This window comes from Canis lupus, chromosome 8, assembly GCF_011100685.1.
Source record: "Canis lupus familiaris isolate Mischka breed German Shepherd chromosome 8, alternate assembly UU_Cfam_GSD_1.0, whole genome shotgun sequence".
Classification (NCBI taxonomy): domain Eukaryota; kingdom Metazoa; phylum Chordata; class Mammalia; order Carnivora; family Canidae; genus Canis; species Canis lupus.
In genome coordinates, this window is record NC_049229.1 from 62,371,988 (window position 1) to 62,629,473 (window position 257,486).

The 257,486-nt window shown below is 51.2% G+C and overlaps 2 protein-coding genes across 15 annotated transcripts; both read right to left on the reverse strand.

Annotated features, from left to right (window-relative positions):
• Window positions 1-49,644: 49,644 nt before the first annotated feature.
• Window positions 49,645-78,111, reverse strand: GPR68 (G protein-coupled receptor 68). 9 transcript variants are annotated; one of them, XM_038545564.1, is made up of 3 exons: window positions 69,080-69,322; window positions 66,352-66,412; window positions 49,645-52,953 (listed from the first exon to the last, which is right to left on the reverse strand). In XM_038545564.1, exon 3 carries the CDS (start codon window positions 52,822-52,824, stop codon window positions 51,742-51,744), a length of 1,083 nt encoding a protein of 360 aa, XP_038401492.1. In that variant the 5' UTR covers window positions 52,825-52,953; window positions 66,352-66,412; window positions 69,080-69,322; the 3' UTR covers window positions 49,645-51,741. The 9 variants fall into 9 exon arrangements, with proteins under 9 accessions (XP_038401492.1, XP_038401493.1, XP_038401495.1 ...); XM_038545565.1 differs by lacking the exon at window positions 69,080-69,322 and adding an exon at window positions 67,449-67,571; XM_038545567.1 differs by lacking the exons at window positions 66,352-66,412; window positions 69,080-69,322 and adding an exon at window positions 78,053-78,111.
• A 4,993-nt stretch (window positions 78,112-83,104) lies between these two features.
• Window positions 83,105-204,753, reverse strand: CCDC88C (coiled-coil domain containing 88C). Of its 6 annotated transcripts, none has more exons than XM_038545570.1 (30): window positions 204,577-204,753; window positions 203,755-203,855; window positions 197,126-197,234; window positions 153,130-153,199; window positions 140,391-140,449; window positions 139,543-139,626; window positions 136,972-137,112; window positions 136,410-136,594; window positions 135,726-135,807; window positions 135,225-135,383; window positions 130,813-130,959; window positions 130,008-130,152; window positions 126,441-126,625; window positions 122,670-122,807; window positions 120,629-121,699; window positions 118,056-118,183; window positions 116,862-117,000; window positions 115,884-116,075; window positions 114,340-114,501; window positions 112,943-113,220; window positions 109,869-110,012; window positions 107,451-107,637; window positions 105,458-105,603; window positions 103,054-103,143; window positions 101,312-101,547; window positions 96,566-96,754; window positions 93,250-93,315; window positions 90,473-90,541; window positions 88,470-88,759; window positions 83,105-85,336 (listed from the first exon to the last, which is right to left on the reverse strand). In XM_038545570.1, exons 1-30 carry the CDS (start codon window positions 204,634-204,636, stop codon window positions 84,350-84,352), a joined length of 6,039 nt encoding a protein of 2,012 aa, XP_038401498.1. In that variant the 5' UTR covers window positions 204,637-204,753; the 3' UTR covers window positions 83,105-84,349. The 6 variants fall into 6 exon arrangements, with proteins under 6 accessions (XP_038401498.1, XP_038401499.1, XP_038401497.1 ...); XM_038545571.1 differs by having other exon boundaries at window positions 101,318-101,547; window positions 116,859-117,000; XM_038545569.1 differs by having other exon boundaries at window positions 116,859-117,000.
• Between the last annotated feature and the right edge of the window lie 52,733 nt (window positions 204,754-257,486).

Here is a 257,486-nt window from a genome sequence, read left to right on the forward strand (position 1 = left end):
CAGTGGTGGGAGTGCATGGAGCCCCCAGCACCCCTGCCCAGACCTGAAATGGGCTTGTGGGTCATGCCATCGGTTGGGCTGTGCAGGGGAAGGGTAGCTGGACATGAAAGTCACGATTTGCTTTATCCCGAGGCCTCACCTGTGGAACCACATGATAGCATTTTTACGGTTAACATCGTATGCTTAACCTCTATCTGGATTCATGTGTCCCATTTTGTGGCTACGGGAATCTGCTCCCGCAGGGCCTCGCGGCATCTCTGTAATAAATAAGCAGACACATGTGCCCCGGTTCTACAGCCCGAGCAAACTACACAATGGAAGGGCTTGCCTTGTTTGCCTGCAGCAACGTCAGACCTTGGAGTTTTGCCACCAGGTTGGATTGCTTTATTTAGCGAAGTAACTAAAAAGCAGATTGACTTTGAAGACGGAGGCTCTCAACCATTCTAGAACTCTCGAAGAATGGACATTCACAGCCACGTTTGGCAGAAGGAATTTTTTCTCTAAATTTCCACAGAGCTGTAAACTTAATGTTTGGCCCTGGGAAGCCAAACCTTTCCTCTTCCAAGATAAGCTCCTTTTCATGGAGCAGCAACAGGAAACCCTGAGTTAGGGCATACTTGATATTCAAGACACACACCGATGCTGGTGTCGCTTTTCACAGCAACGATTTAAAACTAAACATTGGATGTGAATGCATGTTAACAATCACGGTTTCTTTTGTTTAATTTAAATTTTGTGTTGTGGTACAAGAGACATAACATTTTACTGTTTTAACCAGCTTTTGGTGTACAGTTCAGTGGCGTTGAACACGTCTGTGTTGGTGTACAACTGTCACCACCCTCCATCTCCAGAGCTTTTCAACATCCCAAACTTACGATCTGTTCCTGCTACACACATGGCGCCCCTCCAAGAGCTGTTTGAGGTACAGCTTATAAGTGGAACCATACAGTATTTGGTCCCTGTGATAGGCTTATTTTACTTATCATAATGCCTTTTTCCCTTTAAGATGATTAATTGATTGATTGATTTGGGAGAGAAAGAGAGAGAGCATAAACGGGAGGGGAGAGGTAAGGAGAGAGGAGGGAGAGGGAGAGAGAATCCCAATAGATCCTGCACTGAGCATGGAGCCTGATGTAGGGCTGGCTCCCACACCCCCCGAGAACACGACCTGAGCTGAAACCAAGTTGGATGCTCCGTCGACTATGCCACCCAGGTGTCCCACTTATCATAATGTCTTTAAGCTTCCTCCATGTCACGGCATCTGTTAGAATTTCCTTCCTTTTGAAGGCTAAATAATATTCCATTGTGTGTATATGCCGCATTTGGTTTATTTACAAGTTAATTTTTCTACATTTGTTCCTTATCGGTTTAAAATTTTGAAACGATCCCGAAGTAACAGAAAAATTGCAAGGGTGGCACCAAAGGAAAAAAAAAATCCTCTTTTCCTTGGACTCTTTGGGAATAAATTATCCTGATATCCCATCATCTTCCAATATGTTCCTGTGTTTTTCCTACACTCAAAGTCACTTCCCCTGCCTCACCACAACACAACCGTCAAAACCGGGAAGCAGGTTTTGCCGATTATTGCAGTAGTGTCTTTTATCACAAAAAGATCCAGTTCAGAATCACTCTTGGATTTAGGTATGTCTGTTTAGTCTCCCTTCAGTCTGGGAGGACAGCTCCTCTGTCTCTCCTTGACTTTCATAACCTTGACACTTTTAAAGATCAGACCTTGTACAATGTCCCTCGGTTAAGGTCTAACATTTCCTCCTGATTGGGTTCAAGTCATGCATTATGGCAGGAATATCATAGTAGTGACACTGCATTCTTCTCCTTGCACCCACCCCCAGGGTCCTCCATTCTGATTTCTTCCTCTACTTTGATCACGTCATTAAGGAGGCATCTACTACATGTCTTCACTATAAAACTAGTCTTTTCCTCTTTGTAATGGACAGCTATTTTATGGGGAGTTACTTTGCAACTGTGTAAATATCCCTCATCAACATTAATTACTTTTTATCTCCACGTGAACTTATGGGTTCCCATATAAGTTAGTGGGTTATATCCATTTCCATCGTTATTTAATTTAAAGCTCACATTGTCCCCAGTTTGACCACTGAGAGCTCTTTGATTCTGTGTTCTTCTTCCCATATGGCCCCCTCATTCTCTGAGCCACGCCCTCACTTTCCAACACAACAAGATGTTCTAGGCTCACCTTCTGATTTCCTGGCCCCAGTTGTGGAATCAACCATTTTTTCCAAGGAGTCTTGACTCATTTTAATGGAAGATGGTATTTAGAATCCAAGGTTTGGGCACCAGACGTGCACGTTCCTGTTGGAATGTTGCTGGTCCCAAGCAGAGCTCAGGAATATATGCTTCCCTGCATGTGCATGTGCACGCACGTGCACACGTGCACACACATACATGGATACATGCACACGTGGCACATGCCTGGCTGGCATTCTCCATCTTATGAAGCATCCCTCCTTGCCCTGGTCAGGCGGTGACACCATAACCCCGGCCACCCTCCCTGAGGGTGTCCTCCTCCTCACTTGAGCTCTGATCCCTTGCTTTGGGCCACCATGGCCCCTGCCCTCCATCCCCCAACATAGACTCCTAGCTCACTCAGCTCTACCTACTGACATTAGGACTGAATTGTTTAGGAAGGGGAAGTAAAAGGGACCACCATTTGGTTGAAAATACTTGTTTTGTTAACAATCTTTTGCTTGTTGGGAGCCCTCATATCTGACTTATTAGATAAACAATACTAACCATGACTGCCAGCGTTTCCCCTAATCTTTTGCCTCTGTTATTGTAATAAAAAAAACTTTATGAAATATTTATTCAGTTAGGATGGCTTCTCCCTTGTGGCAACATCTATTTTGCAAATGTGCAGTTGTATTTAGGCTGTCACCAGCCACTCTCTTGGCAAATGTTGAGCAACTCCCACCACAAAAATTAATGAGTGAAGACGAGGTCTGTACACCTACTTATTCTGTTCTTCCATTATCAAGTTGTAGGACTGCGAGCGAGTGATCCAGGGGACATCTACAGAAACCAGAAATAGAGTTTTATTGTGAATTTGCCTATGCTTGCGAATAATTGAGATCTTCCTGGCTGGACTGTGAACATCAAGGGAATGGACTGGGTCTCCTCCTATTTTTGTGTACCCTTCAAGGTCAGGTGCTAAGCACAATCCTGCCGTGGCATGGGGCCCCCCCGTGCTTGTTAACCCACAGAACCATGATGACTTGGCCATAAGGGCTGCCTGTTGGGTTTTATTCTCCTTGACCTCCACGACCACAAATGCTTCCTTGCAGTATTTGCTTCCCTTGGCTTCTGAGCCACATGGTTGCTCTCCTACCTCCCTGGCTCTCATTGCAGTCAGCGTTGTGCATGTCGTTCGCTCTGCCTACCTCCTCCAACAGTACACGTGTACTGGGCCTTGTCCACGTGTCAGGCACTGTTGTAGGTACTAGATGTGCAAGAAGGAGTAAAGCAGGTCCGAAGTCCTTCCCAAGCAGAACTGAAGGGACACAGAAAGCCTTCCCCCTTGTGTGTGTGTGTGTGTGTGTGTGTGTGTGTGTGTGTGTGTGTGTGTGAGCTCAGATCCCTGTTTCGGAGGAGCAAGCAGTGCCAGTGCCCAGAAGGCCTGTTGAGTACTGGCAGGTCCAAATCGGGCAAAGGAGTGGTTAAAACATCGTCTCTCTTTCAGGTTTCTTGTCTGGGAGGGAGACTTCCCTGAGGGACCCTCACCTGGCCTCCCCTGTCTTCTGCCCGCCTTCTACTTACCTGCCCTGCAGTCCAGTACCCCACCTGCAGCCAGAACCTTCTTCATGTGAGGAGAGTCTTACAGGTCACTCCAGGGTGGACCACTCTCTCTGCTTGCTCTTGGATGGCCCAGCAGCTGGCTTCTCCAGGTCTGGCTCCCCCACCCCCACCCCTTATTCCAGCAGCTTCCCTTCCTGTGCCTCCCTGCGGCTGCTCAGCCATCCCCAGGCCCGGAGCGCACGGCCCCGCCGGCCCGGCCCCTACTCCCCGCGGCCAGGAGCGCTCAGCACACGGTGCTGGTGTCCAAGCTGCTGCAGACGGGGCCCCCCCGCAGGGATGCTCCGTTGGGGCCCGGGGGGTAGGGGTAGGCACCTGTGCGCATGGCCCGGCTGCCTTGCAGGTGCAGAATGGCCAGCAGGCACCGTTTCCGGGGTGCTGACCGCGCCAGGCCAGGAATTGTCCTGAAGTTGTCCCGGGTGTTAGCTCACCCCAGGCTCCCCGCAACGCAGGGAGGTGCGTATTGTTACCACAGCCCGTCTCTGGATGAGAAAGCAGCCGCCTGGGACGCCAGGGAGCCTCTGTTCATCATAGAGGCAGGTTAAGGACCCGGGCAGCCTGGCCCGGGCTCTGCACTGCAATGCCCGTTGAATGACAGGTGGAGGATGGTCTGCGTCTGGACGCCAGGCACCCCAGGCACCCAGGAAGCCACCCTGTTGCTATCCCCACGGTGTCCACACTCGTAGGCCTGCCGGACTTTTAAATGGGGCTGCGTCCTGCTTCAGTCACCTCGGTGTGCTAGCCTACCCCGGACAGCAGGGGCTAAGTAAATATTTCCCAAATGGAGGGAAAACTTGTGAAAGAAGTATAAGGAATGACTTTTTATTTATTATTATTATTTATTTTTTAGAGGGAGATAAGGGGTGGGGGAGAGGGACAGAAGGACAGGGAGAAGGAGAGAGAGGATCGTCGGCAGGCTTCAGGTCTGGCACGGAGTCTGATGCGGGGCTTGATCTCCTGACCCTGAGACTGTGACCTGAGATGACATCAAGAGTCAGACACTTGAGCACCTGGGTGGCTCCGTTGGTTCAGCGTCTGCCTTCGGCTCCAGTCATGATCTCGGGGTCCTGAGATCGAGCCCAGTGCGGGGCTCCCTGCTCAGACGGGAGTCTGCTCCTCCTCCTATCCTTCCCCTTGCTTGTGCTCTCTCTGTCTTCTCTTTCTCTTTCTCAAATAAATAAATTAAAAATAATCTTTGGGGATCCCTGGGTGACTCAGTGGTTCAGTGCCTGCCTTTGGCCCAGGATGCGATCCTGGAGTCCCGGGATCAAGTCCCATGTCGGGGTCCTGGCATGGAGCCTGCTTCTCCCTCCTCCTGTGTCTCTGCCTCTCTCTCTCTCTCTCTCTCTCTCTCTCTATGTCTATCATAACTAACTAAATAAATAAATCTTTAAAAAATATTTAAAAATATAAATAATCTTTTTTAAAAAAGGAGTCAGGGGATCCCTGGGTGGCACAGCAGTTTAGCACCTGCCTTTGGCCCAGGGCGTGATCCTGGAGACCCGGGATCGAATCCCACATCGGGCTCCCGGTGCATGGAGCCTGCTTCTCCCTCTGCCTATGTCTCTGCCTCTCTCTCTCTCTCAATCTCTCTCTCTCTGTGTGACTATCATAAATAAATAAAAATTTAAAAAAATAAAAAATAAAAAAAGGAGTCAGATGCTTAACCTTCTGAGCCACCCAAGCACCCGAGGAATGACTTATTGTATCATAATGTTTTATTTCTTTTAAAAAAGGACCTGATCCTGGGGTTCCTGGGCAGCACAGTTGGTAGAGTGTGCAACCCCGGGTCTCAAGGTTGTGAGTTCAAGCCCCACACAGGGTGTAGAGATTACTTAAAAAGGATCGGATTCTAACTTCCTTCTATACGTTTAAATTAAATGCTACTTCTACATCACATAATACTGGGCGCCTGGGTGGCTCAGTTAGCAGTTAAGCATCAGCTTTCAGCTCAGGTCATGACCCCAGGGTCCTGGAATCGAGTCCTGCTTGGGGCTCCCTGCTCGGCAAGGAGTCTGCTCCTCCCTCTCCCTCTGCCTGCCCTTCCCCCTACTTGTGCTCTTTTTCTGTCAAATAAATAAATAAATAACATCTTTTAAAAATAAATAAATAAATGATGGATTAATTATGTGATACATGTTGTCCCACTCGGAGGTGAAGAAAGGATAAATGAACAAGGGGTAGTAGAATGGGAGGTGGGCGGGGGGTTGGGGTGACTGGGTGATGGGCACTGAGGGGGGCACTTGACGGGATGAGCACTGGGTGATAGGCTATATGTTGCCAAATTGAACTCCAATAAAAAAGTAAAATAAATAAATAAAATAAAATAAAAAATAAAGGAAAGGATAAACAGCAGAAACTCCCTCTTCCACCAGGGCCCCCCATGGTATAACCCCAGAGGGCGCCATTCACATGAAATACATGCTGCTGCTCAGGGCCCCGTCCACCTAATTTCTCTCTCTACAGACACAACCGATACCATGCTCTTCTCCAACCTTCCAGAGACTGTCTGCACACATTTGCATGGATCATGGGTGTGTTATTCAACATAGACTATCTTTACCTTGCATCGTTCGTTTTACTCATTTTCCATTGCTCATTTTAGGTCTTTGGGAGATTATCTAATATGACGTGTGTAGAGTAGCCTCATTCTTTTTAATAATTATGCAGTCTTTAGTTGTATGGTGTGGAGGTACCATAGTTTAGCGACTCTCCCATTTAACCAGTCCTCCTCGTATGTAATCAACCTCTATTAGGTTGTTTCTAAATGGTTTCTATTACAAATGGTGCCATGTGTGCTCCCATGATTCCGCCCCACTGTTTGAGAACATCTGGAGCTTTGCCTTCCTAGAACTGGATTACTTGGGTAAGGCTGAGAAATTACTTTCTAATGGTGGAATTTCAGTCATCTGTGACAGGCATAGCTGAGCTATTTTGACACTGAGCTTTGGGGTGTGTCAGATGCTTCTAAAGAGTTGATGGTCTGTCTATGGGCCCCTCTCTGGTAGATTCGAGGCTAGCAATGATATTTGTGGGCTTTGAGTTTGTTACTCTCTAAATTGAAAAGAGAATTCACAGTGGAAAGGTAGCTTCTTATAGGGCAACCAGTGCTCATTGATTAGATCCCTTACTTAGGGTAAGACCTCACTGGACATTGAGGCTCTTGGCCACTCACAGCCACTCAATGTTGAATTCACTGGAGGCCCTGGTGGAAAGCTTGAGAAACTTCAGTTTGTTTGGTCTACGTGTTTTGAACCCATGCTCTAGCATTGGGTTCAGTCTCCACAGAAACATATGGACTCAAGAGACTCTGGCTCTGGAATCACCTTGTGGGGAAAAGGGGAAGGTCCCCTACTCTTCCTACTGAGGATATGATTCCCTGTTTTATTTTAAGATTTATTATTTATATTTTAGAGAGAGGGAGCCTGAGCAGGGTGCACAGAGGGAGAGGGAGAGGCAGAGAGAATCTGAAGCAGACTCTGCACTGAGCCTGGGGCTGATGTGAGGCTCAATCTCACGACCTGAGCCAAAATCAAGAGTTGGATGTTTAACTGACTACACCTCCCAGGTGCCCGAAGATGTGATTCCTATTAATACCAGAGGATGGAGGGATGGAGGGATGGATGGAGGGAGGGATGGAAGGATGGAGGGATGGAGGAATGGAGGGAGGGTCTGAGGGACAGAGGGATGAATGAACAGAGGGATGGATGGATGGAGGGATAGATGGATGGAGGATGGATGGATGGAGGGATGGATGGATGGAGGGAGGGATGGTGGGAGGGATGAATACACAGATACATAGACATAGAGAGGTATATATCAGTCAAACAAGCATAAACTTAGACCTTGTTTGGGGGGTTGTGCTCTACCACTTACGAGGTATGGAATTTTAGGGAGTTTCTTGGATCTCCCCAAGACCCATTCCCTGCCCCTAATGGGGTTAACAATGTCTTCTTTTGGAGCAGTGGTGAGGAACCAATGATTGTAAACCAATGAGGGTAAAGGGTCTGGTGCAGTGCCCGGCACATAGTGGGTTCTCATATATGGTAACTGCTATTGGGTATGATGTGACTGGGCATTCTCTGGTTGGTGTATTGAGGGCACATCTGTGGCAATGAGCCAATGGGAATGTACTTCATGTTTGACTCCTGCTTTGAGGGGATGACTCTGTGAGGTAAGGGTTCTCAGCCTTCTTTCCCTCCCGACATGCACAGTGGGTGATATTCACATGCCGGGCACACTCCCAGTGTACATTTCACAGGGCAGGATTTCAAGCCACACTCATCTATCTCCAGGCCAGAAAAACAACATTGTTACAGGAATGACCCTAGGTCCCCTTGAATTTATATTTTTTAAAAAATAAATAAATAATAAAAGAAAGGAATAGCAATCACTCTCTGATTTTGGTGTTTTGGCTACAATTTATTTGCAAAACAGCACCCGACTTCCACCTGCTGCCTTATAGAGTAATAGTAATGAGGGGCAAGGGCTACCAGGTACCCTTTGGGGGGTAGGTTTGGGGTAAAATCCATTCCCTCCTACAAATAGGAAGTGAAGGCCATTATCAGAGGGGTCTGGCCACCATCCCTGCATATTCTGGAATGCTTCCCTCTTGGACCTTTGCTGAGGGCCTGGCTTGAGGCATTAGGCCTTCTGCTGGGACCTTGGGGGAGCCACCAATCACCACTTCAGCTGGTGCCTCAGATGCTTGGCCCAGAGTTCAGGCCCACCGGGTCCGGGAGGGCCCTCTCAGTCCAGCAGGAAAGCTCAGGCTTGACCTGCCAAAGCAGCTGCTTTAATACTCAGTATCTTCAATCGGGGGATGGATTCCAGCCTCACCTGACCCTCCCAGCACACAACCACCTCAACCCTGTGGGACCAACTGTCCTCTCTTCTGTGTCCCCGAAGCACTTTCTTCTGTAGCTATCAAAGCACTCACAGTTGGTTTAAAATGCATCTCTGCCCCATCCAGGGGAGTATTTCTTCTGTTTGGTATGTGAGAGTTTTCGTACAAGCTCAAATCCTTCATCAAAATGACTCTGGGGTTTGCATGGTTTTCTATCTATGAAGCTGGAGTTGAAGACATACATTGGTGGTTTGGAATTTCCTGGGGTTCTTCTCCAGATAGCAAGGGTTGTGGGAAATCCTGCTTATCCAGAACCTCTGCTGTGGACACTGCCTTTGAATCCTGCTTTCATCCCTTTCGCAGTCAGCTAGTCATTCGACAAACACTGACCTCCCACTTTTGTGCCAGACATTGCGTTAGGCATCTGGTATTACTGAGATGAAGAAGACGTGGGCTGTGCCTTGGAGGCCAACACAGTTTGACTGTCTAGCCCTAGATTCCTTTTGTAGTTGGAGTATAGGTGGCATCCAGCGTTATATTCATTTCAGGTGTACAAATACCGATCTGACAATTCTATAGGTTCTTTTATCCCCCCCATTTCTTCATCTTCCGAGCCCTAGGTTCTGCTGACACATCGAGACCTCTTTCCAGAGCATGTTAACCTTCCAGATGAAGCTGCCAGCTATTTTACCAGCAGAAATGGGCTTATTTGGAAATAGCAGGGAATTGCAATTCAAGATAAGCAAGTTGTGGCAAAACCACAGACAAGTCCAGAGGCAGGTCCAAGGAACCAAGGAGAGATAAGAGCTCCCCTCCAGAAGGAAGGTGGGGACACTGGGAGGGCTGTTACAGAAACCAGAAAGTCCTTTGGGGTAAACCGGGAGTTAGAAGGACAGTGGCTCTTCATTGGCAGAGCCGTGACTGTCATTGACTGGGCTGTCTTGGGAGAGGACGAAACCTTCCTTCCTCCTGCAGGGGCAGCGAAATAGCTACAGGAGTGTGGCACTTGCAGGGTGTGGGGCTCCTATTGAGTCCGCCCAGCGGTGGGGTATGAGAGCTCCTCCTGCTGGTCTCCCGACTCCATTTTAAACTACTCCATTTAAACTATACACTGAAAAAAACTCAAGGTTTCCTTTTATTTAATTTCCACGAGACATCAACAAACAGGATTCCTTTCTGAGTGTAATTTCCCGGACGCCACCTCTGTATTTAAAAATCTACGTCATTTGCGAATACCTTCTCCCATTCTGTAGGTTGTCTTTTAGTTTTGTTGACTGTATCCTTTGCTGTGCAAAAGCTTCTTATCTTGATGAAGTCCCAATAGTTCATTTTTGCTTTTGTTTCTCTTGCCTTCATGGATGATCTTGCAAGAAGTTACTGTGGCCAAGTTCAAAAAGGGTGTCGCCTGGGTTCTCCTCTAGGATTTTGATGGAATCTTGTCTCACATTTAGATCTTTCATCCATTTTAAGTTTATCTTTGTGTCTGGTGTAAGAGAAGGGTCTAGTTTCATTCTTCTGCATGTGGATGTCCGATTTTCCCAGCACCATTTATTGAAGAGACTGTCCTTTTTCCAGTGGATAGTCTTTCCTGCTTTGTCGAATATTAGTTGACCATAGAGTTGAGGGTCCACTTCTGGATTCTCTATTCTGTTCCATTGATCTATGTGCCTGTTTTTGTGCCAGGACCACACTGTCTTGATGACCACAGCTTTGTAGTACAACCTGAAATCCGACAACCTACAGAATGGGAGAAGGTATTTGCAAATGACATATCAGATAAAGGACTAGTATCAAGATCTATAAAGAACTTATTAAACTCAACAGCAAAGCAACAAACAATCCAATCATGAAATGGGCAAAAGACATGAACAGAAATCTCACAGAGGAAGACATAGACATGGCCAACACGCACATGAGAAAATGCTCTGCATCACTTGCCATCAGGGAAATACAAATCAAAACCACAATGAGATACCACCTCACACCAGTGAGAATGGGGAAAATTAACAAGGCAGGAGACCACAAATGTTGGAGAGGATGCAGGGAAAGGGGAACCCTCCTGCACTGTTGGTGGGAATGTGAACTGATGCAGCCACTCTGGAAAACTGTGTGGAGGTTCCTCAAAGAGTTAAAAATAGACCTGGGGATCCCTGGGTGGCGCAGCGGTTTGGCGCCTGCCTTTGGCCCAGGGCGCGATCCTGGAGACCCGGGATCGAATCCCACGTCGGGCTCCCGGTGCATGGAGCCTGCTTCTCCCTCTGTCTGTGTCTCTGCGCCTCTCTCTCTCTCTGTGACTATCATAAATAAATAAAAATTTTAAAAAAATAATAAAAATAAAAAAAAAATAAAATAAAAATAGACCTGCCCTACGACCCAGCTATTGCACTGTTGGGGATTTACCCCAAAGATTCAGATGCAATGAAACACCGGGACACCTGCACCCCAATGTTTATAGCAGCAATGTCCACCATAGCCAAACTGTGGAAGGACCCTCGGTGTCCATTGAAAGATGAGTGGATAAAGAAGATGTGGTCTAGGTATACAATGGAAGATTACTCAGCAATATTACTCAGCAAGAAACAACAAATACCCACCATTTGCTTTGACGTGGATGGAACTGGAGGGTATTATGCTGAGTGAAATAAGTCAATCAGAGAAGGACAAACATTATATGGTCTCATTCATTTGGGGAATATAAAAAATAGTGAAAGGGAATAAAGGGGAAAGGAGAGAAAAATGAGAGAAAATATCAGTGAGGGAGACAGAACATGAGAGACTCCTAACTCTGGGAAACGAACAAGGTTCTCGAGAACCGTCGAGAGCCCCCAAGGATGTGATAGGTTTTTCCTCTGGGGGAAAAGTGTCCCCAGATGGAAGGGGAGGAGGGTGGGGGGTGGGGGTGACTGAGTGATGGGCACTGAGGGGGGCACTTGATGGGATGAGCACTGGATGTTATGCTATATGTTGGCAAATTGAACTCCAATAAAAAGAAAACCATAAACAAAATAAAAATAAATAAAAATAAAAATCTACAGCATTTTTTCTTTTTTTTTTTTCCAGCATTTTTTTCATTTGCCGAAAATCTCTGTAAGGTGGTGTATTTGGAGTGGCAGCAGGTGGTGGTGGAGGTGATGGTGGTGGGATATAAAGAGGAAAACGTAAAATCCTGTTCCTTCTGGGCACTAAGTCTAAATAAAGACTTTGTCTTTATTAAAAGACTAAGTCTAAATAAAGAAGTCACACGTAGACAGAAAATCTGGCCTATTCCATTTGTGACGGCATGTGGCCTGCCATCATTGTTCATGGCCAGCCCAAGTCCTGTGCTCTGTGGTAAGCACTGGGATAGGCCCGAGACGAGGCCCTGATCTCCAGGTACTTGGGATCTCCCTGGGAAAGAGAGAGGAGAGTTCAGAGCTAATTAACATCAGGCCCAAGTCAGGGGCTCAGAGAACATTCTGGGGGCAAGGAGGCCCAGCCCCAGCTGGTGTGAGCCTACTGGCTGCTTCATGGAGGCAGAAGATCCCAGAAGTTCTGAGAAATGGAAGGTCTTCAGGAGGGAGGGAGGGAGGACATGCCAGGCCAGGGGAAGGGCATGAGCAAAGTTCTTGACGTGTTAGGAATTTCTCATGAGAAACTGAGTCATGAGGGGCGCCTGGGTGGCTCAGTCCGTTGAGCATCCAGCTCAAGTCATAATCTCAGGGTCATGGGATCGAGCCCTGCGTTGACGCCATGCTTGGTGGTGAGTCCGCTTGAGATTCTCTCTCCCTCTGTCCCCCCCACCCCAAAATGAATTAAAAAAATATTTAAAGAGGAAGAAAGAAAGAAACTGAGACACAAAGGGAGAGGGAATGTGGTGTGGGGGCCAGAATGTGCTCCAAACAATGCCCCCTGGGGGCAGGACCGGGAAGGGCAGGAGGGGAGGAGGTAGGCACCTGGAGCTGAATCTGCCGCCTTTCGGGGAAGCCAGCTTCTCATCTGGTTCCCCTTCTTTCCTTCACCCTGGCCCATTGCAAGATGGCATGATGGCCTTCACATTCCACCTGCAGTCCTGCCTCCCCGTTGCCATGAGGACCTTGATTCTACACACAAAACCAAACATCAGAAATGTGTCCAACATGGCTGGGGTAAGTGGGGCCAAGATGTTTTTTAAAATTAAAAAAAAAAAAGTCCTTGGACATACCAGCTGTGTGGGGCCTGGGAACCCCTGGGATTTCTAGCTTCTGCTTGGGAAGCAAGAAGTAAGAGCGGGATGATTTTACTTCTGGTGACTACCTCATTTCCCGGGAGGAGGTCTGGCACTTGGGCCAGACTCAGGTGTGCAAACCCCATCAGACGGCTCCGGCACCCCCAGTTCCACGTGGTCACCGCAGCCCCACGGCGAGAACCGCCGAGAGCCCCCAAAGGATGTGATAGGTTTTTCCTCTGGGGGAAAAGTGTCCCCAGATGACATTGCATTTGAATCTGGCTTTGATTCAGACCAGGTCCCCCCGGGTGCACCATCGCCTTGGTCTCTTCCCACGACGACACGAGACACTCAAGGCTCTGAAAGGTCCTGTGAGGAGAAAACAGCCAGCAAAGTTGTCCCTGACCCGAGGCCCAGCATGATTTCACGACCAGAGAGACTGTTCTGGTAACTGGAACGGCCAAAGAGAAAGCCGGTAGCGGTTCAGAGAGCTGAGCGGGACAGCTTTCATCGTTGATCGGCACGTGTGACTCTGGTGCCGTTCCTGGGCCATCGGGATCGTCTACTGTCGCAGAACAAAGCAGCCCCAGGCTCAGCAGCGTAAACCTTATTGTGCCATGAGGCTGGGCCTCGCGGGTGCTTCTTCTGCTTCGGGGGTGTCGTGTCTGCTGGGGCTGCAGCGTCGCGGGGGTCCTTCCTCGCCTGCGTGGCGCGGCCGGGCTGCACCAGCTTCCCTGTCGCCAGGGGCCTCTCCGGCTCTGGTGGCCGGAAGCCTTCACCCGCTCGGGACTCCAGGAGGTCAGGATGAGCCCGAAGGTGCGAGCACGTGTCGAACACCTGCCGGCGTCCTGCGGGCACAGCGACACGTGGGGCCAAAGAGGAGTCGATGGGGAGCGGCCACGCGGGGCTGGGAACGCGCGTGGGGGGGACCCACCGGGGTGAGAGGCCGGCACCCCTCTGTCCCCGCAGCGCCCCGCAAACACCGGCTGAACCCCACTGCTCGCTGGAACTTGGTGTCGCTGGGAGAGCATTGCCCGGGGAGCCAGGGGTCCCCTCTCGGCTCCTTACAGGCCAGAGCCCCCGGTGAGCGGGGTGACTCCCTCGGCTCCTGTGAACTGGACAAAACAGGAGCCATCGGGGGGAGTGACGGCCCACCCGAGTTAGCCGCCGTCGTGGAATGTTCCACGGGGAAAGAAGCTCATTCTGCAGAGTGGCGGGAACACCCCAGTTTGGGACTATGTCTTCCAGGGCTTTGCATCAGATCAGGAACATTAAAGGGGCTTTTCTCCCCTCTCTCGGCATGAAGTCAAACAAGCAAACAAAATAAATAAATAAGTAAGTAAGTAAATAAATAAATAAATAAATAAATAAATAAATAAATAAGGAAAATGTTTCCGTGAGGTAAAAGGACTCAGGAGACTCACTTCATTTCTCTTCACAAAGAAAAAGCCTCCGTGACCTTAGCTGGAGCCGGAGAGGAATCTCCTCTCTGCACCCCCTCGCACACGCACCACCCCGTCCCAAAGCCACCTGCCGCAGAGGCCTCCCTGGGCGTGCTGCTCCTAATGGGGACAGCTCGGGGACTCTCCACCATCACAGTGGAGATGAACAAAACCAAAACACAGCGCCCTCTGAAGTACATTTAATTAAAAAAGAAACAAAGATGGTTTGTGCACATACCTCTCTGATTTGTGGTATTAAAAAATCCAATTTGCTCTCACAACAGGCTTTGGAGGAAAGAAAGGGGTGGCTAAGGAAAGCCAGGCGTCTGGGCCCCTGAATTCCCTTCCCCCTCCGTCCACATTATTTTGGGACACACGCTGGGCTTGCTCAAGACGTGCAGTCAGCCTGCTTGGGCTGTCCGGGACTGGCGGGTCCTCCAGTCTGTCCTCACTTTGGAAGTCTGTGACCTTGGCAGAGACACCGGGGTTTGGATGTCACGAGTCCCAGGCCGTGAGCTCAGAAGTGGGTCCTAGAATGTTCCCCGCAGGTGGTCGCTCTATTTATATCCTACCATCCCCGAGGAGGAAGGTGCCAGAGGGGGTGGAGGACCCACGCCAGGGAGGCCTGGTGCCCGCAGCCCCACAGTGACCCAAGAGGGACTCAGGGGTGCCCCCATCAGAAACTGAAATCCTGGCTGTGCCACACACCAGCTGTGCGAAGTCACTTCGTCCCTTTGAGCCTTGCTCGCCTCGTATAAAATACAACTGATTGACATCTACAGAGTACTCAGCGCGGACAGCCTGGCATGTAGCAAGCCCTCGAAATATTAGCGGACAGTGTCATCGTAGGAAAGGTACGTCCACATGTCGATACAGCAAATCGAGCATCTGGGAGAATTGTCACCAGGGCTATTTCTCCAAAACGGCATAATTACGTTTCTCTTTGGGAATGTCTTTTTAAAGCAAATAATCCTTTTAAAAAATGATGTTTCTTGTTTGTGTTTTTCCTCTGGTTACAGAATGATACCTATTTATTACATGAATTTTAGAGTGTTGAGAAAAACCCAAAAGAGAACATAAAAAACAACAACAACAAAACAGTCTTGTCACCAGGGATAACCATGATTCATATTTAGATGTATTTCCTCCTAGTTCTTTCTCTCACCAATTTTACAAAAAGGAGACCATGCCAAACACAGTGTTCTGTTACCTGGTGGTGTTCCTTTAACTGTATGTTAAAAACATCTTCCAACATCATTAGCTATTCCTTCCGTACCAAAATTTTAATTATCTATGCAGGATTCCACTGGATGAAGGTAACTCCAATCCCTAAGTCTGGTTTGCCTGTGTGTTTGGTGATTGACACATGGGGAGACACTTGGGGGTTCTCTTTGAGGTGGGTGTCATCACCACCGTCGCATCCAAGGGAGCACTAAGGCTGAGGGCCACACTGCTGGTCGGGGCAGGATCGGGATTCAAGCACAGGTTGGTTTACCTCTAAAGCCCAAGGGCGTCACCAAGAACCTCTCGCGCTGGCTGCAGAAGTACAGTCACGTCATGGCCCAGGCCAGGGACCTGTCTGCACAGCTTGCAGAAGAAAATAAAAACACTGGTATTAGCAACACCCACAGACAGCCACCACTGACACCACGCCTGTGTCCTCCCGGACTCACATCCCATAAAGGGCCCTACAGATGCTGCTCCTGCGGTAGCTCCCCAGTGAGCCCACCTTTCTCCCAGCTCAGCTCATGCCTTCTCTGCCTCTCCTCACCCACAGACTGACTGTTCCTAATGCCTCAGTGTCTCTCCATGGCTGCCCCTTAGCCTGGTACCAAGATCTGTATGGGGCACCCAGTGGCTCAGCGGTTGAGCATCTGCCTTTGGCTCAGGGCGTGACCCCGGGGTCCTGGGATGGAGTCTCGCATCGGGCTCCCTGCAAGGAGCCTGCTTCTCCCCCTGCCTATGTCTCTGCCTCTCTCTGTGTCTCTCATGAATAAATAAAGTCTTTAAAAAAAAAAATCTCAGGGTCGTGAGATCAAGCCCTGGGCAGGGAAGGGCCTTGTTCCAAAGGTTGGCTCGAACGGATTTCCAGTGTATTAACTTGGTCAGAGCCTGAGTGAGCAGCTCCAAGCATGGCAGCCGTCTAGGTAGTTCTCAGAGGGCCTCATGAAGGCTCAGGTTTGGGTCTTGGCTGAGAGTCAGGGCTCAGTGTGCCTGAATTGCTCAGTTTGTGACAAGTAGCTCAGATGGACCTGTGTTCTGTGACGACGCAGTCAGCACCAGCCGCCTTCCTCATAGAAAGGTGACCTCAGGACCACCCAAGGCAAAGTTGAACTGTCTTCTCGTGAATGGGTTGGGCCCAACACATCCATCTCTGCTGTCCTCCGAGCCTTCAGATGCCGGCCCAGGGGTAGGGATGCTGTTGGTGGTCAAGCGATAGAGGTTAGGTCTGTGCTCGGTGACCCAGCCTGTATCACAATGAACGCTAGCTCACAAATGCTGGCTTGCTTAGCCATCGGCACTGGGCGTTGGGCTAAGCATGTCCCACGGCCCAACTGGCAACCATGCCAGGTGTTCGAGATGCTGTGTTCTGAAGCTGTGCGACTCAGAATGGACTAGAAGTTAGAGGGTGTCCTGGGTTGTTCAGGTCTCGATTCCTTTTCTCCAGTACCATTGACAGCAAGCCCATGACTAAGAGTTTCTCTGGGAGAAAGAGACATAAACCACTCGACGTGTTCAACTTGGATGGGACCTACCAGGGCAAGACCCAAAGGAATTCATTTTCCTTTTCCATTTGCAGGATGGTTGGGAATCAAAGATCTTTCCAAACCTGACTAGGGGGATCCTGTGGTGTGTCAGCCAGGGGATGTCCCAGGGTTCTGGCGTTCTCTGATGACCAGTCTCGAGGCCGTCAGCAGCTGCAGTACATCCGGGCTTCCAGAGGGCTTCCAGGGGGGCTGTTCCATCCTGAGACCCAGGATGGGAACGGGTGGATTTCTCATTCTTGGAAGCATAGGCTTTCAGTGCAGTGACTTAGCAAACAGAGTCCCAACAAGCACAGAACATGCAGAGCCCATGGGGCTTCCTTCTCTTCTGCCCAGGGCTGGGCCTCCCCAGCAGCTTATATGTTTTGATTAAATATATTTCCATCTGCAGAAGGCTCCCAGTCCATCCTACCAGAAAGACAGATATTTAACGTGACTCTCTGAGACATTTTGAAGGCTGGTGGGACTTTGAAAACAGGAGCGAAGGCAAATGACACAACTAAACACCCCATGTGACGTCGTATTTGCAAGGTGCAGGTCCCCTGCTCCTCACAGCTCTGTCCCCGGAGGCCGGTTACCTGCAGCCAGCTGCAGTCAAGAAGCCGATGACCGTCCCCTGAGGTCTGCTGTGGCCTCACGCAACGTCATACGCCTGTGTCATTGCCCTCTCCTCCTCTCATCACGTGGGCATGTTACTGTCTCCCATGGTCACAAGAAGAAGGGTGAGGACAGGACAGTAAGATCGTTATTAGAAAGGGAGACCCCAGTCACAACGCTTTCATTCTAGTATATTGTTCTAATCGTTCTGTTTTTTAATTAGTTATTGCCATGAATCTCTTACTGTGCCTAATTTAGAAATTAAACTTTATCATAGGAAAAAAAAAACTATATCGTAGGGAGGTACAGATAGGAGAAAACCTCATCTATAGAGGGTTTGGGGCTAGACGTGGTTTCACGTCCACCAGGGGTCTTGGAATGTATCTTGGCTAAAGCAATACTGTCTATTTTTTTCAAAGACGTGGGGTGATATTACAATGGAGAGACACACGAGGGTGCCCTAACTCACTCACAGTGAGGCAGGGGTGTGTTAGGAACATTTAGAAGCATATTATCTGTTGTGTACTCTATTACTTTATGCCTTGATTTTAATTGAGCATTAAGGGAATGCAGTATTTTAATTATAACTCTGCCAATATCTTTGTCTAGAGGCCCATTGCCATTTTTGTCGCCTTTCAAGGAAAGCAGGATTACATTTTTCTCTCTTTCAGATGGAGTTGATGTAGTGTATTCTTGGTTACCAAAATACTCACAGTCTGGGGACTTTGACATGGTTAAATATTCGTGGTGTGTAAAAAAAAAAAAAGCTTGATACATAACTGTACGATCTCAATTACATTAAAATGTTTATTTGTATTAGATACACACATGGGACCTAGAAGTCAAACTGTAAACTGCTTGTGATTATGGATGACTTTGTTCTTTGCTTCTTGTGTTTTTCAGTTTCCTTTTAGGCACATGTTAACTTTTAAAAAATAAATTAAAAAGAAAAAAACAAAAGAAAAGAAGAAAAGAAAAGAAACAAAAGAAAGAAGAAAGGAAGAAAGAAGAAAGAAAGGAAGAAAGGAAGAAGAAAAAGAAAGAAGAGAGAAAGAAAGAAAGAAAAAAAAAGAAAAAAAATAAAGAGAATAAGAAGAAAGAAGAAAGCCTCCCTCCTCCCTCCTCCCTCCCTCCCCTCCCTCCCTCCCTCCCTCCCTCCGACTCCCTCCCTCACCGCCAAGCATACCCTACCATCCCTAAAGAAAGAAAGAAAAAGAAAGAAAGAAAGAAAGGAAGGAAGGAAGAAAGAAAGATCCTAAGAATAACTATTGCAGCCTGTTTGGTAGACACCAGAAAATTCTAGCCAGGCCAGCCACCCTTGAGCTACAAATCATAGAATTGAGTATTGCTTCAGTTTTTTTTTTTTTTTTTTAAAGCACTCGTATACGTTTAGCTATCAGAATGGCCTCGTGATAGAGGAAGATTATTTCTAATATAGCAGTGAGGCATAAATGCCAAGGTCCATGGAATTCTATTCATTTGTTTCTTTGACATTAAATGTATTGGGCACCTACTACATGCCAGGCACGGACCCAGACCTTGGGAATAAAACGCTGCATGAGACCAGGTGCTGTTCTCAGAAGTTTGTGGTCATTCCTGAATGTGTATGTGCTCCTATGTGTTCACACACCCACACACGTGTGGTACATGTTGTCCAGCACGGTGGCATCCCCGTCCTGCCGCCAACTGCGGGGGGGGGAGGTGCTGCCGAAGAGGGCCCACTGCCTTGGGCAGCCCAGCAAACTCGAGCCCATTAGCTCTGGCTCAAAAAGCCCACCTGATTATAAATGAGGCCAAATGACATCATTGTTCAGGGACGACCTTGAATATTTTTAATTTTATAAAAATCACACTCAGGCGTCTGGGTGGCTGTCACTGGGGTGTCATCCAACTCTTGATTTCAGCTCAGGCCGTGATCTCAGGGTCCTGAGGTCGTGCCCCACATCTGGGCTCTGCGCACAGCAGGGAGTCTGCTTCTCTCTCTCCCTCTCCCTCTGCCCTTCCCCAAGCTAGCACTCTCTCTCTCTTTTTTCTCTCTCTCATTCTCTCTCTCTAAAAATAAATAAATCTTTTTTAAAAATCATGCTCAGACTTCAATAATTAAACTTCTGTTAGTGTTAGATTAGCTGCCACGCACCTCACAGCTGATGGAGCAGAGCCCTGGGTCACGCTCTGAGCTGACTGTCCTGGTGTGCTCCTGACATGAGAGGGCCCGGTCTTAGGTCGTGTCCAAAACACAGAAAAATCATGATTGCATTCATCGAAATCCTTAGTTCTTGCCTCTCTAAAAATTAAGTGGGAATGCTTTGTGCAATTACCAGTGCTAATTTTTTTTTAAGTGCATGTAGAGCTCATCAATTCCCACGAACTGGTCGTTCGATTTTGAATACTTTTTGGGGTTTTTAATTTATTTACCACCCCCCCCCCCACACACACACTAATTTCAACACTGAACATAAGAGAGGGTTTGGAAGGTAAGCTTATTAACTAGGCACATTGCCATCACCACTAAATCGGGACTGGAAAGGTAAGAAAAAAAAAAAAGGAGTGTGGTTGTTCCCCGAGGTTGGGTGTAGAATAGATTCTTGTGTGTGTGTGTGTTGGGCAGCAGAGGTGGGTGCAGGGTCTGGCCCCCACTCCCTTGAGGATGCTGCTGGGGCAGAGCCCTGCAAGTGACGGCCTCACAAGGGCTTACAACCAACACATATATTGCATATTGCATCTCAGAGAAAGGACAGTCCTTCTGTGGCTTGCGACCAGATCTAGACATGGGATCCATGAGGGTCTTTTGGTTCCAGTGAGGAGGAGGTCAGCTGCAAGCTAGTTGAGGGGCTCTTCTCTTTGCCCTGCACCGTCGTTGAGGAGCAGCATGTCTAATCCCACGCTGACGTGCACAGAAATTCAATCCATTTACTGGCAAAGGCTCCCAAAAGAGTGAAGGTGCAGCCTTCCCTGGGGCTCTCCACCTCTGTTTCTCCTCAGCAGAACAGGAGAAATAAGCACTAGACCTCCCTCTCGGGGCTGTGGTCGGTAATAAGAATAACAGCTATCATCCACTGAGTTTTACCCTGGGCCAGACATGTGCTAAAAGCTTTGGCACATTTCCTCTTATTAAATCCTTCCACTGACCCTACGAGGCAGCTATTATAACTTCCTTTAACATATGAGGAGACTGAGGCATGTAGGGTTAAGAAACTTGCCCAAGTCCACATAACCTAGCATGTGATCCGGGCAGATGTTGACTCCAAGGCCCACGATCAATAAAGGGTTGGATAAATCAGCATCTGAGTTTAAACGGTAGATCACAGTCCCGTCGGGCCAGTTAAAACAGCTCCTGCCTCCCCTGGCTCACACCTTCTCACAAGCCATGAGTCTTGATCTCGGTGGGGTTTTTTTTGTACTTTGAAGGAGGCATATGTGGTCTCGCTGCTGGCCCATCTGTCCCATGTTTGCCAAGCAGATCTCTCAATAGATGGTGGTGGGGTCCCCGTGGAAGACAGCGGGGTGAGGTCAGCCTGGAGAGGTCGCACCTCGTGGTCAGAGGCCCAAGACCCAGACAGAGCAGATTACAGTGACAGTGGTACAGAGAACAGCACTTGGGCAGAGCTACCGAGCCATCAAGCTGGGTCCCATTTTGGGCTGACTAATCCTTCGGCCAAGAATCTAACAGTACAGAACAACCTTAAAAATGAGCTCTCCTATGGGCTTGGGATCAAAGTTCTTCAGTAGCAAAACTACCTTCAAAACTATAAGGCGTTGCTTTTTCACGTTTTTGTCTGTCAGGTTGCTCATTCGTTTGTTCCTTCTGCAGAGAGTATGGTTTATTTGGCATAGAAACCCACAGTGGTTCTGGGACCCATGCCTACGCACCTATGCACCTTTTAGGACACATGCATGTGTAGAGATGAAAGCTCCTGGCTCTATACACAGAGGGCCTCTTCCATAGTTGATCTCCTGGGTGGATATTTTTTTTAAATTTCTGCGATATTGTCTCCCCCACGAACATTCTAACCCAGGCTGACAGCTCTTCTATTCAGCACAAGGGTCACAAGGGAAGATGATAGATTAATTCCGGCAATTGCCCAAATTAAAAAAAAAAAAAAGTGGCAAGTAAATTTACTGCAGACCCAGTGCATCCTAGCTTCATGAGAATGACCTGGGAGGGCATCCACAAAACCCCCCTAGGGTGCCTGTGCAAACTGTGTCTAGGTTTGAAGAGTGAGGCGTGGGGAAAGGTGGATTTATGACTGTCCGGGCAAGTCAATCCTGTCTATTAAGGAGTATCTTAATGGCATCTTTAATCCTCAAGAACAACAGACGTTTCGATGCTTACTATATTAGGTAAGCAGATATAAGATTAATGCCAGTAAAAAAAAAAAAAAAAAAAAAGATTAATGCCAGTAAATGAGCATCACTCCATGCGCATAGTAATAGAGCCACTCAGTCATTTTTGAGAGGGTGCTGGCTTGCCTTTGAGGTGCCTGGGGAATACGAGGAACACAAAGTTTATTTATAGTGACATCGTTGCTCTCATAATAAAATCATCACAAATGACGAGATCATCGTCTGCTCTGAATTCGACAAAGTTCTCTCTCCTCTCCTCTCTCTTTGGATGTTTATCACATCCTGTGAAATAGGTTACATTCCAGTCGTTTTTCTTGAAAAAATATTCTTCTTCTCTCCCCAACTGCCAACAACAATTCATGTCCGCTGTAGAAACATTAGAAAATATATGAATGTAAAGAGGCAGTGAAAACGACCAGAAGCCCATCACAGTGAACCATTATTGACAAACAGTTGGATATTTGCCCTTAAAACTCTTTTTCTTCAGTCTTAAACCTGTAAGACTGAAAAAATAATTTATATATTCTTTATATATATATATATATATATCTTCCTTTTTAATATATTGTGAACATCCTTTCATATCATTAATCTTCTACAGCATTCTTTTTAATCCTTGCATAGAATTCCATTCTACAAATGTCGCACTATTTTTATTAACACCCATTATTTGACACCATAAACAAGGCTTCGATGAACACCTTCTTACCACGTGGGAGTACGTCCCCACCATCCCTTTATTGGGGTAAAGCTCCTAGACGTGATTAGCTCATGCGGTAGAACATACAAATCTGAGGACAAATCCCCCTCCAGACAAATGTCCCAGTTTCCACTCCCACTGCAGGCACATGGAGGGCCCCTTCCTGCAGCCTTCCCCCCTCCACCTGGACGCCCCCATGCTCCACGCAGGTAAACTGAGGTCCAGAGCAATCAAGGGATGAGGCCAAGGTCACACAGCTACTTTGGGCTTTACCATAAGTGTCCAGATTCTAAGTCTGGAACCGTCCACCCATGACAGGAACCCCAACCCTGTCCCTTCACAGTGTCCCCAAGTACCTCAGGGACAAGCCGACGTCCTCTGGCCACATTCCTCGGCCTCCCTGTCATTTCGACCACGGCTGGGGGGAAGTTCCCAGTCACAGCCTGCCTTCACGGGGCACAGACATGCTCAGAGGTGACCTGGGTATGGACAGGGGCACGATGACATGTGACGGGCCCTGGGAAGCTGTGCTGCCCGGCTGGCACCAGATGGGCAGCTACTGGGCCTGTCTCCCCCGTCCCCTGGGCTTCACCTGGCCCGGCCTCCGGGGTTCCCACAGGACAGCTGTCCCCCTGTCCCTCCACCGGAGGCCGCTCTTGTACTTACAGATGCCCTCCACCGCAGCGGGTGCATAAGTGCCCGGTCCCCCTGTCCTCTGGCCGGAGGAGGGACCCGTTTCCTAGAGGGTCTCGGGCAAGACCAAGCTCCAGTTGCTTTGCGGTTGATTTGCTCACTCACGCATTCATTCTTCAGCGGCCTTTCTCCCTTTTTTCACACTTCCTCCACCTTCTGACTTCGTGTTCCTTGGCTCACTTCCCATGGAAACACCGGCCCCCAAGTCCTTGTCCCGGGGCCTTCTTCTGGGGAATCCCCCACCAGGGCAGTCCCACTGCCTCCCCTACATGGACATCCCTGTGTTAGTCCGCTGGCTCGCTACAACCCAGTAACCCCAGGGTGCTCTCCGAGAATACCATGCGAGTGCGGGCCTCTCGCACAACTGTCCAGGACGGGCCTTCCCCACGGAGTGCTGGGCTTCAGCAGGAAGGGGACCTGCTCCACCCAGAAGCCCTGCCGTGACACCCTGTGACCCCCAGGAGGTGACCCCCCGGACACCAAGGAAGGGAGGTGTGCAGCAGGTGCAGAGGGGGGGCAGAGGGGGCACGCAGGACCCCGCTCTCCCTTGGCCAGCTCTCCCCGTGTGGCAGAGACAACCTGGGCCCGTTCCGGGGAACGAACCGCAGTCTCTGCCTCGTCCCTTGGTCCCACTTCAGAAACAAAAGTAAATTAAAAACCAAACTGCTGTTTACATAAGCTTCTACTTAAAACACACGCTATTCTGCGACTTTTCAAGAAAAATAATGGGGCGCCTGGATGGCCCAGTCGGTTCAGCCTCCGACTATTGGTTTCAGCTCAGGTTGTGATCTCAGAGTCATGAGATCGAGCCCCGTGTTGGGCTCCCTGCTTAGTGCAGAGTCTGCTTCTCTCTCTCTCTCTCTCCCTCCTCTCCCTCTGCCCCTCCCCTTGCTCACTCTCTTTCTCTAAGAGAAAATGAATAATCTTCAAATCATTTGAGGCCACCGGCAAATCAGACACCTGGTCTGCAGAGACAAGCTGCTGAGAGCCGCCCTGTCACTGTCCCATGCCTGCTCAGTGCTGGTCACCACCAGCTTGGCATCCCCATGCATGCAGCCACGAGCCCCCCGAAGAGATGGACAGCCCCCCAGGAGCCATGGCTCTGGCTGCCTTCCTGCAGGCCTCGGAGAAGGAGGTCTCCATGATTGTCAACCTGAGAGCCCTGAGTTTGTTTGAGAAGCTTGTCAAGGTGAGGCATGAGATGAGGATGGGCCGTCTCCCCAAAAGAGCAGAGAGTGGGGGATCCAGCGAGTGGGGAACTCCCGAAGCACCCGGCGCAGGGCTTCTCCTGCCTGTCCGGAACCTCTCTGGCATGAGCAGCATTATCCCCGTTTTATGGCTGAAGAGCTGAGTCTCTGCCAGGGCCAGGTGATTTCCCCGGGGGGGACGGGGAGCTCAGGTTTGAACCTGGGTCCTCCAGGCTCCAGAGCCCAGGGTCCTCCTGTGCACCCGCTCCCCTCCACGTGTGGCCTGCAGAGGACTCGGCAACCCAGGCCAGTTCTGGACGTCCCAGGTTGGAGGTGTGGTAGTCAGGAACGGAGACCGCAGTGTCCCCCTCCCCCTCCCCCCTGCCCCCCTTCCTGCACCCCGGGTCACATGGGCAGGAATGACCTACACTGCACAGGTCCCTGGAGCACACAGGGGGTGCGAGGGCCACGATGCCGCTGTCTGTTCACCAGAGTCAGTCCGGGGTCCACTGGGAGCCTCCGCTCGTCACCTCTCCTCCTTTCTGCAACTGTTGCTCAGGCATCAGCTGGGCGCTGGTGCTCTAACCTGCCCCCTGCTGCCGCTCTCTATGTCCTTGAAAATACATTCTTTAGAGACATATTTTTCCCTTTTAGCCCCGAAACAGGTTTGAACCCCCTATAAGGCATGCTCTGTAGCACCGTGACACTGTAAGGTCCCAGAAGGCTGTGTCTGAACAAACAGGCCGTTTCACACGGCACATGTGTACGGGGCACCTACCGTGTGCCAGGCACTGTCGGGGGCTGTGGCGATCCGCCGATGGATAAGACTGCCCGTCACACGGGCCCGAGCAGAGCCGTGAGGTGGAGCAGGGACCCTGGCAGGCTTGCGGAGAAGAGAACCCAGAAGGGAGCACAGAGAGGTCACAGAGGCCAGCCTGGAAGGGTCTCAAGGGACACGTGAGCAGCTGGGCTTTTGTTCCTGGGGTGGGGAGCCCTAGGAGGTCACTGAGCAGAGGAGGGCCACGTTCTAACTTCAGTTTTTAAGGTTCACCCAGGAACTGTAGGGACAAGGGTGGAAACTGGCCGGGTCACTGCAAGCAGGGTACAGAGTGGCCTGGTACCCCTGTGGCCCCCAGAGTTTTCAGCCACAGCTGGAGTAGAAGTTCTGGTTCACACTGACTGACGGAGCCCCATCACCAGCCAGTGTCTTTGGGGTTTCTTCAAAGCTCTGCAAAACCACTCAGCCCAAAGTAAGGGGGAGAATGCCTCTGGGAGCCCCTCGACCAGGGGGGCACTGCCCTGCTGCCTCTTGTCCTTTGAGACAGTTGCCCTGGGCCCCCGCTGCCCAGAGTGGTGACCTTGAAAGTGCCCAAAGCCTCCTCGTGGTTTTTCCTCACTTTGCACTCCTCCCACCTGCCCCTTGGGCCCATCTCCCAAGTACACCGCCTGATGCCCGAGTCTGGGTGTCAGACTCTGGCCTCGGGGGTCCCCATATAGATGAATGGTACAGGTGGAGGCTTCGAGGCGGAGACAGGTCTGTCTATAGTTTGACGGTAGAGTCATGGGTCCGGGTGGACTGGAGGCAGGTGTGCGACCGGAGGTGAGGACGGCCCGGCCCGCAGTTGGGCAGGTGGCTGAGGGCGCAGCTGCCAGGGACCACTCGGGGAGATGCTGCGGGGAGCACTGTGGTGCCGTGGCCGCCAGTAAGGCAGCTCCCCAGGGTGTAATATGGAAAATCCACGTGCCTCGGCAACCTCACTTTTGGGTGTCTGCCCCCCAGAGGAATGGAAAGCAGGGGTCACAAAGGAGCTGGTCACAAAGGAGCAGATGCTGTAGGACCCCACTTACACAAGGGACCTAGAGCGACTAATATCATAGGGATGGAGAGAAGGAGGGCGGTTGCTGGGGGTCCTGGGCGGCTGGGGAGCTCGTGTTTGACGGGGACAGCAATTCAGTTCAGGAAGACGAGAAAGTTCTGGACATGGTCCCACAGCAAGGCTAGACCCTGTACACTTAGAAGGCCAAGAAAGTAAAATGTGCATTATGTGTTTTACCACGATTATAATTTTTTTAAAGATTTTATTTATTTATTCATGAGAGACACAGAGAGGCAGAGACACAGGCAGAGGGAGAAGTAGGCTCCTCACAGGGAGCCGGACAGGGGACTCGATCCCGGCTCCCCAAGGTCACACTCTGGGCCAAAGGTGGCACTAAACCCCTAGCCACCCGAGCTGCCCTCACGGTTATAATTTTTTAACAAGATTTTATTTATGTATTGGTGAGAGAGAGAGAACGAGCAAGAGGAGCGGCAGGGGGAGACGGGGAGGCAGACTGAGCAGGGAGCCCGATGCAGGCCTGACCCCAGGACCCTGAGACCGTGACCTAAGCCGAAGGCAGACGCTTCACCAACAGAGCTCCCCAGGAGCCCCTACAATTGTAATTTTTTTTTAAGATTTTATTTATTTATTTATTCATGAGAGACACACAGAGAGAGAGAGAGGCAGAGACACAGGCAGAGGGAGAAGCAGGCTCCATGCAGGGAGCCCGATGCGGGACTTGATCCCAGGACTCCAGGATCACGCTGTGGGCCGAAGGCAGGTGCTTAACTGCTGAGCCACCCAGGTGCCCCTACAATTGTAATTTTTGAAGATTTTTACAAAGGCGCGGGTCCGAGTCTCAGAGTGAGGCATCTACCAGCCACCCAAGTGCAGACGTCAATAGACGGATGTGCACGTCCCGCTCAGGGGGGCCGTCTGGGCTGCAGGGGGGCGCGGAGAGCGGCTGGCATCCTGACGGCCTGTGGAGTCCAGGCACAGGCTGAGATCACCCAGGGGACAAGAGGCGGGAAAGGCCCCAGGCTGGCACCCAGGGGCGGGGGCGGAGGGGGCGAGCCAGCCAGGGAGGCCGAAAAGGAGCCGCTCAGAGGACGATGGCCAAGTCGTCATCGAGGAGGAGGGACAGGCCCCGTGCCAGCCGGGGCCAACAGGCCGGCAGTGTCTGGGGTGTTTTTAGCCGCGCCCCCGCTCGCCTGCCGGCCGGCCCAAGGGCTCCCACTGCACCCCCATGCCCCCCACTGGGGCTCACCCGGCGCCCGCCTCACCAGGTGGCATCTGCTCTGTTGGGTTTTGCAGAACTTCTGTTCCCTGTGGACAAAGAACGTGAAAGAGATTTGGCCTTTTAATGAAAATTATTTCAGTTCCTTTTATAACCAAAGGCTGCACAGGTTTAAAGAAGGAAGAGGGGATCCCTGGGTGGCGCAGCGGTTTGGCGCCTGCCTTTGGCCCAGGGCGCGATCCTGGAGACCCGGGATCGAATCCCACATCGGGCTCCCGGTGCATGGAGCCTGCTTCTCCCTCTGCCTGTGTCTCTGCGTCTCCCTCTCTCTGTGTGACTATCATAAATTAAAAAAAAAAAATTAAAAAAAAAAAAAAAGAAGAAGGAAGAGCCTTAGTCACTTCTCCCCCATAGTCTCAGGCGTTAATGGACCAACTGCAGAAAGTGGTTGTAGCTCGGGGGCGGGGGCGGGCTCTCACCTCGCCCTGAGGGTCCTTAGCTGTGCCTCTTTCTCTCCGTGTGCCCCTGGGGGGGCGTGTTATGCTCCCATCCTGTCTGGCACCCCGGGGGCCCCTCTTAGGAGAATCCTCTACCCTCCAGCCAATGCCAAGGAAGCAAGAAAGCACCAGCCTTAACTGAGCACCTAGTACTTGCCCGGTCCCCGGCTCTGCTCAGCCCGTATCTCATCATTGCATCCACAGTAACCCTGGGACCAGGGTGGGGTTGGGGGGAGGTGAGCCCCACCTTGCAGAAGAGCACAGCTGAGGGAGTTTGGGCGGGCTTGTCCAAGGTCCACACAGCTGAGAATGTTGCTTCCCACCCAGGGTTGTTTGGCTGCACTCAGTCCGCTCGCAGGGTCACCTCTTCACATCATAGAAGGGGTCTGGGTCTTCCAGCTTCTTGGGACCACTCCACCTCCACTCCCACCCCCCGTCCCCCCTTGTCCCGTGGAAAATGTGCTCGGTGAGTATCCCTTGATGGACGGCCTGTCCTCTACCTGTCTTTCTCCCCTAGACATGGGGTGGGACTGGACAGGGAGGTTGGAAGGAGCCACCTTGGGGGCCCCTTAGGGTGTCTGACAATGACTCCGGCTACTGTACCCCCTGGGGGTTTGAGGGTAGCCCCCAAAGGGCTTGAGGCAACCATACGGTGAAGATGTGGGGAGAAGCAGGCATCATGAAACCACATTTATAGGACAAGCGGGTGGTTCTCACATAGACGGGGGGCTGACTGGGGCTGGGTTCACGTGAGGGGTGTGAGGGGCTGATGATGGACGTGCGACACCCCCTCTGGTCCACAGAGAGGCCTGGGGGGTCCTGCAGACCAGTGAGGCCATAGGTCCTGGGCTTGCCCTGTGGCCGGCCCTGTCAGCCACCGCAGGCTCTGCGTGGAGACCTCACAAGCATTCTACCCCCAAGTGCTACAAGGTGGATCCGTTCATGGACACCAAGTCACTTTTATTTTACTGGGGGATTTGTGAGCTTCCCACGCAGTCTACACTAACATGTACTATCATTGTCGTTGGAAAAGGTGCTATTTTTGAGAGTCCTGTCACTTTGGCCACCCCTCCAATACCGATTGCTGACTCAAAGTCCAGACTCTGGGGCCTCTCCACTGTTGTTTCTGGGACCTCCCTGAAGGTACGCGGGGCGGGGAGAGCAGATGAGAACTTGGGGTGGAAACTGGGGTCGTGGCACTGACCTCCATCCTTGGCTTTACCCAACACCCCTGGGCCTCAGTCTTCTTCTGTAAAGTGGGGTTAATGATGGTTCTTATCACATAGAATTGTTGTGACAATGAAGTGAGAGCATGCATGTCCCGTGCTCAGCGGAGGGCCAGCTCCCCATCACCCTGGGTGCCACATGTCCCCCACACTCGTGATGGCAATCACCCAGAAGAGGCCTCTTTTCACGGGGTGTCATGGGCATGTACAAGCAGCATATCTGCTAGCCCCCCGATAGCGGTGACACTGACCCAGCTCCACCGCCACTCAGGGTCACCCACTATGCCAACTGCAGGGTGTACTCAGGACGGAGAGTAACCCAGTGTTCTGGCGTCAAGGGCTCGGCTTTCCCTGCCAAGTGTATTCTACGGGCAGGCGCTCCCCAGGAATGACCGTGATACTTTGCACAGAAGCTTTTGAAAAGCCAACATGAATTTCCAAAATGATGTGTCTAACCCTTTGCCTTCATTTTCAAGGTGCTCTGAAGACCCAGATCCCCGTATTGACCTTCCAAGGTGGGAGTCGTTCCGGCATTCCTCTGCAAAGATGGGGACCCCAAGCCCCCCAGTTGTGTGCATCCCATCCCAGCCTACCTGGGGAAGCATAGGGTACTGTTAACTTAGACGGCTCCAGAGACAGCAGAGCCGTGAGCCCAGGGGTCCTGATGGGCCGGGCCGCCGGGGTTCAAGTTGCACTGGGCACTTGGCAGAGGCTCTCCAGGCCTGGCACACCCAAGAGATGACAAGCCTTCCCGATAGATGGAGAAGATGGGAAAATCATAAAACCCCAAAACCAGCAGTTTCTCAAACTGGGTCAGGACCCTGAGAGAGCGGTGTGTCCTTTCAGCGGGAACAACCAGCCCATTTGCAAGGGAAGAGAGACAAACGCCGCGTCATACAGCCTCTGTCGTAATGGTGAGCACTCTCTCGGGAAACTTGTGCAAGGGTGTGTATTTTTTCACTGTGTGTTGTGATCAGATATTTTGAAAAATACGTCTTTATGGTATGTAGGGATGTACTGCAGGTCGTATCATTTTTAATACAGTGTTTTCAAACCGGTTTGACAACGTAATACCTTTTGCGTTGGAAACCAATATGTGTGCACACACAAGCACATGCACACACAACCAAAACAGAAGATGTAAAAAACAATATTCACTCTGGCTATGTGCAATATATTCTGACATTTTCCATTCCAGTCCGTTGTATTCTAATTCTAGAGTGTTCTATTTTACTTTTCTGGAGATGCCAACCTGGCCTAGTAAATTTATTTCACAACCCACTAATGAGTGTCCAGTTAGAACTTAAAAACACTGCTTTAAGAGGTTTGGAGGACATAGCTGTGCTGCAGCTCACAGCAGAATTTGATGAGCATAATGAGGACCTGAGTCACCAAGAAAAGTTCAATTGTGGATCCCATATGCTATTTAAAGCTGCAAAAACATGTGCGGTTCATATTAGAGATGTTTATAGTCTCCAAATGGTTGACATATAAACAAAGCCCTGGATCTTCAGGGAGAAGCTAGAAAGTACTCTTGGGTGGGAGCCCCAGTGCCAGTTAACGCAGGTGCTGCTCTGTTCTCAGAGTGGAGGGAGGTGGGGCAGATCTGATCGTGGGGAGAGAGGCTCATGCTGTCTTTGGAGATGATGCATTAACTCTTCCCAGGGAGCAGGCTTCCCAGGAGTCAATTACTTCCCACTGTAACTAAATGGAGCCTGCTGGCCTAAAAAAAAAAAAATCAATCCACCTTTATGAGGCATATAACTGAATTCTCCTGGGGGAAAGGTCCAGAGGTGATATTGTCCCTGAAGAACAGAGAACATATTGATCTCAATTGGAGGTCTTGTTCTAAACAGACTTTTCATCACCACTGATGTCGATCCAGGGGAGATTCAGGGTCAAGTCTCCTTCCTCCTGTTGACTCTGCTTCTTAGTGGTGGCCTTTTTCTGCCCTGGGCATGTAGCCTCAGGATTACATCCCAAAACCTACTCAGTGGCCTGATTCCAAGCATATATGAGGCCACCACATTCTGTGCAACCAGGGGGCAAAGCTAAGCATTCAGAGTTTAGATTTTTTTAAGACTTTTTTATTGTAGTAAAATATGCATAACATCAATTTTATCATTTCAGCCATTTTAAGTGTGCAGTTTGGTGGCATTAAGGCATTGCATTAATTAATTGCATGGTTGTGCAACCATCCCCACCATCCATCTCCAGAACTTTTTCATCTTCCCAAGTGGAAATTCTGTACCCATTAAACACTGACTCCCATTCCCCCTGACCTCAACCCCTGACACTCACCATTCTACTTCCTGTCCCTATGAACTGACTGCTCTAATACCTCATGTAAGTGAAATCATAGAGTATTTGTCCTACTGTGACTGGCTTATTTCAGTTAGCAAATTATCCTCAGGATCCACCCATATTGTGGCATATGTCGGCATTTCCGTCCTTTTTTAGGCTGAATAATATTCCCTTGTATGTGCATACCACATTTGGCCTCTTTGTTCACTGTCAGTGGACGCCAGGTTGCTTTTACCATTTGCCTATTGTGAATAATGCTGCTATGAACAAGAGTGTACCAGTGTCTCTTTGAGACCTTGCTTTTGATTGTTTTGGGTGCATAGTTAGAGGTGGACTGCTGGATCAGGTGATAATTCTATTTCACATTTTTTGAGGAGCCTCCACACAGTTTTCCACAGCAAAGATTTTAAGGAATTCCATCATGGGGCATCTGGGTGGCTCAGTCAGTGAAGCCTCTGACTCTTGATTTTGGCTCAGGTCATGATCTCAGGGTCGTAAGATTGAGCCCTATTTTGGGCTCCGAGCTCAAGTATCCATGCTCAAGATTCTCTCTCTCCTCTCCCTCTGTCCCTTCTCCACCCCTCCTCTAAAATAAATACATCTTAAAAAAAAATAAGGAACTCCATTTTGGGGGGATTTAGAAGATAAGAAACTGCAATTTTCACTTTTTAAAATTGGATTATCAAGACAATATTCCTCCTAATAATGATAGCAGCCACAAATACTACCACTTACCAAGCACTGGGTAGGTACAAGGTTTCTCTACAAAGCACCTCTTGTGAATTTTCTCCACTATATTATTAAACCCTCTTTAAAACCCTGTAAAGTAGTTAATGCAGGTATCATGTCCAAAGATGAGGTGCAGGGAGGTTCAACACTGTATGAGACAGGTCCTATTGTAGCAAATGGCAGTCCGAGAGGTTAAGCACTTGGCTAAGGCCAGGAGTGTGAGGGTCTGGACTCAAGCCTACACCATTTGATTCCTGATTCTGCAAGCTTACTGCCACCAGTCTATGCCTCTTATCTAATCTCTCTCTTGCATTAGTTTCCTTTGTCTTCCAACTCTTTCTAAGTCTGTTTGTGCACATAAATGGAACAAGATCCTGGAAGAAGCCATCAGTGTACCAATAGCAACCACCGAGTAGACCTCTGGGTGCTGGCACCCACTGGCTAGTGGAGATCGGGGCCAGGATGCCGGCCGCATCCAGCATGTGACCCTAACCATCAGCCTTCCTAATCTCACAACTTCTGACTAATGAACTGCTAAAGATTCTGATGATACTTTTATTTTTATTTTCTTGAAAGGTTTTATTTATTTATTTTAGAGAGAGAGAGCACGAGGTGGGGGAGGGCAAAGGGAGAGGAAGAAAGAATCTCAAGCAGACTCTGTGCTGAGTGTGGTACCAGACATGGGGCTTGGATCTCATGACCCTGAGATCAGACCTGAGCTGAAATCAAGAGTTGGATGCTCAACCAAGCCACCCGGACACCCTAAGATTCTGATGGTATTTTTAAAAAGGATATGATAGACCAACCCCCAGCATAGGTCCTTGTCACTTATTCATAAATTCTGTAAGAACGAAGGGATCAAATACAGAATACAAGGATCTTCACACAAACACACGACTGACCCAACAAGGCAGCCGTCCTCTTCATGAGTCCCCTATGCCCTTGCTTTCTGGCAGATTCGACCATCTGGTGGCAATAGACCGCTCAGGAAGGGCTGCCGATGGCAATTACTACAACACCAGGAAAACGAACATCAAACGCTTGGTTGACCCCATTGATGACCTTTTCCTTGCAACACAGAAAATTCCTGGAATCTCGTCAACTGGTAAGCAGGGAGCTGAGAATTCAATAAGAATGTGTCAACACTAACTGCCTTTTTATTGATAGGGGGATGTATGACAAGAAGGAGTTATATGGGGACCACGGTTTCTACTCCAGAGATGTTTGTTTATTACGGCCGGTATAGACGATAAAGACACCGTCACGTAGAAATCTGACATTCCCACAAGCAAGGAAGGGAAATGACACGTAATAGAGTGTATTGTACTCGTCCAGCTCTAAACTATTAAAACTAAGAATAAGAGTGATAATAAAATTGGGGCATGGTATATTCTTTTGGCCGTACAGGACGAATGTACCGTGTCTACTGTGTTTCATCTTATGAGCGCATTAATTTTTAAGTATGACTTAAATACATGATTAGTGCAATATTTTGATTGTTGGGAACGTAATAATGTGACCATTTGCGTTTGTACAGAACTTCATTGTTTTCAAAGAGGTTTCACATCCATATATTGTTGAAGCCTCTTTACAGCCCTGGCAAGTAGAGAAGCAGATAGTGTCCAAAAATGAGGCCCAGGGAAGCTCCTTGAGGTCGCCTAGCCCATTAGTGTGGCTGGTCTAGAATTAGGAAGTCCGGACTCCCGGAACCCCTTCCGACATGCTTTTCGTGGAGTCATGTTGCCTTAATGAATTTCTAAAAGGCTTAAAGCAGCTCCCAGAACAGTGTTGCTCCCCTGAGGGTAGGCAAAGTCCTAGGTAATGAAGGCAAGTTTCTTGTTCTGTGTTTAATTGTTCTCTTCATTCAAACACTTCAGAGTGTTTCCCAGACTCATTAGTCACCTTTGGCTTTTGAGGCTTTGATGAGACAATAAAAGTCTTCCTGGCTGAGTAGAAAGTTTCTACAAAGTGCCTGGTCTTTCCCAGAAGAGGCCTTGGGTGTGGTACCCACAGCACACTTGGCTCCTACTTCCTGTCTCTGTGGGCTGGGCAGGCTGGGGACCTGGGGGCTGGAGGGAGGAATGGCCCTGGTGCAGGAGGAAGGGGTCTCCAAGCCCAAAGGGGCAGTCACGATTCAAAGGAGCTGCTCTCCTCCTGCTGAAGGTCCTCCTCATCTTTGCTGGTCCCCCTAAGGCTGCTCCCAAGAGCCTAAAGGAGTGGGTGGAGCTGGCTGTTTATGCCTTCAAACTGCCCTTTTGGTGGACCCCTAGAGACTTCTGGTACCCTCAGGCTGTGGTTCCCCACACCCACTGCCCAGCAGGGCCACCCCTGGTCTTTTCTCTCCTCTGCTCCATCCACACCCCATGCCTCGGTTTCCACAGGCAGCTGCCTTGTGGACACAGCACTGGCCTTCCACTCGGCACCCAGGGGCCCTCCCCTCTCGGAAGCCCCAGGAGTGCCACCAGGTGAGGACGACAAGGCCACAGGCAGGACTGAGGAGCAAACAAGACGAAATTCAGACAATTCGAAAGAGCGGAGACAGAGGTAGACAAGCAGCAGCTCTAGGCTTGTGGTCATTTCCCTCCATTCAGTCGGCTACTGTGGGCCTAGAAAATTATTCTGAGAGACATGCTCAGGATGGGGACCTGAGGTCCCTTGGCCGGTCAAACAGTCGGATTCTTTTGGCCACAGGCAGGTGTCCAGTGCTCGAGGTGGAGTAGCTCCAGCCCCCTCCCCACCCACAGCCACCTCGTGATGAATGCTGGCCTCATCGGGTGGGCTCCCTCCACACGTTCCAGGCCTTCGTAGAGACAGACACAGAAATAGCCGTGCAACCGTGCAGCAGGCTCGCCAGGCCTGGCCCTCAGGCCTTGAGGCACTCGGACCAGTACCTTGGTGAGTGGTTATCCTGGGGCAGCTGCCACGGTCCTGGAGGCAGGTTCAGGTGACATCTGACCTACAGACTCTTCCAGAAATACCTGGACACAGGACCAACAGCTGTTCTCTAGCACCACCTCAGACAGCAGCAGGCTGCAGGCTGGCTTAGATTTTTGTCACCTTGTTCCTGTGGACAAAAAAGTAAATTACAGAGTTGAGCTTAATGATCCGTACCAGTTCCCCGTCACACAGAAGAGGGTTCAGGGTCTTGCAGCCCTGGTCTGAGCAGGAGCCACTCAAGAGTTAAGACCACCACCCCACATCTCCCACAGGGATGGTCACAGCAGGATAGGGGGTGCTCCATCTGTGACTAGAGAGTGTGACTCAGTTGGGGACATGGCCCCACACTGCTGAGTTCCAAACTAAATTCTCTCGACGATCTGAAGGAGATGTACATCTCCTGGTTGTCTGAAAATGTAGCCAGAGTCAACCCTTTCCCCTCCCCGAGGCAACAAATTCCATGTTGAGGGGCTGCCCTGCCCCACAACCACTCCCATATTGGTCAGTCCTCAACACTGCCTGACGTGGTTCCGCTTCCCTTCAGGGGTCAGTGACGGGCAACGAGCTCAGGATGGGCAAAGTCAAGGGGGCTGTGAAGAGACACATATGAAATGGAGATGTGATCACTTGCGACGTGGAGGCCAACTTTGCAGTCATCACCAGGTCCATCGGGCCTGGCTACCCAGGAGGAGGGCCCTGGAGGCCTGGAATCCATCCAGCCGGAGTCTCCTCTCCTCTGGGAGTGGGGGCTCCAGGGCACAAGAGCAAGAGGGGGACCTGGTTCTCAGCCTTTGGCCTCTCACTCAGTCATCCAACAAACATTGACTGTGTGCCAGGCATTGTTCTAGAATCCTGGTGTTAACATGGCAAGGGTCCTGCTCCACAAGGCTCTTGCGGGTTGTGGACAGACAAGGAGCTCTAAGAAAGAAGTACCCAGCTCATGCTAAATAGTGCTGAGAGCTATGGGTAGATGAGAGACAGGGAGAAGCAGGCCATTTTAGATTATGGTCAGGGAAGGCCTCTCTGAGGAGGGGTCATCCATGCTTTCCTCGGTTCCTCCCGCATGGTGGAAAGGAAGAGAACAATCTGGTAGATGTTTGGAGGAAGCAAAGACTTCCCACCTCTCCTCAAATTTACCTCTGCCCCAGGCTGCCCTCTCTCACCCCTCCCTAATAGGACTGATCTTTCTGTATCCGGGTCCTTCTAGGCCTTACCTCTCCTCCCTTGACAGCACCACAAGTTTCAGTACTTTTGACAAATATTTAAAAAAGGCTTTCCCATTTCATCCTCAAAACGGAGCCTGGAGCTAAGCAGAAATCCCTGAGGGAATGAGTGTCAAAGTAGGAAAACCTGCAACTGATGAATTGAGTTCAAAACTCCAGGTGGTCCAGGTCACAGGGGGTTGCCACATGTTTGTGACCTTTATCCCCCATGAGTTCTATCCAGTCCACATCATGGACATCAGAGAAAAATCCCCTTGTGATTTAGGGGGTAGAGGGAAGAAACCATTTGAAAATACATCAGAACACTCTGTTCTTTTTATTTATGTATTCATGAGACACACAGAAGCAGAGACACAGGCAGAGGGAGAAGCAGGCTCCCCACGGGGAACCCGATGGTGGGACTCGATCCCAGGACCCCGGGATCATGCCCTGAGCTGAAGGCAGATGCTCAACCACTGAGCCACCCAGGCGTCCCCAGAACACTTCACTCTTGACAAGACCCTGCCCTCAAGAGAAACCATTTTACCAGAGCCAAGCCTGCTGGGATTTTATCAGAGCCTAACCTGCCTGGGGGAAGGGAAATATCCAAACATATCCAAACATGGCAAACATGCCATGAACAGATGATAATATAAGAAGAGAAATGGAAATTCTAAGAAAAAAAGAAATGCCAGAAATCACCAGAAACAAAGAAACAGAAACATAGAATTCCTTTGACCGGTAGCCTGGACGCAGCTGAGAAAATCACCTCTGACCTTGCAGAGGGGATAATAGGATCATCTAAAACTAAAAAGCTAAGAGACAAAGACTGGATGAAACAGAATAGAATATCCAAGAATTGTGGAACAATTGCTAACATACATGTAGTGGGAATAACAGCAGGAGAAGAAAGGAAGAGAAGCAATATTTAAAGCAATAATGACTGAGGTTTTCCCCCCAGATCAATGTCAGACACCAGACCATAGATCCAGGAAGCTCAGAGAACACCCAGCCAGATAAATGAGTAGCTAAAGTAGGAATTACACCCAACTTCTCCTCAGAAACCACACAAGCAAGAAGAGTGGCATGACGTATATGAAGTGTTGACAGAAAAAACCCACCAACCTAGAATTCTGTGCCCTGTGAGATTATCCTTCAAAAGTGAAAGAGAAACAAAGAACTTCTCAGACAGACAGAAACGGAGGGTAATTTGTTGCTAGGAGACCCGCCTTGCAAGAAATGTTGAAAGAAATTCTTCAGGGAGAAGGAAAATTGCATAGGTCGGAAACTCAGATCTATACCAAGAACAGAGAATAAGTAAATGAAGGTAAAATAACTTTTGTTTTTCTTATTCTGAATTGATCTAACAGATAACATTTTGTTCTGAATAATAATAGCAACGACACATTGAGTCATGTTCATAAAAGAGGTGGTTCTTTAAAGATTTTATTTATTCATGAGAGACACAGAAAGAGAGAGCAGAGACACAGGTAGAGGGAAAAGCAGGCTCCCTGTGGGGAGCCCGATGTGGGACTTGATCCCAGGACCCCTGGGTCATGCCCGGAGCTGAAGGCAGATGCTCAATCACTGAGCCACCCAGGTGCCCCAAAAGAAGGTATTATTGATATGCTAAGAAAGAAGAGAAAATACAATCATATAAAGTGCTCAGTGAAAACCACAACAGGCAGAAAAAGAGTGGAAGACAAAAACAGAAAAAAAAAAAAAAACTCCATCAACAAACAGAAAATAGTAACAAATGTGGCAGATATTGATCCACCATAATTGATCACTTAAATGTCAATGGCCTAAATACTCCAACTAAAAGGCAGAGGTTGTCAGGGTGGATCAGAAAACAAGATCCAGCTATAGTTGTCTGTAAGAAAACCACGTTAAAAATAAATATAGATTAAAAGTGAATGGATGGAGAAAAAATATACCAGGCTAACAAGAACCTGAAAGAGAGCATCAGCAGCTATACTAATCTCAGAGCAGATTCTAGAGCAAGGAAAGTTTCCAGGGTCAAAGTTCCATAATGTAAAGGGGTCAAGTCTCCAAGAAGATGGAACAATTCTTTTTGTGTTTGTTTTTGAAGACACACAATTCTTTATTTTTTTTTAAGTTTTATTATTTAAGTAATCTCTACACCCAATGTGGTGCTTGAATTCACAACCCCAAGGTCAAGAGTCTCATTGCTTTTCTGACTGGGCCAGTCAGGCACCCCAAAGACATATCAATTTTGTTAAAAGATTTTATTTGTTCATTTATTTTTGAGAGAGGGAGTGTATGAGTGAGTGTGAGCAAGGGGAGGGAGGGGAAATCCCAAGCAGACTCTGCACCCAGCACGAAGCTCAATCCTGTGACGCTGGGACCACCACCCAAGTGGAAACCAAGAATTGGATATCCAACCAACTGGGGAGCCACCCAGGAGCCCCAAGATGTAAAATTCTTAATGTGTGGGTGCTCCTAAAACAGAGTGTCAAATATGTGAGACAAATAGAACTACAAGGAGAAATGGATGGATCCACTCTCATATCCATGGAGACTTTAATCACCATCTGTCAGACAGGGACAGATCCAGCAGGCAGAAAAATAGTAAGGGCTCAGGTCATGATCTCAGGGTGGTGAGATCGAGCCCCATGTCGGGCTCCTTGCTGGGCTCCCTCTCCCTCTCCCTCTATCCCTCCCCCTTGACCTCCCCACCCCCAGCCTGCATGGTCCTCATGTCCCACGTTTTGATATGTGCCTGTACTTGTGTGCCACACGCCTTTGTACACACAGCATGTTGGGATTTTTTTCTACCTGAAGTGCCCCACTCTCTACCTTTTCTCTGCCTAAATCCTGCAAGGCCATATTAAATGACCCCTTTTCTGTGAATTTTTCCCAAGCCAGGCCTCTCCTGAGTGCTCCCATCATCCTGTGAGCACCTCACTCTCTCCCCTGGTTGGGGGCTCTTTATTTTTTTTTTCTTTTCTTTTCTTCTCTCTTTTTTTTTTTTTTTTTTTTTGGCTCTGACACCTACAGTCCACCAGGTCCTTAATCAGTCCTCCTTCAGCCGAATGGAGCACTTGGGCAGGTTTCAGAGAAGAGCCAGTGACGTGGTGCCCAGCCTGGGGAATAGGCCCATTGGGGCTAGCTGACAGAGAAGGCAGGAGGCCAGAGGCTGGCTTGGGGGCGCCCTCCACGCAGAGGCGATGCCACACAGCCAGTGAGCCCCTCGGAGGACCAGCTCCCAGGCAGCATGAGGGACCCAGGTCAGCCACGTGGGAGGGCCAGGCCTTAAGGTCAGAAGTCCTGAAACAGCTCCCCAGGGTTAGAGCCAATCTCCCTGATGGTGGGTCACTAACAGGACGTAACCCAGCCCGTGTGGAGCAGGGGTTCTCAAACCTTAACTTGAATCAGCATCACCCGGAGGCTTATGAACCCTCAATGTGGCCCCTGCCTTCCCCGCCGAGTTCCCCGCCGAGTTTCTGATGAGTCTGCGCTGGAGCCCATCAATCTGTTTTTCTCACCAATTCCCAGGGGCCGCTGGTGCCACTGAGTGTGGGGCCCTTCTTGGAGACGAGTCCTGCTGCTTAGAGGCAGGGTGACGGACCCCATCACCTCTCCACTTCTATGATAGAATCTTTTTTTGTTGTAGGTGTTTCTAACTGGGGAGGCTATGCCTTGGCCTGTGCACGCTGTACATCCTAAACTCCTGTGAGGTCCACAGACCTTACCTAGCAAAGGCAGTTGGGTCCAGGAGCGCCTGGGGATGGGGACTGGGATCAGGCCCTTCTGTCGTTGCTGAGGTAACATACCCAGCAGGCCACGCCCACGGGAGGAAGGTTCAAGGCTAGGGGCGCAGGCCCAGCATCACTGCTGCCCTTCCGCAGCCTCACCCTAGGGGAGCCTCACCCTAGGGGAGCTCACCAGAAGATGTTGGCCCTTTGGTGTGTGGATTATTTTAGGCTGATTATTTTTTTAAAAAATCAAATAAACAAAAAACAGAAGGACTCCATGACTCTGCCATTCCCTTGGCCGCACCCACTGACGCAGGTTCCAGGCTCAAACCCTCTCTCCAGCCCTGGCTCCTCCCAGAGCCTAGAGCACCTTCTGGGGGAATTTCCCAGAGTCATTTGGATCCATTTGGATCGTGAGAAATTGGCATCAAAAGCCCTGACTTTATGTCTAAACCCCAGGCCCCAAATGACTTCCCCTGTGAGCTGCAGCTTTACCTGAGCTTCCCCTTCACCTGAGAGCAGGCAGGAGGTGACAGGGCTGCAAAGTCTGAGAAGAAACAGTGGAGGGAGCTGGGGTGTGTTGGCTGGAGCCCAGAAGAGTAGCCCCACTCCAGGCCTCACACCTGAAGGGGGGGAGGGAAGAGGGACCACTGCCCTAGGCCACCTGACAGACCAAAGCTGCCTGAGGGGCAGGGGTCACAAGAGCAGACTGAGGTTCAGTGAAAAGAAGAGTTTGCCTTCTTCAAGGAGGAGGAGGAGGAGGATGTGGGCCCAGTCAGGCCCGGGGAGGGGTTCCCGTGCTGAGTCAGCCTGGGCCCCCCCACCCCTCAGCCACTCCTAACCAGTCCAAAAAATCAGCTTTCCTGCAACCTATGGCCTCACTTTCACAGTCTGGTCCCCCAAAGGTCTTGATTACTACTTGCAACACCAGGAACCAGGTCTTCCGTGTCTGCTTTTCCAACAACCAGCAGAGGGAAACACAGCGCTTGGTAAATTCTCGTGGAATGAATGAATAAGCGAACAAATGCATACATGAGTGGGTGGCTGGACGCAGGGCAGCAGTTTCCCAACTTCAAAGGCATGTGAATCACCTCTGGGGCATCTTAAATCACAGAGCACAAAGCCCACCCAGGAGTCCTGACTCAGTAGGCTGGAGGTGAGCTGGACAAGAGCATCCCCGACGTGTTCTGGGTGACCACATTCTGAGACCCTGCATTAGAGGCTTGGTCTGGGGAGAAGGGAATGCAATCTAAGGGCGGGAAGGTTCCTGAGCACTGAGCCTGGACACAGCAGCTCAGATGGGCCGAGTGGTTGGGATGAATCCCCAGGCAGCCAGTCGCTGAGGCCCAGAGCCCATCCAGAGCCCTGTCTCTCCCTCGGCTTCTCTGTCTCTTTCTCCCTCCTGAAACCATGTTTCTCTCCAACACCTCTCTGGATTGATGTTATAGCCACTTTACAGATGAGGGAGCTGGGATTCCAGCAGGTGGTGGGGGCAGGGATGGTTTGCCCAACACACCCAGACCAGGGGGGCACTGGGACCTCTGACTCCATTCTCTGGGCTCTTTCCATGGCTCAGAGGTTTCCTGGTCCCTGGTGAATGCTAGAGTGCCACAGGGGAGTGGGGGGGACTAGAGCGGCTCAAGTGACATTTTCAGAGGAAATGGTCTGCCCCCGTGGGGCCCAGAGGGCCTTCTGTGCTTTCTTTGCATTTCCTGGATCTGAATTGGAAACATTCACTCAGGGGGCTGCCTCACACATGATTCCTGATTCACGGACACAAAGGAATGAACCCGCCCAAACAAATGCACACAACCCAAGCGCTTACCCGCCAGGGATGGAAAATTCTCCTTTCAGGTTTCTACACAGTCCATCATAAATACATTAATAATGCATCACCCTTGTGAGGAAAAGAGAAGGGAACATTTTCAAAGCAAAAGTGTGTTGAGCCCCTGAGCCCCTCCTCTGGGCCAAGCTAGGTTTGCTGTGGGAGACGATGGGGGATCAGATCCAGGCCCTGGGTGGGGAGCTCAGGATCCACTGGGGTTGGGGCAGGACACAGGAAAGGATGGAAGTGTGCAGAGCAAGCTGCTGTAGGGACAGCGAACAGGCATTTAGCTCACCTCAAGGAAGGCTGCCTGGAGGAGGTGACTCTAAGCTGGGTCCTGGAGGGCAAGTAGGATGTAAGTAACCAGGTAACAAAGGGTGGGAAGGATCTTCCAGGCAGCAAGACTCACATAAGCAAAGGTGCAGGCATATGAAGCCATGCAGCATGCAGGAGGAAGAACTGCAATCGTCGTACTAGAATTCCACACGTCACTCACTGGGCATCCCTGAGCCCCGGAGCAATTCTGGGCAGAGTTGTGGCCTGGGCAGCCAGTGCGCCCTGATTGCTGAAGGGGTGAGGGATGTCCCTCATCTCTGCTCTGTAAGTTGCTTACAAGCAGGGCCTCCCATGTTGAGGGACAATTCTTAGGCATCTGATCTGATCATGACTGTGGAAGGTGTGGGTACCATGCTGAGGAGCCCGGGGAGGTGGCCACCAACATCTAGGGCACACTCTGCCCACTGTGGCTCTTTGCTGTGCCCAGGATGTTTGTCTGAGGGCAGAGCAAATGGCTGGAGAGCATTCCCCAGACTTTGTCAGGGGCTAAGAGCTGATTGATGACACTTTACAGGAGGGACTAAGGGATGGATGGATGGATGGATGGATGGATGGATGGATGGATGTATAGGTGGATGCATGGATGGATGGGTGGATGGATGGGTGGGTGGATGGATAGATGGATGGGTGGAGGGATGGGTGGATGGATGGATGGATGGATATGTGGATGGATAATGCAGAGAGACAGGAACATGGCTTTATCCTGGGTTCCCATTCTCTTCTAGCACTTCCATTCCACTCCACTTTCTTTCCTAGCCTTTTAAAATTGAGCTACATAGAATAAAGAGGTGCATACACCGTACGTGGACAATAGATGAGTTTTTACATATGTGCACATCCATGCAGCTACTGCCAAGATCATGCTGCAGTTCTAACTTCCGAGAAGGCCTCGTTCTCCAGTCCCACTTTGAAGAGCACCAGCACCTGCCCGTGATTATCAGCCTGCCATGCTCCCGCGTCAACCACGGAGACCACCCACACACTCAGCCTCTAAGCCCAGAAGTCATCCGGGGCCTCTGTCCCTACTCACAACACACTGGACCCCAAGCCCTGGCCGCTCTGTCTCACTTCAGGCCTCTGTCCCTCCTCTCATGTCACACTGTCTCAGCCTGGGCTGGTGTCACAGCCTCCAGGTCCATTCTCTCCCTCTGCCGCCACCTCCACTAGCTGGGGTCTCCTTGAAGACCATGTGGTCATTCCGTGACTCCTAGAAATTTGCAGGTGGGCACCATTGGCCAGATTGCTCCCTGGGGCTCTTCGTAGAGGCTGAGTGCCAGCTCCCTGGGGCTCTTCCTACACTGCTGACTGGTCACTTGCAGCCTGACACCCCCAAGGCCCTCCCCAGGACCCCGAAGGATGGGAATGGTGCCAGCAGGCAGTGTGCTGGGAGGAAATGCTCCCGCACTAACTCCCGGGTCCCAGAAACATTCCCCTATAAAGGGAGGATATGACCCAAGAGAGGAAGAAATGGAAAATAAAACCCAGACAAAGGGCAGGAAATGGCATTGTGGGCAGGTGAGCAAAGAGATGCCAGGAAATGCCCTAGGGTGGCCCTCGAACCATGGCCCCCAGGGCATTATGGAAATGCAGGCTCTCGGGCCAGCTGGGGGTAGACAGTTCCCATGTGACCTTTGCCAGTACTTTCTGTGCTGTTCAGACAAGTTTTCAGCGAGTGCTCCTCACCGCCCCTGGCTTGGGGCTCATTCCTGCTCTTTTGTCACCTGTAGTCCTAGCTGCTCCTCCTCCGGAAAGTCTTACTTGAGCCATTCTGATAAACGAGGTTGGAGCCCCTGCTCTACACTGTGATCCCCACGGACTGTGTCTGCCTCATCAGCCACCTAGACTGTGACCACCACCCCCCCCCCGGGGCAGGGACTGCGTCACATTCCCACCGCATCCCTGGTTCGGGGCCTGGCACACAGCAGGTGCTCAAGAAAACTTTGATGGGCAATGGAATGAATGAGCAAGGACCCGGGGAGGAAGGCGAGAGCCCTTCTCAGACCCGTCCTAACCTTCCTGTTGTAGAGTCCTTCGTCTCGGCACCGTCCCCCTCCTCTGCTGGTGGAGGAGGAGGGAGAGGATGCGCTTCACCTTGGCCCCTTGGACTCCATCCCCTCTCCTCGTGTCTTCACCTAAGACCCACCTTCCTCAGGGGGACCAGAACTTTTCAGCCAGAGAGACATGCATGGTGGATGAGTGGACAAGTGGTTCTTTGGGACCTTTCAGTGGGAGAGAGGAGGAGAATCAAATCACTTAAAAAAAACATAATAATAATAATCAGCAAGTATGTCAAAGGAAACAAGCTTTGGGCTAAAGGCCAGGGGAGGGCACCCAGCCCTGCTAGTAACAACTCACCTCATTTCATGAGCACCTGCTGTGTGCCAAGGACCGCACTGGGTGCTTTCCTTGCATTCTCTCATGTAATCCTTACAACAAGCCGCTCAGGGGGCATTATTACTATTATTATCATGGACATCCCCATTATACAGATGAGGATGCTGAGGCGTGAAGAGGCTGCCAGGAAAGACCCAAGTCAGATCTGTGTGATCCCAAACCCAGCCTCCTGGGCCCCGGGTCGGGCTGCATCTTCCCCCTGGCTCTGCTCCCTACAGATGCTCCCGTGTCCACACCGGGCGATGTCGAGAGGACGGCTGCAGCAGGCGTGTGGACAGGCCCATGGAGGCTGGGGGCTCAGGGGAGTGGGAGCCCTTCTGGCAGTCAGGCCACTGGCACATGATGGGAGCTGAGCAGGGACCAGGGTGCAGGGAGTAGCTCACGCTGGACCCACAGAAGTGAATCTTCAGTGTTTTTAACAAACGCTAAATGTGGTTTTCTAAGAACCATATGTAGTTACAGGAGGGTGACTCACAAAAGAAGCACCCCAAACTGTTCCAAGTTGCTGCTTCTGAGCAGTGGGTTTGGGGCAGACGAGGCCCGACGTGATGCAGGACTTTTGTGATGAGTCTCTCAGGGGCATTCGCATGGCTAAAGCAAAATTTTATTTTGCTCTAAAAAGAGAGAGAGAGAGATTGCGCCCAAACATGCCTCCCGCGCTCATAATCGTGTGTCTGTCTCTCTTTTTCCTCCCCCTCCACTACTTCTGACTCTGTCCTCAACTTTTTTCCAGGAAGAAAAAATGCTGGGCATCCTGGTGTACCACAGAGTTTGGAGCGGGGTCCCCAGCAACGTGGGCATGGAGGTGGACAGGCTGCCCTTCCACACCACCCACGCCCAGGTCATCCAGAGGCTGGTGGATGTCACCCAGTGCGTGTGACTGTGCACACAGTGGCCATGCCTGGACCCCGGGGCGGGGAGTTCCCTGAGGACCCCCCGGTTTTCCCCCACGGCCTTGTGAAGAAGCACTGGCTCTGGGTGAGCCACGGCCGGGCCCCCGCAAGGCCCCTTCCTGGGACAGGTTAGTGCAGCTGATATGGACCAAGGTGAACATTTCTTTGGGGTTTCTGGTTTTTTCTTTTCTTTCCTAAGTTCCAAGAGGCCTTGATCTCCACCCTCCTCACCCTGGCGCCTTCAGGGCGCCCACATGGTTCTGCTCCGAGGGTTCTCTGACCAACCATTTGTGGGCACACCCGCAAAAAATATTGCTGGCCAGACAGACACAAGAGTAGGCATGACCAGGGCCGAGAATAATCCCCCAGGCTAATTAAGAAATGATAGAACGTTCAAATATGTAGTGTACATTTACAAAGCTCAGGACTTGACCACCACCATCAAAATATTTATACCTCTGAAATGCTCTTTTTCAAACAATGTTTTGTTTACTTGGGCCTTCAAACCTTACATTTATCACCATCACCTCCTGTCTGCCGCTCACCTCTGGTCACCCCCGTGGGTCCAGACACCCCTCCACCACAGAGCCAGACCCTACTCCTTGCTTCCTCCCCATGTGCTCAGACCCAGCCTGGAGCCGGCGGTTCTGGCCTCCCTGCCTAGGAGGGCAGCCAGGCTCCTGGAGCTGGGGGGTGGGTCGGGACCCTGTAGGGGCTCAGGTGGCTCCCAGGATCCTCTGGGACAGCTGTAGTCAGCTCACCCTTATCTCCTTTACCATCTTCCGCTGCACATTTCCCAAAAAATTAACAGCAGAGTCACTGACCACATCCCATTACACTCCCATGCTGCACCAGGACAGTGTCTTGTGCTAGTTCCCTGCTGAGTGATGGCTGACTCATCCAGATGGGGTAGTCCAGCTTCCCAGCTACAGCCCCAGACGCTTATTAGGCCTGCTTCATTTTATTTCCTCAAACACGTCTACTCCAGGGGCACCCCGGTGGCTCAGTCAGTAAAGTGTCTGCCTTCAGCTCAGGTCATGATCCGGGGTCCTGGAATCAAGTCCCACATGGGGCTCCCTGCTCAGCGAGGGTCCCGCTTCTCCCTCTCCCTCTGCTGCTCCCCCTGCTTGTGCTCTCTTGCTGTCTCTCGAATCAATAAATAAAATCTTAAAAAAACAAAAACAAAAACAAACATGTCTACTTCAGTTCTTGAAGGGGAATTAGTTGTAAAGCACGGAACACATGCTACTTTAAGTTGCCTACTCCACTGCAGAAGTTAAAGTTAAGTATCAGTAAGCAATCTGGGATTAATTTCCAGTGCTCCCTACACAGGGGCACAGCCTAGCCCCTGGCCGGAAATAGCTGGGGTGGGGACTGTCCAGACTTTCTCTTGTCATTCGGGCGAGGAGCCCCCACCTACAGGTCTGTGCTTCAGCTGGCGTGGGCTCAGGGCTGACATGCTCATGGCAAGATAAGCTCCCAGTCCGTCCATCTGCAACTTCTCACAGCTCCCCGAGCCCCTCCCGGCTCTCAGCTTCACGGGCCAGTCATCCTCCAAGGATATATTCGTCCCTGATTGGCGACTGCAGAGCTCCATGGAACGGGGGCCCTCTGAGAACGTCCCTGGCATTTCTGAAGTCTCCATGGCTAGGAGAGAGAAAACCTCACCTTGGTAAAGCTGCCATCACACTTCTGATTCATATTTTGGGGAAAGACGCTAATGGGCCTTTGGTTTTGCAATAGTAATAACAGAGCTCCGCTCTGGCCTGGAGCAGTTGAAGGCATGACTGTGTCATAGGTTATCTGCACTGTGGCTAGGAGGTTATGGGGAGATGATGAAGTTGTTTGGGAAAGAGCCTGAGACCCGGGGGGAGCCCAGAGAAGGCTGAGAATGAGGGTCCTAGCTCTGGAGTGAGGCATCTACACCCCCTGGCCCTGCAGGGAGGAAGGGGCAAGGATGCAAGAAAGCCAAGAGTAGACTCCTTAGCAGGGTCCAGCCCAGGGACCACTGGAGCGCTGGGTTCCACAATCTAGTTTTCATGTGTTTCTGTTCCACAGGATGATTCCGGGTGAAGCCTTTAGTAAAGTTCTGCTCACATTCGTCCCAGTCTCGGCAGTGTTTTGAATGAAGAGCCTGTGTCGTCTGGGGTGGCATGGACAGCAGGGATAGCAGCCACTTCCAGAGTTGGCCGTAAATGCCCCAAGAGATTTTCTTTGTGCCGCTTCCCCTACCTGTGTGGATGGAAGGAGAAGACCTCAAGATGCTGGAATCTCTTGATGGAATGATCCTAAATCACTGCCATTACTTGGATGAAGACTTGGCAGAATGAGCAGCCTCTCATTGGACTTTGCATGAACAGGAGACAAATTGTTCTTGTTCGAAGGCACTGTGATCTGAGGGGGGTATATTCATGACTACGGTATAATGCGGCGTTGTCTAATACAAGCTTGGAAGGGTTAATACTGAGAAGGAGTCTAAGAAAACCGTCTTTAGATGCCAGTACCTGAAGGACCATGTGCCCCAGAGACACAGTTCATGTCCTCTAAAGGCCGGTGGGGAAACTGGTTCTGCTTTGTAGTTAGGAGTTAGGATTTTCTCCCCGATCCTGGAATGACTTCTCTTGGGTAGGAGCAAACTGGTGTCATTGGTGGTATTTGTTTGGAAACTGGATCATCATTTGGGGGTGGGGGTGGGGATATACCTGGGATAAGTTAGCGGAGAGAAAATTGGATCTCATGACCTCTATGGTACACTCCAGCACTGATGTCTAATGTCTGATCTAGCAGTGTCCTGAGAATTGTTGAGTTAAAGCTGATGGAATTGAAATCCTACCATTTCTCCAGGTTATTAGGTACCATTGTGACCTCGGGGTGGGTGCCAGCCAACGCTGTTGTCTTGCTAGGTGAATTCCAGGAATGGAGGTGGCAGGGATCACCAGCTTCAAGAAGTAGGTTTTTCAGAAAAGCACTGAACCAAGTGGACTACCTTCTGGCTCGCTTGGTCATATCAGTCAGAGGAAAGCAGCAGATGGGGATGTATTCTGTGCTGAAAATTTCTCCCACTCTTGTCTGGCCAACCCACAGACCAGTGTATATAAACAGGAAGATGAGCCCTCCTCTTGCTAAGCAACACTGGTGAATAAGAAAGGAATCTAATGACTCTGTCACCTTCCTTCCAAACCAGATGGGCCGTTTCGTCCATCCATTCTCTCGGGGGAGAAAGGAGGCTTAATCCCCAGTGATGTCCTCATTTAGTCTGTTTGGAAGAAGGATCAATTCTTGCAGAATACTTCAGGACTCCGGAATCTGACCCAGGGAAGGATTAAGTAACCCAAACCAAATTTACGTTTTAACATGATGCAGTTGATCTTGAGCAATAAACATGTAGCCTGTCCCTGTCAAGAAGATGCTAAAACCTAAAAGGGCTGGTCAACGAATGTGACTCTCCCCAGACAAAGCCCAAGCAGAGAGGACAGCCCCAAGAGATGACTCCAACACGTCTTTCTAGTTTGGCAATCTTCCCTAACGAGGAGGGTGGAGGGTCTGATCAAGCCTTTTCTCATCATGTGGAACAGGGACCTGGGAGGAGATAGGGCTCAGAGGGTGTGATAGTCTCCTGATCACAGGGCTGGGCTCTGTCCTCAAAAGGAAGGGGGCTGAATTAAGTCCCAGAGTGGATCTGCAACAATGTGCTAAAGAGCTAAAGATACTTGATTGAGTCTCAAGAGGAGGGAGAGAAAACCCAACTTCACTGGAGGGCTTCATTCTTTTTGGTTACTGCTGGGTAACCAAGGCCAAATACCCTAATTTCTCTGTTTGAGTTTTCCCTAAGAAAGCCAATCCCTGGAACTTCCTGACTCTGTTGGGTATTTCACAGAGCCCTCTAGATCCCCCTGGTGTTGAAAGACCCCCCTTCCCCATAAGGACTGCAGCACACTCCAGCTGTGGCTGGTTACTTTACTTTATTTGCAGACTCAAGTTTGCTACATAAATCCATTGCACAGTCCAACACACACATACTTGGCATAAAAGAGAGGACAATACAAAAATACAACTCTTGATAGGAAAAGAAACCACCCTCAGCTCATCCCAGTCCATCCCAATGGGGACACCCACGTTTAAGGTCAAAATAGGGGGAAATTTGGGATGAGGAGGCATGGAGGCCTCAACCAGTACCATTGCCCCACTCGGATTCTGAGCTGGGGCTGGGTAGACTTTCCTTGGCAGTGTGGCCATTTCGGCCACCTTCAGATCCGGTCACTTCCTTCTCCAGGAAGGGGAAGAGAAGCTCCTCGGGTTATGGTTGGCTCTCCATAAGGAGCTAGAGTAGGGCTACCCACTCAAAGCCAAAGCCGCTTCCCTGGGCACATCCAGCCTCTCGGTACTTCTCATTGGAGGGTAAGAGACTCTGGATAACTCTACCTTTTAGAGAAGGATGGGGGTAGAGGGGAAGAGAGATTCAAGAAGATGTTCCCCTTGGCCTTCCTTTCAGGAGATTCCAGAAATGTTCTGTGGACACCAGCTGGTATCTCCTGATCCCTGGCCCCTCCCAAGGCTCGAGTCCACCTAGCCCCTTGGGCATGGGTGGCTTGAATCCCAGAACTCGGAGGGAAGTCAGAGCTGGCCCCAGCCCGCCCACCAGGAAATCTGAAGGGCTAGCACTTTCCACAAAGGTGGACAGATCCTTGGAGCAACAGGAAGTTCTTCTGGTTGTTGGTATGTTCACCAGGGTGGAGGCTCAACGCCGTCAGGCACAAAGTTGTGGGAGAGATGAGCCCGCGCTGAGCCTTCCAGGACAGAACAAAAGATGGCAGTCAGTCCCCTGGGCTACAGGTGGCCCCACGGGCCCACTCTCACTCTCCAGGTGGTGAGGAGGGCCCCTGGCAGAGGGGCAGCGCTGGAGGACCAAGGAGGGAGGGCAAGCCCAGAGCCACCTCCTCTCCTTGTCCCAGGGGCTATTAAACCACTGGGGAGCTTAACCCCAGGCCTCTGAGCTGAGAGATGCTGGAGAACGTGTCTCTGTTCTGTTTTGCTGTATGTGAGAACACGGAGAGAATGCCACGCGCCCCTCTGAACCGGCTCGACACTCCACAGGGTGTGTGGCAGGGGACAGAGGCAGGAACTAGGAGGGGGGGGGCAATGCTGCCAGCAGGCACATAACCCTCGCCTCAGTGTCATGGCACACAGCTGTCACGGAGACCCTGGCATTTTAACCATGAACACACTCACGTGCACACACGCATGTGCACACACACAGCGGCTTCCGTGTCCAGTGCTTCTGGGCAGATGGAAACGGAAAACTCATTAGACTGTGTGTTGGGAACTCCGTGAGACACGCTGGCTTTAGGCCTCTACCCTGAGCTTTCAGTACTGGCTGTTTAAAAGGCCCACAGGCATGGCCCCAGGGCGCCCCGGGATCTGTCTTCCATTAGTTCCCGGGCCTGGGGGATCCGCTCAACTCTCTCCTGGAGCTGGGCACGTCCTCTCCCGTCACTCCCTGCACTGTCCCCCCCACGCAGTGCCAGGGCCCGAACGCCTCCCCACCTCCCTTCCCATGCCACCCCCGCCTGGTCAGCTTTCCGCAGAGGACTGGGGCCCACATGTTAACGACCGTACAGCCACATGTGTCACGTCCTCGGGAAGCTCCAGGGCGTCTGCACAGGCGTCATCCGTGACGATGGCACTGGCAGGTCCCGGCAGGTGCGCACCCGGGTACCCGCTCCCATCTCCCGGTCCCCACCCTTCACGTCCTCACTCTGCACACGCACCCCTTCCCCAGCTTCTCCTGGAGAACCTCCCGGAGGTGACAGTTCACTGTCTTCCCCTCCCCAGAGGCCCAGCAACACCCGGGAGCCCACGGGGCCCACCCCGCGCCCCCGGGCTCAGCAAGCCGCAGCAGGCTCCCTGGGACCAGAGGGGTCTCGCCGCGGCCCAGGCCCACCATCCCCCGCAGCGGAAAGAGGCTCTGGCTCCCGGCCGAGCGGCGCGGGTGGTGCCAGCACGGGCCCCACGGGGCCCCCGACGGTGGGCCACCCCCCGGCTAGGCCAAGCCGCCCACGGGGGACCCCCCGACTCCGGGCGAGTTCGGGGTCTGGAAGGTCGAGTGGAGCCTGGCCAGCAGCTCGGGCTCATCGCTCTTCCCGGAGGCGTCGGGGGCGCCCAGCGGGTAGGCCTCCCCGGCCCGGCCGGGCCCGGCGCAGCTGAGGAAGGCCAGGCAGGCCCCGCGGAGGCGGCCCAGGTCCCGGTGCGTGGACTCGCTGACGAAGCAGTAGAGCACGGGGTCGGCCACGCAGTTGAAGCTGGTGAGAAGCAGGGAGAAGTGGTAGGCGTTGAAGACGGCCCTGGCGAACTGGCAGCTGGCCTCCCAGAGGCTGCGCACGAGCAGCAGCGCGTGGTAGGGCAGGAAGCAGGCCAGGAAGATGACCACGGTGCTGAGCACCAGCCGCTGGATCTGGTCCTTGCGGCTCTTCTGGGTGCCGTGGCTGCGGCGCACGGCGCGCAGGATGCCGCGGTAGGCGGCCAGCAGCAGGCCCAGCGGGAACAGGAAGCCCACCAGGAAGCGGTAGTAGTTGATGCCGCGCTGCCAGGGCTCCAGCGGGTAGTGCTCGAAGCAGACGCGGTGCCGGTCCTCGTCCTCCACCACCTCCTTGTGCATCAGGAAGTACACGCTGGTCAGCAGCTCCTTGGCCCAGATGAGCGCGCTCACGCCCGCGGCCGCCTTGAGGGTGCGGAACTGGTGGAAGCGGAACGGGTGCGCCACGGCCAGGTAGCGGTCGATGGAGATGCAGCAGAGGAAGCCCACGCTGATGTAGATGTTCTCGTAGAGGAGGATGCCGCACACCTGGCAGGACAGGTCCCCGTGCGACCAGTGGTCGTGCTGCAGCACGTACTGCAGCCAGAAGGGGAGCGAGCAGATGTAGAAGAGGTCGGCCAGCGTCAGGTTGCACAGGTACACGCCCAGCTCGTTCCGGGCCTTGATCTGCAGGTAGCCGAAGTAGAGCGACAGGCAGTTGGCCGGGAAGCCCACCACCAGCACCGCCACGTAGACCACCGGGGCCAGCGTCTGGTGGATGGTGTGGTCGATGGTGCACAGGGAGTTGTTCTCGGCGGTGGAGTTCCCCATCTTCGGGCCTCGGGGGCCTCCCCGCTCAGGGGCTCAGGGACCGGCCCGGGGCTCGACTGCCATCGTGTTCAGAGGCTGCGGCTGGAGCTGGGCAAAGGCTGGGCCTCCTCGGCGGTGGGTGACCAGCCCCTGAAAGGTAAAGGCAGGGGAGGCTCAGGATACGTAAGGGCAGCTACCATTATGTAGCACCTGCTGTGGGTCAGGTGCTGTTCTCAGGGTCTCCCTTAATTGAGAAGATGGACCAACGCCAACCCAGCTAGACTGTCCGGTTCACGGTCTTGGTCACACACTAAGACACTCAACCATGGTTTTTGCCTCCCTAACCCTCTTCCCCAGCTCCCCATCCCTTATTCATTTCCCCCGGTCTCTCAGGGCAGCGAGCAAGGCTGGGAGCTCTTGGGAGCACAGACTCCTCCCGGGCCCCCTCTCTCCACGCGACGCTCCAGGTAAGATCAATCTCAAGCCACACACACAGTGAGGGCCCCAGCCACTCTCCCTGCCACCACACTAGGCATCATTCACATTTTTCCTACTTGCTCCCAGGAACACTGAGGCCACAGTCCCTTCTGGGGGCCTTTCCAGACAGCCCCAAAGAGGCCCAACCTTGCCTTGTCCTGTGGTGCTCTGGCAAGACACAAAGACCGTGCTTCCCATGGGGCATTGCCTCGATTCTGGGGCGCTCCTCAGGAGGTGCCGCTTCACAACCTGTCCGTCGAATTGAGGACCCAAGGCGAGGTCCTCAGACACGAGCACCCGGCCGGGGTGAGCCCTGTCCAGGCTGTGCACATGGTTCCCCCTCTCTGAGTGCCACATCCTCGTCTGTGATGTGGGCGTGGAAACACCTGCCCTTGGGTCAGTGTCAGGGCCCCATAAAAGGATGGATGCCAAAGTCACAGCATTGTCTTGCTAGAGGCAAAGAGGCAGGGGAAGAGACGGTGGTCTTACACTCGTGAGAAGTTCACGTTGTCAAGAATTTAACAAAGAGAAGGCGCCTGCTATGTATACAGGTACGTCTGAACAAGACAAAATAAAGATTTCTGTTGTAAGTCCTCATTAGAAATTAGTCTATCAAAATGAAAGCCCTAAGCTACTTTTTTTTAAAGAGTTTTATTTATTTATGAGAGCGAGCGGGAGAGACAGAGAGAGAGAGAGAGTGCATGAGCAGGGGCAAGGGCAGAGCGAGAAGCAGACTCCCTGCTGAGCAGGGAGCCTGACTCGGGGCTTGACTCCAGGACCCCGGGATCACGACCTTAGCTCAAGGCAGCCGCCTAACCGCCTGAGCCACCCAGGCACCCCCTAAGCTACTCTATTGATTGAACCTTCTGGCTCCACTGAAAAATCTCACTGCATCTAAATCAGGACTTTTCAATTTTTCTATTTAAGAATCATCCTCCCAGCGGGCCTCATTAAACACTTTGCTCCCCCTGACCGCCTCCTTTCCATGAAATTTTAATGCCCTAGACACACGACACACCTGTTTACGTGCTGTGGCCCTTTGAAGGGTGACACATCATTGTAATAGCTAAGATTCTCCTCACCCCACCCACGAACCAACGTCACCCCCCTGCCTTCAGAATGTACAGTCTCCACGGTCGCAAATTCTGAATTCCAAGAGGCCGAGGCCACATGTGCCTCCAACAGTGCCTGGCTCTTCACGGGCACCCTCAAACACTTCTGGAATGAATGAGTGATTGCCACTTCCCCATTTGACAGGTGAGGAAACCAAGGTTGCCCAGAGCCAGACTGAGGGAGGAAGCATATGCATTAGAAATCAGGCCCGGGGCTCCCGGGTGGCTCAGCAGTTGAGCGTTTGCCTCTGGCTCAGGGAGTGATCCTGGGGTCCTGGGATCGAGTCCCACATCGGGTTCCCCACAAGAAGCCTGCTTCTCCCTCTGCCTGTGTCTCTGCCTCTTTCTCTGTGTGTCTCATGAATAAATAAAATCTTTAAGAGAAAAAAATAAAGAAACCAGGTTTCCTTGCTCCAGGTCCAATCTCCCCCTGCCCCTGCCAGCCAGTCCCCCCACCTGAGACTCACTCCCAACCTCTCAGCCTCAAGAAGTAGAGGCCTCCCAGTGGGGCTCAGCTCTCCTCCTCCCCAGGACACAGCCTGGGGTCTCAGTGATGGTGGTGGGGGGAGTGCTTCTTCTTGTTCTTAATTGTGGTTAAATCTATATAACAAAAAAAAAATCTATATAACATAAAATTCACCACATTAATCATTTTTAGGTGCCCAGGTCAGCGATGCAAAGGACCTTCAGACTTGTGCAACGAGCACCACTAGCAGCCTCCAGGACACTCCCTTCTTCCCAAACTGAAACTCCGTCCCATTTAAACACTAAGTCCCCATCCTCCTCTGCTCCCCAGTTCCTGGCACCCACCTCTCAACTCTCCATTTCTGGGAATCTGACTATTCTAGGGACCTTGTATAAGGGAAACAGTTCCAGGCTCGTCTTTTTGTGACAGGCTTATTCCACTTAGCGAAGAAATGTCCTCGAGATTCATTCATGTTGCAACATATCACAGAAGTTCCTTCCTTTCTAAGACTCAATAAGATTCTATTGCAAGTATTTACCATATTTTGTTTTTCCATTCATTAGTCGATGGACACTCGAGTTGTTTCTACCCTACTTATTGACTATTGTGAATAATGCTGCTATGGACATGGAAGGTTGGTATCTATTTGCGTCCCTGCTTTCAGTTCTTTTGGGTAGATACCCAGAAGTGGAATAACTGGATCATATGGTAGTTCTATTTTTAATTTTTTGAGGAACTGCTATTCTGTTTTCCACAGCAGCTGCACCATTTTACATTCCCATCAACAGCGCACAAGGGCATTTTCTTGTTTTTTGGTTTTTTGCTTTTTGGGTTTGCTTATATGTTTTCATGGTGAGAGGAAGGGGAAAGGGGTGGCTGAGCCCCACAACCCCAAAACTCTGCAAGCAGCCCAGCGCATCAAACTTCGGCTGCACTCACCTTCCACTCACCACCCCTCCTATCCCTGCATCCCAAGCCCAACCCTGTGGGGCCAAACGGCTGGCTGGCTTCCATACGAGGAAGTAGAAGCCCACACAGGTCCCCGACAGTCCCCAGGAGCACCTGCCCAGGACAGCGCCTGTCTCTGCATTTATTTCAGGTGCTCTGCAGTCCAGATAAAGTCCACCCGCAAGATGATAAGATTCAGGGGATCGATCCCTGGGTGGCTCAGCGGTTTAGTGCCTGACTTCCGCCCAAGGTGTGATCCTGGAGACCTGGGATCGAGTCCCACATCGGGCTCCCTGCATGGAGCCTGCTTCTCCCTCTGCCTGTGTCTCTGCCTCTGTGTGTGTGTGTGTGTGTGTGTGTCTCATGAATAAATAAATAAAATCTTAAAAAAAGAAGAAGATAAGATCATTCATCAGCACAGACCCCCAGGTGCCAACAAAACAGGGCGAAGGGAGCCATAGCGGAAAAAAAAAAAACAGGTGCTCTCAGGTCTTAGGAATTCACTGAAAGTCACCAGGCTGAAGCCTATTGTTTACTAGCGGTGAGTGTACGTGGGGGGGGTGGGTGTTGCACCGTGGAACGTGGGGGTTGGGTGCCAGGGCAACAGCTTGTCCCTCTTTCCTAGGCCAGCAATAATCAAATTTGGGCAACCAAAGTCAAAAATAGTCAAGCCTGCAGGGCCAAGAAGAAACATTTACTATGTTTAGATTAAAGCACCTCCTACGTTTGCTTGTAGCAAGAAAAGAGGATTTGGGTGTTCCACAGCAGTGGTTTTCGAACTTGGGTGCTTCTGAGTCACCTGGAAGATTTGTTTAAAACAGATTATTGAGCCTCACCTTTAGAGTTTCCAAGTCAGTGGGTCTGGGGTGGGGCTGGGGAGTTTGCCTCACGCTCCTAGTGGTGTCGGGGCAGCTGGCCCACGGAGCCTGCGATTTGGCTCCTGGTAAGGGGCAGGGTAAGTGTCCAGATAACATGCATTCCCAAGCTGGGGAGCAGAGGTGCCTGAGAGGGAAACTGAAAACCTAGCAGAACCTTGTGGGCAGAGCCAGGATACAGACCATGGAAGGTCAGTAACCTGCTTCAGTCTCTCGAGAAATAGTGACCAGAACTGTCAGGGTACTTATGCCTCATATTTGCCAAATCTTTTATGGTTTACAGAGCATTTCATGTCTGCCCTCCCCTGTCTTCCCAACAGCCCTGTTCTTTCCCCCATTTTAGGGATGAGGAAACCAAGGCCCAGAGAGATGGGGTGGCTTGCCCAAGAGTCCAGTTTCTCTGTTTCTCCCACCCTCAGGTAGCCTCCAATCTCATAGAACAGGAGCTATCACCTGAGACAGGGTACGGTGGTGCCGTGAGCATCCCTCACACTCACATTTAATGTTGGCTTGTACTTTTCACTCCACGCACATCCTCTGTGGGACAGCATGCCCCTGTGGTTTCAACCCCATCTGTACTCTGATGACTCCCAGCAGGTGGATAGTGGACATAACTAGCATCCTGCTGCCTCACTGGACCTGCTCAGTGAGCCCCGCCCCCATCTCTACCTGCCCACAGGTATGGCTTTTTTGAATGGCTTTTGGCTTCTTTCCTCATCTTCATCCAAAGCATCTAATTAATTACTCAGTTCTAGCATTCTCAATTCCTAAATTTTTCCCCAACAGTCTCTTCCTCTTCTGTTCCCTCACCAATGCTCTAGATTGGCTTGGTCAGGAATTCATCCTCAGAATCAGTACAATGGCCTCCTATGGAACTTTCTGGCTCCCTCTTACTGCCCTTTAAGCCATCCTCTAAAATGCAAATCTAATGTAATCATTCCTACTTCAAATCCTTCAAAGGCTCTCCAACCTTCCATCCACCCATCCATGCATCCACCCAACCATCCATCCATCCATCCATCCATCCATCCATCCATCCACCCATTTATTCATTCACTTATCCATTCACACAACAGATACTTATTGAGTATCTGTTGCATGGAAGCCATTGCGCTAGACAGTCACTTAGTGTAACTCAAGTTGCTTTTCCTCTCCTGGGACAGTGGTGAAGACAGGTGAAACCAGCTCCCGAGGAGAGCATGGGATTTTAAGGGAGTTCATAGGAGGTACCCTGACCCAGCCAGAAAAGCCTTCCTGAGCAGCCAGTTAGGCTAAGACAGAAGAAGGGGGAAGGGCTGCTCAAGCAGAGGGGGGTTTTTGTCTGTGGAAACAATGTGTGCAACAGGCTGAATGTGAGAGAGGTAATTGGCACTTTTGGAGAACCGAGAGTAGCTTGGCATGACAGGGTCTAGGTAGAGTAGCTTGGCATGACAGGGTCTAGGTAGAGTAGCTTGGCATGACAGGGTCTAGGTAGGAGGAAGCAGGGCCAGAGAAGAGACAAGAACCTGGAGAAACTGACTACTATTTAGAAGGGAGGTAGGGTCGGGGAGCCCAGTCAGGGACAAATCTGAGATGTTCCTCAGCACTTGATCCTGAGGTCTCAAAAATTATTTATAGGTGGATGGAGAGGTGGAGAGGTAGGCAGGTGGGTGGGTAGGCAGACGGAGGGGCAGGTGGATGAGGGGGTAGATGGATAGATGAGTGAGTGAATGGACAGACAGATGGATGAATGGGTGAGTAGCTAGATGGGTGGCTTTGAGGTTGGGTGCTGGGACAGCAGGCATATCATTAATAGAAAAGTAAGAAAGAAGATTCATTGTGGCCTCCCCTCCAGCAGCCTGGCACCTGCTCTGGCCTCCGGAGCTGGTCAGAGACTCCAGCTTGATCACCCAGGTCTTTTTTTTTTTTTTTTTTAAGATTTTATTTATTCATTCATGAGAGACACAGAGAGAGAGAGAGAGGCAGAGGGAGAAGCAGGCTCCATGTGGGACTCGATCCTGGGTCTCCAGGATCATACCCTGGGCCAAAGGCAGACGCTAAACCGCTGAGCCACCCAGGGATCCCCAGATCACCCAGGTCTTATCATCACAGTCAGCCTCCCCTTCTACTGCTTCCCAAGGTACCCCCGGGTGGAAACTACGCCTTGCCAGGGGTGTCCTTTCTCAACCTGGTCCCCATAGGAAACCTGCTCCTCATAAATCAGGGGACACAGTGGGTGCAGAAGTGATATGTAAATGGAAAAACCCAGACAGAATGGCAGAGCCAAGCCACATCAGCAGAGAGCCTTCCGCTGGCCGGAGGCACTTGTGTGCACACGTTCTTTCCACACCACTCTCACCGGGGCTCATTTTACAGACAAAGAAACTGAGGCTCAGACAGGTGAACTGACCTGCATAGGACTCGAGTCATGATGGAGCAGGCCAGGTTTTGAACTCAGATGGGCCCAGGCTCTCTTCCGCGTCACACTCTCGTTCCGTCTGTCACGATTACCACTGAGCGCGAGTGTCACCGTCCACCTTGGGGCTTCTCCGAGCCCCAGTCCTCAGATGCCCCACGAACGCCCCGGGCTGAGGCCTGCGCTGGCCCCTCCGCCAGCAGAACCCCGTGTGCACCTGGTCCTGCAGATGCCCAAGCAGTGGGGGTCGGGGCAGAGAACCGACACAAGGGCCCCCGCATCCCCCCACCACCCCGAGCCTCATCATCAGGCTGAGAAGCCAGAGGCTGTATATGCAAGACAGCCCAACACCTGAAAGTGAATCTGGATACAGACGCGCCTCAGCACCATCTCCTGGGACTCTAACCACCAGGAGAGATCAGTCCCGGAAGGAAGGAAGCGCCCCCTGGACACCAGGCCAGTGTCGTGCGTTCCTGCCAGAGGGCGGAGGCGCCTGCCGCTGGCACTGAGCGGCCGTGTAGACGGTGATCTCATCCCCGCGTCTGTTCCGAGGGCCGCTCGCACGCACTTACCCACGAGCCCGGGTTTCCTGCAGGCCCAGCTTCCCTGCCCCTCGGCGCCCTTCCCGACGCACGTGGTCAGAGCCTCACACTTACCTCCCTCTGGGACAGCCCTCCTTCCCCCACCTTGCTCCCAAATAAATATCCTCCCTCCAGCAACAATGGCAGGGAGACAGTGTCACCTTTACAACCCTCGTAACTGCCTCCAAGGTGGGTGGCCCCGAAGCCAGTGGGGCTGGCACTGCCGTTCCTTGCGCAGAACCCGGTGGCTCAGGTTCCCACAGTAAGCTGGGTGGATCCAAATCCCGAACCTGGCACCACAGCACGAGTTGGTTCCCTTTTCAGCTCTTGTGACCACAAGCCACCATCAGAACCCACCTGACGTTGTAACCGAGCACGCACAGGCAGGGTGCACACGCAAGCACGCGGCCGGAGCAGCCGGAGAAACCAACTTCCCCGGAGCAGTACTCACCCTGCTACTTGCCGGGCACCCGGATCATCACTATTAGGTTTTCTAAAACGCGGATCGTTAGCTACTAAATGGGTTTGTCGACCCATTCATGAGTCATGCGCCTCCGTCTGAACACAGCTGGCACGATGCCCCGCCTGCTTAGCCTGCAGACCCCGGGAGGGCGGCCGGGAGGAGCAGGCAGGGAGCCTGCAGCCCAGCGGACCTGGGGCTTCTCTGTCCACCCGGCTCTGCCCTCAAACCTCCAACAGCCGGGCTCCCCGCAGCCGCTCCGGGAGGCCTGGGGGAGGAGACTGGACCCACCTTGCGGGGACTGGCGGACGCCCTGCAGCCGGCCTGGGCTTCCCCTCGGAGATTTTCCATAGACCACACCTCCCAGCCCGGGCTTAGAAAACCCCAGCTGGAGGCTGCCCGTTGGAGCCGAGGGAGAATCATGTGAACTCCGATCCGTATCAGGCTGGGCGGTTGCCGAGGAACACTCCCCAGCCAGGGATGGGAGCGGGGGAGTGCTCCCTCCACGTATCCTCCTCCCACGGGGGGCAGGGCGACCCCTCGCCGGATGGGGAAGCCTGAGTCAGAGGCAGGAGGCCCGGGGAGTGGGGGGGGATGCTGGAGGAGCCCACCCACCAGACCACCTTGAACACCCACAGGACACCAGCAGAGGGGCTGCGGGATGTTGAACCCCTGCCCCTGGGGTCCCTGCTTGAGCCGTTCAGGCAGCTGGAATCTACTGTGGACACTGGCAGCAACGCCGGGCCACGGGCAAGGGCAGGGGAAGATGATTTACACTCCCGTCCCCAGACTGGTTCCGCCGCGGAGAACCAACATGTGGGTCAGTGGGTCACACCTCACCTAAGAAAATACCTGGGAAGCTTACACAAACGAATCCCGCTGCCCCGGCCCTACCTCACAGGAATTAAATCACACTTTCTGGAGGCCAGGTGCGAGCACCAATGTTTTTAAAAGGTCTCGGGACAACTCCAGCGGGCAGCCAGGTGGAGGAGCACTCGATGTGGTGGGAAGGCAAGCTGGATCCTGTTCTGCAGGCCAGCAGAGCCAGGGCCCCAGAGGAAGGTTCTGGGCTAGGAATCAGGCAAGCGTCAGTGTTTGGAAGCAGCGTGGCCCAGAGCAGGGAGCCAGCAGGGCTCAGGCCTCGTGGGGTCCTCCATCTCTCAGGACCACATATAGAACTTTCTCAGTGCAGCTGAATTGAAAGGACCCTGGAGGTTACCCAGCTCAGCCCCCTCGTTTTACGAGCGGGGAAAGTCAGACACACACACAGACACACGAGGGGGCAAAGGCCCTAGGCCGGGGCCTTAAGCTAAAGGATAGAGCTGCCGTTCTCGAAACGTGCTGCTGACTTCCGGCACTGGGCTAGGTTGGTAGAGCTTCCTCCCTTGGACATCATCTTCTCGGAAGCTGCTCAGGGGAGGACTGCCGGAGCCAGAGAGCAAACATCCGCCAGTCATGGGGGTCCCCAAGCAAGTGCAGGTGCTCGCCCCAATGGGTGATCTGTGGGACTCACCCTCTCCGGAGGGTGGATCACTCTAGTCTTTCGGGGCGACTATATCGGTAGGGGTCTCAGGAAAAAAAATCCCCTTCTGTGGGGCCTGGGCCCTCCAAGCAAATGCTTCTATGTCAGCTGCTACAAGGCTGCACCTCATGATGGCGTGCTAGTGCGTGTGTAGACGCACATGCTCCCCAGCCGTGGAAGGTGGCTGGCATTCCCTCCTGTCGCAGGAAGGAACGGGTGGGTGACGAGTTCCCGGTCAACTTACTAGTGAGTGTCTGGCGACTGGCGGATGCCTCTAGCTGTCTCGATGGGGTGGTCCAGCCTAACAGGGCACACAGGCACAGACTGGCCACACCCGCAGGAACCACTGACCACACTGCACACCCTCCACCCCCCAGGACCCCTGCCCCAGGAGCTGCTCCCCTCTGCAAGCCATATGGACTGCATCTCACCTGGAGTGGGGAGCCTTCCTCTCTGCAGGGCCGGAGAGCCCCTCTTCCTCCCTGGAGGAGTTTGCGACTGCAGGTGGAGGGCTGGTGCTTACTCTAGATCAACTCAAATCAGCTGAGCCCACATCCTCTAAGACACCCACTCAGTAAGAGAAAAAAGGAGCCCATGCTGTGCTCTACTTTGGTGCCAAAATTTTCTCTTTAACCTAAAACAAGAAAGAAGGACTAGGAACTGTAATGACACCATGCATGGAGCAGCGGCCTGAGGGGTCCTCGGGATCCCATGACTTCGACTCCCCCAAACCTCACGAAATAGACCTACAACTAAGTACAAAGTAATGAGTTTGTAATAAAAACATGGCCTCAAGAGAGGCCTCTCCACCCCCCGTCCCCGTTCACACTTCCTGTTCTCAAGCCCAGAGTGGCAGTATCTTGTAGCAGCCACTGAGCAGAGCAGGGAATTAAGTGAAAGGCAAGGTTGCCTGAGCTCTGGGGGCACGGTGACCTCACAGGGGCTGCCAGAGTCCACCTTGGTGGCCCCTTCCGTCCGGAAAAGACATAGGGCCAAAGCGGTGCCAGGCCTGCCACCTGTCCCTCTCTCAGCCCTCCAAAACAACAGCCAGGAAGCACTGTGGGGCCCCTAGTAGAATGGAAACCTCCAGAACGTCAGTCTGAGCCCTGGGGATCCCTGTCTGCCCCCAGCATAGACCTCTACTCCGAGGACCTTGGCTCTGAAGGGCTGGTGGACTTTTCTGAGCCACAGGACCATAGGCCACAAGGCTCTTGGGCACCCACTTGCTCCTACAAGTCCAGGCAACCTGAAAATCAGATGGAGGACTGTGGAGTCCACCCTGGGCTGGTGGCCCCATGCAAGACCTCCAGTACATGGCAGCAAACCCAAGGGCACGGGATGAAGGATAAGAGCACAGGCTCTGGGCCAGACTGCACAGGTCCAATGGCACTGTCTGGCTATGGCTACGTGACCTTGAGAGATGGCACAGCTGCTGACCAATGGCCTTCTATGAGAACCAAAGGAGATGAGGTCCCACAAGTGTCCAGCACCTAGTAGGTTCTTGGCATTAGTCAGGATACAGTGATTTACCCTAGAAAGAGTAAAGGGAGGGCAGGCCCTGGTGAGGTGTTTACTATGGTACGCTACCTTGTTCCCATGGCTACTCTACCAGTTTGGGGCTAGTTGGGGTAAAGACCTCGGAGGCTGCCCAAGGGCTCTAACAAGTACAAGAAGTATCTTATCATGAGCCATCTTTGACGGCAGGGACCTTCCTGACTTGTGTCTTGAAGGCCAGCCTTGGCCTTCCCCAGGCCTTCTTCGTTGGCATAGGCTTACGTCAGAGGAGCCCATGCAAGGTGCCATGTTGCTGCAGGTTCAAAGATGGCCACGTGTGAAGTCAAGGCGGCTTCAAGGACCAAGAAAAGAACCAGCAGAGAACCTCCCAGAGCGCCTGGCACCACAGCCCTGGTGGAGTCAGGGAAGAGGTGGGAACCACTTAGGATCAAGGAATGTAGTCATTGCCATTTGGGGAGCATGAGCTTAGCACTGGTATGAGCACCTTTCAGATGTTTCCTGTTTTAACTTTTGCACCCACCGTGTGAGGCACGGTTATGCCCGTCTTCTAGGTATAGGGAAATGGAGACTCAAGAGTGCTAGGAACCTGCCCGGGGTCCCCTCACTGGGAAAGAGCAGAGCTGTTTGACTCCAAAGACTCTCGACCATGGTATGAGTTTCGTGTTGCTGCTGGAGCAAGTTGCCACCAACCTAGTGTTGTAAGGACAACACAGATTTCTTGTCTTGTAGTCTAGTGGTCAGAAGTCTGACATTGGTGTCCCTGGGCTCAAATCAAAGTGTTGGCAGGTCTGCGTTCCTTCTGGAAGTTCTAGGGGAAAATCCGTTTCCTTCTTTTCTCCAGCTTCTAGAGGCTTCCAACATTCCTTGGCTTTCAGCCCCTTTCAACTCCCAAGACAGCAGTGATGGGTTGAGTCCCTGTCACGCTGTGACTCTGGCCTCTGCTTCCAGCCTCACATCTCCTCTGACTCTGATCCTGCTGCCCAACTCCACCACTTCTAAAGACCTCTGTGATCGTACCGGGTCCACCCAGATAACCCAGGACAGTCTCCTTATTTAAAGGTCAGCTGATTGGCAAGCTTGATTCTATCTGCTACTTAATTTCCCTTTGCCACATAAGGTGACATATTCACAGGCTCCGGGGAATATGACGTAGATGTCATTGGGGAGCATTACTCTGCCGACCATGCTGCCATGTGGCACTTATTAAAAACCCTATAGAGCAACCGCTTCCCAAATGTTGGTGTGAATTTCCCAGGAATCTTGTTTACGTGCAGATTGTGGCTCAGTAGGTCTGGGTGAGGCCTGAGCTTCTGCACTTCTAACAGGCCCCCAGGCCCCTGAGCCAGGCCTGTCTCTGTCTCTCCTGTAGGCCCATGTGCCCAGTACCTTGCTCCCTGAGGGTCTGGCATTAATAAGTGCTTGATAACTGGAAGTGGGGGCAGCTGGAGTGAGGGGCTGCGGGGTGGAGGAGGTAAGGAAGGAAGCAAATACCTGGGCATGGTCTCCCACCCCCACCCTGAATCCAGGACAAGGACTAACAGGAAGCAAGAAGGGAGTGCCATGGAACCAAAGCCATGTGGCCCAGTCAGTAGAGCCACCTGTGAGGGGTGGTGAGTTTTGACAGAGCTTGTGGGCAGGGGTGGGCTTGGAGCTGGGCCCCGAGAGGGGAGGACAGGCAGGATGGGCAGCAGGTGGTGGAAGTGGGAAGAAGGAGAGAAGGCCCCAGCGGCCCTTGCTCTGAGGCCCAACATGGCCCACCCATTTGCTTGCCTCTTCTCCTTAATCTTTGAGGCCAAATTCCCCCTCCGTTCAGTGCTGCCCGCAAGTCTCCCAGATGAGCTTCAGGAAACCTGCATCCAGGCCCTGCCCTGGATTTGCTGAATCAGAGTCACTCAGGGATGAGGTCCAAGAGCCTGCACTTTGAGCGACTCCTTTGGGTTTTTCTGACCCACACCAAAGTCAAAGAACCACAGCCCAAATGCCACCTCCACCACCTATCCCTCCCTGGGTTCTTTTTGTCCTTCCTTGGCCAACTTGAGACTCTGAAAGATGAGGTCTGGGCGTTTCACCGCCGTGACTGCCAGGGAGCTGGGGCCAGGGCTCCTCCTACAGACACAGGTGCCCAGTGAGCTCCAAACAATAAGCAGGTGTGGACAAGAGGAGGCGGGGGGGCTTCCATACTTTGAGTTACCACTATGTGTGAGGCGCTGTGCCTCCCAGAGCCTTGATGTTGCCTCACAGCAACCCTCAAAGGTAAATATTATTATCCTGGCTTCACCACCAAAGAGACCAAGGGTCACAGGGCTGGCTCGTGGCAGCACTGCTATTCAAGTCAAGTCTAAATTAAGTATATTTTCATAATTACCAATCCAATGCATGGGAATCTGTATGATTATCTGATCGTGTCCATCCCCCCTTCTAGACAGTAAGCCCCATGAGGAAGGAGGAGCTCAGTCTGTTTTCAGGGAGGATGTGGTATGGACCAAAATAAATGCACAACAAAAATGTGTTGAATGTTCGATTGAATAAATGAACCTAAAATCCATTCCTTTTCAGTAGCCCAGTGTGGCTGAAAGTGAAGTCAGGAGCTAATAGACTGGGGCAGACAGTCAGGCTCTGGGATAAGGCAACAGGAAGAGGGTTGGTTTTAACTCTGAGAATGTGGGTGGGTGACCATGTACGAAAACACAGTACAGTGGAAACCTACGGCTGAAGAGAGAGACTTTGGTCTCTCTGAGAAGGTCTCCACTGTCTGGGACAGCCTTCCTGCTGGAGCCAAAGCATAAACTACAGACCTGAAGGTTGCCATAGTGACTCGCCGGGGCCTGCAGCCCTCTCTGGCCTCCTGCCTCCCCACCCACGGTACTCCAACCCATCAGCTAATAACCTAATAATGTAGGAACAACAGTCACTCCAAACACCCAGGCAGCAGCAACCCTCTTGAAAAACAGATTTCTCTAGAGAACTGAGAGCTGCATAGATGCTCGTTACACTCAGCCTGGGCCACCTGCTAAATCTACTTCTCTGAATCCAAATTACCCTCCTCCTGGCTTCTCCCTCCTGTTTTAAAGACAAGAGGTTGGCAGAACTGGTGATCGAAACCTCAGAGGTTCCGGGGAAACAGACACTAGAGAAGCCACAATACAGCAAGCCTGCCCTGTCAGCCTGGAATCAGGCCCAGGGAAGGGGATACTCACCAAAACAGGCTCTGTGATAAGGCCCAAGTGAGGGATATGTCCGGATCTCTGCTGGTCTTCTCTGCAAAGTTAAATTAATTTGTCACTGCGTCACCGAGAAAAAAAAAAAAGGCAAAAGCACAAGGGAAGGCTTTCAAGTTGTGGTAGAGTCAAGATAGTTGGAAATTATTTGATAGTTTTCTCATTAAAAGAAGGGGCCCAAGTCCCCTCCTCCTGAACCATGGTGGCCTCTGTTATTACTTTATCAATAGAATAAAGTGGAAGCCACATTATGCCAGTTTCTGAGTCCAAGTCTGAAGAGACTGGAAGCTCCCACTTCCCATCACTGGGGAGAGTTGCTCTTGAAACCTGGGTGCCATGCTGTGAGGAGGCCCAAGCAGCCTCATGGAGTGGCCCCATTGAGAGGAACAAAGAACCTGGCCAACAGTTGCAGCTGATGGCTAGGATCCGGGGACTTGTCACATGAGTGTGGGATCTGGGAAGAAGATCCTCTTGCCCTAGCTGGGCCCTACTGGCAGGTGGTGCAAAGGGCAGAGACATGCCGTCCCCACCAAACCCTGCCCAGATCGCACATTCCTGAGCAAAATAGATGAGTGCTGTTTTTTTTAAGTAACTGTCTTCAAAGTGGTTGGTTAAACAGCAGTAGATAACTGGAATGCAAGTATTCTTTTGCTTCAAAATCAGGAAAGGGCTTATCACGTGCTGGATTCATTCATACTGTTATTTTAATTTCTGTAACAACTTCGCGAGATGGGTATAAATAATTTGCATTTTTTTCCATGAGCTACTAAGGCTCAGAGAGGAAAGGTGGCTTGTTTGAGACGAGTCAGCTAGGAGGGATAAAATGTGTTTTCTGCTGATTGCTATTGGACAAGTCTTCTCTCCCTACAGTGTGCACTGTACCCCAAATGGGTACGACACAAGGGTAACAACGATATTTACAGCTTATAGCTAACGTTTAGGGGGAACCGCAAGGCTCTCAAGGCAAGATCTTCACTTGCATGATCTCACAAGCCTAGGAAGCAAGCTCCAGTATCATGCCCATTTCACAGAAAGTGACACCGAGGCTCAAAAAACAGAGTAACTGATTTGCTTACAGTGATAGGTGTAATAAGAGAAAAGGCTGAGCCTTTCCTGGACCGCCCTCATCTGGCTCTGGAATGGCTCTCAGCGGCAGAGGCCCGGGTCTACTGCGCCCACACTGCTCCAGCGTGGCATCCTGCTAAGCACAAGAAGCTCACCTGTGTGCAAGGCGGGGTGGGGGTGGGGGCAAAACCAATCACAGCATCTCAGATTCGGACCATTGTCGCATCTCCTTTGTCCTCACACCGCTTCAGGTGGTGGCCGCAGCCAGTAGGTATTTCTGCACAGAGCCCTGGCCACAGGAAGCGACCTGCCTGCCCTGGGTCACACAGTCTCTGGTTCCGAGTCAGGGCTCCGTCCTCTAGCCCTCCTCCTAAACCCCAACCTCCTCCCTGTGCCATTTGGCCGCCGCATCGCTGTTCCCCAGCTCCTTCCCCCCATCCATCGCCGGCGGCCCTGCAGCGTCCCGACACCTGCCCTTCACGGAAGGCACGCGGCGCGGCTCTGGGAAAGGCAGGCCTGGCCACGCGAGTCTCTGGGCCACCTGTGCTGGCCCAGCTCCGGGAAACGAGGTGTTAGCTTCTGTGCGAGTGCGTGCACGCGCGTGTGTGCTGGTGTGTAATTACCGGGTGGCCACGGAGGCAGCGACCGCGGGCAGACACACGCTAGCCCGGAGGGGCCGGGCCCGCGGGCGCTCGGCACAGACAGCGGGCGGGCCTGGCCGCAGCCCCTAGGCCCCGCGTCCGCTGGGCGCCCCCACCCCGCGCTCGCCGGGCCCGACCCCGCGCCCGCACCAGCCCCGCCCCGCGGTCCCTCCCGCACTAGCCCCGTCCCTACCCCGCCCCCGCGTTGGCCCCGCCCCCACCCCACGCGGTCCCCGCACTAGCCCCGCCCCCGCGTTAGCCCCGCCCTCCTCCCCGCCCCGCGGTCCCTCCCGCGCTGGCCCCGCCCCCACGGTCCCTCCCGCGCTAGCCCCGCTCCTACCCGCCCCCGCGGTGGCCCCGCCCCACCCACTTGGTCCCCCTCACTAGCCCCGCCCGCCCCCTCATTAGCCCCCCCTCCTCCCGGCCCACGCGGTCCCCTCCCGCACCGGCCCCGCCCCCACGGTCCCTCCCGCGCTAGCCCCGCCCCCGCGTTAGCCCCGCCCCCGCGTTAGCCCCGCCCTCCTCCCCGCCCCGCGGACCCTCCCGCGCTGGCCCCGCCCCCCGTGTTAGCCCCGCCCTCGTCACCGCCCCCACGGTCCCTCCCGCGCTGGCCCCGCCCCCGCGTTAGCCCCGCCCCTCCTCCCCGCCCCGCGGTCCCTCCCGCGCCGGCCCCGCCCCCACGGTCCCTCCCGCGCTAGCCCCGCCCCCGCGTTAGCCCCGCCCCCGTCACCGCCCCCGCGGTCCCTCCCGCATTGGCCCCGCCTCCCCCCCCACCCCCGCGGTCCCCCCGCCCCCTCCCCGCCCCCGCGGTCCCCTCCCACCTTAGCCCCGCCCCGCGCACCTACACCTGGTTGGACCCACGGCCCGCGGCGCCGCCAGGAAGGCGCAGAAGTGGCCGCCGGTGCCGAGGCCCCAGGCCGCCGTCCGCCGGCGGAGCCCTGTGCGCTGGGGACCCCCACGGCCGTGGGGACAGGAAGAAGCCCGGCTGGGGGGGCACGTACCTGCGCGGTGGAGGGCCGGCAGCCGGTCGCAGTCACCCCACGCTTGGCCCGCGCCCCCGCCTGGGGCCGGCGCGCAGCAGGCAGGGTGGGCGCTGCGTCCTCCGGTTGCTGGCAGGGGCGGGGCGGGAGCGCCGGCGGGGCCGTTTCCTCCTCCTTGTGCCGCGATTTCCCCCATCTCCCCCACCCCCGGCCGGCACACCCAGCCCTGCCAGTCCCTGCCCTGCCCTGCCCTTCACTGACCGCAAGCCACAGGCCAGGCGCCTGCCAGGAAGAACCGCAGTCGCTCAGACCTGCCCCAGAGGCACAGCACCCCCACCCCCACCCCCACCCCCACCCCACCCCACCCCCGCCGCCACCGCGTCCCCAGCACAAGCTCCGGAGCCGCCACGTGTGGGCTCAGACTGGCCTCGGCCGCAAGAGGACGAGGGTCCCCCTCAGCCACACCCCTGGGTAGGCTGACAGGAGAGTCGGCGGAGCACCTGTCTCTGCTCCTCACCACAACCTGGGCGCCCGCGCATCTGCGGCTCGGGTGGACGCCCTGGGGGCTGCTGCCCTGGGCCTCCCTCCTCCCTGACCTCCACCTCCCCTGACCTCCGCTCCCGCCGCCCAGGAGTCTGCATTTAGGCTCCTGCGCCCAGGCTCCCTGCCCCGGTGCCTCCCAGCCTGGGTGCCCCGGGTCCCGGGTGGTGCGCACAACAGCAGGACGTCCTGCCCGGTTTGCTGAGAATTCAGGGAGGCCTGATGGCCCTCTGCGTGCCCTGCACCCCACACGCCCAGAGCAGTGACAGTAGCCAGGCTTGCCACTTGAGCACTTACTGTGTGCCAGGCACTGTGTGAAGCACTTAGTGGCACAAGGCTCATTTGATCCTCACCAATGGGTTGGGTACGTGCCGCCCATGGGGGGATGAGGCACAGAGAGACCAAGGAACAAGCCCAAGGTCACACAGGTGATAGGTGGAGGCACAGAGACTCAAACCCAGGCAGGGGAGCCCAGAGCCAGCATCCGCCCCAGGCTACCCTTAGCTGCTCCTTGTGTGCTCTGCTCTTCCGCAGCTGCCTACCTGAATTCTAGCCCCCCCCCTGCCCCCATTCAAAAGCACTCCTGTCCCTGTCCCCTGCACTCCAGCCCCAGTCTTTAGAGCCTGCTCACGCTTTCTTGGCTCCCCCCAGTCTGTACCCTGCCAGCTAGGCCCCTTCCCAGCATCTCTGCACTGTGCACTGGGGTCACTGGCACACAGCATCCCTCTGCGGGACACTCAGTCCTGGCCCAGCGCCTAGTTCGGGGGAGGGGGGGAGGAGCACCCAGCTCCTGCTTGTGCAATGAGTGTCTGGGGAGGGTTGCTGCGGGCATGTGCAGAATCTTGTGCCATGGTCACCAAGACCACTGGGCCCAGGTTAGGATGGAGGGCAGCCAGAGAGCGGGCAGCGGAGGCAGAGAGAAATGGACGTCTCACCTTCTCCTAAGCCCTCTGGGTGACTCCAGGTCACCCATGTTGTGACTCAGCCCCTCAGTGAGTCTCTGGAGGGACATGGACAGTGGGCAAGATGCCCTGGCTGGGGAGGCCGGGGAGGCGGGGGAGCAAGCACCTCCCTGCCAGCTCTTCTCAGAGGCTGCATCAGCCCCTTGCGAGGGTCCTCATTTTGAAACCCCCCCTTCTTGCAAAATCTTCACAGATGGGAGTTTTCTGGATTGACTATTCATGCCATAAAAACGCACATCTGCTTCTTAAAGATCGCTACCCTGAGACTAGTTGTTAAGAGTTTGCCTTCAAAGGCCAGGGTGCCTAGTTTGAGTCCCAGCTCTGCTACCTGCAGCAGGGAGGGTGATCTTGGGTAAGTCCCTCCACCCCTCTGTACCGAGTTCTTCATGTGCGAAATGGGGGCACGGCTTCAAAAGGTGGTTGATTTCATGACTAAATCATGCAAAGCCTTCAGCTTGACACCTAGCAGGTGTTAGGGTTCAAGGGAGGCTCGCTGTTACTGTCCCCTCTACAGACCCTCTTTATGAGTCTCTTACCGTGTCCCTAGCGCTTATGCCCGGTGTCTCTCTGAATTCGAACAAGGCGTTTTATCCTTTCCACTTTACAGATCAGGAAACTGAGGTTCGGCGTATTACCCGAGGCCACTCAATCCTGAGTGTCTGAACCAGGACCTGAATAGACTCCTAACTGAAGCTGCTTCTGACAACAATGATCCTCCTAGCTCCCCAGGAGAGAGGTGGGGTGTTGTAAAGCCTATCACCAATTGCCAAATCCAGGACCCCAGCTCCCGAGGGTACATACAGCGTATGCCGTTTAGACAGTTTATTACAAAGTGAATCCTGTCTGGGCTGCCGTGATGCACGATTCTTGGGGGGGGGGGGGGGCATACACACCGTAACTTATCAGATGGCGGCCCCCTCTCCCTGCCTTTTCTTAGCATGCGGGCTCCTTGCAGACCTCCAAACACAGATCCTTTTACAAGTGTCAATACTCTCCAATTAACATGAGCTCCGTTTGGATTCAGGCTCCACTTTTTAGAGATGAGAACAGCATGGCACCTCCCACTTGTTACTTAAAGATCCCAACTTGGCCTGTAGAATATAGGGTCGGCATCTCTGGCCGTGCTCCCCTCAAAAACATGCTCAAGGGCAGCCCGGGTGGCTCAGCGGTTTAGCACCACCTTCAGCCCAGGGCGTGATCCTAGAGACCCGGGATGGAGTCCCACGTCGGGCTCTCTGCATGGAGCCTGCTTCTCCCTCTGCCTGTGTCTCTGCCTCTCTCTCTCTCTCTCTCTCTCTGTGTGTGTGTGTCTGTCATGAATAAATAAATAAAATCTTAAAAAAAAGATGCTCGATTTAGAGAAGCAAAGAGAGGCATCGCATTGCCTACAATGTCACCTTTGGGCTAGACTTTGCTGTGTCTCTTGGTGTTACCCCATCGAGTCCTCGGCAGGGGCGGCAGGGTTCGTTCTTTTGTAAATAAAAGCGGGCATTGGCCTTGCAAACAACAAACAGCTCACTAAGTTAAAATGAAGCATGTATTGTTTTCCAGAACGTTCCTGGTCCTAGGGAATGGCAAATTATGGCCCATGCTCATGAAATGCTGATTTGAGACATGGCACTAATAACCGGCTTTCTTGCCCATAGCAATCATCTCCCACAACGGGCTGGACTCCAGAGATGCGGGCAGAATGTCTCCATACCTGGCCCAGGTGACGTTTACGTCCACTGCTGCTTTTCTAGTCTCTCATGGGTTTTTGGTCTCAGCATCTGGATTCCCCTGTGTCTGGTTAGGGAAGCACCTGCAGGTGCTCAGAAATGGCAAAAGGATGAATGAAAGAGGTGATCGCACCCGGGCCGGAAGTGTGCTGAGGACTTGTTTTTATTTTATTTTATTTATTTATTCATGAGAGACAGAGAGAGAGAGAGAGGCAGAAACACAGGCAGAGGGAGAAGCAGGCTCTGTGCAGGGAGCCTGACATGGGACTCGATCCCGGGTCTCCAGGATCACATCCTGGGCTGAAGGTGGCGTCAAACCACAAAGCCACCCGGGCTGCCCCAGCTGAGGACTTTTTATCCATCCATCCCGATCCACCCTCCACCTGCCTCCATCCTGCTGCTTGGGTGGGATCCCCGCCTCCCTCGCCCCCAGGCTGGGCCAGTGGGAAGCACCCACTGAGGTAAGAGGAGGGCAAGAGAGGGGAGGGGAAGGGGTATTTATCCCCTGCCAGAGTCCCGTCAGGTTGGCTGCCTCCCATTAGCTCCTGCGGGAGTCCTGCCCTGCCCTTCGCTCTCCTTCCTCCCGCGTGGGCAGTGCGGCTGCCCTGAGACCCCGTCCTGCACCGGTTCCCTGAACCCTGCCCACCCCTCTGCAAAGCGTCCCTGTGTTCCCTGGGCTCGGCCACCGGGCTGGGCCTCTGCTTCCCGCCAGACCCTGACCGACCCCAGTGGGCGACCGGGGGCATCTCCACTGCACATGCTAAGGGAAGACTATGCACATGGTTTAGAATGTGCACAGACGATTGACTTTAAGAAATGACTGTTTTCCCAGTTTGTTCTAATTAGCACAGCTGGCCAGCCTCAGAGGAACTCTGCCTGGATCCCCTGAATAACAAGGTCCCTGCTTCTCACTCTGCTCTGGCGCCAGCCCCTCGTGGCCCCTGCTCAGTCCCTCTGCCTCTTGCAGATTTTCCTCGGTCCCGAGCTTCCTGTCACGGTGAGCCTCCTGGTTGCTCATTTTGGAGCATACGTCTCTCCTTTTGAGAAGCGCTTGCCACTGTGGAGTCAAGCGCCTCCCTGGACAGTTTCAAGCAGCAAGAAGTTGGTTGTTCTGAGAATTATCATTTCCTGGCATCAGCTACACTCTAGCAGGCTTGGGCCTGAACTGATTAATCAGACTGACCTGAGTAACACAGGGTTGTTTCCTCTCCCACTCATACCTCGGCTCTCAGACAGAGTGTGACTAATGTGGCCACCTGAAGGCAGGAAACTCTGAGACTGGTGGGGAGGGACCACAAGCCCAGATGAAGTGTGAGCACACACATCTGGCGAGCCGGGGAAACCCTGTTGTGTGCCTGGCCAGACCGCAGACTTCTGGAGCACCCCTTCAGGCTGAGCTTGCTCAGGCTCAGGCAGTCGGGAGTTGGGGGGAACATCTGAACGTCTGGGTTCAAATCCCAAACCCATAGCTTTCTGGTTGGGAGAGCTCCGGCAAAGTTTTGCAGTCTCCCTGTGCCTGTTTTTCCTCATTTAAAAATGAGGGTACTAGTGAAGGTCTGTGTAAGAATGAAATATAAAAGTGCTCTCAAGAAACCAGAGGCCCAACCTAGCAGGTACAAAGAGAGCAGACTCTGCTGGGAAGGTACAAAAGGGGCTTGGCCGACCAAAATAGGGTGGGCCAGGCTGGGGCCGGCCTCTGCTTTGGGCCTCCTGCTTATGGATTGAATCTTGGCTGGGCCTTGGAACGTGACTTCTCGACTTGGCCTCTCCCAGGCTCTGTATCCTGGCAGGTAGACTGGAGGTGAGAGTGGTGTCAGGCCGTGTGGCCCCAAGGTTAGGAGGATGCACACGGTGGAGCCAGATTGCCCAGTGCAAATCTCAGCTCTGCTATTCTGCCGAACTATTTCATCTGTCAGTGTCTCACCTGCGCGGTGAGGCTGGTGACAGTGGCTCCCACCTACCTCAGAGTGGTGTGGAAGGTGCTCAGCACAGTGCCTGGCCCACAGTGAGTGTTCAGTAAATCTCAGTGGCCATTAATACACCTCCAGCCACAACACGCTCTGACCACCAGGACGGAACAACGGCAGCCAGAACGATGCCCATGTCCCAATCCCTGGGACCTGTGACTATGTTGCCTTTCATGGCAAAAGGGACTTGGCAGGGGCATCTGGTGGTTCAGTCCATTGAGCCTCTGGCTCTTGGTTTGGGCTCAGGTCATGGTCTCATGGGTCATGAGATCAAATCGTGTGTCTGGCTTTGCACTCAGCTTAAGGGGGGGTGGTCTGCTTGCGAGTCTCTCCCTCTGCCCCTCCCCATACTCTCAGCAGAGTATGCTTGCTCTCTCTCTCTCTCAAATAAATCAATCTTTAAAAAAATAAAAGAAAAAAGGAATGGGCCACCGGTATGGCTCTGTGGATTGGACTCCGGGTTTCGGCTCAGGTTGTGGTCTCGGGGTCCTGGGATTGAGCCCCTCGTCTGGCTCACTTCTCAGGGGGAGCCTGCTTATCCCACCCCCTGCTCTCTTTCTCTCTCTCAAATGAATAAATGGATCTTTAAAGAAAAACAACTACCAACAACAGGGATGATTCATTTAAGGATCTTGAGATGGGGAGAGAGTTCTGGATATTCCATGGGGGAAAAGACACAACCAGCAACAGTCGGCTTTGAAGATGGGAGCCAGCCACCAACCAGGAAAGGCAGCAGCCCCTAGACGCACAGAGGAAGTGAGGTGGGGTCTCCCCTGAGGCCTCCAAAGAAGCTCCACTGTGGCCGCGGCCCGAGGCCCATCCTGACCTCCAAAACCGTAAGACTAAGTTGCATTGTTCTAAGCCCCTAAGCTCATAATTGGTGCAGCGGCACCGGGGCCTCACACAGCCGCCCAGCCCCCAGCCCACACCCCACACCTGCACCCTGGAAGGAGGGCCACGCCCATCAGTCCACAGGAGCTATTAAGCATCCATGGAGTCACCATACTGCTTGGGGTGGTGACCACATAGGACCATGGCACGGACCGTCCCGGGGGCACGGGGAGCACCAGGGATTGACTATCCCAGAGCAGGAGAGCTCGGCCTGGGCTCAGTGGGTTGAAAAACTCCTCCTGGAAAAGCCAGACCCTCGAGCAGGACCGGTGGAAGGTGTAGGGTTTGCGCAGATAGGAGGAGGAGGAAGGAAAGGCATCGCCGGAGGGGGCCCAGCAGGATCAATGTCAAGGAGGTCACCCCGTTATTCACATATCTGTTCAACACTGGGGCTCCAGGCCCCGTGGCCAGGGGTGGACACCTGGATAGAGAAGTGAGTGCCCCAGACCTGGTAGCGCTTCTTAGGAACTTATGGTTGGGATGGAAGCCAATACCCATGAGGTAAAGCACGACAACCCTTAGAGCAGAAGTACAGCTGGCTGAGGAGGCACATGGTGGGGGGCTTCCTAGAGGAAGTGGCCCTTCAGGGGCTGATAAGCAGAAGGCTTGTTCTGTATCACTTAGGCTCTGTATTCAGTAGGTGCTCGCTGGCAGGAGTGCAGCCATGTATTTCTTGTTTCCCATCCAACTCTCTCTTAACCTGTTTTACTGCACTGAGGAGAAAGTCTTAGCTGGGGGTTAGTGTGTCTCTACTTCCTAATTCTCGCTAATCTCCCTAAACTAGGGAGCTGCCTCAGGTGTGCCCTGCAGGCGACAGGTGCTTATGACCTGAGTTGAAAACCAACACTGCTTGGTTTTTCTTGATTTTATTTAACTGCCTTCAGTGGCAGAGGGTGCTAATGTGCCAGCTCGGCGAGTGGGACACAATTTCCTTTTAAAAATAAGTGTAGTTAAGTGTAACAGAACCATGAGTGGGTCGGGGGCTGGGAGGTGGGGGGCTCTCCTTCCTGCCCTGGAGCTGAGCACTGGGGTCCAGCTGAAGACAAACACGGCCACACTGAGTGCCCCCCTCCGCCCCCCGTGACTTCCACATCCTCATCTGCACCCAGACACGCATCTGCAAACCCGGGTGGGCGAGCCCTGGGAGGCTGAGACTCCCCAAGAGCGTTCTCGGGGCGGGGGGGGGGGGGGTGGGGGGTCGGGGGTGCTACAGAGACAGCGCCCAGGGGTCCATCTGCATGGGCAGGAGCATGTCGCACCCCCCCCCCACTCCCTGGCCTCTCAGGTGGGAAGGACAGAAGCCTGGAGAGGGGCAGAGACCACCAGGCAGAGGGAGCGGCCCGCACAGCCTCCACCTGTGCTGCGGGCCTGAGAGGGCGGGGTGGGGTGGGGGCCATGCGGGGCAGGAGGCTCCCTGGGGGCTGTCGGGGGGTGGGGGCCAGGGGGGAGCTGGGCTCCCAGGGGGCTGTCAGGGGCAGGAGCCAAGGGAGCAGTGGGGGGAGCCGTTGTGAAGCCACGGTGCCCATGTCGGGGTCTGGACAGCAGGGACACCCCAGGGCACCCTGCGCATTGCGCCCCCGAGGGGCCACCCAGGTGCCATCAGGGCCAGAGAGGAGAGATGACAGCAGTGAGAGGACACGACTGGGGGAGGCTGCACCATGGGGCATGGATGGTGGCCTCTCCCTGCTGCCCCCACGTAGTGGACGGGGAGGGGGCCCTGGTCCCCATCCCCTCTTCAGAATAGAAGTTCTCTTTGCCCTCAGGTAGGAGCCCCAGGGGTCACTCTGGGGTATCAGGGCTTGTACCCAAGGGACCAAAAATTTGATGGACTCTGCCCGGGAGCTGTGGGGCAGTCCAGGGGGAGATCTGACCATAGTGGTCCCAAGACATTAAGTTTCAAGTTTCTGTTCCCTGACTAGAGGTTCCCCAATAATCCAAAGTAAAAATAGTCAAGAGAAACGTTATGTATGTAATAAAATGGAACTTGGATGGCTGAGTTTTTGAAAGTGACCTAGGAGGGAAAGCCATGAGCATACCCTGATAAGAGCCATGAGTGGAGGAGGATGGGTGGGGAGGGCCACCCTGCAGGAGCCGAGCTGCCAGAGAACCTGATCAAGAGGAGGCAGTCAGGGCAGCCTTCCTGGAAGAGGTGACTTCTAAACTGAAACCTGCAGGGAACCGAGGAGGCCTGGGGATCCTCCGGGGGACTGGTGTATGTGGCGCTGTGGATACAGACCGGGTCCTGCGCGTCCATGGTGGAGGCTGAAGAATTTCCCGGCAGTGCCGGGACATGTTGCTGGGGGGGGGGGGGGCGCCCCCTGGATTCTGATGATTTAGGGCAGAAGGAGAAGCAGCTACTCCTGCTGGGGTGTGATGCAAGAGCGGGGCCAGCGCCCCCATGTGGGGCTCCAGCCCGGAGGGGCCGCGCGCTGAGTGGTAGGGATGGGGGGGCGGAGCCGGGGGCGCCCCCCCCCCCCCCAGGAAGGTCTCCAGCCCGGACCTGGTCCTTGGACTCCGGTCCCCAGGGCTCTTCTCCGGGCCTCAGCGGCGGTGCCGCAGGGTCGGGCACGTCCCCGGGGACCTGGATGCTGTAGGATCTCGGCGATCGCGGCCACCGCGGGGCCCCGGGCGGGGCAGCCCCCTGGCCTGCTGCGCCCCTCAACGGCACCCTGGTGCCCCACGCTCCGGGGGGGTCCCTGGGGCCCCGGGCACCATCCCTGTGACCGCGGAACGACAGGGACCTACTTGCCCGCGCTTCTCCGCCTGCGCTCCCCCGAGGCCTTAATCCCGGACTGGATTTTGAATTTTCCGCCGCAGGAGAGGTCGGGGGGCCGGCCCGGCTGAAGGTCAGGGGTCCCCTGGGCCGCCCGCCGCCGTGTCCCCGCCCGCAAGGCCCCGCTGCCCCCGCGCACTCACCTCTCCCGGGCCGGGGCGCAGGAGGCCGGGCGGCGGCCGAGCCGAGCGGGAGCGCGGGGGCGGCGGCGGGGGCGAGCCGGAGGCCGGGATCCCGGGGGTGGGAACCGCGCAGGGGCGGGACCCGGAGCGCAGGGGTGAGGGGCGGGGGGCGTGGCGCGGGCCCTGCGCACCTGCTCCAGCTGGGCGTCTGGGAGGGGGTAGGGGTGGAGGGTGGAGGGTGGAGGGGGTGATGGTGGGGGCTCCAGGGGCGCGGGGAGGGGCGGCTTCCAGAAGCTGTGCCCCAGAGCCATTGTGCTCCTGGGGGGAGCACCGCGCGGCCCAGAGGTTCCTCTCTGCCCTTGGTTGGGGGTCCCCTGGGAGAGGGGATTGGGTGGGGGGCAGGTGGCTGGCGTTTTGCGTCTGCCCGGGCCCTGTGACCTCCCCCCTAAACTTCACCTCAGGAGGCTGGGCCAAAAAGCCAGAGCTTGGAAAGGGGAGGGCGGCTCTGAGTCCCGTCACATCCCCCGGCCCCCCACCTGCCTGACCTCCTGTTGCTCAGCGCCCCACCTTCCAGGGGCGGAGGTGATGGGCTGTCCTGGCCACTCTTGCCCTCTGCCTCCTGCAGTGGCACGAGGAGGGATGGGCGGGCGGAGAGCGGGCCCCGGGGGCAGTTTCCAGCCTCCTCCCTCACCTAGGAGCACAGTCACAGGCACCCACACTGGGGCAGGTGATCAGCGCTTCCCAGGTTCCCCCTCCTCCTTTGGTCACTTCTCAGTTGTTCTGTCTCTGCTTTGTAAACCCATCCCTGAAACGGGGTGCTTCCGGGGCTGCGCAGGGATGTGGCAAGCCAGGCGTTCTGCAGTCATCATTAAAACCTGACTTACGGGGGATCCCTGGGTGGCACAGCGGTTTAGCGCCTGCCTTTGGCCCAGGGCGCGATCCTGGAGACCTGGGATCGAGTCCCACGTCGGGCTCCCGGTGCATGGAGCCTGCTTCTCTCTCTGCCTGTGTCTCTGCCTCTCTCTCTCTCTCTCTCTCTCTCTCTCTCTCTCTGTGTGACTATCATAAATAAATAAAAATTTAAAAAAAAACCTGACTTATGGGGGGATCCCTGGGTGGCTCAGCGGTTTAGCGCCTGCCTTTGGCCCAGGGCACTATCCTGGAGTCCGGGGATCGAGTCCTACGTCGGGCTCCCAGCATGGAGCCTGCTTCTCCCTCTGCCTGCGTCTCTGCCTCTCTATCATGAATAAATAAATAAATAAATAAATAAATAAATCCTAAAAAAAAAGCCTGACTTATGTAAACCTGTGACTGATTACTGGACATTAAAAGCAAAGGCAATCAATACATAAAACTTGCCACTTCTTAATTATTTCACTGTTTCCTGTACCCTTGAGGCTATTTACACCCACTCTATGGGGTGTGTGTGTGTGTGTGCATGTGACAGGTGCTACTGCACATCCCTTCCTACCTCCCTGCTTCCTGACACCGTCGGCAGCTTGGAATCCACCTGGCAAGAGCATTTACGCCACAGAAATTGGCAAACATCATCAATCAAGGCTTGGTGTATGTTTTCTTTTTTTAAGATTTTATTTCTTTATGTGAGAGACGGAGAGAGACCACACAGCAGGCAGAGGGAGAAGCAGGCTCCCCGCTGAGCAGGGAGCCTGACCCCAGGATCATGACCTGAGCCGAAGGCAGGCTCTTAGCTGATGAGCCACCTGGGCGCCTCTGCTGTGTTTTCTTCAGTGTCTTGTATCTGGACATAAGAAAAGACGGAGAAAGCATTAAGAGTGGATTAAGGGATCCCTGGGTGGCTCGGCGTTTTGGCACCCGCCTTTGGCCCAGGGCACGATCCTGGAGTCCCGGGATCGAGTCCTGCGTCGGGCTCCCGGCATGGAGCCTGCTTCTCCCTCTGCCTGCGTCTCTGCCTCTCTCTCTCTCTCTCTCTCTCTCTCTATCATGAATAAATAAATAAATCTTTTTTTTAAAAAAAGAGTATGGATTAAACTTAAACGTGTGCATTGCGCGCGTATTATGGCAGGTGTGAGGGTCTTTAGCGGTCACGACATGTGTGGCTGGAACTGAGGAAGTTTGCTCGTCCTGCCTTCAGAACTACGTGACCCAGCAGTCACCCAGTCATGCACAAAGGAGTGACGTTGTGACATGCATCTTTAGCCTGTCTCACTTTCATCTTACGGGTTAACGTAAATGGAGATATGAACCAGCATTCCCGCCGGAGCCACACTCACCCACGGCTTGCAAGCATATGTGGGCTATCAGTACGCAAGTTTGGCAAAAATCACCGAGAGCTTTCTAAGAGAAGCAATTGGCTGTATGGATTTTGCAGCAAAACGTATTACATATTTTATTATTTGTAAATTTTGTTACATATCTTGTATCAGCCAAATTTTTCATTTTTTAAAAAAAGTATTTTATTTATTCATGAGAGACACAGAGTGAGAGAGGCAGAGACACGGGCAGGGGGAAAAGCAGGCTCCATGCAGGGAGCCCGATGTGGGACTCGATCCTGGGGCCCCAGGATCACACCCTGGGCTGAAGGCAGCGCTAAACCTCTGAGCCACCAGGGCTGCCCACCAAACTTTTCATATATGTATACGTGTGTGTGTGTGTGTGTGTGTGTGTCTATATATACATGCGTGCTCTCCCCTTCTCCAGTTGACGGATAAACATTTGGCTGGATATTTAACCCTGGCTGGATGCTTCACAGGATTTGTCCTATGCTTTCTCATTTTCCCACTTCAGTGCTCTACCCGGGGTGAGCCCCTCTTGACCCAGAGATGATCCCAGGTCTCTTTCCAGGCCAGGCAGACCTCACCCCTGAGCTACGGGCGAGAATACCAGCTATCGGTTGCTTCCTCCCAGACACCAGGTCACGCATCTCCCAGGCCAGTGCAGAGCAGGCCTGGAGCTCAGGAGGGGCATGATCTGGGATGCCCTGCTCAGCAGCAGGACCCTGTGGTACTGCCCAGGGGGGGACCAGAGCCTGGGGTTGGCAGTGAATGTCAGTGAGGTGTCCAAACTGGAACCAGCTGGCGAAGTCATGGATAAGATACAGGAAAGCAACATCGAATATTGTCTAGATATAAGGGGACAGGTAGGACAAGATGGGGGATACAGAGAGGCTTTGGTGGAGGGAGGATGGTGAGTGTTCAGAGTTGGAGGTGTTATTGGGACATCCAAGCTGGAAACACAGGTCAGCTCTGGAGGTTCCAAGGAGAGTCTGGGGCTGGAGATTTCTGGAGCCTTCTGGGAACAGATTGTAATTAAAATCGTGGATGTGGAGGATGTGTATGAGCTTGTCCAGGGTGAGAGGAGGGAGTGATCAGAGGGCTGGGTGCACCTCAAAGTGAGCCATGTAGAGAGGACAGAGTGCAAAAGGATGGGTGCCGTGAGTGTGGAGGTAGGCAGATGGGGGAATGGTTCAAAGTGAAAGGTCATCCGGGGTGAATGCCCGGAGAGGTGCCATGAAGGTGACGTTGTCTGAGGCAGGCAGCCAATTTGGCAAGCTGTGGCCAACCCCAGGGCCAGGTGTGTGTGAGACCTGGGATGAGAACAGCTGGCTGAGAATGGCTGACTAGGATAATGGGCGGCATGTGTGTGTGTGTGTGTGTGTGTGTATGCGCGCATGTGCACGCACGTAAATTCCAGACACATTCTCAGTCCAGGATGTGACTTATAATGTGTAGGGTGCAGGGAGAGGAAGAGCCAAGCCTGCATCACAGGCTTCCGGTTTTTGTGATTGTAGGACTGCTTATGGTTGGATGAGCTAGGGGAGCTAGAGGGGTGGGGGTGGGGATGGGGGAGGGTGGCCAGGCAGAGGAGTTGAGGCCTACAGGCCCAGGCGGGGGCATCAGGCAGCAAGTGCAACCTCAGGCCTCAACCTTGGGAGTGGTCAGTACTCAGCTAACCCTAGGGGGTGCAGGGAAGGGGAAGCCTCTAGGACCTAGCACCTCAGCTTTCTTTACACTCAAGTAATTAATATAGTGTATTAATTTCAGAGGTGATTCAGTGATTCAGAGGTGATTCAGTGATTCATCGGTTGTATAGAACACCCAGTGCTCATCCCATCATGTGCCCTGCTTCATGCCCATCCCCCCACTCTCCTCCACCCCCCCCTCCCCTCCAGTGACCCTCAGTGTTTCCTAGAGTTAGGAGTCTCATGGTTTGTCTCCCCCTTTGATCCATCTTGCTTTATTTTCCCCTCCCTTATTTTCTTAAATTCCACCTGAGTGAAATCATGTCTTTCTCTTATTTCACTTAGCATCACACCTAGTTCTATCCATGTTGTTGCAAATGGTAAGATTTCATTTTTTTGATGACTGAATCGTAATCCACACCTTAGCTTTCAATGAGTCTACAGAAAGCCTGAAGAGCTGGCAAGTGTGAGCTGCAGAGATGTTCCAGAGGGCAGAGAATCCTAGACAAAGTTCAAGGTGTAACTGGGCAGGTGTCAAATCCTGCCAAGGCCGCACAGGAGGAAGGCACGAGGTGGCCACTGCTCAGTTTGGCCCAGGTGTTGTGGGTGGTTTCTCCCCCTGAGCGGTCATGTGCCACAGACCGCAGAGCTTTGGAAAGGGCCAGTGAAGGGCCAGGAGTGGGGCTCTTACAGGTTGGTGAGGGAGGAAGGAGACACTGAGGGAGCAAGTAGAAAAAAAACCACTTGAAGGAAAATCTTGTCCCGTGTGGGTATGTACAGCCGGCCTCCCTCCGTCTGACTCAAGCCTCTGAGCTGAGGTCTTAAAGATCTAAATTCCAGATTTGGCCCTTCCTAGCTGAGCAGCCTTGGGAAAACCCAGAGGACTGGCGGGAGCTGAGATTCCGTCATGAGATGAATCCCACATCAAAATGGGACCCAACTCTTACTAATCGAAAATAAACGCAAGTCTGGGAAAAAGCTGTTGTCTGGTAAGCACAGAAACCTTGCTTTGTCTCCTCTGACCTGGTAGCAAAGGGCGCTGTGGCTTTCGATGGCCGGGAGGGCGCCTGGAGAGCCCCCGACAGCCAGTCCAATGCCGCCAGCACCGGCCAGTGAGAAAAACCAGGACTCGATTCTATGCCTTTTCATTTTATTACAATCCTGTCCTTGTGTTCCAGAGTGAATGGCTATTAATACACAACCCAAAGCACACCTACCACCGATCTTGTTAATAGTCCCATTTCTTTCTCAGTATATGAAACCAAAAGAAAAAATAATCTTAAAAAAAAATCACCAGGTTTAGTACATCCCAGAAAGAGCACCTTTACTAAACAGAAAGACAAAACGTGTCAGGAACCCAACCAAATACACAAAGCAGCAGGTGAGATTCCTGATCGAAAAGACTCCCAATGGAACATAAATAGATTCCCCCTCGACGTACACGTATTTCACAGGAGCGTGTACATATATATGTAATATATTAAAAGAAATTTGGTTTCTACCACAAGAAGTTATTCAGAAATAATAAATCAACATCTGAGATCAGGGAAGGTGCACATTACGAACCAGGCGTGCACCCCCTCCTGCACACCTCCCCTCTGTACACTATGTACACTTGCTGGGAGAGGGCTGGGGCAGGCGCCTCTCTCTGCCCCGGCCCCTAGACCCAGCACATCCAGTGTTTGTAGAAAAGTGTGCCAGGGAGGGCAGGTGTCTATGTGGCCAAAGACCGAGGCCACCGGCCACCTGCCTGGAAGGCGTCCTTGGCCTTGGGGTGAAAGGGAATTGCTTGGGACCCCAGGAACGGCGTGGCAACGCTCCTGGTTTTCAGCAGCAACCCTAATTCTGGGTCGACCTGAGGTCCTTGAGCTATTTGTAGTTTGGCCAGTCTGGACTTCTCTTAGGATCAAATGGCTTTTAGGAAAAGGGTATGGAGTTTCCAGAGCCACTAGGGCTTGGCTATGTGAATGTGTGTTTGCACAAAAGCATGCGCGCACACATGCACGTGCGTGCTTTAAGAGAGGTTGACAAGTTGCAAATGAGTGTTCTACAGGGACGTGCTCAATAGTGTCTACTTTGTAGTCGGTTTGGTCACTGTGTTCTGAGTGTCCCGAAGCTGAAGTGGATTGTTCAAAAGATAGCAGTTGCTGGAGGCTACAGATAGAGCACGCGCGCACACACCCGGGGGCGACATCCTCTTAGGGCTTGGCACAGTGTTTCCATCAACAAAACGAGCAGGAGAGGGGCCCAGGAGCCCGTCCTCATCCTCAAACCCTTTCCCGACACCACAGGCAGACAGAAGAAAAGGCCATCGTCATTGCAAGGTGAGTCAGTAGTTTTAAGGTTCGGGCGCCACGGGCCCAGACGAGTCACACGAGTCACACGCAGCCGTACTCGTACCACACCGTCTGCTGGTCCCCTCCAGGCTCGGGGGACGCCGGCGTGCTCTTCAGGCTGCTCCCGCGACTCGAGTCCTCCGGGGCCCGGCCGGCGCGGGGAGCAGGGTCAGGAGACCTCCCCGGGCTCTTCGCGGGGAGCCCCGCGCCGTGGCCTTGCCTTGGGGCCCCGTCCCCCTCTGAGAGGCCGAGCACGCCCCGGACCGCGGTGATGGCGGCCACCTCCGCCGGGTTGGGGGGCGTCGGGGGTTTGGTCCTGGCGGCCGGGGCCGCGGCACCACTGCCACAGGAACTGCCCCCCACGGCGGCGATGGCCGGGGCCGTGGCGGACGGCGGCAGCGGGGCCAGCCTCTCCTCCTTCGGGGGAGCCAGGGAGAAGCGCCTCACGTCCGGGGCCCGGCTGCGGGGGGCCGAGCCCTGACCGGGGCTTCCGGTCTTTCCCACAAGTGGGGTCCGCTCCCGGGCCAGGCAGTGGGAGCTGGGGGCGGTGGGGCCTTGCAGGGCGTGGCTGCCGGGTTCTCTGCCCCCTGAGGGGTCGGGACTCCCCGGCTTCTGAGGGGCCTCCTGTTTGCAAGCCTCTGGCCCGCTGGCCCGGAGAAGGTCGGCGGAGGCCAGGCTGAAGGCCCGGCTCAGGGACCGGCTGGCGGGCGTGTGGGACGGCGGGGGCACGGTGGCCTGCCGGGGTCGGCCCAGGGACAGGCTCTGGGGGGGCTGGGCCTGTCTCGGGGGGACACCGGGCAGGACCTCGGCCTCGGCAGGTCTGAAGTTTGGCTTCACATACTGCCCGGGCTTCAGCAGCTTCCCCTCGGAGGTGCTGCTGGCCATCTTGACGGTAGGGCTCACAAAGCTGGTGGGCATCTTGGCCCCTTCTTTCCTGGCAGGGGGTCCTGGCTGGCCTCCAATGGCCGGGAGGTCGCTGGCCTTTCGGAAGTAGTCACTTAGCAGGTCATCCCGGCAACTGGGAGTGTCCTACAGGGAAGGGAGAAGGGGCGAGAGGTGGTGTGAGAGCCAGGCGGTGCTGGGGCAGCCTGCACCCCCCTGGACGGCCGCTGGGCTGTGCAGCTGGCCGAACTGCGGTTTCCTGCTCCTGCTTGGCCTCGTCCATGTATAATGCTACCCCACCATGCACCCCTGGTCAGGTATGTGGGTCACCGGTGGGGGACCCCAGGTGCCATGTGGCAGCCGCCTAACTCTGCAGACCTGGATACAGCAGACAGGGAGAGGACGTCCCTCAGAGCTCCCCCAGTCTATGGAGAGGTCGGGGCGGAAGGCCTGCCTCCCCGGCCCCCATCTGTTCTCACCCTCTCACCTGGCAGGGCGGGAGGAGGAAGCTACTGGTGGCACCAGACCTTCTCCCCCCAGTCAGCCCAGTGCACTCGTGCACACTCAAGGCTCTGTCCAGGCCACAGGGGAGGGGGAACAACAGAAGCTGGCCCAGAGAAGGTCGGTGGAGGCCAGGCTGAAGGCCCGGCTCAGGGACCGGCTGGCGGGCATGTGGGACTGCGGGGGCACAGTGGCCTGCCAGGGCCCTCACTGCCACTTGGACCATTCTCTGTCTGCGAGAGGCAGGCGGGGTGGGGGTGGGGGTCAGGGAGTGAGGTCCACAAAGGCCGACTCCCGAGGTGGGAAGTGGAGGGCAGAGGGGAGGAAAGAAGTGCATGGGACAGTCCAGCTGCCAGGCTGCTCCCCTCAAGTCACCACCCTGCTGGGCTTCCCCTGACCAGTGAGGCTGAGTCCTCCATCACCACCCTGCAGGCAAACAGCTGCCGAGGCCAAGGCAGGGGACGCCGCTTGGTCACCTTGGCCTCTGTCAGGACCTCAGCCTGGAGGAGCCAAGTGGTGGTTCCTCCTTAGGCTCATGGATGCTGCAAAACCAGGAAGGGAAATATGTTCCCATGGCAGGTGATGTGACCTGTCGTGGGGGCAGCAGAGCTCAGAAACCACCTGCACCTGCCCACAACTCCTGGTCCACGGAAGCATCTGGATGTTCAACCTGACAGAGACACAGTCTGCCATTTTAGGCTATTTGAAGCCACAGATTCCGGTTGAGGGAGCAGCGAGGCTGTGGTCATCAACACGGACAGCTTCCTGCATGCCAGGCACTGCATAACCACCAAAAAGCTAACACCTCCCTTAGTTTTCAAAGCAGGCCTCGCGAGGTTGAGGTTGGCCTAGAACAACCTTTAACAGGTAAGGAAGCTGAAGCCTCGGGGCTTCCACAGCTCACCCACGGCTGTCTGACTGGAGCTGCGGCCTGCACCACCCAGCTCCCTGATGGACATTCTTAATTCTTTGATATGCAGCCCCATGTGGCCACCCAGCAAGCCCATCCTGAGACACCCTGTTCCCTCAGGGAGTGCAGGCACAGGTGGGGCATGCTGTACCTTCCCTGGGGCTGCTCAGGGGAGGGGTCAGGTGCCTGGGGATGGCAGGCTGAGAGGTGCAGGTGGTGCTCCAGGGCCACACACACATCAGCTCCTAGCATGAACAGCCATAGATCCTTCTGGGCTTGTTTAGGCTGAGAAGGGATGGTTGCTGATATGGGGCATAAGTAAGGAAGGGTGACTACCAGGGACATGTCTGAGCTGAGCAGGGTCCCCTGAGAGCTGCAAAGGGAAAGGAAACTCACTGTGACAGGTACACAGAAAAGGGTCAAGAAGGAAAGCCTTCCGATCTCAGGTTTCCCTGCTTTCTGGGCCATCCTCATTTTTTCCACCACATCAGGGCTACCTGTGGGATGCCTAGACGCACGCCAACAGCCAGAGCATCATCTGGAAACCCTGTATGGATGCAGGCCCTCAGGGAGCCCCCCCCCATCATACCCAGCAAGTGCCACCGGCTAAGCCTGCGTGCAAATCACTGAGTGGCAAACCTCCCGAGAGCAGCAGGGCTTCTGCTGGGTTTCTCCAACTCCTGGTGCATAGAGTAAGTGCTTGCCAGACAGGAACAGAATGGGGGGGGGGGGGCGAGCAGGGACCATGTTCTTCAATTTCCTTTCAGGGCCGACCATAAGACTCAGCACTAGCAAGTATGTGGCAAAAATTTGCCAGTTAAGTGGTTTGCTTTGCTTTTGGAGAGCTGACCCTGTGCATGCTGCAGAGCACAGAGTAGGTGCTCAGTAAATACCCACCGAGCAAGACTGTGGGTTCCACCCTGGCCTACTACAGAGGAGCTAAAGAAAGTTCCACTGTTTATTTAAGCGGAATACCATGGAGGCATGGGAAGCATTAAAAATCCTTGAAAGATCTCCATTGCGAGATAGCCCAGTTATCTGTCCGGCCGCCCAACTGCTCACAAGACTGAAGCCAGGTGGAGTGTGTAAAAGATACACACAGCTCAGGAAGAGCTGCCCTGAGCCCTGGGAGGGGTTAGAGGAGGAAATCTGAATGTCCGTGACATCTGGGCTGCAGCTGCAGAGCACAGATCAGCCAACCATAGCTGGGGCTCAGTCTCGGGTTGCCATATCCTCTGTATGGCCTAGGAACTCAGAAAAGTCTTTACATTTTTAAATAGCTGGAATTTTTTTTTTTAAAGAGCATTACGGGCCACACGAAAATTATATAAAATTCACAGGTCAACGTCCGTTAGCGAAGTTTTGTCAGCACGCAGCCATGCCCGTTCATTGCCAGGTGGGCTCAGGCTGTTCTTCCTGAAACGGCAGCGCTGAGCAGCTGTAGGAGAACATGGGGCCCGGAAGCCCTAAAACATACTGCCCCTTTACAGAGTTTGCCGAGCCTGCAGGTGAAGGCTCAGGGTAAGCAGTACTCAGGGCTCCACCCCAAGGGCCACCGTGAGACCCTGATGCTGCCAAGTGGGATGCCGGCTGGACCTTGAGAAGCTCCCCAGGGTGGCCACACACCATCCCCCACTCCATGCTGGCGGCAACCTCCTACCTGCTCACCTCACAGACGGCGCCCACTGGCCCTGGGGTCGGGGGCTGGCTGCCAGCAGGCTAGTGGGGATCCTCCCCTACCCCCAGGCCAGGCCACTGCTGCCCCGTCCCTTTCTGTGACTTTGCTGCCAGGGTCTCTGCCCCCAGCCCCAAAGCGGGGAGGCGGCGGGGGAAGAGAGGGATGCTGTGTCCGAGCTCTGGGCCACTCACAGGGGTCGGGGAGCTCCGGTTGCTCTCCTCCAGGAACTCTTCCAGGGTGACCATCTCACTGCTCGGGGAGGCGGAGCAGTGCCGGGCCCCCGCGTGAAGCTGGGCTGTGCCTCTCTTCTGGACACTGTCCTGGGGGAGAGGCCCGTTCCGGGGTGGAGGGTACTCGTGGCGGCCGGGGGCACTGCGCCCCTGGGTGCTGGCATCCCGTGGCAGAGTGGCCGTGTCCCTGCTGGGGATCAGGTCTTCGCTGCTGAAGCTCTCGGACCTGCCGTGGAGCTGGTCGGAGGAACCTGGGGGGCACAGGGGTGGGGGTGGGGGAGAAACAGAGGAGCACACCTGAGTCTCCCTCCTCGGCTCATCTGCCTCCAGGGGGCTCTGTGCTCCTTGGGTTCAGCAAGAAGAGAGAGAACCCTGCCCGAGAACCTGGTGGGGATTCTGGTGTGAAGAACACTTTGGAAAGGGGCGCTCAGGGGGTCTAGTCAGTTAGGCACCTGACTCTTGATCTTGGGCTCAGCTCAGGTCTTGATCTCAGGGCCATGAGGTCAAGCTCTGCACTGGGCTCCACATTGAGTGTGGAGCCTACTTTAAAAAGCACTTTTTTGGGGGAGAGCTTTAGGATTTCAGTTTTGCAAGCATACATGCTTTCGTTCATTCGTTTATTTTTATTTAAATTCAATGAGCATATCGTATATTTCTAGTTTCAGGGGTACAGCCTAGTGATGCATCGGCTGCACACAACACCCAGGGCTCATCCCATCACGTGCCATCCTTCATGCCTGTCACCCAGTGACCCCATCCCCCACCTCCCCCACCTCCCAGCGACCCTCAGCTTGTTTCCTAGAGTTAAGAGTCTCTCATGGTTTGTTTCCCTCTAGTTTCATCTGTTTTATTTTTTTCCCTCCCTGCCTCTCTGCTCCTCTGTTTTGTTTCTTAAAGTCCACAAGAGAAATCATATGGTATTTGTCTTTCTCTTACTTTGCGGGCATAATACCCTCTAGTTCCATCCACATGGTTGCAAATAGCAAGACTGCATTTTTTGAAAGCTAAGTAATATTCCACTGTATATATAGACCACGTCCTTACTCCATCATCTGTCGATGGACATCTGGGCTTCTTCCATATTTTTGACTATTGTGGACATTGCTACTTAAACATTGGGGTATAGGTGCCCCTTTGGGTCACTACATCAGTATCTTTGGGGTAAATACCCAGTAGTGCAATTGCTGGGTCACAGGGTAGCTCTATTTTTAACTTTTCAAGGACGCTCCACACTGTTTTCCAGAGTGGCTGCACCACTTTGCATTCCCACCAGCAGTGTAAGAGGCTTCCTTCCCCACTCCATCCCTTTCTCAGTCTGGCATTTAAAAACAGAACAACTTCAGAAAGAAGTGTAAGCTTCTGGTGAAATTTAAATTGTTATCTAATATTAATTGCTATAAGGCCCTGCACACATGAGGTATCATCTATTCATTTATTAAAGATTTACTAAAAAAAAAAAAAGATTTACTCAGCGCCTGTTACATGCTAGGGTTCTTCTAGGGGCTGGTCATGTGCATGTTAGCAGAAAAAAAAATCTGCGAAGTTTCTAGTCTTGGGACCACATATACATTCTTTTCAAATGCACAGAAATGTCTGCTAAGACAGAAGACACTATGCGCTATTAAAATATGGTCAAAACATGTAAAAGAATCAAAGTTATCTGACGGTGCTCTCTGACCAACATGGATGGAACTATGGTTACTACTCCCACTCTGAAGATCAAGTAGCTCAGATCTGGAGCAAGGGTGCCATGCCTAGAGGCCCTGGCTGGGCTCTGGGGGTAAAGGGATTCACTCAATCGCCTGGGTCTGCACCTGATACTGCATGATGCAGGCTGGAACTGCAAATGCGTGATGCGGTGGTGGAGCCCGTGACGATTACCGCTTTAACCACAAAAGTGACATGAGCCTAGAACCAAAGACCCTACTACAACAACAACTGCACGGAGGCCAAGGCTGACCCACCTTTGAGGTTAAGAGGTGAGCTGTCGCTGGACGCGTTCCGACTGGTCTCCAAGCTGTCTGGCCGGGACACTGAAAGGAAGCGACACTCAGCCTCAACGGCCAGGGGGTGGAGGGAGGGGGAATGCCTCGGACCACACCATCTGAGAAAAGCTGCGTAACAAAGCTGCTCTGTGCCAACAATGTTAAGGCAAATGTCCTCAGAAAGGATGGATTTCGGGGTTCTCCTTGTTCTCCCATCAGGAGCTCAAGCTCTGTCAACTTGAGTGCGAGGCACAGCATCCAGTAGGCGACTCTATTGTTTTTACTGGGTCCAGGGCTAGGACTTAGAAGAAGCCTCACACTGAACCCTAGTACAGTAAGCAGACCAAAACCAAGGACGGCTCAAAGTAAGCCAACTGAGGCTGAGGTGGGAATGTCCATTCCTATTACTGCACAGAGCTTTCTAGAACACATGCAACCTGGTGAGGGTGGGAGCCAGGAAACAGCCATATTTACATGTGTATGTGTGCACGAGGGGGAGTGTGCCTGCACACTTCAGTGATGCACAGGCACGAGAGCTGGGACCCTCAGAGGAGACGGAGGGCTCGCTCTTCCCGGTCGCTCGTGGTCTGCCAGCCCCTTGCATCACCTGTCTCAAACCTACATCCACCCCCAAGCGAAAAATTGGCCAGTATAGTGACAAAGGCTGGAGAAACCAGCCCTGCCTGAGTCTGCGTGGGGCAGCTCTCAGGTTTTAGGGGGAACCCGGCTGCAGGAGGGGTGCTCCACCCCTTGCAGGCTGCCCCTTCAAGTCTGCAGGCTTGCTTCTCCTGGTCCACTCTCCCAGGAGCCCTGCCAGCCTGCTGCTCCGCACCAGCATCTGTCCTGCTGGACCATGAACCCCTGGGGGACGGGAACTGCATTTCTGTTATCCTTGCATCCCTCTCAGCCTGCAGCTGGTGTTGAGGGGAACCGTGTGGGGAACTGGAGATGTGCTAGGAGGTGCGCTGCTTACCCTCCCCCGGGGAGAGTTTTCTTCTGATTGGGTCTAGAGGGCGCCTGGTTCCCAAGTGCTGGTGTGCTCCGCAAATAGCAGGCATCTGGAAAACTCTTAATAGCAAAAGGGGTTTGGGGAGGAGCCAAATAAACACTTGGTGTTTGAGAAAAGTGTAAAAGAAGAGTCAGTCCTCTCTTTGAGAAGGGAAAAAATGACATAAAGAACGCACATCTCCCTTTAAAAAGGAATTAAGTTTCATTAAAAGAAAACTAACACAAATCAGTAAGACCTAAAATGCTTTTTTAAAATAATTTTGAGAGAGAGAGAGAGAGAGAGAGAGAGAGAGAGAGAGAGAGAGGAGAACACGAGCCAGGGGCAGAGGGAAAGGGAGAAGCAGACTCCCCAATGATCAGGGAGCTCAATGTGGGGCTCCATCCCAGGACCCCGAGGTCATGACCTGAACTGAAGGAGGACGCTCCACCGACCGAGCCACCCAGGGGTCCCCACCCCTCAATGCACTTTTGTTTATTTAGCTACTGCTTTTCCTTCTTTTTCCTGATAAGAGAAGCTCAAGGAGGGCACCTGGGATCCAGCCCCGTGCTGGGCTCCCTGCTCTGTGAGGAGAGCCCGCTTCTCCCTCCGCCTCTTGCTCCCCCGTGCTTATGCTCTTTTGCTTTCTCTGTCCAATAAATAAATAAAATCTTAAAAAAAAATCTCAAGGAATCAGAGTACTTAGGAAGAAAACCCCTCAGTGGTGAGCTGCTGGAGCGTCGCTCTGGCTCTCAAGGCGCCTTCACAAAGCATGGCAGCCAGCACCTTGGTGTGTTAACCCTCCACTCCCTGTGCACACACAAGGGCCCTGTGCATTAAACTCTTCTGTATTTTCTCAGAAGCGGCATGCCGGTTTCTGCATCACAAGATGCTTAAAACAACGACTAGGGTAGGGCGGGCACCTGGGAGGCTCAGCTGGTTAAACATCCGACTCTTGATTTCAGCTCAAGTCGTGATCTCAGGGCCATGAATTCAAGCCCTGAGTTGGGCTCTGTGCTCCGTAGGGAGCATGCTTGGGATTCTCTCCTGTCCCCTCTGCCCCTCCACCCCCACCACTTGTACTCTCACTAAAAGAAATCTTAAAAAAAAAAAAAAAAAAAAAGACAGTGACTAGGGTAGGAGATAATGCTGGCACCTATGTTTCTCGTTGATTAGAAGTAAACAGAGCTCACTGTGAACTTTCTGAGTTTTAAGAATTATTTCCCCCCCTTTTAGGATTTTTGATTTTCAAAAATTATAAAAATCCAAAGCAGCTTTTAATGTTTGGGAAGGCTGGTGTAATGCAGTTTTCTTTCTGCAGAAACTCACGATATATCTAAGTCAGAGGACCAACTGCTTCTAAGCATTTCTAAGACCACATACAATTCTGAACAACTCTGGACCACCAAAATTCACGTAAGAACCGTGAGACACCTCCCCACACTCACTGCTCCCCGTGTGGGTCACCAGAATGTCCTGACAAACCTGAGGGGCACTTAAAAGCAGGGGAAGCTGTCGCCAATAGAAGTGGAACACTTCAGAGGTGGTGACTTCCCCGTCAGTGGAGGTATGCAAGCAGAAGTCACATGCCCAGGCCCCAGGGGAAGGCAGAAGGGAGCCTGGAGGGACTGTGGGCCCTCCCTCCCCACTCCAACACAACCACCACACTTTTGCCTGTTTCATATGTTGGACTTCCATACAGGACTGAGATCAGAAGAAAAGTCCTGTTGATGAAAACCAGGCACAAGGGCATTGAAGCCTGAGCACTCACCGTACTGCCTGTGGTTGAACTCAAACTCCAGGGATGGGTCACAGAGGCTGTCATCTGAATTATAGCCTATGGAGGAAGGAAGGTCACTGGTTATTTTTATTTTCTTTTTTAAAGATTTTATTTAAAAAAAAATAAAGATTTTATTTATTTATTCATGAGGGACACACACAGAGAGAGGCAGAGACATAGGCAGAGGGAGAAGCAGGCTCCCTGTCGGAAGCTTGATGTGGGACTCGATCCCAGGACCCTGGGATCATGCCCTGAGCCGCAGGCAGACGCTCTACCGCAGAGCCCCTCGGGTGCCCCTAGGTCACTGGTAATTAAGACGGGGCGCCTAGAACACTGTAACCAACTACAGACTCTTATGTAGGAAAAGCGTATGTTTATTTGTCCTCTGACATGGCAATCCTACTAGCAATCAACTCCAGGGATGCAGTGGCCGAAAAAGTCACCATGTGGCCATTTTCATTACCATGCAGCCATAAACGTAAAAAGACTGAGAAAAGTCTCCACGAGGCACAGCTAGGTGGGGAAAAAAACAAGGTGTGTATATTTTGTTTATTTACTTATGTTTTTGGTTTAAGGAGGCTCCATGGCTGGGGTGGAGCCCGATGTGGGGCTTGAACTCACGACCCTGAGGATCAAGACCTGAGCTAAGATCAAGAGATGAAATGCATAACCAGCTGAGCCACCGAGGCACCCCTATTTTGCTTATTTTTGCAGGAAGAAACAATGGGAGCAGAAGCAAGGAACGAAGAATAAAGGTCATGTACAGGGTGGTTTTGGAATGGTTTTGGAAGGGATCCAGGGAAAGATATCTACACCACATGGAGTACATACACATTTTCACCACAATTCCGATTTTTGAAATCTGTTTTGCATGTTAAAAAACATGGGGGTGGGATGCCTGGGTGGCTCAGCAGTTGAGTGTCTGCCTTCAGCCCAGGGCATGATCCTGGAGACCCAGGATCGAGTCCCGCATCATGTTCCCTACATGGAGCCTGCTTCTCCCTCTGCCTGTGTCCCTGCCCCTCTCTCTCTCTCTCTCTCTGTATCTCTCATAAATAAATAAAATCTTAAAAAAAAAAAAAACACGGGGGTGATTTAAGAAGAAAAAGGTCTGAAAACGGAAACAAACCCTACTGTGTTCAACTGTCACCAGGATCGCACAGAGAGACACATTTATCTGCAGTGAATTTTGAATGTAAACCTGTCAGAGTGTCCTTAGTGAAATGTAATCTAAGGACTGAAAGAGCCGCAAAGAGAACATTGCTTGCTGAACTTACCGTTACTGGCAGCTCGGGCACACCTGCGTTTTAAACCCTGATGCACAGTTTCAAGAAAAAAATGTTTCGGGAGACAAGAGTTCCGTGTAAGGAAAGGACACCCAAAGAGGACATCGAAGAAGAAAAAAACATTTCTGTAACATTAAATCTGAATTGGAACTATTGACACAAACCAGGGACACAGAGGTGTCCTTATCTTCCTTTACTGGAAGGGTCTAAATGCAATGGCGACTCTGAGGGCCCAGATCTCATTTATTAAATTCAGCTCTAAAAGGAACTAGATTTGGGGCGCCTGGGTGGCTCAGTTGGTTACGCATCTGCCTTAAGCTCAGGTCGTGGTCCCGGGGTCCCACGTTGGGCTCCCTGCTCAGTGGAGACGGCGTCTCCCTCTCCCTCTCTCTGCTGTTCCCTCTGCTTGTGTGTTACCCATTAAATAAGTAAAATCTTAAAAAAAAACAAAACAAAACAAAAAAAAAGCATGTAAAATAAAAGGAACTAGATTTGCTTAAAGAAATGGCTGATTCTAAGGGGGTTTCCTTCTGCTTGAAGCTGGCTATGTGCCCCCCGAAGCTGAGAACAGGCTGGCAGGGAATCGCATGGCCGGGGGCTCCTGTGGTGACTGACCTTCCCGGGGGCTCCGCAGGTATAGGAACAGCCATGGTGTTCCTGGGCTTGGGCTCTGGTTTAGGGATAGGGTCTCGGCTGACACGGACCGTGGGTCTGTCTGAAGGATGGGACCCGGAGCCATGCAGTCCGCTGCAAGTCCAAGGGGAGGTGGAGGCTTCTGTGCCCGCAGCCCGGGAGGTGGGATGGGAAGGGGGACTGCCGACAATGGGGGCCCAGGGTGTGCCTGTCCCGGCCAGCACGTGGCACCCCCCCTCCCCCACTGCCCACCCCCCCAGCTGACCTCTAGCAGCAAGTGACTGCCGCTTACCAGGGCCTGGCCAGACATGGAGAAGCACCGCCAGGCAGCCCTGTGCTCATCACCCCACTTGTCCCCAGGGGTCACACGGCTAACCCAGTGTACTTCAGGGCAGGGCCCAGTACCCTCCGCCCTACACAGCCAGGTTCCAGGAGTCAAGTGGCTGGTGGCATGATGAAAACCATCACCCCTCCTGGTTCTCTCCAATTCCCAACACCCCCAAGGCCCCACTTCCCACACAGTTGCTTCAGATATTTTCATGTTTCTAAATTATTATTATTCGGATATTTTCATGTTCTTAAGTTATTAACAGAACATCTTAATTTTTTAGCATTAAGCCTCATCTTCCCTTCTGTCTGTGTATTTTAGACACCTAAGTGCCTTTCTCTCAACCGTTCTCTTCTACGGCACCCTGGTCTTGCCTCACGGGGACGACCTCCTCACGGCTCCTGGGCTCCATCAACCACAGGCACAGAAAGTTCCCACCCCTGCGGAGCGCCCATCGACTCTGCGGCCCCACGCTGGGTTGGGTCCTTGCTGTTACAGGCTCCCCTCGGGGGTCCAGGGATCCCTGAACATCCCCCGGCTTCACTTGACAGGATCCACCTGAGCCATTCGGAGGGGAATTTCCTAGGCTTTCATACAGCTTGAAGGATGTTGAAATCTCCCATCTAACAGTGTGAGCACCCATGGCCACTGGCACCCTGGGAGGTGTTCGGTTTGTAAACCTTCCTCGAATCACTTGTTCTCAGCTACCCAGAGCCCTGCCTCCCACTCCATGGGGCAGCCCTCAGTTCCAACACTGTCACGCTTCCTCCCTAGAGAAAACGCCTCCACACTCCTGCTTCTAGTCCAGACTGCGGCTCACCTCCCTTCCGGAGCTACTTAGCGCCAGCAGCTCCTGAGTAGGGTGGTGAGGGCTGCCGGGCATTGGGCCTCCAGAGGGGGCAGCTGTCTGCCCTGCATCACCCAGCTGACAGGCAGGGGCTATGCCCACATGATGACAAAGCTAGTCTGCCTACAGCCTAAGTGCTCTGTGAGCCTGGGGTCTTCCCAGGCAGGACGCTGGGTGTGTAGCCCTCTAATTCCGCAGGCACCCACAACTCACCTTTGGTGCGGCCTGGGTGCCGGGAGAGGGGGGTGGAGCTGGAAGGGGTCGTAGTGATGGCTGAGGTCGAACAGGTCCGGGAGCTCAGCTCCAAGGGCCAGGGCTTCATGGCTGGGTCAGCGGAGGCATCCGTGCGGTCAAGGCTGCCTCTGTGCGGGGACCCTTGCTTTGGTTTTAGGTCCCCAGGACCTGGGGCAGAGAAGGACATTGAGAAATGGGGCTGGGCTACTGCACCGAAGCCTTGAAGCAAGGGCACTGGGGTGCAGGGACTGGAGGCATGGAAGCTGGGACGCTGTTTCAACAGGAGGGCCCTGGCTGCAGGCCAGTGAGCGAGGCCTCAAGAGGCCAGGTCAGAGGGCGAGCCCCAAAAGCCTCGGAAAAGATCAAGAGCTCCAGAGGACAAACCCACGGTTGCCAGGAGGCCAACGCACGAGCTTGGGGCACGCCTGTGGTGTAAGAGTGCCGAATGTAACTCAGATGCCCAATTTTAGAAGACCCTGGTGGCATCTGCCCTGGGTCACTCCAGGCCTGCAGCCACAGCCCCAAAGGTCCAGGACATCCGTGCATCCTGCCAACGGCCCTCTTAGGCTTTGAGAGAGGAGTTTATTGAGGCACCAACAATCATTTGTTTAAGAAGTCTTAGTCTCTGTAAGAGTGACTTTTACCTTGTATCTGGTGCTCTTCTGAAATCACTACACTTTCTACCAGGAACATACACCCTTGTTTAACAAAATCTATATAAAAATGTTTAAAAAACAAACAAAAAACCCTCCAACTACCTAGTGGCAGGACAAGGGATGGGCTCTGTGGATGGAAGACAAACATGAGAGCAGCTGGAGCTCCCGAGGGCACAAGGACAGTGCTGTTTTGCAGCACATCCCCCTCCAGGCACCCCTCACCAGGGACCGGAGCGTGCCCTCCCGCCACACCGACCCCTGCCGGCAGCCTTAGCCATGCCACGTCTGGACTCACTGGGGAAGTTTTCAGTGCCCAAATCTTACAACCTGAAACACCAAGGCAAAATTTGGATTCTGAAAGATACCCTTGATGAGAAGCAAGACTCAAGTCTGGGGGGATGAGCAGGGAGAAGCATCCAACAGGTGTGGTTAAAACGGCGGGGGGCGGAGGTGGAGGGGAGCGACAGTTAGCACGGATGGCAGAGAATGGGGCGATTCTGATGGCATGCTGGCGACACAGGGACCCAGAGGACTGGGGTCCCTCAGGTGAAGCGCGTGACATCGACTCCGTGCCACATCGACCAACTTTAACAGCTTAACAGATATTTGTTCATATGGTTACCTTGCTTTTATGGTGGTAACTGGTTTTCCAGCGACAGCATGAGTAATAATCTTTCCCTTTAATTTAAGATAAATTTAAGTGGCAACGGTGAGTCACTTGAAGGGAGAAAACATAAGCGATCACACAGGTGATGGAAAGATGTGGCAAGACTCAGGAAGATGGCACAAGAAGGACAGCAGACAGGAGACAGCGCAGTAGCTAAAGGCCTCTATCGACCAGCACTCCACTCCCCCCGTTCTGGACGTGACGATGGTCTTTCTGTCCGCTATCGCATTCACCTCTGTGTCCAAGAGGTCAGAGAGCTACCGCACAGTCATAAAACTTCGTCTGGGCTGACCTCTGGCTCGGCAACATCGATCCAATTATACAAAATGCTTGAATGGAGCAATACATCCTTCTGGACACAGAGCATGTCTGAAAAATAGCCTTGTCAGCAAAAGCCAACAACTTGGTGCTCTGACAGAGGAGGAGGAAAGGGCAGCGGTTTTAAATTTAGCTGCTTAAAAATAAGTCTTAAAAAAAAAAACCAAACAGAAAGCAAAACAAAACAAAAAAAAAAACACCTCACTTGACAGAGGCCGTATATTTTAGGAAGCAAAGCGACAACCGACCAGTTCTGCTTTACACACGGGCACGACATAAGCCTGCAGGTGCGAGCGAGGGGAGGCAGCACATGGCCACTGCACTTACTGATTGGCACGGACATCCTGGCCCGAGGACCTGTGCATGGATGTCCCGAGGCTCCCCTACAACTGTGCTGTGCTGGAGAAATGGTCCAGGGGTGTGACAACTCATCTTCTCTTTTGAAATCAGAATCCACGCAGGCTACTTTAAACTTGGCTTGAAATTAGGATCAGGAGGTCCTAGGAGGGGTCCACTATAGGTCATCAGGCCTTTAGGTACTTTTTTTGTTTTTGTTTTTATTTTTTTGGTTTGTTTGAATTTCAGAAATGAAGGAGGAGACATGATGAAAATGGTATGATAAAGGGAAAGGATTAGAAATCTCCAATTTCTGAAAAAGGGACAGGCTCGTTAGGAGAGGATGGGATGTCAGAGGAGGACCAGAACCGCAGGCGTTTAGAGAGAGTCGGGTGGGCCGTTGGAGACTTGTCTTTGTCCTTGCTTTTGCTTCTCAAAAAGGGACTCTTTTTGCGCTGAGCTGCTAAATTGTTATTCCCCGGATAACCCAAGAGAGGAAGGAAAAAAAACAAAACAACAAATAAATGAAATGAATAATAACAAACGATTCTAAATTAGCTAAATGTAGACAGGAGATCAGAGTCCCATCCAACCCAGGAAAGATGGGAGCAATACCCTTGACAAGCCCAGAACCGGGACTCAGTGAATCATTTATGCTCTGACTCAACGTGATTAAGTCAGGGGCGTCTTAGTGTCAATGTGTTACTGGGCACGTGAGGAGAATTATGTGTCGCTCAGGGAGCCGATGGCTGAGATTTTTTCAATTTTGGTGTGTGTTAAATTATTAAGTAAGGATGTTTATTAATTTAGGACTTGGCTTCCCTTACTCATCCATTTTAATGACAGGCCCCGCCGGACGACCTGGTGCACACTCTGCTCCCGGTTCCTGTTCAAAGGCCCTGGAAACCCCTAATGGTATGTTTTTCTGGCCCAATGTCACAAGACGACGGTCTACTGAAGTACTCGTTGGTAATTCTCATCTAAAATGACCTCTGAAAATCATGAAAATACCTGTTTCTATACCTTCAAACCCCACGACACCAAGAGCCATTCCCTTCAAGATCTACGCAACCTGTACTCCAATCTTACCCATCGTGGCCTTGAAAATCAAGTCTCATCTGCTCTGACAACTTTCTGAACTCGACCTATAATACCAGAGCTGGGTTAACCATTTTTCTGATTTAGGATTAGAGCGGACACAGCAGTAATTGCTTATTTCTGCCTCCACAGCACCACCTGGCGGCCAGCGCTCAAGCCGCCGACTCAGGGACCCCAGGCTCTGCGGGTGGTGGGCAGGGGCGGTTTGCAGCTCTACCATTGATTACTCTGGCAAGTGTTTCACTTGGGCAAGCCTCCCCTTCTCTGCTCTGAGAAGGGGTGATTAATTGTGCCCACCTTGGGCGGTCATTAGGACCCCATGAGACAGGCACAGCAGGTCAATGAGCTAGAAGGGTGCCCAGCCCAGAAGCAGCACCGGGACATACACAGCTGCTGCGGCTGCAACAAAGAATTTTCCCCGACCCACTAGTTTGTCAAGTCTTTATTTCTTCTCCAAGTCTTCCTAGCTCATAGAGAGCAAGGGTAGGTAGTTAAGTCAATTTAAAGGATAATACAAATTGAGGGCATAACGGTCAACTTTAAATAGCTACTGTGAGCACCTGAGGGGAGCGAGCCCCCCTACATAGAAGCAAAGGCTCAGCTTCACCATCACCCAGCTGCACTTGAGCCTCTTACCTACTCTATCTCTGAAGAATGGGAATGCAAGCATTAGGCCCCAGTATGCGTGCACGCGCACGTTTTCTCCTCGGCATTTCAAAGTGATGCAACAGGACCTACTGAATGGCACCCCCAAAAGGCTCGTGCACATGTCACAGTCACCGGGCAGCTTGTCACCACTGGCCCTCAGCACCATAACATCAGCCCCCGGGGGCACAGGACTCTCAGGCATAACAGGCCTGGTCTTCAGAAAGTTCTAGTGTCCTTCACGACAATTTAAATTACTCAGGGTGCACGCTGGGCAGGTTGTGAGTAAATAACCCATTAAGAGATATTTAAAAAGTAAATCGGAAAATTTAACAATGTTTCTGGCAATTGCTGTGCCTAGCTGACTCTAAGGTACACATCCCTGCCCCCCACCCCCCCATTCCTTCACGTTTCTGAAATCAAGATGCAGCTTCGATGGTGTCTGACAGTCTTCGCTGGCCAGGTGGCATGGCCACAGCCAATCTACGGTGCTCCTATATTTCTTTTATGCCCCAACCTACGTCTTTATAAGAGCCGTCCAACCAGAGTATAAAGAAATCCCGAAGTGGTAAAGCCCTGCCTTCTTTAACTGCAGTGTCTTTCCTGCCAGTATAGAAATTATGCAGCATATCATGATAACCTCTCAGATTAGATGAAACACAGCATAAAAAAAACAGGAATCCATGTCAGAACCTCTGCAGCGCTTGCGTGCATGTAGGTCTGGACGCCAAGGCCCTACCACAGCCTATGTGATGAGTGACACTTTCATTCTAAAATAACAAAGCCGTCAAGGGACACAGCTGCGGCTGTGAATTCGTGTTTTCTCCTGGGTTAAGGTTGCTGACATGTGCAAGGAGGCACATGTGTGTATGCAGCGCACCCTCTTCAAGCTCCTACATGCTCCCGTGCACCTGTACACGTTATCTCTCATCCTCCCCTATCCAGGCACAGCCCTCCAGAGCAGCCCCTCTGTAGCCCAACTGCAGCCTGGCCGGCCGCTCCTACCTTTACCCATAGGCCCATTGAGGGCATCCCGATCTTCTGCACCGCTGCAGCTGGATGGGGTGGCCTCGGGGTTCTCTGGCTGCGATCTGAGGGCCTGAGGAGATGGCAGGGTCGGCTCTGGGGACTCCACCTGCCAGGGAGGGCTGTCTGCCGTTGACTTCAATCGTTCTCTGGAACCCTCTTTCTTTGGTTTGATGAGCTTGACTAAGGCTTTGGCGCCAATCCAGTGGTTTTTCCTAGTGAGAAGCAGATTGTTAGGACACAACCAATCCTTGTCACCCCTCCACCAGGCCACAGGGTGCCCTGACTGACATGAGCCGGGCTTTCCATCACAAGCCTGGCAGCCATTCATTCGGGGTTCAGAATGGTGCTCCTCACCATCACCAGGATCCCTGGACTTGGGGCCTAGTGATGGTGGAAGTGTGTACCGTGCAGAAATTCACCCTAGCCTCTGGGGGAGACAGGATGTCAAACATGGTGCAAACCTCAAACTCTTGATTATCCGTGCAAAACAAAGCTGCACTGTGCTAACCTCAGCTCTGTCTGTTGGCAATTTTTCTGTCAAAAATGCCATTTAAAAAAAATTTTTTTAAAAAGCCATTTTAGAACTGAGTCACAGACCTCCTCATCTTCTGCTCAAGTTATTAGTAAGTAGAATAAGTGGACATTCTTCAACCAGCCCTTGGTGTGGAGGAGTCTGGGAGAGTAGGCAAGAATGACTCATTTAAAGTAAAACCAGAGAGTTTTAAGAGTAAGCAACAGAGTTGCTGCTGACAGGAAATGGGAATTCTGATTTAACAAACAAACAAACATGGCTCAAACTAGCTGGTACCATGTTTACACAAATCACCGTCTCATCTGAGTCTTCATCTCTCTGCCAGAGCAAGGACTGAGGTTCAGGAGTTCCGTGGTTCCCCAGAGAACCTCAAAAGGTTTACAGGGACTCGACTTTGAGGCTGGGCTGGGGCGGCTGCTGGGGGCTCGGGGCTGGATGGGGGGTGTGGGGGGAAGCCCAGCGGCACATGGCCGGCAGTCCCCAGGGACCAAGCTGGGACCACCACCGAGGGCCTGGAGAAAGGAATGCATGTGGGAACCTGCCCTGGGGTCAGGGAGTCCAAAGGAATCCAGGTGAGGCCCAGGGGTTCCCGTGTTGGAAGGACACGGGCGCACCAGCTTCCCCCGGAACAGGAATGTGATTTCCCACGTCCAGTTAAATCATGAGGCGGGGGCGCCTGGGTGGCTCCAGGGGTCGGGCATCTGCCTTTGACTCACGTCGTGATCCTGGGTTCCTGGGATCGAGTCCCACATCAGGCTCCCCACAGGAAGCCTGCTTCTCCCTCTGCCTGTGTCTCGCCTCTGTCTCTCATAAATAAATAAAATCTTAAAAAAAAAAAAAAATCTTGAGACAGACTCAGACACGACAACCCTGCTGTCTGGCTCCCAGGCTACAGACTCTCTGCCTCCTTGAAAGAGCCGTGCTAAAGTGAGCCCGTCTCCTCAGGGTCGCCCCTGTGTCCTCAGGGTCCCCCCGGTGTCCTCAGGGTCGCCCCTGTGTCCTCAGGGTCAGCTGGCATTTGCTGACCCTCACAGGACAGGCCACAGCACAGAGGCCAGGGCTGACAGTCATAGGACAGCCTCCACGGAGCAGGGCGCTGCTCTGGCCGGGAGCAGTTTCCACTCTGCTCACGACCACGGAAGCTCTCTGCTCTGGACTTAAACCACAGACACGTAAATGAACTCACTTCTTTGGAGCAGGATCATAGAACTTGTACTGATCCATGATTTTTTCTTCCAGTTTTTCCTTATGCCTCCGTAAGGCATTTAATTTGTCTCTGTGAAGAGAGCGGAAAGGAGGATGATCAATTGAGTTTTAAATTAGACCCGTACATTTACTCAGCAGCCCAGCCCTGGCGGGACCTTCTCTGGGATTCAGACGTCATCGTGCCCATGACCACCACTGTCGTGAAATGGGGTATGTGGACGGGAGCATCTGGCATGGGTCCGGGAAGCCCCAGTGCCTCAAGGGGTTCGTGTTAGAGCACTCAGGGTCCGGGTTCAAGTCAACTCAAGGGAGCAAGCCCCTAAACCACTGGAACACACTTCTGGAAGGACTTGCCAGCCAGGTCATGCAGTACATGGGGCATTTGGGGTTGGACACCGGGCTCATGTATTAACACCTTTGGTGAGGGGCAGATGTGCTCTCAGGGAGCGGGTCCCTTGAGGGGCAGCAAGGCTGAAAGAGTGACCTCTGACCTGAACCCACTCCGATGCTGGTTTCCGGTAACGCTTCCACAGGGGCAAACTCAAAAGCTTTTAGGGACCAGACAGAGAAGGTAAGGAGCACAGCGGGCCTGGAAAGAGCCAGGAGAGCGGTGGGGACTGAAGTGGTGGCAGCCTGCTGCCAGGCGGCCGCGTGAGGCCTGCAGGGCAAGTCTGCCAATTTGCCAGAGAAGCCAAACCCCTGGGCTATGCAGCAAAGCCTCCGGGAACCAGTTTACATTTTCAGAAATGCAGGAAGGGTCAAGATGCCCCAGGCCTCTGCATTGCCCACAGGCCTCCACCCGCTGGGCTCTTCCTTTGAAGATGAGGCCTCTGAACCAGAGGCGAGGGCGGGGCTCCCCTACGCTGCGGCCGGAGAGAGCTCTCTGCACAACAGCACCTCCACGGAGACCAAGAGCCTGGTGAACCTCCAGGCCTGATCACAGAAGCCCACTCTGCTCCCAGCACCCCCGGCTTGATGTCTATGCTGCTCTCCTGTCCTCACCACCACGCCATGTGGCCTTTTTCTCCACGTGCTTCCATGGCTGTGTGGCCCCACGGATGCACACAAACTCACAGACAGCAGGCCTTGCAGCCGCTCAGGGGACCCAGAAGGGTGCTCTGCTCAGAGCAGGCCCTGGGACGCTTGCCAACTTCTGGCACCCGACAGACACTCTCGAATGCAAAACTGCCATCAAATCATCCCCCATGGGCACCAGGCCCCCACTCTCCCAGTGAGCACCTGCCCAACCCCTGCTGGCAGTTTTTACCAGCTGGTTACAGAGGGCCAACTTCAGCCAAGGGTCGGTTGTAAGCACCCCAAATTTACAGCGTGGTTTTCAATGTGAACCATCCTCCAGCAGGTGGTGAGCCAGCTCTACAGGAGCAGACAAAGCTCCTGACAATCACTATGTTGGAGAGGACGGCCAGTGGGCTGGCATCCACCGTGACCACATGCCCCTGCCGCATGTCTCCTCTTGCCCTCCCAATGCTGGCCAGCCACTCCCACTCGTGAGGCAGGACAGTCCCACCACCACAGCACAGGGTGGTAAAAATTACCCAGATCCAGGAGACGTATCTTGGACTACTGGACTTCTAAATCCCGAGGCTTCCAGTACCCAGGGCTCTTCCTTCTGACCTCTGTTTCTAGCAGCCCTGGTGAATCCAAACCCACGAGCTGGGCACAGTTGAGCACCTGCCTCCCTCTCCAGCCACTTTCTCTTTGGACATTCCCTGCCGCTAGACCACTTCCGTCTCCCTTGGGTCCCTCCCCCACCCGCCTACCTTCTCCACATCCCATGTCAGCAACCAGAACTCCAACTCCTGCCACCTGTAGCTCAACAGCTGCCCAGCAGGGACACGCTCCCCACACATCCCACCACCCCTACACCAGTGCCTGGCTCCCAGGGAACGGGTTCTGTGCACCTCATGGGGCCCACACCAGAGCCGGTACTTCATCAGCACCAGCTGAGGTAGGTCAGCCACAGCATGCCAGTAACCCACTGTCCCGTGATCCAAGGGAACACAGACGGAGGCGAGAGCAAGACACCAGTTATAGCACCTGTTTTCAGCCTTCCATTGGAATTCTTCCCTGAGATACTTCTCATTGGCACGGTCCTATTTTTAAAAGTAAGCTTAATCCCAAAATCAGATTCCAAAGCTCCTGTTGGCGGGCACTGCCGGTGGAAAGCGAACAAAGACCAACCACCACACTCACACAAACCCAGAACTGTTCCAGAAGTCAAGAGAAGGATGTGCTGGTAAGATGGTCTATCCCCTTGCCCTTGGGACACCACCAGGCCCAGGGGCCAACCTCTGTCCAGAATGCCGCAGGTCCCAGCACGGGGCCCCTATGTCTACAGCCATCACCCCCACACACATCCTTACATGTACTGCTTCTGCTCCTCATGGTACTGCTCCTTATTCTCCATATTCTGCTCTAGAAGCATCTGGTTCTGCTGGCTCAGCAGCTGGATCTGGCTCAACAGGTGGTGGTTTTCTTCCTCCAAGTTGCCCTTGAGACGGGACAGCAGCTAAAACACAAATCAATGTTTCAAGCACCACGCGATCCCAAGATACCCCTGCTAAGAACCCAGCCACCAGGGGAAGGGCCACGCGCACACAGAGCACCTCTCCTCCACTGGTGAAAACCACCTGCAAGGACCCAGAGAGCCAATGGCCTCGGGGTTAGGGGACGAGTTCCCTCTGCGCCTACCCTGTCCATTCAGGCAGCCGCCAGCAATGCGTGGCCACCAAGCACATAAAAAGTGCCAAAATATCCAAGAGATTCTGAAGACTTCGTGATAACAAAGAAGAGACCGTGAACTATCTCAGTAAGGTTTTTTTTTTTTTTTTTTTTTTTGGGGGGGGGTACAGGTCAAAACGGTATTTTAGATAGGCTAGCTAGGGATCCCTGGGTGGCGCAGCGGTTTGGCGCCTGCCTTTGGCCCAGGGCGCGATCCTGGAGACCCGGGATCGAATCCCACATCGGGCATCCCGGTGCATGGAGCCTGCTTATCCCTCTGCCTATGTCTCTGCCTCTCTCTCTCTCTCTATCATAAATAAGTGAAAATTGAAAAAAAAAAAAAAAAAAAAAACTAGATAGGCTAGCTAAATAAAATAGATTAAAATGAAGCCCCCGTTTTTTCTTTTTTGACGTGGTTATTAGAAAACATCAACTTGTGTACATGGCCTGAGTTACATTTGTTGGGTAGCTCTGTTCTTGAACAGGGTTGGCACAGCTTTTCTGTGAAGGGCCCGACACTATGTATCTCGGGCTCCCCAGGCTGGATTGGGGGGGGGGGGCTCTGTAGCAGGGAGGAGCCAAGATGACACATAAAAGACACACAGGCACGGGGGCACGGCTACATCCCAATAAAGCGCTCACGGACACGGACATTTAAATTCCCAATAATTTCCACTTGCCACAAACTATTCTTCTTTGGGTTTTTCCCAAGCATGAACACTGTAAAAGGCAGTCTTAGCTCATTGCTGTAGACACACAGGCAGCAGGCTGGGTCTGACTCGAGGGCCTGAGGACATCATCAGGCTGATGCAGCAGGAAGGCCCCAAGCCTAGGCTTCAGACAGCCTGAGTTCCCACCACGCGCCGAGGCTCCAGACTGAGGTCTCCTCGGAAATCCTACAGCACCTCACTGTGACACCAAAGCCTATGGTGGCTGAGGCTTCCTCTGCCCCAGTGTGCAGTCCCCACCTCCTCCAGACACCCTCTGTCCCAGCCCAGGGGGCTCCCCAAGCCTTGGATTCCTCTGCTGTGATGTCCCACAGGACCACCAGGAGTCCAAAGGAAAAGGCCTCTGAGAGGGTTTCTGAACAAACAGGAGGCAAGAGGGGCTGAGTCGGGGGGATGCTGCTATCCTTGGGACATCTTAGAGTGGGGAGGCACCATGCTGCTCTTCCCCACTCGATCTCATCAGTCCTGGGATCCACTCGTGATCTCATCTGAGATGGTTATACTTCACAAAAAGGCAATTTCCAATAGCTCGGCCTCTCTGGAGACCGGGGGGCACTCACGGGTAAGCACCACCCGAGCTGCCCTGGGACCAGAGCCAGACCAGCCACTCGCGTGCGCCATTTCTCATGGATACTGAATCGCAAAGATGAAAGACAAGCGCAGACGAGAGGACGAGAGGATGGAAATTCCCATGCACCTCCCGACCCTGCGGGAAGCAACAGCAGATGGAAAGGTGTCTTCTGGTACATCCCTGCCAGTCACGTGGCCTCTGCCGCCCTTTCAAACGCCTTGTCCCCTCTTGGCCCCTGTACTGCCCTCTACGTGGTCTTCGAGCACCAGCACCCACCACAAGCACCCCCTCCAACCCCCCAGGCCCAGGGGACTCGTCCATGTCCCGAGGCCTTACCTCGCAGTGATTGTCCAGCTTGGTCAGGGAGATATCCATGCTCTGGTGCTGCTCCTTCAGCTCATCAAACCGTGCCTGCCAGCGGTTCAGTTCCAGCTGTGAGTTGTTCAGAGAGGTCTTCAGCTCCTTGGTGTGCGCATGCAGCTCCTCGTACTCTCCCTTCAGCTGGTGGTGCAGGAAATTGACCCTGGGGGCAGAGGGCCACAGGTCAAGGGCTGAAGGGCACGCCAGGTTCCATCCCCACTGTGCAACCTTGCAGAAGACGGCAGCCTCTCTGCGCATCAGTGTTTTCATGTGTAAAATGAGAGAGTTGAACAGAATGAGCAGTTTCCAAACTGTGTTCTTCAGGGTTTTTTTTTTTTTTTTTAAGATTTTATCTATTCATGGGAGACCCAGAAAGAGAGGCAGACACACAGGCAGAGAGAGAAGCAGGCTCCCTGCAGGGAGCCCGATGCAACTCGATCCCAGGACCCCAGGGTGATGCCCTGAGCTGAAGCTGAAGGCAGACACTCAACCCCAGAGCCACCCAGGCCCCCGTGTTCTTTGGGGTTCTATGAGGCCCATGGGTGCCCCCACATTGGGCTGGGGGAGACAGAGTGGGTGGGCTCAGACACCTGCTCCAATAGACCATCACTGTTAAGCTCTCTTTTACACTTCAAAGCTTTGGCGTATGGTCATATGTATTTGGAAGAAAGAGTTCAGCTGCTATTTCTTTAAAAAAAAACAAAAACAAAAACAAAAAAACAAACAAAAAAACACTGAGCCAGAACATTTTTTTCTCTAAAATGCTGGATCTACGTCCAGCTCTTCTTCCCAATTCCAAGCTCCTTTCTAATTTCAGCTCATGAGATGAATAATGTACGAGACACCAGGGTATTATGGAAATCCGCTAAAATGATCATTGTAACCGTCATCCAATGGGGGCTTCTAAGGGGAAGATTTGTATCTGGAAGCTCCAATTCCTGGAGGCTCACAGACTTCATATGGACACAGATGTGTCTTGTTTGGCCCACACGCTTCTTTTCAGCGGGTCAGTGTGCCAACATTGAAAAACGTGAAGGTCTCATGCCAACATCCACATGTCCAGTTTCCCTTAAGAAAAAAGGCGTAAAATCAAAGAATGACCTGGAAAGCTCTGGGCCTGCCTCCTGGCCAACAACCCTCAGCTGCTGTGTCTTCTCTGTCTGGCCTCCCCGGTCACTGGAGGCCCCCCGAGGGTGTGCAAGGGTGCAGAGAGGAGGCAGCTTTGTATGGTTGTGCCTTTGTGAGGAGACCAGACCCAACTCACATCCTGACTCTGCCGTTAACTAGACTCACTGACTTTGAACACATTAGTTCCTCCTTAAGCCTATCGCCTTGTCTGTTTTTTTTTTTTAAAAAAAGAAGTTGTGGGATGATAGTAGTACAACGGATTCTTGTATTCGAGGCTGTGAGGCTCTAAAGTCTCCGTGATCCCCAGATTGGAGGATACTGAACCAACCACGGCCTCTTGAGAAAACACAGGGTATAGGATCCTACAAGCTCTGGTTACATTTTAGTCAATGGCATCAAGATGTTCCTTATTTCATCAGGGCTTCTGTCTGAAGATATCTCTTGTACTGAGCTCAAGGCCCTAGCACCATAGCTGCAGCCTGAATGGAGCTTCCCTAACGTGTACTTCCTCCACAAAGCTGTTATTACACCAGAAGCTCCAGACCACATTACAGCGTTCCACATGGGGGCTATTTTAAATAGTGAAATTGTTAGGGCGCCTGGTGGGGGGGCCTCAGGTCATGATCCTGGGGTTCTGGGATGGAGCCCCATGTCGGGCTCCCTGCTCAGTGGGGAGTCTGCTTCTCTCCCTGCTCAGGTGCTCGTGCTCACTCTCTAATAAATAAAATCTGAAAAAAAAAAAAAAAAGTTAAAATAGTCACCAAAAAGCACAAAAATCTGTGTCATGCTTATTCGCAGTTCGAGAGCTGTAAGAAGGATGAGTGTCCTTGTCTGACCTCAGCTGGAGACTTGTGCTTTGTGTGAGTCAGGCATCAGGACACCCTGGGCACATGCATGAAAGCACCAGGACCATGGATTCGGGGGTGACAAGTCTCAGCAAGCAGGTGAAGTCACAAAAAGGGAATGCGTGAATGATGAGGGTGGACGGCATGTCCTTCCTGAGATGGCTGCATGGCCTACGTCAGAGGAAGCCCCTCACCAGATACAAGGCACCATCCTCGGTGTCACTTGGGTCCTTCCCAAGTGCCCGCCACCAGCTTGGGTCCCCTCTTTACTTGTGCCACACAGCTGTGAACGTGACAGGGTTTGTAAAACACACGACTGAGGAGACCCCGCTGACCTCCTCTGGGTGGGGCAGGTCAGTCTACAGGACATCCCGGTTGGCAGCTGCCACGCACTAGGTTGCGTGAGATCCCTGGTGCTCACCTGTCCAGTTCGCCCCGCAGTCGCTGGTTCTCACCCACAGCCATGGCGCCCGTCCTCTGCTCCTGCTGCAGAGCCTCCCGCTCAGTGTTCAAGACCTTCTCCAGCTCGTCTAGCTCCGCCTTACGTTTCAGCACCTCATCGTGCCTGTTGGAGAGAACACACCTGCTAGGAGCCTGTCTGGGGCCTCCTTTTCCTCCAGGTAACAAACCCCCCCGAAGACTGTGAAGCCTCCTGTGCAAAATGGGGTTCCTCTGATGGCTTCTCTCTGCAGAACTGAGGGGGATGGGGCAGGGAACACGTGGGGCAAGAAGCAGGGCAGTGGGGAAACGGGAGGATGGTGGATGGGAGAGCTGTCTGGGCCAGGGGTCTCCCCGAGCCCAAGGTGTGGCCCTCTTCTTCCCACCCGATGGGTCTCCAAGGTCCCTTTGCTTCCCATGAAAGCAGCCCTTCCTCCCTGGGCCACCCGAGGGCACAGACTATGTTTTCTGCACCCAGAGCCCTTTGCCTCGGGAAGTATAAATCCGTCACTAGGTGGTTCACTAAGCACAGACGGATCTAAAAGAAACCACAAAATAAACAGCTGAATTCCTCTGCACAAAACAGCTAATCCCTCTTCACTGGGGCCGGGTAAGCCCTTGACCCTCCTGGCCCTGGGAACCAGGTCTTCTGCCCTTGCTGCAGGGACAGGGGTTTGCCTGGTGGTGGCCAGAGGCCAGGTCGCAGGTACACACGCCCCCTTCTCCGCACCCCCAACCACAGCCCCCCAGCCCCATTGGTCTCTCCCCCTCCCCCTGCAGCCCTGTCCCCGTGGTCACCACACAGCTGGCTCTAGAGGGCAGCAGAACACAGGAGGATGGACCCCTGACATGCCATGCGTGGCTGGGTCCTCCTGCCTGCTGGAATCATCCTCTCACAGGGGATGCAGGAGCTCCCTCGGGCCCAAGGCTGCAACTCAGGTATCGCCTTTCAATGGTCCCCACACAGGGAAATCCCTCTTCTCAGATCTCCTTCCCTGTTGGACTTGTTCACACTTAGGGGCAGGGTGTTCCCAAGTGCCCCACTTGCCCTCAGACCTCCACTCCTGCAGCCCCTCGTGCCATCTGACCAGAGCCAGGCCCTATCAGGGGGCCGAACTCGGGAACATGGTCAGGCAGGTGTCCATTGACACACTTTGGGGCAACCTTTTTTGTTTTTTTTTTTTTTTTTGCCACAGGACAAAGGTGGCCCCAGTGTGGACAAGTGTAAAGCTGGAGGGGGACGCCCTGTCTGGCTTCTCTGGTGGCAACAAGTCACCCAGGTTTGACAAATTAGAGCTCATGGGCAAATGCTTAGGGTTCCCCAAATCCTGCTTCCCTACTGTAACATCTTAGAAAAGCCCACTGATCCAGGATGAGTCACTACCCACCCAACTGCAGAACAGACCCAGTGCCTCTTGCTCACCAGTCAGTCCTGGCGACAAGGTGGGCACACCTTGAGAAACGAGCATCCCATTTAGGTGACAAATGAAAGGAATACGGAGCCATCACCCCTGTGTTTCAGGCACCTATACTCCCAAACCTACAGCCCTGCTGCAGATGGACCAAAGGGGCCCCTGGCCATCCAGCCGCCTGCCCAGGCAGTGAAAACTCCAGTACTACAGTAGTTCGGCCTGCTGTGCTGATGAGGAACCAGGCAAAGAGTGACCCCCCACCCCCAAGGCTCATCCCAATCCCACCTGCAGAAACCTTCCCTGGAAGGTCTATACAGATGCTGAGAATACCCAGAGATGCTTTCATGACCTGTAACAGGGCGTTAACGATAGGACCCAGAGGTGCCCGCTGAGTGGGGGGCATGGAGCCCGTTTCAGGGCTCAGTGAATGCTTTTTGCTACACCTCACTAGGGAACCAGGAGCACCCCTACCATGTGCAGACACAGCAGCACGCACATAGGACACGCTGACTCCGTGTCGCGTGAACCTAGGATGGGCTCTGGTGGGGAGGGGGGTGGGGGCGGGGAGGTAGAGACGGATACCCCAAGGCAGAGGATGCTGGTTTTGGGCCTCCGCAGCGCTGGAAGGAAGAGATCCGGGTGGATAAAGCAGGTCAAGGAGCCCAGACAGAGGCAAAAAGGAAGTCCTGGGTGAGCGAATAAATGAACTACTCTACCTCTGTGCCCTCAGCATCATCAGATGCCCTTACAAGGCTCTGCTGGCCCAGTGATCAAGACGAGTCGAGGGGATGCCAGAAGCAGGGAACCCGACAAGCACAGGACGTGGGGTTATCACCCCCTCGGATGCGGCATCTGCACCGTGTACTTGAGAGCCGCTCTGTAGGGACAGGGCTGCCCCGGGTCAGGATCAGAGGCACAGCGCCCCTCCCACCAGACTCCAGGTCCTGCCACAGGGGCAATTAGAGGCCCGTGGCAATCGGGAGCCTGCCAGGGCGGGAGCTCAGGTGACACGAGCTGACCCAACTCACACGACGCCCAGGAGCCTGGTTGGTTGAGAGCACAAACTTAGGACCTGTCCATTTCCATGCAGATGAATTAAAAAAAGAAAGGAAGGACTCCTGGGTGGCTCAGTGGTTGAGCATCTCCCTTTGGCTGAGGTTGTGATCCCTGAGTCCCAGGACTGAGTCCTACATCGGGCTCCCTGCGTGGAGCCGGCTTCTCCCTCTGCCTCTTTCTCTGTGTCTCTTATGAATAAATAAAATCTTTAAAAAAAAAATTTTAATAAAAAAAGAAAGGCAGGCAGGTACAGAGAGAGCATGGCTGAACCAGACATGGGGCTTCCACTACACCCTTCTGTGTGTCTCCTGTATGTTCAAAAGCTGCCCTAACTGAAGGCTGGGAAGCAGGCATCCCACACCCGCATGGGGAAAGAGGGCCCAGGAAGCCCACGCAGGTGTGTCACTGTCAACTGCAGGTGGGGTGGACAACCTCCATGTGCCTGGTCTAGAGAGGAGGGGCCAGTGGGGGGGAATCTTAGGGAAGCAAGGAAGGACCCCCAAGGCCAGGCTTCCCTGAGCTGGGCCCAGCCGTGGCACCCCCTTCTCCACTTGAGGACCCGCCTTGCCTCTCAGTCCCCAGCACACACCTGTCGCGGAGCTCTCTGTGCTCCAGCTCCAGGTTGCGATGTAGCGTCTTCAGGCAGCTGTGCTGGCGGATAAGGGCCTCGTACTCCGTGGACTGGCGCTCGTGCAGCGCAGCCAGGTGCTCGTGGTCCTGCAGCAGGGCCTCGTAGGCAGCCGTCAGCTGCTCCTGCTGCCTCTGCAGGTTCTCGTGCTCACTCTCCTTGGCCGTCTGCTGGTTCTGGAGCAGCGTGTACTGTGCTGTGAGCGCAGCGCTCTGGGAGCTCAGAGTGGAGTTTTCCACCTGCCAAGAGGGAGGAGGTGCGGCCTTGCCACGGGCACGACCCTAGGGGGCCACAGGCCCCGTATCCCCACTCATGGTGACCACACCACAACCGGAGGCAGTCGCAACATCCCCAATGCTGGGACAGATCTCTCTGGACTTGAGGAACTGCTCTGAGGCCAGACTGGCACGACACCATCACCGGGGGCTCTGGTCCAGTGCCCCTCCCCACAGGCAACCTTTGGGGGCAAATTATGTCCTTTTTCTGGATGAGCTCCTTGGGCGCCCTCTTTGACCACTTTTAAAACATCTGTTTTCTGGGATAAGTAGAAAATCCAGAACCACCTAGGAGGCCTGAAAGCTGCCACCAGCCAACCTCACCTAACTGATGTTTATACAACTGCCACCCAACGACACTCAGAATTGCCAGAAGATTCAACAGGGAGCACTGCCTAACTCAGTCTGGCACCAGGATGACCTATCCCCAAACCAGACAAGACACAACCACCGCCACCACCAAAACCCTGACCCAATATCCTATTCTGCTGTTTTAATAGAACATATCCCGACCTCTTTGCCAAACAGTTTCCTATTTATTGTCCTGACCCATGCTGCAGATCCTCAAACACTTGTCTCACCAACAGCACTAATGATGGATTAATTTATTTCCCCACCATCTGTGTCAACCACAAATAAAAACCGACATGTCCAAACAGGTGGCACAGAATACGAGTTTTGCTAGAAGTTCTCAACAGCCTGGCAGCCACATGGCACCCGACTCCCCTCGTGGAGATGAAAAATTCACATCAGTTTAAAAAAAAGGCTCAGCCAGGTGTTACGGTAAAGAAACCTGCTTAACTCTGTGGAGCTCAACTCACTTGAGCCTTGGATCTCCTTCCAAGGCATCCCCAGTAAAATCTCAATGGACTCTGCGAAACAGAGAATCCTGCAAGTCAAAGCAGAGACGCCAAGTGGCCAGCCCTGCAGCTGCACGCATGCTCAGTCATGCAAATGGCTATAAACCTGCACTACCTTCAAAGACCCGAGGCAGGGCTTCCGTGTTTATGAAACCACATATTACTGCACGCCCGGCGTCACGACGAAGAGCCAGCATCAGGTGCTGGTCCCTGGGAGACGCACCTGCAGCTTGGCCGTCTGGGTCTGCAGCGTGGTATTGTGCTCCTGCAGGAAGGCGCTCTGCTTCTGCAGCGTCAGGATCTGAGTGCTGAAGGCCACGTTCTGGGTCTCCAAATGCTGGAGCTGTTCCTTGAGCAGCTGCTTCTCAGCCTGCAGTGCCGCGTTCTAGGGGAAGCGGAAGCATGAGGGCCCCTCGCACACCTGCCTGGCCAAAGCTACCTGGCCCCAGGCCCGGGGCGTATCCAGAACCCTCAGGAGTTTGACGCCTTAGGAACTGAAGCCAGAGTCCACAGGGCAAGAGAAGTAACATGGTTCCCCTCTTGGAAAAGACACAACTGGGTGGGGCAGGAGAAGAGAACTAGTTTTTTCTGTTGTGTGCTTTCCAGACAGAAATGCATGTACGTGATGGGGACGCTGCTTCCAACCCGGAGCATCTGGGCGCAATGCCCAGGCAAGTTGGGGTTAACGCCGAGGCATCTCTTCTCTCTTTGATGCTTGCTTCTGCCCAACACCCCGAGGGTGCCTTTCTGTGAGGCTTCTCCCACGGCACAGGGAGTCCAAGCCCACGACCACCTCATCCTACAAGGTAGTGACAGCAGGTAGTCTCATGTCACATGAGACTGGGAGAGATCGTGTGAAATATGCCACCAACTCGGCCAGGGGCCAGGACATGTGGGGTGTAGCCCCGGGGCTGCCCCTCACTAGCATGGGATGTGGGGTCAAATCTCCACTTTCTCATCTGTCAGATGGTGAAAACCATGACCATGTGTTCCACGAGGTTGTAGCCAGAGCCCAACAGTATCGAGGAGACTAGACGTGTGGTGAACTTCCTCTGTAAAGGGGCAGACAGGGTTTTGGGTTTGCCAGGCAGGTGGTCACCACTCCCACCATGTACCTCTGCCACCACCACCGCGTCGGAAGCCAGCCGCACACAGTATGCAAATAAAGGGGTATCTCTGGTCCAATAAAACTTCATTTACACAAAATCAGGTGGTGGACCACAGAGTACACAGCACTGTGGAACCAGAGGACTGGTGTACGAGCTATAGACCATGTCCAACAGGTGGGCAGACAGGGACTGGCCGTGGGGACCGGGGAGCACACCTCTACCCTCTGGGAAGGCTAACGGGATTGCAAACGAAAAGCAGCTCGTAGGACCTTGCCAGGACAACTCAAGAAGTATTCAACTAGAGAAGGAGCACCTGGGGGCTCCACTGGTTCAGCGTCTGCCTTGGGCTCGGGTCAGGATCCCAGGGTCCTGGGATGGATCCCCAGGTCAGGCTCCCTGCTCAGTGAGGAGCCTGCTTCTCCCTCACCCTCTCTCCCTCTCCGCCTACTTGTGCTCTCTTGCGCTCTGTCTCCCCGCCCTTCTCTCAAATAAAAGCTTAAAAAAGAAAAGTATTCTACTAGATCTGGATCAATTTGAACAGATTCTGACGTCCTGCATCCTTCACAGTAAAAAGCCCATGAATGGGACCATCAACAGGGCGCACTCGCCCTCTCATTCTCTCTCTCTCTCAGCGACCGCAGCGGGGCAGCCCACTCACATTCCGCTCCAGCTCGATGGCCCGGTCCTTCACGCGGAGCAGCTCCATGGTGGCTTCTTTGTGGCTGGGCCCCCAGGGCTCCCTGCCCTGGTGAGCGGCGGTGACCGGAGTCTCCACAGGGTGTTTGAAGGAATTGTGTACGTGCTTCCCTTCCTCCTGGTTCTGCCTCAGCAGCTCACACTCAGTCTTCAGCTGCGGGTGTGGGAGCAGGACAGCACACTTGGGGCAGGGAGAGGCCAGCCCAGCGTGCTGTGTTCACGGCCAGTGGGCAGCCCTATCCTCCGTGCACCCCACGGCTCCCCGGCACTAGGTGAGCCACACACCTGGCCTTTGCTCTACAAGGAACATGCACAACTCATCCCGTGCTGCCCCTCTTTCCAGAAATCTGCCTCAGCCCCAGCTTCAGCCTCACAACCCTAGCAAGTCCTCACACCTCTGAGCCTCAGCTGCCCAATCCACAACATGGAGGTGAGCCTGGGGACCATGGACCAGGGGACGTCACAAAGGCCCATCTAGCTCTGGAGCTGCCTTGCTCAGATCTCTCATTCAATCCCACAGCCAGGAACTGCACCAAGGCCCCACCGCAGATGCCCGCAGGTGCCTGCAGGGGACATCCTTATGGGGGCCCATGCCTGTCCCACCCGAGCCCACGAGGCCCTAGGACTCTGCTTGGTCCTGCTGCTCACACTTTCACATGGGTTCTCATTCTCATGAGGGTCCCAGATCCTAACAGACTCAGCGCTGCTCTGATGTGGCCTCCTCTACCCCGGGGCCTCTGGTTCACTCAGATTCCATCCACCCTCGCTCGTAGGGTTCTGACGCCAGCACCGCCTCTCCACCCCGCACCCCACCCCACCCCAGAGCCCTGTGGATCAGCACATCTGCTCCAGGAATGGGCTTCCAGGCTGCTCCCCAGGCAAGAGGGAACCCCACTGCTGGGACTCGCAGCTTGCAGCTATAGGGGCCCGACCTTACCACCTGCAGTTCACTCTGGAGCTGGTGGTTCAGGCTGGCTTTCTCTTCCATCTGGGCTTCTAAGAACACAATCTTTTCTTCTTTCATGGCTAACGTTGTTTTTAATGCAGACTCATTTCTACCCTCCAAAATACTGAATTTCCTGAAAAAATAACAAATACACAACAGTGCTTACCTGTCTCTTCTGCCAACGAGCTCCCCACCTCCCAGCTGCCAACACCCGTCTCCTCCATTAAGCTGTTTTCCCCTTGTAATCCTGCAGCATTTGGCCCAGAAGAGCGATAGGGGCCGCAGCCCATCGCCCAGAGCCCTTTCCGGTGCTTCTCGTGTAGACACACCCTGCAAAGTAACCTCACGGCTGCAGTTTTACAGGCAGAGCCTCAGGGAGGGATGCTCACGGCCATTTTACAGGTGGGGAAACTGAGTCTCACAGAAAGGTTAAGCAATTGGCCCGAGATCTCAGTGCCAGCTAGGTAAGCGGTCAGGTCGGTGTGGCCTTTCAGGGAGTCGTGTGGATCTTGTCAGTTACAAGTCCAGTGGAAGTCCACGGTATTAGATTTCCTTGAGAAATGAGATCATTTTGGAAAGAACTGCAGGCAAAAGATCAACTTTAAGACCTAAAGGGCTGGGGTGGGGGTGAGAGGAAGGAAGAAGCGGGCAGAGCTCAGAGGGTTTGTGTGGCACAGAACCCAGCCTGTACAGATGGTGCCATAAGCAGATACAGGTCATCACAGCCGTTGTCACAACCCACCGGGTGTGCGGCATCAAGCATGAACCGAAAGTCGACTGTGGGCGTTGGTGGTGAGGTGTCAATGGAGGCATGTGGGGGCTAACACGTGCACCGCTCTAGTAGGGGACACGGATACTGATAATGGGGAGGCCATGCCTGGGGTGGGGGGCAGAGGGCATTCAGGAGCTCTCTCTACCTCACCCTTCATTTTGCCTTGAACTTAAACGTGCTCTAAAAAAATCTGTTTAAAAACAAATTAAGAAGCCTTTCCACTGGACACGAGAGAATCCTTTCACTCCTCTCTGGGAATCTCCAGGAAGAAGCCCGGTAACGTAAAGGACACCAGCCCCTGACAAGGACCGCGTGACAATGAGCCCCGAGTTGTGCAGAGTGAACCAAGCTCCGGAGCTGGGGGGTGGGGCTGGCAAGCAGCACAGGGCCTCAGGTCACAGCAGGGAGGTCCTCACGTGTCACCGTGGCTGCTCTCGTCCTGCAGCAGCAAATCCTTGTGGAGGCCGACCTTCTCCAGTCCCTGGCTCAATTTGTCCAGCTCGCTGCTCAGCTGTTGGCTCTTCAGCTTCTCCAGCACCAGGTCCTGCCAGGACAGGGAGTAGGACGGAGAGAGGACTTGTGAGGGACAGGAGTCCAGCAGGGAGGGGCCTGGCACAGGCCCTTATGGAGGCTGAGCAGCTGTCTTCCCAAGTCCCAGCTGACTCAGGTGTCCTGAGGGCAACACAGACTGTTCAACAGGGCCAGGGAGGGCCAGGGATGTCTTCCACAGGGAAGAGCGCAGACGTGCTTTCCCAGCCTCCCCGCACTGAGGCTGACCCCACTACAGGGCAACGCAGCCAGGACGGGGGTCTGAAACACCATTTATGTTAACCTTGATGTAGGGGGTTTGGACACTAATGTTAGCTGCCTCTTCCGTGGATTGATGCAATTAAATACTACTTGCAAAGAATTTGGAACAGAAAAAAGTACAAAGAGGACAAAGATTTTTTTTTTTTTTTTTGAGGACAAAGATTAAACCCTGGTTTTGGGGCCCCTGGGTGGCTCAGCGGTGGAGCGTTTGCCTTCGGCTCAGGTCGCGACCCCGGAGTCCTGGGATTGAGTTCTGCACTGGGCTCCCTGCAGGGAGCCTGCTTCTCCCTCTGCCTGGGCCACCTTCCTCTTATGTGTCTTGGTCACTCTCCAGGTAGGTACTGCTTACTGCCCAATGCCGCAGCTACCGGTACGTAAGCTGACCCCCCCACCCCCCACCCCCGCTGCCAAATCCTAAGGCCTCCGATGGCAGTGTGACACAGTGGGACTTGCCAAACATTCCACTGCTCCTCCTCCCAAATTTCCCAGCCACCCGGGGACGTGCCACAGGTCACTTCCTGGCCGCCGTACGTAAGGGCCTGCGTGTGACCCCCCAGCTGTCTCTCTCCTGCCAGAGCAAACTGCCCAAACCCTGCGCTGAGGCGGGGAGCCGTTTATCAAAGCTGCTGAGTCACAGCACAGAGGGCAGGGCCCCCAGGAGTCACCTGGACTCTCGCGAGCGAGGGTGGGAGGGAGAAGCCACAGGGGAGAGGAGCCACTAGGATTCTGGGGTTGTCTGTGACTGCAGTGTAACCAATGTGACGCTTACAGGGGCTAGGATGAGGGGTCGCCCTGTGTTTTCTGTCCCTTCCCACAAGCATACTGACCGGCCTGCACAGAGTCTGCACAGACTTTTTGAACATGGATGCGACTCTGTGCTCACCAAATCTATTTCCTTTTCTTCCCTGACACACAACGAAACACATTTCCCCACCTCACCTGCAGCAGATATAATTGTTGAGTGGGCTATGCACAGGGGAGCAGGGCCTCTCTCACTCTCGCTCATCTACCTGCGGAAGCCGGAGGGGCCAGCCGAAGACTACGCCCTGGGGGGAGCCAAGCCACAGAAACCAGGTGCCCCCCTCGCTGCACAGAAGGCTGCCCTCAACAGCTCATTGGACTCCTACATGCGTGAGACCCGGCTTCTGTGCTGCGCCATTCAGATGTTCAAGTCATTTCTTTTTTTTTTTTTTTAATTTTTTTTCTTTTTTTTTTTTCAAATCATTTCTGAAAGCAGTTTATTCACCTTAAAGTAGTGATCGAAGGCCCAGGTGACCCCATGTGATAAACACCGGAGAAGGAGCAGGACATGGACTCAGCAAGAGACTTTAAAATATTTATACCCTTGGATCCTGTAGTTTCACTTTGAGGAGTACAGCCTGAGAAAAGAGCTATGTGTGCGAGATGCCCCGTGTTATTTAAAACAATGGAAAAAGGGGGGGATACCTGGGTGGCTCAGTGGTTTAGCGCCGCCTTTGGCCCAGGGCATGATCCTGGAGACCCGGGATCAAGCCCCACATCAGGCTCCCTGCATGGAGCCTGCTTCTCCCTCTGCCTGTCTCTGCCTCTCTGTGTGTCTCTCATGAATAAATAAAAAATCATGGAAAAAGGGGACACTCAGGTGGCTCAGAGGTTGAGCATCTGCCTTTGGCTCAGGGCATGACCTAGAGGTCTGGGATCAAGTCCCACATCAGGCTCCCCGCAGAGAGCCTACTTCTTCCTCTGCCTGTGTCTCCGCCTGTGTCTCTCATGAATAAATACATAAAATCTTATAAAAAACAACAAACTGGAAAACCGCCTCCAAAAAGGAATGGCAGTAAACCTATAGGATTAAATACCTCGCAGCCATTAGCAAGCCGAGGCTTAGAGCTTACTGACTGTAATGAGAAAAGGTATAAAAAGCAACACAGAGGAGGTCAGACTGCGGGAAGCAGGATGCTACATGTGGGCTCGATTTACAAACACACATCGGAAGGGATGGAATAAAACGAGCCGGACTACGAGTAGCACTAATCTTGGGGCGGCGAGACCATAAGAGGCAATCTCCCTTTGTTCCTTACACCTGCAGACACTGTCCCGTTTGGCACTGGGGAGGACATACTCAGGGTCACGTCTGTCACGCTCGTGCCACCTGGGGCAGATGCCCGCCTACCCCGCTGCCCTGGCCACCGCAGCTCACCTCTCTCAGGGCGGTCAGCGTTCTTGTGTGCACGGTGACCTGCTTGGTGAGGTCCCTGTTGTCCCTCTCCAGCTCCTTCAGCTTGCTGGCCGCGTCCCTGCAGCGGGCCAGCTCCTTGTCCAGCGCGCGGCTCTCCTTCTCTGCGGCAGACAGCCGGGCGGTGCTGTCGTCCAGGACCGCGTCCTTGAGCTCCACCTGCTGCCACAGCCGCTTCGCCTCCTTCTCCAGCAGCTTCTTGTCCTTCTCCAGCTGGGCTACCTCCTGCTCCAGGGCCTTCCGGTCCTCCTCCGACCTCACTAGCTGCTTGTTGGAGAGCCGCAGGGCCTCCAGGTCGCGCTGCAGGGCCTGGTGTTCGGCCTCCAGCTCCCGGAGCTCCTGCTCCAGGGCCCGGGCCTTCTGGCCACTGCTCTCCACCGTCTGCTGCAGTCGCACGTTCTCGGCGCTCACGCCCTGGTAGCTGAGCTCCAGGCGCTCGGACTTCTTGCTTAGGGCTTTCAGCAGCTCCACGTTCTCCCTCAGCTCCTCCTTCTCCCGCTCGAGCTCCTGGTTCTCCCGCTCAATCTGAGCCATCTTGGCGCTGGTGAAGCGCATGGTCTCCACCATCCGGCGCAGTTCCAGGTTCTCCTCGTCCAGCTGCTTGTTGTCCCGCTCCAGACCCTCGAGCCGCACAGACACGTTCTGCAGAGTGTCCAGCGACTTCCTCAGCTTCCGGTTCTCCAGTGCCAGGCCCCGGCTCTCACGCTCCAGGGTGTCGACCTTCTCGGTGGCCGTCTTCAGGGAGGCCACCTTCTGGGCCAGCTTCTCGTTCTCCTTCTCCAGCCGGTGCAGCTCCTTCTCCAGCTCTTCCACCCGCTCCACCTTCTCCTTCACCTGCTCAAAGTCCTTCTGCAGCTGATGCTTCTCAAATTCCAGCTTGCTGAGCCTGCTGCTGGTCTCTGTCACTGTCTGGTGCAGCGCCTTGTTCTCTTTCTCGATGTCCTTTGCACGGGCCTCGCCGCTGACCTGTGCCCTCTCCCGTAATGACCACACCGTCTGGTTGAGGTGATCCTTTTCTTGCTCAAGATCCTTGATCTGCAGAGAAAGGCAAACGGGCATGACATGGCTATTGCACGGATGCAGTTCAGTGATCAGGGTCCAGGCTGGGAGGCTGAAGCACAGACCCCCTGGAAGAGCCCCACCCCCACCCTGGCACAGTCCCATTTCCCAGGGGCCCAGTATGGACAGGAGATAAAGGGCCACTCACTGCGTGATTCAGAAACGTGACCCACAGCTCTCCCAGTGATTGAGAACAATGAAGGAGATTTCCCTGGTGCTTTTCACCCGATGACCTGGGCTCGCCCCCATGGCCTCCCCTTACACCTCTCTCCCCCAGCAGATGCTGCAGGTGATCTTCTCTCTGCCTGGAGCACTCCTCTTCCCCGCCCTACAGACCAGCTCTGCATGATGGTCCCTGCACTGAAGGTCAGCATCCCTGGCTCCTCCCGGTCCTGCAGGACTCAGGGTGACTGTCAGCTCTGTGACTCCAATATGCCCGGCACCCAGCAGGATGCTTTCCCTGGGCATCACCACCTTCTTCCCGCCCATAGCTTGGGGACAGCAGAGCAGGACAAGAGTGGTCTGGCTTCTGGCTGGCATTGCTGAGCCACTGGGACCACCCACTCTGGACTCCTTGTGGTGGTCAGCCACACAAAGCCCGGAGGCCGGCCAGGGCTCTCTGCTGAGACACCGTGGACACATGCGACTGGGCCAGCACCTGGTCATGCAGGGCTGTGCTGGATGCTGCAGGACATGGCAGCCTGCTGACCTCCGCCCACCTGCCATGAGTACTTTCTCCCTCCTCTTCCAAATCCTGACAGTCACACCAGGACTGCCGACATCCCTGAGAGGCCAAATCCGACCTCCGCTCCTCCATGGCCGGTTGAGAACTGCTGGTCTGAGGAGCAGCTCAGCCAGGTAAGTGGTAACCCTGCGTATCAGCCCACAATTCCTGGGTAACGGCCCTAACTTGGGGCAGGAGCATCCGTCCTGGAGGCGCACCCACCTGCCTGGCTCTGTCAGCCTTCAGCGTCTCCATGTCACTCTGCAGCTGCTCCTTCTCCTTGATCAGCTCCTCGCTGAGGGTCTCTAAGTCCTGGTTGCTCTGCTTCTCTCTCTCCAGCTGGGTCTGTAACTTTTCAATCTGCAGAACCAAGAGGCCCAGCCCGGGCAGAGGTCAGTGTCACAAGGTGAACAACATTTTACAAAAACCCCCGAAAACCCTGTCAGCTTCACAGAATACGTGGGCAGGTCTCTTCTCGAGGAAACACCCAGGGGTGTTCCATAGCAACCTCAGCTCTTAGCCCACACTTGGCACCTCTGGCTCCAGGAGGAAGGGAAAGGCCTGGCACCAACCCTGCTCCTGATCCTCACCGCTGTACTCTCAAGCCCCACCTCGTCCCCCAGCCCCCAAGGTCTGGCGCCTCTAACTCAGGCCTTGTCTACCTGCCCAAAGGTCAGACCCCACACTCCAGGGGCTACCAGCCACCACCTGTGGCTGCCCTGCAGGGGCGTCACACTCACCCCTCTCCCACCCTGCCCTCTCCCTTCACGACAGCCGCCTTGGTTGGTGACGCTCCTATCCACCCAGCTGCTCATGGTGGTCCTCGGACACACCCCTCCTTCCTCTCTCCTCCTCCAGGTCCTGTCCTCTCTATGGCAGCTCTCTTTCATGGCTCAATGCCTGCCCCAGGCCAGACTACGTTGCTTCTTGCCTGGACACCTCCCAGGCTCCAAACACTCCTGCTGGGACCCACCAGCACCCATCCTTCCCAGACATGAACCGCCTAGTTCATTGTGCCTGACACCCTGAGAGCATGGGGACGTGGATTCCGACGATGCAGGCTGAGGGTAGGGCCTACCACTCGGCTCCCGGGCAATGGCTGTGTTGCTGTTTGCAGTGTGAGGGCTTCAGGGGAGCTGCTGTCCCTTCCTGCCAACGCCAAGCTCCTTATCACTGGGGATGGGAGTTGGGAGAGAGGCAAGGGCTGGCATAAGAGGGATGAGGCTCCAGAGTCTGGTCCCTTGCTGCCAACGACAGGACCGCAAGCAAGTTTCTTTAATCCATGTGGGGCTCCATCAGCACGAAGTGCTCAGCACACACCTGGCAGGTGACCCTCCCTGAGGGTGTGTTGGCAGTTATTACCAACCATCACCAGGACGACTCTGGGCCAGAGGAGCTAAGTGATTTGCCCAGGGCCTTACAGTGACAAGTGGAGCCGGGGGCTCAGGAGGGGTGCCAGGCAGTGGACACACAGTGGGTAACCTCAGCCTGTTCTCGTGCACAGTCGGGGGGCCTGCGGTGTGTGCCCTGGGCCCCCCTGGCTTGCTCCCTGACCTGTTAATCTGTGACCCCCACTGCCCCTTCCCTCCCAGAGAAGCACATCTTATTCCAACCTTTGCGTTTCTCGCTGTTGCTGTTTCTAGTTTGAAGACACAATCTGCCCACCTCCCACCTCCCGCTGCTGGATGTCCATCGTCATCATTCCCCCGTTCTGGTTCTTTCGGCCCTGGAACTGGAGCCCTGACTGTTATCCATCCCTGAGGGTCTGCAGTTACCCTGGGGGAGCTCACTGGGCTCAGGAGTGAGCCAGCCGCAGCCCTGAGAGGGCTTTCCATCCTCCCTCAAGTACCTGGCTCAGCATGTGGGTGCCAGGGACCTTCCTCTCAGTCCTGGGGATGTATGCACCCCCAAAGGGTTGTCCTCCTCCCTCTGAAAATAAGGATTATTTACCTCTTGGCTCAGGATGTGAACCCTCATGACATCAACACAAAGTTATTGCATGAGAATGAGGCCGTTTCTCTAAGGTCTGTGGCAGTTTCATGAGTTAGGGGGCGGATATTCGCTTTGGGGGATGACCGTTCCCACAGACTCACAAACCCAAGCAAGCTACCCAAGCAAGCTTACAGCCTGGGCTATACCAGGGATGGTGAGAGAGCCAGGCTGGCCCAGCAGTCGGAGCCTCCAGGGCCCTGTGTCCTGACTGGCCCCTGTCCTTGCCTTGCAGACACCTTCCTGAGTGGCAACCCCAGGCAGAGCCTGCCCCTGTTCCGGGAATGTCAGTGTCAAAGCTGCGTCCCCTGTGGGGCTCAGCCAAGCTGCTGGGTCACCTATAGACTAAGAAATGCCAGCTGGTGGCCAAGACACAGCCCGCAGAGAGGAGAAGAGCAGAGTGAAGCAACCAAGGTCAGGGAAGGTAAATTCAAGGTGAGTCGAGGGGCTCCTGCCTCCAGCGTTGTGTGCCACGTGGTGTATGGAGCACACACAAGCACCCGCACGAGTCAGAGCAGAGGCAGCCAGACCTGGGCAGGCCGAATGGGACAGGCCGAAAGGCGTTCCAGCCGGCACCAGACACAGGATGGCTCTGGTCTGAGGAGACTACACATCCCCTCTACCAGGAATGCAGTGCCAAGACCTGCCTCCCATGGGCTGGGGCCGGGGAAGGCTGGCGTCCCCTCGGGGAGCCAATGCATGGAAGCAGGAGGGGCGGTGCTGAGCCACGGGGGCTCAGGAGGGGTGCCAGGCAGGGCGGTGCTCACTGCCAGGCCTGCCTGTGCAGAGGAGCGGCTGGGGTGGCCGCAGGGATGGGCAGGGGAAGTCCCAGTCATCCCCTCTGAGGCTGGCTGGGAGCCGGGCCAGCGAGGTCACACTGCAGCTTTGGATGGCAGACCATGGGGACCTGCAGAGTTGAAGGTTCTCATCTCTCTAAAGGTCAACGTGTTTTATCTTGGCTGAGGTCAGGCTGCCATTTATAGAGACATTTCCTGTGCTTCGACCGTGTGAATCTAAGGTCTCAAACCATCTAGACGCCTTCCATCTGCCATTCTGCATTTGGAGCTGGGGCTCCAGACGGGGTGTTTTCCACTCTCCTCTGGGAGACGACATGCTTCCTGGCACCTACCACACTGGCTGCAGGGCCCACAGTGCTTCAAAGGGACAAAAAGGGAGGGCCACAGAGCCTGGGAGCCCCAGGAGGGGACTGCGGAGAGCCTTTCACGGGGTCCATACCAAGCCCTGGCTCTTCCCCCTGCCAGCACAGCCTCAGTCGACGATGCCGGAAGGGCCTGTGGGCAGGACACACACCCAGACACCTGCAAGCGTCAGTCCTGCGTGGTTGCCGGCCAGCCCCAGCACTCCTGCGCTCTCCCCTCGTTGGAATCCGGCAGCTGGCGTGTTCAGAGCCCACCACACAGCTGCGCTATACCAAAGCCCTGTGACCTACACGTGGAGGCCACCCCCAGATCTCCACAGCCCCTTCGAGCCCCTGAGACCGCACCCCCGGGATGTACAGGGGTCCTCATACCTACGGGACGATAACAGCAAGCCTCCGTGCGTCCTGCCAGAGGTCACAACCCACAGCCGTTCTGAAGGGCAAGTCCTTGCTCTCATCCCACTAACCAAGTGCAAGAAGTGAGTTCTGGCTTTGTTTTACCACCAGCAATGCCCTGAGCTGGTCTGCCAGCATCCCCTACACGCACACACACTTCCATCACTGCTTCCTCTCCCTGTGCCCCGTCCTGTGCTTTTTACCAGTCCTGTGTGTTTCTATGGAGCCTTTCCTGGGTGCCAGACCCTCTGCCTATGCTGAGTCCTATAACCCTCACCACCCCGTTAACCCCATTCTACAGATGAAGACAAGACACATGAGGTCAAGTCCCACTGGGGCCACACCCTCAAAGCACTGGTACAGGGACAAGCCAGGCTGTGCTCTCGTCTGTCTGTTACAACGGACCACGGCTGCGCCCGGCTGAACCTGCCGATGAGGGCCGGGGTTACCTTCTTGCTGAGCTGCTGATTCTCCTTCTCCAGCTCCCCGCTCTTCAGGCTGCTCTCCTCCAATGCCAGGGATGCGTCCCGCAGCCCCTGGATGGTGCTCTGGAGGCTCTGGTTCTCCTTCTCCAGCTTCAGGATGCGGCTGGAGGCACATTCGTTCAGCTCGAACACAAATGACTTCCTGGAGGCTAAAGCGCAAGATTGGGTCAGAGGCCGGTTTCCAGGAGCCTCTGCTTCCACTCTCCACCCCCAGCCTGGAAATGAGGCCACTGGCCCCCACACCCCACATCTGAGGGGCCCAATAGGGGCTCCCAGGGGCATCACCCCCTATTCATATGACGCTGCTGTGGTCAGCACCCCAGTGTCCCTCAGGCAGGTATGGTCCTGCTGGCTCTGCTGGGGTTGGTCAGGGGACCAAGTGCAACTAGAGAAGAAAGCAGGTCATGGCGAAGGAGCCAGTGCAGAAGGTACAGACTGCGGAGAACCATTCCTGCAAGCTGCTAACCAGACTGGGCAGCTAGAGGACCGCAGAGACCAACAGAGATGGCAAACAGGTGACCTGTGGTGCACCAGCTCTGGGAGGCTCAGCGGGAGGCGTGGGGTGATCGACTAGCTATGTCTGCCACGAGCAGCAGGTGGCCAGGGGGGTCTGTAGGCCCAGGACTGGCCATCCTTCAGGTGGACGTTCTGCAATCTCACAACCGTACTGCAGGAAAAAAAAAACTGAAATGTATGTGTAAAATATGGTTTAAAATTCTAAGTGAGATGAAAATGTGAGCTAAAGATGGAGAAAGGCAGATGATCTCTGCTTCTAAACAGCTCAAACACAGGTGAAGAAGGGGGCAGGAGTCAGGAACGGGGGTTCTTGGCCCCTTCCTGCCTCAGCAGGTGAATGGCATTGGGTAACTCAAGGGGCTTTTTGGGAAAGAAAAAAGGAATGTATGTGAAAGCCCTTGGAAGGAGGAATCAGACTGGAGTGGGGGTGTGTGGGTGCCTGGGTGGCTCCATTGGTGAAGCGTCAGCCTTCAGCTCAGGGCATGATCCTGGGGTCCTGGGATCCAGCCCCTTGTCAGGCTCCCTGCTCAGCGGGGAGTCTGCTCCTCCCTCTGCCCCTCCCCTGTTTGTACACTGTCTCTCAAATAAATAAATAAAATCTTAAAAAAATAAAAAGAAAGGGATCAGAGTTGTCCTGTCCTCTGTCCCATCAGGAGCATACATGCTCAGCTCTGGGAGCCTGACCACACCATGTGGCCAAGGCAGCCTTCCCTGCCTGGTTCCTATTCGTTACACCAGGGGCTGGGTGGATGCACGGGCTGGCTCTCATAGCAAAGCACACGAAGCTAGAAACACAACATGCTGGGTTTCAATCCTCTGCATGACCCTAAGAACTAGAAGGCATCTGCATCCCACCGAGTTCTCCTCATCCACCAAGACGGCAGAACAGACCCAACAAACTCATGTCCAAACGACCCCAGGCAACAGCAGGCAGGCAGCAGTGGAGGTGGACAGGGCGTCCGTGGGGCTGACCACCCCGGCGCCAGCGTGCACACATGCTCGCAACATAGAAAAATGCATGGAGGGCTGTGTCTTGAAACTAGCCTGACCTCACACCCTGCTGACTCAGAGAGAACCTGTGGTCCCTCGGACAGGACCCTCTGCAGCATCCAGGGGAAAAAATAACATTTTTAAATTGTGGTGAAACACACAGAATATAAAATGCACCATTTCAATTAATTCCTGGTGTATAGCACTGTGGCATCAGATACATTCTCACTGTCCTACAGCTGCGCCTGCCCACCCACCTCCAGACTTTGTCATCACTCCAACTGAAGTTCTACATTCAGAAGCAGTGTGAAGGGGCCACGAGTCAAACAATGGAATTGATTCTAAGCCTTATTTCCTCTTCCGTGAAAGACGGTGCCTCAGAGACCATGATGAGGACACAACAGTGTATCACGAAAACCACTGATGGCTCCTTACCAAGTGCTATGCTCATTAGCACTCCCAGCTATCAGTCGTGGGATGGGTGCGTGTGTGCACATGTGTATGTGTGTGTGGGGGGAGGTTTTAATACAAGAAGAGGAAAGGTACCCTTTCGAGAGTGCCTGCGCCAGACACAGCATAATGCTTCACTAGCTCCTGTCACTGTATACCCACGGCAATTCTGTGAGGGGGGGCTTCGTCACCCCCGTTTTGCAGATAAGGAAACCGAGGCTTAAAGGAGGTCACCTGGCCAACTAGTTCTGACTCAAGAAGCTACCACCCCGGTACGCGCACAAGTACGGGTGGGCTCTGCTCCTGTTACACCACCGCTCAAACCAATGCCCCTTAGGTCCCGGCTGCGCACCAGGGGTTGGAAACACCGAGGGGAATCATATCCTTTGACCTGAAGGGCTCACATACGTCCTGAGGAGCGTGAACAGGCAGGCTCCAGGTGCCCACAGCCCTGCTCTCTCACTGGAACATGCACGGCCCGAACTGGCCCCGGGAAGCCCGCACCACCTCTCTGCTCCGCCAGGGGGCAGAGGTCCACCCCCGTGGGCCTGGACTCCCAGAGCAGGGAATCCGGATGACCCCTCCCAGACCCCAGCAGACCCCACCCAGACCCCACTGCAGACCCCAGCAGAGACCCCAGACCCCACCGCAGACCCCAGACCTCAACCACAGACCCCAGACCCCACCGCAGCACGACGCCTGGAACATGCACACAACTAACTTTTCACCCAGATTAACAGTTTACTGAACTGATCGTAGGTTCAGAGCCTGAGGAACCCTCCAGCTGCTTCCGGCAATCTTTCCCATTGAGCTCAGGGACATTTACTAGAATTGACCAGGCCACCCCAACCAGCTGAGGCCCTACCGACACCCTGTAAAGTTCTGAGCACACGTTCCCTGGCGCTATCAGGTGCATATGTACTATTTCTGAACAAAGGAACTGGCTTATTGTTTGCGCAGGGCTGGGGCTTCCTGCTGCAGCGCTAACTGCTGCCCCACCCACCCGCCCCGGCCGAACACGTTTCTGGGTGCTGGGCAGTGGGGCCGCACAAGCATGGAGCACCAGGCGGGGGAGGAAGAGGCCCGGGGCCTGGGAGGAGCAGCCACTCAGCCATCCCCACCCAGAGAGGCAGAAAACACACTGCATCCATCTTGCCCAATTATGCAAATGAGCAGAGCAAATAATGCCCAGGGCACATTTATAGTGGAGATTAATGACCACTGGGGATGTCACCTGCCACACAGGGCTTTCAACCATCCACAGATAAGCCTAACACGTCCTCTGGGTGTCAGTAGGCTGTAATCTGGAAGCTCCGGGGACTGTCCATATGGGAAATGAGAAAGCTGGCAACACTTAATTTGCATTTTATGTCCTGACACCAAGGCAGCCAGACCCCTCGTGTCCTCCTTGGGCAGAACTGCAATGAAACCGTTCCAAACAGCACTTGAAGGAAATCCTATTTACTTGGGGCGAATGGAGAGGCTGACAGGGAGGATTCTGGGCCAAGCATTCAGCTCCCTGGATGAGGAAGAAGCTGCAGCCAGGCGGGACTCGAGACCCCCCGCACTACCCACCATCGGACAGGTCTGCGTTCTTGGACAGCTGCTCCAGCTCCCAGCCGAGATGGGCGGACTCGTTCATGCTCTGCTTCTGGGCGATCTCCAGGACCATATTTTCTTCCAGCAGCTCCTCAATCCGCTTCTTGTCTGTGTCCCGGTCCTGGTGCAGGGAGAGGGGAGGCATGAAATACCAGCCCTCACGTCCCACCCTCATTCTCCCCAGGATGAAGGGACGCCATGCATCTGCTCACTTCCAAAAAAAACAAAACAAAACAAACAAACAAACAAAAACAAAACAAAATTTAAAACACCCCATAGCTTCAAGGAAATGTCTCCAATGCAGGGCCAGCTGTGGGCATTACAGCCACACAAAGGTCACCTGCCCCGGTGACCTAGGTGACTGATGGAGCCCTGAGGTCTCTAACAGAAGGCCGTCAGGACAAAGTGCCGTACCGTGCAGAGCTTTAATGCAGGTACCATGAGGAAGGGCAGTTCTGTGGTCCCAGAGCAGGCCCAACACGTGCTGAGGCTCCCAGATCCCAGCTCACCCCGCACCGAGGCGGCCACCCTTCTTGGAACACACACACCCATACACTCGCCCTTACAGAGAAGCATGAGCACTCAAGTCCTGTCTCGTGGGCGCCAGGGGCTGCCCCCTCAGGCCCACTGGGCTCAGCAAGCCGCTCTCTCCTCAGCCCCCTGGGAGTGGCAGGGCAGACTCAGGGAGGCGGGGATGGCGGTGAAAGCCTGGAGAGGGGCCAGCGTACACCCCCAACCTGCGCCCACCCGCGTGTGACATGGTGACGAGGGCTGGCAATACCAGTTCCAGGTCGTGAAGCTTGGACTTCAGCTGCAGGTTCTCTTTCTCCAGCTCGTGAACTTTATCTCCCCGCGCCCGGGCCGCCGTCAGCTGTTCCTCCAGCATAGCCTTGGTCTCAATTAAGATGATGTTATCTTCTCTCAGCTCCTACTCGGCAAAGACACACACGAGAGCCGTCAGACTAAGGTACTGGGTTCATGCCTGGGGCTCGAGACCTAAAACATGCACTGTAGGGGTGAGGCCGCTAGGCTGGGGGGTGGGCAGGGTCTCCCCCTCACAACACCTTCCCCTTTCTTCTGCACCAGGCCACACGGACACTCTCTACTGAAATAAAAAAAATGCACACATCACGACATCTGAGTTCGGGTCTTCTGCAGGGAACACCTGCTCAGGTGCCACGTCCTAGCAAACTTCGTGGGAGAGGGGCCACTGGACTTACTTCTGCCCTGGGCAACAACAAGTTCAGCCCACTGACTTCACCTCTCCTTGACCTCCCCCACCCAGTTACGGGGGGCTCCTTGGTTTCTCCTCTCCCCGGGGCCCTTCCAGCACCACTGGGTACGTGGCGGGGGGACTGAGTTTCCCTGAACGCCTTCATGCGCACAAGCACGCACACAGGGGAATGTGTCTGCTTTTGTCCATAGCACAGTTCTTAAACACGATGGGGTAGTCCCTGCTTATCCACGACATTGCGTTTGCCCAGCATCAAAGCTCCCTGGTAGAGGGGAAGCCATGTGCTGCGTGGTCAGCGGTCACGGTTCTGATCAAAGGCTGGCGGCTGTCAAGGGCTGGGGACTCAGGATTACCCAGGTGCCCTCTCTCTGTGGAAACCCGCACACTGTCCAGCTGGCCCTGCTCTGGGTGCTCCCCACCCCTCCAGCAACCCCCCCCCCACTTGTCCCTTAAGAGGGAGGCAGCAACGCTCCCTTCAGATGAAGAGACTCTCGTGGATAAATTAAGGAATAAGCCCAAAGTCACAAAGCTGGCCAGGGGTGAAGCTAGGGCCTGAATTCTGGCCGGAGAGCTGCAGATCTGCATTCTCTCCAATAGCCTAGGCTGCCTGCAACCCATCCCCGAGGGGCTCGAGTGGGGAAAGCACGGGAGTCAGAGCACAGGATGGGCTCTGAACCAGAAGGCGGCCTCCCTCTCCAGCCACTGCCCACACTCACATCCTGAGCTCCAGCAGGCCCACTGCCAGCACCCACCCCCCCGTCCTGTCACTCCAGGCTACCCCCTTAGCCTCACAGCCAACTCCCATGCAGCCTTCAAAACCCAGCCTAAGTTGCTCTCTCTGAGAAATGCTTGCAAATCCCCTGTATCCTGCCCGTCGGGCCTGGACGCACCGAGGCAATGCAGCCTGCCTCCCCCAGACCGTGAGTTCACTTCCGCCTTTGTGGGCCTCAGACATGTGTTCAGTAACACCTGCCGGCTGAATCACGCCGTGGGGAGCAGGGAGCGGTCAGAGGGCACGTGACATGGGCTACAAAGGGCCCCGTGACTTCCAACAGGCAGGGACAGACAAGGATGTCCAGGGGTGAAGTACCGAGGGAACACGATGATTTCCAGCCACTACTGGGATCAGTCTTGATCTAGCCTACTAAGTACCAGGGAACAGAGGTACCCCGGGCTTGCCTCGTGTGTCCCATGGCCTCAGGACCAGGAAGCTGGGTCTGCAGGAAGCCAAGCCCAAGCTCCCATGGCAAAAGTCAAGGGCTCAGCTTGCGGCTCTGGGGAGCTGCCCCGCCAGCCACCCCCCTGCACACCCGACCTCAGCTGAACTGGGAAGCTATTTAAAGGCCTGACCCGGCCATGCAAACAGCTGAGGAGCCACATGTAGGCGGTCACAGGCCCGACGGCTGGTCCCCAGGGGCTCAGGGGCTGCCGCCACTACCCTGGCACAGACACCGGGAATGTGGGCCCATGGCTCCAGATCCCAGGCCTGCCAGTGCACTGTGAGCTGTGGGACGTGGAGCCAGTGTCCCTCGACAAAGGAGTCCTCCCTCCATATGACTGACACACCAAGGGGGCTGAACCAAGGTCCGATGTGCTGACCTGCGTGTGTACCCTGTGCACGGTGCCCAGGCCCGGAAGGCGGGCTGGCTGCCCCATCCCCACACTCTATACACACTGCTTGGTCCAGCACCTGCCAAGCATCTGTCTACCAAGCAGTGGGCAAGTCCTTGTCTCCACGGGGCCTCAGGACCCCAGCAAGCCCCTGACACCAGGGTGGGGGGCGGCAGGGTGAGGCAGGGGTGGGGGAGCAGGATGGAAAACACAACAGGCTCCTCCCCACTGTGCTCACACCATAGCACCCACCACATCAGGGTCAGGCATCTGCAGCACCAGGGAGCCAGCCCAGGAGTGTGCTCGGGATGGACACTGGGACCTGCACCCCGAGCAGGCGACCTCCTGCTCCCTCGGTAAACACATCCCTTGGCTGACATCCCCCACTGCTCGGCCAGCTCCACTACAGACCGCCAGGCTCCACATGATGCCTGCCAGTTTAAACCTCACCTGGCTCCAGGAGTGCAGGGGACTGACCTGCAGACCCCACTTCGGGTCGGCATGCTTGAACATCAGTCTGCACCCAGTTTCATCAGAGCTCAGAAACCATCAGGAAGGATGCCCAGGGGCTCAGGGGCTGGGCGTCTCTGCCTTCAGATCGGGTTGTGATCCCAGGGTTCCTGGGGTCGAGCCCCATGTCAGGCTCCCTGTTCAGGGGGGAGCCTGCTTCTCCCTCTGCTCCTCCCCCTGCTTGTGACTTCCCCTCCTCTTTCTCTCTCTCAAATAAATAAAAGCTTAAAAAAAAAAAAGCCATTAAGAAATACAGAGAAACCCAAAGTGCCAGGTGGAAACAGAAGATGGAGGACCTTACTTGGTTCCCTGAGTCTGAACGCTCCCTGCTTAGGGCATGACGTCCAAACTCCCACACAAACTGGAGGCCCCCTGCCCTTCCACCATCAACCCTTCCTCCAATGCCCCTGTTCACCTCACCTGTACCTCCTCTGTGTCTGCAAGCCCCCCACCCCACCACCACCCTGATTTCCTTCCTCGTCACAGCTGAGGCCCTGCAGGCAGGCAGACAGGTTTCAAGGCCTGGTCTGCATGCATCCTGGCTGATGGGGTGCAGGGCCCGGTGTCCATCCCGAGCACACTCCTGGGCTGGCTACACAAGCTATGGATCAATCCTCTGCTTTCTCCTCTGAAAGAGATGAAAGGAACTGGCAGCAGCCCCTAAGGCTCAGGGGGCTACCAGGAGGTTCACATGGGGCCATGTGGTCGGACCCCCACCATTCCTGGCAGGTGAGGAAAGCTCCATAAATACGGTTATCACCACGCCTTTGGAAACCCTGCTGCGCAGCTCCCCTGGGCCAGGCCATGGCTTCACACATTTGGCCACCAGCTTCCTCAGATGCCTCGGCTCTGCAGGTGCCCCCGCAGCAGCCACGAAAACCGGGAACAGATGCAGGGAGCAACACAGATGCACGGAGCAACACGGATGCACAGAGCGACGTTCCAATAAACCTTCATATTCCCAAGAGTGGGAGGGGCCCGGGCTTCACCCCAGCGGCCTGCAGTCAGGCCATCCCCACACCACACAACGCACTCCAGGACTCAAGTCAGAGGCCAGTAGGGCAGCGACCTGACTTCCAGGGTGGGAAACAGGAGCACATGGCACCCCATGAGGAGCACTGCCAGGGGTGGGCAGGGGGCCTAGGGAATGGGAAGCAGGAGGGCCCGGGCCTACCCTCTCCTCATCTGGCCCCGTGGGACCAGAAGGGGGCTCAGGTGGGGCCAGAACAAAGCGTCTCTTGGGGAACCAGAGATGGCTGAGTACCAGACGAGGGGCCGAATGTGGACTGTATCCCAAGAATAATGCACAGGTGCCTGAGGGAGTCTGACAAGGGTCACTGTGACACCCGGACAGGGGATGTGGACAAGGACAGGTGGAGGCAGAATGGCCAGTTCAGAGCTCGTGGAAGGCAGCCCGTGCTAAGGCCCTGGGGTCAATGAGCGACAACGGCAACCCTCGGGCAGCGGCAAGGACAGGCTGGCTGTGGGGAAACCCCTGGGACTGGGCTGGGGGTGAGTTAGACTGATCACCAACCTAGCTCCTAACTAACTTGCCAACTGCCCACCCCACCCCTCACTGCACCACTGGTTCCCAAATCTCAGTAGAAGCAGCTCACTGGGAGCGAGCTCTAATGCACCCGAGGCCAGGGCACCCCTTCTACAGGTGGGGACAGGCCTCATGCAGCACCCACACCCACCACCCACCACCCAACACCCAGCCAGGGGTGTGGCAGCCAGCACTGTGCACTGCTCCATCTCCACCTCTCAGATGATGTTTACTCCAGAGGCAGCACAGACCCGCCAGACCCTGCAGGTGCCTCAAGCATGCAGGGGCTCACCTCCATGCGGGCTTTGTAGAAATCCACATCATGCAGCCTCTCCCTGCAGCGCACCAGCTCCATCTCTAGCCTCTCCACACGGTTTGCCTTCTCCCTCAGCGAGTCCAGCTCGTCGCGATAGGCGCGAGCAGAGCGGGCGTCAGCAGCCAGCTGGGTGTTCTAGACAGCAGGAAAAGGCAGGGGGACCCAGCTTAGGGCACCTCTCCAGGGAGGGAAGAAGGGGCCAGGCCCTGCAGTGCATCTCCAGGACCTCCCAGGAGAAGCAGGTCTGGGGAGGGGTCCCACACAGCATCACCAAGTCACAGTGTCGCTCTGCACAGTCCCCAGGCCACCAGCTCTTGGGCAGTGTTGCTGCGAGCTGGACAGAGACAGGCCATTGCTGGAAGCTTCTGATGCTGCCTTCCCGAGGCTCTGGGCCACAGCTACTGGGGAGTCCCAGCCACCCCCACCACTGCCATCACAACCCCCTACCCTGGGCATATGCTCAGGTCTCCCGCTCACCTCCTGCTTAACTTTCTGCAGCTCCAGCACCAGCTGGTCCACCTCATGCCTGGTGTCCACAAGCTGCTCCGTCTTCTCCTCCCTGGGGGTGATTTGGAGGAACTATGGTGAGGGCTCCTCAGCCAGCAGCCCCAGCAGCCCCCCATACCTCGTGAGACCAAGCAGGGACAGGGGGAGGGGACTTCGGCGAGTGAGGAGGGCCGTCGGCACGTGGTGGAGCCTGCAAAAATGTTCCTGACTCGAATTCTTTCCCATTTTTAACTTTGTAAAGCCCGCTCTTAAACCCCACCCACCAGACACCTTCCCCCTGAGGGTGCGGGGCAGGGAAGGAGGCCCTGCCACAGGTGCTTTCCCCACAGCTGGGCAGGCACCAAGGGGGAGGCAGGGAGGTGATGTTCACCTGCTGCAGGGAATGGGGGGGGCAGAGGTTCCCCTGATGGGGTGAGCCGCATCCCCCCCTCCAGCATGTGGTCATTCCCGCCCCACATGGGACAAATGTGGACAGGAGGCCCCTTGTGGAGACCATCTGTGACCTGCACTGGCAGGAGCCTGGACCGTGACCCAGCTTGGGGCAGACCCTGCCGTCCGGCTGGCTGCACTGCCCAGAGGTACACGCCGCATGACCCAATCGTGTAGACACAGCATACGGAAGCAGACAGACAGCGGGGGCACGGAAGGACTCACAGCTCCTGCCTGACACGGCGCAGCCTGGCCTTGGTGTCGGCCAGCTCCACGGCCAGGTGCTGCTTGTCCTCGCTGGAGAGGCTGCTGGTGGGGCTGGGGGAGGACTCGGCGCTGCACGACCTGAGTGGGCTGGGAGGCTGCTGTGCCTGCAGGTAGTCCCGCTCCTGTGTCAGGTCCACGATGAGCTATGGTGGGCGGACAGGGGAGGAGAGGGGAGGCCGTGTCAGCACCCGGGCCCTGCAGGGGCAGCGGCAGACACCCCGGGGAAGGGGATGGGAGAGAGGGTGCCCACTGCGGGGGGAGAGGGGAGAGGAGAGGCCATGTCAGCACCTGGCCCTGCAGGGACTGCGGCAACACCCTAGGGTACGGCAGGGCAGGGGACGGGATGAGAGAGGGGAGGGAAACTGCCAGGGAGGAGGACAAGGCACTGCAAGTGGTCAAGAGGACAGAAGTCATTCGGGGCAGGAGGGGCAGGGGGCAGCCAGGGGCACGGGCATGAGGGAGGGCCCCCTGGCTGGCGTTTCCAGGGCCTTCTCCACCCGTGCTGTCTGAGGCCACGCACCTCCGTGCACTCGTCCCGCTCATCCAGGAGTCTCCGGAGATGAAACACCATGTTCCTAGACAGGGCCTCTAGCTCCTCTGGGGCTACGTCCGGGAGCTCTAGCCACTGCAGGTCGAACACGTTCTCCTGGTTGTGGGTCACCTGCAGGCATGCGGCAAGAGCTGCAGAGGCCAGGGACCTCCCTTCTCCCTTCGCTACCCATTCCATGGATGGATGCCCCTGACCTTTCACCCCAGGCTCCCTGCCACGGGAGGGGGCACCCCAGGACTGCGAGCACTCCTGCTTCCAGCTCCCACCTGGAGGGGGCCGAGGTTTCTCCTTGGAGCCAGCAAGCACTCCTGACACACAGCAACTCCCCTAGCAGCCCTCGGATCCACTTCCACCACGAGGGAAGCAACCTCAAGGGCTCTGAGGGGCAGGGGTCGGACCACATGCTACCACTGCAAACTCGACCGTGAATATAGCACGTGTTCAGTCAGTCTTGTGTCACAGTGTTGGGCCATTTATTCTGGGGAGAAGTATTTCATAATCTAAAGCAGCCTTTAGGTAGTAAGCCCCTATGTCATCCCCACGGGCCACCAGAGATCATCGGTTTCCCATTTCCATCAAGTGGGAGCCGAGGCCCACAGCTAGGCTGGGCATGGGGCAGCCTCTCCGTGGATTCTTCCCACGTGACCTTCTCACCACTGCCCCATCCAGACCTTCCAAGGGGGCAGAGGGCCTACGGTGAGTGCCTGCTGCCTGCGTCTGGGAAGAGACGTGTTGGTGCACTCAGGGCCTCGACAGGGAACTGAATAAAAAAGAAACCGGAGTTACCCAGCCCAGTGAGGCACATCTGAAAAAAGTTCCTAGATTTTTCAGAGCAGTACAGGGATACAGAAAATAGTGAAACAGACACAAAAGACAGGGGCTCCAGCGTCTCCAAAGGCATCCACTTCCTTACCCCTGCCCGCCTCACAGAAGAAAAACAGATCCCTCGGATCAGGAAGGGTCAGGAGAAAGCTCATCCCGCCAACAGGGCGCCACTTGGCCTGCCCCAGACTGAGGCCGGCAGAAGGCAGGCCTCTGCGGAGGGAGGGGGCACAGGGGCCCCATCATGCGCGCCTCAGTTGCCCAAGGAGCTTCTCATCACAGGCTTGTGCCCCCTCCTCCCCTGGGTCTGACCCAGAAGGCCTCTCCATGCACGTCTAGACCCATGCGTGTCCAAGCAGTAGCCACCTATTTCCCCCACTGCCAGCCACCAGAGGAGAGCCATGCAGGACTCCTTTTTGGCTACACATCTTCTTTCTCTGTTTCTCTCCTTTTTTTTTTTTTTTTTTAATTTTTATTTATTTATTTATGATAGGCACACAGTGAGAGAGAGAGAGAGAGAGGCAGAGACACAGGCAGAGGGAGAAGCAGGCTCCATGCACCGGGAGCCCGACGTGGGACTCGATCCCGGATCTCCAGGATCGCGCCCTGGGCCAAAGGCAGGCGCTAAACCGCTGCGCCACCCAGGGATCCCTGTTTCTCTCCTTAGTATCTTACTCTCTGCACAGGAAAGACAGCGAGTAGAAAGAACAGACCTGTCTCAAGCACCCCCATCCCTGGAATAAACAGTTTTCAGAATACACAGACGTGCAAAGAAAATTATGAAGCGGGGTCATTCTGAGGCTCACAGCCCAGCCAGCCCCTGATATGGGATGTTGAGAATCTCTGCTGCGTGACTGACGTCCCTTGGCGGATGCCCTCAGACCCGCCGCGAGCTGTACCTGTTTCCCGCTTCAAACCCTGGCTCAGAGCTCCTCAGTCAGCAGCTGCTGCCAGCATGGGGTGCTCAGCCTTCACCTGCCTTGGCCAGTTATACACCTGTTTGGGGGGCTCCTGCTCCTGTCTTTCCGTGTGTCTACCTCACCTGTCCAATTACCCTGAAGGCTGAACCGTGTCTCCTGAGGGTCCGGGAGAGGTCAGGGAATTTTCAGGTGGGCACTTGCCTCTACAGGCTCATTTTCCAGGGAAACCGCATCTGCCAAGGTCGACTGATGGCAGAGGGGCTGCTTGCCCTCCATGCAGGGCCCTCCTGACTGCACCCCGCAAGCAGGGTCTCTGGACACACCCCCCTGGGACTCGCTGGATTTTTAGCTTCCCCAGCGGTGGCTGCCTGTTTCTCTGGTGTCACTGACGGAAGTGGAGAACTCTCTATAAAGATCAACCATTCCCAGCAGGGTGACATTTGCCAGGATACGTTTTCAGGGTCTATAAATTGAATTCTGAGCCTAACCACGCTGACAGCTCTTAAAAATAGTCTGAGTCCATATTAGGCAAGAAGAGGAGACAAAAGACGACTTGATTGAGGGTTTAAAAAAAAAAAAAAAAAAACCTTCCTTATTTTTACCCCGTTTTAGTTCGCTGATGGTTACCTTTCCAAATGGAATCAATCTGTCTGTGGTGTCTGAAGCCTAATGTTAGCAAGACCCTTAATGGGTGACACTTTTTTCTTAAGCTTTTCACTGGTGGAGAGCGCTCCCGTCCAGGTGGCCACGGGAGCCAGCAGCAGTCCACAGCCACACCCCCCAAAAGCCTCACACCTACCTCCTGTATATGGGCCACGATCCCAGCTTGGGTTTCAATGTCCAGTTGTTTGATCCTTTCGATAAATTCCTCTTTCCTCTCACACTGTGGAAGGTTGCGGGCATTAACAGAAGCACCACAAGAGGGCAACCCATGGCCCCCTCACCTGAAGTACAGTCTCAAAATGAACTGTCCCTCCCACCCCCTCACTTGGCTTTACTTCCTTTCATAACCCAGCATGCTCCTGTCCTATCTGCCCTCACATGGAGGTTTCTCTAGACGTTGCTCGGACTACCTGAATCACTTGTGGCAGGGACTGGGTGATGTTTAAAAAGCTCATGCCAGACTGAACAGTGAGCAGGGTGGGGAGGGGTGAGTGGTATGGGAAGCCAAAATCTGCTCTGCAAATAAGTTCTCCTGGAGATTCCTAAGCAGGTAAAGCACAAGGCCACCTGGTCTAGGCCAGGGGCTGGCAAACTTCATCTGTAAAGGGACAGATGTATGTGTGGAAGGGGGGAGTCTTAGAACTGGGCGGTCAAGTGGGCTCAGCTCTGCCACTGTGGCATGAACGTAGCCACTGTGCGTATGCAACGGAGTCAGCACAGCTGTGTGCACACAAAACGCCACTTAAAAAACCTGGTGGCAGGTCCATCTGGCCCACAGGCCACAGCTGACTGACGCATGCCCTAGATGCCCCTGTGCTGGGGACAGCGTGCTAACCACAGGGTTCCCACCCGCCCTCTGGCCCAAGGTGCCCAGTGCCAAAGTCTGTGGCCACCAGTGTCTCAGGAGCCCTGTGGCAGCTTCACTCCTCCCTCAGGATGGCTGAGAGCCAGCCCTCCCCCACCCTGGCCTGGCCTGGCCCCTACCTGGACGGCACAGCCCAGCACCAGCAGCAGCAGCTTCTTTATTTCCTCCATGCTCTTCCCTAAACCAAAAGAGCAACGTATGTAATGAAGCTCAACAGTTCATGAAATTTCACCAGCGATCTGTGTTTGCTGCAGGGCGAGGGGGCGAGTGGGGTGGGGGGGGGGAAACCTAGCCAGAAATAAAGTACTCTTTCCACCCAGCCACATCCGCCTAGGTGTACGCACTCCATCTGTTTTCTTTGGATGGGTTTATTCTTGAAACCAAATGGGAATTCTGTCCATAGCTATTTGTGGCACTTTTCCATGCCGAGAGCAGACATATCCTCTTGTGATAATGAATGAACCTCAGTACCAGCAGCCCTTTCTGGTGCATGGGAAGCACAAGGGGAGAGGATAATCCCCACGGGGAATACTGAGCCCTCCTAAGAGGAGTCTGTACACAACTCTACCTTTCCACTGTGCAGAGCCCCACACAAACCCCCACCCCATCAGCCAGCTCCCCGTTGTCAACAGTTTGCATGTGAGCCCGCTGCCTCCCCCATGTTCTCTGGCTCAGTTCTTGGCTGCAGTATTCTAAAGCAAATCCCAAACACGCACGTGTCATTTTTTTAAAAAAAAGATTTTATTCATTTGAGAAAAACCGAGAGCGAGAGAATGAGAGAGAGCGTGTGCCTGTGAGAGATCATGAGCAGGGGGAGGGGCAGAGAGAGAAGCAGACGCCCCGCTGAGCATGGAGCCCGATGCGGACCTCGATCCCAGGACTCCAAGACATGACCCATGCTGAAGGCCGATGCTGAACCGACTGACTGAGCCTCCCCGACACCCCTATGTATACCTCATTTTTGAAAGAATCATGTTGACTTTGGGCAAAGCCCACAAACGTATTCATCCAATCCCCTTCAAGAGGTTCTAGTTTTCGCTATTTTAATCTAAACAATGCTACACAGAACACCTCCGTGGCTAGTGATGCACATCCTTACTTTCTTCTTTAATGGCTCTCCAGAAAGGCTTTACCACTGGACTTTCTCACAACTGAAAAACAGCAGGTCCTAGTCCCCAATCTCCCACGCCTCCATCCTACTGCTCTCTCTCCGTTGTGCCAGGGAGGCCAGAAAATCTCATTTCACCGTTTTGCACCACATCTTTCCGATGATGCTGGAGGTTGAATGCATCTTCCAAGTGCCTGCCTCTTCAGTTTTAATCACGTAAACAGAGTCAGGTACTGGGTTCAGGACTGGCCTGGTCACCAGAAGCAGCGTGACCCTGACAGGCCAGACTGCCTCGCAGGCTTGGTTTCCATATCTACGGAATGGTTTCCGTGTCTTATGATGTGATGAACCGGGTGATGTGCAAGGTCACTTGCAGTTGACAATTCCACAGGAGGTCCTGTTCTATGTGGGGGAGAAGGGACGTGCCACAAACAGCGTGGTTTTCTTGACAGACTTACCAGCACCCACTCACCCTGCAAAAACGGCCCTATGTATCCCCAACAACTGCTGGGACGAACAAACTTGAGTCCCAAGAATTAGCATTGGGTTTCATTTCTAGTCTCTTGGGTGTAACGTCTATGGAGAGACACGCGATCCTGTTCTAGGATTTCTCAACTGACAAACAGCTCAAAACAGCTTTTCCCCAAGATCACAGTTGAGTCTCAGAAATGGGGGCTAAGCATCTGCTCAATCAAAACTGTAACCACCCCACCACCACTGAAGGTGGGCAGGAAGGGTTAAGGGGTGGGGCTGGCCTCAGGGACCCTCCAGAGCACAGATTCCACAGTCCTAGGATGAAGCTTTGGCACTGCCCGTCAGCACGCTATGGTCAAGCCCTTCTCCTTGCTGATAAGGTGCAGAACTAGATCAATGTGTGAAATGGAAAGCTTCTCAGACTTTTATGCATTTTTTTTTTTAACCAGAGGCCTTTTATTTGGCCTCAGAGGTTCTAACCCGGACATAAGTAAATCCATGACCACAATGACTAACTTCTGTATTAAAGTGGAACTGACAATCAATCCCGATTTTAGTTTTGATAACAAGGAAATGCCCACCTGCATATTGGAAGCCTGCAATCTGTCTCATGAAAATCTTTCCCTGGCCACAGAGCTGCATCCAGACCCTGAGAGCCCTCTCTCTGCTGTCCCCTAGGTCAGTCCCCAGACACCCAGCGACTGTCCTGTAAGCAGGGTGCACATAACAGGTGCAGATCCCCTGCCCCCAGCCATTGCCTGTGATGATTCACCTTCCTCAGGCCACGCTCCTGGTGGATACCCAGCAGGGAGCAGACACGCAGGAGGAACGCATCTGGAAGGTCTCAGGTGAGCCCAGACAGAAGCCAGAGTTCACCCGGTGAATCTTTACCGATTCACAGCCAAGGCCCCAAAGGTCCTAATTATATCATACTCTAGAATACTTTAAACTACTCCGATGATCCATGTTCCCAGCTCACGGCAGATTTAAAAAAAAAAAAAAAAAAAAAAAGCATCAAACTACCCATGAGAACAAGCACTGAACAGGCCCACCGCCAGTGGCAGGAGCACCAGCCAGTTACCTGACTGCAGGGAAGAGACCAGAAACCCCATGTAACCGCACACAAAGGGCTCCCAACGACATTCTGTGGCTGCTCGGTGAAAGAACAAAGGGTTCTGTTCCCTCAGCACCCAGCAGCCACACACAATGCCAACCGTGAGTCACTCTCCCGCTCACTCACTCACACCCATTAGAAAAGTATGGAATTCCTGTTTGCTACGTTTTAGAACAGAGTTGGGGCAAAGGTTTTAAAGGGAGAGAGTCTTAGAAAAATTTTCATGGGGAAAAGATTTTTTGAAACAACTTTTCGGTGGTGAACAGGGTACTAGGATGTTCACCTCTGCCCTCATTTTTTTTTTTTTTAAGATTTCACGTATTTGAGTGGGAGAAAGAGAGAGAGGGAGAGAAGCAGACTCCCCGCTGAGCAGGGAGCCTGACACGGGGCTCAATCTCAGGGCCGTGGTCATAACCTGAGCTGAACGCAGACGCTAAACCTATGGAGCTACCCAGGCGCCCGCCTCTGCCCCCCATTCAAATGAAGCGATGCTGTCTGCTCAGTCTCACCAGGCGAAGTGAATACAAACATTGGCTTACAACAACTGCATCCCGATGGTTTTATCACTACACAGATTCCTATGCTACTTTAAAAAATAAATAAAAACTAAAAAAAAAAAAAAAAAAAAGAAAAGAAAAAGAGCACAAATTCCCCAAGTTTCTCCTGGGAAGTGGATGCCCAGTTTGTCTCAAGATTTCATGAGCAAGGCAAGAACGACTGCTATTTTCATACATCTGCCAGATTGTGGGTTTGGGATAGTATCAAAACAGACGAGAAGAGTCTGTCCTGGGTGCCTACCAGTAAGACTGGCTCAGTGACACCGTTAAGGAAGGCAAAGAAGAAAATAACCCTGGGACGCCTGGGTGGCTCAATGGTTGGACATCTGCCTTCGGCTCAGGTCGTGAGCCCAGAGATCGGGATCGAGACCTGCATCAGGCTACCGCAGTAAGCCTGCTTCTCCCTCTGCCTGTGTCTCTCTCTCATGAAAAAGAGAGAAGAAGAAGAAATAAACCATACAGATGGCTCCCTCCCAACTGCCTACTACATGCCAGGGGCTAGCAGAGGATGGAACCAGAGTCAACACCATCCGCTGGGCTCGGACCAAGACCACCAGCAGTTCTTAAAGAGCTGACATGCCCTGAAAACCCAGAGGAGGGACATGTAGTTCACAGTCAGGCCCATGCAAGGCTTCCTAAGGGAAGTAACCTCTGCCCTGAGACCCAAGGTTGAGGAGCTATGAGGGAGGAAGGTGAACCAGAGCTTTTCAGGCCCAGGGGTGACGGGGAGAGGAAGGAATGAGGAGCATGCACAAGGCCCAGGGGTAAGGGCACACACAGGGTGTCTATCAAATTCTAAATGTCTTGTGGTTAAGCTCACTAGGATGGGTTCCCAGGGTGAGGGATGGGGGCGGGTTCCCGAGCAGTGTGGATCTCTGTACTGAGTCACATGCAACCGAGGGGTGGGGGAGGGTTGAACACATCCAACACCCTCTGCACCTACCCACAAGCCGGGGGGATCCCAAGAGAGCCCAAGCTGATGGTCGAGCCTAACAAAAACCTTACTACCTGCTTCCTGAGGCCCTGACACAAAGAAAGTCACCCCAGTCTTTCCTTGCAGAGCCAAGGTGCACCTGCTGGTCGGAGCTACGTATAAGGCTTCTAGATGTTCCAAGCAATCAGATTCCAAGACAGAAGGACGAGTATCTGCTACTACACGAGCGGTGGGGGTGCACAGACAGAAGCATAGCTTGACGGTCAGAGCACGCGAGCCTCTAACAGGGAGGCTGGACGTGGAGATCAGGGCTGGAGAATCCCCTTTCTAATCTTGTGTCTGGGGGACACATGGCTCATCAATCAGAACAGCTGCTCCCTGAGCCTGGAAGGAGGTCTCGGAACCCTTCTGAACACGGCAAATGACAGCCACTGCCCATCAACAGAAGTTGACCCATGAAACTGAACCCATCCTCCATGCCCCGAATGTCATCTCTGGGGTCCTTTCTGGCTCTACCCTGACTCTCTAAGATGCAGCCATCTGAATGTTCACACTTCCTGGTGTCTGGATACAGAAAATAAAGCTTGTCGTGAATAACCAGCCACCTAGGGATGAGGTGGGCATTCAGGCAAGGACGTGCCCACGGTTCCTTCTGAGACAGAGCTCCTCCTGCCCCCGCTGCACATCCTCTGCCTGGCGGAGGTCGGGAGGGAGGCACAGTGATTCCTTGTAAGACCAAAGTCGTGACGCACCCCCTTCCCTGTCTCGCCGACTCAGCTCTCCACAACCACAAGCCCAGGCCCTGCAAACCGCCTGCAAGGCTGAGGGTTTAACCCTCACGACCTGGAAAACGGGCCTATTTGAGCAGACACTGCCCTCCCCACAGGCCCCTCACAGAACATGCCACCGTTTGATTTAATCCCCAGGACAGTATCCTCTCCATGTTACAAACAAGAACAGGTCTGGACGGGCGCAGCTACAGAACTCGGAGCTGGTCCCTGCCTGCTTCACCCTGACTCCCTACCAATCCCTTCCCCCCCGAAACTGCCATTATGAACAGGTACAGTTTTGCCCAGAGCAAGGCTCTCCCTCGTCTAGTGTCTGATCCCAGGGCGCCCAGCATGCAGGAGGTTAACTGGTCACGTTAACAGCTCACACTGGATCCGTGGGGGCGCCTGGGGGACTCTGAGGGTGAGCGTCTGCCTTCAGCTCAGGGCGTGATCCTCGGGTCCTGAGATCAAGTCCTGCTTTGGGCTCCCTGTTCATTGAGGAGCCCGCTTTTCCCTCTCCCCCTGCTTGTGCGCTCACGCACACTTTCTCTCTAAGAAACAAAATCTAAAACAAAACAAAAACAGCACATTGAATCCATGGTAGAAGAACACAGAGAACTTCCTTCCCTGCTGGAACGGAGACCACGTGTACGTGCGCACATATTTTCCCCTAACAATTCTCCGTGCTGCTCTCCCCTGCGTCTGTGCCAGAGTCAGTCTCCCAGCTATGCTCATCCCGGTTTCTTACATAAAACACACCCATTTCCTTGGAATGATCATGGGGCCGTCTCGTGAATAGGAAAACAGCACTGCCCTGAGCACGACCGTGGGCACGTCTCCTCGATGTCAAATGACACCCGAGACTCACGCATGCGGGCCCAGCTCTGTGGGCCCCCTTCGCGGGCGCTGCTGAGGAACGGCATGGAGGGTGAGCTCCCGGTGGGGGGGCCCATGCGGACCCTCTACGTACCTGTCCCAGTCTGTGCGGTCTGAAGCACCTCCATGCCCCACCTCACCGTCGGAAGGGCGACCCTGTGAAAGCCTCATGTAGCTCTCTGATGCCCGGGATGCAGCCCCCACCGGGCATTAGCATAACCAGGCACCCCCTCCCCGATTTATCTAATTATTAAATAAATGTTTATCACGGGTGGACTCTGGTAGGCACGGAGTCACGTGTCCATGCGAAATGGGGCAGGGGCCTCCCAAGGGCACCCTGACCGGCAGCCCCCCGTCTCAGGGTCTGTCCACCATGCACATCAAGCCCGTCCCCAACCCTGGATCCCCCAGCACCACCGAGTGCCCGGTGACGGAAGGCGGCTGCTCCCAGACGACGGACAACACTCTGAAGGCGCCCCACCGTGCCCCTGGACGGCATCGCCAACACAAAGGACTCCCGGCCCCCGGGCTGCCGGGGCCACAGCAGGTGGCCGCTGCCTGAGCTCCACACACAGACGACCAGAAAGGCAGCACCGGCCGCCCGAGTTCAGCCTGAGAGCCTGAGAGCCGGCGGCCAGGGCTGCAGAGGAGAGGCCGGCACAGGCGGGAGCCGGCGGGAGGGAGGGCCCCTGCCCCCCCCCCGCCCCAGGCAGAAAACCCGGAGCCCCGGTCCCAGCGGTGACCACAGAGACCTCTCACAAACAACGTCTGGTCCGGCGTCCGCGGGTGGCCCCGGCCCCGGCCCCGGGGAGCAGTCCCGCAGGTGGCCATGGCGCGGGCAGAGCCGGGCAGCAGCGTGTGTACACAGCGTCGCTCACGGTCCACCGGACAAAGGCTGGTATCCAGGCACGGCCCTCGGGCTGCCCAGGAGGCCGGCGAGCGGCCGCGCCCGCCTGTGCCCGCCTCTGCCCGCCTGTGCCCGCCGCAGCAGAGAGCCGGCCTGCGGCTCCAGGGACCCCCAGCCGAGGCCCCGCAGCAGGGGCCGGACGGCGGCTTCCCTGAGCCCGGCCCCTCCAGGAGGGAACGCGGAGCATAAACGGGAGCAGAGGGCTGCGAGGGTGGCTTCCCTTCGTTCGCTTATCCCTCCCCTCTTCGTTTAAAGGACCTGAGATTTTCATAAACCCCCCAAAATAAACATACACGCGTACGAGACCAGACCAGACCAGAGTTGGGGAGAAATGAAACAATAAATAAGGTTTGGAGAAAGAAGGCAAGAATGTGCCATTAACTTAGCCCCGGACGGCAGATGCTCGCCACCCGTTCGCTTGGTGAGCAGGGCAGCACCGCGGGGACGGCAGGGGAGGGAAGCCAGTCCCCGCGGTCTTTAGGAGAACGGTCTAGGGGCGACAAGACTGTTCCTAGTAAGCCGGACCCTGGGCTCTGTCCCCTGGCTGCCGCAGCGGAGGTGAGCCAGCCGTGGGCCCAGCAGCCTGGCACCAGCTCCCTGTCAGCAGAAGGCAGAGCTGTGCGGGGAGGACTACGAGGGTGGTTTCTGTGGGATCTGGAAAGCACTTCCACGGCGCCCCTGGCAGGATAGCCACCTAACGCTGAGAGGGTTAAGTGTCAAATCCCAAGGGTCTTGGGGAGGTAGCTTCACCTGCGACACAGCCTTACTTCCTCCCAGTGTACAGAGCATGAAGCCCGTCATGGGATTCCCAGGGCCGTCCCACCCCTCAGAGCCCCCACATCCCAGGACACCCTCCCTTCTGATGCACGGCCATGCACCTCCTCCAGGAAGTCTTCCCAGCCTGTCCACGCAGAGCTCATGGCACTCCATCAAGTGTGCTTACACCACTTCTCACCCTGGAACAGGTCTACCCGTCACCAACGCTGCCTCCCATGCACCCCTGCCCTGACTAGGACTTGGGGGACTCCTTCCACATAGACAACCTATTTGTTTCCAGGGCCCTTGGGCCCAGCAGGAGGCAGGAGAAACACAAGCTGGAGAGGATTAGCAAGAGGCCGTTGGGTCTCTTCCGCCGCGAGCTGGGAGGAAGGGTACGCACAGCACCCATGGACACAGACCCGCCAATGCCCCTAGGAGCCTGCTCTGTGCTAGAGGCCCTCCTGGAACCAGCAGGACAGAGGGGACATGGAAGACCTGGGGCCAGCGCGCTGGAACCACCCAGGCTATCCTCAGATGTCCAGCCGTGCTGAGACAGCCCTGTGCAGGGCACGGGCTCAGCCCCTCCCAGGGCCTGGGATCCCGCCGGGGCACCCAGATGCCCAACAGATGTGCTTCTCTCCTGTACGGCCACAGGCTGCGAGCCTCTGCATGAGCACCTTCTCTAAGGCTGGGTTTCCGCACCCGTGAGATGCCTTCCCTCCATTCTCACCATCTCACGTGGATCAGCCACGTACAAGTCAGAAAACCACCACTGCCCGTGGATACAATGCTCTCTTCCCGAGCGCCTGCTGAATGATTCACCGGAGAAATTAATCTGCTAACACCCTTGGCTTCCTGTCAGATGAATCTAGTCTTCTTTGTGTGGCACGGTGACAGGGCCCGGCAGCGCAGAGGCCGGGGAGCTGGTCTGGATCTGGTCCAAAACCATCCCCCGTTTTACGGATAAAGCCGACGTCATCTTGTCGTGGTTCTCATGACTTCTTCCAGAACAGACTCTGATAAACCATGGAAACGTGCTGAACGTGGATGTGCAGCTGGCAAGATGGCAGGGTGAGGGCAGCTTCCGAGCCACACACATAGCACTGGGTGGAGATCAACAGGTGGCACTGGGTGGAGATCGACTCTGGCTCGGCCCTGACCGCTGACCTTTGACCTTGGCATCTGCAGGAGCATGTGTTTAACACCTGTCGCAAGCGCCCACTTGAAGGACTGGGGAAGTGGGGACAGGAGAGCAAAGGGGACAAAGGTGGGTCTGCAGCATGTGTGCTTTATTTACTGAGCACCTACTACGTGCCAGGCACTGCTCTAGACACCCGGAAGACACTGGCAACAAAAAAGAGAAAAAACCCAAAGATTCTTGCCCTTGTGGAAGACTCCATCGTGTGTGGGCTGGGGGATAAGCCCTGCGACAGACATGAGAAAATAAACGATCAAAGATCTGGAGAGTGATACACACTGTGAACAAGGGGAAGGCGAAGCAGGACAGGACTGGGATCCTGAAGGGTGAGGGGCACACAGGCGGACACCCGGCAATGCCTACTAAGGGCAAGCCCAGCTGCGGGAGGCCAGTGCACGCAGGCCCCAGTGCCAGGGGACGGGGCAGTACAGCAGTTAAGAGGAACAGGGCCTGTACTGAGGACATGGGGACGGGAAAGGCCAGGGCAGATGGGGAAGAGGCCACTGTGGCAGGAAGAGGGAAGCCTGATGAACACATGTGGGTGACAGCAGATGACAAGACTCAGCCAAGGCGACACAAAGCGAAGAGCACCCTACAATACGCAGTCCTGAGGGCCACCAGCGTGAGGCTCTCCTGCCAATGGCCATCATACGAACATGATCAAGGGGCTCAGGGCTGGGTCCTAGGAGACCCCAGGCCAGGCTCCAAGATGTGGGGTCCACCCGATGAGGTCCCGGACAGACGCCCCTGACAACCCATGAGGACAGCTGCAAAACTGCAGGTGTACCACGAGACAGACACTGCGGAGAGGTGACTTCAGGTGCAAAAGAGGAGAGACAGGATGAAGAGTTGGGGCCAGGAGACCCAGACACCAAGAAGAGGTTTTAACAATGACTTGAAGTCTCTGAAAGTTCTTCTTCACATTCATTGAGCATCCCTGAATCCCACCCAAGGCAGAAGAAAAGAGAACATCCTTTCATCCCACGGGGTGGCATGGGGTGGGGGGCAGGTTGGTTAGACACACAGAGAAGCTCTCGTAAGGGTAGGAGTTGTGACATCTCCCTTCCTTAGGTCGGAGGCAGGGGACAGCCCCCACATCCCAGGACACCCTCCTGGGGACAAACACTCAGTGTCTCAGGATCAGTGTCCCTGTGTGTGTGTGTGTCTGACGAGATGCCCTGCTGGGCTCTGTCCTGCCCCTGGCACATGGCTCCGTTGAGGTACATTTGCCAAAAAAAAATTTTTTTAATAAAAAAACCCCAAAACTGAAATGTTATAAATAACAGTACAATATCAATATCAGCCAAAGAGAGCACAGGCATGCTCCTAAGATGATATGTGGGGCAGAATTAGTTTAAAAAAAAAAAAAGAAGAAGAAGAAGAAGAAAGCAGCACCCCTCCCACCTCCCAAACCCACTTCTAGGCAACCACACAAAAAAGAAATCAACTTTGGTCTTTATTTAAAAAGAAACCGAAAGTGCTTCACTCATCTATGTTTTACAATTTAAAGCAGGAAACACTATCCCATAAATACATTTCTGCACCTTCTTGCCAGTGGGCCTGCTGACCTCCCCCCTGCTCAGGGGGTCCCGGGACCCCAGTCAGAGCCTACGCAAGCACGCACCCAGCTCCCACATCCAGGGCCGTGACCATGCAGGCCCTGCCCGGAGACCACCCCCCGCCCCCCGCATGCCCCTGGAGACCCCCGCCTGCCGACCCCCCGAGTCTCTTCCCAGCCTGTCCTTCAGAGCAGGAGATACCACCTTTCTGACTGATGTATACTGATCCTATCTGATGCCAGGACACCCCATGCACCTGTCAGAGCCTCAAAAACAGCTTCCCTGTGGTGTCCTAAGCCTGAATTGTGGTGAAGAGTGCATAGTTGTAGACACTTATGACAAAAAAAAAAAAAAAAAAAAAAAGCCACTACATCATATACCCAGGACAGGTGAATTTTAAGGTATGCACACTATGCCTCAATAAAGCAATTTCAAAAAAAAAAAAAGCAAAAGCAAAATCCAGTGTCCACATCTCTGCAGAGGCTTCTGCTCAGCACCAGACCCTGAGAGGAGACCTGTGTGCTCTGCGTATGGACAACCCCTCAGGCTCCATGTGGTTCAGAGGCTGGAACAGAGACTGCTGAGCAGGGAGGCAGGAGCCAGGGTTCCAGGGTGCAGCGGTAGCTGGCAAAGGGGCCTCCAGAGTATGGGCTTCCAGATGGCAGGGGGACATCATCAGGGAAGACCACAGGTACCCTCAGGAGGAGGGTGGGAAGTTATCCAGCACGACGGGGCAACAGGGTGGCTGGATGGGGCAGTGGGATGTGTGTAACGCCAGACTGGACCACATGCCACTGCCATTTCCATAGGTCAGAGGGTCGATGACTGGCCCAACCTGATTCGTCTGTGTGTGATACGGCCAGGGAGCTCGGGCTGCAGGGTCTACTTGCGGGCCACGTGACCGAGGGCTTGCCACCGAAGCCCTACGAGCCTCTGTGTTCTCACCTATCAATGGGCTGGCACGGTCACAGCCCAGGAGCATGCTCCCCTTTGTATGTGTTAACCATACATGACGCCCAGTGCAGGGCGGGCTCACCAGGGGCTCACACAGGAAGGCTCCACTGTTCCTGCTCCTCTGCAGGGGGGTGTCTCCGGGGCAGGCAGCACCTAGAACCATGCTTGAACCACCAACCTTCCACAGGCATCTCTCCCCCCATAAAACCAGCCCCCAGAATAAACCGGGTCAGGCAGCGTAACTCTGCTCAGCAAAGCAGATCCCCACCTTCCTGACGTTACCACAGAAATGGGAGAGGAGCCACTGCCCCCGGGGCCGGGGCCTGGGCTGGGGCCTGCGTGAGCGGCATCTGGGCATCCGCTACCTGGGGAACCATAAAATAAAGCCAGAGCCAGGGGAAGGCGAACATCAGGTTCCCCCTTACTAATGCACAGAGAGGGGAGCGGTGTTTGCTGCCAGGAGCCTCTAGGTGGGCCTGGGCAGCCTCTGCTAAGGCCATGAGTGACCACAGCCAGCTGCACTGGGGACCACGGGGAGACCCATGAAACCTAACGTCCTCTGGGCCCACAGAGAGAAAAGTAGACATGCCAGGCACCCGGCACCCAGCAGCATAGCCACCAGGAGTAAAGTGACCCAACGCTTGGCTACCCCGACCTCCAGCAGCTCCCAGGGCCATGGCACTAAAACACAGCTTCTCTGGAGAAACTTTCTAGGCCGGCCCCTCAGGGTACTCTCCCCAAAGCCTTGAGGCAGCTCTAGCTACTCTCATATGGACAGAAACAGGGGTGGCCAGATGCCCACGGGAACAGGGTATGAGATGCCACAGAGGAAGGCTTCAGTTCTTTCTGTAGAAGCCACTCCTGCATGGCGTCCCTCCTGCCTTCCTGGATCCTCACCGATCCTAGGCGGTCAGAGACCTGCACTCACCAGGTCTCCACTGGAACAAGGCCCAGCTGGCAAGCACACTGTGCCTGGGGCCTGTAGGCTGATGTCCATGAGTCACGGGCAGGGGTCAAGGCATACACATATGGCATCCCCCTCCTTAATCCACCCAGCAGGTGAGCTGGCAGGTAGGCATTAAGCTCTGATTTTCTGGAAGGTGCCCAGAAGGACATTTCTTTCAGTCTTTTCAAAGTCACACCGAGTGTGCAAGCCTAGGACTTGGAAGCCTTGCCCATCCGGGCTCCAGAGACCAGGAGAAGGCATAGAAACAGATCCAGGACGAGACATGGGGAAGAGATGGAGCACCGGGTGAATAAATGTGTAGCAGGATCCTCACAGAAGGGACAGGACTTCCCTCGGAAGAGTCTCACTTTCTTGCCAACAGGAACCACGTCCCACGGGGGTGTGGATTCAATGTTTACGAAGGAAAGACCCCGGAGCAAGTCCACCATACGACAGCCTCAGGCTCCTAAGCCAAAGGAGGCAGCAGCCAGGCCTGGCCTGCACTTGTATGCGGTGGCGGGGGAGGGGGGCTCTCTCCCGACTTTGCACCTCAGCGTGATAAACCACCCTTCAAGAATCTCACCCCAACAAGCCCGTGTTTTCACCGCACGGGCTCTGTGCTGGCGGCCAGAGCTGTGTGTCCAGCAGCTGCTCAGAGGCGCCGGCACTGCCCAGGCACGACAGGGGGCAGCTTCTACTCACCAGACAGTGGGTCTCTGCCAATCATCAAAACATTGGGCAAATTCATTACGATCAGCTGCTGGAGAACTTCCTACAGAAACAAAGGGGAAAAGGTACAGTTAAGAACAGGAAACAAAATGACAGGACAACTAAGAAAATTAGTTTATCAAGTCACTCGATGAACACATGGCCACTCAATGGTTACGTATGAAGATCCTATATAATAGAAAGGAATATTTAGGATACAAATACACATGAAAAGTCCAAGTTGATTATACTTCTGCCTCAATCACTAACAAGTGTAAATCACACCAGCCTCTGTACGGAGACCCTGGGGAAAAATGAGGATCTACTGCAAGCCAAGGCTAGAGGATTAGGGGTAAGGTTCTTTTTAAGAGACGTCTTTATTTTCATCATATGGTTTGCTGGTGCAGTTAAAAAAAAAAAAAAAAAAACTACAGAATAAAGATGAGAGAGATGCTACTGAGTCTTTGTAACCTGATGCTTCAGGATCCTGGCATTCAGCAGGTCTCAGATACGGAGCTGCAGAGGAGGAGCCTTCTCTCCTTTACAGCAGTGGCTCCCCAGGAGAGGGGATAAATCAAAGCTAATCCGCACCCGTGGGGGGAGGGGGCTGCGCGGAAATGAGCCGCCTTCTGGCCCTCACACCAAGGAGCTTTGAGAGAAGGCCCAGGCACCAGCCATCAGTCATGCCCCCGTGTCTGGGGCCTTTAACAAGCTTCCCCCCCCCCCCCGCACCCCCAACGCCCCGAGTGTGGGGGCTCCCAGGCGCCCACCCACCACTCCCGTTGCCCAGCACGCTTCTCAGGACCAGTCTGTTTTCTGCGCCCAGATGTGCCCTGTTATTCACAAACCAGAAGGTGTAAAAGTCTCATCTTACGGAAGACAAGGAAGGGGGCAGGTTTTCCTAAGTATTCTTGGTCTTACAAAAGTGGTCACTATAGAAGTTCTTCACCAACAAAGCTCCTCCTACATCTTTTTTTTTTTTTTTTAAAGATTGAGAGAGCGCACACGTGTGTGCACGTGAGCAGGACAGAGGAGCAAAGGGAGCAGACTCCTTGCTGAATGAGCCTGATGCGGGGCTGGATCCCAGGACCCTGAGACCATGACCTGAGCCACAGTCAGACACTTAACTGAGTCACCCAGGGGACCCTTCCTTACTCTTTTTTAAAAATTATTATTTTTTAAATATTTTATTTATTCATGAGACACACACACACACAGAGGCAGAGACACAGGCAGAGGGAGAAGCAGGCTCCCTGCAGGGAGCCCAATGCAGGACTTGATCCCAGGACCCTGGATGAGGCCCTGAGCCAAAGGCAGATGCTTAACCACTGAGCCACCCAGGCGTCTCTTTTACTCTTTTTATAAATGTTCCCAGTGAGACAGCTTTTTCCCAGCACAACATAAATATGAAGATCTCTGTATTCCATATCCTGCTAACCAGTGCTGATGAAGGGGACAATCAAACCATCCTCCAACCCCACAGGGCCCAGCTGAACAGCCCAGAGCAAAGTCCAAATCATCACATCAGACTGGCAGCCTTGGCAAGCATGCCTGGAGAGGCCAACCACCTTCAAAAAAATAATAATAATAAAATACATAAAATGATTTTAGTCCCCTCCTCAGTGTCTTTCTATGGCTCCTGTCCACCCCAGAAGGTGGAGGGGAGCGGATGCGGCCCCACACTCACTGGACTGTCTCCCCTCAATGCTGGCACATGTTTTTATTATCTGGGGTCACGGGTCACCACAACATTGAAGCTCAAGTTTTCTCAAACGCATCTTTGTCAGCGAATACCTGCGCTGGACAGAAGTGTGAGCCGCAGAGCAGTGTCAACCCTCCTTCAGGGCCTGAAAGAAGTCAGCACACAGACAACACAGTCTGTCACCTGCATGCTCCTGCCCAAGGAGTCCATGGTCCCACCCTGTGGCAAAAATACCCGTAAAGAGTAAAATCAGCAAAATCCACTTTCCAGCTGGCTCATCTGGCAAAAGGAAGGACTCCAGAGGAGCCCCATCCATCACGCAGTCCCTTCCCTGCCTCGACACTAAACTCGTGTGCTCAGCCTGGCTTCTGGGAGATTCCTGGTTATCATTGTCTAACGGGTTCCAGTCCCTTCTGAAGTCTTAGCTGGTTTCCCTCTGCCACCGTCTAGGCGCCTGGAGCACCAGCCCCATTATCAGGGTGCCTACTGTGTCTAGAAAGGAGACAGAATGTGGAATCATCCCCATGAGCTCTGCTGTCATACAAGGTGGTATTTTTATGTTTATGATTATCTCAGCAAAAGACCAGCTGGAATCACTGCTAGCAAATATTGCTAGAAAACCCACGTATTCTCCTCCCCAAACAGGATGTTTTACCCTAATCAGTACTTTTAATGTTCCCCCCCACAAGAAATATGTCACCTGTGTAATCAAGAAGTAATATTTTAGGAACAGACGATTTTTTAAAAAATGTGTTCCTTTCCAAAACATACTGTGGGCCTCCTAAGATCTAATCCTGTGGCCCAACGCGCTCCTGAGACATAAGCCATCTCCCTAAAGGACCACCAACTGCATTTCTAGCAAAAGCAGGCTCCGGGTATAAGCCGTGAGGACAGGGCTGTCCAGCAGAAAGACAATGAGAGACACATACTAATTTTCAGCATTCTAGCGGCCACCCTAAAAAGGCAAGAAAAAAAGGTGTGTGTGTGTGTGAAAATATTCGAATACATTAAGCCAACACACCCAAAATATTATCACTTTGCCAAATAATTAACATAAAATCACGAATGCGATATTTTACATTTTCTTCTATACTAAGTAAGATCTCTGGAATCCAGCAAGGAGACATTGACAGGCACAAGCCATCTCAATGCAGATGCTGAATCTCCACTGGGAACACCAGATCTGAAAAAAGTAGCTTCACACACACCCAAGTCGTCCCACACACACTTAGAAGTTCTCTAATGACCGAACCAAGTTATCAGTTTTTAAATTTCATTAAAATTTTACTTCCTCAGCCCCACTAGGCACATGTGGAGGCTCCAAGAGCCACCTGTGACTAGCAGCTGTCACACCCCCATCACAACAGTCACCCCCCAACGCCAATGACCAGGGCACTCGGCAGCGGCAGGCAGTCCCCAAGGACAGAAGAGAGAATACATCCCCTCGTCCCCCCCCTCGGGGTGGCAGGGCCTCCAAGGCGACAGGCCAGGCCCTCCATCTAGTGGGGACGTGAGGTGGTTGCTGACAAGGAGACCCTCCCGCCTGGGACACAGAACAGAAGGCCACTGTGCTGGCTGCAGCTGACGCTGGGCGGCTCAGCGGGCACCTGGTCACACCCTGGCCAGCAGCACGGTGGGGGCGGGGGGCGGGGCGGGCAGAGCCAGGATGGACAACACAAGCCCGGTGCTGTGTTCTGCGCAGCCCTCAAATTCACCAGCAAGCCCCCCTGGAGCCACCCAGGCCTTTGCTAAAAAAGCACAAGCAAAGGCCATGGTCACACCCTGAGGCAAGGACAAGGGACAAGTGCACCCACGAGCTTCCGTGCCACCCATCTTCCTGTGGCCTGATGGGCAGGAGGGCAGAGTCAGACTCAGGGTGCAGACTTCCCCAGAGATGCCCAGCCTTCTGCAGAACCTGTGGGGGGGAGGGGCGACAGAGTAAGGTTAAATAAGAGATCCAGGGTGGATTCTGTACCTCTTCCCTTCTCTTCCCCCTCTCCCCTCCGAGTCCATTATAGGGTCCCAATAGGCAACGCTGGGGAAACCCCAGATGTTCCTTTTCGATGCACTAACTGCATTCCGGGATCCATTCCCACTAACTGCTGTCAACAAACTGAAAGGAAAGTTCGAAGAATGAGAGAGAAGGAGGGTGGGGTCTATGGGTTCTCCACAACAGAGGCTACAGAGTGCTTTGTAATGTAAAGAGGGCAGAGAGCCTACCTGACACCAGCAGGGCTGCAAATTCAGAAGCTAAGATCTTATCAGAAGTCCTAGGTTCCTCCCAGGGCCACGTGGGCCCTTCTGCTGGGGGAGGGATGGGACCTGCCAGGACACTCTCCAGGGAGTGTCTGTCACCTGGGGGGGGGGGCGGGGTTGCCGGAGTTGTCACCCCAGCTTGGGGGGAGGGGTATGGCAGAGCCTACACCTGTGTTTGCACATGGTGTCAACAGGCCTGGGCACTTGCCCTGGGACTCTAAGCTTCCTGACATCAGCAGCACCCTAAGGGAGACACAGGGCCCACAGCATGGCTCCAGAGGTCACGGGTGGGGAGAAGTCCTGAGAACACAACCAGCAAGCTGAGTAGAAGGAAAACGCTCCCTTCTGGTTAGAATCTTTTCCTGAAAATACAGATGTATTCGGTGGGGAAAAACATAGACCACAGGAGGGAGAGCCCCGCTGCAGGCCCCACAGGTGATGGGGCGATGCCAATGACACCAAGGGCAACAGAAGCTGCTGCTGAGCAGATCCCAGAGGTACCTGGTTATGTGCAAACACCACACTTGATCACGACTAAGTGGGTGGCCACAGTGGACCACCCTGCAGCACACAGGACCAGCACCCAGGGGCATGGCCTCTGCACCCATGACACCACACACTCCTCCTGCTGGTCTCTGAACCCATGGGGGGCCCTGGGCTGCAATTCGGGCCAGTGCCACAAGGTCACACTGCGACCTTGCCATCCCTCCTGTCAGCAGCCCTCCTCCGTCCTCCCTCCAACCCCAACTCCTCTCAGGGAACCTTCAAAGTTCCCTAAATGTCTGCATTTGGCAGGTATCAGCCAGGTTTCAGGATGAAAAGGTGTGGAAGACTCTTGTCACTGCCCTGTGGACAGGGCTGCCAGCTAGAGGTGGGGCGGGGGATCGGAGGCTTGAGCTGGTGCAGCAGTGCCTGGGAAGGACGCAGATGGACCCTCGCTGGGGCCTGGGGCCTCAGTCCACCTGGCCTGCCCTGGGGCCTGATGTGACCCCCGAGCTCCGGGGGCTTGGAAGTGAGGCTCAGTTTTGCCTTCTGTCCGGTCACGCCTTTGGTGAGGTGGGCCCTCCAATTCCATTTTGGCCAGTCCCCATTCAGGACTTATATAGGGTGCGCCCACCTGACCATGGCAGCTGAATGTCCTGGAAGACCCAAAATGAGCCCATGCTTTCTCCCAGGACCTCCCCTCTTGGTTTAGGAATGAGGGGGGACTCAGCTCAGGCCCCTTAAAGCCCTACACTTACCTCTGGGAATAAGTGCACATACCCCAAACTCTCAGTAAACCTAAAACAACCCCCCCCAAAACCTCAAAATACAAATAAAAGTACAACAGGGTATGTGACAGAGGGGGAGCACCTCAACACTGTGGCTACAAACAGACCAGGGGGATGGTTGGGTCCGGAGAGATCTGGTGCTTATCCTGGTTGGACCACAAAAGGTGCTTTGGAGGAGGATACACAATCATATGCACGGCCCCTGAGGATGTATTAGAAGAGGAAAAGAACCTTCAAGGAACATATACCAAAACAACAGCGCATTCTTCACTAGAGACACCAGATGAGAGCAAACCTCCCTCCCCTCCCCCGCCACCCTTTCTAAGGGTCTGTAACCCGCTCCTACCCCCTGGGATGATGGTATTTCAACCCCGTGCCATGCCAGCCACTGAGCTGTGAAATGACAGGTTCACGAAAATTATCTTTTCCTATGAGACAATTCCCCACATATCCAGGAGGAAAATGAAGTGCATTACCATTCTTTTAAAGCCCTGCCTCCCCCGCACCGCCCCCCCCCCCCCAATCAAACAGCACTCTGGCATCTCCCACCAGGAAATGCAAAGCCCCCCTCAGCTGGGAGGAGCAAATGCCAGCTAGGAAGGGGAGGGCAGGGCTGACTCACAGCATGGCCATGCCCTGGGGATGGAGGGGGAGGCCCCTGTGGGGAGTGGTGGGCTCCAGAGGTCCTGGAAATCTAGGCTTAGGGGGCCCCAGCAAAGTTCTACCCATGGGCTGGGGCATGTAGAGGCCTCACTGAAGGGGCTCACAGTCCTGCCAGAGCCCATCCAGACCTCTGTGCCCCATCAAACAGAAAGGTCGTTTTCTCCCATGGTGGAAGAAATGCAAGGTCTCGGAGAAGTTTCAGGGTAGAAACGTGCGCGTGCGCATGTACACCGGGATTGTCGGATTAAGAACACAGATTTCAGGACACCTGGGTGGCTCAGGGGTTGAGTTTCTGCCTTCGGCCCAGGGCGTGATCCTGGGGGCCCAGGATCGAGTCCTGCATCAGCTCCCTGCACAGAGCCTGCTTCTCCCTCTGCCTGTGTCTCTGCCTCTCTCTCATGAGTAAATAAATAAAATCTTAAAAAGAGAGCGAGAACATAGGTTTCATGAAGACCCTGAATTATTTTTCTCCCTTCAAATGAAACTGAATTTTATGGCTTCATATTGTTCCCGGAAGACCAGATACATACATGCTGCCTTTAAAGGTCAAGTTTTCAGGCCCACAAGTGACCCTCCGTAGGAGTTTGAATAGGAGCTGATGACTGAGTAAATGAGGGGAAATCCCAGAAAAGGTAACACAACCACACAGAAGAGGCATCCTGGAGGTTACCAAGGAGATCACAATAGGCTGAGCAGCAAATGTGCCTTCCGCACAGCCAGAGAAACAGATAGCATCGACTTGGATCAGCCTCATCCCAGACTCCACACCGAGAATAGGAATAATGCACGGTATCGGCTTTGAGTGCACACCTAGCCCTCTCTAGGCCAGCAGTTCAGATATTCAGAAGACACCGTGAGTACGCGCTGGGAGCTGAGGACTGTCAGCCTGAATGGAAAGGCAGGGAGGTAGAAACCCCAGCCCAGAAGGGCAGGGGTCAGAGTAGCATAGCCAAACTCTGCCCAGGCAAGTCGGGAAGGCTTCCCAGAGGAGGTGGCTTCTGAGCTGGGCTATGCACAAGGCTTAAGAGTCCCAAGACAGACAAAGCCCAGGATGGGGTCAGTGCTAACTGTGGCCCTAAGTCAAGCCTTGGGTTCAGCTGTACTATGACGCCCTGCCGTTTCCACAGGGGCACGTTTTCTCCCCCACATCCCTCACCTCCACTATTGCCCCTCACAACCCTCTTCATCCTCCAAAGCTCACAGAAAACATCACCTCCTCCACACAGCTACCTCTGATGCCCTTGGCCACATCCGAGCTTCTTTCCTCTGAATTCTTCATGCCTTCTCCGCTCACATCTGCGGCCCTTCCACAAGTTGCCTGGTCAACTCAACTCCCCTCTCAGAAGTGGGGAAAAGCTATTTCCAGGGACAGCTGATAAAATTAGACTCATCCAAAAATATTCCCCAAAAGTTATATTAAGATTTTTTTAAAAGGGGCGCCTGAGTGGCTCTGTTAGTTGTCTCTTTTTTTTCCCCTACATTTTTAAAAATTTAAATTCAATTTGCCAACATACAGTATAACACCCAGTGCTCATCCCATCAAATGTCTCTGGATCTCAGCTCAGGATCTTAATCTCAGGGTCGTTTAAGCCCCACACCCAGCAGGAGTTGGTCTCCACACCCAGCCTGAAGCCAGCTTAAACACACACACACACACACACACACATACACAAAACTCTTTTTTTTTTTTTTTTTGGAAGAGGTGTCCTGTCTGTCATGCTAGCAGGGGAATGAAGCCCTGAAGACCATCTGCTTTGCTCCCCCACCAGGATGGACGTAACTCAACGATCTTTGCCAGGAATCCTGCAGATGTTAACAAAAGTTTAAGCGTTGCAGGATAACTGTGTGATGCTGGTAGGGATACGCCACACTCTCCAATTGTTAATGCCCAAATAGGATTGTTCTATGAGCAAACCAAGCAAAACAAGGTTAATTTAGAATTCATATGTTACAGAGGTGACTCAGACAGGAAAGGTATCCCTTGAACTCCCATGTTCCCAGGGCCTACTCTAGCACCTTCTAAGGGGTGTCTGAACCCCACAGCAAGAACACTGCCTGGGGGCGCATGGCACCAGCTAGGGATCACGCAGGCGAGATGCCACTGGGATCCCACAAGGCTGAGAGCCCACAGAGACAGAGACTGTGTCTCTGCCTCTCTGTGTCTCTCATGAATATATAAATAAGATCTTTATTAAAAAAAAAAAAAAAACTGCCTGAAAGCCTGGCCTGGCCAAACACATACCTAACCACAGAGAGGGTCCCATCTCTTCCCTGCTCCCAACAGTCACGTGAAGTGGTCAGGAGAAGAATCACTAGAATGTCTGGTCTGGGGAAGCCACAGCACGGTGTTGGTAGGGGGTCCAGGTGGGGTCCAGAGCAAGGGCAAGGAACAGCAGTCTGGGTGGCAAGCTCTCCCTGGCACCACGCCCGCTGCCTGGTGGCCGCTGCCCCAAACTGGAGCTCTCCCCACGGGGGATGCTGGCCTCACACCTTCTGCCGTGGTTCGCAGTACTGACAGCCTGCTGCCCTCACCCTGACCACTCACGCCTTCCACCATCACCCCATCTGAGGTCAACAGGGACCGGACTCCCAGACACGCGCCACAGCCCACGCTCTGGGCTATCACCGCTGAGAGCACGAGTTGCTAACATAGCTGCTGGGTGGAGACCTAAGCCTGATGATTTACCCTCAGCCGCCTGTTCAAAGCCGGGCCCGTGGGGCACGAGCTTGCGGTTCCATCTGGACGCGGGGCTGTGGCTCCTGCTGCACCCCCCGATGGGGGCGGGGGCCCTGGCAGAACGAGTGGGTAATGAAGTGCTTTTATGTTAAGAGGCTGTCATGTAAAGCTGCTGATAGATTCAATCCATCTGTTCTGAGTCCTTTCAATTAATCCTGGGGTCCCTAGGGCCTGAAACCAGTTCGCACTCACACGAGCCCGAGGGCTGGGGCCGCCCTAACTAGGCCACGCCACATCTCAGGAACCAGCGCTACCCACCCGGGCCACCCGCGACAAATCTTCCTGCCCCCGAGCATTTTGGTGGCGGCCTGTCCTCATGGCTCTGTTCACAGAAACAAACTAAGACCAATTTTGGTTCACAGAAAAACAAAATATTTCCTTTGGGCTGATGGGGGGGGGGGGTGGAGACCCAGAGAGAGGAGCCCCTGGACACTCAATCACTGCTGTGTGTGGGCAAACCTACTTGCCATGTGACCTGAGGGCAAGCCACAGTCCCGCTCTGAGCCACACCCTCACCTCTAACAGGACTAGGACCATCTCTAAGGGATATTTGGCCCCTTCACAAGTTGGGGGAGGGGACCCAGGAAAGCAGACCGCGGGCGGGCACCGAGGGGCACAGCCCAGCTTCTCAAAGTTGCTGACTCAGGGCTGCCAACGTTGAAAATAGGCAAGTGCCCACAGGTCGCAGAACAACCCAGGGGAACCCCAACAGGGGCGGGTCTGGAGGATGCTCATGTGGCCCCACTAATGCCTGTCCCCTGCCCTTGAAGGCTGGTATGATGCTGAGGGTTGCTCTGTGGGAGGAGCTGTCTTATCTGATGCTGGGAAGTACCTATCCTGAGCCCCTGGACAAAAAAAAAAAAAAAAAACCCAAAAAGGTGGTGGGGTGGCCCCGGAAGCACGGGCAGGGCACTCGACTCAGCTCCTCTGAAAAGAATCTCTGCCCATAAATGGTGTTTTGGGAACCACTTCACATGGTAAGTACAAGTTGTCGGTGGCAGCCAAAGCTAGGCTCCAGGGAGGAGCTCCTGCCTTGATGCCATCAGCAACCGTGGGGGCAGGGGGCCCGGATGGCCTGCCAGATGGATGGACACACAGCCTTGCTGATGGATCCCGGGCACAGCAGGGCATTAGGGAGACTAGCTTCTAAACTGGAAAGAGCCATCCGGGTTACATACAGGACAGGGAAACTGGGGCCCAGAAAGGCAATCACAGGCCCACAGCATCACATTGGGGTCTAGAAACCCAAGTCTCCTCTGACTCAGCCTTAGGGCTCTTTCTCCTACAGCAAGGAGCCCACTTCCATTCCTCCCTGTCAATGGGGGGCCTCCTACCCTCAGGACCCTGCTCCAGGAGGCTGCAGGGGAGGAAGGAGTGGGCCTGTGCTCACACACAATGCCCGGAGTGGCTCGGGTGGCCCTGTCCTCTCCTCCTGGTCAAGACAGCAGCACCAGTGCTTGCAGTGGACACAAGGAACCCCACTCCTCGGCAGGAAGGGATCTTATAGCCACTGGACAGTCCCCTTCCACAAGCTTCTTGGCAAAGTCAACGTTTCTGCGGACAGGCAGGCAAGCACGGGCATGGGGCTCCAGCCTGTACCACGCGCTGGCCAGAATGCAGCAGGCGGACGTGCACGTCCCCCAGGGGACCCCCCAGGCTACCCCCTGCACCCCCATCAGATGTGGGCCCCAGGCTGATTCCCTGGGCACACCCACAGAGCCGAGTGCAGGCAGCTTGCTGGGCAGGATGAACACAGGGTCTACACATCCACTGTGCCCCACTCTGTTCCACCCCATCCCACAGCCCAGGCAGAGAGGACGTGAGACACCTGAACTGAGCAATGCCAGAAGAGGCTAATCCAGAAAGGCTCCCAGGAAGAGGTGGCGCTGAGCTACCCAGGACAAGGAAGAGCAGGTGCCATCCAGGCACATGTGCACTCACAGGGGCCACACTGGTGGTGGGGGGAAGGGGGAGGCAACAAAGCCAAAGGAAGAAGCAGAAAGCACCCCCCCACCTCGTGTGTCCCAATGTGGGGCCCCAGTGTCACTGCCCCCAGGGTGGAGCACCAGAACCCGCTCAGGGCGCCAAGGCCCTGCCTGCGCTCTGTGCAACTGTGGTGGCAGCAGCAGCTCCCAAGTCCCCAAACCCAGTCCCCCAGCAGCCTCTTGCTGCTGGGCCTCAGCTGCAGCCCCAGCAGGGGATCAGCAGGCAGGTGGGCATCACCCTGACCTGTAGGAGAGGAGTATGGAGCAGGCATGGAGGGTGCTCCAGACACTGAGGGAGGACACATGGCTGCTCCTGGGTCAGGGGTCCCGGCCCAGCCCTGCTCTCCCCCTATAGGGGTCCCGGCCCAGCCCCGCTCTCCTCCTTCCAGGTCCTGGCCTAGCCCAGCTCTCGGAGGCACAAACACAGGCGGCCCGCAGACACTGGCAGCAAGCCTGTCATAGAAGCTACCTGGGTGTGGGGGTTTGCCCTGCAGGCCCTCAGGAATGGGGTCATCCTCCATACCCCCGTTCACCCCACATCCCTTTGCCTTCTCCATGGGCTCTGGCTCAGAACCAGGCAGGAGGGAGGACCAAAAGAGAACATCTGATCGTCCTTTCCTTGTTCTCCTTTCTCTCTTCCTTCATGTCTCTGGAGGAAAAGCACACTCCACGGCCTGTAGGGCAAAGGATGGCCAAGGTCAACCCCAAGGGCTGGCGGGTGCTGTGCTGAGAACTCTAAGGACACACATGGCTGGGGTTGGGGGTACATGGTGGATTAGCGATGCCTGCCTCGGGCGAGGAGAACAGAGAACGGCAAAGGCCTGAGAGAAGTTGGTCTGGTTCTATGCAAACGTGGAGGGAAGAGTAAACTCTTGGTAAGACTGTGCTACCACCTGCCTCCCCCTTCTTCTCCCTCTCTCCCCCTCCTTCCCCCCCCCCAGCTCCCCTCCCTCCCCCCAGCCTCCCCTCCCTCCCCTGGGCTCTCCTTCCTTCCCCCTCCCTCCCCCAGGTCCCCCTCCAAAAGAGCTGCAGGTGAAACAGATGAGATGGCACAAGTTACCAAGAGGTGACGTCTGGCTCTAAGAGGAGGGATTTCTGTGACCCTGAGGAGAGATACCCACAGGGTGTGATACATGCTCCCTTTGCTGGGTCGAGAGTACCAGGACCTGTGCATTTGGAGGGGAATCGACTAGATAACTACCTAACTAGGTAGGATTTTGCTGTGAGAAAAGTAAAAGGGGAGAACGCACTTGCTCCTCATTCTAGTTCTGAATACAAATCCTCACATCAACGTTAGGTGACAGCAGAGGGGAAAGAGCAAGTATAGTCCCTCAGCGACAGCACGTCTAAAAACTGATCCTCAACTAGCAGTTGCCACGTGAGTCCGATCGGCAGAAGCATTCCCCACCGAACAGAGAAGCTACTGGGGAAGAACGACAGTGAAGAAACAGATGGTACAGGCAAACAAATCTCCTAAGAACTGGTCACTTCTAGTGACCACTGTTACGAGCGTTGACCACTGATGATCAGGCCTCATCTAGAGAGACCAAGAAAGTCTGGAAGGTTCTTTTTTCTTCTGTCACCAAAAATGTGCTCTATGGCAGGAAACTGGGGGAGGGCAGCTCAGGACACCGTTGAAAACGTGGGGAGGAGGAAGGTTAAGAAACGACAAGTTTGTAATGAGTAACGTTTCAGCAGGAAGTGAAAATCTCAACAGATGGTATCAACTTCGTGGCAGCTGGACCAAGGTTGGAGGTCGCTGGCCCCACTCGCCCCAAATACCTGAGGCCACATCCTCCCCATCCTACAGCACTCACACCCAATGCCATCCCATACCCAAATCCTTGTTGGAAAGAAGGACTTCCTCCTGGGGGCCCTGAGCCTGGCACAGTGTCCCCATCGTGGTCAGCCCAAGGCAACCAGGAACCTCAAGTTCTTGGGGTGCTTTAAGATGCTCATCTCTGAATCCTCTCTGCCCCACCCCAGGCCCCTGCACGTGCTGCCCACAGATGCTCACTAATCGCTGACTCAACCCAACCCACTGACCACAGGGAAGGAGGGTCTGGTGACAACAGAGGCCCTGGGGCCCCAGGCCACTGAACAAACCCACACCCTTCTTCCAGAGGGCAAGCCACACTCACTTGTGAACACGTCTGAGTGCCACAGGAGCCAGCCCTCCCAACCTGCAGGTGGTCCTGGGGCTGGCTATTTGCCAATGCAAGATGGACCAGATCAACAAATGTCTAGGCTTGGTGGATACTGCAGTAAATGGGGGCAATGCCGCAGTAAATGAGCGTATCAGGGACATATCTACCAAGAAATGCTAGATGCTCCAAAGAGCAAGCAGCGGGCAAGGCAATCAGAATGAGGGAAAAGAAATATGAAAAACAATACCCTATATTATTGTGTAAAACTATAAAAAAAAAAAAAAAAAAAAAAAGAATGAGGGAAAAGGAAAGTACAGACGGATAGCCAAGGAGGGCCCCCAAGGAAGTGATGGTAGATCAGACATGAGGGGGGGGATGGTGGGAGCCGGGTGGGCAGCCGCAGGAACAGCAGGCCGACAGCATCGCGGCCGGGACTTGCCATGCAGTCCTGCTGAGCACAGGGCGACATCCCACCAAGGCCTGAGGGGCACAGGGAACTCGCCAGACACGTGTGACCAGCCCGCCGGCCCGGGCTCAGAGTCAGAATTGCCATGCTCCGTCAGAGATGTCTGCCCAACCCAGACCCAGTGGCATCACTGCTGTCACCCAGGGTGGTAAGTGCTGTCACCTGCTTATGGCATAAAATGCTGTGGGGACACAAGGAAGGGGCCAGTCATTCTCTGTCACTCATCATAGAGCTGCGGCCTGGGCTTCTTCTGCTAGAGCCACCTCCTTCCCCGGCTCCGCTGTCAGGGGCCAAGCTGGCACTGGGGCTCATGGTGTGACCAGCCCAAGTGTGGATCCCAACCGCACAGGGACAGAAGCAAGGCCCTGCGAGCAGACCCACAGGGCCTTCATGGCCCTGAGCAGCCAAAGCCGGGGTGGAGGAGAACACAAAAAGCCCTTTTCTTTTTCTTTTAAAAACAAGATGGGGTAGCTTTCCTTCAGAGGCGGGGTACGGCGGGTGTGAGGACCACCAAAATCAAAGAGCCTCTGGGAGGAGGTGGAAAAGGCAAGGCACGCACACCCACCCCAGCCCTGGTCACACAGCAGGTCAGCTGCTCTGGCTTCCCTGGGGGCCCAGCTGAGAGCCTGCACTTCATGCGAATAAAGGCCCCGTCCCCAGCTGTTCCCAAGCCCAATCAGGTGGGAGGACAGTCCATGCCCGTCTAGCCATGCAGCAGGTGGCCTCTCTCCCAGCCCGAGCCCTGGGACAACGAGGCTCCTCTATGCACATCAGCTGAGCCCCTACCACAGGAGCCCACACCAGGTGGGACAGGTGTGTGTGAAGAATGTGCAGTCTGGTCCACACGTGTTCACAGTAGCTCCTGTCGGTGGGGCAGGTGCCCGTTTTACGTCTGGCTTGTCGGGGGTGCACACGCCTCCCCCATGCAGCCATGGCCTTCTGGGCTTCGGACACTCACAGGCACCGTCTGGCTCTTAGGTCATGAGGAAGTTCACTACACCAGTGTTTACCGAGCCCAGGTCTACCCCAGGTGGGGCACGAGGCGTCAGGGGCATGGTGGTGCATGGTGGTGCAGACTCCTAGGGGAACGGGGCGCTGATCAATCCCCCTCCCTCAGCGGGTGAGTGGACAGTTGGGCACAAGGGAGGCTCTACATAAATATTTCCCAAATGAACACAGACAAGAGAAGAAATGCTGGAAAGCCAGCTGTTGGTCATCACAGATCCCCTCTAAGCCAGGGCCACAGGCCCGAGGTAAGACAGTGGCAGCAGAGTAGGGATGCAGCACCGGCTCAGCTCACAGCCCAGGGACACCCTGAGCCCACAGACACAGGAAAGTCTTTTCTCCCAACAGTCCCTCGGCCATTGTCCTGGCCCAAGACCCAGGACAAGGCCAGATGTTGGGCAGGGAACGGAACGGCCCCAGGTGGGCAGGTGGCCACTCTGGCTGCAGCCCCATGCACACACAGGCACCACCTACACGGCTCCCATCACACTCGCACAGCTACCCACCCCCCTGCACACAGTGACTCTCACCCTGTGTCTGAGATACCAGTCTCTGCTAGAAGACAGAGAAGTCAGGAGAAATAAGCCAGGCAAAAGCACCTGCCCCTGAGAAAGCAAGCCCGTCCTGTCTCACACTGTCCATCCCTGTGCCTTCTCTAGAGAGCGGAGGGGTGGCGATGGCTGCCAACGGGCCTGGCAGCATCACTGGGAATGGGGCAGCTTCCTTCAATCAGGCGCAGGTGGGTCCCAGGAATACCTGAATCCATGGCTGGGAGGGGACACCAGTGCTGAGGGTAGGCCGAGACTGAGACTGGAGCTCAGAACTTGTGGGGCTGCTGTGAAGATTAGAGCACCTGACGGTGCAGGGGACACCAAACAGCTGAATGACCATCAATGCTGATTAGCTCTGGGGCCTGCATGCCTCGTGTGAACTCCCCAAACTAGTGGGGTTCAGAGGGGTTAAGTGACACCCAGGTCACCTGTGTGGGACCCAACACCAGCGCCTAGGAGTCCAGATGCCAATTCAGGGTCCCACCGACCTTCTAGAACCCACCAGACTCACGGTGGGTCACTGGGCACCTTGCAGTTGTAGGAGCCTGGGGGGTGGTGTTACAGAATGTGGCCTTGAGAATGACAGTAACCTATGGGTGACAAAGACATGCAAACAGTGATGGACACAGGAGTCAAGACACTGAGAAGACAGGTCGACCACGAGAGCCCCCACCCCCAGCCCAGGGGCGAGGAGCCGGCACTGCCTTCCAGGAGGGCTTCCCAGAAGTGGCCCTCATCACTGCCAACTGACATTGCCCAGCCCCCAGGGCCATGCCTCACCGCAGGGGGGGGGCTGGAACCGCTTTCAAATAAAGGAAGTCGGGGCAAGTGGACAGGAGCTGGGGAGGAATCTGCCCCCAGAGACAGGAACTAGCACACGACCTCTGGCCTCATGGAAATGATGGTCTTGTTGGAAAGATACACACAAGTGGAAATGACCAGCGGGCAAGGCCACCTCTAACAAGCACCGAGACACAGGAAACAAGCGGTTAGGGAAGAACAGAGCCGCAATTGCTACAGCCAGCAGGCAATGTAGAAGAGGCAGGGTGGGGGGGACTTGGGGGGGCAAGAGAGAAGCAGAAAGGGCTGTTCTGGAACAGCAGACCCCCCCACCTCCCCACGAACACAGAGCCATCACAGTCTCTGCGAAAACTAACTCGGGGGGTGGGAGGGTATGTGGGACCCAATAGGCAGGAACTGGGTTAATTATTCATCATCATCCTTGGCTCACAACACTCCTCTGTGGTCACACATGGCTCACTTTCATTCAGTTAGTCTTCCTAAGGTAATAACCACCTGCAAACCCACCACCCCAAGCACAGGCTACAACCCTGACGACCACCTATCCAACCAGATGGTGCCCCCGCCCCACCTCCTCCTCCTCCCATCCCAGATACCACCATCATCCCGCATCACAAGCGCATTTTCCCCTTGCTCTCTTTTATTACAGCTTTACTTCATCTCTAAATATTCCTAAAAAGCACATGTTGTTGCTTTTCACTTCTATTAAAAAAAAAAAAAAAAAAAAAAAAAGGAAGACTGCTGTAATGTGACCTTTGGGAGCACAGGCTCTTTTTAGCTAATATTTATGACATTTCTAAAATCCATCAATATCACTGCCTGTTGCAATTAATTTGCTAGGACAGTTGGATAATATCCCACTGTGGGGCCACATCTCCGTACCCTCACCCACTCCCGTTCTGATGGGCATCTGGGTTGTTTCCAGGTTTCCACTGTCGTGAATAGAAGCACTGTGAACATTCTCATGCAAGTCTCCCAGAGTCCACATGGCAGTCCTCTCGGGTCTACACCTAGGCATACAACGCACTGGGCTGTAGGGTATGTGGATGCTAAACTTTTGGCATTCATGTCAGACTGTTTTCCAAAGTAACTACACCAACCTGTGCTCTCCCCAGGAGCGGCTGAGAAACAGAACAGCAAACATTTGCAAAACCTGAGAGCTTCCCAACTGCCTCCTGTTAGACGGGGAGCAAACACTGACCCAGCACTACCACCACCCACTTAGCGTGTGCAAGAGCCATGTCCTGACTCACCAGCCTGACTCTAAAACCCTGTGTTCCCACCCACGAAAGCCTCCCACTTGACAGGCCAAGTGCCACCGGAGGGAGAAGGCTGGAAGGGCAAGGATGACATCAGAGACACCTCAACAGGATCAAGTTAGAGGGCTGAAACACAGACGCCCCAGGCCAGTCTGTATGGGATCCTGCCTCTGGCCCTGGGTTGGAATGAGTGGCTGAGAGGTCTGACTGGTCTTAGGCAGCCACTGCTTCCTCATTTGGCCATCGCAGCATCCTTGACGCAAACCCGAGGGAGGCAGCAGCAGACAGGGCCACCAGCCCTGGCTCCTGGAGCTTGCCTCCTCCTCCTCCTCCTCCTCCCTCCATCCCTACACCTGCCCTTATTCTTGGCTCCAGGGACAGGTGACAGTTGATGGCCTTCCATGGCCAGGTCAGGTCCCTACGCGGCTGCTTGGGCCTCCCACTGGAGGGCCTTGCTCCTATTTCCAGTGGCCCAGTTTGAAACCAACATACAAAAAGCTCAGCATTCCCCTGCCCTTTGGTAGTTTAATGAGTGGACAGAGGGTCGACCCTGCGAGCATAAAGTAGAAGCAGAGAGGTCTGGGTTGAATGTAAGTGTTACAGGACATCGGGACTGAGATGACAGTGAGATGGCTGAGGATTAGACAAGGCCACCGTGAGAGCATGCCTCCACACTGTGCCAAGGTCCTTAAGAGGACCCTCTCTGCTCCTGGGCTGCACCTGCCAGCTTCAGGGGCCATCGAGACACCAGCTGGGCCCTTGCCCCTCGTTGCTCCCTCACATTGGTTCAGTCTGCACCCACAGATGCTCAGTAAATATCTGCCCAATAAAGACAACGCTCACATCACTATTTAGACAAGAGCCTCTAAAAACCTTCGTAAAACGCTAGGGATAGAATTCTGGTCACCTCAGGGAGGCTGAATGTTTCGCCAGCTTTTCAGAAAACATTACGTGAAGCAGCACATCTGTTTCCACAAGCAGCCAGAGGAGCAAGGACACAAGAGCCAAATGCCAGCATGTGAGTCAGACACGTGTCTTGAAGCAGGTAGAGCAGTTTGGTAGAAAAGCAACCAAAAAAAATCACACGCAAGCCAAAAAGTTTCCAGAAGCATCCTTCCTATAGGCTTTTACAACAAGGTGATCGTGGAAATTTTCAAATAAAAGGAGATAACAGTACAATAAGCAAGCCATATGCACCCATCATTCCAAGAACAGGCTAGAGCTAGTGCGTGCATCATTTTTTTGTTGCTATAAATGTCATTTCATTTTATTCTTTTAAGATTTTATTTATTCATAAGAGACACAGAGAGCAGAGACAGGCAAAGGGAGAAGCAGTCTCCCTGTGGGGAATCCCCATGCAGCACTTGATCCCAGGACCAGGGATCACGCCCTGAGCTAAAGGCAGACACTGGACCACTAAGCTATTTTAAATGCAAACTCATTTGCATTTAAACGTCATTTTAATGCAAACTGCAGCGTCACGCCCCTCCAGCAGAATGCTTCTCTAAGGGACGCTGGCATTTTCTTACATAACCACAAGTACGATCTTTCAATTTTTTTCCTTTGTGCTTCTTAAAATGAAGCAGTCTGTATGTTTTTGGAGGCCAGCCGGGAAGTGGGAGAGAAGGTGGGGGATGGGGAGGGGAGGGCTGGGGTGGGGTGGGGCAGGAGTGGCTACAGAATTCATGCAGTGAGACTGGAGGAAGCTCCAGAGAAGGTTTCCTGTGTGCACACCCCAGATCTGTTCCTTGTGGGACTCCAACCCCTGGCCAAGGACTAAGTGAAACTGGGGCAGGGGTGGGGGTGCGGACACCAGACAGGGGTGTGGTAACATGGGGGGAGGGCACTAAAGGTGCAGGGGCCTTCTCTGTATGGAGTCTGAGTCCCCCCCCCCCCCGCTGTACCCCGCCAATCCTAGGAAGGGGGCTGTGACCCACCAGACCAGACCTATCACATGTCACCGAAGGGGCTGCACAGAGGGGAGAAAACCCTGAGTCTCAAAAACACCAGCGCACAGGTGCTGGGGACACAGCAGGTGTGATGAAGCAGCTGGGCAAGTATGGAAACCATCTTCTAGGTTCAGGATTTCATCTTCTCTGCATTCCCCAATGCCCACAAAGTCACTCGCTCCCCCTGCCCCTGAATGAAGGTAGGTGCTTCAAAGCCCAACCCATCACCAAGAGGGCTGAAGGAGCAGCTTCGGCTTGTCCTGCCCCAGGCCAGCCCCGCTGTGTGTGTGTGTGTGTGTGTGTGTGTGTGTGTAGGGGGGTGGGGTAGGAGAAGTCTCCAGCTAGGATGGGCTCTTCCAAGTCCAGGCAGCAGGATGAGCACTGGGCTCAGGTTCAGCAGCCTTAGGTGCTAGTTCCAGATTCTCGGTCAACACAGAGCTAGTCTCTGGGCCTCCATGTCTTCACCTGTGAACCGGGGGGTGGGGGGGGGTTAACACCCACTGTCGTCCTCCTCCCCCCACCTCCGTGGCAGGCATCACTGCTGATGACAGACCACGTCCCACAGATCCAGGTCACAGCCTCTCAGTCCTCTTCCACACAGGACTCTGGGCTGCCACAAGGGCTCCCCCCCCACCCAGCACCCAGGTGTGAAGCCATCAGCCACTCCCTGGCTGGCGGGCTTGGGCTTCTAAGGACTCTGTAAACGTGATGGGCCCCACAACAGAGCACCCAGAGGGGACTATGCACAAAATAGGAACAAGTGATTCCCCACCACCACTACCACTGGAGTATTTGGACTCTGAAGTGCTCTCCCAGTTGAAGCCCTTACAAAACCATCTTGCCCGCAGCTCAGCCTCTGCCTCCACTGCTTGAAAGTACCTTCACCCCGAGCACCCTGATGGGGTGATGTTGGCTATCTATCCATCCTTCCCCAGGGCCCCCGCCCACGTCGATCCCCCCCTACACACACACACACCCTAAGGCATCCAGCAGTTGAGGGTGAGGGCAGAGAAGGAGCAGAGACACAGTCGCCAAGGTTAGGGAATAAAACCTCCTCTGACTTCAGCCTGGGGTGAAGCCCAAGTGGATGGTCCCCTTGGGGTCCTACAGAAAACCCACAGGGAGACCACAAGCCCTCCTAGACCCGAGGCATAGACTCGCCCACACCAGGCTTCAATCCTGATTTATCCCACTCAGGACACACGGCCCCTTCTGAAGAAGAGGAGGCAGCTGCTACGGCTTCAGGGCCTGCCCCTGACCCTCAAGCCACACTCATGAGGTCCCTGCCCTTCACCCTCCCGGGCTGGGGCTGTCTGCCCTCATCCCAGCCTCTCAAGCTACCAGCCACAGCCCGTAAGGTCAGGCTGAGGGCCGCTGAAGCACCCCAGGGTCTGGTTCCCATGCTTCACTGCACCTCCTTCTCAGCACCTGCCAGGCTCCTGAGCCCCCAGGGCTTTCCTGCCAAACCTCACAAGAAACTTCACAGCCCCCTTCTCAGCATCTGCTGCAGTCAGCCCAGAACAGGCAGGTGGGTGGGAAAGCTTGTCTCCCAAGGGGTCTGTTTACTACCCAGGCCTGCCGTTCTGGGGCGGGAGGTGAGGTGGGGGTGGGGGCGGGGCCCGCAGTGAAGGGCCCCAGGCTAGACGGGCTGTGCCCATCAAGCCCTTCCCCCAGGACGCCTAGGAAAGGGAAGGCTCTGCCGCATTCTGGGTGTGCACTCAAGTGTTAAGGAGCAAGAGAAAAAATGGGGGTGGGGGAAAGGCCAGGAGCCAGGGTCAACCGGCCTCCTCAAAGGTCCGCCGGTAACTTATTAAACTGCCCCATCCTTATTGGGAAGGATCCCCACGGAAGTATCCGTTTACTTTGCAAAACCAGTTCCCGCCGCTTAGAGACCATGCTTGGTGAACAGCAGTGGGAAACCAGACACCCCTGGGAACAGCGCTGCCCTGGGGGGGACGAAGTGCAGGGAAGAGACACAAGCCCTCCTGCAGGTTATAAACCATTTTATTGTCAGCTGCGTGCTAGGACAGGGAGCGGGGCCACCAGGGGAGAGGATGTGCCACCGAAACACGATCACCTCCAACTAGAGCGAGATCCATTTTTCTCACAGTGAGACAGAAACAAGTTCATCGGTGTGTGTGACCTCTGCCAGCAACAGGTGACACTGAATCCCTGCAGAAAGGCAGCGTCCTCACATTCTACTACGAAGACCCGCGTGTGCCCTGGGTGAGGAATGGCCTTCTGAGAGCCCCACGGCAGGCCCTGCACACCAGGCATGCTGGGGGGCCGTCCTGAGAGCACCCCAGCTGGCCCACGGTGAGAGACTAAGGTCACACACTAAGGTCACACAATCAGCACATCAAAACCCACACGCCCAGGCTCCTCCAGATAATCTCAGAAGGGAAGACCCGACTCAGTGCTCGCCCGTGAAGGATGCACTAGCACGGAAGAGGGCAGCTCACTGCTCCTCGGCAACACCCCCAGGACTCCATCAGCTACATGCTCCTGCGTGTCTGGCTACTCCACTGGCTCATCGGGGTGCTGCTCACAAGCCACCCGCCGGACGCCAGGCTCCCCTCCTCCCTGGCCACAGCCCATGTGGATCCAGGCCCACTGTGCCCTTGGCCACAAGAGAACCACAGGGGACACACAGGAGAACCCGGTGAAGCCTCAAACCCGCGGCACGGGGGTGGCTTTTAGGTCACTATCCACCCAGCACTGCACCGAAGGACCATACAGTCCCTACTCTCCGTTTCCTTTGTTTTCCTTCAAAGCAACTTCTCCCTGGGGGGTCGGTGAAGTCTGCCTTGGGCTCCAGGGTCCTGGGATGGAGCTCCGAGGTCAGCTCCCTGCTCAGCAGGGACTCTGCTTCTCCATATCCCTCCTCGTGCTAATAAAAATCTTTAAAAACACACACACAGGGGATCCCTGGGTGGCTCAGCGGTTTGGCGTCTGCCTTTGGCCCAGGGCGCGGTCCTGGGGTCCCGCGATCTGGTCCCACATCGGGCTCCCGGCATGGCCCTGCTTCTCCCTCCTCCTGTGTCTCTGCCTCTCTCTCTTTATGTCTATCATAAATAAATAAGTCTTTAAAAAAATAATAAAAAATAAACACACACACACAAAACAAAGTGACTAAAATGTGAGCACTTAGCTCCTCAAGAGCCTCTTCTAATGAACCACACTGTTAAGCCCGGTACCCACAAATTCTTTAAAAAAAAAAAAAAGATTTTATTTATTTGATGGAGACAGAGTGAGTGAGCACAAGCAGGAGGAGGGAGAAGCAGGCTCCCCACTGAGCAGGGAGTCTAATGCAGGAGGCCCCAAATTCTCCCTTTTTGACACAAAATGTCCACCAGGAGCACAGTTCTCCAGACAGGGATGTCCTTGAGGTTTAGATTTAGGTTCAGGGTCTGCGAGACTCCAAAGCACAGGAACTCCAAGCGAGAAGTAGTTGGCTGGCCAGGGTTTGTTTCATCTGAAGGACTCTGGCTACTTCTAACAATCTGAAAACAAGAAGTCTACCAATGATTGTCATCCAACCAGAGTCCCCACAAGCCTTTCCCCATCTCTGCCAGAGGTGGCTGCGCTCCCTGGCACCCCGTCTCCGTCCAGCCTGTGACCCAGGCCACCTCCAGTTCTGGCAGACAGCAGTCTCTAGGCATGCTGGGAGCTGCCTGCAGCCTCACTCAGAAAGGGAGCCAGGGGTACTGGGTGGGAATTCACCAGGTGCCATGCCATGTCCCTGGCCCCAGGGGTAGGGATGAGGGGGGAGGGGGGTTGCTGGTGGGATCCACTCTTCCACGGCCCTCAGGACACCTGTGCTTGGAGGCAGGCCTTAGGTCACTGGCTGGTGGATGGCTTTGAAGCCAGAACCTGGCGTCCTTCCTGGGAAGTGCAGGGTGCACCCAACTAGGGTCTGGATGTTCTGGGGGCTTTTTAAAGATCTTATTTTATTCAGAATTGGGGGGAGAGAGTGTATGCATGGGTCTGTGAGCAGGGGAGGGGCAAAGGGACAAGGAGAGCGAGAATCTAAAGCAGACTCCACACTGAATGTGATGCCCCCAATAGGACTCCATCTCATGACTCTGAGATCATGACTGGGAGCCCAAAATCAAGAGCTGGAGGCTTAACCAAGACTGCACCACCCAGACACCCCTGTTCCTGGGTTTTAATTTTTTTTTTTTTAAGATTTTATTTATTAGAGACAGAGAAAGAGGCAGAGACACAGGCAGAGGGAGAAGCAGGCTCCATGCAGGGAGCCCAACGTGGGACTCGATCCCGGGTCTCCAGGATCATGCCCTAGGCTGAAGGCGGCGCTAAACCACTAAGCCACCGGGGCTGCCCTGTTCCCGGGTTTTAAAAGTCCCTTTCTGTTGTGGGGGCACAGGGCCTGCTGCTTGTGGCTCATCTGTGCCCACCTCTCTCATCACTTCCAAAACTGTCCACATGCATTTTTATTTCAGAGGCAACGCAGCACAGAGGAAAACTCCGCACCAAGACAACAAAGGCCTGGCTTCCGATTTCAGGTCTGACACTCCTGAGCCATCTGCGACCAACCCCAAGTAAACCACTTTGCAATAGAAATGAAGCCAAGGCCTCAACTCCTCATCTGTAAAGCAGGGGTACTAATACCTGAACCATCCGCCTCGTACTTTTTATAGGTCTCCTGGTGATTATTGGCATGTTTGCTCTCACGATGACCCTACAATTTACGTAAACGCAGCCAGCTCACTCAGGCCAGAACCAACAGGATGAGTGTGTATTTGCACGGGCGTGGACACACGTCCTCATCACGGTCACATCTCGACTCCTCACCACTCTGGTGGCTGACAGTTTCTGTCGCAAAGGCCAAGCTGTCTACTGCCCATGCAGCCTGCATAGCCTGGTGCAGGCTTCCTACAATGCCCACGTCACGGTGCGGGATGGGACTATTCACATCCGAAGTGGTCCTCACCAGTTCCCTAGGCTGGCACCCCTTCCTCCTCGCATCCAGCACTGGGGATGACCTGAGGGACCCAGGGGGTCGGTTCTGCCTCCTCGAGCACCTCAGGGGCCTTAGAACCACCTGCGGCACCTCTGCCAGAGAAGGCAACCACGGACCCAACGCCATGGTCTGGTCTGGGCATCTTCTACCATCAGATGCAATAACGACAGTGACTGCCAACACTTCGGTACTAAGTGCCAGGTGCTCTTCTGGGTATTTTAACTATATGGGCTTAATTATCCTCAGTCCAACCGTGTCGTGATTCCCATTTTACAAATGAGGTGAACTGAACCACAAAATAGCAGAGTGACAAGCCCAAGGTGACATCAGCTGTTGGTGCATTCACATCAAAATGGGCAGTCTCGGGTGTTTCTGTTAAAGATTTTATTTATTTGACAGAGAGCACGTGCATGCGCCAGTCAGCAGAGGGGAAGAAAGTCCGACGAGGGGCTTGATCCCATGACTCCAAAACCATGGCCTGAGCCAAAGGCAGACAGACAACCAACAGAGCTGCTCAGGCACCCCCAAAACAGGCAGCTTCTAAGGCGAGGGCTTGCGTCGGAAGGGACAATGAACCGTGGGGTTGCAAACATAAAATGTCCATGCGAAGATCATTTAACTTGCTTAAGAAGTTTGCCATCAGGCTGTTCCCGCTCTGAACCTTGTGAAGGCGCTGCCTTGGCCTAGGTACTTTGCTGAACCCCTGCCCCCCCCCCGCCCCCAGTTCCCTCATCGCAGAACTTCTCAGGGGCACCAGGGAGAGTGCGGCGCACACAGTAGGCGCTCAGCAGAGGAAGGGTCTTCTGAGAGGTGGCCAGCCTGGAGCTGAGGAGTGACTGGGAGCAATGAACACCAGAGCACCCGGGGTTTTCTGCAAAAGCCTTTCAGTAGAGAAGAAGCAAAATGGGAACAGAGCCCCTGATCCTCTGGGATAACCCTTTTGGGTGGTTGAAGCCTAAAACGATATAATTACACCAAACCGGGAATAACACATTTGCCTAAGAACAGCCTCCAAGGTCTCTACCAGGACCATAAGTTTTCCAGGCTTATCTTTAGGGGCAGGACACTAGGAGTTCAATGGACCTGACTGATAAGGTCAAGCCCTGGAGGCTAAGGTCAAGCCCTGGAGGCTATGCCTGGTCTCCTGCCTGAACAGCATTCCTGAGCACCCTATTGGGAACACCAGGTGGAGGAGCTGGTCCCCTGCTCTGGGATGCCTGGCCCACAGGCTAAAGTGACGTCTGCGGCTCCACGGTGTCCGCTCCCAGAAACCCACTCAGGCCAGGCCGACTGACAAAACCACCCTAGAATGGGGCACGCAGAGCAGAGCTCACCTCGTCTCCCCCCAGGTTCCAAAGTCAGACACACACGGAAAGGCCCAAGCCATCCTGCCCTGTCTTGTCAGGCTGCACAACAGCACCGAGAAGCAGTCTGGGCACGCTGGAGCCACCCCGGCAACTTTCCACGACCTCACGAGGATCCCTGGGGTGATGCTGGACCGAGAAACAAGGCCAGGAGGGAAATGGGTGCCGAGACCTCGGGGCCTGGACTCAGCAGCTGGCTACCTCCAAACCGCTGAACGGACGAGAAAGAAAATGACTCAATGGCCTCGTGTTTGGTCCCCCGTTGGCTACACAGGGGAGGCAGGCGGCCCAGGACCAGTGCTCCTCGGCCTGGCGGCTCATCACCACCACGTGGGTACAGGCACCTAAGGGCCTTCACGCGGTACTGGGACCCAAGCCCACGGGACCCGTAAGAGCCTGGTGCGGCACTCGGGGACGGGAGGGCCCATGTGCTCGTTCCAGGAGCTTTGGGCGTTCCAGAGTGAGAGCACTGGGCCGCTCCTCACTTCCCTCCTGGCTTTCCCGTTCAACCAGCCACTCCCCCAGCACGGCCTGTCTGGAAACACGCCTCTGCAAAGGCCTGCAGAGCCTCAGCACCACATAGGGACGTTCACCAGGTCCCGAGCTTGTCCCAACTCCGCCTCTGTGCCGCAACAGGATCAGAGTGAGGGGGCACCAGTCAATGGGCGTCCCCAGATCCCAGTCCCATCACTCAGGGACCGACGTGCAGCTGTGCCCACAGCCAAGCCCTTCTCCTGCTTCCCAGATCCTGACCCCAACCCCCTCCCTCTCCCCCACATAAAACCCTCTGCACAGCTTTCCAGAGCTTGGACACTGGCTGCCTCCAGCCCTGGGGCTCCCTGCACTCTGGGATCCAGGCAGGCCCCAGGCGGCACCTGCCCCCAAATGCCCCAGGCTAAGGTGTCTGTCACACTCGGCCATCGTGACTCTCAGTGCTGGCCCAGGACCCTTTCTGCGTGGCCCAAATCACAGCAACCTCCCGGAGCAGACTATGAGTCTGTCTGCTGCTCAGGACAGAACTCAGATACTCACAGTAAGCTCTCAACCCCATGTGTAAACAAGAAATACACACAGCACACTGTCAACCCCTTGGGCAGCACAGAAAATGACTAAAAAAGGCTCGAAACACCCTGACACATGACGTTCCAGCCAAATAAAGAATGAGATCTGTTCTCTCGGTGGGCCGTGCCCCAGAAGAATGCTTGGGGGGGTTGGGGGGAGGCTGACTCCTCCCCCTTGGGGCCCGTGTGAAGATGGGGTATTAATAACCCCCAGCTGTCCCCACGCGAGCCAGAGATTCCCTTCCCAGGGAAGAGCCGCAGGCTGGGAGGGAGAGAGGACAACGGGCCACTCTAATGTGCTGAGCTGGCAGGATGACAGGGAGACGTCGGCCTTCTCTCTTTTCACCTGAAGTTTTATTCTGATTACCGCCCTGTTCCATGGTAGCAGTAGGGGCAGAAAGGCAAGCATCCAGATACCTGGTCCTGTAGCACAGGTCAACATCTCCTTCATGGAGGGGGGAAAGGGGTGGACACGGAAAAAGTTCATTTCCAGATGGAAAAGGAACCTCTCCCCCGGCAATTGTTCGCCAGCCCAAGGCAGGATATCAGCCTGAACGTCAGACCAGCAACAGATCCAGGACAGATCGAGGAACACGGGCCTGTCCTCCACCTAGAGGAGGGTCTAATGAGCTCACATGAAGGCCTTGGCAGCTCACAGCTTCGAGGAGTGGGGCCTTTACAGCTTGGGGGGGGAGGGGGAGGTGGGGAGAAAACTCCTCCATCCACACTCTATCCAGGTCCAGACCCTGACATAGGAAGGGGAGGGGGGTTGTGTGCAGTCCCCTCCGCTATCAGATTCCCCCTCAGATCCTCCCTGACTTCTGGCGGTGGAGGGGGGGTGGGGGACGTCGTCACTGACCACTCTTCTAGACAGATGTGAGCCCAAATTCAAAGCTGGAGCCGCTGACCTAGACCCAAAAGACTTCAAGGGGAAAAGGAACTGGTTCTGTGTCTGACAATTTAATCCTGGTTTGATTTACACAAGAACTTCTAAAAAATCCTCATCTCCTAGGACTATCCATCATCTGCAGGAGTATCTTGGCTGCCCGGACTTGAGATTAATTGCTTTGATGTGGAAAAACCCCCACGCTCACTCCGGGTGGAAAGGTTATTCTTTTAAAACAAAGCAAAAAAAGGGGGGGGGGGATTAAAAAAAAAAAAAAAGACATAGTAAAAAAAGAAAAGAAATGCTGAAACTGACCCTGCTCTCCCAGCCACATGTGGACACTTAGGCACCTCTCGGGACAGACGCGGCTTTTAGGCTGGGGCCAGGATTTCAAGCTCTGGATGATTAACATCACCTACGTTTTTTTTTTTTTTTTTTTTTTTTAAGATTGTATTTATTTATTTATGAGAGAGACACAGAGAGGCAGAGACACAGGCAGAGGGAGAAGCAGGCTCCCTGCAGGGAGCCCCATGCGGGGATCGATGCCAGGACCCTGGGATCGCACCTTGAGCTGAAGGCAGATGCCCAACTGCTAAACCACCCAGGCGTCCCAACATCACAAACGTTCTTACTGGATGCGCTCTTCATTCCTTCAGAAGATATTTGAGACTGGCGTCCAGCGCACAGCCACACGTTCCACAAAAACCTTCCATTTCCCCCTTAATTTATGCTTTTAGCGTCTCCACCTCATTACTGTACTAGAGAAGGTGGGGACCCATGTAAGCCGGTGCAACACCCTGCGCATGCCCAGAGCTCTGTGCTAAGTGCAGGAATAATGCAAGCTGGCCTCTCCCAGCTATCAATGCTAAATAAAGCCCCTCCCCCGCCCCTGCAGAAACCCTGGGGGGCTGTGACGCCCACATTTCTCTCGCACATCCACCAGGCCAACCTCTTGGTGTTCTCACTGGCTGTTTCAAATCCTCACTGTCAGACCCTAGGAAATAACGCCCATAGCCACCCCCTGCAACATCCTCCTAAAGAGTGTCCCTGAGGCCAACTTCCAGGTACCGTATGCACAACCCCAACAGCTGGTCTCACTTTGCTATGGGGATTCCCAGAGCCCAAAGGACTTAAAAACACACCCAGAAGTCCCAAACAATACAGGGACGCTCCCAAAGCCCAGAGAAAGGAGAGGAAACATCCTATTTCCTATCTCTGGGTCACGGGTCACCCACCAGAACCAGAAGGTGGACATGGACCGGGAGCCTCCAGAAGGAAAGGGTATTAGGGTCAGTCCTTTTTTCGGGTAAAACTATGGTAGAAGACACAGCATAAAACCGCCTAAAATACACATTCACATTTACCGTCTCAACCAATCTCAAGGGTTGGGTGCAGTAGCGTTAAGTACGTTTCACACTGTTGTACCAAGCTCCAGGACTCTCCTCTTCACCTTACAGATTCAACCTCTACCCCCATCCCTACCACCCTGTTCCCCAGACCCTGGAACCACCACGCCACGTGCTATGTCCAGGAGTCTCACCACTCCACGTCCCTCACATAAGTGGTATCACACAGTATTGGTCTCTGTGACTGGCTTACTTCCCCAGCATAATGGCCTCCAGTTCATCACATCACAGCATGACCTACAACCTTGGCACTGGATCACCTCTTCCCACCACATAAACCCCAAACTCCCAAAAGGACCCAACCCAGTACCCTTTGGAGGTAGGGGGGTGGTTATGAACATGGAACCCCCAGGTCCTGACCTTGACCTCCCTAGAGCAGAAGAGAAACCTCAGTCACAACTAGAGGAGGGAACTTTCACAGGAAGAAGGAGGCTCCGCTAGTGACAATTCTGATGACTTTCTGTTTAAAAAGTCATCAAAAAAAAAAAGCTAAAGAGCTCATCAAAGTGACTCTGCCTTTAGAAATCATTTATCCTGAGCTTCCAAGATCAGACGAGATCAGGCGCGTTCAGGGTGGTATGGCAATGTCCACAATAGCCAAACCGTGGAAGGAGCCTCGGTGTCCATCGAAAGATGAATGGATAAAGAAGATGTGGTCTATATACGATGGAATATTCCTCAGCCATCAGAAACAACAAATACCCACCATTTGCTTCCACGTGGTTGGAACTGGAGGGTATTATGCTGGGTGAAATAAGTCACTAGGAGAAGGACAACATTATATGGTCTCATTCATTTGGGGAATATAAAAAATAGTGAAAGGGAATAAAGGGGAAAGGAGAGAAAATGAGTGAAAATATCAGTGAGGGAGACAGACCATGAGAGACACCTAATTCCGGGAAACAAACAAAGGGTAGTAGAAAGGGAGGTGGGTGAGGGGATGGGGTGACTGAGTAATGGGCTCTGAGGAGGGCACTTGACGGGATGAGCACTGGGTGATATGCTATATGTTGGCAAATTGAATTCAAATATATATATATTTATTAAAAAAAAAAAAAAGCAATCAATTATCCCACTTTTGAGCTCCAGTGTCACTAAAGACCAGAGATTCCTTACAGGCAACACACTACAGCAGAACAGTGGGGGACAGCCTGTTATGTATAACTGCCCCGGGCAGTTCTCAGGCTGGCTCTGGACCCTTGGATGGGCCAGGTGCACTGTTTCTTTCAGACATAGTTCTTGGGATCACACTAAGTGGTATGGTGGCCCACCAGCCAGCATTTATTGCCTCCTAGTCCCTGGGAGGGCAAAGGCTGCCAGTTCCTGCCCTGAGAAAAGCATCTAAATAGGTGCAGGACCCAGAGAAGGCAGGTGGGAGCTGAAATGATGGGGATCAGGGTCAAAGAGGTGGAGCAAGGGAAGGTGCTCCGATGGGAGAAAGTGCCAAGACAAGACACAGGAGTATAGGGGAAGGGTGGACATGGGGGGAGCGAAGGTAGTGCTACAGCCTGGTAACAGGTGCAGTACACCCAGAGCAGCCCCAGTCCTGCAGCAGGCACCACGCTGGGCATTTCACATGCTGTCACACATCCTCTGACCTGGGAGGTCGATTATCCTCCCAGTCCCCCTTGGACAAAAGAGGAAACGGCTTGGAGGGGTCAGATCACTTGCCCCCGGGGAGGAACAACCCCCCTGCCTGCTGTCTGCAGAACCATGGAGAGGGCACTGTCCAGGCCCCCCCCGCCCCCCCCCCACCCCCCGATACAGGCCAGGGGCAGACAAGGTCAAGGCGGCCTCACAGTTTACCTCTCAAAGGAAAAAATCAGGATGACAGGTGAAGCACATCAGATGTAAGCACCTCCTCCTCCCAGGTGACCTACACCCCAGTCCCCATCTGCTTCCCATAGAAAGCATAGGCAAGCTGTTTGGGTTTGACTGCCCCAGGTGGCTAAGGAGCCTGGACTTATCAGAAACCACCAGCTCAGGGGCCCCTGGGTGGCTCAGCAGTTGAGCGTCTGTCTTTGGCTCACGTCGTGATCCCAGGGTCCTGGGATCGAGTCCTGCATTAGGCTTCCCATGGGGAGCCTGCTTCTCCCTCTGCCTATGTCTCTGCCTCTATCTCTCCTGAATAAATAAATAAAAAAGGAAACCACTAGCTCTTTCTTTTGGCATCTCAACCTTGGAACATCCACAGCTGCAACTTAGTTTCCATGTGAAAAAAGCACAACCTTGTAAGTTCTAGTCTATAAAATTCCAACATCACACATTCTCACCGAAAAGGGGGGGAGGGGAGGGCATCTAGGAGACCAACTTAGTTAGCACACGAAGTGCCGAAATGCCTTCATACTTTCTGGAAAACCGGAGCAGCCACGATTCCAAGCTGTACAGGGAGGTAGGTTGCTCTGACTGATGACGGGAGCAGGATGGGTAGCCTGTTCGGCTGCTGTGGTTTGGAAAGGAGGCATTCATTTTTAAAGTTTCAACATCATTAAGCCTACACACTACAAAGCTCAGGGGAGCCAAGCTGGCTAGACAAAGTTGAAAACAATCAATGTAATTTCCACCCCCAGGGACGGAGCCTCCCTGGGACCTGACATATGGCATCTCCATCAGCAAAGTGCAACACCACATGAAAAGCAGACAAGGGGGCATGAAAGCAGCAGGGGACCCCTGTACAAGCTGAGCGGGATTCAAAGACACCAGCCACCCCACCACCACCACTACCACCACCCCCGCACTGCATCTCTGACCTCCTCAATGGTCCGCTCCTATGTCTGGGATATGTCAGGCACTCAAGGGACACAGAACCCATACAGCAAGGCCCTGTTCTCCAAGACTCATCTACGAAGGAGCAACCAGGGAGACTCAGTAGGGCCATTCTAGCCTCTCCGGTCCAGGCACAGTAAGTACAAGAACAAGTTCCCTGAATGCTGGGACTTACTTATCTTCTGAGTTACTTGCTCCAGAGTCACAGGTTCTGTTGTGGTGTATACTGTCTAACACATGCCGACAGCAGACATGCTTCCACGCTGGTGTGCAGATGAGACACAGAGACGCACAGCTTGCCTTTAAGACGTTTCACTGCTGGTGGCAGATAAAACCGTGAGATAACAGGTCTAAGGCGCTCAGTGCTCTGTAAGCACGTAGGAAACTTAAAAAAAAAACAAAAAACCATAAAGGAGAAACATGTGTAAGGGCAAGTCAAACACCTACGTGCATGCTTATGGGACTAATCCCAACATGTCACAGTGTACCTCATGGAGGGGAACCTTCATAATTCACCTGCTAATAAATCAACGCAGCAGGCCCAGAGAGGCGCATCTGCCCACAACCCCTCCACCCAGCCAGTGAGCAGCTCACCCTCACCCACCAGCATGGAACCTGAGCAAGGCCCTCATTCAACCTTCCTCAGGTCCTGAAGGTAGGCACTGTTAACATCCCCGTTTCAGGTAAAAAAAAAAAAGACTCTGGGGAGATGAAGCTGCCCAAGGTCACAAAGGTGAGCGGTGAGCTTGAAGGAACTGCGTCTCCATCTGCCTCTGCAGAGGCTTGCAGCTGCTTTTCTTGCTCCATCCCCCCTGCTTGGCCCTTCCAGCTGCAGGATACAGACCAACTACAAAGTCGGCCTAGGAACATGAGCCATCACCAACAGGGCTCACCAACTCTCTTTTTTTTTTTTTCTTTTTAAGATTTTATTTATTTATTCATGAGAGATACTCAGCTCAGAAGCAGAGACTTAGGCAGAGGGAGAAGCAGGCTCCCTGCAGGGAGCCCCGATGTGGGCCTGGATCCTGGGACCCTGGGATCATGCCCTGAGCCGAAGGCAGACACTCTACCGCTGAGCCCCCAACGCATTCCAGGAAACCTGGCGTTACTTTGAGTGTCACAAAAACCTGTAACATGGCATTACTGGTTTGTTATATGTGAAGTCAAATGACGCGCCCTCAGTCACACCTGTTAGTAACAATGACACTTGAGTTTCTAGACCCTCAAAAGAATTAAGTGACCCAACCTGAGGAAGCAGTGGAGCTTGCCCTCACTTCTGCCCCCACACTTCCAGCTCACCTTCCGGCCCTTACCCCCCACCCCCAGCTCTGAGGTGGCTCAACCACTTCCAGGGGGCGGTAGCTAAGCTCCTACCCCCAGCTGAGAAGCCAAACCTGCCTACTCCCCCCTCCAGAGCCAACGCCAGGCCCCGCCAGGTGGCACCCAAAGAAGTATAAAATTTTGGACAAAAGAGATCCCATTTCCATTCTCATTCATTTGGGGAATATAAATAATAGTGAAAGGGAATAGAAGGGAAGGGAGAAGAAATGGGTAGGAAATATCAGAAAGGGAGACAGAACATGAAGACTCCTAACTCTGCGAAACGAACTAGGGGTGGTGGAAGGGGAGGAGGGCAGGGGGTGGGGGTGAATGGGTGATGGGCACTGAGGGGGGCACTTGACGGATGAGCACTGGGTGTTATTCTGTATGTTGGCAAATTGAACACCAATAAAAAAAAATTTATTATTAAAAAAAAAAAAAAAAAAAGAGATCCCATTTTCAAGCTCAACTGATGAACTCTTGAACTGGGCCCGAAGTGGCCAGAGTTTTACAGGCAACTGCTCATAAAATTTCAACAGAGTGACAGGCAGTTGTATCCTAAGACAGTAAAGTTAATTAACACATATACCAGGAACTGTTCTGTTTGGAAGCCTCAATAAAATAATCAATGAGATAGTAATCAGAAGCAGCTCAACCAGTAAGCCCCGGATGAGCCTTTTTTTTTTCCCTCTCTTCCGTCCCTTATCTACATCATGTAATTACCCCTTCCTTCTTTCTCATAAAAGCTCGTTGCTTTCCCCCACACAAGTGGGAGACTTCCCTGGTTGCTCTCGAATGTGTACTCGCTGAGTTACAATTCTGAGACTCTGAGCACAGGAGACCTTGTTCCTCGTTCTCCTTTCGCGGTGGACAGAAGCAATGGGAGGCCTCCCCCCAAAGCTCTTCCCTCTGGAGCACAGCCCTATATTTAGAACACCCCCACCCCGCCGCATCCCCTTAACCTGTTGAGAAACCCAATCCCAAGCCAACAGAACCCTCGCAGGGTGCAGCCAGGAGCCCTTCCAAAACCTCTGCCTCCCCTCAAAACAATGGCCAACACACTCCGGATTGGGGGCCTCTTTGACGCCTCTGTCATCCTTGGTGAACCCACCAATGTAAGACAAGCACTTCCTCACCCTCCTCAGCACCAGAAAGATGGCTCAAGTCATGTCATAAAGGAAAGGACCAAGGCCCTGGGTGTGACGGCACAGTAGCAGAAAAACTCCACCTTTTCCAAAAAGAACAGTTGAATAACAAAAACTTATTAGTCCTGGAGGTGAGCCATGCGGGCGGCTTTACGGAGGGGCGAAGCCTGCCCGGGCAAGTTCTTCAGAGACTCCATCTGACAAAGTAGTTGTAACGTCCAACATGCTGATCTTGGCACTCAACACCAAAACCCAAGGCAGAGGAGAGACTTTTTTTTTTTTTTCACTAAAAACTGGAGAAATCCATTTCCCTCCTTCTTGTCGCAAAGGAATGGTTCCCTCTTACCTCCTGCAACCCCACAGGTGCCTAGTGCACTACGAAATAAGTTTCTACCGTGGCTCACCCAGCAGTGCTGGGTTCCAGGCCCTTGAACATGCACAGCCCAGTTTTGAACCCACAATGAACACAAACTAACTGAAAAGGAGGCCAATTTGCTCCCCCTAAGACCAGCACGGCCCATCCTCAGCCTCTGGGCGCTTCGCAGTTGTGATTTAGCTCGTATTTTGCTCGAAGCACAAATGCAAACCACTTGCCGGACTGGGGGCTGGAGAGGACCTCCCCCCACGCCAACATCCACCCCCCAGGTCTCTTCGATGCTTGAACCTTCCCAGTAGGGCTGGTAAAAGGACGCCTCTGGAAAGCCACGGCCACACACTCAGAGAACCCTTGAACAGAAGGTAGAGAAGTCAACCCCTGGTGAAAGAACCTGCAAAACAAACGGGATTCTGGGGCAGCCCGGGGGGCTTGGCAGTTTAGCACTGCCTTTGGCCAGGGGTGTGATCCTGAAGACCCAGGATTGAGTCCCACATCGGGCTCCCTGCATGGAGCCTGCTTCTCCCTCTGCCTGTCTCTCTCTCTTTCTCTGTCTCATGTCTGTGTCTCTCATGAATAAATAAATAAAATCTTTAAAACAAACAAACAAAAAAGGAACGGGATTCTGGAGACACGTGCTGGTCAGAGGAAGGGGAGGAGCCGGACAAAGTTCGGATTTGCAGATGCAGAAGAGACCTGGGTGCGCCTAGGCCGTCCTGGGCACCTGGGTGCAGTGCTGCGTGCAAGGGCCGGGAGGGAAGGAGCGCCGCAGTGCAGCTTGCAGCTGGGGGACAGGAAGAAAAGCCCCAGCAATTCAAGGTCTGGACTCAAGGTCAACAGGAGGAGCCCACAGAGACCAGAAGGACAGTGTCGACACATGCTCTCCCCACCTCCTCAGTCTCGGTCGGTCGGTCTCTCTCTCTCTCTCTTCTCCTGGCCCTGAGCCTCCACCGGCCTGGCTGAGGTCCAGCTCCAGTAATTATATCAGACCCACCTTTCACCCTCCCCACCCTCCGCAATCAGCCCTCATTCTCTGCAGCCTGAGGCCAGCCACTCCTGTATCCCACCTGTGGCCTAACCCCGGAAGTGCTGGCTTCAGAAGTGCTGGCTTCAGAAGCGGCCTGAAGCAATCCAGCTCCTTCCTCTGGGGCTCCAGGCTGGTATGAAATCTAGTTTTCAACACAGGGCTGGGGGTGGGGGGGGAAAGCCAGGAGCCCCTTGGGGAGCAGCACCCCAGCCTGGCCTACCATGTGAGGCTCCGGCCCAGGCCTCACCTCAGCCCAGCGGCAGTACGGATCCTGAGCAGCCCTGCCAACCTTCACAGGACATGGCTCTGCCCACATCAAGCTCTCTCCCTACACGATAGATTACAGAGAGCCTAGTTTTAAGAAAGACATTTCACCACACAGCTGACGACCAAGAAAGCCTCGGCTCTCTGGGGCTGTCCTCTGCCTTCCGACTTCCTCCACGAGCCTCACTTGCCTCATCTGCCAAACGGACACAGCAATTTCTTCCCCACGGTGCCAAGGCCTGGCTCGCAGGAGGCACCGCTGCCTTCTCTCAATCTTCTGATGGGGGCAAAAAGCTGAATCTCAAAGTCCCTGCTTGCTCTCAATATGCCTCGACAGCATTTCTTCTAGAAGCAAAAGGGAGAAAAAAAAACACCAAAGAAATCAAGTCCAACTGACACTTGGTCTCCCATTTTGCAGAAACAAAACCTGCCTCTGGAAAGGTCTGGGTAGGACTATGACCAGGCGTCCCCAGCTCGTCCCCAGCTCGGTTTGCTCCATCCCTGCTCAGCAGGACAGGGAAGGTCACAGGTCAGGAGCTAATGCCTTCTGTTTGGCATAAACAAAGGGAATTCTAGCGGCCCTGAGAGCTGCTGCCCTGCTGCAGCTCCCCCTCCACCTCACTCAGCCCCATCAGGTGGCCCTGAACCCCTCCCCCAAGCCCTGGTGGCAGCAGGGGGCAGATCTGCTGCAGACCCCCACCCCCCAGGCTCACCCCAGATGGAGTGTGCAACAAGTACAGTCCATGCTCCCACGTGGGCAACACCCCACAGGTGTCTGTGGGACTCCCCTCTGCCCCCACCTTGGTCCAGGCCCCCAGGATCTGCCCTGACTCCCTACTCCTTCCTGACACCAATCCATTCTTGATGTGGGTGAGTGCCTGCATTTCCTTTCTTCAATTTTCTCCTTTTTAGAATGTTCCCGAAGACTCTTTGAGTGCTTCAGGATGAAGCGTCAATTCATCAGCATGGCATCCGCCCGGCTGGCACCTCATCGTCTTCCTCCTTCACCCATCACCCCCGGCAAAGACACCCGGGGCTAGCTTACGTCTCTACAGCTTTGCAGGTACTGTTCCTAGCCCCAGGACAGCCCCCCCAGGCACCCCAATTTGTGCCAGACCAGCTCCTAAGGCTCAGGGCAAGCATCACCCACTAGAGAGCTCCCCATGAGCTTCACCCTTCCCGGGTGTTAGAGCCTCTCTCCCACACCACCGGATGTGGCGTCGGGGCACGGAGGACGGCCTTAAGGACAAGGAAAAGAGCCAGGCAGCGCCTCGCAAGGGTCACCCACCTCTCTGGGCTCCCGGAGCTTCCCCATCCCACATTCCACCACAACCCTTAGAGACAACGAGGGCCAGGAAGGGAGATGAGGGAAAGAGGAAAGGAGGGGTCCGCAGACCACCGCCCCTCAGGCTCACTTCCAACAGCGTCTGGACGGTTCCCGTCGAACTGTACACGGACAGCTCACGGGCAAGCTCACGGGCAAGCTCCCGGGCCAGGCCCGCGGCAGAACGAGCGCTCCCACGGGGGACACGGGACGGGCCATCCCTGACGCCGGCCGCCCCGCCTCACCACCGAGCCGTCAAGCCCCACACCAGGGAGCTCGCCCAGACGCACCTCGGAACCTCAGCCCTTCAGCCCGCGGCGGGGCCAGGGAAGGCTCATCGTCCCGACAGGCGACGGGCACGACGGCAGCTCCGCGAGGAACGCACGGCCTGTGAGAAGGCAGTGCCCGCGCCGAGGGCCGGAGTCCTCGACCCTCACGCCCTCTGACCCGGGGCTTCCACAGCAGGCCCCGACCCCACGGAACCGGAAACATCTGGTCAAAGGTTCGGGCACCCAGCACGGCGGTGGTGCTGACGATCCCCAGGCGGAGGGGACTCACGACCAACCATACCCAGAGCCACAGGACGGAGCGCCACGTGGACGCTAAAATTCCTGGCAGGAACGTTTAGCCACACGGGGAGCCGCTCCCTGCACCGCAAATGAAAAGAAAGCAGCTTCCGCTCAGCACCAGGGCCCTAACCCACACCGTGACGCCCGCGTGCACACAGACCAAAGATGGGCGGGTACCACGGCATCCCTCAGTGGGGAGGTAATGGTGCACTTCATCCTCCTTGTTTCTCCCAATCTTGTTTTTATGATAAAAATATTTTTGGGCAGCCAGGGCGGCTCAGCAGTTTGGCGCCGTCACCTTCGGCCCAGGGTGTGATTCTGGAGACCCGGGATCGAGTCCTGGAGACCCGGGATCAAGTCCCAGGTCGGGCTCCCTGCATGGAGCCTGCTTCTCCCTCTGCCTGTGTCTCTGTCTCTCTCTGTCTCTCATGAATAAATAAAATCTTTAAAAATATATATTATCTTTAACGTCCTCAGAATATAAACATAAGCTACAAAATCAAGAATATCCTCCCTCTCCACCCGTGAACTCTCACAGCCCTTCTCTATAAACCAAAGGTGGAGGGGCGCCTGGGAAGCTCAGTCAGTTGAGCGCCCAACTCTTGATTTCAGCTCAGGTCCTGATCTCGGGGTCGTGAGCTCGAGCCCCGTGTCTGGCTCTGCACTGAGCGAGGAATCTGCTCTTCTCTCTTTCTCTGTTTCTCTCCCTCTCCACCCCATCTCCTGCCCCTACCCATCTGCTCATGCTCTCACTATAAAATAAACCTTAAAGAATAAAAACAAAAAAATAAAAACAAAATTCTCCCCTGCGAACTTGATACACCGTATAATTCATAAGGCAAATTCTGCTGTTGCTGCAGAAATGGCCAGTGCGGGCTCTTAAGTTCCCCCGAACCCTCTCCCTATCCATGAAAGCAGGTCATACCCACCCGGGGAGGCTTCGCTTTACACCCTACCAACCACACGAATGAGACAGAGTACATCGGCCACATTCCCACCAACCTATCAAATGTACATTTCCTTCTATTCTTACTTTTGACGAAAGTCGTTTCTCAACCCGAGTGCATGCATTTCCAGAGATAATTCTAATATTAACTAGTCGGCCCATGCTTATCTATAACAGCCACCACCGAAAATGGACAGATCTCAAAAACAGGCCAAGTGGGGAAAAGGTACAGGCAGTGTATGGAAGTTTTATCTAAAGGCACCACCCAGGGCCGCCGGGATGGCTCAGTGGCTTAGTGCCGCCTTCAGCCCAGGGCATGATCCTGGAGTCCCAGGATCAAGTCCCACATCAGGCTTCCTGCATGGATCCTGCTTCTCCCTCTGCCTCTCTCAAATAAATAAAATCTTTTTAAAAAAATAAAGGCACCACCCCAAACGACACATGGATATATGTCCACATACAGACACACGCACACGGACCAAGGATTTAACAACATGAACCAGATACTCACCAAGTTAACAATGGGGATTATCTCCAGGGACAGAGGGAGAGAGGGAGAGAGGGAGAGGGAGGGAGGGAGGGATAACTGGACACGCACGGTAGTGGTGTCCTGGGGGCTTTAATCAGAGGAATTTTATTTGCCGGTGGGGTGAGGGGGAGCCTAAAGTAGATATATGAATGCTAGTCACATGTTCATAGTTATTTCTGATATACAAGTTCATCAGAACCATCTGTACTACTTTTTTTTTTTTAAGATTTTACTTATTTATTCATAAGAGCCAGAGAGAGAGAGAGAGAGAGAGAGAGAGGCAGAGACACAGGTAGAGGGAGAAGCAGGCTCCATCCAGGGAACCTGATGCGGAACTCGATCCCAGGACCCGGGGATCATGCCCTGGGCCAAAGGCAGGCACCTTCGTTCTGCTATTTCTTCTGAGATACAAACAACATTCTGGTTGGTCCTGGCCTTCTGACCATGGCAAGAGACCAGAGCTCCTAAGAGCCACGTTCAAGGACCTCATAAAACAAAGCTTCCTGGAAATGACCAGTAAACCTCGGTGGTCTCTGGCCATTGCGTGACTATGGAAGCTGAGACCCACGAGGGCCCATCATCTTCTGGACAGATGGGAACCCAGGGGGCCCAGACAAGGAAGACAGACTATTCCCAATACATGATTAGTAAAGACAGGCGCTCAACCAGACTCTGCAAATTCCTCATGTAGGGTAAATTCTGCAGCTGGGTCCTTCCATCCACCTGCGGGTCCTGATTTCAAGACAGGGATCTATGTATACCTGACAACAAAGATCAACACACACTGAATTTATCCAGGTTGATGTTTGAAGTGCTTCCCACCAGCATAAAAGCCAAAGCAGCCTCAGTAACCTCCCATGACAAGCAGGCCAGGCCAGGGAATGGCAGTGGGACACCAACACACAAGCCCCAAAGAATAAACACTCATCAGCCACTGCTGTACCAGGGATTTCTGTTTATACTAGATGCACTTTCCCACCGGCCCCACTAGCTAACGAACACACATCTAATGTAAATACTCAAGAATTTGAGTATTTTAAAAATCATTCTATAAATCCAAAATGTAATTCAAAAAAAAAAAAAAAGACAACGACTCAGATGAAAAAATACTTTGGCTGATGAGCAAGTAAAACAGGCATCATGAGCTGGCCAGCCAGGTGGCTTGAGGCAGAAAGCAGGTCTAGTCAAAGATTGCCTTTCCTCCAGGCCCCTCAGCAGATGTTGGGTCTGTGTAGGCCCCTCTGGGAGCTGCTTCCTCCACCTTGGACCATCAGCATTTTCTTGTGTAAAAGGCGTTGAGTAAACCAAGCATTCTCTTCTCTGCTTCCCTGTCCAGGACAGATGAGATGTCCCTTGTTGTAGGAGCCCTCTGTGGAGATCAGCTGAAGATGCCTCTTGCGGACATAGCTAGGAACACTGTTACCCTGGGTTCCTACAGGTGCACATGACAACCACCTGGAGGGCTTACGAGACATCCCGCCAGACCTCCCCAGCCCGTCTGGGGAAGGGCCTGATGGTCTGCACCTAACAACTTCCCAGGTGATGTTAATGCTGTAGGTCTGAGGACCACACTTTGAGAAGAAGCCCACTGACTCCCAAGCCTGCTAGAAAGATGGCAAGACCAACAGCTGGGGGGACTTCTGAAAATGCAGGTGCTAGCCCCCAACCCCAGAAAAGTCCAAGCAGCAGGTCAGGAGGCAGCCTGAGACCCTGGCGAACACACCAGGGGTCAGACTGAGTCTGGTCATGCTGGTTTTCGCCCACCTTCTACCTCCTGCCCTAGGAAGGATAAGGTCAAGGATCCTTGTCTCCACAGGTTTTCAGAGGCAAAACTTGAGCTTCCTTGAATAGTACAGACTTAACACACAAGAAGGAGGGTCCCCCATCCTTTCTAACTGCCCCTGCCCCACGGTGCCTCGGAAAAGGAGGGGACGGCCAGTGGGCAGAACCACTGCTTGGCAAACAAAACCCAAGGCTGGACTCTGTGAGCTCAAGTAGTCTACCAACATACCACAGGTAAGCAGGAGTCCCGCTCACTCGGGAGCAAGCTCTTGCCCTTCCAGGACACCACCGTCATAGAAAGAATGACATGTGTCTTGCTTCATCCTGAGCCCTCACAGCCTGGAGGGCTACGTTCAGAGGAGGACTTGGGCAGGACTCCTCCCAGAAAACTTTATTGAGTGACCTTTCATAATCATAACCAATTATGTTTACGCTTTAAAGTCAGGTAGAAGGGAGAAAGGCAGGATATGCAATTGTATATACGGCATGACCACAACAGTAAGAAACAAAAACTATTCATGCAAAAACTGGAAGGAAACAGTAAAAATGTTAATAGGGATTGTCTTCAGATGGTGGGATTGTGGGTGGTTCTTTTCTTCTTGCTACTTATTTTCCTAGCTATTTAGAAAGAGCATACATTACTTATAAGACCAGGACTCCCATCTGTTTTACAATAAATTGGAAAGAAAACAAAAATATTCAGAGCTACCCACACGTAACCCATGTCAGCCCAGAGAGGAAGAGGCCCACTAGCTCTCTCCAGGGAGCAGGGGCGCCTGAGAACACAGCCAGCTCTGAAGCCTCTAGCTGGTGCCTGCAGCCACACCTGCTCCAGGCTGGGGCTTCAACGCGCACGGCAGCCCTGCCCTCAGGGTTAACAGTGCAACAGCAGCACAAGGATGCAGGGTCCTCCTCTCTCCCTGTGGGTCTTTCTGGGCCCTGAGAACAGACCTGTTCCTCTTTTCCTACCCCCACATCTCACCTTCTGGAATTCTACACAGAGTGGCAATCTGCCTCCACACTGACACGATGTCAAGTTCCCTTGGGCCAGCCCAGGTCTGGACTGTCAGGAGCTCCTGCTCGCCCCTAGGGTGTGACTTCTTGGGCCAGAGGACAGCCCCTGCGTGGCCAACAGCTTGCAGCAAGAGCCTGGCTGCTCTGTGCTGCTCGCAGAGAGCTCCTTCCACCTGGGAGTTTCATCGCTGTCACCAGGGAGAGGTTACCACCTCCCCAGCACACCTGGGGCCCAAGACACACCTGTCAAGCTCTCTCCACTGGCTCTGGCCAGCCTCTCAAGCCTGCTCTGAATTTCTGTATCTTTCCCGTTCATCTCCTCCCAAGTTTGGATTCATCTGAAACATGGTGAAACGGACCTTTACCTGAGCAACTGCACAACTCAGACCTTGATAGAACGAGAACAGGCCGGTCTTGTGCCTCCACGTCTCTGTCTACCTCTACACCCCTTCCCCTTCTCTCCTTCCCACGATCCTCAAAACATGGAAATTCCATCACCTACCAAGACTCCGCTCAGTGCCCCCTCCCCTCCAAGAAGCCTTCCCCACTCCTCTGTAGCCTGGATCAGGCATCTCTCGAGCAACCTGCACCATGCACTTCCCCAGGCACTTAGCACACAACATCAAAAGTACCTGCTCACCACAAACAGTGCCTATGGATAGGGCTCAAGCCCTGAGTGCATGCTGAACCACGGGCCCAGCCCCCAGATGGCCAGAACCAAGTTCACTGGCAGCCCCACAACCCTTGCTCAGCTTCCCCTGCCTGTGGCCATCCCCAGGGAAACCCTCACTGAGTATTCCCCGCTTGTCCACAGCATGCCCAAACCTGAGTGTGGCGCCCCTCGGACAGCAAAACAAACCCACTCAGCCCCACAGAGCTAGGGCACCCGCTCCTCAGCATGGTTGACATCTCTCTGGGGTGGATAAGAGGATGGGGCTGGATCTAAGCCTCCCAGGGACTGCTCAGAAAGTCCATGGTGCTGGGCCACTGATGGTCCACGCAGTGAGCACAGGTGGCTTGAAAAACTGGCCGTGTAGGGAAGCATCCCAGCAGAGCAAGCCTCCCTCACGCACCCCACTGTCCACTCTCACCCCCTCCATCTGCTAATTCATACAGAGTCAGAGGAAGGGCTCCTGCAGCAACCACAGCCAACAGGAGCTGGCCCAGCCTGTAGCACGTCATCTCGGCTGACCTCAGAACCAGCAACCACTGCATGAGGACAGAGAACGAGCCACGGCAGCCCAAGGGCTCCTCCCCATGCTGACAGGGACCTCACCTCCATGAAGAGGATCCCTAAACCCCAGCACCGAGACCAAGGTACACTCCAGGAAGCAGATGCTAGCAACAGGTCTCAGAGGCAGTCTGCCCAAGGAATCAGCGAAGCCCCAGCATGAATTCTGGAAAAGGTTTGTTCTTGGGCAGCGGTTCTCAAACTGTGTTCCCTGAAGTCCTGGGAACCTACAGAGATGCCCCAGTGGGAGAAGAGGTGCTGAGCAGAGAACACGGGGGCCCCCTAACCCTCAAGTCAATCAGAGTCACTAGAGATTCACCAGGGGTTTCAAGAAAAAATGTACAGGGGGAGAAAAGGTTTGCTGCTAAGGACTCTTTGGAGTACCTGGGTGGCTCATTCAGTGATGCATCTGCCTTCAGCTCAGGTCATGATCCGAGGGTCCTAGGACCAAGCCCCACATCGGGCTCCCTGCTCAGTGGGTAGCTTGCTTCTCCCTCTCCCGCTTCCCCTGCTTGTGCGCTCTGTTAAGTAAAATCTTTAAAAATGTTAAACAAAAAAACAAAAACAACCCAGAGCTCTGAGATAACACAGTTTAAATCCATTTCCCATTAACATCAACCTTCCCACCTTGCTGACCTTCCGAAGGCTGGTATGGGGATTTTAGCAGCCGTTCCCCATCAGGCCCCCTTGCACAGCCCATCACCTGTCTGCTGGTGAGACACAGGGAGCACCTGACAAGAGGACACACCGTAAACCCCAATGCTCCTATCCACAAGCTGGGGGCTTGAATACAACCTTTCTGTGGTCCCTTATCTCTCTCCATCCTTTCAGTTGCTCCTCAACAAAGACTCACTCAACTGTGGGTGAGACCCAGTCAGGGTGCCCCAAGGTGGAGCCCGGTCCCGGTTCCAGAGCACTCTTGGGGCGGCGGCTGTGAATCAAGAACAGTCCCTGGGGTCCCCACCATACCAGGCACGATGCTTTGCACGCAGCACAAAGGACATTTCCCTGGACAAAATGATCCAACATCTGGCCCTTTCCACAGCGCAAAGAAAAAAGGATGCAAGTGAAAATACACCAAGCCTGAGCAAGCACATGTCTAACCATGAACACTGTTTCCTCTCGGCTTCCTGCGGGGAAACCGTTCAGGGACGATACCACCAGACGCAGAACAGAACTTCAGGGGAACAGAGTTCCCAGTCCTTACCTGGTAGTAGGTCTTGATATTTCTCACCAAGATGGTCAAGTTCTGAATGCGGAGGTTCACGTCGTTGTTTACGTGCTTGTTGATGCGCTGATTTGTTGGCCTGGGGTCTCTAGAAAAGAAAGAGGAGAATGGAAACTGCATATCCCAGCATTCTGCCACCCACCCGAGTTCCCAGCTGAGGGTGAGCTCCAGGCCACCCCCAGCCTCAGACACTACTGGCTCCTCTCGAGTCAAATCCTTATTACCCCATTGCCAAGCTGTGGACCTTAGGGGAGGCCCCATCACCTCCCTGCTCCCGCCCCCGCACCAACCCAGCACAGCCGTGAGTCAAAGTTATTTCCGTTCCTGCTAACAGCACCCATAAACCACCACCAGCCGTCGATGAAGACCCCAAAAGTTCTACCGAATAAAGACCAAAACAAGTTATGTTTCAAGATTAAAAACATTAAAAGCTGAACCAACCAAAACATATAAAATAATGAGGGGAAAAATATGGTACATTTCCTGACATAAAAAATTAAAATCATTCACGTTCCATCTCACTGGGGTCCCCACTCCTGAGATCAGATTGGTCCAGGGCTGGTGCTGCCTGTGACTGACATGTCGGGGACACAATTCTACCCTGAAAAACCAACAGCAGGAGTCTGTGATGTGACATGGTGTACCAGACACCCTCCGAGAAAGGCTAAGAGCAGAGATCTACATAATACATGTGGGAAACCCCCACGACGTCCTTTATTTTTCTAATCTCAGGCAAAAGTCAGGTCTGGTTGTGATGAAACTAGAAATCTGAATCAAGTGATTTGTATTTCCACTCACCTACCTCCCGGGACACTTCTCTAAATGATTCTTCTGGGAAGAGAATAGACCCAGTGGACCAGATTTGGCTTCACCTCCCCGTGTACCACCCCACGCTTTTCATAACAAAGCCCTCCCTCCTATGTCACTGTCTAATTCAAATGAGGGCCCTTTTCAGGGTTTTAGCTGTGGGGTCTCTAGGTGGCAAGGGGGCAGAGAGTCAGCCTCTTCCTCAGGGATCTGCCTTGCAAGGGGATGGGAGCACAGAAGGGGGTTTGGGGAGTTAAGGAAATTGACCTCAATGCCACACGGCTCATTCCAAAACCAATAATTAACACAACATCGACAAACAAAAATGTTTTTAAAACCCACAAGTAGAAATCATTTCAGACATCACTGAAACTACAATCTTTTTTTTTTTTTTTTAATAGGAACTGTTTAGAATTTGACCATTAACTGTTTGACATATACAGCAGGAGTCCCTGCCCTGTACACTGCGTGTATGCAAAGCCCTTTACCAATTCGGGGCAGTAATAGCCACAGATTTTATTCAATTAGCCTGGATCCCCTAAAATAATCACATGGGTACCTTGGGGCAACCAGGGAATCTCTTTTCAACCGTCATGTGACAACGTTTCTTATTGTCCCCACACAGTAATGGAGTCTGGCCAAGCCATTTGCACGTTATGTGTCTCTTGGAGCCATTCATTACTGAGAAAACAAAGGTTAACAGTTCAGTGGAAATTAATTTAGGAATAGAGGCAGCATTCAGCCTTTCAACCACAAGGGCACTTTTAGTCACAAAAATACACTTAACATTACAAATAATTTATCTTCAAGGCTCACTTCTCCTCTCTTCAGATACCTCAAGCGAGGAGAAGCAACTTCATTAAGCGACTCAAATACTTCTTAAAACAGAACTCAGAGCGTTTTCTGTTTTGTGTCTGTCGTCCCAGCTTGAAGTCAGAGGGCCCGGCCCACAGGCGGGAGGGTGAGGGGGGGGACGCATGGTGCGCATTCACTGAGTGTGCAAAGGCACCACACACGCCCGGATGGGGACCCGCCCGGATGGGGACCAGCAAGGCTCTCAGACGACAGCGTGGAAGCCTCCGACCAGCTCTGCTTTTGTTCTCCAGGTTCAGCTCACTGAAACAGCACTCCACAAGAGCCTTGACATTTACCGTATGAGTAATTAGACTAATTATCACCATCATTAGTGTTCCATCCTTTAACTAAGGCTCTCAGGGTAGAGGTTATGAAGAAACAACTAGAAACAAAAGTCAACTGCGGTTAAGGAGGGCTCATCATCACTGTCCCAGCAAGGAGTAACCCCCACCCTTCTGTGCTCAAAAAAAAAAAAAAAAAAAAAAAAGTGGGGGGGTCAGAAGACACAGGACTGGCCAAGGTTCTCTGGGCCCCAGGGTGCTCAGCTGCAAAACGACTACAGGATCCTTCCAGCCCTAGGCTGTCATTTTAGAGGGCCAGATCTGCACTAGCAAACGTGGACCATACTTGGTCCTATGTCCCAGGAAGAGGACATCCTATCACCACTGCACAACTGCATGTCCCCAAAAGCCATCATTACAACAAGGATCTTTTTTGCATAATAGCCATAGAATACAAAAGTCCAAGAGTCCCCTATGGAGATGTCAGAGGACAGGAGAGAGACACTGGGTACAAGCTTCAAACAGCTCGTCCAACTCAGGAGAGTTCAGAGTCAGAGACTTCCAAAATTTAAAAATCAATCCAGAAATGATGTGTTGATATAGGGATGTCCACAATGTATCACGGGTTAATAAATAAGGATGCTAAAAGACAACAGTATGAGCCCACAACCATATAAAAATCCCTTAAGGAGTTTCTATCTATATACTATAGATGACATCCAGAAGACACTAGAATAATAGCATTGCCACTTTTACATGGTAAAATCATGGACAATTTTATCTGGCTCACTTTTCTTTCCCTATTTTTCTATAACCAACGTAAATTTTTGGTACAGTTTTTAAGAACTCAAAACCCCCACGAGTATCATACTCTGTAGTCAAAAGAGGAAATAACAAGTTCACAAAAATATTTTTTGCTCCAACACTTTCCCGCCAACACAAACTCATTCAACTAACAAGCACTTGCCCTCAGCTTTTATATATGCAGAACAGGACTAGAACTCCTCTTCCAACACACTGGGGGGGGGGGGGTGGCGGGGAATTAAAAGCATTACTACAAATGCTTTTTAGAAACAGAAAACTCAGAATGCCTGGCTGGCTTGGTTGGTGGAGTGTGCAACTCTTGATCTTAGGGTTGTGAGTTCGACTCCCATGTTGGGTGTAGAGGTGGCTTAAAAAAAATTTCTTAAAAAAAGAAACAAACTTAGGAAACTCTCCCGTTTGACCAAAGGATATTTCCAACCCATAAATAATATATTATCTTGAATTTTGCAATGAGTACTAGGGGTAAAGTCTGAAGAAAGCAAATACGGCGAGACTTACTACAGGCCTTGCAAAGGCACAAGCTCTCAGGCCCAATCCCAAGTTCCCAACTGCACTCAACAGCCACTGCCTCAAGTCAGAAGGTGTCCGTTCTCAAAAGTACAGGTTCAGGCACGTGGGCACGCACGCTCACACACAAACACCCCTGCCCCCACTCCCAAGAATGATGGATGTTTGTCGGGCATTTTCTATAGGCATGATCTTATTTAATCCTCCCAAGTGTATAAAATACTATCCCCTTATTACAGACCTGGAAGTTGAGGCTTAGAGAGTTTAAGTAATTTGCCCAAGGGGGCAGAATGGAGAATGTGAACTTGACCGCCTGATGCTTTCAGAGTCCAAGCACTTAAATACTTTTTCTACAAGACAGTAAGAAACATGTCCAAAGTGAATGAGCAATCGTGTTCTCCCTTGGGCACCAGCAGATCACCCAGAAAGACTGCATTTACAGAGGAACTATTCAGCAGGTTCCCCCATGCACCGTGGTCCACACCATTCAATGCCTCTCACTGGGGAAATTCTCCTGGACCTGGGCCTCCCCTGAAAGCTGAGCCCACAGGGCTTTCCTGCTTCCAGGCACTGATGTCACCGGGAGGCCAGGGCCAAGAGACTACTACTGCAGCCTTCTTCGGTTGCCAGAGACAATGCCCAGGTGCAGCCACGTGACCTCTGCCGGCCTCCATATGGCTCTGAAGTGTTAGGTAACACGCCTCTTATCTGAGTTCCAGCAAGCCACTTGCCATACCTACGCAGCGTACTGCTCTTTACAATTTTCCCAGGTCCTACCAACTTGGAGAGAATTTATCAAAATAGGCCAATAGCACACAGAGCTACTGGCATAAGAGATAAACCAGAATACAGCCTTATTACTGACCTGCTAGCTAGCCCGACGTTTCTCCATTTGGCGGAAAGGAACACAGAAGTTTACATGTAGTTAGATGGGGGCTTGAACTCAGGTCCCAGAGTCCAGGTATGCTCTGGTTCTCATTGAGAGAGAGCCGAGGCTAAGAACCATGCACTAAGCCAGGAGATTAAGAATGTGGGAGAAAGGAAGACTGGAAAAATTCTTACCGGACGCCTCAAGTCCTTTCTGGCTTAAGATAGTGTATTTGCAATTGACACTAGTACCTATTAAGTGGCAACCACCATGCTAATTGCCAACACATCATCCCATTTAATCCTCATAACCATCTCTTAAGGGAGGCACTTCCTATTTCACAGATGAGGAAACTAAATTGTTGAGTGGTGTGCCCAGTATCACTTGGCCAGTATGACACAGACCTAGAGTTCAAATCCAGGCTGGCTACCCAAGCTGTAAACACCAGGGCTAAATACACTTTGGTGGTGGGGGGGGCGGGGGGGGGGGTCCTTTTTAAAATTGAGATCATCTCTACATAGCGTGAAATGCATATATCTTGTTATAGCTATTTAAGTCCTGAAAAATTAAATGTACTCCAGTCAGTATACAGAACATTATCACCCCACCCAAGAAGTTCACCTGTGTCTCCTTTCCATACGATCCCTACCCACCTCCAGGAGCAAACAATGTTCTGATTTCTAGCCTATCACCTGGAACAGGGTTATTCCGATCACCCAATCAGTAAACTGTGTGCTGCTCATGCCCCTCACTCCTTCATTTCCTCCACCCACATGGCTTCCCCACTGTCCCTTCCTCTGTTCCTGACCCAGGCCAGAAGGCACCAGAAGCACGGCTTGAGGCTTTACGAGCTGCAAACTTCTCAGTTCCCACCTCTGGGATGATTATCTTGGCATATCACAGAGGAGAGAACATGTAAAACTTACAAGGGAAGTGGAGAAGCCCTTCACACTGAATTTAGCCAGGGCCAAGTGTGAACAAGTGATGAGCTGGCATTTCTCAAAGGAATGGTCCATCAGGCTTTCCTGATTTACAAGCAAGTGGTAAACGCTTCAGGAATTCCAAAGGTCAGGGAAGAAAGAGAAACAGTCCCAGGGCTTTTGTTCTCCCCTCCGCCTGGGTGTAAAAACTGAATGAAAAGGCTGGGTATACTGCTGTTTTTAATTAAACAGTCTTGGGTTTGGGTAAGGACACACCGGTCACTGCACCAATGGAATCCGGTCATTTTCGGGGTCCACCAAAATGGGGCAGGGGGGAGAAATTGCCAGGACTTAAATATGCTACTAGACAATCCCAGGAAAACTTTTTCATCAATGTTCTCAGACAAGTACTGCCGAATCTGGCAACGCATTTGTCTTTTTAGAATCTCATCAAACACAAGATTCAGAAGATGAGTTGTGCCTTTAAAAAACAAAACAAAACTGAAGTGTCTCTCCCACAACATGGCACCAAATGACTTATTAAAAGAAGCAATGTTCCCAGGAAATTTTTGAAACAGACCTTTTTGGGTAGATCTATTTAAACCACTTGCTGAATATGCCAAAGCTAAATAAATGCTCCTCCTCTGCGGGCCACAAAGCTGATCCTCATTAGCTAATGGGTTCGTGCTCAAGTACAACTTGCTTAGTTGCCAGTGAGTAGGTAAGCCCGAGGGGCTGATCCACAGAGAGTATTATTAGGACGTTTTATTTGGCTTCTAGTGCCTGGGAATCATACTGACACTCAGTTCCAATATGTTCCCTGCGCCTGAGTTAAAAACAGAAAGCAGAGGTAGGAGCCAACACCTACATGTGGCAGGCTGTCAATCAGACGCTGCAGAATTTAGCTAGAGGAAAGGATGTGGTCAAACATACATGCTAGTGAGTTTAACTTCCACCAAGACCCGTTTAAGCTCAGTACTACAAACACTACACAGCATTCGGACTCCCAAGGCTCTCTTAACACAGTGACTTTAAGCCTTAGGAAGGGCCTTAGGCAACTGCACTCGCCAGAGAGCAACAAAACGTATGATCAAGTGAAAAGAAGCTCAGAAACACAGGCATCCCAACTTACAGTGAAACTTTATAGTCACACGGATGCTCTGGGTACACCCCAAACACTTCCTGTAACCAGACTGTTACAGTTCCTTGCCCCCCAAAAGGGTTTTTTTGTTTTGTTTTGTTTTTTTTAACTTCCTTGCTCAAACTTCAAATATCTAAGCATGAAGTCGGTTGTCCTATCTACACCACGTGGAGGACAGTCAAGTCATTCAATTCCAAATTGCCTTAACCAAACAAGCTGCCAACCTGCTGTCCTGGAATTCTTCATACTCACAGGAAAGGGAAAAAAATCACCCTAATCTTGAGATGCCGGCGCCCCCCCCCCCTCCACTTGCAAAGAACCCTCTCTGTTTGAACACGTTCCCATTCTACAACCTTAAACTTTCCGAAGCATCGCTCTTTCCTTCTTCCCCGTAGATAACTTACATTTGCAACATGATTTGGTTCAAAAAGATGCCATCCGCTAAATCCATGTACATGGTCAGATTGTCCTGGTTGCCGCTTCCGAAGGAGCCAAAAGTTTTCACCTGCCGGGGAAACGGGGCGCGGAAAGGCAGGAAGTGAGCCCCGAGGGCACGGTCTTTAGGGCTCTCCATGGCAAAGGCGGGCAGGGCCGGTGCGGGAACAGGGGGTCACCCCCGCCCGCCAGCCCTTGCAGGGGCCTCTACCCCCCATCCTGCGCCAGGCAACAGACGCAAGACAGCAAGACGAAAACTTCCTCCCCACTTTTCTCCAGCGGCCCAAGGCGGAAAAAAAAAAAAAAAAGAGAGAGAGAGAGAGAGAGACTTTTCAATAAATTTCTCACGTCTCAAATCTACTGGAAGTGACTGCGCCGCCCCCCGCCTGTACCCATTCTCGCTCGGCCGCCACCCACCTGCTGGTCTGAGGTTCGGAAACTACACGAGTGTATTTTGGGGTAGGAGTCCCTTCCTTGAGTGGTCAAGCCCCGGGGGGTGGGGGTACCCCGACCCGGTCCGCGCGGGGGCCGCAGCCCAGCGCCCCGGCGCCAACAGGTGCACCCGCGGAGCCCCCGCCCGGCCCGGCCCGCAACGCGGCGAGGTCCCGCACCCGGCGCGCGGGCTCCCGAGCGGGAAACGCCTCCGGACCCCGGGGCCCGGACCCCGACCCCGGCCGGGAGCACTCGCTGAGTCCCCCGAGTCCCGGAGGCTCCCCGGGCCCGCGGGCGGGGGAGGTGGTGCGGCCACGGCGGGGGCACCAACAATGGGGCAGGGAGCTGGGCGCACTCACCCAGGTCACCAGCGGGCTCTGCAGGAAGAGCTCCATGAGCTCCGACACGGTCACGTCCATGCTGAGGCTGCGCCCGCCGGCTCCACGCCCGGTCCCCCGCGCCGCGGCACAAAGCGGCTCCGCCAGCGAGCGGGGCGCGGGGCTGCGGCAGCTCGCACCCGGGAGACAAAGGCGGGGCGCGAGCCCACGTTCCGCGGCTTCGGCGGCCCCGCGCCCCGCCCGGGGCTGGGGGAAGGGGAGGGCCCGGCGCTAGGGGAGGAACAATGCGGGCGCGGCCCCGCCCCTCGGCGGCCCTGGGCGGCTGGTGCGCCGCCTCGCGGTGCCGGGGCCGGGGCCGGGCGCTCGGGCGCGGGCGCGGGCGCGGCTGCGCGGGGCGCGGGGCGGGGGGGCTCCGCGCGGCCTCCCGGGCCCTCCCCGCGGGCCCCAGCACGTGGCCCTCCCCGCGCGTGCGCCTGCGGCGGACCCGAGCGCGCGGACCCCGGCCCCTCCGTGCCTCCCCGGGGCGGCGGAGCGCCGAGACTGGGGAGTCGCCCCCGGCCCACCGCTCGCTGGGGCGCCGCGCGGCCCGCGGCCCCGTCCCTCCCGGCCCCTCCCCACCCTCCCCGCGGCAGGTGCAGCCCCTCGGCCGCGCGGAGCCCCAGCCACCCGCCGCCGGGACAGGAGCGGAGCCCGCGCGCTTCTCGTGGGGGTGGCGGCCCCAGGGAGGAAACTTAGTGTTGAGTTCAGACCGTGGGAGCGCGACCTCTGGCGCCCCCCGCGCCACCTCCCGCCCTGCCTGCCTTCTGCAAGCTCCCCCGGGAGGCCAGAGCCCCGCCGCACCACCTGTGACCCCAACCCCCACTGCTGCTGCCACTTGGCGGTGGAGGAGCCAAATCCCGGACTCCAGGTTGGAGGACCTAGCAGCAGCTTAGTGGAGGGCGACAGGAGAAAGGACGGTGGCCCCACCTGGATGGGAAGCAGGCCCTGGCCCAGACCACCCTGCTGAGACAGCTGCGGTGACCCACGTTCCCGTCGCTCTCTGCCACTTCACCTTGGGCTGGTAATAATCTACTACGATCCAGTTCGTTGTTCAAAGCACTTCATGCGAATTAACGAAGGTCCTCACGAGCCAGCTGCCGCGGGATTGGCCTAAGTGCCTAGTGTACGGTAGGCAAGGCGCCTGGGTGGCTCAGTCGTGGGCATCCCACGCATGATCTCAGCTCAGGTCTTGCTGTCAAGATCGTGAGTTCGAGCCCCGCCACTGCCTCCGCCCTCCCCCCCGTTGAGCTCCACGCCTAGCGTGGAGCCTACTTAAAAAAAAAAAAAGGGGGGGGATCCCTGGGTGGTGCAGCGGTTTGGCGCCTGCCTTTGGCCCAGGGCGCGATCCTGGAGACCCGGGATCGAATCCCACGTCGGGCTCCCGGTGCATGGAGCCTGCTTCTCCCTCTGCCTGTGTCTCTGCCTCTCTCTCTCTCTCTCTCTCTGACTATCATGAATAAATAAATAAAATCTTTAAAAAAAAAATAAAGGATACCAGAGCAATAAACCTTTAAAAAAAAAAAAAAGTATGCAGTAGGCACTGAATGGTTGCGAGTTGTGGTGGTAGTAATTTGAAAGTTGGCTGTCAGGTATTGAGGCTGCGGCATCTGTCGGTGAAGTGTGGTATTGCAGCCGAGTTTCGCGTCTTGGCCTTGTGAGATGACACTGTGGCCCTGGGAGCCAGGTGGGAGATGAAGAGTCCTAAGGAGAAATGTGGAAGTCAGGGTAACTGGGGGAGGGAGGGGGTGGGACAGTGCGGAGGAACTGAGGTTTGTAGCTTAGTGGTTTTCTTACGCGCCAGGAATGCATTAATTCCCTAATTGCCCTTATTGTAAAATGGGTTGGAAAACAGGTGTGACTGGTATCCGTCCATCTTTGTGTAGAAGATCCTCGTTCTGCAAAACAGAGAATGTCTGTGAGACCAGAGTGTTTTTCGCGTTGACCTAAGCTGTTTCTGAGGCACAAGGAGGTAGGATCTCTAAAGTTATTCGATAAGCATACTATTTCACTTGGAGGAGCACAAGGGACTAGTGAATGCTTTCTGACAGTTGCAGTGGGACATTTCTCATCATGGTGAGAGAATTTGTCCCTGGGGATGTTGGCAGTCCCTGGGCCACAGCCAGTTCAGGAATTTCTGATGTTGGGATCAGTCATTGTCTGCACCGGTTCATGATCATGGATGTATCCATCATTCATTGCCTAGATCCTGTCTCACTCAGAACCAGCTCAGCATCCTTATTGCCTGAGTGGCAGGGGATCAGGTAAACTAGATGGTGCCCAGGTTACAGGGTTGAAAAAGCTTTGAAGGTCTGGATGACCTGGACGAGATACTTTCTAGGAGCCTCTTAATCCCTAAAAGTGGAATTATATTATTATATCCCCCTATATGACTACAATTTTGAGGGTCAAGGTGGTGCATGTAAAACAGTTTATAAAGATATTGATGACTATCTTCCTGATATTCTGCTGGGTTCTATCACTACTTTAACAAAAATTGTTTCCCCCATGCCTCCTTTGGGTTGGGGCATAAGCTTCAGGGAGCATACACGGAGCACCTCCTAACCACTGAGCAGAGTCCCTCCATTCTCGCCTCGATACCCCTCGGCTCTCACTCTGAGACCTAACCCTTTAATTTTTTTTCTCACTCATTTCTGCATAAAAAGTAATTTCTCTGCTTTATACTTTGCTTCATGGACAGAAGTATTTTAATTTTGTTCTTCATTCTGAAAGGATTTTTCTCTTCCCCTCCTGGAAAATGCTGTCTAATGGCGTGTAAGCTAATGGCATATCTTGGTTACCTGATAGGAGCTGAGATTATTTGTACAACTTGGAGGTCAGGGGGAGAGGAATGGCTATTTGTTAACATGTCTCTGTATTCTATTTTTGTTAGAATGAGAGTATATTGCTTTCATGATTTAAAAATAATTCTTTTTTGTTTGGTCAAAGTAGATCTAATGTAAAACCACCTTAACCATTGCTTGTCTAGTTTAGAATTAGATACATTCGTATTGTTGTGCAGCCAGCACTGCCATTCATCCCCATCCCTCTTTTCCTTTTTGTATGTCTGAAACTGTATATCTATGAAGCCATCACTCTCTGTTCTCCCTCCCCAACCCCAGTCCCTGGCAACCCCCATTCTACTTCCTGACTTTATGATTTTGACCCTAATACGCTATTTGCCTTTTTTGTGACTGGCTTATTTCCCTTAATGTGGTGTCCTCAAGGTTCCCCCATGTTATACTACATTGCAGAATTTCTTTCCATTTTAAAGCTGAATGCTACTCCATTGTGTGTGTATATCCCATTTTGATTATCCATTTATTAGTCGATAGACCCTTGGATTGCTTCTCTGCTTTAGCTATTGTGAATGATGCTGTTATTACCACTTGGAGACCCTGCTTTCAGTTCTTTTGAATGTATGCCCAGAAATGGGATTGCTGGATCCTATGGTAATGCTGTTTTTAGTTTTGAGGGGAGGCTCCCTCCTGTTTTCCAAAGCGGCAGTACCATTCTACATCCCAGCGGCAAAGCCAAAGGGTTCTGATTTCGCCACATCCTCCCCAAAACTTATTTTCCATTTTTTTGATAGTAGCCATCCCAATGGGTGTGAATGACATCTCATTACAGTTTTGATTTGCATTTCCATGATGATTTGTGATGTCGAGCATCTTTTCGTGCCCTTACTGCCATTTGTATCTCCCCTTTGGAGAAATGTCTATTTTTGAATGTCTTTGGTTGTGGTTGCATTTAAGGAGTCCTCTATATATTCTGAACATGAATCCCTTACACAGATAGGTGATTTGCAAATATCTTACAATTCCATGGGTTGCCTTTTTACACTCTAGAGAATGTCCCTTGACATATAAAGTTTTAAAAATTTTTTGCGGAGTCCAACTTATTTTTTTCTTTTGTTGCCTGTGCCATCACATCTAAGAACTCGTTGCCGAATCCAATATCGTGATGCTTTTGTCCTATGTTTTCTTCTAAGTTTTTTTTTCTAAGATTTTATTTATTCATGAGAGACACAGAGAGGTGGAGACACAGGCAGAGGGAGAAGCAGGCTCCATGCAGGGAGCCAGACATGGGACTTGATCCCAGGTCTCCAGGATCATGCCCGGGGCTGAGGGCGGCGCTAAACCGCTGAGCCACCCAGGGCTGCTCTCTTCTAAATTTTACTGTGTTAGGAACTTGATTCATTTTGAGTTAATGTTTGTATGTGGTCTTAGTTAAGGGTTCAATTTCATTCTTCTGCATGTGGGTAATCCAGTTTTTCTGACATCATTTGTTGAAAAGACCAGTCTTTCCCCATGAATGGTCATGGCACCATTTTGTCATTTTTATTAAAGGTCCTTTGACCACATATGTAAGTGTTTATTTCTGGACTCTCCATTCCATTGGTCTGGACGTCTGCCTTTATGCCAATACCACAGTGTTTTGATTACTGTGACTTTATAGTAGGCTTTTAAAATGTTCTTTTTCCAGTTTGAGATAAAATTGAACTACAGCAGTGTTAAAGGCATGCAGCTGTAAAATGATTACCACAAGTAGTTAACAGCTATAATTTCATATGCAGTGTTAACTAGAATCACTATATAGTACATTTCTTAGTATTAATTGTAAGTTTGTACCTTTGACTGCCTTCATCCAATTTTCCCTCCACTTCAGCCCCTGCCTCTGATAACCACATTTTCTCGCAGTTCGTGTGGGGTTGGTTTGTGAAAATAAGTTAAACCATATGGTTTTTGTCTTTTTCTGACTTATCTCACTTAGCATGATGCCCTCAAAGTCCATCCATGCTATTGCAAATGGCCACATTTAAGTCTTTTTTGTGACTGAATGGTATTCCACTGTATATGCGTACCACAAATTCTTTATCCATTCATCCATCGGTCGATGGCCACATAGCTTGTTTCCATGTGTAGGCTATTGTAGATAATGCTGCTGTGAACCTGGGTATGCAGATATTTTTTTTGAGCTACTGTTTTGGGGTTTTTTTTATTTTTTATTTTTGGATAAATACCCAGAAGAGAAGTAGAGTTGCTGGATCATATGGTAGCTCTATTTTTAATTTCTTTGAGGAACCTCCATCCTGCTTTCTGTGGTGGCTCCACCAGTTTACATTCCCACCAACAGTGCACAAGGGTTCCCCTTTCTCCACATCTTTGCCAGCATTTGTTGTCTTTCATCTGTTTGGTCATTCTGACAGGTGTGAGGTAATGTTTCATTGTGGTTTTGATTTGCATTTCCCTAATGATTAGTGAAATTGAGTATCTGTTCATATACCTATTGGCCGTTCTTATGTCCTCTTTGGAAAAATATCTATTCAGGTCCTTTACCCATTTTTTATTGGATTATTTGTTCTATTGCTCTTGAGTTGTGTGAGTTTATTATATATGGTGAATATCAATCCCTTAACAGATACATGGTTTGCAGATATATTTTCCCATTCTATAGGTTGTCTTTTCATTTTGTTGATCATTTCTTTTGCTGTGCAGAAGCCCAGAAAAATTATTTAATTTGATGTAGTCCCTCTTGTTTTTTTTATAAATTTTTATTTATTTATGATAGTCACACAGAGAGAGAGAGTGAGAGGCAGAGACACAGGCAGAGGGAGAAGCAGGCTCCATGCACCGGGAGCCCCAGGTGGGATTCGATCCCAGGTCTCCAGGATCGCGCCCTGGGCCAAAGGTAGGCGCCAAACCGCTGCGCCACCCAGGGATCCCTAGTCCCTCTTGTTTATCTCTGATTTTGTCACTTGTGCTTTAGGTGTCCTATCAACAACAAAAAAAAACAAAAAACAAAAAACAAAACAAAACAAAAAAAACATTACCAAGACCCATGTAAAGGATCTTTCTTCCCATATTTTCTTCTAGGATTTTTATGGATTCTAGTCTTATATTTAAATTCTTAATCCATCTTAAGTTAAATTTTGTGAGCGGTGTAAGATGGGGTCTAGTTTCATTCTTTTACCTACAAATACCCAGTTTTCATGGCACAATTTACTGAAGAGGTAGTCTCTTCTCCATTGACTATTCTTGACTCCTTTGTGAAATATTAGCTGACTGTATATGCATGGGTTTATTTCTGGGGTCCCAGTTTTGTTCCTTTGGTCTATATGATGTTCTTTTTATGCCTATATAGTATTTTGATTACTATAGCTTTATAATATATAATATAGGTTAAAGTCAGGAAGTTATTGTGATGCCTCCTGCTTGCTTCTTTCTCATGATTGCTTTGGCTATTCAGGGTCTTTTGTGGTTCCATATAAAATTTACTGTAGGTATTTGCTTGTGGTTACCATAGGGATTACTTATAACAATTCATAACAGCCTACTTTAAGTTGCTAACAACTTAAGTTTGAAGGCATTCTAAAGCTCCACATTTCTACTGCCCTTCCCCATGTTTTATATTTTTGATGTCATATTTCACATATATGTTTGGTGTCATATTTCACATCTCTCTTTTTAAGATTTTATTTATTCACTCATGAGAGACACAGAGAGAGAGGCAGAGAAGCAGGTTCCATGCAGGGAGCCCGATGCGGGACTCGATCCCAGGACTCCAGGATCACACCCTGAGCAGAAGGCAGGCGGTCAACCGCTGAGCCACCCAGGTGTCCTATATTTCACATCTTTTAATGTATATCCCTTTACTAATTATCATATAATTATTTTTGCTACTTTTGTTTTTTAACTTTCGCACTAGCTTTATGTGATTTATCTACTAGTTTTACTATATATTTACCTTTATCAGTGAGATTTCTACTGTCAAATGTTCTCTTGTTACAGCCAAAAAGTCCCTTCGACATATCTTCTAGGGCTGGTTTAGTGATGTTGAACTCCTTTAGCTTCTGTATGTCTAGAAAACTCTCTCTCTCCTTCAATTCTGAGTGATTATTTTTCAGGCAGCATATTCTTGGTTGGAGTTGTGTCTTTTAGCACTCTTTTTAAATTAAGTTTTTTATTTTAATCCACGATAGTTAACATACAGTATTACATTAGTTTCAGGTCTACAATATAGTGATTCAGCAATTCTATATATTACTCAGTGTTCTTCAGGATAAGTGTGCTCTTATCCTCATTACCATTTCCCCATCCCCCACCCCCACCTCCCTGCTGATGACCACCAGTTTATTCTCTATAGATAAGAGTCTGTTTCTTGGGCTGCTTGGGTGGCTCAGCAGTTGAGCATCTGCCTTTGGCTCAGGGTGTGATCCCAGGTCTGGTGATCAAGTCCCACATTGGGCTCCCTGCAAGAAGCCTGCTTCTCCCTCTGCCTGTGTCTCTGCCTCTCTCTCTCTCTCTCTCATGAATAAATAAATCTTTTTTTAAAAAAAGAATCTGTTTCTTGGTTTGTCTTTTTTTCCCCTTTGTTCATTTGTCTTGTTTCTTAAATTCCACATATGAGTGAAATCATACATTTGTCTATCTCTGACTGACTTCACTTAACATTATACTCTCTAGTTTCATCCGTGTTATTGCAAATGACAAAATTTCATTCCTTTTTACAGATGAATAATATTCCATTTTATATATACACACCATATCTTCTTCATCCATTCATCTATTGGTAGACATTTGGGTTGCTTCCATAATTTGGCTATTGTAAATAATGCTGCAATAAACATACGAGTTCATGTATTCTTTTGATTTAGTGTTTTTGTACTTTTTTGGGTAAATACCCAGTAGTGTGATTTCTGGATCTTGGTGTCATTCTATTTTTAACTTTTTGAGGAACCTTTGTACTGTCTTCTATAGTAGCTGCACGAGTTTGCATTTCCACCAGCAGTACACAAGGGTTCCTTTTTCTCCACGTCCTTGCCAGGACTTGTTGTTTCTTGTGTTTCTTATGTTAGCCATTCTGACTAGTGTGGGGTGATATCTCATTGTAGTTTTGATTTGCATTTCCCTGTTGATGAGTGCTGGTGAGTATTTTCATGTGTCTGTTGGCCATCTGTATTTCTTCTTTGGAGAAATGTCTGTTCATGTCTTTTGCACATTTTTTAATTGGATTATTTGGGGTTTTGGGTGTGTTGAGTTGTATAAATTCTTTATATTTTGGATATTAGCCATTTATCAGATATGTCATTTGCAAATATCTTCTCCCATTCAATAGGTTGCCTTTTAGTGTTCTTGTTTTGCTTTACAGAAGCTTTTTATTTTGATGTAGTCCCAGTAGTTTATTTTTGCTTTCATTTCCCTTGCCTGAGATGTATCTAGGAAAATGTTGCTATGGCTGATGTCAGAGAGATTACTGCCTTTGCTCTCTTCTAGGATTTTTATGGTTTAAAGTCTTACATTTAGATCTTTAATCCATTTCAAGTTTATTTTTTTATATAGTGTAAGAAACTGGTCCAGTTTCATTCTTTTGCATGTAACTGTCCAGTTTTCCCAAAATCTTTTGTTTTTTTTTTTTAAATATTTTATTTATTTTTCCATGAGAGACACACAGAGAGGTGGAGACACAGGCAGAGGAGGAGCAGGCTCCATGTAGGGAGCCTGAAGTGGGACTCAATCCCAGAACCCTGGGATCACTCCTTGAGCAGAAGGCAGATGCTCAACCCCTGAGCCCCCCGGGTGTCCCCCAAAACCATTTGTTGAAGAGTCCATCTTTTTTCCATTCTATGTTCTTTCTTCCTTTGTAAAAGATGAATTAACCATTTAATTGTGTGTTTATTTCTGGGTTTTCTATTCTGTTCCATTGATCAGTGTGTCAATTCCTATACCAGTAGCAGCACAGTGTTTTGATACTCCAGCTTTCTCATGTAACTTGGAGTCTGGAATTATAATACCTCCAGTTTTGTTTTGTTTTGTTTCAAGATTGCTTTGGCTGATTGGGGTCTTGGGTGGTTCCATACAAATTTTAGGATTGTTTGTTTTCATTCTGCAAAAAGTGCTGTTGGGGAAAAAAAAGTGCTGTTGGTACTTTGATAGAGATTGCATTAAATATGTAGGTTGCTTTGGGTAGTATAGACATTTCAATAATATTTGTTTTTCCAATCAGTGAGCATGGGATGTCTTTCCTCTATTTTTGTGCTGTCTTCAATTTCTTTCATCACTGTTTTATAGTTTTCAGAGTACAGGTCTTTCACCTCTTTGGTTAAGTTTTTTTCCTAGGTGTTTTATTATTTTTGGTGCAGTGGTAAATGGGATTATTTCCTTAATTTCACTTTCTGTTGCTTCATTTTTAGTGTGTAGAAATGCAATAAATGTTTGTACATTAATTTTGTATCCTGCTACTGTACTGAATTTATGTTCTTGTAGATTTTTGATGGAGACTTTAGGGTTTTTTATATATGTCATCTGCAAGTAGTGAAAGTTTTACTTGTTCCTTAGCAATTTGAATGTTTTTGTCTCTTTGTCTTGTCTAATTCCAGTAGTATGTTGACCAAAGTTGGTGAACGCAGACATCCTTTTCTTGTTCCTGACCTTAGGGGAAAGTTCTCAGTTTTTCCCCATTGAGTATGATATTCACTGTGGGCTTTTTATATAAGGCTTTTATTCTATTGAGGTATGTTCCCTCTAGACCTACTTTGTTGTGAATTTTTATCATGAATGGGTGTTGTACTTTGTCAAATGCTTTTTGTGCATCTGTTGAAATGTTCATAGAGTTTATCTTACTGATGTACGGTATCACAATGATTGACTTGCAAAAATTGAACCACTCTTCTGTCCTGGATAAATCCCACTTGATAATGGTGAATGATTTTTTTTTTTTTTTTTTTTTTTTAGTGTATTGTTGGATTTGGTTTGTCAGTATTTTGTTGAGGGCTGTTGCTCTATGTCCATCAGAGGTATTGGCCTGTACTTCCTTTTTTTTTTTTTTTTTTTTGGTGGTACCTTTATCTGGTTTTAGTAACAGGATGATACCAGCCTCAGAATCAATTTGGAAGTTTTCCTTCCTCTCCTGTTTTTTGGGGTAGTTTGATTGGAATAGGTGTTAACTCTTCTATATATGTTTGGTAGAATTTGCCTGCAAAGCTGTCTGGCCCTGGGCTTTTGTTTGTTGGGCATTTTTTGATTACTGGTTCGATTTCATTGCTGGTAATTGGTCTGTTCAAATTATCTATTTCTTCCTGCTTTAGTTTTAGTAGGTTATGTATTTCTAGGAATTTATAAATTTTTTTCTAGGTTGTCCAGTTTCTTGGCATATAATTTTTTATAATATTGTAATACAGTTTTTATTTCTGTGGTGATGTTAATCCTTTTTTATCTGTGATTTGTTTCTTTGGGTAATTCTCTCTCTCTTTATATCTTTCTCTCTCTTTATGAGTGTGGCTAGAGGTTTATCAGTATTGTTGATCTTTTCAAAGGACCAGCTTCTGGTTTCATTGATCTGCTCTATTTTTTTAGTTTTTATATCATTTATATCTGCTCTAATCTATATTCCTTCCTTCTACTGGTTTAGGGTTTTGTTTGTTAAATCCGCCTGACCCAGTGTGTCACTTAAAGCCACCGTTTCCTTGTTGATCTTCTGTTTAGAGGATCTGCCCATTGACGTAAATGGGGTGTTAAAATCCCTTACTATTATAGTATTGCTATCAATTCATTTATGTTTGTTATTTTTTTAAAGATTTTATTTATTCATGAGAGACACACAGAGAGAGGCAGAGACACAGGCAGAAGGAGAAGCAGGCTCCATGCAGGGATCCCAACATGGGACTCAGTCCTGGGACTCCAGGATCATGCCCTGGGCCAAAGGCAGGCGCTAAACCGCTGAGCCACCCAGGGATCCCCCATTTATGTTTGTTATTAATTGTTTTATATATTTGGGTGCTCCCATGTTGGATGTATGAATATTTCCAATTGTTAAATCTTGTTGGATTGTCCCTTTTATTATTATATAGTATGCTTTTTGTTTCTTTTTATAGGCTGTTTTTTGGGGGTGTTTTTTTTGCAGGGGGGCTGTTTTGAAGTCTATTTTATCCAGTGTAAGTATTGCTACCCCAGCTTTCTTTTGACATCCGTTTACATGATAAATGTTTCTCCATCCCCTCACTTTCAATCAGCAGGTGCCTTTAGGTCTGAAATGTGTCTCCTGTAGGCAGCATGTAGATGGGTTTTGGTTTTGTTTTGTTTTGTTTTTAATCTACTCTGTAAACCTGTCTTTTAATTGGAGCATTTAGTCCATTTACATTCAATTAAGTATTGACATATATTTGTTGTCATTTTGATAGTTTTGTGGTTGTTTTTGTAATTGTTCTCTGATCCTTTATCTTCTGTCTTTCATGGTTGCTGGTTTTCTTTAATCTATGTGGATTCTCGTCTCTTTATTCCTTGCATATCAGTGGTTTTGGTTTGTGGTTACCACTAGGTTCATATATAATATCTTTTGCATATAGCAGTCTATATTAAGTTGGTCACTTAAATTCAAGCCCATTCTTTACTCCTCTCCCCACCTCCCACATATTAAGTATTATATTTTACAGTGAACCCTTGACTAACTTTTTACAGAAATACTTACTTTTACGACTTTTGTGTTTCATTCTTTTCTTGCTCTCATTTGTGGTCTTTCCACTCAAAGGGTTCCCTTTAACATTTCTTGTAGGGCTGGTTTAATGATCATGAACTCCTTTAGTTTATGTTTTTCTGAGAAGCATTCTCTTCGTATTTTGAATGATAGCCTTGCTGAATAGAGTATCTTAGCTGTAGATTTTTCCCTTTTAGCATCTTGAATACATCATGCCATTCTCTTCCAGCTTGCAAAGTATCTGCTTACAAATCTGCTGATAGCTGAATGGGGTTTCCCTTGTATGTAACTGTCTTCTTCTGCTGATTTAAAAGCTGGGGGAGGGAATCTCTGTGCCTCCCAGACCTGGATATCTGTTTCTTTCCTCAGATTCAGGAAGTTTTCAGCTATTAGTCTTCTGTTTTCTTCAAGATTTATTTATTTATTTATGGATAAAAGAGTTAGTAGAGGGATGGGCAAGGGGAGAGGGAGAGAGTCCCAAGCAGACCTCACGCTGAGCGTGGAGCCCGATGCAGGGCTCAGTCTCACAACCCTGAGATTACTACCTGGGCCAAAACCAAGAGTCAGACACTTATGCAACTATGCTACCCAAACACCCCATCAGATATTATTTCTCTAAGTAAATTTTTTGCCCGTTTTTCACTCTCTTATTCTGGGATCCCTATAATGCAAACGTTATTATGCTTGATGAGTTCCCTTAGGCTATCCTCAATTTGTGCAATTCTTTTTTTCTCATTTGCTCAGCTTGGTTACTTTTCATTACTTACAAGGCATTAATTTATCCCTCTGCTTCCTGTAACCTACTATCTGCTCCATCCAGTGTATTTTTAATTTCATTTATTATGTTCTTCATCTCTGATTGGTTCTTTTTTTAAGGGTCTCACTGATGTCCTCCACCTTTTTTTTTTTTTTTTTTTTTAGAGATTTCTTTGAGAGTATGTGTGCATGGGAGGGGGAAGGACAGAGGGAGAGAAAAAATCTCATGCAAACTCCCTACTAAATGAGGAGCCCAGTATGGGGCTCAGTCTCAAACCCCCAAGATCATGACATGAGCCAAAAATCAAGAGTTGGAACTTTAACCAGCTGAGTTACCCAGGAGCCCCAGATGTCCTCTACTCTTTTTTCAAGTCCATAATCAGTTTAATTCTCTATCAGGCATATTACTTTTTTCAGTGTTATTTAGATCTCTTGCTGTGTTTTGGTCCTCCTTTCATTTGATACATATTCCTCTGTCTCCTCACTTTGTCTAACTTCCTGTGCTAAGAAAGTCAGCTACATCTTTTTCTTTTTTATTTTATTTAATAAATTTATTTTTTATTGGTGTTCAATTTACCAACATACAGAATAACACCCAGTGCTCATCCCGTCAAGTGCCCTCCCCACCAGTGCCCGTCACCCATTCACCCCCACCCCCCGTCCTCCTCCCCTTCCACCATCCCTAGTTAGTTTCCCAGAGTTAGGAGTCTTTATGTTCTGTCTCCCTTTCTGATATTTCCCACACATTTCTTCTCCCTTCCCTTATATTTCCCTTTCACTATTATTTATATTCCCCAAATGAATGAGAACATATAATGTTTGTCCTTCTCCGATTGACTTACTTCACTCAGCATAATACCCTCCAGTTCCATCCACGTTGAAGCAAATGGTGGGTATTTGTGATTTCTAATGGCTGAGGAATATTCCATTGTATACATAAACCATAAAGTTGAGGGTCCACTTCTGGGTTCTCTATTTTGTGCCAGTACCACACTGTCTTGATGACCACAGCTTTGTAGTACAACCTGAAATCTGGCATTGTGATGCCCCCAGATATGGTTTTCTTTTTTAAAATTCCCCTGGCTATTCGGGGTCTTTTCTGATTCCACACAAATCTTAAAATAATTTGTTCTAACTCTCTGAAGAAAGTCCATGGTATTTTGATAGGGATTTCATTAAACGTGTAAATTGCCCTGGGTAGCATTGACATTTTCACAATATTAATTCTGCCAATCCATGAGCATGGAATATTTTTCCATCTCTTTGTGTCTTCCTCAATTTCTTTCAGAAGTGTTCTATAGTTTTTAGGGTATAGATCCTTTACCTCTTTGGTTAGGTTTATTCCTAGGTATCTTATGCTTTTGGGTGCAATTGTAAATGGAATTGACTCCTTAATTTCTCTTTCTTCAGTCTCATCGTTAGTGTATAGAAATGCCACTGATTTCTGGGCATTGATTTTGTATCCTGCCACGCTACCAAATTGCTGTATGAGTTCTAGCAATCTTGGGGTGGAGACTTTTGGGTTTTCTATGTAGAGTATCATGTCATCAGCGAAGAGAGAGAGTTTGACTTCTTCTTTGCCAATTTGAATGCCTTTAATGTCTTTTTGTTGTCTGATTGCTGAGGCTAGGACTTCCAGTACTATGTTGAATAGCAGTGGTGAGAGTGGACATCCCTGTCTTGTTCCTGATCTTAGGGGAAAGGCTCCCAGTGCTTCCCCATTGAGAATGATATTTGCTGTGGGCTTTTCGTAGATGGCTTTTAAGATGGTAAGGAATGTTCCCTCTATCCCTACACTCTGAAGAGTTTTGATCAGGAATGGATGCTGTATTTTGTCAAATGCTTTCTCTGCATCTAATGAGAGGATCATATGGTTCTTGGTTTTTCCCTTGCTGATATGATGAATCACATTAATTGTTTTACGAGTGTTGAACCAGCCTTGTGTCCCGGGGATAAATCCTACTTGGTCATGGTGAATAATTTTCTTACTGTTGGATCCTATTGGCTAGTATCTTGTTGAGAATTTTAGCATCCATGTTCATCAGGGATATTGGTCTGTAATTCTCCTTTTGATGGGGTCTTTGTCTGGTTTTGGAATTAAGGTGATGCTGGCCTCATAGAATGAATTTGGAAGTGCTCCATCTCTTTCTATCTTTCCAAACAGCTTTAGTAGAATAGGCATGGTTTCTTCTTTAAACGTTTGATAGAATTCCCCTGGGAAGCCATCTGGCCCTGGACTTTTGTGTCTTGGGAGGTTTTTGATGACTGCTTCAATTTCCTCCCTGGTTATTGGCCTGTTCAGGTTTTCTATTTCTTCCTGTTCCAGTTTTGGTAGTTTCTGGCTTTCCAGGAATGCGTCCATTTCTTCTAGATTGCCTAATTTATTGGCGTATAGCTGTTCATAATATGTTTTTAAAATCGTTTGTATTTCCTTGGTGTTGGTAATGATCTCTCCTTTCTCATTCATGATTTTATTAATTTGAGTCTTCTCTCTCTTCTTTTTAATAAGGCTGGCTAATGGTTTATCTATCTTATTAATTCTTTCAAAGAACCAACTCCTGGTTCTGTTTATCTGTTCCACAGTTCTTCTGGTCTCGATTTCGTTGAGTTCTGCTCGAATCTTTATTAACTCTCTTCTTCTGCTGGGTGTAGGATCTATTTGCTGTTTTTTCTCTAGCTCCTTTATGTGTAAGGTTAGCTTTTGTATTGGAGTTCTTTCCAGTTTTTGAATGGCTGCTTGTATTGCGTTGTATTTCCCCCTTAGGACTGCTTTTGCTGCATCCCGAAGATTTTGAACGGTTGTATCTTCATTCTCATTAGTTTCCATGAATCCTTTTAATTCTTACTTAATTTCCTGGTTGACCCTTTCATCTTTTAGCAGGATGGTCCTTAACCTCCACGTGTTTGAGGTCCTTCCAAACTTCTTGTTGTGATTTAGTTTAGTTAGCAGGGCTCAGCCCGGCTCCTCGCGGGGCCCCTCCCCCTTGGAGGCCTCTTGTTTCTTTATTTCTTTTTCCCCGTCTTCCTACCTGGATAGAAGCGTGAACTCTTCTCACTGTAGCATTCCAGGTGTTCTGTCTTTAAATCTCAGGCCAAATTCATAGATTTTCAGGATAATTTGAAGGTTTTCTAGGTAATTTGGTGGGGACAGGTGACTTGGGGACCCTACTCTTTGGCCATCTTGCCCCTCCTCCATCTTTTTCTCTCTAAGATAATGGTCTTATGAAGAAGACATCCTGTATTGCCCTGCAGTGCAGTGTCCCCTATTCCCCAGGACCTGGTGCTTCAGGGAGTGTCTCCTATGTGTGTTACCTATGCTCTGCTTTTGAGTCCTGGCCTCTTTTCCCTTCAGTTAATTTATTTACAGAGGCTCCCTTTGCCCATTGTGGGTAGTGTTTGGTCCCCAACAAGGTGTTTTTGAGTACTTTGAATATATTATGCCACTCCCTTCTGGCCTGCTAAGCTTCTGCTGAAAAATCTGCATATAGTCTCATTGGGGTTCCTCTGCATGTAACAAGTTTTTTGTTTTTGATTTTGTTTTGTTTTTTCTCTCTTGGTGCTTTCTGTATTCTCTCTTTGTTTATAACTTTTGACATTTTAATTACAATGTGTCTTGTAGGGCTCTTTGGGTTTGTCTTATTTGGAACTTTTTGGCTTCCTGGATCTGAATGTCTGTTTCCTTCCTGAAGTTAGAGACATTTTCAGCAAATTTTTTTTTAAATAAGCTTTCTACCCCTTTTTCCTTCCTTCTGGGGCATCTGTTGTGTAAATGTTGGTCCTCTTGGTGTTGTCCCATAAGTCTCAGGCTGTCTTCATTTAAAAATTTTTTCTCTTTTAGCTGCTCCAATTCAGTGAGTTCTTCTGCCCAGTTTTCAAATTAACTGATGCTTTCTTCTCCTTCATCTATTTGGCTGTTGAACCTTTCTACAGACAGAGTTACATCTGGATAAGCCCATTTCAAATTGAAAATGTCATAATTTGAAAATGTATTTAATATACCTAACCTACCAAACATCATAACTTAGCCTACCCTACCTTGAATGTACTCAGAACATTTATAATGGCCTATAGTTGGGCAATATGACTGATCATCCAACAGAGTATATTTTATAATAAAGTGTTTAATATCTTGTTTAATTTTTTTTAAAGATTCTATTTATTTATTCATGAGAGACACAGAGAGAGAGAGAGAGAGAGAGGCAGAGACACAGGCAGAGGGAGAAGCAGGCTCCATACAGGGAGCCCAACGTGGGTCTCGATCCCAGGTCTCCAGGATCACACCCTGGGCTGAAGACAGCACTAAACCACTGAGCCACCCAGGCTGACCTCTTGTGTAATTTTTTGATTACCATACTGGAAGTGAAAAACAGAATGGTTTTGTGGGTATAGAATTGTTATAAGTGTTTACCCTTGTGATTGTGTGGCTGATTGGAAACTGTGGCTTGCTGTCACTACCCTAGCATCACAAGAGAATATTGTATTACATATACTAGCCTGGGAAAAGATCAAAATTTAGAATTTGAATTATGATTTCTACCAAGTACATACCACTTTAATACCATTGCAAAGTCAAGAAATCAAAAGATGAATCATTGTAAGTCAGGAGCTTTGTTTTTTTCTTTTTTAAGATTTACTTATTTGAAAGAGAGAAGAAAGCAAGAGAGCATGAGCAGAAGGGGAGGGGCATCAGGAAAAGCAGGCCCTCCACTGAGCAGGGAGCCTGATGTAGGGCTCCATCCCAGGACCCTGAGGTCATGATGTGAGATGTGATTGTGAGCCAATCAGTTAAGCATCTGATTGAGCCACCCAAGTTCCAAGGAGCTTTCTGTAGTGTATTCTTCAGCTCTGTGACTTCTGTCTGGTACTGTCATATATTTTTTGTCTCTTTGTTTAATTCTCCCTGTTTTGTCCATTTTTCTCCCAAGTTTGGTGAACACCTTTACAACCATTGCTTTGAGCTCTTCATCAGGTAGATTTATTATTTCCATTTTATTAAGATTTCTCTTTTTTAAAAAAATTTTGTTTATTCATAGAGACACACACACACACAGAGGGGAAGAGACATAGGCAGAGAGAGAAGCAGGCTCCATACAGGAATCCTGACGTGGGACTCAATCCCGGGTCTCCAGGATCACACCCCAGGTTGCAGGCAGCACTAAACCGCTGCGCCACCAGGGCTGCCCCAAGATTTTTTTTCTTGAGGTTTTAATTTTGTTTATTCATTTGAAACGTATTACTCTGTTTCTCATTTTGCTTGGCTCTGTGCTGGTTCCTAGCTTTAGATGAAACAGCTACCTCTTCTTGAAGGAATGGTTCCTTGTAGGAGATAAACTTTGTCCTTCACCTCTGCCCTACCTCTTGGTTGCTTGTCAAACCTTTGTGATGATCCAAGCAGCATATTCCATTTTTATTTTTTTTAAGATTTTTAAAAAATTTTTTCATGATAGACACAGAGATTGAGAGAAGGAGGGGCAGAGACACAGGCAGAGGAAGAAGCAGGCTCCATGCCAGGATCCCGGGACTCCAGGATTGTGGCCTGGGCCAAAGGCAGGCGCCAAACCGCTGAGCCACCTAGGGATCCCCCCAGCATATTCCATTTTTAATAGCTCCAAGCATTTGAGGGTGTGCCAACACTTAGTGTCCCAAAGGAGAAGATCTCAGTCAGCACCTAGATTTGAGCTGATTGGAAGCCAGACCCTCAAGGCAGTAGTTTTTAAACTATGTGAATACATGTATATAGTCCTATGGGGTCACAAGTGCAAGCCCTACTGCCCACCAGAAGTGAGCAATCTACAGGTGTCCCTCAGGTGGTAGTTGTGAAAATTGGGGCTCCAGCACGTGTGTAAGCTTCTTTCTAGGAGATACTGGCAAGCTGTAGTGAGGCACAGGGAGAGCTCCAAGATGGCCTCCCTCAGCCTACGTTTCCTGAAAGCCCCTCTGTAGCCCCTAGAATGTGCCGGACCTAGAGCCTGCCCCTCAGGCTGAAGCTCCAGGATGAGCAAATAGGCTTCTTTCACAGAAGGACTAGGGCTATTTTCAGCGTGTTATTGGTGCAGTGCCCTGGCGTGGTAGCCTGCCAACAGCTGTCTCTCTGATTGTTAACAATCCCAGGGATACCTCCAACCACCCACCCTCCACTTCCCATCTCCAGAACCAGTCAAGGGGCATTCCCTGGATGGCATCTGCAAAAACCAGATGACCAGATATAAAACCAGGCCTGATACTTGTAGGGAAGAGGTTCCCTCTGGAGCCCCTGGCATTCTAGAGTTTCTCAGAGGACAAGTGTGGACATGGTGCCTGTCCGCTGGAGCAAGGAAAGATAAGTGTCAAGATGGTACCAGTGCGGCGGGGGGGGGAGGGGAGACAAAGCCAGAAAGGGATAAAAGAGAAAGAAAAAATTGGCATTTGTCTGCTCTAGCAAGGCAGAGGTGGAGCACGAAAATGGCACCTGCTAGCATCTGTTCCTGGAGAGTATCCTAGAAGGACCCTACCCCTCAGTCTGATGCTTTAAAATGATCAAATGAGCCTGCTTCACATAAAGTAGGGGTGCTTTTAAAATGGCTGCTTCTGTGCTATGCCCTGGGGCAAGTGAATCTACATGCGAGCCCTTGAAGAGCTGATTCTCCATTTGCCACAGCCCCACCATGCTTACGGGCTTCAGCCCCACTGATGTTTTGGGGGCTGGTCTCAAGTTCAGGTCTTAAACATTGAGGTTCCATCTGTGGGGTATGAACCCCTCAGCCCTTAGGGAGAACCTCAGGGTTTTGTGTTCCCTCCTGAGTATGGGTGGCTGCACCACCAGCTAGGGTATATGGCAGGATTGTGTCTCAGCCTTTCCTACCTGCTTCCATATGATTTCCTTCTCACAAGACCAATATGCAAAGTCCCTCCACTAGTTTTTAGGGGTGTATGTGTTTTTTTCCCATAGGAATTTATTTTATGTAGCTGTAGATTCAGTGTGTCTACGGGAGGAGGTGAATTCAAGATTTTCCTATATCACTTTTTTTTTTCCTGCTGATGGAATGTGTTACATGGTTGATTACTGAATTAAAAAAAAAAAAAAAGATTACTGAGAGAGAGGGAGAGTGTGCCTGTACAGTGGGGAGGGGCAGGCAGAGAGGGAGAAAAGAATCCCAAATAGACTCTGTGCTGAGGGCTGAGCCAATGCAGGGCTGGATCTCAGAACCCCAAGATTACAACCTGAGCTGAAACCAAGCGTCGATGCTTAACAACTGCACCACCCAGACACTTCTGATTACTGATTTTAATCACCCTCACCTTTTTTAGTATATTGATCTGTTTTCTTATATGACTTAATTCATGTGATAATCCACTTGAAATGTCTATTTATTTGTTTGTAACCATGTCGCCATCCTTGACTGCCTCTTCTGTTTTTCCGGAACAGTTTGAGAAGGAATTGGCAATAATTCCAATTTAAATATTTGGTAAATGTACCTGTGAAGCCATCTGGTCCTAGGCTTTCTTCATTGGGAGATTTTTTTATTATTGATCCAATCTTATTAGTGCTTCATCTGTTCAGATTTCCTGATTCAGTCTTCATGGGTTGTATGTTTCTAACAGTTTTTCCCTAATTTCTAGGTTGTCCAGTTTGTTGGCGTATAGTTTATAGTACATAGTAGCCTCTTAGGATCCTTTATGTATCTGTGGCATCAGTTGTAATGTCTCTTTTATTTATAATTCTGTTGATTTGGGTCCTCTCTCTGTTTTCCTCAGTTTAGCTAAAGGTTTATTAATTTTGTTTATCTTTTCAGAGAACCCTTAGGTTTATCATGTAGTAGGTTTTGATATCTGGAAATACGAGTCCTCTAGTTTTGTTCTTTTTCAAAATTGTTTTGGCTAATCAGTGTCCCTTGAGATTTCTTGTGGCTTTTAGGATGAATTTCTCTATTTCTGCAAAAAATATCATTGAGATTTTGATAGGGATTGTACTGGGTAAATTCAGTAGATTGTTTTGGTTAATAATGACATTTTAACAATATTAAGTCTTCCAACCCATGAACATGGGATGTGATTCCATTTATATATATCTTTAATTTCTTTCAGCAACCTTTTGTAGATGGCATCCTGCAAGTCTTTCACCTCTTCCATTAAGTTCATTCTTAAGTATTTTATTTTATTTTTTATTTTTTTATTTTTTTAAAGATTTATTTATTTATTCAGAGAGAGCGAGAGAGGCAGAGACACAGGCAGAAGGAGAAGCAGGCTCCATGCAGAAAGCCCGATGTGGGACTCGATCCCAGATCTCCAGGATCACACCCTGGGCTGCAGGCGGCACTAAACCGCTGTGCCACCAGGGCTGGCCTAAGTATTTTATTTTTTGATGTTACTGTAAATGCAATTCTTTTCTCATTTTCTTTTCTGATTATTCATTGTAAATAGATGGAACACAACTGATTTTCGTGTGTTAATTTTATATCTTATTACTTTATTGAATTTATTCTAAGTTTTATTCAGAATATTTAAGGTTTTCTACATTTAAGATCCTAACATCATTGGGCAGCCCCAGTGGCTCAGTGGTTTAGCGCCCCCTTCAGCCCAGGGCATGATCCTGGACACCTGGGATCCAGTCCCACGTCGGGCTCCCTGCATGGAGACTGCTTCTCCCTCTGCCTGTGTCTCTCTCTCTCTCTCCCTGTGTCTCTCATGAATAAAGAAATAAAATCTTTAAAAAAGAAAGATCCTAACATCTGCAAACAGATCATTTTACTTCTTCCCAACATGGAAAACATTTATTTCTTGTTTAATTGCTCTGGGTAGGTGTACTGTGTTGAATAGAGGTGGTGAAAATGGGCATCCTTCCCTTGTTCCTGATCTTAGAGGAAAAGCTTAAAAATATTTTTTAAAAGTCAAATGTGCGTAAGAAAATTTGATCTTTATAAGTTGAGTGGATATTTATGTATGCAGGGTTTGTCACGGATGTCCTTTAAATGGTCAGTTTTTAGTTGAATTCATTTAACTTTGTCATTTCACTTCATTTTTAATGGTTTAATTTAAATACAGCCTTTTAAGGAATATATCTCTGCAGAAATCAGTGTAAAGTAAGTAATGGAATATCAATATATATAACAAAAGATGATATTCTATGATAGTTTTATATTCTGTCACAGGTCTGACATTTTGGAACATTCCTAAAATATTGAAATAGGTTAATATTACTGTCAAATGCAGGAACAGAATAAATGATTTGGAGTCCTTTGGAATGTAAAGCATAAGAGAGTATCTGGGCCAACCTACTCTTGATTAATCTGAGACCACCACTAGAGGGAAATTTCAATGAACTATTTTGAAGAAAATATTTTTAAGAGAACATGAGTTAGTACACTAAAACATGGCAATGCTGAAGTATAAATGTTTTATTGAAAACCAGGAAGCCTGAGTAAACTATATGTCAACCAATTTCTTTTTCCTTTGATTTTCTGTTAAAGGTATAGGTTGAACCATGTGAAAGTTTTGATATTTATCAAAATTTAACTACAAAAATGGCAACTTAATATGGTCCACCTTAAAAAAAAAGAAATCTCTAATTCGTAGCAAATACTTAGTACTTACTCTGCTAGTCAGTTTTCTGAGCATTTTATGTTACTCAGTCCTTACCACAACCCTATGAAATTGGCACGGTCATTGTTCCTGTTTTACAGTTAGAAGACCACGTCCCTAATGGATGCATTTAATAAACATCAAGCCTCTGCTAAGGGCTAAGCATGATGAGCACTTTGAGTAAGATAGGAACCTTTTTTCAAGAGACAGTGAGAAGTGAACACAGGTAAACTTGAGTGTTTAGTATTTTTAAGAGCCATATATGGACCAATAAAAATATCATTTATTATGAGGCTGGGTTATTAAACATTGCAATATGCTTTTAGGCGATGAGAAAACCTTGCACGAGACCTTACTAGAAAATGCATGTGTTCAGAGCCAACAAGGATCTGAGTCCTGGCCCCACCACATCCCAGTGGCGTCCCATTAAGTCAGAGTCTTAACTTCTTTTAGCCCTGGTTTGTCTCTCTGCAAGGTGGGCTCCTACTCCTCCCTCACCTATGGCACAAGGATTAGGAGAGTGGAAAGTGTGTAGCATACTGAAAGCATTTGGTGGGAAGGGACTTTTTTTATTAGTCAAATGATTGCAGTACTTGCTAGTTTCCCAAGCATTCTCATTCGTACTGGGCCTAACTTTGCTGAGCATTGGCAGATTTGGGACTAAGAACCAGGGGTCCTGAATGAGTCTTCTGCTGTCTGTTTCTGATGACTTTGAAGACAGATTGCCACGTTGTGGAGCTGTGGGCCCACTCAGAACTCTGTGTTCATGGAGAACATGGTGAAGCCCAGCACATGGTCCCTGACCCTGGGAGTCCTCTAGTGCCCAGGAAGGACAGCACATGAATAAATCCCTTTCAGAGACATCTCGGAAAGCCCGCATAAGGTGTAGAAATAGTACTGAGGAGGCTGTGATTAACCAACCCTTCACTTTGCTGAGGGTGTATATTGGGCCAGAATTTTTAAGGATAAGAGTTTGTCTTCAGAGAGGTGGGTACACCATGTGCACAGGCCTTCGAAGGATTCACGGGTGACCTGACGTGTGCTGAGACACAGCGAAGGGGACAGGCGGGACCCACCCAGGCTGTGTGGGGCCTGATGGGCCCAGTCAAGGAGTTTAGACCTTAACTTGAGGAAAAGAGACATCCTCGAAAGGGCTGAAGCTGGATAGGACCTGACTAGGTCTGCATTTTAGGAAGATCATCTCTGTGCAACCACTAAGGATGGATTAAAGAGGCAGGAGAGGCTGGGAGATATGTCTGGACACTGGCAGTAATCCACATGAGGACAACTAGAGTCCAGACTAGAGCAGGGGAAGTGAGGAAGACGTTTGGTGATTGATTGAACGTGGAGGCGACAGGGGCGCAGCGGGGGGGGGGGGGGGGGGGGGGGAGGGCACTGAGCTGTGCCACCAACCCCTGAGCCTACCCACATGTTTCCCTCGTGGCCCCTTGCTGTGGACCAGTGGCCCTGGCATCACCCAGGAGCTTGGTAGAAATGCAGAATCTCAGCACTCCCCCAAGGTGTCTTTGAACTAAAATCTGCATTTTAAGGAGATCTGTAGTTGCTTCTTGTACACGTTGGAGTCTGGGAAGCATTGATTTCATTCACCCTTTCATGGCCAGCCGGCCTCTAGCCTGAGCCTCCACTTTGGCAAAGATGGATTCACTGCAAAGAGGCAGGATTGGAAGACCTGTCTGGCATCAGAGGTATGTGGGTAATAGAGGAGAAACAGCTTTGAGACGCACAGGACCACCCAGATGTCGCAGTGACTAGACCAACGCCACGTGTGTAGTGTGCTTGCTCCTGGAATGGTCTACGGGTGACACCACAGTTTATGGTCCACCACGTGAGTATGTATGCAACACAGACTGGCTGGTGTAGGGGATTTCTAAAAATCAACAGAAGGACTTCATCGTGCCACTGAGGAAGTTACCTCAGGACCTCCACTCCTATGGCCAAGCCAGAACGGGACAGAGCGTCATTAGGGCCTGTGGCAGGCTCTGACTGGTGTCCTGATTGCAGTTCTGAACACTATCTGTGATCAAGTGTTAAGACCTAAGCGAATGCCCCAAAATATGAGAGTACCTGTGTCCCACTGCCCGACCAACAGAGGGTGTCCAGCTTTTGAGTCTACAGTGTAATCATGAGAAATGCATCTCCCTGAATTTGCACTTCTCTAATTAGGGGTGACCTTGAGCATCACCACATCTGTTGGCCGCCTTGGGGTATCTCTGTGAAGTGTCTTTTCAAAAATCTTCTGTCCATTTTTTTTCCTACAAGATTTTTGGATGCCCAAAATTTTTTTTTCAGGTTTCTTGACCTAAATTAGGGATTTTTGCCCCTTTATCTGTGATGCTTGTTGCATATACTTTCTGCCAGTTTGTCGTTTCTTTGGACTTTATGATGCTTGTTTTTGCTATGAAAATGTGATGTATTGCTACATATTCACATTTATGATTATGGTGAAAGCCATTGATTGATTTTTTTTTTCAAATGCTAAACCAGCTTTGCATTCTTGGGATAAACCCCAGTTGGCCATGATTCTTTTTATGTGCCCTGCTTCTCAACTTGCTAGTAATTTGTTGCAAATAGTCACACCTATATTCTTGAGGGATATTGGTTAGTGGTGTTTTTTTTTTTTTTTTTTTTTGTACTCTTTTGGTGATTTTGGTATCGAGTAATGCTAACCTCCTAAAATGAAGAATATACTCCTTCTTGGGACACCTGGGTGGCTCAGTGGTTGAGTGTCTGCCTTTGGCTCAGGTCATGATCCTGGGGTCCTGGGATTGAGTCCCGCATGGGGATCCCTGCAGGGAGCCTGCTTCTCCCTCTGCCTGTGTCTCTGCCCCTCTCTGTGTCTCTCATGAATAAAGTTCTTTAAAACAAAAAAAAAGTATGTTCCCTCTTCTATCCTACAAGAGTTTATGTGGAGTTGGCATTATGTTTTCTTAAATATTTGATACATTTTGCCCAAGACATCTAGGCCTGGAATTTTGATTACTGGAAGGCTTTTAAACTACAAATTTAATTTCCATAATAAATACAAACTATTCAGGTTATCAATTTCTTCTTGATTAAAGTTTGGTAGTTTGTCTCTTTTAAGGAATTTATCTGTTTCACCCAAATTGTCAAATTTATGACCATAAAGTTTTTCATACTAGTCTTTTATCCTTTTAACATTTGTTATGTCAACGTTGATGATGCTTCTTTCATTTTTGCTGTTTGCTATTTGTGTCTTCTCTATGTTTCCTTGGTCAGTTTATTTTCTTTTAATATTTTATTAATTTATTCATGAGAGAGACACAGAGAGAGAGGCAGAGACACAGGCAGAGGGAGAAGCAGGCTCCATGCAGGGAGCCCAACGTGGGACTCGATCCCCGGTCTCCAGGATCACATCCTGGGCTAAAGGTGGCGCTAAACCACTGAGCCACCCGAGCTGCCCTCCTTGGTCAGTTTAGCTAGATGGTTATCAACTTCAGGGTTTTAAGATTTTATTTATTTATTTATTCATAAGAGACACAGAGGCAGAGACACGGGCAGAAGGCGAAGCAGGCTCCCTGTGGGGAACCCCATGGGGAACTCCATCCCAGGACCCCAGGATCACGCCCTGAGCCAAAGGCAGATGCTCAAATGCTGAGCCCCCCAGGTGCCCCTCAACACTGTTTTAAGAAAAAAATGTTATTGTTTTTCTATTAATTTCATTGATTTCTTCTCTTATTTCTGCTTGATTTGTGTCTAATTTTTCTCTAGTTTCTTAAAGTGGACGCTAGATTGTTTTGAGACTTTCTTATTTTTAAAAATAGCTGTATTGGGGTGTAATTATCATACCATACTGTTTGCTCCTTCAAAGTGTACAATTCAGTGTATTTACAGATCTTTGTAGTAACCACCACAATTTTAGAGATTTTAATCCCCTCAGAAAGAAACCCTGGACCCTTTAGCTACCTTTATCACCTACCTAATAAGCCTTTTATTAAAGTATTGTTAAAATACGTTACCTTAGTTTCAGGTGTATGACATAGTGAATGGAGAATTCTGTGGGTTAAGCTGTGCTCACCATTGTAAGGGGTAATTACCATCTGTCACCATACAGTGTGACTACAAAATTATTGACTATATTTTATGCTGTACTTTTTTCATCCCTGTGACTTACTGCTATGTAAATGGATATGGATTAGTACTCCTTAGTCTCCTTCACCTATTTTGCCCATCTCCCCAAAACCCTCCTGTCTCGCAGCCACCAATTCTCTGCATTTATGATTATTTCATTTTTTGTTTGGTTGCTTCTTTTTTAGATACCACATAAGAGTGATGGTCTATTGATATAGGAGAGCTGGGTTCTTTGTCTCACGGAGTTGAAGAATGAATCTTATGGGCAACAGAGAGTGAGCAAAGTAATAGTTTATTAAGCAAGGATACAGGGAAAGCACTCAGAGGTGAGAGAAGGCCCGACAGGGTTGCCATTGAGGGCTTTTTGGCTGGTCTGTTGTTGAGAGCCTCACAGGAAGCCCATGGCCTTGAGATTCCTGTGCTGTCTTGGTTTCTGCGGGGACTATTGATAACACCTTAATGACCTACTTCTTTGTGGTCTGGTGAGTTTCTGTGATTACTTAGTAGCCATTAAAGGGAGATCCTCCCTAACATTTTGGTGCTAGGGAGCCAGGTTTATTTTTCTCTGTTTTTATTGTCTTATCTCTGTTTTCTTGGGATGGGTAGGAATCTGACTCTGAGGCCTCTTAGTGTCCTTGGGGTTTATGGGAGCCCACAGATTTCTGGGAGCCTAACTCTGGGCCTTTCCCTTGTCTTTCCTGCCTGGCCCTGTGAGTCCCTAACTCATTCCTATATCAATATGGTTTTTTCCTCAATCTGACTTCACTTATCATGATACCCTCTAAGTCCATCCATGTTGTCACAAATGGGAAGATCTCCTTTGCTAATAAATATGATTCCATTCCATATATATAAAGAAGATATGATTATATATATATACATATATATATGTGTGTATATATATATATATATATATATATATGATCAAGTGGGTGTGGTATATACATTCATCCATCAATGGACTCAGGTTGCTTCCATATCTTGGCTGTTTGTAAATAATGATCTAAATAATGATGCAGTAAGCCTAGGGGTACATGTATCTTTCTGAACTAGTATTTTCATCTATTTTTGGATAAATACCCAATAGTGGAATTATCAGATCATATGGTATCTCTATTTTTAATCTTTAGAGGAACTTCCGTGTAGTTTTCCACCATGGTTTCACCAGTTCGCATTCCCATCAGCAGTTTATGAGCGTTCCCTTTTCTCCACATCCTCACCAGCACTTATTTCTTGTCTTTTTCCCACTAGCCATTCTGACAAGTGTGAACTGATAATCTCATTGCAGTTTCGATTTGCATTTTCCTGCTGATGAGTGGTGTGGAGCATCCTTTCATGTGTCTTTTGACCATCTGTTGTCTTCATATAAATTTTTGTTCAGGTTTCTGCCTATTTTTTAAAAATATTTTATTTACTTGTTAGAGTGAATGAGAGGGGAGAGAGAGAGAGAGAGAGAGAGAAGGAGTGGGGGAAGGGCAGAGGCAGAGGGAGAAGTAGACTCCCTGCTGAGCAGGGAGCCTGATGTGGGGCTGGATCCCAAGACCCCAGGTCATCCTGAGCCCAGGGCAGACATTTAACTGAGCCACCCAGACACCCCTCTCTGCCCATTTTTAAATCCAATTATTTGTATTTTTGGTGTTGAGTTGTAGAAGTTCTTTATGAATTTGCAGTTATCTATCAGTTGCATATCTTTGCAAGTATTTTCTCCTATTCAGTGAGTTGCCTTTTTGTTTTGTTGATGGATGGTTTCCTTCACTGTTCAAAAGCTTTTAATTTTGGTGTAGTCCCAAATGTTTATTTTTACTTTTATTTCCCTTGCCTAGGGTGTCCCATCTAGAAAAGTGCTGCTAAGGCTGATGTCAAAAAGATCACTGTCTATGTTTTCTTTAAGGAGTTTTATGGTTTCTGTGATCTCACTCATACATGGAATTTAAGAAAGAAAACAGATGAACATTGGGAGGGGGGGAAAGAGAAAAGAAAACAACAGAAGAGACTTTTTTTTAACCTTAGTTAACATACAGTGCAATATTGGTTTCAGGAGTAGAGTTCAGTGATTCTTCACTGACCTACAACACATAGTACTCATTATAACAAGTGTCGTCCTTAATACCCATCACCCATCTAGTCCATCCTCCACCTCCCTCCCTCCATCAACCTTTTTTTTTTTCTCTGTCATTATGAGTCTCTTATGGCTTATTTCCCTCTCTCCTTTTTTCTTTTCCTTCTTCCCATATGTTCATCTGTTTTCTTTCTTAATTTCCACATATGAGTGAGATCATATGGTATTTGTCTTTCTCTGACTTAATTCACTTAGAATAATACACTCTAGCTCCATCCATGTTGTTGCAAAATGGCAAGATTTAGTATTTTGATGGCCGAGTAATAGTCTATTGTGTGTGTGTGTGTGTGTGTGTGTGTGTGTGTGTGTATCACATCTTTATCCATCAGTCGATGGACACAGGCTCTCTTCATAGTTTGGCTGTTGTTGATAATGCTGCTATAAACATTGGAGTGCATGTGCCCCTTCAAATCTTTATTCTTTTACCCTTTGGATAAATACCTAACATTGCAATTGCTGAGCTATAGGGTACTTCTATTTTTAACTTCTTGAGAAACCAGACTTTTCCAGAGTGGCTACACCAGTTTGCATTCCCACCAACAGTACAAAAGGGTTCCCCTTTCTCCTCATCCTTGCCAGCACCTGTTGTTTCTTGTATTGTTAATTTTAGCCATTCTGACTTGTGTGAGGTGGGATCTCATTGTGCTTTGATTTGTATTTTCCTGATGAGTGATGGTAAGCATCTTTTCATGTGTCTGTTAGCTATCTGGATTTCTTCATTGGAAAAGTGTCTATTCATGTTTTCTGCCCATTTCTTCACTGAATTGTTTTTTGAGTGTTGAGTTCGATAAGTTCTTTATGGATTTTGGGTACTAACCCTTTATCAGATATGTCATATCTGATATCTTCTTCCATTCCATAGGCTGCCTTTTAGTTTCATTGATGGCTTCCTTTGCTGTGCAGAAACTTTTTACCTTGATGAAGTCCCAATAGTTCATTTTTGCTTTTGTTTCCCTTCTCTCCAGAGATATGTCTAGTAAGAAGTTGCTACCATCAAGGTCAAAGAGGTTATTGGCTGTGCTATCCTCTAGGATTTTGATGGTTTCCTATCTCACATTTACGTATCTCCTCCATTTTGAGTTTATTTTTGTGTATGGGGTAAGAAAGTGGTCCAGTTTCATTCTTCTGCGTGTTCCTGTCCAGCTTTCTCAACAGCATTTGTTGAAGAGACTTTCTTTTTTTTCCATTGGATATTCTTTCCTGCTTTGTGGAAGATTAGTTTTCCATAGAGTTGTGAGTCCATTTCTGGGTTCCCTATTCTGTTCCATTGATCTGTTTGTGCCTGTTTTTGTGTTGTTACCATACTGTCTTGATGATCACAACTTTGTCATATAGCATGATGCCTCCAGTTCTGTTTTGTTTTGTTTCAGAATTGCTTTGGCTATTTGGAGTCTTTCATGGTTCCATCTAAATTTTAGGATTGTATGTTTTAGCTCTGAAAAATGCTGTGGTATTTTGATAGGGATTGCATGAAATATGTACATTGCTTTTGGTAGCATAGACATTTTAACAATGTTTTTCCAATCCATGAGCATGGAATGCTTCTCCATTTCTTTGTGTCCTCTTCAGATTCTTTAATAAATGTTCTATGGTTTTTGGAGTACAAATCTTTTACCTCTATAGTTAGGTTTATTCCTAAGTATCTTATTGTTTTTGGTGCACTGGCAAATAGGATAAATTCCTTGATTTCTTTTTCTGTTGCTTTGTTATTGGTTTATAGAAATGTAACACATTTCTACATACTGATTTTATATCCTGCAACTTTGCTAAATTCATGTATTCTGACAATTTTTGGGTGGAGTCTTTTGGGTTTTCTACATAGAATATCGTGTTGTCTGCAAATAGTGAAAGTTTGACTTCTTGCCAATTTGGTTACCTTTTATTTCTTTTTGTTGTCTTATTGCTGAGCCTAGGTCTTCCAGTACTATGTTAAATAGTAATGGTAAAAGAGGATATCTTTGTCTTGTTCTTGAATATAGGGGAAAGGCTCTCATTTTTTCCCCATGGAGAATGATATTAGCAGTGGGTCTTTCATATATGGCCTTTATGATGCTGAGATATGTTCCCTACTTTGTTGAGGGTTTTTATCAAGAAAGGATGCTATATTTTGTGAAATGCTTTTTCTGCATCTATTGATAGGATCATTTGATTCTTATCCTTTCTTTTATTCATGTGGTGTGTCCATTCATTTTACAAATACTGAACCACTCCTGCAGCCCAGGAATAAATCCCTCTTGATCGTGGTGAGTAATTCTTTTAAAGTACTGTTGAATTCAATTTGCTAGTATTTTGGGGCACCTGGGTGGTTCAGCAGTTGAGCGTCTGCCTTTGGCTCAGGTCGTGATCCTGGGGTCCTGGGATCAAGTCCTGTATCAGGCTCCTTAGAGGGAGCCTGCTTCTCCCTCTGCCTATGTCTCTGCCTCTGTGTGTGTGTGTCTGTGTGTGTGTCTGTGTCTGTGTCTCATGAATAAATAAAATCCTTTTTAAAAAATTTGCTAGTATTTTATTGAGAATTTTTGCATCCGTGTTCATCAAAGATATTGGTCTGTTAGTCTCTCAGGTTTTGGAATCAAAGTAATGCTGGCTTTAGAGAATGAGTTTGGAAGTTTTCTTTCCATTTCTTTTTTCTTTTCTTTTCTTTTTTGAACAGTTTGAGAAGAATAAGTATTAAGGTATTAACTTTCTTGCATCTGGTAGATCTAGGAGAGACAGGTAACCTAGATGGTTCCACTCAGACAAAAGAGAAGGGCTTTGTATTTCTGGGTTGTTTCCGAACACGAACAAGGAAGGCAGCGCCCCAGCTGTTGGCAGCCAGCTTTTAATCAGCGGGGAAGCAGAAGACAAACTTGCCAGAGGGAAAGGGCAGAGTAGGGAAGACTATAGAGAATTATGGAGAGTGTGAATAAACCATATTCTCTGCCAACCCTGCCATAAGCTCCTTCTTTATGAGATTAAAATATTTTTTATCTTTAAGAGTTTGAGTTATGGAGTCTTTTTCTGTTAGGATGATAATAACTATCTGAATTAATTCAGGAGGTCAGACCCTTATAACACTAAGAAAGTCAGATAATAGTAGATGGCTCACAAGCATGAATGATCAACTAAGGAAAAAAACTAGAGTCTTGAATCAGTACTTAATCTGCTATTCTTGCTACTTCACATCATCCAAATGTATTTTTCAAGAACTAGAAACTTACTTTCAAGAAATACAGTAACAAAAAAAATAAAAATTTTTTAAATTTTTATTTATTTATGATAGTCACAGAGAGAGAGAGAGAGAGAAGCAGAGACATAGGCAGAGGGAGAAGCAGGCTCCATGCACCGGGAGCCTGACGTGGTATTCGATCCCGGGTCTCCAGGATTGCGCCCTGGGCCAAAGGCAGGCGCCAAACCGCTGCGCCACCCAGGGATCCCTAAAAAATAAATTAAAAAAAAAGAAATACAGTGACAGTTTTCTGAAATATTGAAACCAGATAGGAAAAAGTCATAGCCTTTAAATAGAGGGTTGTGAATTGACTTAACAATCACACAAGATACAATGTAAAATTTATCGAGTGTGACTGAGTTTCTTATATGTGTTTTCTTACAATTTTTTGTCTACTTGGTGATTTTTAGTTTTTGTCTACCTGATGAGTGAATAAAGGTCTCTCAACATGGCCCAGAACTAAAAAACCAAAACAAACAACAATCTGGTAGGATTCCCCTGGGAGGTCAGCTAGCCCAGGACTTTTGTTTGCTGGGAGATTTTTGATTACTGGTTCAACTTCTTTGCTAATTATGGGTCTGTTCAAATTTTCTCTCTCTTCATGTTTCCACTTAAGTAGTTTGTAGGGTTCCAGGAATTTGTCCGTTTCCTCCAGGTTGCCCAGTTTGTTGGCATATAATTTTTCCATAGTATTCTCTTATAATTGTTTGTATTTCTGTAGTGCTAGTTGGGATCTCTTGTCTTTCATTCATGATTTTATCTATTCAAGTCCTTTCTCTTTTCTTTTTGAGAAGCCTGGCTGTAAGTTTGTCAATTTTATCCTTTTGAAGAATCACTCTTGTTTTGTTAATCTGTTCTATTGTGAGTTTTTTTGTTTGTTTATATATTGCTTATTTATTGTTTATAATCTTTATTATTTCCCTTGTTCTGCTGAATTTAGCCTTTATTTGCTATGCCTTTTCTAGCTCCTTCAGGTGTAAGGTTGGATTGTATATTTGAGACTTCTTGCTTCTTGAGGAAGACCTGTATTGATATATACTTCTCTCTTAGGACTGCCTTTGCTGCATCTTTAGACTGTTGTGTTCTTATTTGTATTTGCTTCTATGCATTTTTTAAATTTCTTCTTTGATTTCCTGGTTAACCCATTCATTTTTTAGTAGGATATTCTTGAACCTCCATGTATTTGAGGTCTTTCCAAATTTTTTCTTTTGGTTGACTTCAAGTCTCATAGCTATATGATCTGAAAATATGCACAGTATGATCTTGATCTTTTTGTGCTTGTTGAGGGCTGATTTGTAACACAGTATGTGATCTATGCTGGAAAATATACCATGTACGCTCAAAAAGAATATCTTGCTTTAGGATGAACTATTCTGAATATTCTGTTAAGTCCATCTGGTCTGTGTGTCATTGTTTCCTTGTTGATTTTTTACTTAGATGATCTGTCCATTGCTGTTGAGTAGGGACATTAAAGTTCCCTACTATTATGACATAATTATTAATAAGTTTCTTTATGTTTATTATTAATTTATATATGTGGCTGCCCCCAAGTTGGCATAAATGTTTACAATTGTTAGATCTTCTTGATAAACTCCTTAATTATAACGCCCTACTTCATCTCTTGTTACAGTCTTTCTCTTAAAATAAGATAGAAGTATGATATAAGTATGACTTCTGGTATAAGTATGACTTATACTTCTGATATAAGTATGACTATTCCAGAGGGTTTTTTTTTTTTTTATGTCCCTTAGCATGATAGATGTTTCTCCATCCTCTCACTTTGAAACTACAGATGTCTTTAGGTCTAAAATTTGTCTCTTATAGGCAGCATATAGATGAATCTAGGTGTTTTGGGTTTTTTATCAATTCTGATACCCTTTGTCTTTTGATTGGAGCATTTAGTCCATTTACTCTCAGAATGATTATTGAAAGATATGAATTTAGTGCCATTGTGTTACCTGTAGAATTAGTGTTTCTGGTGATGTTCCTTGGTCCTTTCTAGTCTTGCTTTGTGTATTTTTTTCCCTCCACTCAAAGAGTCCCCTTAAAATTTCTTGTAGGGCTGGTTTAATGATAAAGTACTCCTTTAGTTTTTGTTTTGGAAACCCTTTCTGTCTCCTTCTATTATGAATGAGAACCTTGCTTGATAAAGAATTCTTGGCTGCAAGTATTTACCATTTAACATGTTGAATATTTCCTGCCTCTTTTTTCTGGCCTACCAAATTTCTGTGGACAGATCTGCTGTGAACCTGATGTGTCTTACCTTGTAGGTTATGGACATTTTCTCCCTTGGTATTTTTGGGATTCTTTCCTTGTCTGTATTTTGTGAATTTGACTATGCTATGCCTTGATGATGCCTTTTGTTGAATTTAATGGGAGTTCTCTCTGCTTCTTGGATCTTGATGTCTGTGTCCTTCCCCAGATGAGGGAAGTGTTCAGATATAATTTGTTCAAACAAACCTTCTTGTCCCTTTTTCTCTGTCTTCATCTTATGAGACTCCTATAACATGAGTGTTATTATGTTTTAATATGTTGCTGAGTACCCTAAATCTGCTTTTGTGGTACATTACTTTTCTTTCCATCATCTTTTTGGCTTCATTATTTTCCATAATTTTATCTTCTTTATCATTGACTCACTCCTCTGCTTCATCCATCCTGGGTTTTTTTTTAAGATTTTATTTATTTATTCATGAAAGACAGAGAAAGAGAGGCAGAGACACAGGCAGAGGGAGAAGCAGGCTCCATACAAGGAGCCCGATGTGGGACTCGATCCCGGGACTCCAGGATCACATCCTGGGCCAAAGGCAGGTGCTAAACCACCCAGGGATCTCCCCATCCTGGTTTTTATGGCCTCCATTTGGGATTGCATCTCAGTTATAGCATTTTTAATCTTGACCTGACTAGATTTTAGTTTTTATCTCTGCAGTAAAAGATATTGTAGTGTCTTCTATGTTTTTCTCAAGCCCAGGTAATATCCTTGTAATTGTTGTTTTAAATTCTAGTTCAGGCATCTTACTTCTATCTGTTTTGGTTACATTCCAAGTTGTGAGTTCTACCTCCTATTTTTTTGGAGTAAATTTCTCTATCTCGTCATTTTGTCTAGCGAAGAAAGGAAGAAAGAGGAAACAAACCTCCAAAAAACTAGATTCTGGATGTGTTTTGGCCTTGTTAAAAGAATCTAGATCTCCCCAAAATAAAAAGTAAACAAGGGGATCCCTGGGTGGCTCAGTGGTTTAGTGCCTGCCTTTGGCCCAGAGCGTGATCCTGGAGTCCCGGGATCGAGTCCCACGTCAGGCTCCTGGTATGGAAGCTGCTTCTCCCTCCTCCTGTGTCTCTGCCTCTCTCTCTCTCTCTCTCTCTGTGTCTATCATGAATGAATAAATAAATAAATAAATAAATCTTTAAAAAAGGTAAAATAAGTATATAAAAATAATTTTTCCATATTAAAATTCAAATTCAATTAACATTTTAGTATATTATTAGTTTCAGATGTAAAGTTTAGTAATTTATCAATTGCATATAACACCCAGTGCTGGGCAGCCCCGGTGGCACAGCGGTTTAGCACCGCCAGCAGCCCAGGGCGTGATCCTGGAGACCCTGGATTGAGTCCCACATCGGGCTCTCTGTATGATGCCTGCTTCTCCCTCTGCCTGTGTCTCTGCCTCTTTCTCTCTCTGTCTCTATGAATAAATAAAAAATCTTAAAAAAAAAAACCACCCAGTGCTCATTCCATCATGCCCCTCACCCAGTTACCCCATCCTCCCACCCACCTCCCATTCAGTGACCTTCAGTTTGTTTCCTAGAGTTAAGAGTGTCTTTTGGTTTGCCTCTCTGATTTTTGTCTTACTTTCTTTTTCTTTCCCTTCTCCTTTGATCCTCTGTCTTGTTTCCTAAATTCCATGTCAGTGAAATCATATAATTGCCTTTCTCTGATTGACTTATTTTGCTTAGTATAATACCCTTTAGTTCTATCCAAGTCATTGCAAATGGCAAGATTTCTTTTCTTTTCTTTTCTTTTTTTTTTTTTTTAAGTCTGAGTAATACTCCAGTTGAAGCTTTGCAGCACTCCATGATTAGTAGACCTGGCATGGGCAAGTTATTTGTGCCAGTCTTCTGGGGAAGAGATCTATTGCACTGACCCTTAGGTGGACTTAGCCTAGTAGATATGGGCCTCCAGTGCAAAGGGAGGCAGGGCTCTGTGTAAGCACCTCTGGCCTGCGCCACATGGTGTTGTTTTGCTGGCTCAAGGCTTCAGTGCCGATGCTTGCCCTGCTCTCTAGCTGCAGTTTTGCTTCACCAACTCCTCCACCTCCTCCAGCACCACCAGCACCACCACCATTCAGTGAGCGCCGTTGCAGAAGATCCATCACTCTGATGTCCCCGGTTTCTGTTACAACTCTGTGTTCACCCTGCCTGTGTCCAAACGTTTTTATCTCAGGCATGTGACTAAGTTTCAAAATGCCAAATTTTAGGGACTCCCTTTGTGTGGACCCACACTGTTCCTCTGGGCAATACTTTCCCCAGGCTGTTGCCTTTCACCACCCTGTCCCAGGAAATCAGTTGCCATTTATGACAAAACAGAGCAGAAGGCCAGCACCAAGACTCCCTGTTCTCTGGTCCCCACTCCTGTGGTTGGCAGCAGTGCAGCACTTTGGTGCCACCTGCTCTTCTTGTGACCCAGGGGATCCCTAGACCATGCTGTCACACCTGGGATTCCTCCCCATTTCACTACCTGAGCACCTTCAGCCAGCCAAATCCCCGATGATAGCATACTTCTGAAAGTTCCAATTTGCACTCTGTCTTATAATACTTTGCAGTAGCCTCTGGAAGCAGGCTTCCTCTGGCCGCCTTATCCATAGCTGTGTCCCCCGCCCCAAGTCCACATCCACACCTCCTACCTTCCAAAAGGTGGTGGCCTTTCTACTTGTAGACTTGCAATTGATTTCTTGGGTATTCAGAATGACTTGCTAACTATCTGGCTGTGTTTGAGGGATGAGCCAAGCGGAGGGTTCCCCTACTCCTTGGCCATCTTAACCCTTCAACTGTAAGAGACTCAATGATAGAGGACAAACTGAGGCTTGATGGAGGTAGATGGGGGAATGGGCTAGATGGGTGATGCATAACAAGGAGGGCACTTGTTATGAGTCCTGGATGTTGTACCTAAGTGACGAATCACTGAATTCTCCTGAAATCAGTATTGCACTGTGTGTTGAGTAACTAAAATTTAAGTAAAAATTTGAAGGAGTTTTATGGCTTCAATTCTCATATTTAGGTCTTTAATCCTTTTTTAGTCTATTTTTATGTAAGGTGTAAGAAAGTGGTCCAGTTTCATTCTTTTGCATGTAGTTGTCCCATTTTCCCAACATTTATTGAAAAGCCTGACTTTTCCTCGTATATTCTCCTGTCATTTGTGGTATATTAATTGAGCAGATGAGTATTGGTTTATTTTTGGCTTCGTCCTGTTCGGTCAATCTGTGTGTCTATTTATGCCAGTGTCATGCTGTTTTGATTACTGTAGCTTTGATGTGTATTGTGAAACCTGGGTTTGTGATACCTCCAGTGTTGCACCTTTCACTTAAGATGGCTTTTGTTATTTAGGATCTTATGTGGTTCCATACAATTTTTTTCCCATTTAAAACTTTTTATTTAAATTCAGTTAATTAACATATAATGTATTACAGGCTTCAGAGGTAGAGTTCAGTGATTCATCAGTTTTATGTAACTCCCAGGCTCATTATATCACATCCCCCCCTTAATGTCCATCACCCACTTACCCCATCCCCTCACCCTCCTCCCCTCTAACGATCCTCAGTTTGTTTCCTTTTTTTTTTTTTTTTTTTTTTTTTTTTTTTTTTTTTTTAAAGATTTTATTTATTTATTCATGATAGTCACAGAGAGAGAGAGGGGCAGAGACACAGGCAGAGAGAGAAGCAGGCTCCATGCATCAGAAGCCCGACGTGGGATTCGATCCCGGGTCTCCAGGATCGCGCCCTGGGCCAAAGGCAGGCGCCAAACCGCTGCGCCACCCAGGGATCCCCTCAGTTTGTTTCCTATGATTAAGAGTCTCTTGTGTTTTGTCTCCTTCTCTGAGCTCACCTTATTTTGTTTTGTTCCTCTCTTCACCTATGATCCATCTGTCTTGTTTCTTAAATTCCACGTGAGTGAGATCATGTAATTGTCTTTTTCCAATTATTTCGCTGAGCTTAATATCCTCTAGTTCCATCCATGTCATTGCAAATAGCAGGATTTCTTTTATCTTTTTTTTCTTCTCTTTTTTTTCTTTCTTTTTTTTTTTTTTTTTTTTTTGGTTAGCTGAGTAACAGTCCAGTGTGTGTGTGTGTGTGTGTATGCACACACATGTGCATATATATTTTTTTCTTTTTTCATTCATCTGTTAATGGACATCTGAGTTCTTTCTATAGTTTGGGTATTGTGGACGTTGCTGCTATAAACATTGGGTTGCAGATGCTCCTTTGGATCTTTGGGGTAAATTTATATCTTTTGTGTATTTATATCTTTGGGGTAAATACCCAGTAGTCCACTTGTTGAGTCATAGGGTAGCTCTATTTTCAATTTTTTGAGGAACCTCCATACTGTCTTCCAAAGTGGCTGTACCACCTTGCATTCTTACCAGCAGTGTACGAGGGTTCCCCTTTCCCCACATCCTCACCAACATCTGTCACTTCTTGACTTGTTAATTTTAGCCATTCTGACTGGTGTGAGGCAGTATCTCATTGTGGTTCTGATTTGTATTTCCCTGATGCCAAGTGATGTTGAGCATTTTTTCATGTGTCTGTTGGCCATTTGTGTCATCTTTGGGGAATGTTTGTTCATGTCTTCTGCCCATTTCTTGACTGGATTATTTGTTCTTTAGGTGTTGAGTTTGAAAAGTTCTTTATAGGTTTTTTAATACTAGCCCTTTATCTGCTAAGACATTTGCAAATATCTTTTCCCATTTTGTCTCTATTGTCTTTAGGTTTTGTCAACTGTTTCCTTTGTGGTGCAAAAGCTTTTTATCTTGATGAAATCCCAATAGTTCTATTTTGCCTTTGTTTCATTTGCCTTTGGAGGATGTGTCTGTTAAGAAGTTGCAGTGGCTAAGGCCACAAAGGCGCTGCCTGGGTTCTTCTCTAGGATTTTGAAGGATTCCTATCTTACATTTAGGTCTTTCATCCATTTTGAGTCTATTTTCGTGTATGGTGTGAGGAAATTGTCCAGTTTCATTCATCTGCATGTGGCTAAGTTTCCCAACACCATTTGTTGAAGAGTCGGTCTTTTTTCCATTGGATAGTCTTTCCTGTTTTGTTATAGATTAGTTGACCGTAGAGTTGAGGGTCCATTTTTGGGTTCTCTGTTCTGTTCCATTGATCCTGTGTGTGTTTTTGTCCCAGGACCGTACCGTCTTGATAACTACAGCTTTGTAATACAGCTTGAAGTCAGGCATTGTGATGCCACCAGCTTTGGTTTTCTTTTTCAACCTTCCTTTGACTATTTGGAGTCTTTTCTGGTTCTACTCATATAAATTTTAGTATTTGTTCTAGCTCTGTGATATTTACTCTCGGTATTTTTGTAGAAATTGCATTAAATCTGTAGATTATGCACATTTTGAAAGTATTCTTCAAATCCACAAGCATGGTAAATCTTTCCATTTGTCCTCTTCAGTTTCTTTTATCAATGTTTTATAGTTTTGAGAGTACAGGTCTTTTACTTCCTTATTAAATTTATTCCTAGGTATTTAATTTTTTTTAGTATGATTATAAATAGAATTGTCATCTTAATTTTTCCTCCTACATCATTATTAGTGTGTGAAAATGCAACTGATTTCTTATATTTTGTATCCTGTAATTTTACTGAATTTATTAGTTTCAGTAGTTTTTTGATGGAGTCTTTAGGGTTTTCTATATATAGTATAATTGCCAATAGTGACAGTTTTACATTCTCCTTACCTTGCCTTTTATTCCTTGTCTGATTGCTAGGACTTCAAGTACTATATTAAATAAAAGTGGTTAGAGTTGGCATCCTTAGGGTGCCTGGGTGGCTCAGTTGGTTAAGTATCCAATTCTTGATTTCGGCTCAAGTCATGATCTCAGGGTTCTGAGATTGAGCCCCAAGTCGGGCTTGGCACTCATTGTGGAGTCTCTTTGTGCCTCTCTCTCTGCTCCTCCTGTGCTTACTTCCTCTCTCTTTCACTCCCTTGAATAAAGAAGTAAAATCTTAAAAAAAAAAAAAAAAATAGAGTTAGCATCCTTGTCTTGTTCCTGATCTTAGATTGAGTATGGTGTTAGCTGTGGGGTTGTCATATTTGGCCTTTATTATATTGAGGTAAGTTCCCTATAAATCCACTTTATTAAGAGTTTATATTATGAAGAGATGTTGAATTTTGTCAAGTGCTTTTTCTGCATTTATTGAGGTGATCGTACTGTTTTTATCCTTCATTTTGTAAGTATGATGTATTGCATTAATTGATCCCAGGGACCCCAGGGCCACAACCTGAGCTAAAGGCAGACACTTAACTGACTCAGCCACCCAGGTGCCCCCTTTCTCTTTTTTTTCTTGATGAGTCTGGCTAAAAGTTTGTCAATGTTTATCTTTTTAAAGAACCACCTCTTGAGCAGCCTGAGTGGCTCAGCAGTTTAGCACTGCCTTCAGCCCAGGGCGTGATCCTGGAGTCCCGGAATCGAGTCCCATGTCAGGCTCCCTGCATGGAGCCTGCTTCTCCCTCTGCCTGTGTCTCTGCCTCTCTCTCTGTTTCTCATGAATAAATAAATAAAATCTTTTAAAAATAAATAAATAAATAACCATCTCTTGATTTCATTGATCTTCTCTTTTGTTTTTTAGTCTTTATTTCACTCATTTCCTTTCTGGTCTTATTTCCTTCCTTCCACTAACTGTGGGTTTTGCTTGTTCTTCTTTTTCTGGTTCTTTTAGGTGTAAGCTTAGATTATTTATTTGAATTTTTTCTTGCTTTTTGTGTTAGACCTGTAATGCTATAAACTTCTCCCTTAAAACTGCTTTTCTTGCAACCTAGAAATTTTGGACCATTGTGTTTTCATTTTTACTAGTCTTCATGTGTTTTTTTTCTCTTTTCATCTTTATTTTGTTGGCCCATTGGTCGTTTGGTAGTGTATTGTTCAGTGTCCACGTTTGTGTTCTTTTCAGGACTTTTTCCTTGTAATTGATTTCTAATTTAAAACCATTGTGGTCAGAAAACAGGATATTATTTCAGTCTCCTTAAATTTGAGACTTATTTTGTGGCCTAACATGATTTATCCAGAGAATGTTCCATGTGCACTTGAAACAATGCATATTCTGTTTTTGAATGAAATGTTTTATGTGTATCTGCTAAGTCTGTCTGACCCTAATGTGTGTTTCAGACACTCTTTCCTTACTGGTTTTCTATCTATATGATCTATCTCTTGATGTCAAAGAGTGTTAACTCCCCTGCTGTTCTTACATTACTGTCAATTTCTTCCTGTATTAATACTTCATTTATATGTTCAAGTTCTCACTTATTAGGTGCATAAGTGTTTATAATTGTTATGTTCTCCTGTTGGATTGATCCTTTATCATTACTTAATAATCTTGACTCTAGTTATAGCTTTTGTTTTAAAGTTTATTTTATCTGATGTATTGCTACCCTGGCTTTTTTTCCTTCTATTTCCATTAGCGTGGAATATCTTTCCATCCCTTCACTTTCAGTCTTCACTTTTCAGTCTGTATTTGTCTTTAGGTCTGAAGTGAGTCCCTTTGAGGCAGTATATAGATGTGTCTTGTTTTGTTTTTATTCATTCAGTTAGCCTATATCTTTTCATTGGAGCTTTTTAGACCATTAAATTTAAGGTAATTACTGATGGGTTTGCATGGCCAGTTTATTTTAATGTTCTGTGTTTGTTTTGTAGTACTTTTCTGTTTCTTTCTTCTCTTGCTCACTTTCTTAGTGCTGTGCTTCGATTCTGTTTTCTTTTTTTTTCTTTTGAATGCATGTATTAACAGATTTTTGGTTCGTGATTACCATGATGTTTATATATAACATCCTACATATCTAGCAGTACATATTAAGTTGATGGTCACATAAGTTCCAGTGCATTTGAAAAGAACTTCCCCCTCCCTACATTTTATGTATATATTGTCATATTTTACATCTTTTATTTTGTGAGTCCCCTTAACTAAGATTGAACTCTATTACCTTTATGTCTTTCACTCATGAATTTTTTTCCTTTCATAATTTTCTTTTAATCATGACCTTTTCTTTTTCACTTAAATCTCTTTAATATTTCTTTTTTCTTTTGTTTTTCTTTTCTTTCTTTAGGGTAGACTCCACACCCAATATGGGGCTTGAACTCATGGCCCTGATATTCAGAGTCACATGCTTTACCGACTGAGTCAGCCAGGCACCCCCCTTTACACATTTCTTATAAGGTTGGTTTAGTGATGATAAAAACCTCTTTAACTTTTCTTTGGGAAACTCTATTTCCCCTTCAATTCTGAATTATAACCTTGCCAGGAACCTTATTCTTGGTTATAGGTTTCTTGCTTTTAGCACTTTGAATATATCATGCTACTCCTTCTGGCCCATAAAGTTTCTTCTAAAAAATCAGCTCATAGCCTTATGGGGTTTTCCTGACATGTAACTAGTTGCTTTTGTCCTGATGATTTTAATATTCTGTCTTTATTTTTAATCTTTCACATTTTAATTGTTATATGCCTTGGTATGGACCTCTTGGGTTCATCTTAATTTGGGGCTCTCTGCATCTTGGACTTGATATCTCTTTTCTTCCTCAGGTTAGGGACATTTGTAGCTATTATTTCTTCAAGTAATTTTTTTGCTCTTTATTCTTTTTCTGGGATCCCTTACAGTGCAAATGTCAATATATCTGATATCCCAGAGTTCCCTTAACACCCTAATTTTTTTTTAAAGTTCTTTTTTCTTATTACTGTTCAACTTGGGTGCTTTCCATTATCTTGTCCTCCAGATTGCTGATCAATTCTTCTGTAACTTCTAATGTGCTCTTGATTTCCTCTAGTATATTCTTCATTTCCATTACTACATTCTTTAATTCTAATTCCTTTTTATGTTTTCTGCCTTTTCGTTGAAGTTTTCACGGAATTCATCCATTCTTTTCTCCAGTCCAGTCAGCATCTTTATAGCCATTACTGTGAATCAGGTAGATTGCTTAATTGTTTCATTTAGTTCTTTTTCTCATATTTCGTCTCATCCTTTCATTGGAGCATATTCTTCTGCATCCTCATTTTGACTTTCTGTGTTTATTTCTGTGACTCAGACAGAACAGCTACTTCACTTGAAGTAATGGCCTCGCATAGGGACATTCCCTGTGTAGACTGTGTGTGCCTTGTGGCGCTGGCTGGCTGGCACTGTAGCAGGTGTGGGGTAGGGGTCCCAGGACTCTGAGCTGGGGCAGCCTTGTTGGGATGGCTGTTGCTGAGGAGGGTGTGGGCCAGGGGTCTTGGGGGCACTCTGTGTAGCATGGGCCTTGGCAGGAAAGCTGGAGCTGAAGCAGGTATAGGCTGGAAAATTCTGGGCTGCTCCATGAGGCAGGTGCCCTGGTGAGTGATCTGGAGTGAAGTATGAGTCTGAGGTATCCCAGGGTGCTTTGTGCCTTGGTGAGATGACTGGAGCTGTAGAGAATACTGTTGTGAGGTGTGGTGTGGTGTGCACTGTGCTAGAGCCTCCCTGATGGAAAGACCAAGGCTGGTGTGGGCTAGGGGCCTAGAGCTTGCTCAGGTGGCAAACTAGCTAGGGTGCCCAGACCTTGCTCCTGCTGCACCATTCAGGTAAGGGGGGATTGTAAACAGTGGTGCTCTCATTAACCCCTCTGACCTAGAGAAAATTCCAGCAGGTTCCCCACCATTTGGTAGGCTAGTTCCTTTGTATTCTAGTTGTCCTTTTATACCATAACTTTTTTCTGTGCCCCAAGACAGATTAGTCGGCTTCAAGTCCCTCACTATCCTTCCCCACTGTAGTTCAGAGTTTGGGATGGTGGGGTTCCATGTCATTACTGTGTCTGTCTCTCTATCTTTTGTTGTGCAGAAGCTGTTCAGTTAGCCCTCAGTTCTCCTTTAGGAGGAATTGCTCTGCATGTACATACAGATGTGGTGTGTCCATGGATGAGGTGAGCTTGGGGTCTCCCTATGTTGCCATCTTGGACCAGCCATCACTTCCTTATGCCCCCTGCCCCCTGCCCCCTAAGCAGCCACTAATCTACTATCTGTCTAGATTTGCCTATTCTGGACATTTCATATCAACAGGACTATATAGTACATAGTTTTTTGTTACAGGCTTGTTTCACTTAGCATAATGTTTTCAAAAACTTTATTCCTTATTCTGGTTGAATATTTTATTGTGTGGTCTTACCACTTTTTATTTGTGCACTCATCGGTTATTGGACATTGGGTTGTTTCCACCCATTGGCTTTTATGAATAATGTTCTTATAAACACTCATGTACAAGTTTTTGTACGGGCATATGTTTTCATTTCTCTAAGATATATGCCTAGGAATGGAATTGCCAGGTAATATGGTAACTATGCCTTTAATTTTAGGAGCTGCCAGACGGTTTTCCGAAGTGCATTATTTTATATTCCCGCCAGTTATATTTAAAGGTTATGATTTCTCTACATCCTCGCCAACACTTGTTATTATCAGACATTTTGATTCCAGCCATCCTAATGGGTATGAAGTATCATCTTGTTCTGGTTTTGATTTGCATTTCCCTGATGGCAGTGATGTACATAGCGTGTTTTCATGTGCGTATTGACCATTTGTGTATATCTTTTGGGTAAATGTCTATTCAGATCTTTTGCCATTTTATAGTTGGCTTATTTGTCATTTGTCTTTTCACTTTTGAGTAGCAAATGTTCTTTATATTTTTTAGATATAAATCTCTTATCAGGTGTATAATTTGAAAATATTTCTTCCCATTCCATGGGCTATCTTTTCACCCTCTCGACATTTTCGAAGTTCAAAACATGGGGCACTTGTGGCTCAGGTGGTTAAGAGTCTGTCTTCAGCTCAGGTCATGATCTCCAGGTGCTGGGATTGAGCCCCCTTTGGGCTCCCTCCTCATCAGGGAGCCTGCCTCTCCCTCTACCCCTCCCTCTGCTCGCTCGCTGTCTCTTTCGAATGAATTAAAAAATCTTTTTAAAAAATGAAGTACAAAATTTTAAATTTTTGGTCAAGTCTAATTTACCTAATTTTCTCTTTTGCTCATGTTCTTGGTTCATTGCCAAATCTAAGATCAAAAAAGACATACCCCTATATTTTCTTCTAAGAATTGAATAGTTTTAGCTCTTACACTTAAGGCTTTGCCAATATGAGCTGATTTTTGTATGAGGTAAGGATGCAATTTCGTTCTTTTGCATGTGGCTGTCTGTTGTTTCAGCACCATTTGTTGAAGACTATTTTCCCACTGTTGAGTGATCTTAGCTTGGCATCTGTCTGTATTACTCAGTTCTCCCGTGCAACAGAACCAGTTAGATGTGTGAATCTATAATCATATACATGTGTACATTTAATATATATGTTCATATATACACACACATATATTGATGTATCAAGAAAGGGAGAGGATGTGGGAGGAGGACTTAGTTTAAAGAATTGGCTCACAAAATTGTGGGGGCTGGCAAGTCCAGGTCTGCAGGGTTAGGCCAGCAGGCTCCAGAGCCAGGGATGAGGTGATGTTGCAGTTCTTGTCCAGAGATGGCAGAATTTCCTGTTCCTCCAGGGACCAGTTATTTTCTCTATGTCTTCAACTGATTGGATGAGGCTCACCCACCTTCTGGAAGGCAATCTGCCTTACTCCAAGTCCAGTGATTTAAATGTTAATCACATTTAAAACTGCTTTTACAGATATTGGGATGTTTGAAATCTGTGGGTCCCGTGGCCTAGCTAAGTTGGCACATAAAATTAACCTTCATAAGTCTACCACTTACCAACTCGATACCCAAACACATCTCCATAAAGCATACTCGATCTCCGAAAAAAAGACAATAACAAGGTTACGGTTCCACCTAACAAGATAACAGTTATCCTGCATACAATTGAAAATGCTCTGAACCCCCCCAACCCCCCCCCCTGGCCCCCACGCGAAGACAATGTGAGGTCCTTGTGTTATGTGACCTGTTGTACTTGAAATCCTACAACTGAAATACTCTGATGTAGTTAATAGCGCTTAAGTATATAAAGTCAGGACATCTTACCTTATATAATAAGGGGTGACAGAGAGAAAACAAAGGTATTTGAGACACATTCATGACAAAATAAAGACGATACACTCATAATTACAGTCCTCACTTTAGTAACTGATGACCAGGTCTAGCTGCTATTTCTAATGACCTCCCTCCACAGGCTGTTCCGCTGTTGCCTTTGCTCTCAGCAAGCACCTCAGGTGGTGAAGGCTCTTTACCTTCCTCAGTTGGGTGGTGTGGTTCAAACCTCCACTCCTGGAGGCTCTGGGCCATTGGAAGTCCTGCACGAGCTGGGTTATAGTTTTCCGTCCACTTTCATCCTAGGCCATGGTGACACTAAGAGACGCCCTAAGGGACCTCCTGTATGCCCTCTCCTCGATACACTCTGCTTCTGTCCCTTGTGGACAGTGGTGCAATGTCCAATTTCCCCTTGGTCGTCGGGCTCAGTCACCCCCGCCAGCACAGGACTCCGTTTTTGTCCGTCTGTTCGGGGGTGTGAGGAGTCCGGGGCGAACTGGGCAGCAGCCTTAACTTCCAGGTTAGTAAAGTCATCTTTGGGTCTCCAGGTAAAAGCATTTCTCCCTTTGGAACTAGGATGGGCAGAGGCTGGCGGAGCACCAGGTCTTGGGGACAGGAAGCGAGTGGGCCACGGGGGTGGTCGTGAGGGGCCCCGCTCCCGTTTCCAGCCCCGTGTGTGGAGCCGCGACGGTGGCTGTTGGAGAAGTCGGTGGCGGACACGCGGGCACAGACACACTTCGTACCTCAGTATCCGGTGCCTGTAGGGACCCGAGTCTGGTTGTGCAGACGCAGAAGCTGAGGGGCGGAGGGGAGGCGCTGAGGTGAGGGGGCCGCGGTAGGGAGACTGCTGCTGCCTCCCGCAGAGCGGCCTGGCCTGCGCCGGATGTGAGGCAGCTGCTTCCGCTCCGGCCTGAGGGGCTCGGGGGCGCCTGGGAGGCTCCGTCAGTGTCCGACTCCTGGGCCCAGCCCGGGGCTCGACCCGGAGCTCGACCCGCCAGCTCGCGCCCTGGGCTCCCCCGGGACCCTCACGGACGTCCCGAGCCGCTCTCCAGGATCCTCTTCCTTCCCGGTGGTCTGTGCCTGCCAGGCGCCAGCTCAGGCGTCCACAGGCCGCGGCGTCCACACGCCAGAAATCGCAGGCCAAGACCTCGGCGGCGCAGGTGGGCGTCCTCCTGTGTCTTGACTTGTGCTTCTCTGTCCTGGTTGCTTGCTTGCTTTTTTTTTTTTTTCTTGGTTCAGGTTTTTATTTAACTTCCAGCTGATCTAATTTCCTCCTCTTATGAGAACACTAGTTGGGGGCGTCTGGGGGGCTCAGTGGGTTAAACATCTGCCTCTGGCTCAGGTCATGATTCCGGGGTTTTGGGGTCGAGCCCGGCATCCCTCTGCCTCTGCCCTCCTCGACCTTGTCCGTGTGCGCACGTGTGCACACACACACACACACACTCTCTCTCTCTCTCTCTCTCTCTCTCTCTCAGATAAATAAATACAATCTTTTTTTTTTAAGATTTTATTTATTTATTCATGAGAGACACACACAGAGAGAGAGAGAGGCAGAGACACAGGCAGAGGGAAAAGCAGGCTCCATGCAGGGAGTCCCATGTGGGACTCAATCCCGGGCCCCCAGGATCACGCCCTGGGCCAAAGGCAGGTGCCAAACCACTGAGGGACCCAGGGATCCCTAAATAAATACAATCTTAAAAAAAGAACACTAGGGGCAGCCCAGGTGGCTCAGCCCTTTAGCACCACCTTCCGCCCAGGGCCTGATCCTGGAGACCCGGAATCGAGTCCCACATCGGGCTCCCTGCATGGGGCCTGCTTCTCCCTCTGCCTGTGTCTCTGACTCTCTCTTTCTCTCTGTGTCTCTCATGAAAAAATAAATAAAATATTAAAAAAAAAAAGAACACTAGTCATATTGACTTAGGGCTCACCCTGTGGACCTCATGCTAATTGAGTTACCTCTGAAAGACCCTGCCTCCAAATACACCACAGTCTGAGATTCAGGGGGTTAAGATTTCAGCACAGGAAGTTTGCAGGGGTGCCTGCAGCCAGCAACAGCACGCTTGTGGAGAATCACTTGCCGTAGATACACAGTTCTACTTCTGAACCCTCAGTTCAGTGACTGTACTTCTGTACACCGGCGCTCCACCGCCTTCATTACCCTTGCTCTCTAGTAAGCTTTGGAATTTGGAAATCTGTCCCATCCTACTTTATTTTTCTTTTCAAAGATTTAGAGGTCTTGAAATCCCATGTACGTTTTATTTATTTTTTACATTTTTTTTTAGACCCATGTACATTTTAGAAGTAGCTTTCCAACTTCTACAAAGAAGTCAGCTGGGGATTATGACAGAGATTGCATCAATAACTTTTTGTAAATCAGTCCGAAGAGCATTGCCATCTTCAATAATCCATTAGCATGGCATGTTTCTCTCTTTGTTTAGATCTTCTTTCTTTTTAGCAGGGTTGTTTTCAGGTACTGCTTTTGTTAAATTTCTTTTTAATTTTACATGTTATCAATTGTATTTTTTTTTTCATTTTTGAACTATTCCTTACAAGTCTATAGAAATACAAGTGACTTTTGTGTATTGGCCTTACATCCTGAAGCTTTGCTGGACCCATTTATTGGTTTTAACAGTTTTGTGGTAGATGCCTCAGTATTCTTATGCAGTATCACATCCTATACAAAATGGTTTTACTTTATTTCTTTCCGATCTACATGCCTTTGTTTTCTTGCCCTGCTAGAACCTCCACTACAGCGTTAAATGGAAGTAACAAAAGCACGTAGTTTTGTATCTGCTCTTAGGTGGAAACCTCTATTCTTGCATCACTAAGTACAGTGTTAGCTGAAGGTTTTTTTGTAGATGCCCTTTGCCAGGTCGAGGAAGTTTCCTCTCTCTACAGTTTGAGTGTCTTTAACATGGGGAGTTGAGTTTTGTCAGATGCTCTTTCTGCATGTATTAAGGCGTTCGTGCAGTCTTGTATTTTCTTATTTCAACATGATGTGTCACGTTATTATACTGATGGATTTTCAGATATTTCACCAACCATGCTTTCCTAGGAGAAGCCCCACTTGGTCATGAGGTATAATTCTTTTTATTTGTTGCTGGGTTCATTTCTTAGTATTTTATTGAGAATGTTTTGACCACATGCATACGATAATGTTTCGTGGTTTTTCTTGTGATGACTTTGTCTGGAACTGGTATCACGGGATACTGGCCTTGTAGAATGAGTTGGGAAGTGACCCGTCTGATATTTTTTGGAAGAATTTGTGAAAATTGGAGAATTCAGTGCTGAAACCATTTCACCTAGGCTTTACTTTTTGGGTAGTTTTTTGGTCACTAACAGTCTCTACACTAGTTATTTGGATCTGTTCAAATTGTTCTTTTTTACTGAGATAGGATGACCTACAATATCATATTAGTTACAGGTGTGCAACATAAGGATATGTTTGTCCTGCAAAATCACCACAATAAGACTAGTTAACATTTGTCACCATACACAGTTCCAATTTTTTAATCTTGTGATGAGAACTTTTAGGATCTACTCTCTTAGCAACTTTCAAATATACTATATGACAGTATTACTAACTTTAGTCATCATGCTGTTCATTACATCCCCATAACTTATCTTTTTTTTTAAGATTTTATTTATTTATTCATGAGAGACACAGGCAGAAACATTGGCAGAGGGAGAAGCAGGCTCCCTGTGGGGAGCCCGATGATGCAGGACTCTCTCCTGGGACCGTGGGATCACGCCCTGAGCCAAAGGCAGACGCACAACCACTGAGCCACCCGGGCCTCCCACTTACTTATAACTGGAAGTTTGTACCTTTTTACCTCCTCTCATCCCCCTCCATACCCCATCTCTGGCAAACACCAGTGTGTTCTCTGTATCTATGAATTCAGTTTGTTTGTTTGGAGATTCCACGTGTGAGGTTGTGTGGGGTTTGTCTTTTCCTTACTTGTTTCACTTAGTGTAATGCCCCATCTATGTTATTGTAAATGGCAGGATTTCCCTTTTTTATGTCTGAATATTCCTTTGTCTGTATGTACCACATTTTCTTTATCTGTCCTTATACTGATAGACACTTAGGTAGCTTCTGTGTCTTGGCTAGTGTAAGGTAGGGCTGCCGTGATATGGGGGGTGTACGGTGTTTTAGATACTCAGAAATGAAAGTATTAGATCATATGATAGTTCTATTTGTAATTTTTTGAGGAAACTCCATACTTTTTTCGATGGTGACCTAAATTCACACCATCAGTGTACAAAGATTCCCTTTTCTCTACATCCTCACCAACACTAATTTTTGATAATGTCTCTTCTAACAGGCAGGAGGTAGGAATCTCCTTTTGGTTTTTATTTGCATTTCCAGGTGGTTAGTGATGTTGAGCACTTTTTCAAGGGCTTGTGGCAATCAGTACGTCTTTTTTGAAAAAGTGTCTATTCAGATCCTTGGTCTGCTTTTTAATTGGATTGTTTGGGGCTTTGTTTGGTATCATGTTGTAGGAGTTCTTTGTATATTTTGCATATGAATCCTCGGTTGGATGGGATTTGCAAATATTTTCTCCCTCTTGGTGTAGGTTGCCTTTTCATCAGTGGTTTCCTTTGCTGTGCAGAAGCATGTTAGTGTGATGTAGTCCCACTTGTTTATTTTTGCTTTTGTTGTCTTTCCTTTTGGTGTCAGACACAAAAAGTCCTCAAACTCATCTCAAGGAGCATACTGCCTATGTTTTCTTCAAACATGGTTTCAGGTATTTTGTTCAAGTCTTTAAGCCATTTAAGTTAATTTTTGTATAATACTGTAAGTTAGTGGTCCAGTTTCATTCTTTTGCATATGACTGTCCCAAATTTTCCAGCACCGCATATTGAAGAGACTCTCCTTTCCCACTGCATATTCTTGACCTCTGTTGTAAATTAATTGAGCTTGTATGTGTGGGTTTATTTATGGGCTCTCTGTTCTGTTGATCTGTGTTTCTGTTGTTAGGTCAATATCCTTCTGTTCTGATTATCATAGCTCTGTAATACAGTTTGAAACAGGAAATGTGATACCTTCGACTCTGTATTTCTTTCCCAGGATAGCTTTGGGTATTCAGGGTCTTTTGTATTTCCATACAAATTTTAGCTTTGTTTTTTCTGTTTCTGCAAAAAAGTGCCATTGGCATTTTGATAGGGATTGCGTTGAATCTGTGGATTGGTAGTATGGACATTTTAATAATTATTTCTTCCAATTTATGAGTACAGAGGACTTTCCCTTTTCTGTGTGTCTTCAATTTCTTTTTCACCAATGTCTTACAACTTTTAGTGTACAGGTTTTCACCTTCTTGGTTAAATTTATTTCTAGGTATTTTCTTTTTGGTACAGGTGGGAATGAGATGGTTTTCTTCATTTCCTTTTTTTTATTCTAGTTGACACAGAATATTATGTTAGCTGTAGGTATACAAATATTAGCTGTAGGTATACAAATATTAGCTGTAGGTATACAAACAGAATATTATGTTAGCTGTAGGTATATATATATATATATATATATATATATATATATATATACACAACAAAGTGATCACCGTGATAAATCTTGCTACCATCTGTCACCATAGGAGGTTGTTATATACCGCTCACTTGATTTTCAGTGCCAGACATTGTGTCTTAGTTATTTTATAACTGGAAGTTTGTACCTTGTAATCCCTGTTTCACAGGTTTGGACTTTGTTTATTCTTCTTTTGGTAGCTTTCATTTGTCTCAAGGTATTTTTTTTCCTCTTTGATTTCTTCATTGACCCATTAACGTGCTGTTTAGCCTCACAAGTTTGTGTTTTCCAGTTTTTTTCCTTGAATTGGTATCTGTTTTCATTCCATCATGGTCAGAAATTATGCTTAATATAACTTCAGTCTTCTCACATTTATTGAGACTTGTTGGCCTACCACGTGACCTCTCCTGGAGAAAGTTTCATGTGTTTGAAAAGGTATTCAAGTCTATTTGGTCTAAGGGCTCCTTCAAAGCCACTGTTTCCTTATTGATTTTTCTGTTGAACGTTCTATTCATTGATGTAAGTGGGGTATAAAGTCCCTACTCTTCTTGCATTACTGTCCAGTTCCCTTATTCTGTTTGTTAACGTTTGCTATATCTATTTAGGCGTTCCTGTGTTGGGTGCATGAAATCTTTACTATATTGTTGGATTGATTCCTTTATCATTACAGAATGACTCTGTTGTCTTTCGAGATGGTCTTTATTTTTTACAGCCTATTTTTTCTTTTCTTTTCTTTTTTTTTTTTTTTTTTTTTTTTTTTTTTTTTGGTTAAAGATTTTGTCAGAGAGTGAGCACAAGCAGGAGGAGCAGCAGAGGAAGAGGGAGAAGCAGGCTCCCCACGGAGCAAGCTGCCCAATGCAGGACTCAGTCCCAGGACCCTGGAATCATGACCTGAGCTGAAGGCAGATGCTTTACCAGCTCAGCCCCCCAGGAGTCCCTGAGTCTATTTTTTCTGATGTAAGTACTGCTAACCTGGCTTTTTTTTTTTTTTCCACTTCCATTTGCTTGGATATTTTTCCATTCCTTCACTTTCGGTCTGCATTGGTCTTTAGGCCTGAAGTGAATCTCTAGTAGGCAGCATGCAGATGGGTACAGTTTTTGTGTTTGTTTTATCCATACCTTTAAAGTAACAATGACTAAAGTAACAATGTCTATTATTGGTTGACATTGTGGTGTTTTCTAGCTGTTTTTGTCATACTGCTTTGTTCCTTCTCTCATTCTCTTCTTTTATGATTTAATGACTTTCTTAGCATTATGCTTGGGTTCCTTTATCTGTTTTTTTGTGTACATGAGGTTTTGGATGTGTGGTTACCATAAGGTTCATACAGAACATCCTGCCTACGGAGCCGTCTGTTTTCAGCTGATGGTCACTTACATTTCAACACATTCTGAAAGCATTACACTTTTCCTCCTCTCCACGCCCTGTTTTATGTGTATGATGTCATATTGTCTGTTTTTTTACTGTGTAGATCCTTATCTGATTTTTATAGATTTAATTGATTTACTACTTTTGTCTTTTTAACCTTTATACTAGCCTTGTAACTGATTGATCTACTACCTTTGCTTCATGTTTGCTTTTTATGAGATCTTTTTTTTTCTTTTATAAATTTCTTCCATTGTGGCCTTTTCTTTTCCATTTAAAGAAGTCCCTTTAACATTACTTGTAAGGCTGGCTTAGTCATGATGAATTTCTTTACCTTTTGTTTGTCTGAGGAACTCTTATTTCTCCAATTCTGTCTGATAACCTTGCCAGGTTGAATGTGCTTGGTTCTTGGTTTTCCCTTTGTCCTCTTGGAGTATATCATACTGCTCCCTTCTGGCATAGTTTCTGCTGAAAAATCAGTTGATAGCTTTATGGGGTTTCCCTTACATATAACTGGTTGCTTTTTCTCTTAACTATTCTTAAGCTTCTTTTATCTTCAATTTTTA

Coding starts and splice junctions, on each gene's coding strand:
- GPR68 (XM_038545567.1), bottom strand. CDS start 52,824: ATGGGGAACTCCACCGCCGAGAACAACTCCCTGTGCACCATCGACCAC.
- CCDC88C (XM_038545569.1), bottom strand. CDS start 204,636: ATGGACGTGACCGTGTCGGAGCTCATGGAGCTCTTCCTGCAGAGCCCG. Junction 113,221..114,339: donor CCCAGACGGCCAAGCTGCAG/GTGCGTCTCCCA, acceptor CCCTCTTGGCAG/GTGGAAAACTCCACTCTGAG. Junction 88,760..90,472: donor CTCACCTCTTAACCTCAAAG/GTGGGTCAGCCT, acceptor TGTGCCCCCCAG/GTTCCTCCGACCAGCTCCAC.